This window comes from Cuculus canorus, chromosome 8, assembly GCF_017976375.1.
Source record: "Cuculus canorus isolate bCucCan1 chromosome 8, bCucCan1.pri, whole genome shotgun sequence".
NCBI lineage: Eukaryota > Metazoa > Chordata > Aves > Cuculiformes > Cuculidae > Cuculus > Cuculus canorus.
The window spans coordinates 28,914,361-29,202,718 of record NC_071408.1 but is presented as its reverse complement, the minus strand read 5'-3'; the positions used below and the strand labels follow the sequence as shown (position 1 = coordinate 29,202,718).

At 39.5% G+C, this 288,358-nt stretch overlaps 1 protein-coding gene and 1 long non-coding RNA gene across 2 annotated transcripts; one reads left to right on the top strand and one right to left on the bottom strand.

The window, feature by feature from the left end:
* Positions 1–55,263: 55,263 nt before the first annotated feature.
* Positions 55,264–282,254, bottom strand: ST6GALNAC3 (ST6 N-acetylgalactosaminide alpha-2,6-sialyltransferase 3). Its single transcript, XM_054073493.1, has 5 exons — positions 282,018–282,254; positions 177,126–177,320; positions 130,407–130,816; positions 60,757–60,864; positions 55,264–59,142 (listed from the first exon to the last, which is right to left on the bottom strand). Exons 1-5 carry the CDS (start codon positions 282,033–282,035, stop codon positions 58,956–58,958), a joined length of 918 nt encoding a protein of 305 aa, XP_053929468.1. The 5' UTR covers positions 282,036–282,254; the 3' UTR covers positions 55,264–58,955.
* On the top strand, positions 97,179–102,894 carry LOC128852932 (uncharacterized). Its single transcript, XR_008451077.1, has 3 exons — positions 97,179–97,301; positions 97,893–98,022; positions 101,791–102,894. It is a non-coding gene; the product is annotated as an uncharacterized LOC128852932 (long non-coding RNA).
* Positions 282,255–288,358: the final 6,104 nt, after the last annotated feature.

Below are 288,358 nucleotides of genomic sequence, written 5' to 3'. Positions count from 1 at the left end.
AAGTGAGGAGAGAAGGAATTATCTGCCAGTCATGTTTGTGTAGCTGGCTCTATGATTTTTAATCAAAGAAATGACTGGCAATTTCTTTAGGATCCTCAAAAGATTTTATCCTAAGCACTGTTCATCTTCAGGCATTTTCTGCACACTAACTAGTCCTCACAAAATCCATGTGGTTTCATCCCTGTTTACAGAAGACGTCTGTAGTGAAGTGAAGGTACGTGTAGTGTACGTGTAGTGAAGGTAAGGAATGACGTTTGTTGAACTCCAGCTGTCACCTTATAGATGTGAATATTTAGTAGCTTGGGTCTTGAAGCCCGCAAAGTCTGAAGTTGGGCATTGAGAATTAGAAGCCTCTTTTGGAAACCCGTACTGACTTCTCAAACCCCAAATTTCTCATTTCTCAGCATCCCTTGAAGACTGCTGCAAGAGCAATGTCTTCCCTCTCAGTTAAAAAAGTTCCAAACAGAATTGGGCAGAAAGTGACTTCAAACAAATGCCGGCTTGGAACATTATTTGACTTTCTGATTCTGCACATTTCTAGCTACCGTAAGTTATGAAACCTCAGAGTCTCTCCTTAATTATCATCAGCATCATCAAAAACTGATGAGACACATTGGAGACTAATGGGTCATTGGAAAATGTATGCCTTTTTCACTCTTCCCCAAAAGGCGAAGATGGACTATGCCAGGCTCATTTCATGAGAAACTGGGCCAGTCTCTGTTAGCACAGATGCTAGACACTTGATCCAACTCTGTTTTTCAGTTTTCTCAGTTTCTGCAGGGGCTTTGCTCAGCCCTCTTTGCTTTACGTTACCTCTTCAGCCAGCAAGGCATGAGACGAGGACCTACAAGAAACCTGGCAGAGCTGCACCAAAAATGTCCAGGAGTGTATCATCAATGCAATACTTTCAAATTACCCTGATCTGACTGTCCCAACCCTTTACACCTGCAAATTAACACCTGTCACAAACCTTTCTCGAATCCCCCCTCTTCATCTTCAACTAGAACTCATTTTTCTTTCTTCCTTCTTTTACTTCCTTTTTTTTTTTTTTTTTCCTTTTTCTCCTTTTTCTTCCTTTTCCCTCGTCCAGTCATTGAGTATCTGCACTGGGTCCTCCTTGGCTACAGTTTCCTACCACCTACTCCACTGTGTACTTACCCAATCCATGCAGAGCTCCGTAACGTACCTGCCTAATGATGAGTCTGCTCGGCAAGTTCCTTTTCGACAGAGCTCTGGGTGATTGCTGGCACAGCTTCTTATCTGTAGCTATATTATTACAGCATGTCTTTTTGATTAATTAGAAATGCAGCACTGTAAGTTTTAGTTTCACCGTCTGAGTATTATTAACTAACATGCAGAAGAAAGAGTGTCCTACTCACATCTTTACAGGTTTGAAAGTAAGAGAGGAAGGGAAAGGATTTAGAGAGGGGCAGAGAGTACAGGCAGCAAATGTAGATGCAGGGTGGGAAGAGCTTTGAGGGGTATATCAGAGATAAACAAAGTCATCAACATCGTCACAAACAGCCAAGAAGTCAAAAGAGATATTATTAAGAAAAGTATTAAGTCTGATCTGTACAGTTTCACTCAGACAAACAGAAAAGAAAGCTTTGGGGCATAAAGGGTGCCCTGGGCTGCCGACACTTCAAGCCGGCTAATTAGGATTTAGCGAAGGAAGTAGAAGATGGTGCATGGAGAAAGCATGGTATGCAATGGCTGCACTCTGAGCATACCAAGTATAAGGGAAATATCATTAGTATTAAAGAATCTTAGTAAAAAATGTGCAAAAAAAAAAAATCTTAGTTAAAAAAAATAAAAGCTTAGTAAAAATGTGGTGTGAAGGGAAATAACATCTCTGCTTTACCCTACTTGGATCTCAAGATACACGAAGAGGAGTACATATTCAGACCTCATTGATCAAACTATATTCCAGAACCCAAACCTAAATAATTCTATATAAAGATGTTACTACCCTGCATGCTGTGCTGTCTTGAAAATACAGCTCTAGACCTAAGCTGGATCTTAGTCTTAACGTTCATCTCACCCAAAGCTGCTTACTCTGTGTACATGTGGTCTGACCTTTCACTTTTCTGGTCTATTGCTATTGAATTGTTCATAAATTTTGCAATCATGAAACAAGGTTAGCCTTCGCTTTTCAAAAAGAGAACGTCTTTTTATTGCGAGCTGATGTTGGCCATTTTTGTGCCTTCGTAACACTAGATTATGCAAACCAGGTGCTGACCAGCAGTTACTTCGCAGGCTGCAGGGTGCTGATTGTGGCAACATTAAACCAGACCAAAACATATAGGAATATAGGATATATAGATCCATTTTATTCTTAAATGCAGGTATTAACAAACCGGCAAAGTTATTGGCCAATTGACTCAAAGTATAAGCATTAAAATAATTCATCCTGAACAATGCGTGGTTTTATTTTATGTTTAGTACAGTAGGCTCACCTGCACAAATTTGCTGTGCTTATTTAATATCCTCTTTAAGATGAAAAATGATGCCAGTCCTGCGGTAATAGCATCTTTTGACGCTGAGAAAGCATTTCACTGGATTGAATGGCAGTTTCTCTTTACTATGATGGAAATTTTAAAATTTGCTGTAAATGTATTGCATCAGTTACACTGTTCCGAGCACGGATGCGTGCTAATGTCACAATACTATCTCAATTTTGACTTTCGAGGGAGACTAGTCAAGGGTGCCCACTTTCAGTGCTATTTTTGCTAATGGAAGCAAACCAGTCTTTGAAAGACTAGGGAGGTTGGGTGGAGACTCTAAAATAGGATGCACTAGAGCTGAGAGCTTATATGGGCAGAACTGCCCTTAAAATGGTGTCCCATTTTGTTATACATTAGTAAACCTTTGAAGACTCCAAAGCAGATTCTGCAAGGGAACTACAGTTCCTAAACAACTTCCCAGATATGCAGTGGGTTAGGATTTAGCCAAAGATTTTAGAGCTGAAGTGATGATAGCTGTGGAAGTGCTGCGAGTCCCGCGCTCCTCATTAAACTGAAAACTTGAGTCTGGGGACCCTCAGAGGGGCCTTCACAGGGCACAGTGAGGCTGCAAATGAAAAAATGCTGTGCTCTGAGCTTGGATATCCGCATGCTTCTATTAAGGAAGTATCCTTGAAAAGCATTATGGACCGTTCTCCCATACTGTGGTCACTAAGGATGACATAAGGAAGAAGTGATACCTCCCCTCGCCATAAAGCATATCACCAAGAAGAAAAGGGGAAAACCCTTACATGTTCCCAAAAGGCTGTACAATTTCTTTATTATTTTTTGTCAGCGTTCTGGAAATCAGACAGAATTATTAGAATAAATAAACCATTGCCTCTACAAACAGAAAGTAAATACCTTCAGTCAAACCAGGCATCGCGTGAGCAGCTGCGGTACGTGCTCTGCCTCCATTTCCTGGCCGCCTTCTTCCCCCACGTTAAATGTCAGAACCATCTTTTATGATATTTTAGACTTTCCTTGTACTGCTTTCATGTGTTACTCTCACGTTAATAATGCTGAGCAAACATCCTCCCACGCTGGTGCTCTCCCGTACACATCAGCCTTGTCCTCAAGTCTTTCCCATCCCTGTTTTCTGTCACTGTTCTCTCGTGCACCAGATGAGCTTGGAGCTCCTCGCAGATAGGTCTTTGCAAAGATCCTTCCAACTGCAAGCTCAGTTACAACCGTAACCTGTAACCCCCACACCAGCCTCACTGCTGCAGACTGGGGACGTCAGAATTAGTCCCTATGGTAACAGAAATCAGCAAAGTACAGGTGAGATGTTGAGAGGCACCTGATGACACTGACCAAACAGCTGGCTCCAATTTATCACAGGCTTCTGTAATTAACTGTAACCATGTCATCGTTCCCACTGTGAAAAAGATTGCCGGTAACACTGCGTGGCCAAGGAAATAAATTTCTTATGCGGACTGTGATTATTGTGATAGGACACAGGAGAACCAGAGGAGGTGATGGGAGATTTAGTTGGCCCTGTCAGCACTGTCTAACTGCCACTAGGTCTTGGCAATGCTTGCCTTTCAGTAACATGGTAAACTGAGGTATCTGCAGAGGGAAAACTGAACTAAAACCCTTAAATACTGATTTTTCCATTCTCACACCAGACAGAATGTTGCAACTGAAAGAAATTCCTTATAACTCATTACTCTTATTCTCCTCTTAAGCTATTTGTATTTATGGACTTGTAGCAAGTTTAAATATGTGGTGATGTAAATCAAATACACATAAATTCAAACATTTGGGAATAAAACCCTCTAGTTACAAAAAAAAAAAAAAAGGGAATTTCACTAAGTGCTTAGAAGTTAAATACAAAATCAGTAAATAAAGTTTAGCGAAGGTAAATTGAAAGGCAAAATGAACTAACTCTGATGAGTTAATGTAATTCCCTTCTGGAATGCTAGTTTCCCTGCTATAATTAATTTTAAACACCAAACCAATATGTCTGTTTTTTGATAATTATAAAAATGCATTCATCCATGTCCTTGCAAATTATTAATATTTATCATAAGGAATATCCTGTAGACACTAAGAATCAAGGGAGACACAAGTTTTCAGCAAATTATTCCACAGCTTTACTAAACAATAATGGAGTTTTAAATACCTGTGAGTCCAAGCCGAAGAGACAGGTAGGGCTAAATCCTCAAGCTTCCTTCCTAGCATCTACCTCACAAATCACTCAGGCAAAACTTGCACTGAACCTAAAAATCAAAGATTTGAGGTCTGCAAGTGTGTGATACTGCCAAGTATCCTACGTGCTCACTTCATTCGTGTTCCACTACCGAGAGCCAAGAGTATCAAATGTTCTAAAGGGATGAGGCTATAATGATGTTATAAAAAGATTATGAAAGCCCCTGTAGTTCTCTTCCATTTCAAGGATAACTTCAGCGATAAGGAAACTGCATCGTGACACTTTTGAGTTACTTCTCTGACATTTCAGCAACACTGATTATCAGTAGTTCTGTTCATGGATATTTTTAAGCCTCTCAGCACATTTGGACCTAAAGCTTCACACTTGCAGGAACTCAGACTCATCATCAGTAGCAATGAGAAGCTTCCCTTAAGTCAGCAGGGGTCAATAGGGGTTTTGCTTGCATAGAAGCTGCTGGATCAGATGCTTGTGATCTAGTAATATGTTCACTTACTGGTTATGATTAACCTGAAAAGCAGAAACTGGAACCAAATATGAGTCGTAGCATTCTGCAGTTTCAAAAACGTAGGTACCATTTACCTTCCTTTTCCATTTAAAAAAACTGAACTCCATATACCTCATTAATTTCTGAAATTATATCTGACCAGAATATACTTTCATTCAAAATATGTCCCAATCCAGAGGCAAGAAAGAGAGCAATTCCATAAGAACAGTTGATTCAAACATACACATTAGTGTGTGTGTGGACGTATATGTATACACATTAAAGTGAGTATATGCATTAAAACTTCCTTGGTTGATAGGTTAGCTCTTAAACTTCAGAAAATTTGTTGGAGTGAGGAAGCTGATACAGTAGGAGCAAGAATTAAAATAGCAATGATCCAGAAAACCCGTTATCCTCTTCCAAAATTATAGGCAAACATCAGTTTACATATTCCTGAATTAGTGAAGAACAAGTGTCATCTGCATGGATTAGGAAAAGGCAGCTGAATATTGGTGGGAATACCAGGAATTCTGTAACTTTTTTATGACTAGTTCCTGCAACGGAGTGGAGGAGCTGGGGTTTCGGAAGATTCCCTGAGTTTTTATTTTCTCATTTTGCTGAAGCAAAGCAGCTCAGTTCTGTTTGTAACGGGGACTGTGTGAACACGAAGGAGCAGATGGGACAGAGCTAAATAAGAGAAGACAGAAGTGTGTACCTTGTCCCGTCTCTGCCCAATAACCAAAGGAGGCAGGAGCCACAGCAATGCCAGTACAGGCAGATGTGCATCACTCCCTGCGTGGAGTGATGATGCAGCAACCTGCGCTGCTACAATGCAAATTAACTTACTGCTGTTTCATGTACCGATGGAAAGACTCGAACCAGCAAGTTAGCAAACATGCTAAATACACCCATAGGCTGAGAAAAGAGACTATTAGGTTTAGACTAATCCAAAAGCATCAGAGGTATACGGGACAATCGTCATGGTGTAAGACAAACAGAACAGCAGATCATGTTTTAAGGATGAGTAATTCTTGCCTCTGATAGTCAAGAGTTTTAACTGGTTTGTGCTCTCTCGCTTTGATCTGACGTTCCAATTTTATTCACCTTGCTGACCAGCAGGAGAGGAGTGAAAAGACTTGGGAGCGTGTCATTGTAGGGTGCTATTTTTTATGTCAGCATTCTTCGTTATTGAGTTAGCTGTTTATGCAGCTGATGTGTAATGTTGTGAAGCAGATAAGCTGGTAAAGTATGAAGGGTGTTCTATAACCTTTACTGTACTTCCAATTACCTTACAGTAACTTAGAATTCACAAAGGCTGCTCTGAGCAAAATCAAAATACAATAAGATAAACTCCATTAGGAACTGAAGCACTAGGGCTGTTGTTGAAGGAGAGCAAAGTGGTCTAATTAATAGTTATTGCATCAAACTCACGCAGCAGTTGCCGTAATGACACTGATGATATTGATGGCATTGAGATGGAGTTTGGTTCAGAATGGAAATAAGCAGAGTATTCATCTTCAACTGCATATTGCTGTAGGCAGTGGAAGGCCTCAGAGCTTCTTTGTTTTGTTGTTCTGTTGTTTAGCTGGTTTTCCTCCATAGGGCAGCTCCAAGCGATTAATACATAGATTTACACAAGATGGAGCAAGTTCATTTCAGTGGAGCCCCATGGCTACCGCTTGGCTGTACTGAAGAATGGGCATCTGTTGGTTTTTATCCCTGCTGTTTGGTTTTTCAGTGACAGCTACGTACAGGGGAATAGCTATCTAAGGGGGTCTCCTGACTTCTTTATGTATTTCTAAAACATTTCTCTCTCTTCTTAGGCTTGTGAAAGCGGTTGGCAGCAGGGATTGCCAACTCCTGCGTCCTGAGATAAGGTTTCATTCTCATCAGTATTTGGTTTCCTTTCACACTCCTGATGATATGTTTTCTTCCTTTCACTTTACTGATGTATTTGTTCAGCTTTTGTTATTGTTCAGAAATAAACACATCACGAAGTCTGCCAGTAACCAGGCTGATTTATGTAGGTAGATGAGGTCTTTGTCAAATGTCAGGGTCAGGAAAGGTCTTACCTACTCTGACATTAATGCCCACTGTCTCGCAAATACCATTCGTTAGCGTGAAATGTCAAATCTCAGAACTGGCAAAAAAAAAATCACTGAATAGGACCAAAAGTTAACAAGGGAATCCAGAGCTTGGAATGTACCTCAGGAATTCATCACAGTAACGGACAATCATAACAGTAGTACTTTGATTCTGAATGGGTCATGCCATACAACTCAGCACAAGAGAGCCTCTTCAAAAGAAAAGAGTCAGAGTTACCCATGATGGATAAAATCTTTTTCCAGTAACACTGAATTTGATGGCAAAATTATTCTTGACTTCAGCTGTGAGAAAGATTTATTTCCTTTCCTTTATCCAGACTTTACTCACTTGCTATGTGTACTTCAATTTTACAAGGGTGGGTCAGAGGTGCAACCAAGCATCCTAGGAGTTTGCTTGGGTAAGCAGCTCTCAAATACCCAGATGGACAAAAGTTTCCTCCACAAAGACTGTGCCAGGCCTCCAGGTGCATTGTACAAAGCAGCTTTAGCACCTGTTTTAGACACCTGCAGATTCTGCTCATTAAAGAAGAGTTCTCTGATGAAGATCTGGTGTAGCAGCTCTGAACTACCCACTTTGGAAGAACTCGTTAAGAAAATGCTATCCACTCTAAATACCTCCAGTTGTGATAGACGCCAGCCTTTCGCAGTCTGCCTTACTTTCTACCTCCCTCAGCAGCAGTAATGTGCTGGGTTGCTTGGTATTGAAAGTTCTCCAAGCCAGTCTTTTCTGTTGCTTAGGAGCAGACTTATTACTTGCTTTCTTTATGTTTTAATTTACTTTCCCCGAAGATAACACTTCAAAGCAGTAACTGATGTTTTGTAACCTCTTTATTGGTCCATCTTAATGCCTGTTTACAGTTAGTGTTTCTCATTTACAAAGAGAAAGTCTCTGTGCAGGAGGAAGAATGTAAATATAGGAAATTGTAGAGGCCTGGGCATATTCTCAGGCATTACCATTAATTTGTATGCTTAGAATTAGGAAATATTGTGGGTTTCAGTCATTCTAATTTGTGAATTTGTATGATGCCTTAAACGAGTTATACAACTTGATCTTGATTCTGCGCACCATAAAAACTCCATAATTTGCAGTCCAGAGTTGTTGATATGTTGATTGATGGATGCTGATCGTTCCATTTCATGACGTATACATGGCACACAGCCTGAGAATTCACCTTTCCCGGGATCACCCTCTGCCATTCCCAGGCTTTTGTCATGATAACTTTTTCAATCATTTGCAAGGCTTGTCCAACCACTGGCATAGATAAAAAGCAGATATGATTGTTGCTGAGAACATAACACAGGAGAAGAAGGAGAGGTGCCGAAAGCTTTCATTTCCAAATAGCCATGATTTTCATGGTTATTTTGGTTTGTAACCCCCAGTCCCAAATTACTGAATACAGGAGAATCTCAGCAAATGTCCACCCACTTAAGTCCATCAACTCCAGAGCAGTTACCAAAGCGAACCTTAGAGAGGTTTCTGCTCTTTGCTTTCCCTGGAATAGAGAAAGCTTCTTTTCATCAGCATTTCTGTCAGTACTTTGTCTCACCATACACAGTCTTACTCTGATATGTTCGTGTGTGATCATACGTTAATGATTTGGATTAGGAGCAGCTGGCAGGTGTTCACTCTGGATTCCCACCTTCCTGCTGAGAAAAAGTTATCAGCTTGGTTGTTCCGCTAGATTTAGATGATTACAGCTGAAATCAGAGCTGGATCCAGGGAATTTTATTGTCTCTGATCAATAACTAGTGAACAGGGCTAATATCATTCATATCACATGGGCACAAAACGTCCATACAATTCACGAACTGTATTCAAACAGGGAGTCCCAAACTTCCCGAATATAATATACTAAGGGAAAGCTGAGCTAAGACTCAACAGATTTCTGTTCAGTTCTTCAGCTCAACCAAACTTTCAGCATCTGAAGGAGGACAAATCATCTCACCTGCCAATGATATTTTTCTTGGTACAGGATTTACGGAATAATAATAATACCTTGTACTGGCTAAGACAAATTTTATGAAAGTCAAGGAAGTATTTTATAGATAGTGTTATACTTTTAACGATCTATGTTCTCCCTCAAGATCTGTGCAGAAGAAGTGCTGAAATTTGGCCTTCTGCCCTGACATGGCTATGACTGAAGTAATCTTCAAACTTTCCAAAGGGCACTTGTATGTGGGTCTTAGCAGATGGCAAATATTCTTGCATTTTTTACAGAAAGCTTCACTACACTCATTTTGTCAACTGGTTAATAAATAGCTTACCCAAACCCCTCTTTTCAAGTTTACATCTGCTATCATTTATCACCGTTTCTTAGTATTTTATGCAGGATTTAGTTCCTGTTGGGTTGTTTTTTAGTGGGCATCTAATGCACCTTAGGCTATTTTGCTGTACACGCCCCTGCTTCACTGTTTTTTTACCTTTCTGTGGCCTACAGAACATTTGTTTGCATAACAAGCTTCATAGGTGAGCTGCTGCATTCAACAATATTTTTCCCCTCTCTTCTGCCACCACATGCAGGGTGGCCATTCTCTCTGGCCAAAGTAAACACAGCAAAGCCAAGGCTGCCAAGCAATTTGTGTTTCCTTTGGCATTGCTGGAGCAAGTGGTGATGTGGCAGGCAGTATGTGTGTTATCTGCATACTAACAGCATCCTTCGCAGTCAAAAACCGGCCGTGAGAAAGCGAGGATGAGTAAGAATGCCCAAGTTATCCCAAAATCAAATGCTTTTTAAAACTGCATCAGCTTTAACAGCAAGTCGCAGCTCCAGGCACAACTCACACCTTTTTATACTGTCAAACATAAATGCATAGGAATGTATTGTACATGATTAGCAAGTGGAACCAGCAGATCTGCCAAGAGATTTGTGCGCGTTGCCAAATAAATGCCAGTCAGGTTAGGCGGTACAGACACTGACTTTGGCCTTGGCACCTCTGAGCAGTGAATCTTTGCCCTGCTCATAAATGGTAAAGCACAACAGCACTTTGGTTTACCAACACATGGCCAGGAACAGCAATATCTCAGTCCTTGAACAGAAGATTTACCTTTCTTTTTAATTCTCCATTCTTCTCCAATATTTCCCTCAGTTTTTAGAAAAATAATTTTGTGTTCTCCTCCTTATCAAGCTCATAGAATTCTCCTCTCTTACCCGTCATGAGCGATATTCTGTGCACTGGAGTGCGCAAACTGTTTTAATGAGTTTTGGCAGAACATCAGATTCATTCCCCCTCCCCCTGCCTAATTACAGTGTGCCATTTGTGTCATTCTGGTTCAGGATCTATCAGCAGTTCTATTAGAAACACCTATATCTAGGGATTTATAAATAAGCAATAATAATGAGGTTAAAAGTGACTGAAGAATGGCATGCAGCCGTAATTTTTTGGATCCTTTTTACACTGTTTACCCAGTTGGTTTAAGATGGTTTTGAGGTCTTACAGCCCTGTGTAAAGAGCAGAGTTTCCTGCAATTAACATATGCTGTAAATTAATTCATTTCGGTACTTGAAGGTGTTTCATAAACTCTTGTAAAACAGCTCAATGACAAGACAATTTGCGAAGTTTCACCCATGGTTCAAAGCCCTCATCCTGCAAGGACAAAGACACATTTTCTCCTTTCTGTAATTTAGCAGACGTTTGTACTTAAAGGATGACTGAGGCGCTTAGATTCAAGCCTGGTGAAAATCTTTAGCAGAGCTAGATCTGCAGCAACACCCCAAAGCTGCTTTTGGCCCCTAAATAATTATAAATTACTTTAAAACAAAGCTTTTGAAAATTACTTTGAGTTTTACTTCTTTGCCAGCCTTGGTATTCTCAGGACTCGGGTTCTGGCAGAAAGATAAAGGAGATATATATATATCTAAAATAGTTTTGCACACGGGCCATCCAGGGACAGAAATTGCTACAGTGCCGTGTGTGCTATTCTGATTATTCAGGGCAGGACTTTGCCATCCTTTTCCATTTTTTTCCGAACCAAATGTGAATTTTGCTTGAATAAAACCTGCATGTGAGCTGATGAATGTGGTGCTCAATTTACTTTTGAATTTTCTTTAGTTTTATGGATTGAAATACGTACACAGACACATATATCTGTGTACAAAAATTGCTGGTTTGATTTTCTAAGCTGTCAGTCATCCTGTAGTAACTGTAGACTGTAATACACCAAAGTCAAAACATATCCTTCCTGCCTATACAGATGGGTCCTAAAGTTTTTTTACGGTTATAAAGACGATCAGCTTACACACTAATCAGATCTTACAATATTTACTGTCTGCTTAGTAGCGGTGATTTAGGGTCTACTGAAGAGACTTGGAAAATAAAGGTATCTTTCTTCACAGTTGTCTTGCTTTAATACAGGAATGAGTCTTCTACTTTGCTCTTCTACTTTCTTGTAGTAGGGCACGTGTTCAACTTTCCTATAAATCACAGTCCTGACTTCACGAAGTGACTAAGCAGTCAACTACAGTGTCTTTTTTATTGGCCCACTTCCTTGGCCATTCTGCAATCTGAGCCCCAGTCTGGAGCTCCCCTCAGGCCCCAGGAAGGAAAACCCACCTGTGAACTATGTCATCTGGCGTGGCTCCTTAGAAGCAAATCGCTGGGTAATTTACAGAGTTCATGAGCTGTAGACCTGGAAAGATCAGGTCAAAGATAGCCATGAGGCTGGACAGAAAAGAATCTCTCCCCAGTCATCTCCTTCACCCAGTTTAATGACCCTGCTAAATCTAAGTCAATATTTCACAAATAATTTTTTCTGCCTGGGATCTCCTTCCGATGTGCTGAAAAACATCGGGGTTGAGAATAAAAAAAAAATTTAAAAAAAAAAGATAATGGCTGAAATGAATGGCCAAGATAGAGTGCTAGAATAGAGATAATGGCCCAAGGCTTGGGCAACAGTAAGACAATAGGAAAAAAGGAGCCTCTTAAATCCCAATGTATAGGTTTCCCTGTGACCATACTGAAACAATTCACGTGTTATGTGATTCTATCCTCCATCATTCCTATGCAGCGATCAGTGTCTGAAAGACTCCATGGAAAGCGGCTCTATATACCTTTACCCTTCCACTGCAAAAGTCAGAGCAATCTCTGTGCTAACTCCCATTGTCACTGTACATGAAATAATTTTCATTTAAAAATAACAGAAACCCATGGGCTCTACGTTTAGCCTTTGATGATTCTGAATGGATAATATACCAAGAATTAACTCTCATCTGCAGGCACCTGAGATTTCAGTCATATGTATAACAGAACAGATAAAAGGTGTAAGAGCTAATGCAGATGTACAGTTCCCACTACCCACTCCTGTTCGGCTTGACTTGGTGGTCTAAGTGTCAATGCAATGGAAAGAAAAATAAATAAATAGTTTATTTAAACATACCTGTTATTTCCCATCTGTTGGACAAAGACTATACCATTAAAGACAGTAGTTGCTCTTTTTCTTTCTACACACAGACTTATCCATACAGCAAAGTTGATAATCTGAAGAAAGAAATGCTTTATAGGAAGCCGCAAATGCACAGCATTTTTTTGTTATTGCAAGTCCACCTCACTCCAAATCACTGTTTAACATGCTTTTTTTTGCTGTATTGCATTTTCCTGTCTCAGCTCTGCTCTCTGACCAGTGAATGTCACGGCTTATGAGCTGACTGTCAGCCTTTGCCTGCTATCTCCTGCTTTCACCTACATAGCTCTTTCTGGTTCCATTATTTGTGATGTTTCTCAAGAGCTAGGTTAGGAGTGGAGGATGGGGTATTTCTGTCTTTTCTTAGCCCGACATACATGGATATTCCCATAAGACAGCGCACAGGCAGTATCTGTCATGTTTGTCACTCCTTCTTTGCTTTTGTAAACCAAGAATGTAATATAGTCTGTAGTTTCCCATTTGTATGCCTATTTACATTTCTACAGCTTAAAAATTTCCATAAATAAAAAGGTTCAAAGGGAATTTCAAGGCTGACAAGTTCAAAATGTGGCTCCTGTCTTACAAGTGAAGGCTGCAACAGCTGTAAAATCCAAATTTCCAGAAGTGCTATGTATGTTAAATTTGCAGACAATGGGATAATGGTAAACACAAATGTGGTAAGAAGTGCCTTAGAAGCTCTGTTATACAATCATTCTAAATTAGAAGTAAAGGAACTCCATCTACCCGCACCTACCCATCAGTACCTGCTGGCATATGCCTTTGCATTTTACTGTGTCACCTCTCTTCCTGCCTGTCTACTCTCTAAACCACTCAGTCATGAACTTCTGTATCTACAGTCCCAACAAATTCCTGGTTTTATTAGCTGGGACTGCCATGTCCTGTTTTCTGCAGAACTGGCTGACATTGTTTCATTAAAGGGACTGCAGGTGTTAAAAAGGTGGTGTTTCAAGACAAAGTTGAGGACAACATTCAGAATCTATTGGTTTTGTCAACCTTCATTTTTCAGTTTCATTATAACCATCAATAGAAGCCACCTGCACTTCTTGTGGGGCAGAAGAAGGACCCACAGTGGCCACATCCAATTAAAATTTTGATGTTGTGCGTAAAAGATATTTAACTTATTTCCATCTTCAGGTGTTTCAACACTCATTAATCTGAAGTAACATAAAATGTATTGGATTAGGTCATTGCTTCGTGACTGTCAATTAGGGTTCCTATAGACCTGGGATTTGCCACAAACCTTTATGACTTTAAGAATGACATTTACCTGGCACTCAATTTTCCTATTTAGAAAGCAATAACAGTGGTTTCATGGGAATCATGTGTGGATAGACAAATGTAATAGCTATGAGACACTCCTGTACTGTTGAGAGGCGGCCACGAAAGAATTCAGGTAAAAACTGTACAACTAATGGAGTGATTCAGTGAGGCTTATAGAAACCATGTACACAAACACTTCAAGCTGGTTAAACTCTTCTGGATCACTGCTGCAAATTAAAGACCAGTCTTGGTCCTCCGTTTGGTTCTCTGATTTCTGTCCATTTGAAAAACAGAATGTGAAAAATGCAAAGAGGGGTTCACAGTATCCTAGTTTGATACCTGGCTGAGGACTATTTATTTATATTCTGGAATCCTATTACTCATGTCAACAAAATTGAGACATCTAAAATGAGCTGCAGCATGGTTTTGGAATATCTCTTTCCTGATCTTCTTTATGAGGCCCCAGCCCAGGTTGCCCAGGACAGTTGTGGCTGCCCCATCCCTGGAGGTGTTCAAGGCCAGGTTGGATGGGGCTTTGAGCAGCCTGAGCCAGTGGGAGGTGTCCCTGCCCATGGCAGGGGGGTTGGAACTGGATGGTCCTTTCCAACCCAAACCATTCTATGATTCTATGAGTATTTTCTAGGGCTTGGTTATTGTTCCTGAATATATAGGAGGCTGTATAGGGCCTGGGCACAGCTCCTTTGCATTTGAAAGGTGGCAAAAATAATTAAAAAGCTGGCCTCCTAGAGTTTAACTCTAAGTCTGAAACTTAAATTATACAAAAGAAAATTTCATGATTCATAAAAGTAAAGATTCTAGACAAAAAAAAAAGTTCATCATGGATCTAACTTTCATTACTACAATTTTTCATACTGTGAAATGATTTTAAATAATAAGGATGTTCCCTGGCAGTTCCCGTTAGTCCTTTGGTGCATGCTAAAGAATGGATTCACAAAGCAGTAGATATTGAAGTTTAAGGATGCGTTCTGACACAAAAATGCAAGAAGATCTCAGACTCCTGAAAGGCATCAGAATACAATATAATCCTGCTGATAAAGAAAGGAAAATGACAAGCAGCCGGTACAGCTTCCCAAATGTCTACTGAAAGAATAGATAGCAGTGAGAATGTTCTGGAAATGAAGAGAATTATATATAAATGAGCAGAGCTGGACAAAGATAAGAGCAACTAAATGTGCACTGAAGTAATTTTAGTTAAAGAAGAAACAGTGAATAAAAGAGTATTTGAAGACATCAAGAGGAAAAAAAGACAGTAATGAGAAATTAGACCAGGTAATAAATGATCAGGAGGATTACCTTACTAATGATTCAAAAAATGACTGAGCTGCCTGCACTGAAGGCTTGGATTGCTTTTTTTGAAAGTTTGGTCTGTAAAAAAGAGAAATAAGAAAAGGTGGTATGGATAGTTAAGCAGCAAAGAAAACTGTTTTCCCCGTATGGGTGGCTTAGGAGCCTAAAGGTTTTACCCCCCATTCCCTAGGGCAGGCTCGCCGGGAGCAGCTGTGTTTTCCACAGGTCTCTGCCTTCACTTCAGGGAAAGTTTGCTGAAGCCAAAAAGTTTCAATGAACTGTTGAATTTCAATGAAATTTGATTTTGTTGTATTTCTACAGCAAGCTTCGCTAACATTTGTTAGTCTAATCTATTGGGATGCCCCTGCCCATGGCAGGGGGAGTGGAACTGGATGACCTTTAAGTTCCCTTCCAACCCAAACCATTCTATGATCCTATGATTCTATGATTCTATGATTTACAAGATGGGTCCTGAGCCAGGCTGGGGCATAAAGTAAGGGGCGTGTATCAACCCAGACCTCTCTGACAGTTCGTGTTGCTTTAATTCTGGGAGGTGGAAACAGCACTGTGCATAGAGAAATATGAAGGTGTGGAGCTAGGCAAGGCCTGAGGAGCAGTTCTTGCTCTGAGACAGAATCAGGAATAGTTAGCTTATTTTCCTTTTCCCAAAATCCTCCAGGAAAATCTTGCAAAACTTTCAGAGGTAGCCTGCTCCCAACATTTTGTCCTATAAATTGAAAGGTTCTCCTAACATCAGACCAACACTGTGTTTCAAACAGACCTTTTTCTTCCTTTTCATTGCAGTTAGACACAGGGAACACCCTCACCTCTTCCCTCCCATCACTATCCTCGTCAGTGCAATATTTCTTGCAAGTGATTATTACATTCAGCTCCCTTCTTCAGTGATCAAATCTATCAACCTTTCATTTCTGAACCTTGTATTGTTCTCGCTGACATTCTCTCAGCCTTCTCAGCACTGTCCCCACGTTGATGTGTGAGGCAGCAAAGGGAATGCAGTGGTGCTGGAGAGCCCCGGCAGCGCTAAAACTCGTGGCAGAATTAGATCATATTCCCGTTCCACACTTCAGGATGGCATTCGCTTTTTTTCATCCAACATCACATTTACGCAGTTACTCCTAGTCAGTTTATGGCCAGATAATTATCTGCAGTGATTTTGCATAGCTTATCACTTCGCGGTGTGTTGGTATTTCCATCTAGAGATCTGTCTGTGTTGGATGTCACCTTACTGATTCCAGAAAGGTTTTCCAACTTATCATCACCATTTTCAGTTCTAATCTTCCCCTTGCAGACCCACCCAACCTTTTTGTCTCATATACATTTTGTTTTACTGTTTCACAATCAACAGTGAAATACTTCTACAAGCGGACATAGGAAAGATCCTTCTGGGATTCCACTTGCTATGTCTTCAGAGTTTGATGTAGCAACAGATTTTGCAAAAGACCTCTCACAAAATCTTATTAAAAATGTATTGAAATTATTTTGGATACGATCACTGTCTTAGCAACAGGATGCAGGCAAAAAATTGCTATGAACAGGAGGCTGGCATGCTTTATCTACAACAGTGACAGTTTAAAGGAAGTAGAAAATATGTTTAATATATTTCATATATCAGCATATAATTTCATAATAAATTTGGCACTTCTGTATTTTAGTCAAAGACAGAGAAAGTATACAAAAAAAAAACCCCTCTTAAATGTTAGAAATAGGAGTAAATATATTAAGTATTAAAATCTTCCTCCAGAAATCAAAGTCATGCTTTGTTATGATTTGAAGCACTGCAATTCTATGGGAAGGACATACTGAAAAGTCCAAAGAGACATCCAAACATGGTAAATTAATGCTTACAGTGAAGGGCTGAGGCAGCCAAACCAGCGACTGACTCTGGGTTGCAGAAATACTGTATCACAGCCCAAGGAGGTGATCATCTTCCTCCTTGCGTCTTTGAGGGGACTTTTGGCACCTTAATGCTGGAAAGGTGAACTAAACATAATTCAGGAAAAACCTGAGAGATTACGTGTAAGTTAGAGAGGATGCTTTTGAAGAAGGATTAAAATAACTAAATTAAGATTTGCTAAGTAATGGCTATAGGGGGTATTATAACATCTACAAATATTTAACAAGGAAGTGGTGGATTTTTTCAGAGTTGTGCAATGGATCATGATAATTAATTTTAAAATGAAGGCAAAAAAGTGATTATATTTGGAATACTCGGAGAAGCTTCCTTATTCCATGGCCAAGGTATGTGTCTACCACGAATTAATGAAAACCCCTTTGTCAGCAGGAGCGGAACTTGCCTGAGAGAGTCGACAAAAGCCAAGAAATGGATGTCATCTTAATGATCTTTCTGACCCTATGACAGAGTGTTATCTAACTTCCATCTAACTTTGTCTCTCACTTAACTGTATCAGGAACGAGACTCCAGATTCAATTTGGAGTATGGAGTTTGAAAAATAGGGTCTTTTAGTAAACCATTCCAGAAGGCAGTGAAAGATGATCAAGTCAGGCAAAACCGCTATTAAAGATGTCTCTCAGACTTAATGAATAATCATTGCTTGCTGCTGTTAAAGAACAAATGGAATGTTTATTTCTGTTCTTGTCTGAGCAGCAGACCAGCAAGCGGAGGAAGATACTAAAGGAAAAAAAAGACTATCCTGGTCACATGGATGGTAAGATTAGATGAGATTCAGTTAGATTACTGGGAATCATAGAAAGATCAGGGCCCCTCTCTCAGGTGACTCCCCCAGCTGCATTTATGTTATGATCCTGCTTATTAAACTTCACCGAGCATTACTCTGAACTCCCATCCTACTTTAGGAGGTTCCCTACTTTCAAAATATCTTATTTACCTGGATCTACAATCCATACTGTTGACAAGCATCTTGTGTCGGTGGAACTAAAACCTGCTGGAATTTCTACATACAGAATTTTACCTTTAGCTTGTGAAATATTCCACTCATTTGAGGAAAGAGCGACAAGTGGTACTTTCACTCAAAGAGAACCAAGTTCATAATCATGCCAAGTGAGTTCACCTGCTTCAACTTGAAATAAAGAACGTATTACCAAATAAAGGAGAAATGGGATTTTAAATCTATGTATTAGATTTCATTCCTCCATAGGTGACTCCGCCTTACAAGTGAGGAGGTGGCCAAATGGCACATGCCATGTATTTTGATATCCATTATGTCTTTCATTATTTCACCGTAACATTGTCAGGTGCTTTGTAAATAGTTAAGAGGACTGAAGAACTGGCAATCCGGCAAGGTTACAAGTGTTAACATAATCCCTAGCAAAGCAGGCCAAGATGCTCAGTAGACAGAGCCACTCACTGAGAGCAAAACATTTGCAAGTATTCCTTGTGTTCAAGATTTTACCTTTTCTAAAAGAAGCAATGATTTAACTAATTGATGCAGGGCTTAAATGAAGGCTCAGAGAACGTGTATAAAATGGTTAAACAAGAGTAAAATACTACTCTTTTGATTAATTCACATTAATCCTCTTCCCTATGAAAGACATCACTTTACATTATTTCCATTGTTTCTGCCATAAGGTGCTGTTTCAAAAATACTGTCTGAATCTGTTTTAAAAACCTAACTCAGACTATAGACCTGTTTACACACATTGCTGAACTGCAGTCTGTGTATATTTATTGATCTTTTAAAACTACCCTGTGAATTTTTTTAAATATCCATCTCAGCTTCTATTGTAGTTCCGTAGCTCACACAACTTATTGGTGGGTATTTTCCTGAGAAACCTATACATAGAGAAATATTAGGTACGTGTCTGCTTCTGTACTTCAACAACCGCTGTTGACAGAGAAAACAATTGGTAACAAAACAGAGATAAAGAATGGAAATTGTGTGCTTTGGCAGACAGATCTGCATTACCTTATACATTATTATTAATATTCATATTGTGCCCTGGGGTAGTCACACAATGCATCAAGAAAAGTTTAAAAGGCATAACTTATCAGAGCCTTTCAATCTGTTTGAGAAATTTCATTGAGTTATATTAAATTGGCAATGTCAAAATTCAGAGACTGCTCTCCGTCTCTGACAAAGTTATCAAAATCAGATGAAAGAAAGCCATGCTACAATTGTTAGGCAGGAAGCCTGGCCAGGTTTTCTGCCATGCTTGCTGATGAAACAAAGGCTGTAGCTTGTAGAGAACAATTGAATATTTCCATGTGTTATGCCAGTAATAGCTTTCCCCGTAGAGAAGTGTCTCTTGCTTCCAGCTAACAGCAATGCTTGCTCCCTAAAATCTGACAAATGGACTGTGTTCAAAGTTGGCTAATTGGAATCTCAGTCGTGTGGACGTGACTTTTGTTGCTTAAAGCTATGACAGCTCATCTGTTCCCAATGGTAACTTAAATAGAAAGCACAGACTACTCTTTTGTCAACCATTGCTATATAGTCACAAGTGTTTGCTGTCACAGTTATCAGTGTACTTAGAAGAGAATTATTGTGAAAACAGTTTATCTGTAGTCTTGAAGAATTTGAGCTAATTCAAAAAAGCCTCTCAAACATGAAGGTAGACTAGTATGCTTAAAAGAGCTACTACAATGTTGTTCTTGAAGCCTAAGAAGAAGATAAAATTGAATCCAGTTTTGGGGTTGCCAGAAGTATGCAGTAATTTAACTTTATTTTGGTATCTTGAAATAAATATCTTTCTGCAAATGTACAAGTTGTACGATGTGGAGGAGCCACACTTAATTATTCCATTTGATACTCTGTTTTCTCCTAAAATATGTGATAAACGCCGTCAACAACTGATTGTTTACATTGATTTTGGACGAGGCTGAATATTCACTCCCCTGACTGCTTTCAGATGGGAATGCATAATGGCAAATTAGCAGAGAACAGTCATGTGGAATATTCCTGTTGCACATGACAAGGAATCCTCATTAACATTTGGGGAAAGCATATTCACAGTTCTTAGAGCCCAATAAATGCTGAAAAAAGCAACCCCTCAGTAAGCCTGATTCTATTCTCACTATTACTTCGATTAAGCAGTGTAACTGGATAGCAGATGGCTTAAACAGGTGAGCAACACCTTTGACTTAAGGGCTCCACTTGAATGTCCGCAGCTTGCTATTTGCTTACATCAGACTTGAAGCAAGAAGATGCAAGAAACAGCTGTAGGAATCACACAGACAGCATTTGGACTTCAGATAGTCTGATCAGTAATAAACTAATGAGATGAGATAATGGGGGTGTGTGTTTTCAGGATCAGCTTCTTTCTGTTGGTTAACTCCATCGAAATCAATAGAGTTGAAGCAACCAAAATGAAAATGTGAACTGATATTTTCTTCTTGTAGTTTAAGTGAGTTTCTTGAGTAAATCTCAGGTGCCAGTCTGTTAAATTCAGAGTGTTCAGAAAATGGAGAAAAAAACCCTCCAACTTTTTCTAAAATATAATTTTTACAACCATTTTAAGTGTCCTACAAATTAGTTACATCAGACTTCCTGAAACTTTGGAAGGAAACATGGGATAATCTTGGCAAGAGAGTCTTTACTGTCTATTCAAACAGAGTTCCAACTCAGAGACCTTACAAATCTTTTCCATAAATACATTTTTATCCAATGCTGTGGAAAATCATTGCTGAATGTATTAACAATTCCAGTAACCACTTACATATGCAAGTTTTTTCATATGACTCATCACCATCAATATATCTCTCAAATGAAACAGAATAAAGGAGATTGAGCTGATTTGTAATTCATAAGTCAGTCAGAAATAACTTTTTAAAAAACGGATTGTGAAACAGCAGAATTTGCAATAGTCTCAAACTGAAAAGCCTTCACCTTCTTCTAAAAAGCATAAGTAAAATGAAAACAAGAAAATTTGTATTTTAAAGAAGTATCTAGTCAAGCAGTAACTGAATAAAATAACCTTATTTTACTAAGTCTTCGCTATTTCCAGGCAGCAATTTCCACTCTGTGTTCAGCCACCTCTAACTGCAGGACTAGTCAAAAAAACAAATCAATACATGGATTTGACAAATCTGAATTACTATTAGGTTTGAGTGTGACCTAACACATGGCAAGGCAGATCTCTTTTTATCGTATGTCCTTATTCTCCTTGCATGAAGACTGAAGACTCGATTCGGTTCGGAGTAGTCCAACTGGCCTCAGCATCTCTCATGCAGCCAAACCGCTGGTGATAACGAGGGCCACGTGAGGCCACGCACTGTATCCAGGCTGTTTCTGAGGTGTTGGAGTCACATGCGTGAGGAGTATTGCAAAAGTGAGCTGGCAAAGCTGCTGAGGATTATCATAACCCTTGTGCATCTATGCTGATTAAATTCTGAAAGGCACTCGTGTTTGCAGAAAGCTCAGTGCTGTATGTATGTACGTACGTATATGTGTGTGTAGGGATTCATTTCAGAGATCACAGGCATATAAAATACAAGCTCATATTAATTGTCCACTCTCTTATAACACTTCTGTGCATTTACACCTGCGATGCCAGGATATAAAATAAAATTACATGAAAATACAGAGTCTGATTCTAATTTACGCTAAGGTGGCTGCCCTGCTTTTGACCACGTGGGGCTATAAATGCGGGTAAATCTCAGCTGAGCAGATCTTTTTAAAGACTCCTTTTCATTTCTCAGCAAATGCCCAAGACTTCATGTAGATTAGAATCAGGCCCCACTAAAAACCGGGACTGTATGTATTCAGGTCACTAATAAACATAGCTTCAATGCATGTGAACATCCATACAGCGATAAATTCATAATGCAATTAGAACTGTTCAGAAATTCGGAAGGTGAAACACCATGTTTGCAGTTTGTTTCACAATAAGCCAGATTAAATAGTGTTATTTTTCTCATCTCATAGAAAATCTTATTTATATTCTTTGAAGAAGTGTCTACATAGGCATCTTTTATCATATAGTTCATGAAAATAAGAGAGGAGTAAGGCTGTTTATTAAACTGGAGCCTGACACCACGTACACGTGGTCTTGTTTGTGGAATAATTCGGTTTAATTTCTGTGGAACTACAGACGTGCAAGCGGCTTTTGTCTTTAAAAGTTCACGAGATCTGTTTTCCTCATTAAATTTGGCCCAATGTAACTACACGTGGGTACTGGGCTGTGTAAGTATCGATGAAGGGCTGATGCTCCTTCACATACTGGCTTACACTGTAGAATAGTCTTCACTAACTTATACAATTTCAAGAAAGAATGACCCTAGGGATGATGTTTTCATTACATTAAAAATCTAAGATAAAAAGAAACAAATCCATTTTAAATAGAAAGGAAGAGTATGTACACTCCGTTCAATGCCACTGCAGTGATTTGGTGAGGTAATGGGAAAAGCAGTGCTTCTGTCCGTAGAAGTCCCTGTTCTGCAAGTAATTTTTTTCCTATTTTTGCTATTATTTTGCTGTTTATTCTCTAGAATTTAGATGAGAAAATTTGCACGTTTATTCTTATACACTGTCCTTAAGAAAATCAGATACATATATCTCCTGCAATGGAGATAGACACAATACACAAGACTTCCATTTTGCTTTTTTTATTTAACTAATACTATCACAGAAACTTTTTAGCTTTGGATGAAAAATCACATCTCGGTGACTTTACAGAATGTCAAAAAGTATTAGGTTAATATAACAGATTTTTAGCTGCTTGCTTTTATTCTCCTGTGTATAGCTCTCACCACCCCTATTTTCCTTCATTTGATCATAACACTAGTAATAAAACTTCACTTCACCTTAATAAAATGGAGTCAAAGCATTTCATTTCCTATATTTCTATTTTATTTTAAATAGACACTGATTACTGATCTGAATACGTACCATCCTATATTGTTGTACCTTTCTGCCTCATTTTTCCGTTTATATCCATTGTTGACTGTGATGGAATTATGCTAGCAAAACAATATGATCCCAGCCTTGAGAAGATGTTTCTCTGCTAGGTCAAACAATTTGCCATAATGAAAATTGCAAAAAGAAAATAAGTGCATTCAGTAAACAGTCAAGAACACTGGCCTTTCTTCTCCGTGCCTCATGATAACGGATTGGCCTTGCCAACTTCCATCACAAAAACATTTTCATCTGTAGAAGATCTTATAATTCTTGTTTTGAGTGATTGCTTTTAGATGACACACAGCAATAAATATGAACTTTATTTTATTCAGTGAGCAGTGCTTCTGAAAGACTGCAAACCAACTAGAGCAGCCAAATATGGAAAACATAAAACTGCTATTAAACAAGGTTAAGGCTGTGTCATAAACTATCTAAAATGTTATTATTATTTCAAGCTCAAGCCCATATGCTGGTGTACCGTTGGGAGAAAAGAAAAGGATACAAAAGCAGGAGTGAAACCACCATAAGAGTCAGAAGAAGTTGCTTTAGTAATGACTTTGAGATGACTTCAATACAAACAAGAGCAGATCCACTGTGGTCTACATAGTCTACTCCAAGGATACCGTATCAAAATCACACAACTCTAAGCCACAGGAAATTTTTTTAACTACCAATCTTTTTTTAACTAACCATCTATTTAAGCAATCTGATCCAGTGGGAGGTGTTCCAGGGGGTTTGGAACTGGAAGATCTTTAATGTCCCTTCCAACCCTTCCACGATTGAGTCCAGAAGATGCAAGAATTGGCCTCATTTGCAATGAATACAATGTGAACAAGCACCACAATTCAGGAACTCAAAGTTAGACTATATTTCTTCTGTCTTTTCTGTCTCCATTACTAAAGATTTTAAAGCTGGAATGTAGTTGATACTGTTCATACAGAATAGAAAAGTCCTATGCAGTTCAGGGATACACGATTCAATTGAATGAGAAGTACAACTTCCTTGCAATCTATCCCTAACAAATAACTTTCCCAGCTGCTTTGCTGCCAACCTCTTTCCACCTTAAAAAGCTTCTCATTAAACATTAACAAACATCAGCTACCTGTGTTAAGCGAAAACAAATGCCCAAACCTATTTTAGCAATTTACTCATTCATTCTGCCCCTAAAAAGGCAGGAATTTTATATATTTCACTATATCTTTCAAACTCCATAACTCTCCGCCCAGTCACGGATGCAAGATTCTTAGATAACGTTGATGGGTGTTAGCTCAAACATTGAATGATCACTGAAAGAATCAATCAAACTTCTGAATAGATGATTTCTGCACAACAGTGCTGTTGTAGCCATGAGAGTTTGTGGGTATGAGAGAAGAGATGACGATACTTGTAAGTACTGTAATGAAAAATGTAAATGGGAATTATTTCAAGCCTCTGCATAATACAAACTATATTTATTAACTAAGTTATATGGCTCGCAGAATGAATTATGATTTTGTGTGAATCGTACATCTGGTAGAAATGTCTGAAATTCACAATCTCATAATCTGCTGACTGTAAAGCTCTTGTTTTGGCTTGGATTGTGAATAAAAAATATGTTTAATTTTTCTTCTACCCCGTGCCCCAAAGAGCAGGAAAGAGGGTAAAATTATTTAAATAAATATTTTCTGCTACATATTCGCTTATGTTAACACATCTCATTGTAAGTTTTTTTTTCCTTCCAGCTTACTAGCTGGTGGATTTTTTTCTTGCTGTTTTTTTATTCCCCAGTTTTACAATTCAAGGATCCTGGAAAGCGTAGCTTGTTCTGTAGCTGTAAAACTGACATTTACAGTAGAAATTTGCTACATCTTCTTTGCTCAAAAAGAACTCCCCCACAAGAGAACAGAACATCTGAATGGCATCTTCAACACCTTGGCATATCTAGTATAACTAATCTAGTGCCAGACAGTGAAAGAATTAATTAGCCAGTACCTCAGCGCTGAAAACATGATTATAACAAGCAGATAAATGTCATGTACACAGACATGATGGGGTAACAACTTTCTACTTTGATAATGATGTAGATTTGAATTGCAATCTAGAAGCAGAGATCGTGAGGGTTTTTCCTTGCCTTCCTCTGTGGAAAGTCTACCCTCCCTAAGAAAAAAAGAAACTAAGGTTTTGTTTGTTTTTTTTTTTGGTAACCTCTTTTATTTCTGTTTTGAACTGCAGTATACGTTCTACAATATGGGAAGGAATTTGGATGAGAAAATTATTTCTCTTTAAAAGTACTTAAATAAAAATCTCTATTTTCTGTAAATCAAGTATCTTTATCACCATACCATGTTATTTCTGTTATAATGTATGAGGCAGAAGATAGGAAATACTGCATATACTGAAGTGAAATGCTGTAATTTTAGGTTAATCACTGAAAAAAAATAGCTTGATAGCGAGCTTAAGAATGAAAATGTGCTATATAAAAAGCCGTTATGTGATATACATTTCAAATGCAGTCTTAATCAACCCCTTATGGAGGAGTGTGAAATCTAAGCAATAAAAATGACATACTGCCTTATGAGAGTTTTAAAGTGACATGAAGTTAGATCCTAAAAAGAGGCTGGATAACCTCACGCGCGGGGTTATTGGACATCAGGTACCAGCTTTCTCAGGAAATTGATTTGTGCTGACAATTCTTGGTACCAGCAATTTTCAAAACAGCTCCTCCATGCTTGTAAGCAACATGAACTGAGGCGAGTGTTAGTATAAATGTCTCAAAAACATTGTGCAGTGTCATTATAAAGAGGCTAATTGAGACCAGATAGCACCCACCAACTAGATAGATCATGAGTGTCTTGTGAAAGAAAGAGGATTACTAATGACTATAGACAGAGTGATAACTGGAATGGCTTCTACTTATTTTTTAATGAAGTTTACATATTAGTTCCGAACATAACATTTCAAATCAACGAGCCCCTCTCACACAAATAAGAAGTAGACCCAAGAATACTTACTAACTTATCTAGAAATGTCAAGTAGTGAAGCAAGGGGCATTAAATAGATCCCGTTATTACCAGGCTAACACTAGAGCTCGGCTTCTTTTACAACAAAGACAAAGCTCAACAAATTTAACATGACAAAAGATAAATCTGTGCTCTTGAAAAGCTATTAAGCCATAAGTGTTAATTTCCCTTAGTTAAATCTTTGCTCCATCACCTTGTTATATATGAATCATTTCATAAAAGTGAAAAAATGGTGCTTTAGAAATATTAAAGTCACAGCTTTATGTCTTCTTGAATAGGTCAGGTTCTTAAACTTTCAGTAAAGGGTACCTAAATGCAGCTATCTTTGAAAAGCTGAAAAAAGATGACACATATAGCGTAGTAGAAAAGATCTGTGAAAAATCAAGAATACAGACATATCTCAAATAGATCTCATTGACTTTTAGAAACACTTTGAACAACAGCTGTAGCCACTGGGGTGCTGTAACGACATACCCCATTATAAAATGTAACACTAAGTAAATGTAGGAGTGGAAATTTAACAATTGGACGTTTAATGGCTGCAATTATGGCAAAAGAATAATGAACCTATTAGACAGAAGAACTGGCAATTATTCCAAGGCTTATTGCAATACAGCTGTGAAAAAAGTAACACAGAAGCATGCTTAAAAATTGTTATTAAGGGGGGATAATGCATTCTGTTTACCTTGACAGAAGCAATTTTTCTTGTGAAATGAAATGAAGCTTTTTGGCTATCAGACATGGGAGCTCAAATGTGATGGATCCTGCTATTTAAAGGTAATGTATTTTCAGATATGCTTTTCTAGGTATAAATGATGTCTACACTAAGACTATAACGGCTAGATTTATCAGCCAACAAACAGACAGAGGAAGATGTTTAAGAACACACAAAAATGAAAAATAAATAGCATGCAAAAATCTAAGGAACCCTCTAAGCAGTCTAAGTAGCTACTCTTCATGAATGGAAATGTTAAATGTCAGTTGTCTCCTATCGAGACAGATCGGGTGCCGGACTCATTAGGCAGACTACAAAATTCCCACGCTGGGATTCAGCTATAATTTATTTGGTTTGCTTAGTTTTTAGCTGTACACATCACAGTTAGGGAAAGAAGTAAAGTATGGTACAGGTGAAATGAGGAAGACCGTAGAAGAAAGCCTCAATTATCTTGTATGGAACTGTAATATTTGATTAAAGCAGTAGATAATGCTTAAAACTTCAGTTTCCTTCAGAGCAGAGTCAGCAATTAAGGGTAGAAAGTCCATAAAAGTGTTAGTACATTATTCAGAATGTGTTGCTTGTCCATGTAATTAGCAATCTGACAGAAATTCAGAGGATGGCCCTATCAACCCTGCCCAGGTCAACAATTTAACTGGTGACTCTACATTAGGCATTGTGGAAAGTTGAACTTTACACATCAAGTCATGGCAGTATTCCTGAAACGTATGTCTCAAGCCCAACTAATAATCCATCTGTGTTCATCAGCTTTCTGCTTTATTCAGTGTTTCATAAGGAATTTGTTAAATACACTGCAGCTCTCAGCCATACGTTCACACGGACGAGCTCAAAACTTAAATATGGATCTAAATATGGATGTCAGGGAGTACAAATAAAGAAAGGGCCTCAGGGTCCATATCTTATCATTTGGTACAGACAGAAAGAACTGAAGACTTGCCCTTAAAAAGCAATGAAAATAGCACCAACTAATTGAAAAAGAGAGCCTTGGAAGGCACAGAACACAGCGCCTTGTGAATGGCTTCTTAAGACTAGAAATGAAAGTAATCAGAAAGTTATGCTCTAGCAAAATTCTCATCAAGGGCTTTGCCCTAAACTCGCTTACATCACAGAAATAAATATGTACAAAAATAGGTTTACTCTTGGCTTAAACAGCACAACTAACAATCTGTGTCTATTTGGTTCAGGTTAGGGGATTGGCTTTGGCTGCTTTATGCAGTGCTTTATGCAGCTGTGTCTGCTCAAAGCAGCTGTAAAGCTGCTATAAGAGGCCATAAAAATGTTCCAGTTTGGTCTAAATTATTCAATAGGTCATTTAGGCCCAAGGCCAGTCCACGAAAACTGGTATGGAAGAGTAGCTTTGAGCTATGGCTATCGGTTTCCTGGCATGGGAATTCATTTTGACAGTGAAAGGGATGATCTTGAAATTTGACATACTGACTTAAAAACATTTCTGTTTAAGAGCAACGTGCAATGAAAATCAAGCTCTTCACAATGTGCATCAAATATCCACCTTGCACCATGCTACAATCTTATTACATACTTTGGCTACTCTATGGATCTAACTCGTTAGTATACATATTCCCTGCATACTTTCCTCTGAAAGTGTCAGATCCTGAAGTCCCCAGATCACTGCGAGGGCAGGAGGGCTATCAGTCCAGAAGAAACCAGCTTTTGAAGCTTAGGGGTGGGGACAATATAGGCTGCGGAGAAGCACATTACAGAGACAGAAGCAGAGAAGACCACTGGGGAGACCTGAGGTAAACGTAGCCTGGTATTGATTGTCCAGAGTCAGAACTCCATTGCTTCTGAAATGCAGACCATTTATTTATACTTAAAATACATAAATATATATATATACATATTTATAGGTGACTTGTGGGTGCTACAGTGTGAAGATACAGTGCAATCCCACTGAAAAAAATATACTCTTTTTACTTTAAAGTATACCCTGAAGTTAGTGACACTTATACCATCACTCCTTAAGCACGCCTGCCAGACAAAATGTCATGATTCTATAAATGATGTCTCTTTTCCCACATACACTTCTTCCTTGTTTCCCTTATCTTTGCCCAAGACACTGCTGTAGAGGTTTTTGACCATATTTATGCCAGCAGTGCATTGCATTAGTATGCAAATTATACTTACATCTTTCAATGTGTAAGTGGCTGTTTTACCAGTATATAAATTATTAGACCTTAGACAGCAATGTGTCAGTGGTGTCTCTGGCTGGAAAGACAGTGTTTTCACACATTCAACCCAAGCATGGCTAAGACTGTGGCGTTAAAGGCATAGGCTGTTTGATTAGCGTTCACGCATGCATCAGAAACCAGCGACAAAGAGAAAATCCAAGAAGGCGAGTATGAAGGCAAGCGGGGAAAAAAACATGCCATGAAAAATCGCCATTAAAGCAGGGTGTTATCCTCAGTTGTCATCTGCTGAGAATATATTTGTTCACCAAGTAATAAATAAACATATCCTCAGGTCCTCTGCTTTGAAATGATGCTACAGAAAAGCGCGTTGCTACTACAATCAAGTTTAGGCTATCATTTGGTTTATGGCAAATAGACGGTATTAGTTAACTATGTCTGGAAGGGATGATTCATTGCAGAATACGCAGCATTATTTCGAAGACCTCCCTTCAAACTTCTCAGCTCCCCAGACATGAAGCTCATTACATGAGACTAGGGAAGAATAGATACTGTCTTTGAAGAAGCATTAACATGCAGTGCCATCTTTAAATCTTTAATTGCTGGTATTCAGCATTTGTATGAGTAAGACAGTCTGTTTATATACAATTTCTCTTTCTTGTTAACTTCCTTGTTCCTCAGAAATTGCTGAGAGGAGTTAGTGCTTTTTTTTCTCTAGAAGCTATATGTGGTTATCTGGGTGCCCCTGTGCTCAGTTTCCTTCAGAGACAAAGCCCTTGTTCTTATACTTTCTGAAAGTTCTTACTTATATATGTATATATGTATATGTATATATATGTGTATATGTCTTACTATATGTGTGCTTCTTCAACGTGGTTATCTTTCAAATATCACAGAAAGTCACTGTCAAAATAATATAGGTACGATACAGAAGGATAAAGCCAGACTGGTTAATTTTGAATCTTCTTGAACACAGTGATATAATTAATTCAAAAAAAAATTGCCATTCGGATAGTCAATGCACTAGGGACAGACACTCAGGATAATTATTATCCTATAAAGCTTCCTTTTATTTTTTCTGTCTTTTTTTTTGTCTTATTCTCGTGCTACATCAGAACTTTTTAAATGAGCTGTAGGTTGTCCTGGTTCATTTAGCTCCATCTGTCTGCTTCGAAAATGTTTTTATTATGTCTTAGACTGCCTACAAGTGTCTTCTTTCTATACTAACCTTTTAAATTAAACATGTCAGCAGAGTATGAGAGCTTGCTAACCAAGGATTTGCCCTGTTTTCCCAAGAGGTTCCTCTAGAAGAAAAATCCTCTTTTCACAAAAAAATTCAGAAATACTGCTTAGCGTGTTGGGGAATGTCAGCTCTGGGCAGTCCAATACAGGACAGGGCTCTATATTCGTGGCTAAGGATCCTTGCTGTGATACCAAGGGGATGTTTTCTATCCAAGCTGCTTTGTGTACCCCTACGTAGGTGTTTCTAAGTCATAAGACAGAACCTCAACAATGTAACATCAGTCAACGTGGCTAAAAATGCATCCAAAGGTGACTCTGTGAAGATCACAGTGTATAGTGAAGAAATGCTTTAAATGGTGTAAGTGGAATATCCACAGCCATTAACCACTCAGTGAGACGAGTGGGAAACATCAGCTCAAATGACGCCGGCTGTGTGAGAGACGCTCTCAGGTCTGGTCCCTAAGAAGTTAAACATTCCCTAACACCACACTGCAGCAATAACTGGAATAACTTATAAACCCCTAAGTTCTGACAACTTTAGGGAAATAAATATGAATAATCAGCTTTTATGTTTTTACCGATTCTCTGTGTATTTGCAGACAGTAGAAGGTAACTCTATGCACTGTTGCATTGCTTGAGAGTGCAACTATACTATATTATTTATGAGAGAAGGAAATTTATTACTTATCTTTTGGAAATCTGTGCTTTAGAGCTGGACTGGCATTTTCACAGTTAGCACAGGCATATTGTTGTTTAAAAGTAAAAAAACCAAATTGTGCCTCTCAGAGACTCATAAACTCGAAGTACATCTGCGAACACCAGAAAATGTTTAGAAAGTTTGTATAAACTCGAATTTCATGAGAATTGTTCGTCCTTAATTTGCATGGATGAGTCATGTAATTGTCAGTGAGTGAGGAAATAAGGAAGCAGGTGGTAACGTCTGCACACTGGGTTATGAGTGGAGCGTTCCGAGACAGGATGTGTTTCAGTCTGTAGGAGAGTTACTGAGAAATGTGACAGACAGAGCTCTGTTGGTTACTGGACAAACAGAATAGATCTGAAAAAAACAGTTCAACAGGCCAGGAAGATAAATGCTCTGGCTATGTTAGAAAGTCTATTCTAAGAAAAGAAAGACGATTGCTTGGTTGACAGATGTGAAAATATTGCAGGCTCAAAAATTACAAAGCACTCTGAGGGCTCCTATTATAAGTAGCTCACCCAAAGATAAGAGAATAAGAAAGATCAGAGAGATATATTTGCATCGAGGAAAAAAAGAAGTCACACCCTTTTTATTCTGCCCAATGGCCTCATTAAAAAAAACACAAAACACCTTGTTATAGAATTGAGATCCCGTCGGTGTTCTTCCACTCTAGCACAGGCTGTCATTTTGCCTGACATTTCTGTATTCCCCTCAAATTTATATTGCTTCCATATATTGCTTAGATCTTTCTAAGCAGCATTATACCACAAATATTAATGTACTAAAAATCTAGTGATACAGCATCCTTTGGACTAGAGACAGAAAGGAAAAGAAAACCAGGTATAAATTCTTCCAAAATATTGCTTTGGAAGCTGATAGACTGCATAACTTTGTTCTATTTCTGGAACTTTTCTAACCACTAGTCTTTACATATTGCTATTTCGGCTGCTAAAAACCAAACAAAGCACAGACCGATGAGGTGGAAGTTCAGCTGCTCCAGTTCAGCTCAGAATTGGTTCAGAAATTAACAGCAGCATGATAACTGGACATGAATACATATATGGTGTAGTCATAAATCCTGGGAAAGCACTGCACAGCGTAACAGTGTAAAATTCTCCAACTGTCATAAACTAAGCGATCCTGTAGTCTTGTTGACAGCCACACCACGTTGCAGATTACAGTGGGTAGAATTAAGGTTTTGTTAATGGTCAGGTCATAAATGCACTATAATAAAATTTACTAGAAGCATTGCTAACTGCAAAAAAACCCCATTCAGAAGCACCCTGACACTGAGATCACCATTTCTGACCTGTCCATTTTGAAAGATGATCGCTCTTTACCGAAAGCTAAAGGCAGATGTTTTGTCATTGGCTTGTTGCATTACAAGCTCCATTTAGGACTAAACCATCCATACTGTGCCAGGAGATAGAAACCATGTAAACCACTACGAACTTGACAGTCGTTGTGGGATCTCTACTGTATATACTTCTTCCTCACTGAAATACACTTTCCTTGTAGTAAAGTCTTTGAACGGACCGTGGAAAGAAACCTGCATGGGAAAAAAGTTAAATTCTCCAGTGGTTTCCTCTAAAAGCTGCAGTTTGTCTACCTGAACGCTTAGCTTGGGGAGCTGTCTGAAAAGTGAAAGCCATTTCCTTGCAACTAGTAAACAGAATCAGCTGTAAGAAGAAAAGGCAAGCAGTATCTTTTTGGACAAAGGGTGCTAAGTGGAATGAGAATCAAAGGTGAAGCAAGATCTATCAAAGAGAATTCTTTTGTTTTCAGATTTTCAGTGCTCAAAGCTTTTTGAGAGAAAATGTCCCTAGAAACGCTTTGCCAAGCATGTTTTTGTCATTAATGCCTCAAATAATGATAAAACATGAATAAAAAACGTAATACCAAACAACAAACGTACTGAAGTTGCCACGTTCTCTGGTTCTGTCTTGTGTTCCAGTGCACTATCCAGTCAGGCCAAAGCAAATTAATTAAGCCCTGTTCTTTGCTTTATATGTTCTCATGTCTGTTAGCAAACAGGTTAACAAAGCCAATTCATGTGCATCAAAGAATGGCCTAACAAATTCCATAATTTGTGAAACGCCAAGTAAATTTGTGTGCTCACAGAATCCAGAGCATGCTTCTAGACACTGTAATTCCTCCAGGCTTGGAAAATCAGTAGGTTCACAACGGCAACAGGCTTTAGGCAAACAGACAGAAAACCCACATTCCTGTGGTGGTCACAAATCTCCAGTACCATACCTGCCAATCTAAGTAGTATTCTTCTGCCACTGTTTGCGTACTTTATGAATATATCCTTCTAGGAAATATAAGCCTGACCTACAAAATAGTCTGGATGGAATGACAGTTCATACGAACCACCAAATTACTAACCATCAGTGTTCAATCATCTGCTCTGATCCTTTATATCTGATTTCTCCATGGATAGATTTCTACACGCGTGAGTAAAAGCTATTGAAAAAGGAAAAAAAATGGGTTTTTCAACTGTGTCTGTAGGAAGAGCAGTCATTGGCAAAGGAAACATTCCTTAAGACAAGGTGGTTATAAAATTGCATACAGGTCTATAGTTTTATGCTCTTCTCTACTGCTTAGAAATAGTTCTCCTTGGATAAATTAATTTCTTAATGACAATCAATTATGACACTTGGTGTTGGTTTATATAACATTTTGCAGATTTCCAGTTTCACGCCACTGAGATATAAACTTCCTGACCTTCAATACATTAAGCTACTCCTACGTTAATGTAATCAGATGATCACAGCACTTCCCACCATCTGCGATTTACTTTCCCAGTGATCGGTGCAGAAGCCGTCACACTGCAGTTGTGTTACCCGCAATAATAACAATCTCCTTGTAGTTCTTAGTTCATTATCATAGTGCATTCACACTTTTGGCAAAAAAAGCTGCTGGCTGTGAGAAAATTTAACTCGCTGAATAAAAAAATAAAGTCAGCTTTTGTAAAAAAATTAAACTTGACACATTAGGGAGAGGTGATATCTTTTTGTTATATAGGCAAATACAGTAAGGACAAACAGAGCAGCTTTGGGTATGCAAGGCCTTCTTCAGGGGAGGGATTTCTTTCCCCTCAACAATTATAATAGCTGTTGTAATAAAGTACATGACTTTTCCTTGAAAACCTTGCCTTATCTGTACCCTTAGATCATCACAGTATCAACAAGTATACGCGTACCCAAAATTGAAACTCTAGGGATCTCAAAGTTATTTGTACTTTTTCTATAAGTTGTAGGCACCTTCTATAAGTGTTTTCTATAAGTGTTTAGGCACCTTTAAAACACAAGTGGTTCCAGCAGGGGATATGGGTATGCAACACTGGGAATGCGTAAAAGATATTTGATACAGACAGTCAAGAAGTTTCCCTTGATCTAGCAGAAGGAAATAGGTTCGATTAGGCAATTACTACAAGAATTGAAAACTCCTATTCTTTTTAAAACTATGCATAGCATCACGTAGGAGAGGATATCCTAAAGAGGGCTCACTGCATGTCAGCAGCTTGTTCAGAAGTGTGGTAGAGACAAGTAGTAGCTCCCAAGAGTCTTTAGGCAACTGGGCTTGGTTTGGAGGCACGTGCTCCCTCCAGTAACGGAGGTGACAGAGCAAAACGAACAGGAAATGCATAATAAATCTGCATACTTTGTAAAACTCATAAACTTATCTTACAGGCTGGTTACATGATATATTCTCTTTGAAAATGTTATAGATAAACTTGTGCCAGCCACAGTCCATCAATTTTATGCAATGAAATTTAATGAATGCAGCAGATTCCCATAGCATAGGAATAACTACAGAACCATCATGAATAATGAACAAAATGAAATATACCTCAAGCGCAGAACAAACTACTGACTGCATCATCAGATTGAAAAAAAAAAAAAAGAGAGTGACTTAAATAGTTATTTGCAAATATCATTCTGTAAACAAATTTGAATATAAAAGCCACACGGAGTTTGTTATTCTTCAAATTTGCGTAAAGGATTTGCCATCTCTGAAATGACAGTCCATTCAAAGTACAAAGGCAAACGTGCTGAAGGTGCTGGTTTGATATACCAGAAATAACAGGAAATAGGGCGGAGTACAGCTGAGCATAAATTCCTACCGAAAGTTATCCTCAAGTGAGTGATCACCAGGGAGTAAAATACTTGTGCCTCCGCTTTGTAGAGGTATCAAGGAACAACAGTGCGCTTATAACTAATAATTACCATTGCCGCTGCATTCCAGAAAATTTTACTTAAAAAGGTTTATTGCTTCCTTTATTTTTACTGTCCCCAAATATAAGACAGACCTGGATCAAAAATGACCCTCACCTTTCCCCAAGCAGAAATAAAAATACATATCGCCCCCCACTGCCGCTCAAATCACTCGCCTCCTGATTCAGACAACAGCTGGACAATAAAAAGAAATGGATTTTCCTTTGTTTTCCAGTGTACTGCATACCATTTTCAGGCCACTATCACATATTGAAAGATTAGAGAGCTGATAGTGTGATCACCTGACAGGGCCAGATCAAAGATAGCTCTAAAGCCTGTATTTGCTACCCAGATCAGGTTGTCTCCCTTTAGCTGTGGTCGATCTGAGCCTGAGAAAGGGAGGGTCTGAGATGAACCTGCCAGTTTGAAGCTTTCTTAGCAAAATGTAGATTTCTCTACCATCTTGCTGCATTTAGCTTCTGTCTGCCTGCCTGCACGGCTCCTCATTAAAGGGGAAAGTGAACGCACAGCAAGGAGGAGGGCGAAACAAATGGCATGACAGCTTTCAGAATACTTCACAGAGAGGGGAGAGGCAGCTCCCACGGCAGAGACTGGGTGGACGTTACCCTTACGCTCCATTCCGAATGTTTGCTGTGGAGCCTCACCTTAGCAGCAGTGCGAATAACCACCAAGGCAGGGCAGGCGAAGGGAATCTGTGCTTGTCTCCTCCGTATACTGAACAAAACAGGAGCTGTGCTTCGGTGGGAATATGGGATTGGGAAGTTCCTCCCTGCTCCGTTATAGCACCGAAATACCAATTTTTATGTAAAAAAACAGGAAAGAAAGTAGACTTATCCTAAAAATGTTGGACCTATCTGTACTGTTGTACTTAAAGAGAATTGGCAAAAATTTGGCAAAAGCAGAAAAGGCACATTTATGGTCCTGGTGTGAAGTTCAGACATGCAGAATTTTATAGAGGGTAGTCACATATCAGATAACTCATCTCTTGACTCAACAGAGGCATGTATGGTCCTTAGTGCCAAAGTACACGTACTCTGGATACCGTAGTGTTGCCTCCTCTACAGATGAATGTTTTCAGTTGGTTATAGATCTAGTAAGGGAAAGAAACTGACTTTATTTACTTGGAAGCTACCGTCACACGTGCACAAGAAGTATCAAGGAGAAGGTATGAACTTATGGGTGACACCAGGATAGAATGAATAAATCAATAGAGAAGTTAAAGGAATGTAAAGAGGAAAGTAGGAGGCAAAGAACTACTAAATGAGTGATGAGGATGTTAATACAGAAATGTTTACTTTTTAGGGTGACTAAGATGTTTTTTGAGGGATCACAGAATTAATCAGAGGCTTATTCATGCAAAGCGGCGGTATGCGTGGGGCCTAGTATTGGTAATTCTGCTTCTCAATGGCTTTTTTTTAATGTTTCAGGAAGCCAATTAAAAACCCACAATTATAAGCAATCTGGTTATGTCATTGCGTTTCCCGGGTGGTGAGTCTGTAAAATGATTCTTGGACTTTGTATAATTGGGCACACAGATGTCTCTCGGAGGAATTGAAATACATGTAGAAAAGATACATGGGGTTTTGTTTGAGTTCATTTGGAATGAAAAGGCACAGCCCTACTGCAAAGCATATTTGTGAAGCTGAGGAAAAAAATATAAATGTGGTTGTTGCCATCTGGCTCTTTCAAAATGATCCCGACAGAGATCTGTCTCTGTCTATTTATCTATCCATTGTCATCATATCTGACCATCCTGTGAGACAGCACTCTGGGCCAGAAACATATAGGATGATATTCTGGAAATTACGGAGATGATCCTCAGTGAAAATCAGCATAGCAAGATTGATGAATGAAGTACATAGTTTACACCAAATGAGGATCTGCCCTTATGAATGAATTGCCTGTTGTTCAAAGATTTCAGCAATACACACATCGTGGCTGGTTTTAGTGTGCTTATCCTGCCTCAGGGACCAGGGATAAGGTAAAATGGCTTTTCGCTTCCCTCTTCTGTTGAGCATTTCTATATATGTACAAAAGTAGTCTCATTCACACTAACATTCATGGATTCTTTCTTAAGTGTATTCACACAAAAATACATCTCATGTCAGAAAAGCTTATGTATCCAACCAGGGCATTCTCTGTAAGAAGCAGGGCTAAGAGGAGGTTGGAGGGGCACTGAAGAGAGAACAATTAAAGATAAATATCTGTAAATTAAATACAATTACTATATGAATGTATAAATACTACTGTATGAATGTATAAATACAACTGCCGTAAGAATGAGGTTATGTCAGCAATGCGCTATTTCCTATCTGATATTCAAGGATGCCAATAGAATATTGTGTTCCTCTGAAAGCTCTTCCATTTGTAGCTTTCACCTGTGTATCTCCAGGTGCCCTTTCCCTTTATACACCTGTCTCTCCTTTTTTAAGGCAATAAACCCCATAACAGGACCTACCCAAGGCTCACTTTCTGAGGAAAGGCAGCACCCCTGCTAGCTGTTTTGGCAAAACACTGCTATGGAAATCTTTCCTAAGGCACAGGAATGTGCACTTGGGTGAAGGACTGTCGGGAATGCAAACACCTTGGTGTCATATTCTAACCGAACCCTTCCTGGGCTCCACCTCACAGGAAGTGGTGGGATTCTGATGCACTACTTAGTGTAAAAGGGTATGAAATTTAATCAAAATCAGTTAGAAGATTTTCTCCTAGCGGCGAATCCACTCAAATTTACTTAAATCCGGAGGTATTCCTAATTCATCTATCAGGATTTTCAGCCTAACCACAGCTGCCACTGTAAAAACAAAACCCAACCCAGTTCAGGGAGTATGAAATAAGGTAACACTGATAGCTGATACAGGTGAACACCAGGTTAGTGTTGAAATCTTCACAGGACCTAGTCTTGGAAAGGCTGTGAAACATGAATATTTATCTGAGCTTGAATATATACTACACACAAGTCTCTAGCGTATTAATTTTTCTTCAGCATTTTGCTATGAGCAACTCCTCTAGAGAAGCTTGGTAGCTGAATCTTTCCCTACATTTCAGCCACTTCTTAGAAGAGTTTATTCCACTTTCTACTCTTTAGGGCTCCGTTTTGTATCTTTTCTTCTAATCACATCCAGCTCCTTGCTGGAATTTGATTTTTCTTTCACATTTTTTTCTTCAAGAGAAATATAACTTTTCCAACTACAACCTTTTGTTCCTTTCTCTTCAAGTGCATGACTATCATTCTGCAGCTCCCTCTGAAAAACCTTCTATTTTATATAATTACTCATAGATCAAAATAGCAGAGAATGTCTTTCCTACTGCAGTTTTTTTAGAGTGTTTCTGATAGCTATATAATGAGAAAAGGCTTTGCACTATACTTCTCTTCTGTCCTAGTTGGGTATTACTTGTATTTAGATCTTGACATAACAAGAGCTTGAAATTAATTTTCATGAATATTTGTTACAAAAAAGAGGACACATTTGAAATGATAATGTTTAGATTCTATTAAGGTGCAATGGACGAGTTAGCAGACAGCAGAATAGAGGCTCTGAAGGAAATTACCTAGGATCATTGTGGGACTCAACATTCATGGCCTGATCCTCTGTTTGGCTTCAACGGAGCAATGCTGATGCACTCCCACACACAATCTGTCCTGGTTCTCTGCACTGCTGTTTTACCCCATACTTTTTTTTTTTAACAGGTTTGCCTTTGTCTGATTCAAAGATTATTTTTTTTTTTTTTTTATTCAAACAACTTTATTTAAAAACAATCTTCTGTCTTTAAAAGGTCTAAAATGCAACCAGCGAACTCTATATCAGCCACATGGCTTGCTAATTTTTGATTCAGTCTCCACGTGCAAATTCAAAGTCCTTCAACACACTTTTCCTTTCTGATGCATCGCTCACAGATGCATAATCTCTGGAAACTCTTCCAGAGATGAATGTGCTGAAATTTCACTGTGTAGGGGTAAAATATTACGTTACATAATATCAAATTTTAGACTCATACCAGAGATTTTCATGTGGAGATATTACAGCATCCAAAATGTAATATTCCAACTTCTGTATTCAAGTGTCAACTATTTAACTGCCATATAAATGCTCTGTCGGCTGCAGCCCTTGGGAACTCCAGTGATATCTGGAGCTCATCAGACTATTCTCAGATTTTTTTTCCCCTGGAATTTCTTGGTAGAAGTAAGCTAGACTGCACTTACGTAAAAAGCAGCATCCAAAAGTAAAACAGGACTCACATCTTCATGGTATTATTGTCCAGCTTGCTGCAGTAATGGGCATGAATAGCAGGCAAACCCCAGAAATTAATAAGATCATTTCATGCGTGTGTCTACAGGGAGTCTTCATTAACATTAAAGCTGAACCTCTAAAGAGATGGCTAGACATTTTGCATTGCTCTCCTCCTGGCCCTTTACTTACAGTATTTTATTAGCATCGACACCGAGATATTACTTACGTAATAAGAGTTTATGACAGCACAAGTGCTTGTATGAGAGGATTGCACTTCATTAGAACATATTTTCTGACATCGTGTATTCTTCATTAACTTTTAAACATTTTGCTAATTAGATTTCACTTCGTGAAATGGACACTAAGTAGGATGGCTTTTATCCTGGCTCCTACTCAGTGAAAAATTATGGGACTGTGGGCAGCAAATGTTAATTGAATATACAGCAGTAGCTGAGTTCTGCTGCTGCCCTTCTCTTCCTGCTGCCCTTTTCGAGACTGAAGGCAGCCATTATTGTTTGATTCCTTTGACCTCTTATAAGGGCAGCACGGAAAGGTCAGGCTGCTCTTTTCTTTCCTCTCCTCCAGATCAGCCAGCAGTGCAGACCTCTCCAAATCTCTTTCCATTGTTTTCCATTACACGTCTTTCTGCACACCTTCTTCTTCTTACCTCTGATTTATTGTTCCAGTACTAATACATAAAAAATGAGACACCTCCGTCTCCCCGGGCACCTAGATAACCTCTTAAAAAACATACGACTAACATTTGCGAGGCGATCAGATAGGAGCAGGAATGACACTTAAAGCAAATGCGATATAACCCTCCAACAGCTTCACCAAGATGTTGCTTTTGCTGCCCATCTTCTCAGCCCATTTAGCTCTGTGACCAAAGACAAAACAAATAAAGTGCCTCACAACTGGTCCTGAAATTTAACAAAAATATCCTTAGGTACAGTAAGTCTCTGGCTCCACCTTCCCAATTATTATGTTTAGCCCTAATGACAATTAAAGCTTATGGGATCACAGACGCTCAGCTCGTTCACGAGTCTGTCTGCCTCTGCCTCGTAACTTCGGACTTTGCTGGATAATTTATAACTAATTTCGCAGAAAAACAAAAGTCTCGAGTATAGGCATGATTTTCACGAAGCTCAGCAGTCAGCTAATAGGAGAGAGTCCCCACTGGCACTTTGACTGCAGGAAAGGCAGTGGTTTAGATTGTCTCTTTCATACAGTGTGCCCAGGTGTGGCAGAGGGGTGAGTCAGTACACGTTTTAATTGGACCGGAAGACTACATGTAACTTTAAACCACCCAAATGATGTTTTTTGTTTGACCACCAGGCAGGGCAGAAGCTGGTAGAGAATATGGGACGGAGCTCAGAAGCCACCTTAACTTAGAAGTTACTGCAGTAGAAAGTGCATCTGGGGACACAAAAAGGGGTAATGCGGAAAAAGACAGAGGACATAGAGATATTACAGAGTATGAGGATTTTTAAGTGACATGGGAGAATCTGGAGCTAAATCAATGGAGAAATGCAGGCTATTAAGGACAAATCCATTGCTAACCAGACTTCATCTAGCAACAGGGCTATGGCTTATGTCTCTTCACTGGCAATAAGTGCTGAAACCATATCAGATGGAGCTTCTTCTGTGGGTTCACTCAGATTATTTAGCTTTCTAGATCAGTCAACAGCTTCAAATGAATCTGGAAGACACAGGCATGAATGGCCTTATGGGGTAACAAGAAACTTCAACTCTCATTGATGTCAGTGAAATGAGATCAATAAATGCAGTCACATAACCTTCAAATGCTCAGGCAAGTCCAGTTAATTCATTACAAACAATTGTATCAGCACTTTCTCCTTCCAAGTGTCAACATTTTTAGGTCGAGGTAATATACAGAATTTACTGGTAAAATTTTTACTGTATTATCTTCCCAAATAGCCTGACTACAGTATTTGTGCTGTTCCCTGAAAGTGCAGGGCTTCCAGAGGACCCTTACTCAAGCCTAATAAAGGCATCTGTGAAACTGCCCATAGAACCTGCACGTGGAATCATGAGCCCGGGCAGCGATGGCAATGTCCTTATTAATTCAAACATTTTCTTACCAAGAGGTTTTAGTACTCTCATTAACATTAATAGCATGAGAGCAATATCTTGTTAAGAGGAAATACAGTAGCGGAAGGAAGAATGCTCCAGAGAGGAAGATTTCCATGGGGCTTAAAAATCCTTGGCACGGGATAGAAATGAGTGACTTCTGTGTCTCGGAAAAGTTACCTTGCTTTGCCTACTGAAGAAGTATGGCTGACTCTGAGTAAAATTAAACATTGCCCCCAGGCTTGATTCCCATACCCAATAAGTTTGATATTAACTGTACATTACAAGCTATGAATATACTGGTTTTGTATAATTTGGATGTGGGTACAACTGCTTTGGAAAATCCAAAGCAAACATATTTGGATTTCTCAAGTATCTAAGTACAATTTGCAAGCTTGTTCAACAGAAGTGGATAAATCTGGAATAAAATTCAGAAAGAGTTACAGACTACTTAACTTGTTCATTCGATGCATTTTCAGAAAATTATTACTGAATTAAATTACACAAGTGAATTTGGATCAGCAAAGTAAGAATACAAGCTTAATCTATCCTGAAACATCTTTTTGTTTCCAGAAGCTTTAAACAGTTAATATTGAGAAAAAAATGTATTCTGTGTTCAGCAATTCATACTAGGGCCTGATTCTGATAATTCTGCTATGAAACATGACCTCAGGCATACTCAAAGGTGTGGCATGGGCAGATTTGAGCTGTTTCTTTTGTGTATTCATAGAGAATACCTTTTATCCAGTTATTATGTAGTCTGATCAGAGCAAGACAGTTTAAATGCTTGGCAACTTGTCACACTGGTGCCTTCAACTGTTTGAAATACTAGATTATTTTCAGGCAGTTGCTGCTGTTCAGTTATGCATTTTGTTTTGTGATGCATATAATCAGTCACCATATTCACAAATGCAAGGTTTCCCAGTGGGAAAAGTTTTAAAGATAGGACTTCTATTGCTTTCATGCCTTATCGACGTGGAGGCAAGCTATAAACATTTTCAGCAACAAATGTCTTGGGAAATACACTAAGGGCTCAATCCTGCCATTCTCCAAAATTTTAGGACTTACTGCTACTGATGGAATGGATAAGTCAGTATGCTAAGCTCAGATCCATTCTGTGTTTCAGGGGAAAAAAACAGGGAGGCTATTGAATTCCAGACCAAAAAGGCATGTCAAAAATAAATTCAAAAGAATGAATGTTAGTTATGAATGTCACTTTCTTTGGTTTACACATTATCAACAATTTTTGTGACTATAACAGGAACAAAAACTTGCAATCAATCAGTGCTAAAATTTCTCTTTCCAAGCACTAAAAGAACCTCTTCCCAGTCAGGAGCAATAGTTTTGGATGTGTCCTTTGCAGCATCTGCATATCCAAGCCCATCAGCACTAAATGCAGACACACAAAATGGTTGCACGTCTCCTCTGGGAAACAACTGAGCTTTGGGCCTGCAAACACCTTCTTTCATGTGACAAATCTTTTCCATTTTACATGAGATAAAAAGGAGACTGTGTGCAGAAAATCCACCTAGGTTTGCCCCATGCATTCCACCAGGAGCTTGGACTCTTTTGATACATTAAAACCAGAAATACTTTAAGTCACCGGCAGATTGAAACATAATTCTTGATATGGAGATACACAGTGATGTAACGTCACTGAGGCCCAAAGATGCTTGAAATGTGAGTGCAAATCACAGGCCTCTTGGCTCACTAAATGCAGTCAAACAGTATCCAAGATTTCTTCACTATGAGGGTGGAGAGACACTGGAATGGGTCGTCCAGAGAAGCTGTGGCTGCCCCATCCCTGTAGGTGTTCAAGGCCAGGTTGGATGGGGCCTTGGGCAGCCTGACCCAGTGGGAGGTGTCCGTGCCCATGGCAGGGGGTTGGAACTGCTGATCTTTAAGGTCCCTTCCAACCCAAACTATTCTATGATTCTATGATTTCAAGCCTCATAAAATTTAAGGGAGGGGAATACTGAAATACAGATCCAAGCTTTGTCTGGTGCATCCACTCCTATTAATATTGTGTGGGAGGACACAGGGTGAGAAGAATGTCAAAGGCAGACATTGTTGCCCAGAAGGGAAGATTACCAACACAGTTTTTCCCCTTCAAATCTTTATTTTGCTTAACATCAAAGCTATTTCCAGGGCCTCCCTGTGAGTACCAGGACATCGTTACTACGGGTGTTGGAAAGAGAGTTGGTACATAGCCTGATTCTGGCCTGATGAGTTTTCCCTCCCCACACCCCACATATGTAGCCAACTTTGACAATAACATTTCACACAATTCTTTTTGATTAGAAACGTGCTCAGAAAACAGTCCATTAAAACTGAATGAAAGGTCAAGTCTCCATTTGAGTAATTATGTTGTTTTCAAGAGTGATCAGAGAGAACTATGGCAACATATTGTGGATTACTATCTGCCACCATATGGCACTTCAAAATGACAAATGGAAACAATGCATATACTTTGTTAAAGCAGCAAATTGTAAGCAATTTAAAATCTATTTTATAAAATCAGCCCTTGGTATTTAATACAGGAAACCTGTGGGGTATTTTATTGTGCACATTGCTGCGCAGGTACAGAAAGATCTGAGATCATCAAGTCCTGAGCAATTCTTTTATTATTTTGGAGTGGTTTAGACTTTTTCATTTGTATAATCCAAAAAATCTATAAGGTATCTTTAGCCTTACGGAAACATCTGAGCTGCTTAAATACATGCTTAAAAGGCAAAGTCAAGTCACTCTGATACACAGATCGGGTACTTAGTCCTACTAAAATCTGATGAAAGAAAGTATCAGAGTTTCCATATCAATTCTGCTGACAGGAAAAAAACCCCAAATTATTCTTCTTCCCTACTGCTTCCCTTTTCTGCAAATCACGAGATGGTCTTAAAAATTAAGACTACAAAGAGAAAAACATTTTTTTTTTACCTCTTTCTTGCTTTCAAACAGCTGAAATGCACACAGACCGGTTCTGAGTTTTTTTCTGCAAGATGTATTGCATATTTATTTTTTTTCTTTTCAAAGAGTGTTCTTATAGCAAACCAGGTCTTTAAGAAACAACATTCTGTGAAAAGTGATGTCTTTAAGGTGTGCTGTGGTGGCCGTGGCAGGTCTGGCCAGCACCCACCCAGAAACATCCAGAGATGTGGAGTAGGGAGCAGAGATGGTAGCGCTTTGGCAAAGTTTGAAGAATGAATTTTACAGGGGTGCCATTCCCAGCCTTTCCCAGGAAAGCTCTGCTGGGGAAGCAAGGGCAGCCCTTTGCCTGCAGCCAATCCACAGGGACCTCTGGGGTGGGAATGGCTGCCTAGAACACTCCAGAGCAATCCTTGCAGCCTGGCGGGATGTAAATGCACCCATAGTGGGTCCTGGGCACCACCCAGTCCGCATCAGCTGCCAGAGATGGTCAGAGCTGCCACTGCCCTCGACGACCACAACTGCCATCCCGTGTAGACCCTCCACCCTTTCAGAACTGCTTCCTCCAAGGAGAGGCCGGTGGCAGAGTCAGTCCTTTTCCTTTCTTAGAATGTCCCTTGTCTTCTCCATTGACAGCCCGCTTCTCTATCAGGTGGGGAACATCCCTGCCTCAGCCTTTGAGAGGGAACGCACCTCCCTGCTTCGAGCTTCACCTCTAAGACTGGAGAGAAGTAACTGAAACACACAGAAGGTTCCCCCAAACAAAACGTACAGAGCGGTTTCGATCAAAAACCTGCAGAAACGTACCATGTGAACCACCACACGCAAACTATGCAGTCTCACTTCTGCCTTATCATTCCAATTACATTCTCCTAATCTACAAAATTGAAAGGTAATGAGCAGTATTTCCTTAAACCACATTAAATAACACTGTCAAAATGCAAATTTATTCATTAAGTATAAATGAGTGTGTTAAATATTCATGAATTGTTGCTTGCAGTATATAATTAATCCCATGGTCTGTGTGTCCAAGAGCATTTAGAAGATAAAGAGTTGAGAAAATGCTGCTGTAGAATGATAACATTTAAAGCGTGTTTTTAAAAGTAAAGGTCGCCAGCCCTTTAGATCCTAAACTGTTACCACTGCTTATAATTCATGGTAATAGCTCTTCAGCATGTACACATGCTTTCATGATTCAAGGTCTGTATCCTCAACCCTTGCTGTCTTATAATCTATTCAAGGAACGACATACTTGAGAGCGGAAGGTGCTGTTAAATTATCCCATTCACTACTGATGCACTCAAATTAATACGGTACTTTCCACAATTTAAAATTCCCAAGGATTGCAAAGCTGCCCTTGAAAAAAGATGCAGCTCGATGCCCTGCCCCTCCCTTTTCTGTGAAAAGTGCATTCTGACTCTTACTTAGACTGTCATTAAGGCTGGTTGCCATTTCAGGTACCATGAAAGACAAAACAAAGGCTTTTTCTATGTTTTATAGCCACTACGGTTACAAAGCACAAACCCCAAGTGCTGTACTAAGCTTTAAGTAGATATTCCCATTGACATGAATGAAGAGTATGGCACAAAGTGCTGGGATGTTGTACCTAAATGTTCTTAGCTTTAATATTCACTCTTTTCTCTGCCTTTCTTCAATTACCGCAGCTTCTTTCACGTAATCAAAACCATTTCAGAAACTCTTGTCAGTCTGCTTTATACATTTTTTTGGGAAGGAACTTTAACGTACTGAAGAAAGAAACTGATTTTTTTTTTTTTGAGATAACATGTAGACATAAAAAATAAAATCATTGCAGTGTTCATAGTAATTGCCTCCACAATCACTTGATGATCTCAAGGTGCTTACCGTACAGAGCTTTCAGCTTGTTGTGCGAGTATAAACTCTGCAGTCTCCCTTTCCTTCCACACTTTCAGAAAATAAATACATGGCTACAATGTTTTACTGTATAAGAGTTTTACGGTGTCGTTTTGTGAGTGTAGAAGTGTGTGTGAATTAATCAATATAATATCAAACGTATTTTGCAATTCCAAGTAACTCACCCCGTTGTTCACAGCACAGGACATAGAAAGTAGGTATTAAAGAGCTGTGAGGCTGTGCACTGTCATTTTTTTTTCATCTTTTCCTTGCAAAAACGCAGCAAATGGTACATCATTTGCATGCAGACATCTCTTGTTTATTCAGAGTTAGCAAGATTATCTCTGCCTGTCATAGGTTTGTACTGTACCAAGTGGACATATCCCACAAAGTTAAGCACTAGAGGGGTTTTAGTTTCTATACAATATCTTCAGGGGACACATTTGCAATGCTCTCCTTCCTAGTTCTTCCGAGACCTTATTAGTCTCTACAACTACCTGAAAGGAGGTTGTGGAGAGGAGGGAGCTGGGCTCTTCTCCCAAGTCACTGAGGACAGGACAAGAGGGAATGGCCTGAAGCTCCACCAGGGGAGGTTCAGGTTGGATATCAGAAAAAAATTCTTCACGGAAAGAGTCATCGGGCACTGGCAGAGGTTGCCCAGGAAGAGGGTCGAGTCATCTTCCCTGGAGGTGTTTAAGGAACGGGTTGATGAAGTGCTGAGGGACATGGTTTAAGGGAGTGTTAGGAATGGTTGGACTCGATGATCCAATGGGTCCTTTCCAACCTGGTGATTCTATGATCACCATACACCAAGTGTCTTTCATCAATCCATCAAGTCATTAAGATGATGAAGCAATGCAACGTGTAGTACATCAGAAGAATAAACTCTACATCTTTTCTTAAGCGCTGACAAGAAAAGGCAGCACGAGACCAAACGGATTGATTAACCTTACTTCGAGCCCTGAGCAGTAGTACTGGATAAACTATAGGCACTATAAGATCAGGTTGAAGGCAAATTTGGTCACAGAAAGTAGGATAACATTTCACTGTATCTGTTAAAAAGGCAAGTAATCAAACCCCATGCCAGGCAGCTGCAATACAAACACTGTTGACACTCAGTTTACAAGACATTTGTGATAAGCGCTTTTGTTGTAATTAAAAAGCTGTGCAAGTCTATGCAGATGTGTTGTAACCAGGACATTATCTCCTGTGCCAAGACGAGGACAGACCTAACCTGTCACAGACAATTAATCTAGATAGCTCTCCTCTGGACAGGAGAAGAGTTAATCAGAAATCCTCTGCTAGAATGTTTTGCTTTTTCCAGTGAAGAATGCTCGTTGCTTGTCATTTACATTTCCCAGAGAAAGATGCAGATTTCGATCGATCTTCTGACAAAATACACCAATGCTTCAGCTGTTTAATTTTTTTTGACAGTTCCTCTGCTCACTTTATACACTATCTCAGAACCCAGACCCTGAGGTCCACAAGTTCTACTTATCCAGATGAGATATGGGAGCTGCTAGCCCAGGGACTGGGCTGCCCGCAGAGCTCTGGTTTCTCCATGCAATGATAAAAAGAAGGGGCCAAGCAGATATGTGTGACTAGTCTATATTTTCACTGGAAAACAGATGGCTTTCCCCCTTTCCCCACTCACCCCTGCTCAAATTTCAGAATCCTCCAGAGGCATAACAGGGCCGTTAAGGATCATATGTACACAAATCAATGGGGGGAAATGGGGGGATGCAAAGATGATTGGAAAAACTGTTTTGCAAAGAAAAAGGAGATGACTGTAAAGTGTTTCTGGTCTCCAGGTATGCCTTTAAGACTCAACAGACATCCAGCGTCAGAGAGCAAGGATCATCAGCGATTACTCATTAAGCATCAGCGACTCTGCTTCAGAGGGGGTCGTCTCACAGATCTTAGACAAGTTGGGAACCCTAAATGTTACTGAAGAAGAAGAATGCCTGCACGATCCTCTAGGATATTACCCTTGGCTGGCATATAAAGGAAGACTGGAAAAAAGATTCTGAGCCCTGAGAATCTGTTGTTTGATACAGTTGAAAGGCTGGCACAGTTCAGGTGGGCTTCTGATCAGCAGAAAGGCAAACACAGTGCTAAGGAAGAGGCTGAAAATGAGCTCTAAAAGGGGAATTGATGAAAAAAACCCAAAACCCAAACAAACAAAAAAGAGTCCTCATACAGCATGAAATTAAGATAGCGAAACCAAAATAAATTAATGATGTAAACGTAGCAGATTTTTCCATAAACCAATACTGAAGAGTCTGGGTAAGAAAGGAAAATTCCTTTTTCAAAATTACCTATTTATAAATCCAGTGTAGCCGGTATTACTGACACGATAGGAAGAATTACATAACTGAAACATTAAAATCAATGATTATAACCTATTTTGGAAAGATCAAGTAGAAAGAAGGGGAAGAAGAGTGGAACTCTACAGTAAAAAGGACATAGTCTGTTTTTAGGACACTGGCAGCTCAGGACCAAATGTTCAACACCAACGGACAAAACACTAGGTGGGATAGTAGCTGCTCTCTGCATATCATCAAATCATAGAAGACAGCAGGATGACTGGATGCCTTTGCACCTTCTGTAATGTGTTGGAGCAAAAAACCTGCACTATCATCTGAGATTTCAGGCTGCCTGACATATGCTTAAAGTTTCATGATGCTGGTACTAAAACCTCTGTAGAATTTTTGAACATTATATATGAACATTTCTTAAACCAAAAAGAGAAACTCTCCAAAAAGGAGAATTTTACGTGAGATCTCATCTCACAAATGATAAAGAGATCAGAGGATTTGATAAGACAACTAAGTATTAATGGTTAAGATAACAGCTTGATTGCTTTTTATGGGCTTAAAGAGAACAAACCCCAAACAGTATTATGGATAGTGTGGTCTTTTTACCAAACTGAAAATTATTTTAAATGAGAATCAGATAGGAGAGAGAACTGATCAATAATTGGCAAATACAAATATTTTATTTAACAGTTACAAAATCAGGAAAGATAGCTGTATATGTTTAAAAATAATCTAGCTCCAAGAGTTAGTGAAAGCCTCTGCATAATTATAAATCAATGAAGAAAAAGTTGATAACACTGAATATAGAGGAGAAGTAAGGAATTACATAAATAATTCCTCCCATAAGAGTAGCCAAGTTGTACGGAGAAATTTATGGCCAGAAAATTAAGGACAATATTCTTCATATACATTAGGAAACCTGACAATGGTATCAGTTCTTTATCAGGTTGAAGTGGAAGATTTATTAAGAGTAATGAAGACAAGGAAGAAGTGTTCAATAAGTATTTGTGTTCAGAATTTAAGAAAAAGGCAGGAAATTGGTGATGCTCTGAGGATAATGAACTACCAGGCAACAAAAAACCCCAAAGTGAAACATTTGGAAGCTACTGAAGTAAGAAATATTTGCATTGGAAACTTCAGATAAGATTAGTCCAAGAGCTGACAGACCTCTATTGTTATTACTGGGTTTTGCTAAGTCTTGGAATGATTGGGAAAGTTCCAGAAAGCTGGAAGAAAACTTATGTTGTGTTAATATTAAAGAAGGATAAACTTAATGACCTAGATAATTACGGTCCTGTCAGTCTGAAATTGATCTGGAGCAAAGTAATGGAATGGCTGACAGGGGACTCAATTACCAACTAATTAAAGAGGAGAAATATGGTAAATGCCAATCTAAGTGCAATATAGAATATAGATACTGTCAAACACATCTGCTGGCTTTCTTTTCCAATTGTGAGTGCAAGCAAAACACAACAGTGTTGCTAAACTTTGATTCTAAGTGACATTTGATGTGGTATTCATGACATTTGAGTTAAGAAACCATGATAATGCAAAATTGACATGTCACATGTTAAATGAATCAAAAATGGGTTAACTGACATTTCAAAATGTGAATTTAAGTGGGACATGATCACAGAGTAGGTATTCTGCCGAGATAGCTTCCTGGGCGTACTCTAGTTAACATTTTTATTAACAGTTTGAAAGAAAGCCCAAAGGTTTGCAGAAGACTCAGTCCTTAAGGGAGAAGTTGATAATAAAAAGAAAAGATCACGGGGACTGGTTGACAAGGATCACTGTGTGATTTTGTGTAAGATAAGAAAATAAGATCCAAATGTAAAGCCACGGGAAGAAGATTTCAGAGGGATAGACTGACTGTTCTACAAGGGTTTGAAAAGATCTAAGGTCTAATTCAATAATTAAGCTATTTTTTAATATGAATACCTGGTTCTATGACAAATAATAAAATAAATTCACATTTGCATCCCACATCACCACAACTAAGTATCAATGAGCTTCAAGAGAAATATACAAACCAACTGTCCTGCAGTGAAAAGGGATGAAATGAATCCATATTACATCATGCTATTAATATGCATTCATAGCTCACACTGTAATGGCTCTAAAGAGAACGTTACGGTATATTCAGAGAGTACATCTGAAAAATAGCGCACGAATTCTTAACAAGCCCCTCAGCAACATATCAGATCTGAAGGACCCTCAAAGCTGAGCATCTGAACGGCATTTCTTCCCCTTATTTAATTTTAGCCTTACCACAGAAATTCTCTTCTTCCTTCCCCTCATTGCAGGGACTGACAATGTTGCCCGGTTGGTAGAAGAGACAAACCTGAGTACCACCAGAAACCTGGCTCAAAATTAGATGATAACAGTTGCTGCATTATCTATGCCAGTGCTGACAAACACACCTGGAATCTCCAGTCTTTTCACAAACCTAGTTTTTATATGCTTATTTCAGCACATACAGACCAAGTTAAAATTTACACATTGAAGCCTATTGCTTTTCAAACCTGTTCTTAGCTGGGCAATAGAACAGGAAAATTAGAGGCTAGGTGGACGCTAGAAGAGTTCCAGTTCCTTTCCTAGCACCATGGGGTCCTCTGGATGATGGATGAGAAGTTACACATGTCCTTCTCAGTCTTCTCAACATTGTAGCTGCAAGTAGAGGTTTGTGCCTTTTCATGAGATGCGATCTCTCCCACAGCCCTTCAGTCTTGCGCAGCTCTCTCAAGGTCATGCTGAATGTCCACATCCAGGGGTTTCTACGACTCCTGAGAGTGCTATGCTCTGAGAGAGTGCCTGAAGGGAGTGCCTCCACGGATAGCATCCAATATTCCTTTCCTACAAATCTCCCTTTCCCACTGTATGTGTATGCGCAATGTGTGTTTTAACACACAGAAATAAAAGCATCAGTTATTCTAAGTGTAGGTTTTGTGGCCGAGTTTGCCCAACATTACTGGATACGCTTAGGACAGAAGCCTTAAAATGTCTTTAAAATGGATGAAGACACAATTTAAGTATCGTTTATGTAAGTGTACAGCAGATTATACTACTTATTAGAACAGAGATCTTTCTTTGAATTCAGCAAAGTATCAGGTATTATTAAAATGTTATATACACAAACAAGAATAGAAGCGTTTAGCAAAAAAATCATGTATAAATTATGTCAGACATTTGGAAAATCATATACATTTATTCATGTTTTAAAATAACCCAGGCACAATTTTGCAAGTACACAGAAACGCATTCTCCAAATGGGAGCAAAAACTAAGTAGCATATAGCAAGAAAACACATGGCAGACCACCTAAAGTAAAGATAAAGAGTATGAAATTTTCCTAAGTCTACAGTGAAATCTACTATGAATACACTTGTCAGCGTTACAAAAAGGCAACCAAAAAATACATGTAATAAATAGCATAACATGAACTTTCCAAGTTAAGTTTATGTTAGCAGCATATAGGAGCAACTGTCTAAGAGCAGAAGAATTCTCGTACACTGTATATACATGCACAGATGCACACATATACAGATACAACCGGAAGGCCACAAGAACAATAATATCCTGGGAAAATGATGAAGGGGATTTTTAGGTGTGATGCAGTATACAAAACCCATGCATGTGTTAGCACGCATCCAGTGTGATCATGATAAAAATCACATTCACAAGTGGAATCATAGTTGACTTTTAATCAAACTAAGCTCTTTTCATGCTGTGCCTGTGCTAGATTACTCTGTCCTATCCCATGTTCCTGACTTATGGAGCACATTTGCGTGCTAATCTTGGGAGGAGTCAGGAGCCCTTGATTCCCATGATATGACAGGAGAAATAAGACCTCAGATTTGAAAGAAAAATACATCTGCCAAAAAATTACCCATGCAAAGCCCGAGGGGGAGAAAACCTCCAGTAAAGGGTATTTGCTTAGCCAAAAGATGGGCTGGCAGGAATTTCACTTTCCTGTGGGGCAGTCCAGTATAGTGGCCTCATTTAACAAGATCTAGTTTGCACGATGGAGCGGTCCTGAGAAACTAGGTTCCTCTTGGATAAACTGAAAGATGTGCTCCAATCACTAGTGGAATTCAGCCCACAGGACCAAACTAGAGACTGTGCATGGTGTAGAGATCAGGTCCTTAGCACCAACAGTTTCATTCTACAGATCTGATCCAGCTGAGCTAAGTCCTCCCTAATGTAGACATAGGCTTTGGAAACATACAGAATAAACATGAATCATCAAGTACTATAACCTATGTTTACCAAGTAAATTAGTCTTACTTATTCTTACTTGTTACTATTTGTCTTTCCCTATAGACACTCTTTGTTTGCAGATGCGTGTGTACATATCTGTGTACGAGGAGGAGATAGAAAAACAGCCAAAGGTCAGCGAGCAAACAATTATTTTTTCCTCCAGCCATCCTCAGAAATACTATTTCCAGCAGCAACAGTGTGAAAAAAATACAGGCGTCTTAGCCAATCTTCTACATGTGCAATTCCTGTTATAAAGATACTCCCATAAATGTCAAAAATACATGCTCACCACCTTGCCAACATCTCTACTCATGTAAATCAAGCCACTCCTGATGTTACACTCAGATGTGAGAGTTCCTTATAACAGAACACAGAATTGTGACTGTGAGCACTAGAGCAGGTTCACAAAAGCAAGCTTAACTATTTCTGATATTCCAGCTAGAAAGGTCAAATGTAGTAAGTATTTCCTGACTGGGTTCAACAATTTATTTGCTGCCAGCTGCTAATGGCACTTATGGAGCTCCAGCAAAGAGCTCTGGGCAGCAGATCATATGAAAAAAAAGAAAAAGCACTACTTTTGCTGCTTAAACTAAGTTTACAGACAACTTACATTATTTATTATAGTGCGAGAATAAAGTGTGTAACATGCTGTCATGCATAATACATGGTAGGAACATGCATTAGTTCAAGTTTACAGTCTCTTTATGGCCAGTAAATCAGAACAGCAGTGGCAGATCCTGACATCTGCATATCTTGAGGAAGTCCCAGAAATAACAGCAAGCAATGCAAAAAAAAGACGCGAAATTAGCTGTTTAAGACGCCCATAAAGTGGTGACTCTTTGCGAGTTAATCACAGAAACAATAACAAAACCTAGCGATATCTTTTCCCACCACGTTCAAAGAAACTGAGTTCAGCACCTGAGGCGAGACTGTGCCCCGAGCAAGATCGCGCTGCTGAATTGAGGGAGCATCCCTGCTCTGACACCCATCACTCCCCACCGCACATTGGTCTCACCGCTCCCCTGACCCCACAGAAGGGGAGGATGGGGCTAACATCGTACAGCTCACAAGCTGCGTAAGTCAGCTGGAGAACACACTTCATCCAGAGAGGCTGGGAAAGACCCAAATCTGCAGCTGGGTGGGGAGGTTATGACGGTTATAACACAGGTTATGACGGTTTGCACAGTAGCCCCGTCTTTCAGTAAGGAGAAACTCTCTCTCCTTCAGCCCCTTTCTGGAGAATTTGCCTAGAGCACTCCTATCCAGAGCAGATCCTTGAAAATTCTGTACACTGTGCAACAGCAGCTTTACAAAAAGCTTGATTTCCTCTGTGTCATTAGCTATACCAAACAGCAACAGCCAGAAAAATATCTAAGAATCTGCTGGTTGGCTCTTTACCATAAGATTCTTCACTCCCCCATGGTTAAGTCATTCCTCTGCATCCTCTCAGCAATGAGAGAACAGAATGAGACACATCTGCCAAAAATGAAACGCTTCTTCCTCAAAAGAACTATGCTTACTCAGAGAGAACAGGGCTTTTTTTAGTAAATACACAACTCTGCTGCACACAGAGCATCACAATGGCCACAGACAGCTCCTGTGTGATCCTTTGGCACTAACACAGAACTTCACTTTTGGGGGTACCCTAAAGTTCACTGTAAATAAGCCCCATGCTTGCTCAAGCACAACTAAAGACACACGCTGCTTCTGAGACACGCGCAGAAAACAACGTCAGCAAAGCATCAGTACATAAAGCGCTTCTGATTTTCTACTTACTAAAGGCACCATCCAGTTGTAATCCACGAGTAATTTAATTCTTACTTATCTGGACATGTCATCTGCTTGACTATCTGTGCTCTGGTGCCAGCTACCTTTGTGTAGGGTCTGCATGAACCCTCCAAGCGTTGGATGGGCTCCTCTTTATTAACTATGCAATGCAGGATGTGCGCGTGGTACTTCTCAGACAAAACACTGCTTACCTTAGTACCCAGGAGTGCAAAGATTTTACTGGGATGCATGCTGTATTCATGAACTCGCTGAAGTGATTTCCTTTGGTTTTGAATTGAGTCCTTGGAGATTCCTAAATCAGTGAGGCTTCAGAGGATTTAAGCTGTGTCAGGCTGACTTCTTCGTCCCTGGCGTTTATACAGAAATCTTTCACATAGAATTTGCCTCTGCCTTTTCCTGGAAAGGGTATGTTTTCCCAGGGCTGCTGATGCCTGCTGGAGAGAGTAGGACAATAGTTCTCCGCAGGAGCTAAAGGCATTTGAAGAAGCAGAATACTTCGGTAACGTATTTATAGGAGAGATCAATGGGTACTCCTCTCTTAAATCACCTTAGGGGCATTTTTTTAGAAGCTGGAACACCACCTGCTCCTAAGTAGAACTCTTCCTCAGCCTTTCCCACTTACTGATGTAACCAAGTAATTAGCCAGTTAGGAAAATTTCTGCTCCTGTTTAAAACTTTTTTTCCTCGAAAAATAATTAAATCAGAAGGTCATGCAACATAAAACATAAAATACATTAAATTTAAATGTTTATTAAAACAAAGCCTACAGCTAGCTAAAAAATAAATGCCTTTTTTTTTCTCCTTCAAAAAGTGTATTTTAAAAATCTAACTAAATTATAAACGAAAATATTTGACGACTGCTTAGCTGACTGATAGCAAAAAAATACCAAATTGCCAAATTATTTGTGAGTCTTCCTCTATTAGCAGCATTGTTGAGATCTATTTGGAAAGCCTCAGGTAAACTCCCTGCTTGTTTTATACACATGAGTAGTTGATTAAAATAGGACTGCTTGAATGAATAAGCAATTAGGACCTGATTACATTCAGGTAAACTGTAGTGGGCTTTATTTTAAAGTATTAATAAATGATTCTCGGCTGATGTCTTAACAGCTTTCAGAAGGTGAATCATCAAGACCTCTTACTAGACAGCCAGGTTCTGAGATTCTTTCTTCAGTACCACAGTGCTGATTTTTAACAGATTCTGACAAAGTCATTTCTTTGTAGAATCATCTTTAACGCAGTGGTCACAGTTCCTTACTCATATAATAAAAATCATGCAAATGTGTGTTTAGCTTATGCTAAAGACGGGCTCATTTAAATAAGGGAGCTGATGTTCTTTTACTCTAGTGTGAATGAAGCCTGCTGCAATGTTTCTAAAAGTGGATCTGCTCTTACTGCAGAGAGCAACACGTTTACGTTGCCTTGTGATAACGGCACTCTAATGATGTTCTCAATTTTGCTGTGCATTTAGCTGTTCTTAGGGCTGTATTTTTCTTAGCTAGTCTTTGCATGAGATATTGTTTCATACAGCATACAAGCATTCTACAAGGAGCTTCAAGTACGAAGCACTATTTTACAACTGATTTACGATGATTTGGCAAGTCTTCATTAACTTAAATACTTTGTTAGGCTTAAAATCTCCCTTGCATGTGAACACAACTCAGGCACAATCCTTATGCTGTGCTCACAGGGGAGAAAGACGATGCTTCATGAAGTCAATTCTCATGTAAGTCTGTCCAGCCCAACTCCACTTCCACATGCAGCACTTTCACAGTAACTTTCTATTAACCCAAAGAACTTCTAAATTAATGTTCAGTTTGACTTATGTTCTCATTTTTAGCTCCTCTTCCCCAAAGGGAGCTATAGGTTTACCCAGGCTGCCCTGTACAGTATGCATAGAACATTCTCCCCAGCTCCGTGTGTCCTGCATTCATCAAATCCCACTTTATAGTTTTTTTATTAGCTTTCCATCTATCTAGCCATCCATCTGAAGTGAAAAGATGCATATGAATATGGCAATAAATCCAGCTCAATGCCTTTTGGGGACTACAACTCTTCATCCATCCATGACCCTTCCCCTCTTGATTTCATCCCATGCTATTTTAGTCTACATTTGATTTTAAACACCAGGGACAAGAAGCAGCCACTTTAAATTATTTGTATATTATAGCATCACCTGTAGCCTTCAGACACTTTGGACCTCTCTTCTGCAAGGCACTATGCAAATACATTGCAGATGAGAATATCTGTCTCAAGAGCTTACAAAAAAGTCAGTCATGACAAGGAATTGGAAAATATTATTGTTCTCCTTTTCCAAACAAGAAGGTGAGCCATGAAGTCACGCAAGAAGTCTAGGAAACAGCCTGTATTTGAATATAGATATTTACCCAGGATCATAAATGCGGCCCCAGCCTTTGTCTGACAACCAGCATGAATACTTAGAGCACTAAAGTAAGCAGTGAAAGCTGAGCTATATTAAAAATAAAACGAGAAAGCTGCATTTACAGTAGTCAATAGAAGGGGCAAGAGAGATGATACCTGGCATTACCTACCAACAGGAATAAGAAACCAATGATCAGGAGGAGGAACACTGGTGAAGAGATTTCCTCCCCAACCTAAGAGCTGCAACTGCTGCTGAGAGTATATATATGCCATGAACATATAAAATATAGATTTATATATACAAATATACAATAGGAAATAGTCAGTATACAAATACTTACATGTAAAAATAGGTTTTTACTTTCTCCTTTTCATGATTTACAAAAGCATACAAAGTTTCTTGTTGGTTAATGTTTAAGTAATGTGAGTAAACCCAGTGTGTCATGTTCCACACATAATTCTTTCAAGTGTTCACAGTATTGGCTATTACAGTGTTGAATCTGACATTCCAGATGTTAAAATATTCATAGGACACAGTCTAAACTTAAAGCGTTGATTTAAATACAGTTTAAATAAAACTCACATCTGTAGTTGAATTATGGTCATTTTACAAATGAGTCTCCTGCAGTTGAAAACTTTCCATGAGAGTAAGCTTGGAAATACGTATTTCAACTAGAGATGAGTACCTTTAAAAATTCTTGAACTGCCTCTTGATGTTCAGATAATACTGTGAGGTGGTGGTTCTTTCAACTCCGTCTGAAGCAATGCAAGCTGAGAGAACTCAGTATTACAAATTATCCTCAGTAGGAAAGCAGATACGCAGAGCAATTTGCCTTCAGATCCAGACTCGCTGTCATTTTCTTCAAATACCCAACAGACAAGAATAAATGACAGGTACCATTGTTTTTATGTTAAGAATAAATGCTTTGTAGCACTCTTCATCAGGAAAGTGCTTTATGGGCTTAAATTAATCCTCAGAACTCCCTTGTGAAGTAGAGAGACACTGTCACCGTTTTTAAAGATGGAGAAACTGGAGACTTAAAATAAATTATGATGGTTGCATGGGAAATACTGTCAAAATACTGGTATTTGTATGTTGGAGCAACTCAAAGGCACAACTGGAGTAAAGGGAGATGATTGTGAGACAATTTTACACTAAGCAGCTTGGGTACAGTCTGCAGGCTTGGTACAACAGCCAAAGCTTCCACATGGGTTGCAAAACACAGTGCTCGCTACTTCTCATGCTTCTGGAGCTCATCGGTGGGACAACAGCTTCAAACTACGTCATCCAAGATGGTGTAGCCTGACCCAGGTGGGAGGAAGCTGCATTTTAGAAGTTATGAGTTAATCAGGAGCCTTGAATAAATAATATCTTCTCGTATGAGAGGTGTGTACTGTTCAAGAACCACGTTTAGCTCATCTCTAATTGTACCATATGTGTGAGTTCTCACATATATCAATGCATTCAGGTGTTCAGTAAAATTTACTCACGCAGAGACCCTGGACTCTCATATTTCTTTTGCGAAAAAGTTCTAGTGATACCACAAATGGAACTAGTGCTGCAGTACTGAAAATGAGCTTCAAATACTATTTTTAAGTAACTAATATGACAGACAAGTTTTGAAGGACCACCATGTTCTCTGTGTGTACCTGTCTACACAGGAAATCTCATCTGCTTTAACTGCTACTGCCGTGAAGTAAAATCCAGTTAAAGTATAAAGTGCATTGTGTGGAGTAAAACCCTAAGAAATAACAAGAAATGTGTCTGTCTTCCACAGATGATTAATTTTGCTTAGCAGCTGAACCATCACTCTCCTTGTCTTCTGGTTTTTAGTTTAGTATTACCTAGGTTTGAGAAAGGCCAGCCAGATATAAGCAAAATTATTGTAAACTGAGACATTTTTGTAATAAGCTGTTAAGGGAGAGTTAAGAAAACCAGCATCAAGACACTGTCCAGTTGGGGTGTGTAAATATTATCGTATGCTTCTTGGCCCACTTAGCAAATACTTTCTTTTCTGTGATAAACCTATGGCCTCCATATGGAGCATTTTCATGCAGAAAGTATTCCTCACACTCATCTCTTCCTGGCTCGTAGTAGTGGTAGGGAACTTTACGAAAGCCTTCTGACCTAGGGGAAAAAAAAAAGATAAACTTAAGTATTATTTCGAAGTAAAACAATAATTAATACTGTCCCCAAATTATCCCAAATCCTTTCTGTGTGCCAGCATCTGAGCTCCTTTGCTAAGCTGTTTAAAGGCTTTCGTTATGGCATGATTTGTATGATTTTTCCTATGGAAAATGAAGTGTATCTCGCACTTCATCCTATGGAAAATGAAGTGTATCTCTCAACGTCCACTGATCTTGTCAGTCAGCAAGAAGCTGATAGGCTGGCTCTTAGGGGTGCTGTGTGTTTGGTTTAGTCCGGGAGAACTCAGTTCCCGAGGCTCCATCCCTAAGCAAAGTCATCTCATTGGTCAGGCCCAGCTCTTGAAACTGTTTCTTGAACTAGCTGAATAAGACAGTTAAAGGCATATTATACATTCTGAGCAGGTAATTCAGTCAGAATTGCAGCTTTAAGGAAGGCAGTCCTTCTCTGCTGCCAACAGACTGAAGTGCTGCCGCGCCGATGATTGGTTTTACACCAGGGCTATGCGCTGCCGCCTTGGCTGAACTCTGTGAGGACAACTTCAGTCCCGTCACCCCTCATCTCAGGGCACCTACTGTGTTTTCATAAACAAAGAACAACATATGCTCATTCCGTCTGGATGACTGATTCAGTCAGTGAGATCTGCGAGTCCTAAAAACTCAGCTTTTAACGTTAAGATACTCTAATTAAACAGCTGTGACTCAAACTTTTTGGTTTAGGGTCTGCCAGGAATGAGTCCCACATGGAGCAATACGGAATGTGGAGTGAGAATGTGCACAAAGACCCCTCTAGGAGCTGAGAACCCACTGGCCTGGATGCATGCAAAGCTCAAACCAGCCTAGAACAGATTTGTACTAGCATCATACGTTGTCTATGGCATTTCCTGCTGTTCTGAATGAGAAATAGTTTCATTTAATATTTTTTTCTAGCACATGCTGTAGATTAAAGCATTTAACTTTTAGAAATTGCGTTTAGAGTTATACTTCTGACAATAGGATTAATCCATTGTCACTGTAAGGTCACTAACAGTAATTGGCTGAAATTTATGTCAGTTTACCGTAACAAAGCTCACAGGACTTGTTTTATTATCTAATTAGAACCCCCCTACTACTCAAAACGAGCTATATAAAACCTAGAATGTTCCAGTAGGTTGCTCAGAGGTGGTGAAATGTAATTTCAGGTAACTGTCCTGGGCTAATCAGTTTTTTTTTTTTCACTTCCAGGTATATTTGGTATTCAGAGAACTAATATATTAATATTTCCTCTAAGGATCTGTTTCATCAGTAAAAGTAAGTACATTTTGTCAGGAGAATGTGAACATATTTTGTTCCCAGCTAATTCAGAAACTGCAAAAGATCTTTGATTAAAAATAGTTCCTTATGACATCTGATGTTAGATTTTGTAAATGTTTTTATTTTATCAACAGCAAATGCCATATCAGGACTAAATATGCTGACAATAGTGTCACGTCAATGCAAAACACTGGGAAATGATTGCCTGATCCCTTTTTTGGATTTATGATATCAAAATCAATTGTGAAATTTTGACAAGACATCAGAATTGTAGATGCATGAAAATAATTTCCTGTGATCTTACTTGCAGTAGGTGTCATTTATCATCCCATAGACGTGAATTCCATAGCAGGCATCCATAGCCAAAATTAAGGTAAACCAACCCGTACTGAGATATGAACCTGACTGGACTCTGTAAAAATACAACATACACAAAACAAATTGCAATGAGAACTTATCAACACTTTATCAAAGAAATATAATCTATTACCCGGCACAAAAAGCATTAAGCACTTGACAGTCTGTCAAAACCATACAATTATTTTGAATTATTTATAGATGTGCTCTCATTCTTCCCAGCTTGCGGCCTCAAGCAATTGTCCACAGAAAAAACACCACGTTAAATAGCTGAAGTCAAACAATGCGTCTCCCACAAGACAGAAAATAATTTATTTTTTACTTCCAAAAGATAGCAATTAGTAGAGTGTGTGAAATGAGATAAAGTTCACCAAAAAGCAAACAACCGGCAGAGTTTGTGCTGTGTGCATGTGAGTATGCACCACCCTCTTCCACAAGCAAAATCTTAATCTGCGGTGGGCTGTCCTCAGCTTGAAAATTCACACAGTAATGAAACTTCCAAGGACATCGCAGTAGAAAACAATCTAATACAAGGCTTTGAAAACCAAAATTCTGTGCATATCCCTTTACGTAAGTTTGTGTTACCATTCTGTATGATAACGTGGCAGAGAGTAAAACACAAGAGGACAGTGCCAAGACCGATAACCTTTGCTCACGTAACTAGTTGCATTGAATCAGTCCAAAATATTACCTGCATGAGTGAGAACAAATGACCTGTGTAAGAATGTGGCTCACGTCAGATCTGCAAGCAAACGTACGCACTGCTAATTGCAGACCAAACCCTGTTCACTGTACTCACACAAGCGTTCCAATGGGGGACTGGAGGTGAACAGTTACCCATATAACCTGGCCAAGACTTTCTGCTTTAAGACCTCATAAGTAATGAGAACACACTTAGCCCTCACTGCTTACAAACTGGTCGAAGTCCAGCTTTGTGCATGTTTTGCTCTCATTTTGACTGAAATAATATTTACCTTAAAATTATAAAGAGCTTGTCCAGTTTTCAAAGAAAGATATCACAGAAACCATAAAATCATCTCAATAGATCCCCAACTTTGGCTCAGTTTGGGTGTGAGTGAGAGGAGGGAATAATTTAGCTTCATGCCACATCTTTTAGCTCGTAGGTTTTGGGTCCAGCAGGAGCAATCTGTTCTCCATCATAAGTTAAAGTAGCCTAATGTTTGCACACAATTAAGTTTTGCTGCAAAAGAGCTCCTAACTAGGCCTATGTGTAAATTACTTATCCCCATCAACACTGTCTTCTGAAAACATTTTCATCCTGGGGTAGGAATAAAGATGGAAAAAAAAATATGATATAGCAACTTCTCCAGTCTATAAAACACAACTTTCCTGCAAGACAGAAGAAGCAGCCTCAGCTGCTTCTTCCTGGTTCAGAGCCAGAGCGTACAGCGGTCTCCTGCCTCCCAGGTGTATCTGCCAGGCACTGGCTTTTGGCTCAAATTCTCTGTTACTTCCTTGCTTTTTCTTGTTGAAGTCTGACTGAATACTAATTAATGTGATAGGTGTAAAAGTAGTTGTGCAACCTTTATAATGACATTTACCCATACACATAGTACTGAGATTCAAATTCCTTCTCTGATTAACACCTTTTATTATGGATAGTAGAAAAGCCCCAAGAGCTTTACATTCCTGAAGAAATTCCACTACGCTACAGTTTAAACAAATCTTATTTTTTTCTTAGAGAAAAGCAATTACCTCAGCTCCCAGAGAGTTTTATTGTACTTAGGAACCCTGTAAGTAGTTTGGGCTATATCTCATCTTCCATGCCCCTGTCCTTCATGGGTTAGCTGGTGTGAAATTCTGTCCTTACCTTTCCTGAAACATCCTTTTCCTTGGGGAAACTCCCAAGTATCTGTTTAGCTACTTTTGTAAAGGACCATTCTGGTAACAATAAACAAAGGGTTAACTTAGCACTGAAGAATGACAAGTGGGCACAAAAGGCAGGGTGACAAATACCTGTGTTTCATTAGGTGGACACCAACTATAACTGTGCTTCTTGACACCTTTATAGCCATGAAACTGTACATCTGTTTATCTGTCCCATTAGGAACTTCATTGCTTCAAACACAATGTTCTACTGTCTAGCAAGGAGAATTCCCAGTCTGGTTCATGTTATTTCGGAGTAACATCCTACCATGATAAAAAGCTGCACAGCTTCTAACTTGCTTTCTGCACTTGCACCAGACGAACACTAACCTTGAGCTTTTAAAGCCATTTAGAATCATAATAACCATTTGTAAGAACGTTATGATCAGAACCCTTCTGATCATGGAGGTTTATTGGAGAGTACCATATTGACAGTAGCATCTGAAATTTGCTGTACTCAGGAGGAAAAAGGAATTTAAAAAAAAAGAATTAATCAATATTTCATGTCTTGTTTTAACACCATTGGACCTCAGTCCATCTCATCTATATACTACACTGGAAGGATAAATAAAAACAGCAGAGTTCCCAGATACTTTCCCTGGGAGATGAAGCACATGACAGAATACAGATTATATACTGTAAAACACAGCACTTACATTCCTCCAATTTTTTTCCTCTCAAGATACACAGGGATACAAGGGAATATACTTAAGCAGTGGGGATTCTGGATGATTTGGTAACACCTTAGAATTGAATCTGATAACCGTAAACATACTTTCAACATTCTAATGAAAGCTGCATTAGAAATGTGAAAACAATTTTAGCAGTCCCCGAAAAGTCGTAAATCTCTGAATACCTTTTAAAATATCATCCTATAAAACTGTAGTACAAAGCAATGTCTCTGCCCTTGCTATTATGCTAACACAGTGCCCTCAATTTCTTTCACTACAGGAGAGTTTTACATGAGTTTTGGCCAGGGCTTTTTGAGACTCATTAGAAAGAGTTCCTCTTGTTACTGTAATTGCATTCAAATTTCAAGTTTTACACACTGAAAATAAAAGAATTCTCCATTTACGTGTAGTGTAAGGCTATGTTACTGCATAAATCTGAGGGAGGGAGGACATTAATCCCCAAAAAGGGAAAACAGGAGTTTGTTAAACGTCATCTGTAGAACTACTATAGGCAAATCTACTGTGATATGTCTGCGCAGCAAATCCAGAATTGTTTCCTATGGCTCACAGTGACTTTTTCTTATACTCTAAAATTAATGGGGCGCCAGATCTAGGCAGGAAATTGTCTCAACAGCTCAGGAGAAAATAACGCACTATTTTTCAAAAAATGCACCTAAAAAGAATATGATTTTCTTTCAAGACATGATTTACAGCTGGATGCAGCAATAAAAAGGCAATGCTCACAAAAAGTTACTTTGTCTGTTTATCTTGAAAACAAAAGCTTATTTTGCATACTTCTTACATTATTAGGATTCTTAAGGAAATGCCAGTTATTGGAACGTAATTCATTCTGCTAAATATCATCCAGCATTTCAGAAAAGTACATAAGCATATGCTTAACATTAAACACAGGAAAAGACCAATGGAATCAACTACATGCTTGAAACAAAGCATATGCTTGCCGATCTTGCTCTTAGTGAAGGTTTAAATGATTAAAATGTCATTATTTCATCCCACGATACAAAAGTAAGCTCCCTGATTAATAGTTATTTGGAGGTTTCAAGTGTCAAAACATAGAACTTGCATTTTAAGTAACGCTTTCCATAAACTCCAGTAGAAAGAACTGACTGTAGTTTCTGACAACACCTTAAAAAGGAGACTTGTCTCCTGTGTATTGGAAGGAAATTGTAAAAAAACCACATTTAGGATTGCTAGAATTGTAATGTATGCTACATAAAGCTTTAATTAAAAATTAATTTAAAATAAAAGCAATTAGAAAGAGTTCTTTAGCCTTAGCTTTCCAATATTCAACAAAAAGCATAAGAAAATGATGTAAAGAAGATGGAATAGAGGTCCACATAAAAATGTTGGCAACTGAAATTCATCTTCTTTGACATCCATAACCATGCTTTGATGTAGGCTGAATGAAAGAAAAAATAGTTTCGTCTCTCATCAGGGAAAAACGGAAGAACATCAAATATTTTCTTAACGATCAAGGGCAGGTGAGTTCAAATCGGGTAGAAGTTTTCTTGCCACTTCAGTTCTGATTTTACCATAGAATTCCAGGAAGTTCTTTTCTTTGTTCAGTTGTTCCAGGATATTTTATGTGCACAATCAATTCGAGCTTTACAGTTCAATGGGCTGTAATTTCCAGTGGGGACTTCAGTGGTAAAACACCAAAAGTGTAAAAAAAAATTGTTAAGATGGAGATGACATATAGAGAAGCAATTTCATGTTAATCTGATTGCAGAAAAGAATTTAGAAGCACAGAAGTTCATTTAAAACTGTTAATTAAGATTAAAAACAAAGAAATTCAGAACTTCAAGAAGCTATTGAGTAACACAGCTTGCCAAAAGCATTAACTCGACACTTTTCCTTTTTTGCTTCATTTCAAAATATTGCAGTAAAATAAAATCCAACGATGACAGACTGAAATGACAAGATTCTCCAGGCCAATTAGTTGACAATTTTCATAAAGTCTGTTTATAGACTCTGATCCTCAAATGACCCTCCTATCAAACCACTAAATCAAGAGCAGCTTTTACTTGCAGTCGGGGCCCTCAATTAATGAATAAGTATAAATAGGAGTATTGGTCTAAACAAAATAAAAGACTTGTAATCCACACAGCGGGGGCTTCAGTAACCTGAGGTGTCCTTCCAAAATGCTAAAAGATTTGTAAAATGATTCAAAATAAATAGAAATCTTTCCAAGAACTCTGTCGAGATTAACTTAGGTTGTGTTCAGGTAGACGTGTCTCTGGTACTTATTTGTATCAGCAGTGCATCAAGATGCCATTAATTTCTGGAAGGGGATCAGAATATGCCTGGCTCTCCGCTACTCGCTCTGTGTCAGCCTTGGCTCTGCCTGACCCTGAGGAATGAAGTTAGAAGGACCATGTCCCCTCTGCACTCGTTTGTTAAAGAAAAACAGCTCTTTTTCTGCCTGTTAGTGTAGGTTTTTTTGCTTTCCTGGATAACGGTATCTTTCCATACAACTGAAAATACAGCAAATGTATCTACCAGCACAATACGGTGATCCATTACTTAATTCTATGCTAATCAAATTAATGCTACCATTGTACCCATGTTGACTGAGAGTTCTCTTTTTTTCCTAATGAAATGCCTCTGAATACAGCTGCTGAACAACTCTTCTTTGCCAAAAGAAACACCCATGTTCCCCAAGTCACAGGTTTGGTCTATGCCTTCCTCTTCATACCAAGAGTATATTTGTAAACGGCAGATTAGAATGAGCTGACAGAAGAATGCCCCCACCTCTGAGAGAGCAGAAAAGCTTGTTTTCCCAGCAACTTGCCTTTGAGAAGCACATATACTTCTCATGCCAGAAAGTTGTTTTCTTGAGAGTTAAAAATGAAGTGTATTTGGTATAGAGGAAGTGTAAAGCTCTAAATGCTGAAGAACATGAGCACTAGCCTAGATTTTTTTCTATTTTCTCTGAGACTCGGTGCTTTGTTACTAATAATTTCATCATACACTTTCTGCAGAAAAAAAAAACAGAGGAAGAGCAATGAAGATGCAAACACAGAGAACTGATTTAACTTGGTAAAAATGGTGGCTATTTCTGCATTATAAAGATACCTGTTAGGGAGTTGTTTATCATAATTATTCATTCTTTTGTACGTGTGTGTGTGCATGCATGTGCTTGCTTTGCACTCCATAATGATGCAGGTCATCTAATAATAAGCACCCATGCCCCTCCAGCAGTGAGCAGACTGTCTCACGCATTCAAAAGCCCACATGGTGCTTCAGGTCATTCTGAAATGTGAAACGTTTATATATGGACAGATGTTTTATTATCCATCATGTATGGTTTTATGCAAAGCTTAAACAAGTGGAATGCATGATGAACAGCGCAGACCACATTCCAGATTCAGGCAGTGGCTGTGCCCAGCAAGGAGTACCTGGGAACGGAGAAGTGATGCGCTCCTGCCAGTCCAAACTCTTGGTAGATCACCTGTACTGTGAATCCTGAGAATAAACTGCAGTCAGATGGCATACTGCCCAATTATCTCCAGAAATATAGGTTTTCTGCCTATATTAATAATGCACCAATGGAACGCAGAGAACAAGAGTTTATGTCAGTCAAATCTGCTACAAACACACAGCAAAAGCTACTCCTAGGTTACAAACCAGCCCATGAGAATCATCCCTTTCAATCTGAGTTACAAAGAGATTTAACTGTTAATAGATCCTGTGTCAGAGTGGCCTTGAAAAAAAAGACAAGAAGGGCACTTTTGAACGATCAAAAAGAGAATAAAGAAATTATGGCTTTGTATTTCACTGCACCTAATATTAAAAAAAATACAACTATTTGACTTGCTATTTACAATTTTTGACAAGACAGCTGAAAACAATATTGGATATAAGGAAGAATATGTTACTGCAGTTACTGTAACCCATATGGCATCTGCTTGGGTATGTAATCTGTGCATATAGTTCCAATCTTTGTATTGTGGTTATATTTCTTTCTTTCCTCTCTGTCTCTGCTCCATTGAATAAATACACGGAAAGCAGAAACAAAGCAGAGAGAGAAAAAAAAAAAAATCAGCTTAAAGAAATGGACTTCTGCTGCCCAGGCTTCTGCAGTTTCCTCATTTCTGATTCCTTGACCTGACTTTGATGCATCTCAGCTCAGTCATGAACTGAGGCAACAAGGGAAGGAAGATGTTTCATCCAGGCAGAGAAGGCTCCTTCAGAACCCTGTGCTGCTGAGCTCAGAGAAGAAAAGGGGAATTCCTGTTTATGAAGAGTAGTCGTAGAGGTCCAGCTTACTGCAAAACATACAGAAAAAAAAACAAGACTAAAGATTTATAACTGTAAATCCTGCCTTCCAGCTGATACATATATATGTGTATTATTTTGAGGTGATTCTCATGCAGGAAAACCTGTGCTAATCTTTTCAAGTCGAATGGCATCCGCTGTAGAGAACAAGCGTTGCACGCTAAATTTCTTACAGCTTTTGTCCTTCTGCAGCTCACATTGACTCTTTGGATACAAATTGTGCTTTTGGTGCAAACTGTTTTCAGAACAGTAAATCCCAATCACAATCTTTTTTTCTTCCCTACTCTCTTCCCCAATCTTCCTTTTTCTGAAAACTCATACTCCCTTGATTTCTCTTGAATCAAGAATTCTCTGTTTTCCCTTCTTGAGTACAAACGGTGCTCTGAGGCACAGCCACGCTATTGCATACACCCAAGTTACTAGAAAAGATGCCTTTTGTAAAAGCCCTGGTTGCAGTTGCCACCTGGGACATGAAGTCAAGCAGTTTATGTGTGATTACCAATAACCTTAACCCACTGGGACAGTGGTGTATTGTGCAGAAAGAGAAGCGTATGTCTCCACACATCTCCCTTTAAGTTTGGATGTTGTTAATGTTTAAACTAGAAGACGATCCACTGAAATATTGACCATTAGAATCATGCAGTTGTGTCTGGAATGAAGGAAAACTGAATTCAGATAAGCAGATTTGAGGATTGAGCTGTTGGCATCATTACACAGCCATTTTTCTCTTCGAAAATCACAGCACAAGCAATTCTGCTTGCAGTGGTTGAAGCAAATGGGAGGTAATGCAAAATCTGCTTTCCTTGGCCAGTGCTCAAGCCTGCAAGTTAAAAGTGGTACCATGGTGTACTCCTGTCCCACCGTTCTTCATTTTCCATTGGCCTATCCTAGGTCAAAGACCGGTTATAGTCCCTGATACCTGTGACAGAGGAAGTGATGGCTGAAACCATGGCACAGGTTTCAGGACTTGTGCCACTGTAGTTCAGCTTTATGTGCCCTTCTCTTCACCAGTGGCTGCATTCAGTTTGCTGAGCAGTGGTTCAACGCTTTCCCAATGCATGAAAGGGAATACAGAAGGATTTAGATTTTCATTCTTTGTAATCAAAAATCAAAATTCAAACTCAAAAGTGTGCCAAGTGGAAGAAAAAAAAGATAACAGCGACTTTTTCCTGAATATTCCTTTAAAATCAATACTTGCTGCCTTGGGTTTGCACATTTTTCTCCACGGAGAATGTAAACTAAACAGAGCTGTAGTTAATGCAGGATCCCCAAAGAGGATTAATTAAGCAGTCTTTTCCACCCTTTTCTTTTGGTATTAAAGGGCATTTACTACATCTAGCTGCATATTTTAGTAAAATCGATTGTATGTGACTACAGAAGAAAGTTCTTGATCAGCTCTTACCTTGTCAAGACAAGACATTGAAGGGAGTTCATCTAACTTTGGCCGAAAGCAGCTTGAATTTTTCATAAAAACATTTCCTATTAAGGTTTTTTTTATGTATAACACAAAAAGTATGAGATAACTTCCTAAAGGTGCATATTGTATATTTGTAATGTTGGGCTGAGGCTTTTAGAAAGTTTTTTTGTTTTTTTTTACTGCTATGGTGAAAATGAAAGAACAGCCAGCACGAGACTGTAGCCATCCTCTGCTCCTCTGAGTGGGCAGAGCTCTGGGCCAGCTGGTAGAAACCACACTGATGTATGTCAGGTGATATCCTTTTAAATTTTCTACAATCTGCAGTCATTGTGTTAATTCAATCACTACCTTTTTGATGTTAACGTGTAAGGGAAAACAGTGTTACATTTTTCTCCCTACATTTCAGATTTATCTGTGAACTTTTCTTTTCATTAGGATGGATGCTCATCCAAAAGATGTTTAGGGAGGGCCAGCCATCATGTTTATGGGAAGTCTCAGTTTTGAAAGGAAAATATTCGCTGAAAAAAGGGAACTCAAACAGCACAGATAAGGCCTTCATCGGTGCATATTCCTTGATCAATAACTTGTCTTTCCTCAATTGTGGTATTCATAGAAGCATCTCCAGGTACTCTAAACTTAATTCCTAACTTGTGGCTAAATTACTCATTGATTATTTACATTGTAGGAGCACTGTGAGATCTCCACTGTTCAAACAATACACCCACATGTGGCAGTCCTTGACCCAAAGAGCTTAATAGTCAAATAATCAAGAGAAACAGATCCTTTGGAGAACGTACATATCCCTAGTTTTCACAGGGAACTGATGCATACTGAGATTTCCTCCCTCGCATTTAAGGCTTGTATATAAGTAATAATTAAACAAGCATGCAAAATTCTCTCCACCAAATATAGTGGGTAGAATGGAATAGAATAAATGCAAGATCTCTGATACTGTTCCATAGGAACTTCCTACAATATTGCATCATGTTATAAAACCACATTCTCTGAAATCGAAACCAGAGCCTCTGTGCTCTTCTCTACACTCTGTATTTGCTCAAATCAAAAGTTCATTTTCCGTTATAGAACATCAATATTTTTAGCAAAAATGAAATCTTAAATCCAGACAAATTGTTCTGATACGGAAAAAGGAGGTAAAAATAGAACTTGCGTGGGTCTGAATTTTAATTCAAATGCAAGAGGCCATAAAGTAACCCATCACTCAGGCTTTGAAGATGAACTGCTAATTAACACAGATGTTGCCTTCCCTTTTACTACAGTATCTTTCTCCACATTAACTTTTCCTTAAACTAAAAAAGGAACAAAATAGTTCTCTTCCCTTTTCTCTTTTTGACGCGCAATTTAATGAAACTCCCACACGTCCATAGGTATGATATTACTGTTTAGTATCAATATTAGGGTCTTGCTCTATTCCAGCCAAATGTCTCCAGTCTTTCACTGCTTTCTTAGCTAACTCAGCTCTGTTCAGCTGTCTAGAAAGAAGCAAGCAATCCTAGCCTCTGAGCTACTGACACTTCCCCTACCTCTCTCTATTGCTCTGCTTACACAGTAGATGGCTTTCTGATGGGCACCTCTCGATGATGTGCACTGTGGACAGAAGAGGTTGAGGTCTAATTAAAGCCCTACTTGAAATATAAGGCCTCAAATCCTCAGGACATGCAGGATCAGCTTTTGTCTTTCCCCTTCTATTCATTGAGAGGCACTGTATAAATGCAGCAGGGTCTCCTGAATGCCGGATGCCCGCAGCCACCGGCACAAATACTTACACTGAAGATAGTGCCTTAGCAGAACAAGTGAAGAATGATGCACTTTTTTCCCTCTTAGGTGGCAGCTCTTACGAAAAAGTGTGATACTGCAAACAATTAGGAAAACAGAAGACTGCCACAGAGAAGCTCATTGGAAGAGGAACTATGGATCAGAGCAGATTCCCTTCTAGCCCACTGCACAGTTCCTTCAACACTGGACAATTTCAGACTATTTTCTTCACATATTCATTGAACAGACTGCAGGAGGGTAATTGTACAAATGGAAGCTGGGAGAAAAATCTCCATACTTATTAGGATGGCAGTGAAATGCTCTAAAAGAGGGGTTTTATGGCTTCCCTGCTATTAACTGAGGTAGCAAATTAGTTAATTTTCCAAGTCTTTCACAATCCAGCTTTTTGAGAACAGTAAACTCGAGAATTATCAGACTAATCTTCTAGCCAGCTCACTGTCAGTGTAAGCTAATGCCTAGTTATAAAGTACAGTGAAAAATTCAGTTGGCTTCAGGAATTCGATATTTCCAGTGAACCAAAGTTATTGAAACACTTTCCTGAAACAGGACAACGCTCCTTTGCTTTATAAATAAATGATCTGATTTCTCCTCCACATATTATATTGCTCTTAGTGAGATAATCTTTTCAGTGAGTCAACAAAGCACACTCAAGACTACATCTTTTTGGCACCAAATTGTGAAAATCACAACTGCCAAAAATCTGATATGTAGTTATGATTACAGAGAACTCCAGTAACTCTGATGTTGCTCAGGTAACACCAGTAGCTACATTGCTGGAAGGAAAATCAGATGAAAAAATTAGGCATCCAATCACACACAATATCAGAAATAGTGTCACAATTAGCTTTACAAAACATCGTTCTTTATGAGGCTTTTTCTTTGCCTCTTCACTTCATGCTGTTTGTGTGATAAGCTCTTGCCAACAAAGACATTATACTAATTACAATTAGTTATACAAAGTCTGAGACAACTGAAAAGATTTATTGATTTTTTTTTCCTCACAAAATAAACCTTACTTTCAATTCCAAATATACAGTAAAAAAAATAAAGCAGAAGCCCCAGATGGCATGTTTACTCCAGATATGTATGAACATGAATATACTTATAGTGACAATCAATCCATTTAAACTTTAATCTGGCAGTAATTGTTTAGAAAAATCAGTACAGAGTAGGTTTTATGAAATTAAATTCATTTTCTCCAGAACAGAAAAGTTTAAGATACAAAGCCAAGAACTGAGCTGTTCTTGAAAAAACTCAGAACAAAGAAAATCTTCTGACAATAATTTAAAAAGTGTCTAGGCCAACAAATAGAAGTATGCACGTTTGTCATGCAATATTAATGTAGCACTGACTATGTTTGCATTTGATATAATCTATTATCTATGTGTATTCTGAAGGGATGAAAGAATATGAAGCTGTGTTATATACCTTTCTGTGTCAAACATCAACCCACGGTAACTACCGCTTTATATCTAGGCATGGAAACAAGGAAGGAATCTTTTGGCCTCACTTTCTTGGAAACTCATTCTAACCATTTCTAGACGCCTTCCCTTGTGCTCCATCCTGCAGCTTTATGAATGCCCCTCAAATCGTACTAATAATTTGCTCATCCTGTGACTACCCCATGCTTAAATGCATCTCCATGAAGAATGTTCATGGACTGATAGTCTGAGCAGAATACAGCGTTCAATCCTTTGTGGGGATCTTCCTTACAAGTCTGTGTCTCAAATTCCTTTGAAGTTCAAAGAAAATACTTAGACTTCCTGAAAAGTGAATGGCTCATCCAGTTTGATGTTGTCCTTCTACGTACGCCCCAGCTTCAGAGCTCTAACTCACTCAAGCAGTTCGATATGAACTCCCCATAAAACACACAATGAATATATACAAGTAAATAGGCTTAAATGCAACAGCCACACTGACAAACCAGCAGGTTTACTCCCTGATCTCTACAGTGCCTTTTGCCACTACACTAGCCGTTCTGTCTTCAGTCTTGACAAGGGAAGGCATAGCACTTAGGCAAAATACGTTTCTTCTCATTTTCCTGGTCTGCAAGTGAGCATTATCTGATTAGGTCCGCTTCCTGCGGCTTGTTCAGTCTCGCTTATCAGGCACACTGGAAAATATTTCCAATAATAAGCCACCAGAAATCTGCCTTCATATCTGGTGTCAGGCTACATATAACAGAAATCTTTTCATTTCAGTTTTAAAGTATTGCTTCATTCAACAAGCCGACTGCCGGCTGACACACAATCTAACCTAAAGGCTATGGATCAGCAGGTAAATGCAGAAATTCTATTAGTTTTCAGACCTGAGGTTTACGCCTTTCATTTCAAATGAAATCAAAATCCTACACATGAATAGGTAAAGCACAGAGTGAAGATCCTTTCTAAAACCATCCATTACCTATTACAGGAGTGCGAGAAAGAAAGTGGCTTCTGCATCTTGTAGATACTGTATTTCTTGTGCTCAATGACTCTGGCAAGGACGGTAAATAGCAGGTATAAAAGCAATCCATTTTGAGGAAAAATTAAAGCCATGATGAAGATTATATTAGGCAATATGAAGTCCTACGAAGGTACAAAGACAGGCACATTCAGATACACTTGGTATTAACAAAACCTCTCCAAGCGTGTATAAATTGGACTTCCTTACCTAAATCCAAATTTAAAAGTCATAGTCAAACTTGCTTATGCTTTAGAGGTTTTAGAAATGAGCATCCTCATTTAGAACCAGAGGAAGGAAATAGTGCAAAATTGCATCTTCCAACCTATCCAGAATATTTATGAAAATATTTCTTTTTCCAAACTGAGCAAAAACATCAATGAAGAGAGATTTCATTTCTTTGTTCCTTCTATAATTAGATCTCCTACCCAGCTTTATATATAGATAGAAGATATTTATGAATGATTGACACCTGACTTGGTTTTACTATTTGCTCTGAAAAGATATGTTCAGTGCCAGTTCTCAGACCACGTGTGTCAGCATTTTCACACAGTGCAGAGACTGTATTTCCAAACTGAGAGCAGTCAGTGTAACTTACTTCTGGTGTGGCCAGGCAGAACTTCACTGAAGCCACTGGAACCACTCCCGCCAGAGCTGAATTCCTCTGCCAGACTGATATCACGGTTGCTATAGAGGCAGAAGGACCTTTTGAAGATACAGCTCCCTAATATGGAGCCTACACTAAACCTATGGAAAGAACACATCTAGATGATAGCTTTGTGGCTTAGGGATTTCTTTATTATGTATAATTCTTATGTATATGAATTATGTATTCTTTCTTGTGCATAATTGTGCCATGCACTGTTTTCCTTCAAAACAGTGGATGATGATTGTCTTAGAGCAAGAAAATCAACTGTGATTACCTAATCACAATTACGATCACACCAATAGTGTTTTTTCTGCTGCACATCTCGTTCTATATGTTCACTTAAGGAAATTGTTCCATGGTTTTGCTATTTATTCAGGAAAAAAATGCAGAAGAAAAATCATTATTTTCTTCTTTGAAAAATTAGCTGTAATATTTGTCTTTGGCATTAAATAGTAAAGAAGATACTCAACTTGTTAGACTCCCTCTTTGTCATTATACAAGCCTACTCACATCTTTCGTTTGTGTTTTGTGTTTATTCATACTGTATTTTCCTCTGGCAATAGGTTTGATAGCCTCTTGTTTCATTTTGTGCTGATGTTAACTTACGGCTTGATGATTACAAGTGAGTTGCTATTCTTTATCATAGCTCTTATCTATTACAATATTCAGTCCTCATATATGGTTTTCCCACACGTTTTCTCCAAGAGGGGTGGAATGGTAGCTGTTACAGAGACCTGAGAAGAAACAGAAGTCTACACAGTGTGACATTCTACCTTATGTGTTCAGTCAAAGCGAGAAATGTACATCAACTGTCCTAGAGAAAAAGCAAATGGAAATCTCAAGATGCAATGTCTGGGTCCACCTCTCAGTTAAGTCCAACAAGGCAATTAAATCACATCTTACAGAGGAATGAAAATTAGCCATATTCTTTCTATTTTGTCTCTGAGAAGACGGTAATAGAACTGCTGGTTTATCTTGCCCTTCTGACAGGTATACGCCAGCACTGCATAAGAACTTTTGACAAGGAAACAGCGGTCTATCCTAGTTTAGGCTAACCTAAATGGTGCTTCACAATTAACGTTCTATTGGGATATGCTAAAATCAGGGCTGCAGAAAGTCATTGTTCCCGAGCTGGCACCGTTACTTGTAAAGTACTTATCATCCCACAAGGTTCTCGGTAGACAACATACACACCAACAAATGCAGCCACTTGTGAGGAAATGTGGAAGGTGCTTTACAGCACGGCAATGATAAAGGACAATTCAGGTTGAGGATGAAGATCTGTGTATTGGGCAAAGTCCCCTACAGCACAGGAGATACTTATTCAGTGCAGACACTCATATAGAGCAGTTTCCTAATGCATTCTTGAATTACCTTGGAAATCGCTCATCTGAATATTGACCGGATCTGACTGTGTTTAACTTGTCTGATCTGATGAGATATGGTTATATGGCTGCAAGTTTGTGATAAGAAACCAGTTTTAGAACTGCAGATCTCAGAAAAGCAAACCAAGAACACCCACGACCCTAAACCTTTCATATGGAAATTATTTGATACAAACAGGTAATTTCTTCTTGAACTGCTCATATAATAGTCTGTATCCATCTATCATTATAAAACTATGTGTATACACGTAGTTTATTACCATATGCAACAATGCAGACATCTTACATCTCCTCATAGGTTTACTAGCATTGCTTAGGGCTTTGCTATTTTAGAGTAATGTCATTATCCTTTATCTTTATGCTGTGCAGTATTGTCCTCCATTGTGCAGTATTCATTATTACACACTTTGTCATGCACTACCTCTGCAGATATATATAATACGCACAGATTAAGCTAACCGATTTACCGATACGATAGACAGACATTGCACTTAGATCTATCACAAGTATTCCTTATGCCTACAAGACAGTGCAAATGAATTATCTTTTATATACTAGAGGATGGCTCTTTGTAAATGTCGAATTATTCTACTGGTGATATTATGACTTTGTTTTCCTTCAGTTTGTTCCTAAGAGGATGTAAGAAATAAAAATTTACTGGTTGGGGGAAGGAATATAAATTAAACTATTTTATGAAGACCATTCCTTAAAATGACTCAGACAATAAATCTCAGCAACTGTTGAAGAGAAAAAGCTTTTGTTAGTACCTGAGAACAACAGTACAGGTGGAGGAAGAAGAGGGAACATGATCAGTTGAGGTCATTCGAGTTTGCCACTTACTTGTATGAGCATAACCAGAGACCAGCTCTTCAGATAAGGAACCATGAACCATCACTTCTTCTCTGAGCCCTTGAGTGATGCTTTGCTCTTGTTTTACCTTTGTATTTTATTTGGTTTCTCTAAGTGCATGCAAAAGATTAGTTTGAAATGGTACTTGTCTTCACAGACTGTGGAATGATTTCACCATTTCTAACTTGCAAACCACAGTGTAGACTAGACAGCCTCCATAACATTTAAACAGAGTTTATAGAGGCTGTAAGAAGCAGCTGGAGTGGAAGTGTTTTGTATAAAGTGTTTGAAAAGATGCTAGATATTATCTCACTCCATTCTCAAATACTGCAGTAAATGAACACATAAGACAAACCTCTTTTCTTCCAGGAAGGGGGTTTTTAACTTGCTTTCCTAGAAATTTCTGGAGTTTCCCTTTAAGAAGAGAGTCTGGGGTGAAGGCATAACAAATACAAGATTATCCCCTCTTGATAACTTATCTCACTAGCGCATAAATTGCATGAAATGCAATTCTGTATTGCATGAAGGTGTGAAAATTAACCATGGGAAAAATGCATTTTGCACTGCTATCATACTAACATACACATTCTATCTGAGCAATTTAATACTGCCCATAAACAAGACCTCATAATGTTATGCAAGGTATGCAAGGGCAAAAATTACTAATAAGCAGAAAGCTAAGGCTTGGATGGACAAAGCTACGTGGTCTATAAAGTTAGATCAGTTAAACCTATGCTGAGCTTATGTGCCTTCCTCACTTACACTCAGCATCCTGTCAGGCATTGCCTGACTCCAGCTGTGTGGCAGATGATGTTACTGCTCCAGCTGCTTACCACCACCAAACAAGTGGAGGTCACTGATCCCACACAGCTCTGGTGGCACATGGTGGAGGTCTCTAACGTGCTTCAACGTGAAATAACCAGATTCGATCAACTCATGCACATTGGAAGCACAACAGCAAGCGGCTGACTTTGCACTGGGCAGTTAGGAAGTGGCTGTGTCTTAAAGCAATCCAGCTGGGAATATGTATCTCCACCCTCCAGGAATGTGCATTCATATGCCTTGATAGAGCTGCTTTCTAGAATTTTCTATTAATAAGAAATTCGAAAACCAAAAAATTCTATTTGAGAAGAGCGAAATAGCTGATATTTTTATTACAGACAAGTAAATGGCTTAAAAAAGACTTTGTGCCTATAAAGGCAGTTAATGGGACCACATCTTTTTCAAGCCTGGATTGAAGTGTGCCCAGTATTCACATACAGCGATAATCGCTCTAATGGTAATTGCTTTACCACTCCAGAAGTCCACTCCAAGAGCCTGAGAAGCAGACACAGCTATGATTAAATACCATTCAATTCACCTCTTTGTATCTTTTACCTGGCACCACATTGTTATTTATCTGAACAGTGTTTATAAATCCTCACAATTAAAATATTATACAATCCAACAGAATCTTGCCAGCTTGAGACAAGACCAACAGTAAAGCATTCCTCCCTAAGAAAATAGTGGTGAGAGCTCTTCAGTACTTTGCCCTACGTGCTTAACTTTGTTCAAAATTAATAATGAGGAGAGGTAGAACACGTATTTCTCAGAGTCGTAAGGTGAATGCTTGCATTACTATGGATTTTTGTTTGGTAGCCACAGGTAGAAGATCTGTTCAATGCAGCTTCTAGAAAACGACCTATCCTTTTCTTTCCTTCTATTTGTTAAAAAAATGTATTTTCAATTTAAATTAAGTTTTTCCAAAATGCCATAAAAAAGGAAAGTGAAAAATTATTTATGTTCTTTGTTATCTCTTTTGAGTTTTGATCTCAGAGTACACTGCACCGTACTTGTATCTGAATGACCTTGTGGACAGAGGACCTCAGCTACCCAAGTATTAAGAATTAGCATTTCCTCAAAGTTGTACTGAATTACTAATTTGCCTTCACATTTTTGAGTGCTTCAAAATAAATAGCAACCTTTTGGTTTTATCCAAACTGAACTACTAGCACACCTGTAAATTAAGTAGTCATTCTGACATTTTAATTGAAGAACACGAAGCTACCAGAGATCTCCAAACTGCTTGTTGTAGCTCCCGTTGAATCTCCCAGCAGTACTCTCATTGTCTTCAGAGCCGTAGGATCAAGCCCAGAGTAGGCAGCAAATTGACAAGAGATAAACCTATTTCTCAATCAAAAGCATTAAGAGTGTATGGTAGAGGACAGGACAAGAGGAAACCAATGCGCTTGGTAAACACAAGTTGCGCGGAGCAGCAGGTAACACGGCATAGCCCACAGGGGGTATACAGGCATTTGCGACACGACTACCTGTATACAACTTGTCCCAGAAGTTTTGAAAAGTCTCCCTTAGAGATGGGCAATGTGCCAGTAGTTGTGTGGTTGTGACAGAAAAGCAATTGGAGGCCCTTTAAGAAAGCAAGAATCCCTGTCTGCTTCTGCCCCTGAGTCTCAAGCAGACCCGATAAACCTGATGATTCTCTGTTAGGAAAAAGATATTCCACAGATTATCGTAAATCATAAAATATTCCATAAATTATCATATGACATAATGGGATGTACGTGTAGATTTGCAAGCAAAGAAAAATTGTTCACCCTGGCTTGTTTGCATGGAGGACTTTTCAAAGTACAGAATTTCCAACTAGATTAAACCCCAGTAAATCCTCTTTCATTGTGCCTCACTGTGCAGACTGTCCTTTCACTGAACACAGTTTTGAAATATGGGGAAGCTGATTTCCCAGAGTGCCATCCTTCATTGGCTGAAAATCTCAGAGAGATTTGTTTTCTCAGCCAGCCCCGCACATCCCTCACTCTAAATAGAGTGCAACGGTACTACAAAATACACATCAAAGCAACTGCCATGCCACAGAATCCAGGCTCCTACAAGCAGGATATAGAAGAGAGACAAATATTGCTCAACTCCATCTCCCTAAATGGTGCAGAATTCCTGTCAATAAATGACCTCATATTCCTGGTGGTTTGTATTTCTTGTTCTCCATCTTTTCCAAAGTGTCCTTTTCAATAAAGTTTGAATACACCTTCAAAAGTCTAAATGAGCTTTTCTGGAAAGGGTAAGCAATCAACTTCGAAGCCATAAACTTTGAAAATAATCATTTTTCATTATGGAATTTCTATGTCATTCAGAAAGAGTATCTTAATTTGAACCTATATGACATCCACAAATGAGCTTTGAGCCTCACTTGAAATAAGCAAAATCTCACTGAAAGAAAAAGGATACCCATACCTTTTTACAAATTAAAAAAAAAAGACAGGAACTATTTAGAAGAATAACAGTGCAATTATTGTAAATATTGCAAATATTTCCTTGGTATTAACCAGAAATTATTTTATAGCTTTCCTGTGAGGAACTGTGAAACTCGTTTTCTTTTCTTGCAAAGAGAAGAAAAAATCATCTGAAAGTCTAAAACTATTACACTCTGAAATAAGTATTAAGGCACAGAGATAAATTCTCCTAAGGAAACAGTAAGGAAAAAATCCAGTAACATCTTTCTAATCATGAAACAGTGCACTATTACCCTACTGGTTCCTTCTGCGATGCAAATAATTATCCGAGATTAAAAGGATGAAAACCATTAATTAATTAATTAATTTGTAAGGGCAGAGGAATGAACTCCTTAACATCCTAGTTGTATTCCCATGTGTTTTGCTCAGCCATTTCACACCTTCTAAAGCATCTGACAAGAAAAAGTGAGTTGAACTAATCCGTGCTTAAACCCTGGCATCTCCATTGAAACATGTCATCTCTCCACTGTAGAGTTATTGCTTGCAGCCTATGACACTAAGTCTCAGAAACAGGCTGGACTTGATCCTGAATGGAGGTGTGACTGATGGGTCTTTTAAAAGCCAAAGAAATCTATACACTAGGTGTCTCAGGAGACTAATAGTCCAACTTCCTTTGGAGTATTTTTCTCTTCTCTCTGGCTTTCTGAGCACTTCTTTTTGCAATGCAGTAACTACAGAGTGGAAAATGGAACCATCAATAAAAACTCAAAAACTCAAAAGTCAAACAATTAACTTGGAGGGACAAATCGCAAAGGAAAGTCAAATATGTTTGCTTATAGTAATTTACCCAAAAAAACAGGCCTTAAACATTCACTACCAGTTGTGGATTCATCTTTCCTAACTGTGAAACCATAGCTTCTCTGGCTGGTCTCACAGGCTTTACCCACGCAAAGCCATCGCTTCATAAATTGGGAATCCGAAAATCTCACAGTGAATGCCTGGCAGCAAACAAACAAATGAAACAACACATCACAGAATAAAAGCAACATAAAAAAACCCCTCATGTATAAAAATTAGTTGTCAGGTAGCTGACAACTCCATTCTGTCTTCCCGTAGCTTGTAATACCCAGGAAAGAACCCCTTCACATTTATCACTATTTACCACACTCTCAGGTCTCAGAGCTTGGACCGGCTACAATTGCCACCCACTCCATATTCATGGAATTCATCTCCTTCTCATGCCATCTGTTCTTTGTCCCAGCCTAATCATGATGTATAGGGCAACATGATCGCTACCTGCTCTGAACGCTGCTCCTAGTACCTCACCACAGCTTTCAGCAGCATCGCAACTGTGAGGCTGTGTGTATCATCTCGGAATCTCCGGTGTAAAACCACTGGAGCAGAAAGGCAAGTTTTAGGACTAGTACTACTTCTTACGCTGTTATCACTCCTTGTTCAGTGTTGGAAGAGAGATTCTCTCTGATTTCTTACCAGTGCTATCCTTCAAAGCCACATTTGGTGCAAACAAATCTGGCTGATAATGGCCTCTGGTGGATAACACAGGATCTTGTTTTCAAACTGGACTTCATAAGGACTCTAAGATTTACCTCTGAAAATTAGGCTTTGATTGGTCTATTTGGGAGTAAGGCTGGTTATCAGCAATAACGCGTGCATTTAGACTCTTAAGGAAACCTGACAGGTGCCAGACATAAGAAATTATCATTTTCCTCTGTGAGTCTAGCTCCATTACACACATGTTCAGATCACATTTTTGTTAGCCAAAGTCCTGTTTAAAAAATCATTTTACAGGTTTTAAGAAGCCTGTAGTCATTTATTCAGAATTTTTCCTTTTCATTCCAGTCAGATATTAATAGAACAGCAAAGAAAAATGTTCCTGTGGTTTAAAGAACACGTTTTTCTCTATATTTGCCTCTGCTTACATGAAGGGGGAAAGGCTCTGATAATCTAGAGTACAAGAAAGAACGATGACAAGGGAAAACTTATCTTTTAAAATGCTTTCCTGTTTTACTGCAGGTGAGACAGTCAGTTAATATGCTAGAGGCTGTTTTCTGTGTAGCCTGGAACACTAAAGAGAAGCAGAGTATCATATATACTGCCTGCATCGCAACAGAGCAGCTTAGATAATGTAGAAAAATCTGTGGCATTTTGAGATGGACAAATAGGAATAAAAGTTTAACCAGTTTTGAAGTAAAAAAGTTAAATACCAGAGAGAATTTTTCTTCTATCTGCTCAATATTAAGAACACTAAATAATTTTAAAAATACAGTGAGGGTAATACATGCAGCAAACCACACAAGGCTTTACCCTTGCAAACAAAGTTTGGGAGCATTTTTGCTCACAGAAAAAGCATCTTAGTTTGAATTTGTATGATAAGTAAATATTCCCAGTTCTCTGCTGGTTTAGAGGAGAGGTTAATAGAGGTGAAACATTCAACTAACATCTCTAGCATACACGTTTTTCTGTGCAAGAAATCGTTATTATTCCCTGCTTCGTGATTCTATCAGCCTGGGTGTAAGATCTGCAAAACGGAGAAAGGTTTACAAATGGTAAAAATGACTTTTAGAGCAAAATCGAATTATATATTTATGCTTCTGGTCAGAAAGCAAGCTATGGCAGTCACTCCATTGAATAAACAAAGACCAAATCATCCCCTCTCTCTTTGCCGTGGTCAGAGTTGGGATTTGCGGATCTCATCCACTGAGACTCGGATCTTCAGACCTATGAGGGATGGTAAGATTCAATCCAAGCAGTAGTAACATTTAAGTGGATTCAGTTTCTGTTCTGCTTGAATTAACTGTCTGAAAGACTCATTACTTTCATAGTTCAAGGCTCTGAACAAACCTGAATTAACTTCAGTGGTTCATTTTCATAGGACAGAGTTACTCTGTACATCAGTACAATCTGAATTCTATCAGTGACTTCAACTGTTTTGATATGCACAGGACAAAAAAAACCCGAAGGTACCTGAGTATGTTGGAACCTGATTTCCTTAATTCACATTACAACCAAATGCAGGGAGTATTGTAGTTTAGAAAAATCTTTGATGTTAATAGCACAAGTGATAAAATATGGGTCTAATCAAAATGACTCGGTATTGAACATTAAACCCTGCAGTACTCAATTACTCATTGCTCTTTCTGGTGAGAAATGTGATATTCAAGGGTATAACCTAACCTGCAGCAATAAATAACACATACATTAAAAAGAACAGGTTGACGGCGGGGCTACTAAATGCTGTTCTTTTACGGCATGATCTTATCTTTGAATCCATCGGTAAAAATAGTAGTACAGTAGTTATATGGTACAGTTTTATTTAAAAGCAATCAGGTCCACAGACTCAGCAAAACCATAAAGTGGTTGTACTTGTCAGAAAGTAACATTAATAAACTTGGGCTTGGTATGAGGTGATCTTCCTTTAAAAAAGGAACTCACTTTGTTTTTAATCTTGTCGCTTTGCCTTGAAAAACCTTAAGAAGGACAAAGAGAGGCCTTTTCGGGATGTCTTGTCGCATGAAAAGGCTTTATCTCACTGTCCACCCAGTTTGCTAAATAAGCAACCTGTCAGGCTGGTATTAATTTGCTCAGGCCAAAGCTGAAATTCATTTTGAAGCTCGCATTTCAGCATTTTTCTTCTCCAATCTATTGAGCTTGTTGTGTACAAACACAAAGCTGTCTGTCACAGAGAGGGAAAACAACTAAAATACAAAGAACAAGAGAAAAACCCCGTCATATGCTTTGGGTTGTGGGTTTTTTTTCTCCCATTCAGTTCAAACAAGTGTCTGCTTTGTGCTGCAGAGATTGGTACAACACCTCATCCATTTCAAAAGAGAAACTGCTTTATGAACTCATGGAAAATGGTTATTTCATACAGCAACTTGCAGATATGATCCTCTGACAAGCAGCGCTCATTAAAAGAGCATCAGCTGGCTCAAGCAGTAGTCTTGGTTGTTATTGAAGTAAGTCAGACCCTTGGGGATTTTAACACCATTTGTTCAACAAACAGTCTCATTCTGCCCAGTTGTGAAAAAAAAAAATAAATTCCAATTTAAAAATAAATCTTTTGTAATGGGCTCAAGGAAATGTATGGTATGGGAAGACTGAGAAGTTATCTATTATACAGGCATTCTGCTCACATCCAGGATGATTCTGCCTTGATAAACGAACAGTGACACTATTGGCAAACCTGGGATTTGAAGTAATGGTTCATTAATGCAACTGCACACTAAGTAATGTACTTGGGTGTCAGCATTCTGCTGGGTTTTCTTCCTCATTGTAATGCTCTTTTTCCTCCTGGATATGCTTAAAAAATATCCTTGCACTCCAGTCAATATATTAGTTTGAAAAACATCACCACGGGCCTGGAACTGGTGTGTGTGTGTGTAACTGCGCATTGACACATGCATCGGCTTGATGCATTCTGGCGACGCAAGTTGTGTCTCCTGTAGAGATCCAAATTATGATACGATTGCACTGAGCGTACAGACTTCTCTCATGCTGGGATGGAGATGGTGTGAGAAACTAAATTCACAAAAGAGAACAACGTGCTCATGCTGCATGGTTTGAATAGCGCTTCCAGCTGCACACACAGCGCACTTCTTGCTTTTCTTTAGAGGATTGTGGAGATTAGGTGTGGCTGAGCCGGGAATGTAACACAATCCTTCTCCCTCTGATTGGTACTTCTACCATCCCTTCCATCCCTTCCTTTTATTTTCCTCGCGTTCAATATCATGTTCAACAGTTCCCACATCTGCCTTTCCTCGCGTTCAATATAACGTTCAACAGTTCCCACATCTACCTGTCAGAGACCAAATGCCTAATACAATGGTTTGTGCAGCCCATGGCTCTGTTCCAACAAGATAAGTGCTCAAAGGCCCTCGCAAGAATATTTGAACGTGTCATTTAGGATTTAGGATCTATTTGAAAAAGACAATTGGAAGCAGCAATGTTGGTAGGGCAAGGTTTTCAAGTGCATGTAGATTAGGGGAGGATTCAATATCACAGGGAATGACATCCAAAAGGGACAGACTTAGTAATTCCTTTCATCTGTCACCTATAGATGACAGAAAATTGATTAAGCCATCTTTGTGTGATCAGAAGGGAAAACCACATTTTCAGCACAATTACGTAGCATCATGTTTAACTACTATCATATTTGTCAGCAAGAACCGCTAGTCTTTGGATAGCTTATATGAATTTATTGTCTGAAGAACTCAAAAAAGGTGTATGTAATTGTTTCAAACATGTTTCATTAGATTTTAATTTGTAGACCAGTGTGACTGGTGCAGAACAAAGTGACCTCATGCTTCCTGCCCCAGGAAATTCTTGGAAATGAGATATTTCAACTCAGTGGGATTCACATTGCAATGTATTTTAAATTGCAAGTACTGAGCATTTTGCTTGCTGTTGTCCATCTGCGTTATAATCTTTGATTTACTTCTACACACAAAATGTATGGATTGCTTCTTATCTGCATAGCCTAGTGCATCTTACACAGAAAAATCAGATGGGAAATCTCAAAGGCAATTATGTTGGAATTAAACAGCTGCAAGGAATCATCAAATGCATTCTGGCCAGACCCAGAGGGAGTGTTTTAAATACTTTGAGCTCATGTGAAAACTCACCTCACACCGACTTTTTGAAGGGAGATACGAGGCTGTGGTCAAGAATATTTTAAATGTTACAGAATTGTTCAGCTTCCCCCAGTCCTATGAAGACATTACTAACAGTCAGCAAAGCTCTCCTTTGCTAGTGGCTACTGACTGTAATCCTTTTCCCCTGCCCCCACAGGTAAGGAACGCGAACAAATATCCACTGCAGTTAATGGGATCATCTTAAATCCTTCAGAGGCAACTATTCTACTCCATTAATGCACCGGGGACCAGTTGTAACCGAGGCCAGAGAGTGGTTCTATTCCTAACCTGTCTCAATTGCCACTATATTTCTTAAGGCGCCGCTTACCAATGCATCTTTGCACACCAATGAGGCTGAATGCTCTGAACCAACAAAGATTACCTACTGTTCAAACTGTAAAGCACATCAAAGAGCATGCCCAGCTAATTCCAACACTGGGCTAAGATCATGCTGTATATTTGACAGTAAGTACAGTCTTTCCAGCTTGCCCAGGGGAACCTCCGCTCTTATCATTTTGGCTTTTGATGTGCAGCACTGACGGAACAAAAATACTTAGCAAGTTGCAAATATTAAGAGTGGACTTGAAAACTTCGCGTTTGAAACCCAGATATCTGATATTGAACACGCCCGTTGGCACATTCCAAGCAAGAGCGAATTTAAAAACTAAATCTTACATACTATTATTGATCCGGTTTTGTCTGCTGTGCGAGGTGGAGCCTTTCTCCCTGAGGTACTGATGCAGTTCACACGGCTGAAGGCTACTGAACTACAGAACAAGATGATTGATTTCCCATTTGTGTCCAACAGCACTCTGGTGGCATTAAATATTATTTAATGGCACTGGTTATATTTTAATGAAATGATCAGAAAAAAATCAATCAAAAATAACAACAGCCACCTCTCCCCTGACTGGTAGCATTGCTCTATCTCTGAAGTGAGCTCATTGTCTGGTTGCATTGCAGGGTCATGTCTTGATTGAGCAGAGTGTCAAGAGTATTGATAGCATCTTTTCAGTATTCTGGGGAGCAGCCATCAATAAAACCCTAACAGAGTACAATGACTTCTACTCTCCTTTATTAATCACGAAAATATATTTACAGTTGGAGCAGAAGTGCATTGTACAGAAGCATCAGTCCTCTCTGCTAACATCCCCATCGCAATACCCTTTCATTTTATAGGAATTGAAGTCTAAAATGGAAGTCAGTTCAAATGAATCTTCCTGTTGCAAACAATTATTGTTACCAGAAATCTTCAAGGAAAATCAAAACAAAGCTCAGAGGCAAATCAAAATGACGAGTTCAAAACAAAAGTGCATTAAAGCTTAAAGAAAAAAAAAAAGCTCCATTTCCTCTGCCATCTCCAACTTAATAAAGAAGATTCTGACAAACACAGTCCCGTTATATACACAGCTGCTTGAGTCCACATTCCTGATTGTTTTATATAAAATGGTGTCAAGAAACTACCTTTTCAATAGTACTAAATGGGAAACATCTCAAGTGTATTTACTCTAAAAATCAAATGCAGGTGAGCTGGACAGTCATTTAATTTCTTTTTGATGGCAAATTTTCTCTCTCGGTTCTTGGCTGCAGCTGTCGGTTTTCTTGCAGATTGTTTGACTTGTCCAGAGGATGCAGAATGTGGACAGAATCTCAAATTTTCAGGGAGAGCAGAGGGCAGAAGTTTTCTCCTGCGGATCAGCAATGTGTGTTATGGGTCAGACAGGCAGGTTTGCCAGTCCACGAAAGCCATGCAAATGAAATCATCTCCCCTCAATATACGGAGAAGATCTCTCTGGAAAGAATTCACTGCAACCACTCACTGCCTGATCTCCAAGTTACTTGTTTTAACAGTCCCAAGAGGTGTAAATCGTCTCCTGGGAAATGCCAAACTGCTCACATCCCACTAGGGTATGCAGTGCCTCATGGGAGATACTCAGCATCTCGCGTGATTTAGCTCTTAAAACAGGCAAAAAAGAAAAGGAATAAAACTAAAATAAAATACTTGCATGGTTCCTGTGCCTGAAACAAGGAATCCTGAACTGCAGTGAAGTGGAACTGAACTGAAAGGGAAAAAATGTTCTATTTCCTATGTCAATCCCATGGCAAATATTTGCAAGGACTAAGCAAGCAGAGTTAATTGGCTACTCTTTTTGTAAGCAGAAGCCATAGAGATGTTTATCTTCAAATCTGATTTCATACCTTAACTGTCACTGAAGAAATTAAACATTCAGCAAGTCACTCTCTCTGTCAAATGCGGAGACAGTTGGCAAATGTAGGCCATAAAAGTAGAGATTAATTACTGGCTGTATGAGTTGTTGCTGTTTTCCTCTGTCAATTACGTCACAGTTAATCATGGACTGAACTCCTGAGAGTTTTGTATCATTCCTCCCTGCACTTTTCACAAATAAAAAGTAAACAGAAATAACCAAAGGCGATTCTAATCTTGTTCTATCAGGAAAAAGTGCTGGGAGTTATAGTATCTCTCTCCATGAAGATGAATTTAAACCTTTTAATTGCACAAGATGATTTAAAGCTGACAGATCAAGACATGTCATGATTTTATGGATCCGAATAATATTTATGCACATAATTGCTTCTGCTTTTTGGTTACTATTTGCAGATGTTTCTCGCTCTTTTGGGCTCAGAATTGTTTACATCAGGCTACACGGGACTTGTCCTGAAAGGTTCAGAGCAAAGAGTGAAGTAAAAGAAAAGATTGGAAGTAATGTAGATACGAAGACTAACACAAAAAAAACCCAAGACTTACCCTATAGTTCAGCAACCAAGAGTGGGGGGATGGAGACAAAGAGACAAGTATAGAATGTCTTCTAAACTGTCATGGTGAGACAAGGCTCAACTTGATGGCTTCACTCAGGATGAGTGGAGGCATGTTCAAATAGAGATGTTTTCTTATCCTTGGTCAGAAAATGTCATTGTGCAGCAGCCCACAACACTTTGTCTGTGAAGCAGTCTTCAGGTAACGACAGCATCACTGTGTTTGAGCACTCACCCTATTCACCAGACCTGGCTCCCTCTTCCCAAAGATCAAGTTGGTGCTCAAAAGAATCCATTTCTTGTTAGTAGAAGATATAAAAGCTAAACGGATGGAGATCTTCAAAGGCATTTCAGAAAATGGTCTGCGGAATTGCTTTAAACCTTGGCAACATCGTATGCACCTGTCAACTCAGAAAGGAACTATTTGGAACGTGATCATAGTTGATTTTCTTAATTTGTTAAATAAAAAGAGCTACAGTCTTGTTCTTTTTGTGTCAGACCTTGTATTGTAGGGCAGTCTTCCTAGTCCACTGCAGACTGGGTTTCTGCAGTGATTGATTGATCAAAGGATCAATCTCTATCTTAAATTTCACAAAAAGTTAGAAATATGATTTGCTATTAAAAAAAGGAATATATCTGCCTACATTGGGCAGCCAGCAACATATCAGTCTTTCTCTAGCATTTTAGAAAAGACAAGCACCCTGATTTGCTCCAGGTTTTTTTTTTCAGAAAATGTGTTATTACAGCTGAATTCGTTAAATAAAGCGAGATATCCATGTTAGCCAATATCTACACAGAATTTCCCACAGAAGTCTAGACAAAAAGAATATTGTAAAAATTGTCATTAAGGTACACATACTGTTAAAGGAATGAAATTTTCACAAATACTAATGTAGGACGCTAGAAGCACAATTTGAGGTTAGTTTGTCTTGGGTCCCAAGGACCAATTCCCACATAAATCAAGGAGTGTCCTGCCATCAGCTTTGACATATAGGACTATATCTACCCTATGCAGACAGAGAAGGAAACTATTCACAGCTGTTCATGTTACCCCTAGATTCTTTCCCCTCAACAGATAGTTATTGTTACACTGTAATTAACACAACGTCTATTAATACTCCTGAAATTACTTTGGAAGAGCGAGCATTACGCTCACATCTTCCTTACAGACCCATATATACCTTTACAGAAGTATTGTCTTCCTTTCATCTGACACTAAGGAATAATAAGCTAAAAAACCTGCTCTGGATCAAATGACACCTCTTGCTGAGAGAACCAAAAAAAGGCCTCAATAATTTTGATTTCAAATACCAGAAAGCCCCATGTACTACACTTTACCTTAAAAATTGTCAAGTCTGTGCATAAACCAACAAGAAATATCTGAACAATAGCATCTAATTACACGACCAAATTATCTTTAAATGGGGTAGATGGTTGTGTTTTGCACTTGGCACTGCTCAGTGATGCAGTGTGGGTATAAGACAGCACTGCTCACACAGTTTTGTGTCAGAACAAGCCATTTGTACAATCTGAATCATGTGAATTGACTAAGATAACAGCGACTCAAGTCTTATACTGGAGAGACTGGCAATGCGTGAGATAAAGAAGACATAATGCTCAGATAAAGAATAAAACCTAGCAGTTATTGAGGGGCTGTCATTTGAGTTTGCTAGACATAAAACTGATTAAGAGCATCACCATCTTTCTTTTCTGCGTCATAGAAGCTGACTGGTGTAAGATTTCTGTGGTTTCTTGCATACTGATCCCGGGATATGGCGTTTTCAGACAGTTGTGGGAATAAAGGCCAGCAAATATCTTTGACTTCATCTGGAAGGTAAATGTACTGGAATATGTTAAACTTGTAAGGCTGTTACAGAGGTTATGCCTGTTCTTCTGGGGTGAGGAAGAGGTTTTGGGACTGAGGAGACTTTCTTTGTGTAAATATCTGGAAGAAAGAGGCTCAAAAAGTAACAAAATATTTCCAAAGTTTAGACACAGATTTACTGTAGTACACAGAAACCATTTGTTTTGGTACCTATGTTTCAATTTGGCTCCTTATCAACTGGCTATCAGGCTCCACTGCCCTGTGTGGAATTCAGCAAGATCAGGGTTTCAGCGCTTGTTTTCACTGAAGGGAATCATGATCTGACGTGAACATCCTCTTCATACCTCTCTTCATGTGATCACAATGAGTTCTAAACCTCCCTCCACCTGTCTTAGAAATTCAAACCGTAGCATGGATGTTCAAAACTCACATATAATCTTTTGCTAAAGACTGCAATTCCTGCCTCTGTATAGATTGATAAACTAAATCTATAGATACATTTTAAAGAATGTGATTAATTTAGCTCTTCTCCAGAGATACTGATAACTCAACAAATGAGAGGTAATAGAGCATTTGGAGTAAAGAGGCCGTATTCTGGGCTGTGAGGGGTATAACTAAGTTCATCCACTCACGTGGACTGCGTATCCCAAATGTGGCACGGCAGGGAGCATGTGTTGTTCAGGCTACAACCAAATGAAGATTGGAGTATTCCTGCTCATGCTGTTGCAACTGTAAAAATAATTCATTGCTTATTAACCTACAAAGAATTACCTTGAACCAATAAGATTCTCCTAGTTAGACTTGAGCCATTTGATTGCTTACTACTGCTTACAGGGATGTGGCAACTACTGCTACTCACTCCATCAGTCCTTGTGAGAAAGTTCCTTTTCTAGTCAAGCTATTACATAGTTTTACCTTTTCTATTTCCCGATAGTATGAATTACTATAATATTGACGTAGATAGAATATATGTTTCTTTTGGTCTTATTTTAAACAATAAAATGGCAGCTTTCAGGCTTGGCCATAGGGCTGTTAAAATAACTGCAACATAACAAGAGATGTCATGGAATGGCATGGCAAGAGCAAAAGACGGTAACAAGGCTGAATTATCGTAGTGGTAGATTTGAATCACACACAACCTGAAAGTGGTACCTGGCTGGTTACATTCCTGATAGGTTTATGCATAACAAATCCTCAGTCCACAGTGGGAAGAGGTACACTGGTTATTTCTAATTATTTTCTAGTTTTTAACTAGATCCATGCAATAATCATTTGAAAGCTGTGTCTGCAATAAACTGGTTGTTTCAGCACCTATTTGTTATACAGCAGAAAAAAAAAAGGGGGGGGACATTGCGAAAAAGAAACATAGAAGTGACAATTTAATGGGATTGCAAGCTTATTCGGCCATCACTGGGATGCCTGAAAGGCCAGCCACTTTGCTTTCCTTGGTACAGATTAATTAACCGGCTGTGACTCCTGGATCTCTATTTTTAAATAATGACTTACATAACTCTCTAAAGACAAGAACTTACCACTGCTGCATTACACACAGCCGCAGCTGCAAGATATTACTACCAGTGGAAAATCAAGTTTGCAGGATACTGATGTAAGGATTTCCATGAAGAGTGAGAAAATTAACCCTGAAACCTCTATAATTCCACTTGGGCTCACCTCCATTTCCAATACAACAATACAGTAAATCGCGTCTTCATACTTCTTACACAACCATGGAATTGATAATATTAAAAAAAATCTAGTAAGGTGCCTATATTTTAGTTAGAATTAATACTTGTGAATAGGGAAAACTTGGGAAATATTACAGTAAGTAATGGTAGGTGAATTTGTCTCAAGGCTAATGAGAACTACATTACACACATTCATACATAGATATTTACAGTAGAACTATTTTTCCATTTTTCGGATTGTTTTTTGTATACTCGTGGTTGTTACCGTTTGGCTCACAACTCTCACTCTGAGCAGATGCACTGAAGGCAGTTTAACTACCTGCAGGTTTCAGATAAGAGTTGTTCCTTTTTCCAACTCAGGCTTGAATTTTCTCAATTCATGTAAAATTTCTGTCTGCAGTCATAGTAAAGACAAAGTGCAAGATGAAGGAATAGCTGCCTGCAGAGCAACCCTTGATAACTCCGTACCACAGGATATTGCTTCCAGCTGGAAGAGCATTCAGGATTAAGGTGTCATTCATAACTGTGATTTTTAACAAAACGATAGTCAATAGTACTGACATAACACTACAGTGGGAAGAGGGAGAAGGTAGGAAACACTCCAGAGCGGGTCTACTCTGCAATATTAAATGAATCACCAACATTTTGCAATAGGTTTGCCTCAAGGAATACAAAAATAACTCAGCTTTAAAGCATCCCAGTAGTTATTTAATAGGCACAAAAGATCAACAGATAATTACAGTGCATTTTGGTAATTACAGTGGACATGATTTATGGTATATTTTAATTACCATAGAGAGCCTAGCATGAAGAATGAGCACTTAAAAGTCAAGATAAATATACGAATACATTGACTATAAAAATAAATCCATTAAGTAACATGTACTCCACTGGTATTTGCAGGGAACTGCAAAGCTACATGAGAACAGCTCTTTTCCATTTGGTATGTAAATGGCTGACGAGTTACAGGACCATCTCTCATTTTTTGCTAGATTCAGTATGACAAGTTATGTTCCCCAACGTGAGCCTATACCTTTAAGAAGTCCAAAGAAAAGAAAACACCTAGTGCTTCAGTTTAAATATGAGACAGCAAATGCTATTTTCTTAGCATTATTTCAGCTTTATGTTAATGAATTCCAGCACTGTTGTAGGTGAGACTCTCCTCAATTATGCAAACTTTGGTCTTTAGTATAGAGGTCGTTATGTGGCACACAAAAACTGTATAGTAATGAGGTTATTCACATTCTGTTACAGTGCATAAGAATTGAAAACCAAAAGTGAATTAACTTTCTTCATGGTCTTTTTTGTCTTCATATATTTAGGCTAATAACACAGTGGTACGGTATGAGTGGGATGCGAATATTTTAGAACACAGCACCATACCAATATCACAAAGCAAACATCATAGTAGGGAGTATTGCATTAACACCCTGCTTCTGAGCTCTAGGAGATGAATTTAATATATAATACAGTGTGATGTTTACCAATTCATTACAGTGACCTGGCTTGCTACTTCCTTAGAAAACTGCAAAAATGAAAATGTCACACACATATTTGCATTCAGGAGGTTACTGTGCATCACTGCACGCTTCTCATGCTGTCTAAACAGAATCCTGTTTTCTGCTGTCAGTCCAATGGCTCAGCTGCTAACCCAATCTGAACTGCCTTTGGGAGGCATCAGCGGACTCCAGATACTGGTAACTTGAGGCATGAAGAGATGAAACACTTTGTTCCCTAAAGAAAGAGGAAAGCTACTTGTCAGGACAGCCTGTATCCCACAGGATCTTCTGGAAGTTACTGGAATAGGCTGGAAGTGTGACTACAAGCAAGAAGAAGTATCAGGGGATGGCTGGCATGGGAAGCTGGAATTCGTGCATAAAAAAGGGGGTTTGAATTGATGAGAATAGGATTTTGGATTAGGAAGCTGCCTTAACTCAAGAGATGATCCGGAATACATCTTCAAGGACTAAAGACTGTATTTGGTACATTAATGGATAAAGACACTCATGTGCTGGTATCTCAACTGCAATTGTCTCTTTTTCAACTCACTGTTCTGTTGGATCTTTTTATACCTAAAAGAATAACTTTATAAAATATGTGAATAACATACGATCCTGCTGTCTTTAAAACACACCTTTACTCCGTAGCTATCAGATTAGCTGGATTAAGACAAAAATAGGTTTGGTGGGCTAAATGTTCACTAAAAATCTGCTGAAATCTACAAAGCCAAGCAAAGATCGTAACTCTACATCAGAGTGACATTCCAGTCTGGAAAAGGCAAACTGCCCTGCACCCTAGTTCAGTGGAACATTAACAGTGATGTAGAACACTCCATTTCCAGAAGAAAGAGAAGAGCTATGGTAAGGCCAGCTCATATCCCAGGAGGTGTCTTTCTAGGAGTGAGGAGGATGTGTTGGAAAGGGTGAAAAAACAGGGTGAGAACTTGATTTCCATTTTATGGGAGCTTTTGACAGTCCAAAATTCAATTTCACTAAAAACTAATGATTTCCAAAACAGAACTCTACAAGCTGTCTCATCAGTCATTTTTTATCCTTATATTTCCATTCCAAAATTAGTTTTGAATTTTCATTTATTATTTTACCACTAAAACAGCAGTAATCTCTGTTATGCACTATTTTGAGCGCACTGCAAATATGAGCTATAATTCAGAAAATGGATTCGGCTGATTAATACCCAGCATTTCTCTGGTTTTCTTAATGAAGGATACACTTATGTGGTGACGCAAAATATAGATATTCAACTTAAGCTAGAAGAGAGAAGTACAAACAAGTTCCATGTCTCCTGTCTGTTTAGTAATAAAACAGTGCAAGAAATGGCTATCCAAGTGGCCTGACCTTCTAAGGTAATGAATATCCAGCAGCTACCAGTGAAGTCACTGTACCTCAGAATTCATTTCAAGTAAAGCTATTTATTAAGGGGAAGAATTTCACAAGGAAAACATGCAGTCATGGAAAGAGAAATGCCAGGTATACCTTGGGAAATCTCATCACTGTCAAACTCTGGAGTGAACATCTAACTTTTGGTACCTAAGTCTGCAAATCTTGGTTATATTTTCATTGTGCTTTATAAGCAATGGCTGACAAATGAAAAGTAATTATTAATTTGTGGTGGTACTTATTAACTCTTTTGGGCAATGCTGAACTCCTAATCCAGCATTTCTTCTCTCTCCAGCTCTCCCTCTTTTCCTCTTACAGGCCCTGTCAGTATGTGCAAAAACATCATAAAAGAATCCTAGCAAAGAAAGTGTTCTTTAAAAATTAGTTCTTCCAAAACAATCTCTTTTGTGACCTTCTGAGAGTCACAAGGGGAAGAATCCCATCATGTCTTAACACATCTGCCAGAATTTCTCAGCTTTTAGGAGATAATAGATGTTCTCTGACTCTTTTGTATGAAACGCCAACATATTTATGTTGAGATCCAGGGTCTGAGTTGAAGGGTTATTACAAAAGCAGAGAAGTAGCAACAAGTTCTAAATGCAATTTTCTGTTAGACAGAAGTACATTCTGTTCCACATTCAATGGCATTTACATGCTGAATGCGATACCATTATTGCATCTACTTGAATTCTTTTTCTGCTATGGCACAAGAAAAATAGTTCTTAATCACAAAGCCGACCTGGACTTACAATTCATCCGCAGACTTAAGTTCCCCTCTGAGCTGAAAGGGCTGCAGCATGAGAGATGCGGAGGTGAAGGAGAGCTATTGTTTAGCTGCAGGACAAATCCTGTACTCTACACATTGTAGATTGGCAGAGTGCCCAGCACCGGGGCCGATCTGCTCTCATGATCAGTTCAATAAAGCTTCAACCTGAAAGAATTACTCTGGATCCAGATAAAGAAACTTCTTCTCCAGGCTGTGCCAATTGTTTAGCATCCTGCCAAGGGTGCTGAATGTGTCCCTACTGAGCATGTGAGGTCTGGAGCAAGGGCGTATGAATGAGGATATGAAATTAGTTGTCTCACTTGCCTCGATTCTTTGCCTTTACTTGGCCTAAGCAGGTTAGCAAAGGAGTCTGCCTGTTGTATGTGCAAGAAAGTATCAGTGTCCATTAAGAAATAATGTCCAGGATTGGCAAATCTGTTTACCCAAGCGCAAGTGTGGATGAAATATTGAAATGAGAGAAAGTGTTGTAATTGCATCCAACACCGAGGGAGGGTCTTCCAGGGAAAGCTCTGCTCCTTCTCCTCCTTCGAGGGTGGGCAGAAGTAGAGATCACAGCCAGTGATTCTCACTGCTCTCATCCTTGGGGATTTTTGTGCAGGAGTCTGAGGAGGGATAAGGGTCTCTGTTCTGCACAGAGAAGCAAACAGCTTTACGAGGACAAAATCTCGATATAAACATGTTCTGCTCTGAAAAGTAACTTGGATCAATGTGGCTTTTCTGTACCATCAAATACCAGCAGTGCTGCAATGCACCATTTTCTCTGGGTGACCCAGCACAGGCTGGATGCTATTTCAGTAATACTAGAGGTAGAGCTAAAGCTAATGAGCCATACTGGGATTGTGGCGGGAGGTGAAACAGTGGGGACAGGGAGGTTCCATAATGAGTCACTTTACACCTTCTGGACCTAAATGATCCTTCCCCTGAATCCATGAGACTGGGAGGTGCAAACCTCGTGTTCAGAAATTAAGGTACCTTCCACTTCACAGAACTGAGTTATGTGTTATCTATTCAGTGACTTCTCAGCCACACTCTGCCAAAGTTACTTCCCATCCCCTTCCTGTACCTACTGCTAAAACTTCAGCCTTACGGTTTCCTTAATATCTTTAATTACAGCTTTTGGGTGAATGGGCTTAATAGCTCCTGAACCTAAACAATTCTTATTTCAAACTATGTCCCAAACTTTCCTAATTATTCACTTTGTCATTCAAATACATATGAACATATATATATATGTGTGCATGTAATCTGAAACATTTCCAGTATCTTCCTTACAATTAAAGAAGCTTTAGTTTATTCCATCACACAATAAGGGAAAGATTTTACACTGCAAACATACATTCTCTTTTTCAGGATCATGCTTGTGGGGCGGTTTCACTACTTGGTTATAAGACTGCAATCTTGAAACCTCTGAGATGATCTCTTCCCCAACAATTCTGAATTCTACCCACCAGTGGCATTAACATATTAAAAAAACTGCTGGAACATGCGATTTTTATCACAAGTATTAATGAAATGCAACATCATAAACAATAAAGTTCAATTAGTAACTAAAGTGTCTGTGGCAATTAAATAAGAAGGAAGTGTTCTGAAACACAGCAGGATGGATTATACTTTGAATCATTTACATTGCAAATGGATTTTAAAGATGATATTGATGGAAGTTTAGGGGAAATTAAGATTTTTAGAAAATAAGACATTGACTCTATGACATTCAAATGCGTAACTTGGCTTTACGTGAACTTAGTAACTGGAACTGCAGGTGGAACTAATGGGAGCAGCTAATAATGTGAAGTGCACTGAAGAAACACCAAAAAAAGCATGAGAGAGTTGAGTGCAGTGACGTGACTCATTAGTGTCAGGCCAAAATAGCACTTAAAATTAAAGAATACATGTTCGGTTATGCAGTCAGGAAAAAAAATGTTAATGCGTTTCATGCCTAAGTATTTGAAACTGAACACAGCTGCTTACTATGTAGTCATAACTCTACCTGAAACACTGTAATCATTTAAGACTCAGAGCAAAGGTCCTAGTTCAAGACAATTTGTGAATAACTTAAGTGGACAAGTTGTGGAACACTGTCTACTTGCTTCAACTCAGTTCATTCCACCTGAATTATTCGACCTACAACAGCAAAGCTGGATAATCGTCATGAGAAGGCTGGGTAAGAATAAAAATAAAGAGGAAAAGAGCCAGGCAGATGTGACTGGAGGCCAAGATTTCTCCTCTGTGACAGGAAGGTAAAGAAAGCATTAGTGTTCGTTCTTTTCCAGAAAAAGTCAGTGAAAGCTAGATGGGGAAAGAATTATCACGGGGGGACTCGCTAGGAAAGTAAGTTTTCAGTTTCAAACTGACAGCCTTGAAAGCTAAGAAATCCTCTTGGGTTTGCAAGAGGATTGGTCACCTCCAAACCAGGCTTGTCCTCTTGCATCTCACTACCCAGTCTGCTCTCAGACTCACTGACTCTGTGATCGCCTGGGAATGGGCACTCAGCCATGGTGAGACAGTGCTGGTCCTACACAGTGGCTGTGACCGGGCAAACCACACCTGGGAACCTCGCAGGGGCTATCGAGCTTTTCTTCACTTGTAGGGTACAGCAATTAGGATTGTTCTTACTGGTGGCAGCTATAATATGGACAGTTGAAGATTCATTTTTATGATAGTAAGAATGGAAAAAATATCGGCTTTTGATTCTCTCATTTCACAGGTTTCCATGAACTTGAAGCTTTTTACTTTTCAGAGCTATCTAATCTTTAAAACACTTTCTGCCATCTCTAACTGCCTTTGTGTTTATGGGGGTTTTTTTTTCTGTTTTCTCATGTCTCCTCCAGTATACCATGTTCAGCATGGCAATCTTAGTGAAATGTAACAGACAAAATTCCGGACTTTGGTGCTATGTTAGGGTTTCAGTTGGTTTCATAAAGATCCTTGGCATTATCGACTTTCTCCTTGTGTGAAAAGGTGAGTAAACAGAGAAAAAGGTATTTATTAATAGCCTCATAAATAAAATCTCTTGACACTCCCGATCCTACTCTCATCCCCCTTTGTTTGCATATTTACAAGCATCCCAGCAGAAAAAGATAGGATTTTGAAAAGCATAGAGGTGATTACTTGCTTCGCTGCTCGAGTGACTGGAGGTAAAAGTGCCCCTTACCTAATGGAAGCCCTGGTAAGCCTTGACTGATAGTAAATCCCATCTCCAGGGTTTTTCTTCCCAAGAAATCTTTCAGAATAAGCACCATAAGAAGCTCATATCTGAGCCACAGAGATGCCTGCTCTAAAGGATAGATTTTCCCTGGAGTATCTGCTGGTGTCCAGTGAACCACAGAGAGGGTCATTTCTGCTCCGCGGCCTCGGCAGGTGACAAACTTCTCTCTCTTTTGCTCCTCTATTACAAAGACACACTGCCAGCAGCTTTCTTCTGTTGTGAGGTGTAGTGGACAAGGTAAATAGCCACAAAGACTTCTGAGAGCTGCTTTGCACTCTAACATTTATGTGACATGAAAGCAAAACAAAGGCAAAAAAACCCATCAAAAGTAATCCAATCCAAATGTGCCATTCAAAGGCTTGAAGTTTTTTCTTTATGCACTTCTAATAGATCTGAAATGAAATGGCAGTGGATCTTTATAACTGTGTGCAGCAAATCTGATCCTGCAAGTGCCGTCTGCTCCCCTCCTGGTGCTGAGCGCTTCTCTCACTGCTTTAGAACTCCAGTGCTCCATGCACGTCCTTTGTACCTGCGGGACCGATCTCATCGTTTATATTTTTATCAGTGCAAGGTGAAAGAAGAAATGGAAGTCTCAGAGTTTGTATTGTTAATGCGTGGAGTGGCCACAGAGCTGACTCCTGGAGCAAAGCTTAGCAACTGGGCACATGCAAATGTCTGCATGCTAAGTGGCCGAGAGCTTGTTTTCCCTTGAACTCAAACTTCAGTCAAATGACATGACATATGGAAATGGCTCCTTCAGGACTGGCTCATTAGTGCTCTTAAGACCTCGGATTCACCTATCATTATAAATGCAAAAACTTCCACAAGTTTTTTTTCGATATTAAACAAAATAACAGGGTGCAGCCGAACATACGGGCAGGTTTTCAGACAGGTTGAAAATAAATCACTCTGTTTGTTGCCACAAAAAAAACCACAAACACCACCTTTTTCCCTCTGTGAATGTCAGCTTGCTGTGGATGGTAGTGAATTCTGACAACCAGAAACCAGTATGTGCTTACTCAGCCCTGTGTGGACAAGGAAAGGCAGCAACATTTGAGATCTAAACCATTTTGCAAAGGGTCTTGGATCTTTAAAATGAACGAAATCTAAAACCAGACCCTGAAGAACGTTTACCTTTGAGATATTTCTCAACAGGTAGGCTCAGATCAGAGGTCTAGAGTTCGTCTGGAGTTCAAATTTTTTTGATCCCCAATATCCGTGTGTTTTCTCTATGTAGAACAGTGCAACAAATAGGGAAGAAAGGCTGCCTTATAATTAGAGTACCAGACGCAGCATGCGGAGAGAGGATATTCACGCAGCTTAATTGAGACACTTTTCCCCAGGCTTTCTGCAGTCATTGAAGAGAGAGAACTTCACAAGGCAACTCAGGGCCACTAAGTAGGCCTCTATTTTTAATCACCTCTCTCTCTGATGACTCTCAAAAGGACTCCAATAGCTGTGAAAAGAGACTTTCTCTCCAATGAATACAGAAGGAGCAAGAAAGCCAAATTTCCTAATGTAGGCTTCTGAGTAGGCATTTAAAACTCTTCAGCTCTGGTTTTGCTTATTCCAAAAGACCTGCTCCTGTGAAAAAGCAGGTGCCTCAGTCCTCTCATCTGCAAAATGGGAGAGCCAGTGGCCCTTCCATCCACTGGATCCAGAGCTGCGAGGCAAACGTTGAAGCCTGTGAAGCACTGCGGCTGTGCAATGGGAGTACAGGAGGCAGAAGAGGCAGGACGTGATGCTTCACGTCACAGCAGACCGGATTCACTCTCCAAGAGCAGGTCTCCACAGATAACCTAGCTAGAAGGAGGGCAGCACTACCAGCCCTCAACTGCTACCTACACAAATTGGAATATGAAGAGAGGTGCTGATATAAATGGTGTGTTGTATTGAGAGGCAGTTTTCCCTACAGTGGTGCTATCCAGGATGTAGCATAGCCATTTTAAAATGTTTTATGATTTTAAAGTGTCATAAAGGTCAAAGTTTAATAACTGTGGTGTATAATTCCCTCTGCTTTTAGCTCTGCTCCTACTGTTCCTAACTTATCCACAGTCTAGACATAACATGCAATGCAGTAGTTTGAGCAGTGCTCTGCCAACCTGACAGGATCAGCTTCTCAAGGGATGTAAAGGTAATTCACCCTCCAACTTTATTGAATCCTCTTTGGACCAAAACCTGCTGGCTGAATAAAAGTTGCCACAACGTGTCATACGCTACAGCACAGAAGAGATGTGAGATGTGGTGAACAGTTGTAATTGAAAACACACAGCTGAGTGCGAGAGGGAGCTGGCTGTATTTCAGAAAATGAATGGGATGGTTCCACATGTAGAAATAGCAGCTTTCACTAAGGTTATCAAGCTCCTAAGAATAAAAGCCTTGCTTTTGCTTCCACTGGAAGTGGATTCAGGCTCTAAATTGACTAGGGTGAAGCAAAACATGGCCCAAGTCAATGTGTCAGTGTGGAGGGATGCATGTTCTCACAGCATCCACCCAAACAGTCCTGAAATTAAATTAAAATATCAGTTTATTCAATTAACTTGGTCTTTTTTCCTAGCTCTGGGTTTTCTCAACTGCATCCATGAGGACACTGATCTAAAACACTCCCAAGCCAATGGATGACTATCACTGGCTTTAACAGCTTTAGATCAGCACCTGTTTAAATGAACTCGGTTGGCCTTTTGCTCCAAGAGTTGAACAAAAATATTTAGTAATAAAAAGCTCAGTATTTCCAAGTTGTTATGGAATAAAAGTGAGTTTTCACACAAGTCAAAGAAACTTGTGTCTTGCCCACAACTCTGTGAGCATTAACATGAATTTTTGTGCATTCTAAATTAAAACTCAGTTCCTACAAGAACTCATACGTGAAATATCAAAATTTACTTTCTGCAAACAGTTTTACCAGATGTGGTTTCTTGACTGTTTGCAGTGTTAATGTGAGAGCGTGAAGTAAATTAATTTAAGAATTAAAATGAATATTCATACAAGTTTTTAGTTCACATAATTCATCCAGCTTTGTTTAATACAGAGGCCAAGGAACAAACGTTTATGGAGCTAAGAACATAATATCAGTCTCTTTTGTTTTGCCCCAGTCTTTTACACTTTCTGGGCACAGCCTGCTATTCACCAGTTCTGGCAGTCAGCAAAACTTTACCAGCAATTACATTTATATCAAAAAAGAAAGAAAATAACTTCATTTTGCACATCTCAAGACACAAATGCAGAAAAAAATGTGGCATTTCTTAACTGTAGAAGCATTGCACTGGGGATAACGTCCCTTCCTGTGTTTGAGTCCATCTTCAGAATTAGTATTAATGTCGTGACACCATGCAACAGACATATGGAAGTGTTATTTGTTTCTCATTTACCAAACAGATAAGAATATGGAAATAGTTTCAGTCCATTTGTTTGATGAGCTTCCTAAGCCAGTAATAAACAAATCAATACAATTAGTTTTGGCTCATCATCATTAGAAACCTTCGCTACTGGGATACAATTTAATTATACCTCTTGTTCCACAGCAAAGGAAAGCCTTTGAAAATGGACTGCTTTGCCAGCTATCGAACCAGGAGGGAGGAGCGAGAGGATACATCAGTGATGGAGGAGTTATTATCTAAGCAGGATGTACAACATATAAAGCATATTGTGCAATACAATTTCCCTGATTGCAAGTCTAAAATATTCCTGCCATTAAATGCTTATGAGCAACACAACGTGAAATCCAGCTGTAAAAAGACTGTGTACATGACATGCTTCATGTGAATGTTGCAATTAATACAGCATGCATCAATCACTCTTGGACTTGATTACAAATTGCACTAATCCTAATTGATTCATTAAGCTGCAAAGTTACATACAGTAATGTACGTTAAAAAAAATCTCACCATATGTGCACTAATGTCCCCAAATATATTTTCATTGTGGGGATTAATGCTGATACTTTGCTCTCAGCTGTGCATGTAGGGTCTAAAAAGAAGGACTGCACTAACCATGGATATCCTCAAAACTAGGAATTCTTCAGCACAGGAATTCAGCTAGCTGTAACAGAGTTATGGGAAAGAAACATCTGCATTCAAACCCTCGGGAATACTTTTGGGAGGAAAGAGGGAAAGGGCTAAAATCTAAACCTGACTTTCCTGAAGAACTCCCAAACCACGGTTCTGGTGTGGCAACGCCTGCTGCAGAATGGTCCTCACCTCAGGAGAGATAAGAGAAAACCTTGAGTTTTGTGTCCGCTGAACAACTCTCCCACAGTTTCATCAATGTCTCTAGACTTTAACTGGTATTTACACCACGTCGTCTCTTTGTGCCACCGTTGCAGTCAGCTGGCTCTACACCACGGCTGACAGGCCTGAAAATCAAGATTCCTTCAGAGAGGGAGAACCACTCTTTGCAGGGAGAGGAGCCTGGATAACCTCCAGCTGGAGATGAAAGAGCTACACAGGAGAGGAATGAAATCTCTAGTGATCTCCCCATCGCACAACCTTATCAAAGGCTAGGTTTGCCAGGCTTTTATTTTCCATGGTTTCAGTCCTTCAGGGAAAATATCTTTGCGAAATCTAAGGTGACTTGATACATAAATAATGCAACTGGGATCACTCAGAAAACATTACATTCCCTGCACATCCAGCGTAGGGCTCGCTATTGTATTTATAACAATACATCTCCGGATGACTCATTTTAGATCGACTTCGAGGAACTTTTTATAATATCAATAAACATTTTCTCCAAATTAATTGCTTGGATGTATAAAAGTGTATTTCTGCTCAGTACCCAGCACCAGGCACTGGTGATCAATGCAGTCTACTGTATAATTATCATCCTAAATTTTACCTTATTTTCGCGTGACACTAAAAGGAAAAAAAAATATGTGCTTTTAACATACAGGAACTGCTGCATGAGTACTTTGAAAAACTAGGCTATATTTTACGTTTCTATTTGAGGACTTAAGATGCTGACTTCAGGCAGCCTTTTTTAGGTGTTTTGCTGTAAACAGACACATAAAAATTACAGGATGTTGTCTTAGCTGAAATTCAAGGGTCATAATGACAATATGAGCACTGTAAACCACTGAGAGGTAACCCATCTAAGGCTCTGCTTTCAAAGTATGTGAGGTTGGCTTGCAGTTTCAGCTGGTCTCCAGTGGCATCAGAAGGGACCAATTCATCCTGGAAGGTAGGTATGAAAGGAAAATTACTCTAAGGCTCTCCGGCAATGCAGAAGTGACACTGCCAATTCAGTATCTCAGCAATACAGTCCCAGAGCGAGCATCTGAAGATTTCCAGAAAATAATAGGATTTTTTAAAGCCTCTTATGCAGGGCTCTGTGCTTTCCTTGGCAAAGTCTGTGAAAAATAATATGGTCTATTTTGTATTTGTTTATGGTTACTTTTCGTTGCGACCCAAACATCATCAGAATGTGATATAGTAATGTATTTTTGACTGCATACAAATATAACTTTGCCCTTCCTAAGGCTTAACACTTTAGCTTCTCTTTCATCAGGTCCCTGGATCATAATCCAAAAGTAATGGTCTAGGATCACTTAAATTGTCATCTAAGCACAAAGCTATTAAACACAGCTGATCTGGTAAAAGGAAAGAAGCTACTACTAGTGAAATGTATTTTGGGGTGAGCTCCGTAACAAATTTATCAGTCTCTTCTATAGTATATTATCACTACTACCCGGGGTGGCAGAGTGGTGAGGGCACTGTTTTTGGAGCTATTAAAAGGCCATTTTTCCCCAAGGAATTTTGCACTGCTTAGACTGAAGCGTTCTGCTTTGCTATATTGTCTTTGTAACACCTTCCTCAGCCTCACAGGACACGACGCTGGCTGCAAGCCAATAAAGATATCGTACAAAAGGCTACAGCTCAGATGAAAGGGATGTGAGCTTGGGGGAGGAAATGCAAATTTATTAGCATAGTCATGCCTGAAGAGCAAGGGGAGTTGAACCTTTGGCAGAGCTCAAGGATCTCTCAACAGGACTGTGCTTGCCTCAGTCATTGCTTCTGCTGAGAGTCCAGGGGAAAAGGCAGCCAGTAACCTTAACTCAAATGACTCCACAGCAAAAAGAAAACCAAAGAGAAAGTTAATAAAATACAGGCTTTTAAAACGTATCAAGATCATTTTCCAGGATGTCTATCCTCTACAGCACAGTAAAACATCCACAAAGGTATAGGAAAACTTGATCCAAACGTCTTTTGCTTAAGGCTGTGAGATTTCACAATTTTATAGTTAGTTTTACAGCATGTGCCATGCTTTGAGCTTTCTGGAATCAATTGACTAGATGGGAGGTGTCAGTTTTGCTAAAACAGAAGAAATTTTCTAGCCATCATGATTCAGAGAACAGATGGAAAACAAACACTGGAAGCCCAACAACAAGAACACAAATTAATAGAATTCCATGTTTATGCTTCTGAAACCTCATTATCTTAGGAGGCTCAGCTCCAGCCCTGAACACCTGGGAATGATGGCATTAAGACACTTACTGACACCTCAAACAAGCTCCTGTTGCTGCCCCAGAATGTAGACAGGGGCTCAGAGGAGCAGCTCCACAGGATGTGTCAAGGCAGATGTGGTGATGAGCACAGGTGCCATTTCCAAAGAGGCACTTTCTTGCAGCATCTGGTGTTTTTCCCAGCAGTGCTGTTTCACTGCACCAAAGAGACGATGTTCAAAAAGCAAGAAAACCAACGCACTTTGGGACTTGAAGGTAAGACAGCAGAGGGAAGCTGTGACCTTGCATGCCAGTGAAAACTTATAAGGCTTGTTACTGCATGCCTAGAAACCCTTTCTGAAAAGAAAAGAAGCGCATTTGTGACACAAAACCCCCAAGACTGCGCCTGTAGCTCTTTTTACTTAACACATTAAGAAAATTAACTATGATCACCTTCAAAATAGTTCCCTTCTGAGTTGACACACAGCTGCATATGTTGCTGCCAAGGTTTAAAGCAATTCTGCAGATCATTTTCTGAAAGACTGTAGAGGATCTTCATAATTTTTGTTGTCACATCTTCTACCAACAAAAAATGGGTTCCTTTGAGCACTGACTCGAACTTTGGGAAGAGAGAGGTGGGTCTGGGGAAGAGAAAGCCAAGTCTGGCAAATAGGGTGGGTGCTCAAGCACAGAGATGTTGTTATTAGCTAAAAAGTTCTTCACAGACAAAATGCTGTGGACTGATGCATACTGACACTTCCCAACCGAGGGTAAGAAAATGTCTATGTTGAAGTGCTCAAGTTGAGCCTTGTCTCACTGTGACAGGTTAGAACCTGTTCTATATTCATCTCTCTGTCTCTCCCCTCTAACTCTTGGTTTCCAAGCTATAGGGTTAGTTTTGGTTTCTATCATGAGCCCCTTGTATACATTTCTTCCAGTCTTCTCAAATGTCAGTGAGCATTCATTCAAAAGAGTGCACGCATTTTGTGCTTTAATCTCAACATCTGATTATGTACATGCAAAACAATTATTGATTCTGTCATCAAGTGGGTAATTCTTTTGTTTTATTGTTTCTTTCAAAACAGATATAGTGACAGCGCAGAATAGGACTAAAAGCTCTAAATGCTCAAAACCTTACTTATGCATATTTTATGGTGCATCACTATCTGACAGCTCTTCACTGATCGTGTTGGTCAAACCAACAGCTACAATGTCCATTTAGGATCTTGCAGTGAATTCTACCGTCTGATTGTTCTAACAGTTTTGAGAGGATAAAGCAGTATGGCCAAATTCTCTATTTCCAGATTGCAGTTATAATAATAAACCCGTAACTCCTACAACAACCACTTAGCAATATTCAAATGCTCTAAAATACCGTAGCTGTGAAATCTAACAGTTATAACTTTGAGACCTCTCAAAATTGCTCTGCTTTCCAAGATTTAGTTAAGCTTATCTGGGAAATTTATGCCAATGGGAATCATACATGCTCATCTGCAGATGCTAGTTCAAAGGACAAATCTTATGATTTCAGAATGTATTTTTCCATTTTAATTGAACTCAGGATATTGAAAGCGTGCTGTAAAACTCAGTGCTTTTCCAGTGTCATTATTTCCTCCAAAACTAAGTGTTCCAAGTGGTTATTGTTATGGAAATGAATGAAAATGTCAAGAGATTCTGAATTTCGAGTGTTCTGCTCCTGATATCAGATCAGACTATACTGTAATATGTAATTAATGGTGTATCTGCCCTGTGTGCTCAATTACACTGCTTTTATAAACTGAAATAAATATTTCTTGTATGTATACACCCAGATGGTTGACTTACATTAGCTGTATGACCTATAACTTTGAATATCTTTATATGCAGTTGAAATCTCACACATACTGTTTCATCACCATAGTTTCTTGAATTTAATATGATATTAATTCAGCAAGTCACTTAAAAAGCATTTGAGATGAGTTAGAACAAACAGTAAGAATCTCACCTAATCTAAAGATCCAGTAACAAGGGGAAGCTCAGTTTTTATAATCCTGCTTCAGAAGAGAAACTCTTTCACATAATCACTCAAAATTTTAATTTCTCTACACAGAATGAAGTTCTAAATGGTTTTTGACAGTTGTAACTCTTATGCAAACCTGTTTCATTTCAGTAGATGAACACCAATTCATACCATAATGAAAATCAAACCTTCAAAGTTCTCTCTCTCTCTCCCCTAGCATTTAATACAAATCGATGACACAATGTGACCGTTATCACAACACCTCTCCATGCAGATTATTTTCTTAGTTAGCTTTGCACACTTAATCAATGATGCTAAGATACTAAAATCACTTTGCTGCCTCTTCTTCCAATTTATCAAGACTCAATCTCCCCCCAACTTCTAGTCAGCATTTAAGTTGAATAATATTGGTTGAATGTGGATTGATTTGAGTACGATATATAAATAAAATATACGCTATTCCACATGTAAATTTAGTGATCTAATTTAAGCAGGGGAATTTTTGAGTACATGTATCACAGATGGCACAGTATTTTATCTTTCGATAGGTCTCCTGTTATAAACTGTAAACTTCACTCAACAAGCTCAGTAAAACATTTCGTATATCTAAACTGACTCCTAATTGTGTGCTGACATTTGTAATAGTGCAACAATCCCACGGACCTTTCTATTTTATTTGGCAAAGTGCTCTTTACAATATCATTCGCTCTCTGTCTCTCTTGAGATATATAAAGGTTTAACTCGAGCTCCAGGATACGCTGCACACGGTCAGAGAATTCATCAACAGCCAGCCAACCTCTTTATTACTCCTTCATTCCCTGGGTTTATGAAAAGGGCTGTTAATTCAGTAGGCAGCACTTACTCTGTCCCGGTGCCGCTGGAGCGATGGCCCTGATTCCTCCTGCATTTGCGCTGTTCTAAGTCTGCAATAACTCCAGTGAAATCATCAGTAAAACAGATCTTTGCGAGAGGAAAATGAAGCCCTTCATCTTTCAGAGAGTGGTTTTTTCTTACTGTAAAGTAAGTGCTCTTTCTGCACTGAAGCTATAGCAAAGGTCAGAGTGCATCTCGCAAGGCCAGAGACATTTTACTTTTATGACCAAATTTCAGTTTGAATAATTACAAAGGCCAGTTAAAAATACATTTTCAACAGAAAGGGGCAACGTTTTCATGAAAACGTTTTCCTTCCATACTGCATTTTCCCCACCGTGTCAAATGCACGTTTGTTCTTTCTTTTCATTCTTAAATGTCTATATGCTGATTAGCAGCCATGGCATTTCATCCCAGAGGTGGCTGCATTACACAGTGGATAAAAGAGACTCTTTTATGAATAGTAAAGTTAATTATTTCATCTTATTTCTTCATTTCCACCAAGATTTGCTGTTATAAATAAATACATTTACAGTCATCAAATACTACTGCCTAATTTCCCATCAGATTCATTCTCTACACTTTTTTTCCATAAAATCAGACTCAGCTTTTTTTTATACAAAGAGGGCACATGATTTTTAATTCCAGTAGGATTATGTCTTTGGGTCAAAGCATAATTGCCTACAATAAATAGAAGCATAAAAGAATGCCTTGGAAATGGAGAGACAATATGCTGGACCTGTTTAAAGGACATCTGGTGCCCCAATTCACTGATAGCAATGCTGAAGGGCATTTGTTTTCCCCTGCTATGTGAAAATTCAATTTCCTTTGAACTAGGGGCAAATCATATTTTTATTGATTAAAGGGAAGGAAAAGAAGCAGACAGATACCCAATTTTGTAGGTATCACACAGAGCATCTCTGGCCTTGCATACGGTGTACTACTGCTTTAAATAAAATACTGTTGGGTTTAATTTCTTTAGACAGCATCCAGATCTAGGGAGCCAAGTGTGCATTTGTGGGAAGACCAATGGAGAAACAATTCTAAATCTTTACATTTAGAGTTAGCCTCAGGCTCTGACTGTTATTCAGTAGAGCAGCTTGGCAGAGAAGGTATATAATGTTTTGTAAGGTAAGAAAAGGTCTCCATTCCCCACCCTGGCACCAGATGGAACTAATGAACTGCAATTAAAGTATCGTTTGCTCCATTCACAGATGAATTGACGGACTAACTACAGGGGATGTATGCTCCATTATTACCCAGGAAAGGAGGTGCAAACAGAGCTTTTAAAACCCTAATAATTGTGTGCTAAGTAACCTCTGCACCCCTCTCACCAGCTCTGATTCTCCCGAGTTACTGCAGCTGCCTGCCAGACCCTAAAACACCTCCAAGAAGCTCTCGATGAAGAGTGGCTCCTGGATGCACACCTTGCACTGACTGCATGTGCTCTGCACAATTGACTTTTTGATGTGACTTGTATTCACATGACAAGAGTAAATGCCTTTTCAATCAGCTCTAGAGCAGCTGTGAACAGCTGGAACATTGAAAGGCAGCCTCCTAGAGCTGGATTCTCTCCATCCAACTATTCTGCCACTGTGGCAGCACCTGAAGCTCCCACAAGCATGGGGAGGTGATGGAGATTTATCCTCAACTACTGTGGGGCAACTGCCATCCCCTGTGCTGCTACAACCCAGGAATGGGAGGTAGGGGGTCCTGGGCCCACACGCAGAGAGGGCAGCAATGTCATGAGGATTAACGGCCAACCTTTCCTGAATCCCCAGCCTGGCCAGTGGGTACAGCCTTGTTAACAGCTTTAGTGCTGGTGAGCTGCAGGAAACATTTGGAATAGTAACATTCAGAGCTGAAATCTGCTCACGACAGATGGGGAAGTTAATTCACTCCTGGATGGCAGACACCACAAAAGATTAGTCACGGAGAGAGAGGTCTGAACAGGCACCATAGATAGAGTCAGGCGTAAGTTTAAGGTCTCCTAATCCTTTTGCGAAGAGAGTTTCTCTTCTATCATTCCCTCCAGTGGGTTCATCGCTCTGCTCTTGGTTCCACATCCCATGGGGGAACAGGTAACTACGTTAAGTGTTAGGTAGAATCATACGAGAGTCTACATACAAGTCTGAACCAGCTACAGCTCTATAGGCCACACAGGGTCAGAGTCAAGGCCAGGAGAGAATGTGCTACAGGCAAAGCAAACTCTGTCCACACGCTTGTTGACAAATCATCAGCCTACAAGCATACCAGAGGCTTAGAGTGTGAGATCCTAAACAAACAGTCATCTCTCAGTGGAGATAATTCAGTCTACCTGTTACAAAGAAAAGGCAGTCCCTCAAACACAGACAATTAGCTTTTCCCTCTTCACTTCAAGAAGAAAATGCAAATTTAGCGAAAAATAATCTGTGTCCAGTCAGTGCTCCAAAACCTGAGAAGACCAAATGTTCTTGTGCCAACGGGAGGAATGAATTTCAGAAGAAAAGTGCCAAACATACTCACATACTGAAGTCCACAATACTGTTGGCTTGAATATCTGCTGAGTTTAGTCAATACGGAACCAGAACATTTCCAGCCATTTCCATCCAAGACATTTCCATCCAAGACAATTCCAGCCATTTCAAAACTCAGTTTTGCATTGGAAGGATTCCAGATAAGTTTGGACTGCAAACTAACTGCACTGAGATATGTCCAGGTTTTTCTATATCCTAGTGAACTCTAATACATCTAGCATGTTTGTGGGACTTGCTTCCAGATGCTGTTCACTATAACCACTTCCATGGAAAAAATACTCAACAGTTGTTATTCCTACACTTGGAAAAGGCACTCCAGTTCTCTGGCCAAACTGCTATGGGTTTTGGTACCTCTCTCACTCACTTGTCTACGTGATTTTTTTCCCCTGTCCCAGAGTAGAATTCATTTTCAGACTCACATTTATGGTGGCAGAAATAAGTAATTCTTAAGAACTTAAGTACAGCAGACGAACTTTCTGCTGTATTAAGAACATGAAGGATAGCACCCCTGTACTGTCTTTAACAAAACCTTGAACTAAGTACAAAAGACCACTAAATAGCTGCACAGACCTACTAGAAGATATAACACATGGCCAGAAGACAATTTGCCGCTATTTACCTCACCTTTCTTTGCTAACGGGGAGTTAAGTATCTAGATCAGGTATCTAGATTCTCTTTAGTCAACAGAGAAGGGGCAGAAAATTTAATCTATCTTTTGATAACTCTTTCAGGAAAGCGCTTTTCAGAGATGCTTATTAAAAACTGCCTGAAGGGAGGTGAAGGACCTGTCTGAACCAAATGCCCGTTTTCTGCACTGCCAGAGTGACCCACTGAAAGCCTACTTGCATTAGGGATTTTACATCTCAACCTTATGTCGTTTCAATGAAGATCTTGGTATTTTATATTTAATATGTTAAGAATACAAATTCGGTCAGTTAGCTATGTTTAATGCAAGCCTTTCATTTTCACTGGGATGGGAGCTCTTGCCCGCAGTAGCTATTTCCTTTTACATCAGCGTTCTGTGTCGAGAAGCTGCACCCTATGACATTAAGGGTCAAAAACTTTTATGACTGTATTCTGTAGCACTAAAATGAAATCATCCAAATCAATGCTGCAGATCACAGAATGCATCATTGGGAGCTCCTCACCATTAAAAAAACATGTCTCATGATCTATGTTGTAAATACACACTCAATCAATTTTTAAAACATATAATGCTCTGCCTTTGTAGTGATGATAATGGGAATGGCAAGGATGTCACTGAGATATTCCTGTCCAAATGTCTCCCCTGAGTGGAATATGTTTTATTGAACTGATATGTGAAACTATCAAGACAGTCGTTACAAATACAGACACACACAGTTTGTTAGTTACAGCCAGACTTTTGTAGAACCGATGACTAAAATTACAGCCTCTAATAATGCCCAAAACTGATTTGGTAAGCCCAGTACTTCTGTAATCATAATGGTGTGGATCATATGATGAGATAAAACTTAACTTCAAATAATCTTCCACACAGAGTCTTATAAATATATTTTACTCTGATAGGTAAGCTAATGGTCCCGCGGAATTCTAACTTTTTTCCTGAAAATTTATTCAAACGACAATGAAAATCAGGCTATTGTATAGCCTTGATATTACACGGGTGATTACATGTGATTATTTAGGAATCAGACGAGGAAGCAGAAAAGAAAACCCAACCCTTAAGCTAGTCTGCATGAAAGTAAACCACACCATCTTGAAATCTCCTGTTCTGCTGCCATGCAGAGGAACATGAGAAATGAAAGCATCTATTAAGAACAAGGTGGGAAAGGCTGCTGATCAGACTATTTACCATCCAAAGGGCATGAAACAAAGAAGTGAAAAGGATCTAAAACCTTCTGTGTGCATCTACAGCCCACTCAGTACCACTCCGTGCAACTTAAACTGTGACACTGTAAGGTAATTTGGAGTGTAATTGTACTTCGAATAAAGATGCCTCCCCTAGGAATCAGAGGAATCAATTATTGCATATTAGACACAGCAGATATAACTTTTGTGTGAGCCTTCAATTTGAAATGAATAGGTTTGGTGCTCAGTAGAAAAGCACGCACTCTGTAAAAATAGCATTTTCTCAGAAGTTTTTTCAGCTGAGTTTTTCTGTATCCTATTGCCTTTCTACCCACTCTTTTCAATGTATTGCTTTGGCACATCAGATGCTCAGTTACACTTTGGAGTCTTTCACTTTTAAAGCAATGACTGAACTGTATACATCACTACTGCAGATTTCTTCAAAATGTTTAAAACTACCAATAAAAAATAAACCTCTACCTTGTTTTATTGTAGCAGTTTTACCTCAGAGATTTAAAGTCAAATCTAGATTGGACAAACTTGTGTAACCAGATAGTTTCATCAGTCTGGGAAGCAGTACTTCGTGTACATCACAAAAGACCAGTGTACATTAATTGCATCACCAATCTTTGCTCAGGAGAGAAACCGAAGTCTGGGACAGTGAACTGGGTCTGACGCAAACTCACTGAACTGGAAAGGTTTTACCAGGCTCCAATGTATGACATCGGTCTGTCACTTTATGGGCAAATTATTCAAGCTATTTAGAAATTATTCAAACCATTTTCCAAGAGTAAGGAGGATACAACTTTGAAAGCAGATCAAGAATCTAATGGTAGTTCACAGGGACAGACAGTCCTTATTACTAGATGGCCAACTGCATGCAGAATGGATTGCATGCAGAATGGATTGTTGTCTGCAGTTGCAGAAGGCAGGGAATATTCATACCACAAAACCATCACGCTTCTGAAAGTACGCTTTGTGATAGCCTGCAATGGAATAACTGGGCAGAGAGACCAAGACATTGGAAACAAGGTTTTCTGCTTAAACTATGATATCTAAATATTTAAACACAGTGTTCTGCTGTGAGGTTGGAGTACATTACTTTTAGACATGAACAGGATACAACTCAAACCCCTCAATCTTCAGTATTTTTCTGACATAGAATCATAGAATGATTTGGGTTGGAAGGGACATTAAAGATCATCCAGTTCCAACATCCCTGCCACAGGCAGGGACATCTCCCACTGGATTGAGTTGCTCACAGCCTCATCCAACCTGGTTTTGAACACCTCCAGGGACGGGGCTACCGTGACTTCTCTGGGCAACCTGTGCAAGTGCCTCACCACCCCCACAGTAACAAATTTCTTCCTGATATCTAATCTAAATCTCCCCTCTTTCAGCTTAAAACCATTCCCCCTCATCCTATCCCTGCACTGCCTATCCCTGCACTCCCCATTTTTCCTGTAGGCACATCCACCTTTTATTTACTCCTAGCTTTTTATAATACTAAGATGTCTGCAACACCATCAATCACGCAGAACTTCATAATCACGTTTAGGAAAAACAGCACAAGAGATTTCAATAAATGTTACGAGAAAATGTCTGCTTTTTCAACTAATGAAAACATACTACAAAAGTGTTCCCAATTCTGTTTTCTAGATATTTCATGGGAATGCCAGGTGCTTCAGGAATTAAAAAAAACAATTAAGAAGCCTAAATTACTGAGGGCATTGTTTCATTTTCAGATGTAATACGGGCTATTTGGTCAAAGAGGTGCTTTGGAAAATGTTCTTCCCTTTATTTTTGTCTTGTCCACTGATTGTAAACAGTAGTTACTGATGACAGAGAAATGCAAGCAGGAATAAAACACTGGCAAAATTTACCAGCCACCTCTCAGATTTCCTAGAACTATTTGAAACATCTTCCTCATTTAGAAGAGAGAAACCATCATCCTATGTAGCAATGCTGTCTGTGCAGCATGATACCCGACCTCCTGACTTCGGTGGGGGATGTAAATGTTGAAAACCAGGTTAAAGGTCTGCTGTTCAGACCAGGCTTGGATTTACAGGGATTTTGTGGCAGTGAGGAGAGGGGAAGAAGGTGGTAGTGGCTGGCTAACAGCGCTCAGTTCACAGTGCAAGTGAAGGGAAATTTGCAGCGCATAGCAAGCATCGCTTTTCCATTTTTCCTGAAATGAAAGTTTGCATCATGTTCTATTAACGCTATCTGAATGGCACTGTGAAGGCATCTGAGCCCACAGTTTACCCTGTTGAGTAAGAAGAATAGCAGCATATTGTGGACTATTTTCATCAGGTTTTCTTCAGCTAATTTCATTCCTCTCATGCTATAAGATCACTCATAGCAGCTCAGAAACGCCTAATGAAAAGAGAAATAGTGTATCTGATTCCAGTCATGCTGTTCTAAGGGAATTAATAGGAGTCATCATTACCTTAAACACTTCCATTCAGTGGGTTTTATGATGAGCTCAAGGAAAGTAAATGCTGTTTCAAATAGGTATCTCTATATATTAAATCAAATAAATGAATGATAAAGTGCTGGCACTTTTTGGCTGTAACCCCATTATTGCTTAAAGCCATTTCTAATGCAAATGAAGAATGATGTAGCAGAGCTATTTAGCAATTTTCTTTGATGGGCAGTGCTGACTGCTGGAAAGTGGCAGGAATGCAACTGCTCAGATGCGGAGCGCTCCAACATGTGTGCTAAGATTCCTTCACGTATCTAATGATCACCCCTCCCTTCTGCAAAGCATGACCTTAAACGAGGCTCAGCTGAGCAATTCAAGCCTATCCTCACATGGAGGCCAAGACACAAATGCTGGTCTAGTCATACACAATTTTAGGAAAAGTGCATTTTCTAGTGAATTTAGTTAGGAAGTTCCAGTTCTGCAAGTTTATAGAAATGCACTTGATATGGATTTGACCATCACTTGGTCATCCAGGACTCCCTCCCAGGTAAGTATGAACTTACACAGGCAAGAATACACTCATGTGCTTTTGGAATGTCAGAGTAGCGCATCGGAGGCCATTTGGAACCCTGACTGAAGGATATCTTCATAGCTCTGCAACAGACTTGCAGGATGATACCTGTGCACAGCTTGACAAATGACTCTCTGCATGAGTTTTACAATCAGGAAAATGGGGAAATTAAAGCTGATTTAATGTCCTGCAGTGCTTTAAGGTCTGTGGGTGACATGCATGATGAAGTGCTAAATATTATTAATGAAATCTAACTGGAGGAAGAACACTGACTTCAGTCTTGGGAAGGAAGATGAGATTAGGAACTGTCCCTCTATTTAATAACACATTGCATAAGGCCAGTAGGAGGTTGTCATCAAGTAAGGATGTTACATGCAAAATGTGGTGGGTTATATGTCTACTGTAAATTCAAGCACAGAAAAATTCTTCAGAGACCGCAAACTAAGTGGACAATGTGAAATGATGCATAAACATCAGCTTTACAATGGAATAGCATGGTGTGTCTTCAAGATATATAGGGGAAAGGAATAAGCCACAGCTAACCTCAATTTCTTGGGCTTCTTTGATGTTTGTGTTTCATGAATGTGGGGTACGGTACTGACTGGAACCCTCAGGCTACCAAGATACAATGCTCCTGACTACAGCCCAGATCCCAGACCTTCAGACCCAATAACACAACATCAAAAGAGGCAAAGAGATAGTGAGGAAGACAGACCAGACCCCCACGTCTGCAGTAGCCACCCCGAAACACAGAACAGCCCATCCTGCTAACAATATCACAAAGCAGATGGAGCCCTTCATAGGGTGTGCGGCTGGAGGCACTCAGAGACCCAAACATGTCTTCATCAGCCCTTGGCACGCACTGTGATGCACTTCAGTATATCGCTGCATCCCAGGGAAAAGTGAGACATTCATGAAGTGAATGAAAACATAAATAACACCACTTCCACTAGGATAGCAGAAGGTCCGGAAAACTAGGCAGACCTTACTGAAGAAAACAGCAAGGAAAAAAGATCTCAGAAAATTGTTTCCCAGACAAATTGAAGGTTTATACGACGCTAACCAGCATTTTTACAACAATATTTCACTACTGTTTTGCTCAGACTTTTCCATCTGAGGAATGACATCGGAAATGGAGAAGCAGGGCTTGCTGAGATCCATATGTTGCAGTGGGAAAAGATGTAACTCTGAGCTTTTTCCACAAGACTGGGCAGGGCAATCTGTCCTCAAAGGGCATATTTACAGGAAATCATCAAAGATAAATTTGTGGTTTCCACTTTCCTGATTGGGGCGGATGGTACTGTATGATTGCTATTCCAGGTCCTCAGGTTTCCTGCTGCTTTCGATACTTTCCACTTTAAACTGTCTTACAACTGACTTTGGTCTTTTTTTTTTATTTTATTTATTTATTAAAAAACACTTCCATCCATTTAACTAGTTAATGCTTTTACAGCCTTTTGAAGTTGTAAAGCACTGCAAATTTAGAAACTGTTCTTAATAATCATTTGGACAAATGGATCCAGAAAATTGCATATTGATGGAAGGAGTTTATGTTCTTTGCAGTCAAATATTTCCTTACTCGTTTCATGCAAAATTGCTTGGCCAAACAGTTTTTCCCAAGGCTCCCTCAATAATGAATGTAAGTTACTTTCATTCCTGGCTCTTCTCCGAACCCATGAGGAAAGGGTAAAGCATAATGACATAGGTCTGTTGTCTCCTGTAACCCTCTGGGACTGTTTTCTCTAATGTGATTGTTTGAAAATCAGCAGTTTTCTGCCAGGAAATAAAACAAGCCATTCTCTTTCCAAGTAGCACTGAAAAAATCTGAAAGCCACAGAGCCTGCTCGCTCATGCAACATCAATTTTTAAAAGAATCAATTTTGTAATCTTTCAATTATGGTTTATTATAATGATAATAATCACTGAGATATCAGGGGTTTTTCCACTGCTAGTGCTGGCTGGTGGCTGTCATCAAAGCACTTTCAGCAATGCTGAAACACCTGGACTAATAAACTAGGCATTATTTATTTATACTTGAGTTTTGCTTATTTAGAAACATATTAAACATCAATTCCCTTAGCAGTTGGTGATGCTATGAAAACTAAAAGCAAATAAATTATATCTGTAGCACAGAAAGACCTAAAAGTTACTGCCAGTCTGGCTATCTTGTACCACTGTAATTGAAAAGTACTTACAAAAAGCCAAAGCAAACCACATGGACCTTGCTCCTTGCTTACATTACGGAACACATGCAGTGAGTCTCTGCGTGAACACATCTTGTGCTGGAGGTTCACAGAAAGGCTGGCCCAGCTCCCTTTGCTTTCCATGCTGAAATTGTTACGCTGTCTGGTACACTTGAGCTTGGACAGAATCATAGAATCACCAGGTTGGAAAGGACCCACTGGATCATCGAGTCCAACCATTCCGAACACTCCCTTAAACCATGTCCCTCAGCACTTCATCAACCCGTTCCTTAAACACCTCCAGGGAAGGTGAATCGACCCCCTCCCTGGGCAGCTGTTCCAGTGCCCAATGACTCTTTTTGTGAAGAATTTTTTTCTGATATCCAGCCTGAATCTCCCCTGGCGGAGCTTCAGGCCATTCCCTCTTGTCCTCAATCACTTGGGAGAAGAGCCCAGCTCCCTCCTCTCCACAACCTCCTTTCAGGTAGTTGTAGAGAGTAATAAGGTCTCCCCTCAGCCTCCTCTTGTCCACAGGAAGCAATTGTGATAACTTGCATATATACATATGTATAAACTGCTGAATAACAGCTCCAAGCCTTTATCAATGCTTGTCTGGACAGAGCTACGTACTCACATAACAGGGAACACGCATTGTTCATACAGCAGGTCATGCCAGAGCTTAGCCTTCACCAGCATGAGCACAATGGCTCTACATTATGTTCACATTTTACAATAAAAGCGTACACAAAAATCATTTGGTTTCTGATCAAAATCTGAGCTCCCTGCTGTTTTAATTCCTGTAACCAACAATCATCAATAAATAATCACGCGCAGCCTCTGCATCCCACTGTGATATTTTCTTTTTGTTTTAAATACTGAATGTTCTGAGTTGGGATCTGCAATTCCAGATCAGACTTTCAGGTGTTCTGCTCCAGGATTCAAGTGGAAGAGCAAGCACAAGGGCAAGCGCGTAGAGCAGAGAGCCGTGCTCCATCGTATACCTTGCAGGTCTGTGAGCTGTTTTAAAGGAGATTGTGCCAAAACCAGAAGATCTGTTCAAGTCATCAAAATAAAAGGACAAAAGCCTGAAAAAAAGAGTGCTATACAGATGAAATAGTTATAAACAATGAAGCAGGAAAACTAAGAGAAAAAATTGTGCAAAATATCAGTAAAGTAATGATAGAGAAGGAAAAAAGTATTAGAAGGAAAGCAAGAAACATGCCAAACGGAAAGAAGCATCCTGTTACAGAGAATCAAGACCAAGGAAGAGCCTGAGACCAAAGAACAGAGGCAACTTAACAGCCTTTGATTTGAGTTAGTTAATCCAAATGGAAGAGTCTGAGATAGGCATAAGGAAAAGGCGCAAAAATTCAAATGCTTCAGGAATTACTTGGGGCTGGGCCTCAGGCTCGCCTTTGTATGCACTGAGCTCTCCCGGCATTCCAACAAAGACTTGAACAGTACACAGGCTCTGAAAACCACCATGCAACCACGTACGCTACAGCTCACAAGTTCAACCCACCATTTGGCTCCCTAGAACAGAAAATTAAGCCCTGCCTTTGCAAAGAGCAAGAATTGTCACCTCCAAGGAGACAATCCTGTAGGTGGATCCCTCAAATACCTCAACTGACCTCATTCTCTTCTGCAGCACTCCCACCCTGGCAGCTTGGAGATGCCTTAGTCTTCCCATTGGCTATGGGCAAAAGCTGCAGGGAATGTGGTAGAAAGGTGGAACCCTGCAATTCTCTCTCCTCCACAGGAAAGGCTTCTCTTCCTCCTTGGTGGGGAGGCCAGGCTGTCATGGACTTCTGGCAGCAGTGGGGCTGCCAGCTTCATCTGTGGCTACTCACCCCCTTCCATCATCATCTTGGGCTTGTTCAGCCTAGAGAAGAGAAGGCTCTGAGGAGATCTTATAGCGACCTTCCAGTACCTGAAAGGGGCTACAGGAAAGCTGAGGAGGGGCTATTCATAGAGGCTTGTGATGATAGGATGAGGGGGAGTGGGTATAAACTGGAGAGGGGCAGATTTAGACTAGACATTAGGAAGAATTTCTTCATTATGAGAGTGGTGGGACACTGGCACAGGTTTCCCAGGGAGGTTGTGGCTGCCCCATCCCTGGAGATGTTCAAGGCCAGGTCGGATGGGGCACTGGGCAGCCTGATCCTGTGGGATGTCCCTGCCCGTGGCAGGGGAGTGGAATTAGATGATCTTTAAGGTCCCTTCCAATTCTAACTATACTATGACACTATGATCTTTACCTCCCAGTCGGTTCTAGAGAGCTCCCTGGGGATACACAGGATAGGACATTGAGCAGTAGAGGGACGCCAGAAGGCGAAGGCATTCATTCACTCATTAAATAAAGAAATCAAGGCATTTGTTGCTGAAATGTAGGCAATTAACATAAGCTAATTAAATGTTAGACTGAAGACATTTTCTATTGATGTCATTTGGTATAATACCTAGAAAAATCAATGCAATTATATTTTTAATGCCTAGTTCATAACAGCTTAATTCACATTGCTTAATTCTGCTTTGGAGTGAAATGGATTTGATTATATAATTCCCACTTCGACAAGTTTGGCATTTAAAGGTAACATTGAATCATGACATTATTTTAAGGAAATACACAAAGTATTGAAAACTAGGGGATGATCTTACCACATCCTTACGAATCACCGTAGTCTGATCTGGATATACAAATACCAAAATGTCCTCATTGTAATTAATTTTCTTGCCATTATATGGCTTGGAAGCTTGCTCTATGGATTCCTGAGCTAAGCGCTTTTAACTTTGAGCTCAGTATCTCAACATACAAATTGAGAGGCTTGTGTATCTGTGACAAAGCACTGTTTTTTCTATTTGTTCTTGCACGTTCTGTCTCTGGATATGAGGGAAGAGGAACCTGCTCATGTGGCTGACAATGCTACTCCGTAGTAGACAATACTAAAACAAAATTGTAGCAGATGACGATGCAAACATTTAACATCTCACATTCACCTACGGAGAGATGGCATTCTAACAAACGACTCAACACCAAGCTGCCTTAATTTTTCAAATACATCAAACCTGGAGGATCTGGAATTAATTTTAAATTTTTGTTCAATGCATCCAAGTTGCAAGACGTGAATACTTCTAATAGCTTCATTTCAAAAATGTTCATGTGTTCATTCATATGTTCCATTTGATTTAAATGAACTTGTAACCATTGGTTTTAAAATAATCATAGCTTGAAGTACACGGAGACTGAGCACAAACTTTACTACAATTCTGTGCAAAATGTTCTTTTTACAGGAAGTGCAGTAGTATTGTAAAATGTGATTAGATATAATCTCTGTTTCCATCAGCTGATGATCGCTACATTATGTAAAGATAAACTAAAGCATAATGAGTCTTTTCATTACCACATAATAGTCATTTTAATGGTTACATTACAAGCAATATAATACTATACCTACTTCCACCTCTCATATTAGTGGGCAATTATTTTGGAAATTTTGATTATAATCTGCCCAGAGACCATTGTATTAATGCCATAATTTTAGTGTAATGAGGACCATGGTTTTGAAATAAATATGTTAGCCTCAGGGAAAAGTGTAAAGTAATAATGAAGAAAATATTTATATTATATGCCAGTCTCAGTCCTGGTACATAGACAGAAAAAGTTTCTGGGATCCATATGGATCTACTCTTGCTACTGCTATCCTGAAATCGGTCAAGTGCACGTGAAACCAGTGGTTATTAGTTCAAAAACAGAGAAAAACTTCTAAGTGTTCCAGAATTAATAATTTGGAGGTGAAACTGGAATAACTGGAAGAGATCATCCCCAAATACCATCCTAAACCATATCCAGAAACATTCCCTGAAATACTCTGTTTCCCACTGATATGAAATGAACTGGCCTTAGTCACTCATCTGTTCATCGCCTTTCTCTCAACCAAGCAAAGAAGCGTGGCTTGGCAGGAAGCCACAGGTGCTTAGCCAGGTCTAAGCACTACATAAAGCTTGAGGATATCCTGAGGATATCCTATATAAAGTTAAATGAAGTTTCATATCCACAAGGCATTCCATGAATGAGACCTAAAATATCTCTGGGAGTGAGAAGGCTCTAAGATACCACTGCAGCTGAAAGTCCCTGGGAGGATCTGTACAGTGGAGATGAAATCCAACCCTGTTGAACACTGTGCCTCCTTGGTAGAGGAGGTAAAGGCAATTTAAGACCATGAAATAAGCCCAGAGGAGTTAAGGACCACTGCTTTCTCCTACTCCAAATATGAAACATATTTCAACAGTGTCATCACTAATATAAAATCAGAGCAGCACAGAGAGAGATGGGGGGAAAAAACAACCCTCTAAGCTCCAGCAAAGACACACTTCTCCCTTGATAAAAGAAAAAGCTACTCATGACAAATGCTAGTCATATTTCTTAATGGACTGGAAGAAGGAGTGAACACAATGCTAAGATGGATGGACAATGGATGGACACAGGACAGGAAAACAAATAATACTTAAACAAACAAACTGAAATTCTTCTTTTAGTGGAATACTGCTTTGCAGATGCTCTTACTGTTATTTTCCTCCCCTAATATTTTGATTGATTGTTAAAAGTCAAGAGACTACTACTAATTTCACGTGGAAGGATGCACCAGAACATTACTGTGTTTGGCTGAAAACAGGTTACAGAGCAGCAGAAGCTCGTTCTGTTTTGCAGTTCCAGACCATTCCAACATCAAATTAGCACTGTGAGAGATTGAAATTCCTTCGTAGTAAGCATACAACATTCAAAAAGCCCTGTGGGCATGAATTTCTGCACAGCAATACCTCCTACTTTCCTCCAGAGTCCTTTTTTTCAGGGAAGTCAGGTTGTAAAAAGGGGATAAATATTCTTTGCCTCACAAAGGCATTTTGGGTCTTAAATGATATCTGCAATATTTTCAGAAATTCTCTCATGGAAAATGTTTGGGATGCTCTTCAGAGGCAAGAGCGCTAGTGTCTCTAATGAATGTACTTCAAGGAAAACTCAGAAACAACATATGGAAAGCAAACTGAACACAGAGCACATATTTCTGACATTTATCTTTGTTTTTATTGCTAAGATAAAAGCATGCTGTTTGTTTCTTAGGATTTCATCTGCTATTGCTTTCTTCCCTTTCTCTGTGTCTTATTCTACACTACTGACATCATCTGCAGCAATTTTTAAAGTTTTGCCCCCAAATCTGTGCCTTGGAAGTTTTAATGAGTCATGTACAGACTGTTACTAGAGAGGGAGTTCATGCCTTTCTTCCACTACCAGTGTGACTACAGCAGAGAGGATGTGCTTGCTGGGATAACCAACTCGGAGAAATAAAAGCAAAGAAAAAGAAGTCTCTAAAGACCAGGATGTGACAGTAACAGCAAACTTGCAAAGAACAAGTATGAGCATTTTGAAACCTTTATTTCTATTGTGGTTGCACGTTTACTGAATACTAACGCACTGGGCAGGGTCGCTCAAGTTCTGAGATGAGTGACTCTCCGATACGCAGTCCCAAACGTTACTACAAACAGGAATTGTTTACAAAATCTTGAAAATAGAATGGCTGAATCTTTGAACATCTGCATCAAAAAGTATTCCCCTTCACAACCAAACGAAGCTACATGTTGATCAATACCCAAGATATCAGACAAACTATTTGAGGACATGCCTCAAGATTGATAATAAATCCCCACAGTGGTCGTTATCTTTCCAAACTGTTACAGCTTCCAAAACTCACCAAAGACATGAATGCTTGAGAGAAATTGTACATGCTGTTCGTGTGTGTGTTACTCTTTAAATGCATAGCTGCCTCGCTGTCAAGAGCTCAGAGAATCTGAGTATCACAGGAACTGTATAGAATGTAGTCAGCAATTGTTTTCTAAACGTAGGTTGTACCATCTCCCAAAAGCACATCATGTGCTCCCCAAAGCGTGGCTGTGAATCCTGAGTTACCTTCAAAGATGTGTGCAATAAATCCATGTGCACACATACATATTTGTACAGTTTCATTGTTCTCAAATTGCAGCCTGAATTCTTGATATGGGATACGTGATAACAGACATATCAATAAAACAGCATAGATCATCTCTTTTGGTTTTATATGGGTAAAGGTAGACATTGAAGATGTGTGTATGCAAACACCTAGTTAACACTGAGTTCTAAATTAATTTAATGAGAATTTTTCACCATTTTCCCCCAGTTTTCCTCACACTGATGAGTTACGAGGTCTCACAACACAGGTTTGATTTCCTACCAATTAAATTTTCGGTGCAGTACGTGTTTACTAATCTTTCTACAATTCTTAGGTAAATTACTCCAACACCAGTACAGGCGAAACTGTCTCTACTTTTAAACAGCTTTTCTTTTGCTGTGTTGCCTACATGTTCAAAGCTTTGAAAAGATAATCTTTTCCAGGCATCATTCAGTGAGATATTTGAAATTAGTTCTCATATACTAGAAAAGACCTTTATAAGAAAAAGTAAGCTTTACTAGCTAGCGGGTGGACAGATATACAGAAACTCCTCTATTGGAAGCAACAAATTAATGTAGTGTTTTATTCCCTGCCACCTCACTTGAGCAGCAACTCTTTAACAGAAAATCTACCAGTGCATCTCATGCAGTTTGATTGTAGTATGTCATCTTTTGCTAAACACTGTAAATAAGGCTCAGTGCACTTTAAGGAGCTTCCATTAGAAAACTCACAGTTATCAGTAACCAACAGGTATCACACTAAAGTAATAGTAGTAATAGCAACTTTGCATTTATTTTCTAATCTATTCAATATATCTTAGAAAACTATTGCTGTGTGGTAGCTGGCGATAAGTACAGACGTCAGTGGTAATCACTCTGTGCTCTTAAACACAACTGTTTCATCTGGCAGCAAGGCTGAGTTAAAAAATAGATTAATTTCTTGATTTTTTAAAAAATCAGTTCTATTCTTTTAAAATTTAAAGCTCCTTTTGGAGGTCTACACTGTGATCTGAAAAACCAAAAACGTTGAACCATGGAAGGTGATTCAGTGAAGCTTCTATGAACACCAAAAGCTTCATTCAAAATCGAGGTTTTTGGTAATTTCTCCTTCCAAAACTTCTGCCCCTGTAACCATACAATATCTTCACCAGCAGCAGCAAAACTGGAACCCCCAGGATCGGTAGCATATGAGCCATTGACTTGCCTAATCCTTTCAAAAGGTCACGGGATGTGAGGGAAGTCAAAGCAGAATCTCATCTGCATATGCAACCCCAGTGTTGCTCATGAGAGATATCAGCAATGCTCTCGTTAGCATAAAAGCCGCAGCATATTTATGGGACAGGATGGAAAAGGTGTGCATGTAATTAAGACAATACCAAACACTGTGTAAAGATTTAACGTGCAGCTCGTCAAGAGCAGAAAACAGATTCAGTGGCACTTAAAGATTATGTGATAAATTAAAAGCAATAGAAGTTGGATTAAATCAAAGAACATGTGAAAAGGCAGAAAGACAAAGTAGATCCTCATTATGCAATTTCTTGGCTTAAATCATTAGGGAAAAAAAGAAATAACTCCATGCCTAAAGGCTGCAACAACTATAGAATCAATAAGTCTCTGAGCCCACACCAATCTATACACAGACACAGTTTTATCACAAAATATTAGTTAATATTGATATTTTTTAATAAAGTTTCACTTTACTATGTAATTAGTGTAATGTAGTAGGAGCTGTGCTCCTTAACGAAATTGCCGGTGCTTTGTACAGCATTTACCGGCACGTTATAAAAAGCGGATGACTTCTATTGAGTTCCATCTGCCTAATAGAGAAAAATGTTCATCTTAATTAGGAAAATCTTCATAAAGAAATATAAATGCAGTTACTAACGGGCTGCAGGGAATAAATCTAGGTCACTCAGGAACAACTGGTGTTTTGCCAGGAAATGGAAGAGTGAATATAAACCCCAAAACAGTTGTTAGCCGTCTGGTGATTGACCACAAATAGCAATAGACGTTGAGGTTTTAAGTGTTTTATAATGAAAAATCTATTTATTTCATTAAGGTTTCATGCTTTAGACGCTTGTTTTTTCAGGTAATAAAGTAGACTTAGCTGACAATGAAACTATTTAAACCCTCTATGAATTAAGATGGACAAATCCATTAGCATTTTTTGAAGGAATTGCTCTGCAAAAAGAAAGAATGGGGTACTCAGCAATGGTTCAAGAATGATTCACCACCAAGTACTTGAAAAATGGTGACTATATCAAACATATTTTGGTGTTTGCTGTGATGCTCACAGGCAGCTGAGAATGTTTTGCTGACTTTATTGGTGCAGCAGCAGACATTACATCATCATGATAAAGACCATATCAAAATGCAAACTACAATTCATTTTTATCCTTAAAAACACTTTAACAGGCATTATACATTTCCTCTGTCAGTCTGAATCAGTTTTTCCGTCATTTCTTCCAACAGTTCTGTAATTCAAAGATGCTGATGTTCTCTAACTCTGCTGATTTTCCTTTCATAATGAAATGAAAATTTACTCATCTTCCAGAATTTACTTTTTTTTTTCTTTTTTTTTCAGAAGGAGCAGGATAATACAAAGCATATATGGGAAATATGTCCCAAAATCTAACTCTCTGAGCCAGATTCAGTGTCAAGGATCATAACTTCCCTATGAAAAACTGCTTTCTGCAACTATTGCCTAATACTAGATAAGATTTTATGTTTTCTCTGAAAAGCTTTGGTAGGGAAACTAATCCATACATGTAATCAAGTGCAAAAGGAGACACAGCATTACTATAATTCATTCAAGCCAACAAACAGAAATAGAGCATAAAACTGGCATTCCGGCCACTGAGAGCTCTACTACCACAATTCACAGAGAATATCACTGAACAACAGAAGTCGCGGCTACTTGAGCCTCAGCAAATGTAGTTTGATTTGTTCCTTGGAATGGCGTTTCTACTAAACTACAGCTTCACGTAGATTAGTCAGACACATCAAAAATCGCATATTAGCAGAGGTGAAGCTGTGATGACGGCAGTTGTCTAACAGTGTCAATCCGAACTTTAGATGAATATAATTTGCTAGCTCTAAATGACAGTGATGTAATATAGACCTCGTATATCACCAAAGTAATAAATAATTGTGGGCAGAACTCAGTAAAATAGCAGGTTGAGCACACCCCCAAATTTTGAATCTTGATGCAGGAGTCAGTGATCAGAATGATCAATCTTTCTGCCTCGAATGATAAAACAGCTTTCTCACAACCTAACACACAGCACCATCTGGTACAAACTAAGAACTTCTGGAAGAGAAACATAAAAGCAATTTATTTTCTTTGGAATTGTCCAAGATATTAACAAAAATCCTTCAGGAATAGCTGTAGCTCTATGAACCTGCCTCCTGTAGACATGTTTGTACAGCTAATAACCTCAATAAAATGTTGCTGAATTGAACCGAAGTGTTTGGTTATGGGATGGGTGTTGTCAGAGTTAAGCCAGGCTGTGTAGAAAGTCAATTGTCTACCAGACTGGTTGGGTTTCAGAACATCATCTCGTGTCTCAAAGGGCATTTTAGGATCTCAGAATACATCTCCTCAGCAAAGTTCGGCAGGCTCTGTCAGGTAATTTTTTATAAGAAGTGTGATTAGAAACACCAAAGTAAGCTGTGCTTCGGGCAATATCAGCACATGCTTCACTGGCTGTTTGCTGGAGCTCAACGTCCTCCACGTGCAGCGGGACAGGAGCCGTCTGATCACACTGTCAGCCTCGAGAGGGATGTGGAGCTGTGCCCTCAGAGGCACTACTCGGACGTTCTGTGCTGAATGGTTACTCGGAGATGTTTGTGGCATAAACACAAATGCGGTCTGGATGACATTAGACAGTTTCACTGATATTGGGACAGGTTTATTTTATCATTGCTTTTTGAAAGTGACTTTTAAGGCAGGCTGTTTTCTAAATGATCCTTAAAAGACACTCCTTTCCTCCTCATCACCTTCACCTAAGGCAATAACATCCAGTAGCATTGATCTATTTGCTGCTAGTTTTCATTAATTTTACCCTCCCTAAGGGTGGTGCAGCTTCGGTGCCAGCTAATTAAAACCTATTTAGGGCTGTTCAGTGCACTTTATCAGACTAGAATTAGCTCTGCTGTTTTAATGAAGACTACAGTTTTCTCTGTTATTACCAATTAAATGTTGTTATATCATATTGCATTATATTCCTAACACATGGCAAAGGTACAGATGGCTTTAGAACCACTTACCTGGACTGAGGTGCATACAAAGACGCCACATTTAGTAATTACCTAACATTTCTTTAAATCCTTTCACTTGACTCAATACATATAATACACCAAAACATTAGTGAGGGACTGGAAGAAGCTGCCAGCTTTATGCTCCCTCTAGGGAAGTACCAAGTCAAATGCATTAACGAAACATTGTCCGTGTCTGGTAATGAATATTATTTATGTACAACAATTATTCAAAGTGGATGAGCATTCACCGACTTGAACTCAAATGCTACACTAATGAAGACTCTCAGAAAAAACATATGTCCCCCAGATTCATAACGCCGCACACAAGGTTAGTTCTCCAGCATGGACAGCCCATATCAGAGGGTATTTGTTGCCATCGTAGAATTACAAAAGGCTTCATTGTGAAATAAACTAACTTACCTGTTGGATATTATTTACAGGCAATCCTTGCTTCTCCCGTGAACTAATCATAAACCATTTGTCAATATCAAAGCTGTGGATTTTGAACATGCACTCAGTGCATCTCCCAAGTAAGTGGGGCAGGACCAGAGCTTTTCTGCAGCAGAGAAGCGACTGCATGGCATACCTGTTAGTCGCTTCTCATAACGCCCTTTTAAAACTCAAGCATCACTAGAATGAAACTCCTGAAAAGTTCCACTAATTACCTACAAAGATGGTACATCAAAGAGTAGAAACAGAAACCTCATTACAGGCTCGACAGACTAGAAATCTGTTGAAATCTTGCTATGCATTAGTAGCATACACTGTACATAAGGACAGTATTTTAGGATTAAACTAAAATAGATGTGGTTACAATCCATTCTGTACATTTTAAAATATGAGTTGAGCTTGATTTCCTTCCAGAATTTTTGCTGGGAACATGTTGAAACAGACCTCTGTTCAATCTAATATTGCAAGCAAGAGTTGATGTTTCTCTGAGGAACTGAAGGAATATTTGGCTGAGGAACCCGAGTCTGTCTCAGCATCATAATAGTCTGGCACAATGCACGGAACTATTTTCATCACCCACAAATCTCTTGTGCTCTCTCTTTACTGCTTCCACAAATGCTACCTACCTCTGACAGCCTCATGACCCTCCCTAGAAACAGCAGATGCATCCTGTGAACTGAAGATGTTAGAGAAAATAAAACAGTTTCCAAACCAAGGTCCTCTGATTAGTAAGGAACTGCAGGATGTTTTCCTGTGATACAGAAGGTGTTGGCTGGTGACAGGTCGATTGTTCCCCTGGTTTCTGGCTGACAAGTGCACTAAATAATGTTAAAACACCACTTAGTATTTGAGGTTGAAAAGAAGGACTAAAACTGAAAGCTACAGTAGATACAAAGATGTTACCCAATTGCCACCGCGAGAAGTGTGTGAACGTGTCCCAGTGTTAAAGGGAAGAACACGCAAACACAATGTGATGTGGATCACAAGGCAGACTCTTTACAATTTGCCCCTGTTCTCAAAGCTAGAGTTTTAGTGATTTTATCAGTTTAAGGAAAAAGGATTTGGGTCACTGACATAAGGTTCCTTAAGAACTTTGTTCGTAAGCAGTGGGAGAAGTTCAATCTGCCTTGGTGAGGAAATAAGCATTTGTATGTTGTTAATTGTGCAGTAATAAGACCTGGAGATGTATTAATTTGTTGAAGAGGAATGTCTTATGCTGGAGATGAGGATACTTTAACACTGGATGATGAGATGCTTTAATAGGATATACTTAGGTCTGGTCTCAAGATAAGGATTTTGATAAAGTATGGTAAAGTCACAGTGACCCGACTTACTTAGCACAGAAGACTCATAAATATAAACATATTTCTGTTCAGCAGTGCAATAATGTACCCTTGATCATATTTAACTTGATTGATATGTAAACTGGATGACTTGGATTATTAGAGGGCAATTTTGAAGAATGGATCTTGTGTATTTTCTAGATTAGCCTCTGTTCATCACCTTGTTAAGTTAAATCAAAGAAGCCACGATAACCTTGACACCTTTATGACACACAGGAGCTCTCTCTGACTCAGAATCACAGCAACAACATGCGCACCGCGGTGAACAAGCAGAGGGGCAAGTTCTTCCCTATGTTTCAATGCTTTTGAAAAAAGGAAAAATCAACCCTAATGAAGTTTTGACAATTTAATAACAAAGTGAATCAAGGAAAATTGAGAGAATGAGCTCTCCTACTTCTAGAGCTAAGCTAGAAGTTCAGACTAAGTTAAACTCTTTGTGAACACCTACAGCTAGCTACAGTCTTTCACAACTGCAAATTCATGATGTGCAAATTAAAAAATGAATACTAAGGCACAGCAGTGGTCTGGAAACTCCTTCCTAGTTAGCTCCAGTGAGGATGTGTGACAGGTGCTTCTCCATGCCAAAACACAGATGATCAGAATTTTTGCAGCTCGAAAATCCTGCAATTTGTGGTCTTAATTCCACAAATTCAATTTCTGCTCTGAACATGCTAGCCAAAATAGTGGCCCTCACACTTTCATCTCCTTACAGCCCCCACTTGAGAAACATGAACGCACATTCTTAGGCTTACAAGATATAATTTCAGCATAATTCTGGTAAAAACTTAAATCTCATACAGTATCACTGATAATCTATTTTCCTCAAGAAATAGAAAAAATACATAACCCTGAGATTTGTGTTTGAAGAAAAGCTACAGTGGATTTCAGCAGAAAAGGGAATACAATATGCAGATTTATCCTGAGGTTGTGCATTTGGAAATGTTGTTTGTGTAGGATTATCCTCTTCAAATAAAATGTCAATTTAATCAATAGTAAATTGAGCTGAAAACAACACACAGCTTTGAAAAGGTTTCAGGAAAACTTCCAATATTTTTGGGACTCAAGCCAACAGAAATGGAAAGAACAGAAGGTAGCGTAGGTGGGGTAAATGGGGCCTAGCTGCTGCCTCATCAAGTGCTTATAACAGTCAAAACCATATAAAAATCCATTAAAAAAAATATCTGGGGATTCATTTAGTAGCTGGCATCCGGCATGGACTTCTCTCATGTCTCTTCTGTCAAACACTATAATTATTCTTCACGTTTAAGACTTACCGGTCTTTTCCTGTCTCCATCTTAAATACCGCATCACAGTAGCTCATGCGCTTTTCCGTTGTCACATAGATTTTGGCAGCTGGGTAGCTGTCAACAGTTTTCTTCAGCATGTTGTACACAATGCCATTTCCATCCTTCCTCATGTTTCGAAAAGGTCCCCAGATCACGTAAACAGTGTTGTTGGTTTCTTTGAAAAAGTACTCGGGATTCTTGAGAAGGAGAGGCACGCTTGTGTGAGAGACCACTCTTACGGTTGTTCTCTTCCCAACATCTTCCTCGTAGCCCTTTGTGGGAGCATTGTTCATCCGCCATATGCAGGAGGACTTGTCTATCTCAGATCCCACCTTCTGGCCAGCCATCTGTCCCGAGTTTGAAACAACGGCACAGAGGTCACAGTCAAGTTGCAGAGGCTGGAAGAAAGAAAACAAAAAATACGTGACCAGTTTGTCTCTGTAAAACATAAGACTGAAAATTCAGTTAAAGGAAAGACAGGCACAGGCTAAGAGTTTTATAGCAAAGCTTCTCTTTAAAAAACCTAACAATCCCCATGCGGCAGAGCTGGTAGCAAACCCTACCTCTACAAAGCTCTGAATGCGATCCTTTTTAGTGAAATAGGTGGCAGTTTCAATCTTTTCCTTTGTCCTCCACCTTGCAAAGGCAGCTAGAAAAAATAATCATTCCTTTTTTTCTCTCTAAATGTTACTCTTTCCACTAGAAAACAACGAAAGAAAGGAGCAGAAAGCAATATTTAGATCAATGCCATTTTCTTTTAAAAGGAGTTGTCAGCAACAGAAAAAGTAAAGCTGGGAATTTAACTATGCGCTGACTGTGTTTATGTGCCTCAATGCATTGTTCCCCAATGGAAATCAAACATGAGATGTAACTCTAAAAAGCAAAGTGAAAGTCCTACAGTTGGAAAGAGAGATGTAGACAGAGGGATATGGTGTTTTCTCTAGGAATCGTTATGACTCAGGGAAAAAATGAGAAGCATTGGACTGGTGGCATGTGAACTAAGAACTTAATTCTAGGCAAACTGAAGTCAAAGACAGGATTTCCTAAGCACTTTCTAGGGTACTGTTTCTCCTGTATGAATTGAAAACAGGGAGAGTTATCTATCTATGGAGATATAGGGACTTATCTGAGCATCTATTTGTCGGAGTAAGAATAGTAAATGTGTTTGTACTAAAAGAGTAAAAGAAATCGCCCTGCATTTAAGTTGGATAGTATGAAAATTCTGGCTAGAAATCTAAATTAAATGAAAATTAGATCTATTAAAAAAAACCTCAAAAACTTATAGAGCATGGTCCAGGCTACAGATCACATATAACATTTTGTATGTTCACAGACTTGCTTTTTTGTCATGCTCCTGACTGGGAGCCAATGACTTCAGTTTAATATTTGTTAGGAATAATTCTCCTCAAGTTCTTTGGACATTTCGCCTGACAGGATGTTAGGTGCTTTTCTCATCAGACTTGTGGTTATTTTCCTTCAAAATCTCACCTCACTTATTTGATGTGGATGAATATCGTGGCTGCATTTGACTTCTGTAACCTTAGGACATGGTGGCTGACAAGACATCAAATTTCTTTGATAATAGTGTGTAATATAAAGACAAGAGCTATACATCTGAAGAGAGCCAAATGGTAACAGAGAGAGAGCGTGTGCTAAAATCTCTCATCCTTAGGTGACAAATATTGTACTGAGCTAAGGTGCATCCTACAATACTTCTGCAATAAATCTCACAGTTGCAAAGGTTTGATTTCTCTGTGTGAGCAATCCCTGAAAATGATCTTTCCTCATTTCATCAGGAGTTAAAGATGCCTGACTGAGTGCAAAAGCATTGGCAATGTTTCCTTTACGGAACACCATGTATTTTTTTACTGTTGTTTTAGTTTTAGAGAGCTGTCCTGCACAGCTCTCTGACAGCAGGGGTGAAATCCCAGGAGGTGCGGCTGAATACAAGTCTTTCTGTTTACCACTTAGTTACAGAAATCCTCTCTAAGATACATTATGAGGACACGGCTGGGTGACCTAAACAAATCCATAAGCATAACTCACACCCTAACATGAAGTGAATTGTTAAAAGTCCCGCTAGATTAATTTATAGCTTTCAGGGTGAGCTTTCAAACTAACAAATGCTGAATATGAAGCTGCTGCATAGGAAAAGCCAATCTGGTCAAGAATATGGTCCCATGTAAATTTGACTCAGCCTCATTGCTGGTTTTTAGTTTTGTTTTTCACAATATTTTTCCTTCTCCATTAAAATGGAGCTGCTCTCTTAAATTTGGAATTGTTTGATTTTCTGCCCTTAGTTACAAATGCATTGCACATTTTCTATTCACCAAGTGTAACTGTTCTGCTCGAATAAACTGAGTACACTCACTCCTGCAATTGTGTCCCCCGGTTTTCTAGCTCTTTTGTTGTGATTCATTTATCTTGTTCCAATTTATAAAGCACTTTCATAATATTGAATGCCTGCACTAGGTCAACATATAATCTGCTCTTCTTCAATAGAGGCAGAGGCTTAACCCCTCCTAGCCCTATCTCTCAATAAATATTTTTACTGTGTAGAGAAATTTTACGTCCTAATAAGCATATTTCCCAATGGAGATCCCAGAGACTGACTGACACCTATGACAGATATTCCACTGATTCCAGAATCATCCACTGACTTCAGTATCCATCTGCCGCTACAGATGAGAAAATACACATCAATATTCATTCATTGAACCCCCATATGGAGATTGCCTGACAGCTTGCGGTGTTGGTTTACAAATGTCACAGACAAAAGGGGCAGTCCCAGTGACCCACATACAGCAGTTCTCTCCTTTTCCTTATTTAACATAACATTCCTGTTTGTTGTTACACCTTAGCTCAGGTACGGCTGCCCCATCATTTTAAGACTCAAAAGCTGCTACGCACGAGCTATTCAGGCACAGGGATTTGGGTGCACAGCGGGGCTGGGATTGGGGGGCAGCTCGGTACTTGTGGCTGCTATTTCTGCTGTGGGACTAGGACACGGCTGACATGACCCTTGGAGAGCTGGAGCTGTCTGCTGTTGTTCCCCCTCACCCCATATTCTGAGGTCCTACATCCCTCCCACCCTTCTCTCTTGGCTGCAAGGTTGCCCACGATGCCCCTAACCCGTGCGAGAAACTATCACTCCTCCGCCTAACTTACTGTATTTTTTGTTCTAAGGATGAACAGAAGAAGAAAGAGAAACCTTATGGATGGAAACCAGAATATGGAGAGATGAAGACTGGAGAATTAGAGAAAGTGTGCCTTCTTGGTGATTTGTTTTGCAGTTAACAGTAACGATTTATACATCACAAATGCAAAGACAACAATTACACTCAGCAGCGGCCTTATCAGAAGAAACAAAAATGATTCTAGCAGGCATTCTAGGCTGCCCTGTCATTTACAGGGATGGTCCGGCAGCAAAGGGATTGATACGGATTTGCAAGACCATAGAGAAACCTGTGCTGTTACCGTTTCTTCTCTCCGGACCAAGAATGTTAACTATTTACCTATACCTTTCAAACCATCTTCATTCCCTTGCATCGTAAATATGAGATAAAGAAAAACAACATAGAGAACATTCACCTTTTCTTCTCTTTTCATGTATTTAGACATACAGTTCGACTCTTCACACCACCAGGTCTGAGTTATTATCACTTCTAGAAGATTACTCATTTTGTTGCTGACCAGAAGGACACAGAAACTCTCAGCAGAGAAGCTGGGGAGGATTCTGACAAATTGCCCCATCTTTTTCCTGAATGATACATTGTAACTGTTGAGGGGCACTTATATTTTAATCAGTAAAGAAAATGAAATGTCCGACCTTTCCATTTCCTGTGCAAGCTTCCAGACAATAGAAAAGATAATTAAAACCCTGTATTAGAACTTGCAAAACAGTGCCGTTTCTCCAGCAAAGAGAAATAGCTGTGTAATAAAGGTCACTTATCAAAGAGTTCTAGTTATTAAATCTTTGCATTTAGCGCTGAAGTGGCTTCACAGAATCAAAGGTCAAATCATTAAATAACAAAACCAGCAAGAATTAGAAAAGGTCAGAAGCAAATCTAACCAGAAGTAGGTCACAAAATATGATTCTATTCCAGAGGATTTTTATATTTCGAAAGCTGGTTACTTTCCAATTTGAAACAACTCCCCGATCATTTCAGATGTCTCCATCCACCAAGAGACTGAAGTTTCAGCCACAGCACTGTTTGTCTGGGTTGGTTTCCCAATGGCACGGATCCTATATTGCCAAGTTTCCCAGACATGGACCTGTAGGTCTGCTGAAATCCCACACAGGGATGATCCCAGGCCAGGTCTCTTAACCTCTTGGCCCATCCATCAGCACAAATCAGTGGAGCCCAACAAAACAACATCTAGACAGACCAGTCACGTGCTAAGCTGCCGTCTGAGCAGAGACTGCCAAATTCACTCCTCTGTTGGACCCAATCTACCTCAGGACCTACGCAGATGTAATTTACACTGATGAAAAGATGAGTTTCTCTTGTGACTTCTCTTGGCTGGTGGTGCGCTGGAGAGCTCGCTCCAGCCACCAACTCTGTGAATCCCACAACTAATTATGCAGATAGTTAGGAAATTCCGATTAAACTTTCCCAATTGTTACTTTAACAATACAATTGTAATTTTGTAAATTGGACGCAATGCCCATTCACTACATAATGAGGCAATTATTAGCAGCTCACCACATATTAATTTGCTCCTTTAATGTTGAAACAAATGAGATCTTTTCTTATAATCATCCTATTTGAGTGAATTCTAACAAAGCCGATTGAACAAAGCTCCAGAGAGACTTTCTTTATTTCAATGCCATTTATTCTTCTACTCTTCTTGGATGTCTTTTGAGTTTTAGAGGATACAACATTTATAATGATGCCAATGGGGAATAGGCTTTGCCTTTATTCTTCTTGATGTTCTTTTGAGGTCTTCGAAATAAAAGGTACGAGAGAAGCATTAACCGTCTGGCATTGTTTTTATTGCTTTTCTCTATTTTACAAGCAAAAAATGTATTTTAATTTTTCCTGTATTTCAGTGATGATTTTGACTAAACCTAGTCTCTTTCTTCAGACCTCTGACCGAGAGAAAAGACTTGCCAGGCTTCCCTAAGACAGAAGTCAGCACATTTAAGGAAAATAAAGACAGTACTCGTGCGTTCACCCAGCAAGAGCTATCAATTTAGTATAGCGCTCAGAAGCACTGCATATAAATAACATTATATAACTACTATTAAGCAATAAAAATAAAAGTTATAAAACCCCCATAGGTCTGATTACCCTGAGTACGTGGTTGTATCCCCTTCCCTCCCATGGTAGTATTGCGGTTTTCTAACTTTCAGCAGCTGATTTTGCTCCTCGCTCCCAGCGTAACATTCCGGTGAACACCTCTGTCTTCATGAAATTTAATGTTAAGATTTCATAAAGATTTTAACGTTTTGACATTATTTTGGAATACGTCCAATGTCAACATGCATCCCATTTCCAAATAAATAGAATATGATCTGCCTTTTCATAAGGGTGTTCCTGAGACTGAAGTGCTTGGGATATTTGATTTAGATGATTGTCACTGATACGTACATAAATGCTAGCGGGAAGTTTTAATTTAAATTGAATAAATTGGAAGGGAATGCATAGGAGCCACATTATGGGACTATAACCCTGCAGTAAGGGATAGAATAAATAATCACCACTAAATTTTTTTCCATATACACTGACCCAGTTCTTACAGAACAGATATTCTTCGATTTGCAGCTCATGTTACAGCTCGTGAAAAGGTCTGCATTAGCCTTTTGCTCGAACAGTTATCCTGTGGTCTCCTGATGTCAGTGGTGAAGAGACAGAAAAGGGAAGGAAATTTGGAGTTTGGACAGAGGCTGAAGCTTGCACGCCATTCTCCAGCACCATCTAAACTTCCATTTGGCAAGTGTATTTTTGAAACATTTTATCTTTCTTTCTCATGGAAAAGATTTTAAAAAAAAATAAGCACAAAGCTAAACCTTCTGAACATGAACCAGAGTGCAAAGTGATGCAGTGTCATCTTTCGCACTTTCAAGACGGCTCCCGTTCCTCCATGCCAGTTTATACCTCTTTTGAGATATAGCAGAACAAATGCTCGCCAGAACGGTGCCGATTTTGCTGCTGATATTGGGAACAATATAGGCAGCTTTGAAACAAGGCAAGAATCAAGTACCTCTCAGCATACAGACAGCTGAAAAATAAACACTTCAAAAATATGTGAGGAAACTCTGAGTAGCAATAGAGTCAAGTACATGACCTGTGAAAGAGAAAAAAAGGAAAACAGGTCTTTTAATACATTTTCTTCTAATCTAAACTAGAGCAAAAATTAAAAAGTCAATGATAACATCCCTCTTGATACGCCCATAAAGCAAAATATAAGTAGAAACAGGTCCAGCTTGATCAAAATATTTTAACTTTCTATTTTTAAAAAAGCCTGTTTAAATAGATTTCTAAAACGGAATTAAAATGTTCCTTCCATTGAACATTTTTCTATATAAGAAAAGCTTCAAGCATGGCAATTCACATTTACAGAACAGTCCCTTTCATTTTTCCCTTTCTTCCTGATTTCCAGCTGAAACTTTATGGGAAGTGACGCCTTTCAAATAAGCCTACACGAGCATTTTCTTCTGGAATAATAAACTATTGAAAGATTCTTGATAGCTCGATTGGTAAAAAAGACTCAAAAATAGAAATGTGGCCGAGAGTAAATAAAGAACAGGAGAAATTGCTCTGTCTCTCCATGGAGGGTTAATGAAGGAAGGAAGCTGGTGGATTCAGCCTTTCCAGCCCAACAGAAAGACTCAGCGGAGGCAGCACACTGGAGGACCTATGGTCAACAGCCCCACAGGACTTTCAGCACTGAGAAACTGGCAGGTGAAGGAATTTTTGCCCTAAGGCATTGCCTGAAGGATATGTGAGAACAACTCTTGGACAGTAGAAGCTGCATTTTAGTTTGTATCTCAGGTGGTTGGCAAATTCTCCTCTCCCAATGTGTGATGGCAGAAGGGACGTGCTGTTATTAACATCCCTGAATATGTTGCAAAAGGGAAAGGAAATAAATGAAAACGGGATACAAAAAGAGAAGACGGAAAAAAAGTCAGAGAAGAACTGAAACAAACTGTGAAAAAGTAGACCATAGTACAGTGTTTAAAAGAGAGACGTGTCAGGGAAAAGAGAACTTGAGAAGAAGTCAAATACTGATATATAGCCAGTAAGATAAACCACGATGTTTGGGAATGAAATCTAGCAAAAAGGAGAACCAAACCACCTAAAGGCATTTGTTAAGGTATAAACTAACGGTTGTGAAGAAAGCTTTATCAGACATGTCAATCAAATAACTCTGCATTAAGCAGAGAGAATAGCTTTTTTCCTTTAAACTGCAACTGCCCAAGCAGAAAACAGATAGAAACAGATACATTCACTCCAGCACCTACTACTACAGCTTTTAGGCAACCAGAAACCCTGACAACTGTAGACATACAGACCTCTACAGTTCCACATCCACCTAATTAACATGTTGTGGTGGGTTTGGGTGGGGGACAGAAAAGCAGAACCTTTGTTGGCATACAGAATACCAGGATAAAAATACAAATATGCCTAAGAACATGTGTGGAAATGTTCATGTCAAACACAGCTGAGGATTGAATGCCTCATTGTTATGGGATGGAGGCTAACTCCATCATGCACTCCCTGTACAGCAAATTTACAAAGTAGGAGCTAAAATAACATTTGCTTTGAAAAACAGCCTGTGGAAAATTTTCCCCATTGCTCAGGAAGGAAAACCCAACAAACTACTTTAGTCCTAGAGTACTTCTAACTGCATCCCAGCGGTTTAACTGATGACCACAAATAACCAGAATGTTTGTGACACTCCATCTATCACTCATTTGCAGATATGCAGCCTTTAAAATACCATGGCTTTGTAATAGTTCAACAGCTGGGAATTGTCCCAGCCTGATGCTGAATGCTGAATCTAATAAGTCATTTATCTTAATATCCGCCACTTGCTCGCTTGCCCCCTGTTCACACGTGATGACTCTTGAATTTTTTGCACAAAGGCTACCAGAGAAACATAATTTAAACCAGACACTGTCCATCAAACTTTATAAACAACCCTGAACACAACAGAATCTGCTGATCTAAACTACGGCACCTCTTCTTGCAGTTGTTCAGTCTGGAGAAGAGAAGGATCCGGGAGGACCTTTTAACAGCCTTGCAGTACTGAAAGGGGCTACAGGAAAGCTGGGAAGAAGCTCTTTATCAGGGAGTGCAGGGATAGGATGAGGGACAACAGTTTCAAGCTGAAAGAGGGGAGATTTAGATGAGATATTAAAAAGAAATGTTTTCCTGTGGGGGTGGTGAGGCCCTGGCCCAGGTTGCTCAGGGAAGCTGTGGCTGCCCCATCCCTGGAGGTGTTCCAGGCCAGGTTGGATGAGGCTTCAAGTGACCTGATCTAATGGGAGGTGCCCCTGTCCACGGCAGGGGTTGGAACTGGATGATCTTTAAGGCCCCTTCCAATTCAAACCCTCCCATGATTCTATGATTCTTTCTCTCGCTGTACTTGCAGCAGTATAGTTATTACCAGCAAAAAACGTTGTCGATAGATTCAGCGAGTTATTGGTGCCATAATATTTAGGTTTATTTTATCTTCTGCAATTCTCTGTTTATATCATACTTCTTTTCTGGTTTTTGTATGTGGTGATAAGGAAGGTGAGATTTGTTTCTTCTCCATACGAGCATATTTGCTCGGCAAACACCACAAAATACAAGGATGTAAAATGTCACTTATAGCTCAAGGAGACACAAAAGGGGGAAGAACGTACCGTTAAAAAGAACATGGACTGAATAGTGGATGAATCACAGTACAGAAGGACAAAACCAATTTCTCACATGCAATATAGAGTATGGCAGTGGAGCAGAGGTAACATATAACACAAAATCCTTCTGCACAGAGTGGACTTCAGAATGATATCCTCGAAAGCAACCAAGGCCAGAAGGGCTCTCTCCACAGAAGCTGAGTTTTCTTTGCAAATAATAAGTGTCTGTGCAAAAGAAAATTAATGAGAACTCCTCGCTATGAAGTTGCCTACTATCAGACTCTGTCTAAGGAATTCTTTGTCACATAGTATAAACACCAGTTACTCTGTACCACTGGCTTTCATTTGTATCTATTATAAATACCCACAGATGGCGGTAAAGTATATAATGTACACAGCAAATTATTCCAAGTTTGCTTTCTCTAATAACCTCCTATTGTTAACACTCGCCACTAATCATAGGCCATTATCTAGGAACTTACTTGGCTGAACCAGAGATCCAAGAAGGCCTGTTAGGCCTCAAATCTAAATATATTTGGAAAAGTTACACTCACAAACAAATTATAGGACTTCTAACATGAAGTTCACATACTATTTCAGGTCAGTTTATTTGGAATCTGATAGGGGGAAATGATATTGATGTAAGCAGCAAAAAGCGTCAGAAATACTACCTTGTGTTCCTATATTTTTACCATGAGAATCCACCTAACAGGCTGGAAGTCTAACCTCTAATTTATTTTGGTCCCATGCTGTCTAGACCTATTATTTAATTTTGTCTCTCTTGGTGGTTTATCTATCAAGTTATTTGTATGCATGGAAAGAAAGCGATAAGCTAAAATGCTAATTATCAATTTTTCTGAAATAAAAAAAAAATATATATCCATGCCAAGAATAACAATAAGTTTTAATACAATAACATTAACACCAGTAGCATTTTTCATTTGACAAAATAAGCCTTAAGAAGCTTTCAGAGTCCAGTGTTTTTAATTGCAGGAAGCCTTATCTAAAAGAGAATACATACTTGCTTCTGGCCACATTAATTTCTTTTCCCTTCATTGGTATACTGGGAATATTTGCTGTACCACGATGTGACTGTCAGCTTTACAAATGTTTAAAATCTTCTGCAAAAATATCATTTCAGGTTAAAAATTGGCTGACAAGGCCCTAGTCCAAAAATTAAATTGTTTTAAATATCTTTTATTTTAAGACAGTCAAACCATTTTAGTTGCAGAAAGATACAAGGTTGAATCACCATTTTGCAGATATCTGAGCTTTCCAACACTAAGGCACCGGGCACTAGGACAGAAATTTACACTGGATTGGAGAGTTCTGCTTAAATAATTAGGAGGATTGATTTTAAGGTCATTTAAGCCATTAGTGGAAGCTGTTGAAGCATAGCTGCATATTTAAAAACTCTGAAGTTAAAGGTCTGTTTCAAATGAAAAAAATCACTGTACATATACTCTTTTCTGACTGTTTTTACACCAGTGTGTATGTCCACTAACCCAAAGTTAATCAGTGCAGTTGCCATTGCAGGCACTAATTTGTCTTATATCATGGATTAACACTGCCTGCAATAACTTCCCAAACGCTATTATGTGGGGACTACTGGGTGAAATGGTTTATAAATCATTAAAAAAATCATTCCGTACTGGTTCTCCATCCTCATGGAGCTTGTTGGTGTAGCTTCAGCTACCGCCACATCCCACAGCAGCCCAATTTCTCTCTCACTTAAAAGCCTTTGCTAAAGAAAACCCCCCTGAGCACGATGGGTTCTGTCAAATCTTACTGAAGGCAACGGGGCTTTGGGTTTGTGCATCGTCGCTATGGAGCTCAGAACAAGATCAAGGCCTGAGAAGGGGCTGCATTACACACACACACAAATGAGGTGGTAAGTTATGAGGCGAAGCATGCTAGAAGCAATTGCAAACCAAAATCTTATTAAAAAATGAAAATAATAAGCCCTATCCATTTTTCCTCCACTATGTAGTCTGACCTGACAATGATGGAGTTGCAAGATATAAACAACACTGCCTCCAAAATTGCTAGGTATAATCATATACCTACTCTATCTCTATTTTATTTGTTTAAGAGAGAAATTAATCTTTAGACCTTCACATTTTAAGGAGAAAAATACCACTATAATGTACCTATACACTAACTTTTAAAGAAAAATCTATGGCGCATTCGTTGCCTCTATTAGAATCAAAAGCAAAATTCCTACCGACATCACTAGATCCATGACTTCACCTAATGTCTCAGTTTTGGAAAGAGAAATTCAGGTTCTCTGTTCATAAATGGAAAAGCTTTCTATCTGTAAACAGACTCTGACAAGAAAAACAGCAAGGAATCCTCTTATACGACCTGTCCAGCTTGGGGTGAGAATCTGAGCAGCTGGGCTCTGCCAGGCTTACTCCAATCTGAAGAATATAATTCGACATGGGACTAGATAATGTTATTGCTCAGAAAAAAACGGTTTTTATGCTTACAAAGATCGTGGGGCTGCTCCTTTGCCCGGGCACCAGCAAAGATGACTCAGCTATGACCCTGTTCCAACTGTGGATAAGATGCAGGGTGTTTTCTTGATATAAGCTATCTGCTCTGAAAGATGACAGTCTTCCTTCTCTGTATATGAGCATGCACACGGATGTTCTGTGCAACAGGGACAAACCTGGTGACTACTGAAACTATGTCCTCCTCTCGAGTCTATTCCTGGGATGGAGATCTAGGAGGCCATGTCAGCTTCCCACTCTTGCTGGCATCAAAAGGGTCAAACCAGGTTCTACATTTTCATCCTGCCTGTGAGTGCACAGGATTTGCATGGGATTTGTTTGCTTTTTTAAACCTGTTGACTTCAATGAATCTTGTGAATCCTTATGTTTCCAAGGATTGTAATGACAGCAGGATCTTTATTGTATGACAACTTGTAAAGTAATCTTAAAGGTCAACACCAAAGCTCATCAGCTGCTCCATAACTCCAATGGATGCAGCAATGACTACGGTGGTTCTGACAAAACAGGTTTTTGAGGACAGCAATAACGAGAGAAACTTGGTGTCCTCTGATACCATCTGCCTGCTGACTGCTTTGACTTTCTAGCAGTGTGAACATAGTGAAATACATGTCAACTGATGGTCCAGCAAGGGAAAAGATAATGAAAGACTGACAACTGCCTTCCACAGCAAGCAGGTTGTGTTTCCCCTTTCCTCCTTCTCCTAGAACAATGCTGCTCTGTGCTGCAGGCTCTGCTGCACCTCTAGCTACCCACAGTTCACAATGGCACGTGGGGAACCGGAGAGGCTGCTTTTCACCTCGCTTCCACAAAGAAAGTCTAAGAGTCTATAATATGCAGATAAGTAGAAAAAACCAGAAAATATTCCACTGAAGCCATCGACTGATTATAGCATAATCATCCATAAGAAGTGTCCACACAGGTTACTGCTGGAGGGATAAACCCAGAGGACAGCAATGAACCTTGGCTTGCATAGAAATAGCATTTCTTCATTTCCATGAACAGATATACTGAAAAAAATTTTCTATAGTCATGTTAGTTCTATCTTCTCTTCCCTACTTAGTGACTTAAAAAAAAGCACGTATATATGTAGTAACAAAACAAAAAGCAGTAAGAGTGGTGTACATAAGGAGCCTTAAGATGATATATTAATTTAATTATAAGAAAATATTTACAAAGCAAACATGAATGCTTTGGTATCTCCTCTCTCTGATTCATACTACTGCAGAATAACAGATGAAGAAATGTGTGCATGTGTGTGTTCAGCTACCCCACCATACACGGTCTCCAACACATACAGTGTTCCTTACGGCTAAAATAAACCAAGGGAGATGAGCTGAGGAAGGAGTACTGGTGGGCTACCTATGTCCCATGAAAAGATTCTGTTCCTCAGCGAATGCACCTTTGTAACAAAGGCCAATTAAGTTCTGGAACAGGTGTCCAGAAGATGCCAGAGTTTCCACCCCTAGAAAAATCCAAAGCTTGGCAAGGCACAGACCTGATCTAACTTTGATGTTAGTCCAATTTATAGATGATGTTGGACAAGGTGGTCTCCAGAGGTCCTTTCCAACTTGTTTCTTTTTCAAGTCATTCTATAATTCTATCACTTTGAGAGTCAAGGGGAAGTTGGATAAATTTTAATGAAATAGACAACACAACTTGAATATTGGGGACTATTCATCACTAAGGGAACATGACCTCCCCTCCCCAAAAAAACACAACAAAAGACTGAAAGTTGAATAATTAGTGGAGAATTATTCTCTTTTTTCTTGTCTGTTCTCAGTTCTTTCTACTGCCTGTCACGAATAAAATTACACATAAAAATACAGCAGGAGAGAGAAAGATTCCTAAAATGAAAACGGGATGATAAGATTTGATCTGATTGTCATACCACAATCCTGCAAGGACCTACACCTAATAAATCTTATTCCTGATAAAACATTATTTGGCACATTTACAAGACTGGAATCCAGACTGACCTAAGATCATAACCAGGAGCGCGGTACAGTCAGTGCAGCACAGGGTAAGGTACCACTACTTCATAGGGTATTGGTATAGACTGTAAATTTTAGTTGAATCCTCCTCATGGGTCTTCTTTCTAAAGTCTGTTAGCAATGCATACAAAGCGATATCACATCATGCCTGGAGACTGATGCCCTGAGTTCTTAATAGTACTTTTAACTCTACTAACAGTGGTGTCACCACCAGTACTGAGACATGGCTGAGATGCCAAAGTGGCCGCTCTAACGGACTCCAGGGTTAGGAGAGGGGTAAAAAGAAAGAAAAAAACCCCACGAATAAATCTTTTCCAAAACAGAAGTCATGGGCTCATGACCACTGAGCAGGAAGCTGTAACATCGCAGGCTGGGACAGAGGGAAGGAGAAGAGGTCTGTTGCAAGAAATGAAATGCACATTGCGTTCTAGAAAAATGGTTAAGATCTCCCACAGAACCACACCTGTGAAGCTCCAACTATAACACAGCAGAATTATAGTGGCTACCAAATGTAGGATGATGAAAATCTATTGAGAAGAGGTATATCACAAGTGAATACTGTACTTATCCCTTCCCCTTGGAATAACTCCACCGTAGCAGCAAAACCACTGCCAGTTCTGTCACAAGATCCTCGCAAGAATCCTGCAGACCCTGTTTTTCAAAAGAGCAATAATGAAAAAATAAAGTCCTGTGGTGCCTTTCCTCTATCAGCCCTGTTTATGAATTCATAGCACAGCATGAAGGTTATTAAAATCCCATATGTGAGAACCACACACAGCACAAGGAGATATGAATTGGCATTCCACAGAGATAATGCTATCTAATGGGCAAAACAAGTAGCACGGTTTCATTCTTATTCAGAGTACATTTGGAAAGGGCAAAGCATCCGGCTGCTGCTTGTGGATAGTTGACCAGACACAAACTATTTCTTCTTACCTGTTGATTAATAAGTGAAATTTAAAGAGCGTGGCTGTTATCTTTCTAGGCCTTGATATTCCCAGGATACCCCTTTACCCAAAACCTATTTGGTGTTGGGTGGATTAAATGCAGTTTGGGCAACTCAGATACAGTAACTAATAAACGTTTTGCAGCTTACTTCCACCAACATGCATTTCAAATCAAAATGTAATTAATTGTGGAAATAACCAATAACATCTCATGAATTAATTCCAAACTTCTGCCTATCCAATAATTTAATTAATCCCCCAAATAATTCTATTTTTTCCCCATTTTATTGTTGAAAAAAACCAGTCAGTACTGTGTTTCATTTTGCTGCCAAAAACGTTTTGATCTCAAGTAGCACAGAGCTATCAGCAGCTGGAAAAACTACAAGGAAAAAAAAACTCTTTTGGAAAAAAGGTTCGTGAAAAAATCCCCAACCTGACAAAGCACCGACGCACACAAAAAGTTTACCCAGTTTCCATACACTCTGAAACTTTTCATAAAGAGAAAGAAACTCCAGTATATGATTCTGAAAACACCACCAAGAGTCGCAGTTAATGTCTAAAGCAAACTCTGCTTAAGGACAACGATCAAAGGTTTCTCTGCCTTGCACGTACAATCAATCAGCTGTCACAGCAAGACTGCAAGTGTCTGATGGGAGTCTTCAGTAATGATGGAAAGCATTCCAAAATAGGAAAGGCAGGACCTGCCATGAAGCAATATGAGACAAAACCATCTTCTGGCAGAATTAAAATCCATGTGCTTGCTTGGTACTCTGCTAAATTGCTGAGGAAGGGTTTCCTTCTCATCCGTATCTCTATGATCACACACTGCTGCTCAGTCTCCCGCATGTGAACAATCACTGCCAAAATTCCGAACTGGGATGAGGCTGTGAAGTTTGTGTTCAGATCTGAACTTTCTCTAATTTCAGAGAGTTCAGGCTCAAGACTCTCATTTATACAAAATTAGACACTCTTTCAGCCGCACTCTCCAACCTTGTCACCATGTGATAGGCCCCATCACAATATTTCACCATCTGTTTCAGCTGTTGGATACTACTTAGATGCCACAATCAACATCACTGTCAGAAATTATAATCCATATCAATATTTTACAGAGGCAAAGGAGTGAAGACAGTGAAAAGAAATTCATTTTCATAACTAAAATGAAAAAATCCTTTCTCTCTAATGACTCCTGCCTTCTAAACTGTCTTTCGCTATGCATGAGACAATTTGACATGGGATTTGCTACCTGATGAGGATTAGCTAAGTAATTTGGAACAGGAGCCCCACAATGAGATATGCATAAAACATAACAACAATTTTCTGTACTATGCCATTCCAAATAGAGACAGTTCTCCTTCCTATCACCCTCACAAGTAAAGCTACAGTCAGGTATTGAATTCTGTTCCACAAACAAGAGCTCTTTGGCATGTATTCAACGTGAGACTACCAGATGAAAAATACAGGGTCTTTGTTAGCAGAAAATTCCTTCTGGTTTCAGTTGTTTGGGTTTGGTTTTTTTATTTGAAAAATGGGGAATAACAGATCTCGGGCAACAGCTCAATAACATTTGGGTTTGCACTTGAGTACCAAGATGAGCTTTGTAGATGTCTCTATGATCTCATGGGCCTTGCCTTATCATCACACAAACATTGATATACCTAAAGTCAAATCTGAAAAGAAATGTAGGTGATCTCAAATTTGAAAAGAAATGTAGGTGATCTTTAGGTGATAAAGCCAAAAATGCAAACTCTGAGGATCCTCAATGCCTAGCACACATTCAGCCTTAGACTTGAAAGGTATCTTCCTTTTAAGACTGAAACATTCCTGCAGCACCAGAAGTTCCACATGAAGCATGGGCTAGGATCTTCCTGGGGCATAATCCAAACCCTCCAGTGTACTGATAATCAGGAGTGAGACTGTTGTAAAAAAAAATTAATCCAGCAGATGAGATCAGAGAAGGGCTGTCTGAGGTCCTTTGGGGTCTTATTTATGCCTTTCTGCCATCAAGTAAAAGCTGACCACTCGTCCTTAGTTTTTATTTCCTATCATATTACCAACTAACTTGAAGGATAAACTTCCCTCTGATGCTGAGACATTTCATTTTCTTCAGAATCTTTAGAATTCTTAAAAGAAAAATCTTCTGATTGTGGTCAATGTTTGTTTTCGGTGTTCAACTTGTTTTCAGTGCTTTCTGTTATGGATTCCTTTAGAGAATTGGGGTTTGTTTTTTTTTTTTAGTAAAATAGATTACAGCTGTTCTGAGACTCTGATGTGGATACTGATTCATCATCAAACACCATCTGAAGAATCATAGAATCACCAAGTTGGAAAAGACCTCTAGGATCATCGAGTCCAACCATTCCTATCTGCCACTAAACCATGTCCCTGAGCACCTCGTCTACTCATCTTTTAAATACCTCCACGGATGGGGACTCCACCCCCTCCCTGGGCAGCCTCTGCCAGTACCCAATGACCCTTTCTGTGAAAAATTTTTTTCGATGTCCAGCCTGAGCCTCCCCTGGCACAGCTTGAGGCCATTCCCCTCTGTCCTGTCCCCTGTCACTTGGCAGAAGAAGCCAGCACCCTCGTCTCTACAACCTCCTTTCAGGTAGTTGTAGAGAGCAATGAGGTCTCCCCTCAGCTTCCTCTTCTTCAGGTTAAACAACCCCAGGTCCCTCAGCCTCCAAAGAGCAACAGCTAACCAAACACAAGAGACCTGCCGATGGTGGAGCTCAGGAACACAGCTCCATAGGCATTTCCAAGATTTACAGAAGCATTTGAGATGCAAAATGGATTCGTTGCCACACCATCTGATGAATGAGACATCTAGTCCGACCTTAATGTCAAAGGAAAACATGTTTATATCTGTAAATATGTCAACCTGAATTTCAATCCTGTTGCATTTTTAATGTGGACACCAGATCTTCACCACCTAACACAGAAAATAACGTACACTTGCACTTTTAGGACACGCTGCTTTATTTTTACTATTCCCACCTTACAACAGACTGTGTGTTTTTCATACCATGAGGTATTCTGTGGTTTCTCCAGTGACAACTCACTTGCTATGATACAGGGGAATTCAGAACCCAAATACCGGAGGCTTTATATTCTTATAAAACAGTCAGGAAAACAGAGCTGAAGATTTAACTCTCTTGAAGGGAGAAGCAAAGAGGAGAAACCAACTACTTCTAATTCTGGCTGCAGCCCAAGAATGGTCCAGCTTCACCTGGAAACTGGAACATCTCAACAGAAGCTTAATTTCTGAGGACTTCTGGTAGAGAAACCAATTTGTGACGGCTGCCTGGAGTGCTTGGCCTAGGAATATACATGCAATGCATTTATTCCATAGGGATGCCAAAATTTTATTGCCTGAACACGAAGTGAAAAGGCCGGTAATAGTAAGCAATTCTTTTTCCAGATTCATGAAAGAATGATTTGTGGTTTTGAAAAGGCACAGCTACAGGGTAATTGCCTTGTGCAACAACAGTCCCCGCACTTTGGAGGAGGTGGAAGGTTAGGTTACCTTCTAGAACAGTGCAAACAACCCTTTTTTAAAGGCACGGGTGTAGAAATATGTTCTTAAGAGTCAGGGAGAGCTTCGATATGCAGTTATCTTCAGGTTTGAGTTCAGCTCTGAGGGTACTCTGCCTCAATACTTTAGAGTGATCCCACAGCAGGTCATGTCAGTTTAAGGTTCTGATGCTACAAAATACTTAAGGTGAGCTGTTCTTTTTCTTATACTATTGGATTATTTTTGCTTTAATGAGATGTTCAGAGAGTTTTATTCTATGCTGAAAATAAGAGCTCAGCCTCATACACTTTTCATTGCCACCACCACTACAAAACATGAGGAAAATAACTCCATTTTACTTTTACTTCACCTCCTCAAAAGAAACCTTACTGCATCTCTATCAAAATCAGAGGAAAAAACAAAACATGAAAAAAAAAAAAAAGGAGAAAAACTGACTTCTGTTCTCCTGACCTTGGGAAATAAAAATTCACTAGAGCTTCCCTTCATCTTCCCACTTCATTTCTGCCAAGTCACATAACAAAATAAATATCCAACGGAAAAAATTCTTCTATCAGTCTTTTGAATACTTTTGGGACAGAAAACACTTAGAAGTGATGTGTCAGGGCACCTTGTCTGTTTTTTCCTCTCCCTTTCTCTGTCTAAAGATGGTATTGAAAAAGCAAAAGCACTTATAAGTGCTGTTTGGGGCATAAAATCCCCTGGCATTCATCTCTCACTAGGACAAATTTTGAAAAGAAAAGCACTTAGAAGTCTCTTTTTGTCTCCATCTACATTATTCCTTTTCTCAGATGTGTTTTGAAATAAAAATAGAAATGAAATGCTGTTTTCACTGTTTTGATGTTCAACTCAGGCATGTCTCCTCTAATTTTTTCCTTTTGCATCGGCTCTGTAACAAACATCAGTTTTGGTGTATACTTCATTCCGTTTCTCTCTCTTTTTGAATCTCAACACCCTCCTCCCAATTCACATAATGAGATTATTATGCTATAATCTTATTCTCAGCACAATCTTTGATTTCTATGCATTTCTCTTCCAAAAAAGATACATCCATTCTGCTGGTCAGATGACAGCAATATAAAGGTTTAGGTAATTTAATTGATGCATTAACTTTCTAAAGTGTGGAAACCTTCACTGACAATGGCAGTCATCTCCTGAGGTATAAATCACAAATGTGTGCTCCGTGGCAGCAAAATCATCAATACAGTTTTTAATAACTGAAAAAAGCAAACATAATCCTGAGACATACATAAAGGGTTATGAAATGATCTTTTCACTCTATTCAGCAGCAATAATAGAAAATTCAGGCTGGGCGTTTGACTTCAGCACAGATTTGGATCAGCTGCTGAAAGGCCAGAAAAAGCAAAAATAATAATCCATGCCCTAGAAAATTTAACCAGCAATGGAAGAACTGGGTTAGTGCAGAGAACAGGGAGAAAATGGAGTGTACATGTGATAAATGTTTCCAAATACGTAAAAAATGCTGCAAAGAATTCTTCCCCCTCTGTTCTATGGGAGCAGGATGGGAGCAAGAGAGATTTGGGTTAGACCTTAAGCAGTTTTCTAGCAATTGATACACTAATACATAGTTATAAACAATCTTCCTGGGGCACAGGTACAACTTAGATAACTCCTGAGGCATTTTCTTATCCTATTTGCTGTGATTCAGTGAGTTTTAGTAGGCTGATATACATACGGCGTTTCACATTAGCCTTCCTGGGTGACGCTGAAGAAAGAAGGTGACACTGTGCTGTATGGTAACAGTCTTTAGGTCAGCACCGGGCTCTGCACTACATGGAAAAGTACCCATCCAGGTATCCTTTAGCAAAAAAAGCGGCTGGGCAGATATGTATGTGTGCATAAGTGTGAGTATAATGTGTATGAGTGTAACGTGTACTCGGAAAGCAACACGCAACATGACAAGCCCTAATCCCCACACGGACAAATCATCAAAATGAGAACAAATCTAGTTCTTCATAATGCAGCAGCAACAATAACTTCTGACTTTTTAGAAAGTCAAGAATATTTTGCTAAATATTAATGGTTGCTTTAACACAGTCGTGTGCTTCTTATTTTCAAGTTCAAGCTACAGCAAAATGAAACTGGAATGGAGGTATTCATTAGCCCATCAACTTTTAAGATTTCTGCTATTATCCTACTTAAATACAACAGAAGAGTTGCAGTCAAACATTCTTTCCTCTAAATCTATTCAAACGTTACCTGAAGTATTCCTAGCGAACCGCTATTTCTTCACAACAGTAGATATAGAATGGTTTGGATTGGAAGGGATCATAAAGATCATCCAGTTCCACCCTCCCTGCCGTGGGCAAGGACACCTCCCACTGGATCAGGTTGCCCAAAGCCCCATCCAACCTGGCCTTGAACATCTCCAGGGATGGGGCAGCCACAACTTCTCTGGACAACTTGAGCTAGGGCCTCACCACCCTCACACTAAAAATATTCTGCCTCATATCTAATCTATATCTCTCCTCTTTCAGCTTAAAACCATCCCCCCTCAACCTATCACTGTGCTCCCTAAAAAAGAATCCTCTTCTAGTAAAAGTTGTATTTCTTCTTGGTTTATGACAGCTTTAGACACACAAAAAACCAATCCTGGGTTGTTTTTTTTAGTAGAAAGAATGGGAGTAATTTTGGAATAAAGTACCACTCTTTGAGAGTAAGGATGTCAAATTCTGTTCTATTGTAAGCTCTGTCAAATGATAAGCAATTAGATTCTGCTTTCAAGGTCGCTTAAATAAATAATATTTTGTATGAGTTGCATTTCAAAACCTGCCTAACGTACATACCACAGCCTGGAATACTGATATGTCTACACTGACTGCGGTGCTAAATGTATATTTCAAGTAGAAGAATTTCTGTCTGCGTAAAAAAAAATGTTTTTAAAGTCAGTCTGAGGGTGTGCATTTTCACATGTCTCTGATCAGCTCCTAACTGCTGCTTTTCCAAAATCTTTGCCATATTGTCAGCATCATCTTCATATATAGCTGCCAGTGCAAAATGGATCAGACGCTACAGATTGCTCAAGGGCAATGAAGCATTGAAGGAACCTTCTGCCGAAACTTTCTGAACACAGAGCCTAAGCCTGCTGTGCTCTAAATTTCCTTAGTGGGATTCTCCCGTGAAGGTCTGTTCTCTGCAGATGCAGCATACGTGTCCCTATGGTAATGAAATGCCAGTTTGTGGCTACTATAGTCAATAATTTATTCAAGTAAAATATAGCTATGAATGCTTTAAAAAACACTGCTAAGTGGGAGCCCACTGACCTACAAAATTGCATTTCATCTGTCGCTCGGTTCTGCGCTCTTGCAAGCTCAGATGCAAATCAAATAACTCTTCTCTTGAAAAAACAGCAAATGGATTCCAATATCAATAACTCTTGACAAAACGTGAGTTAAATGTGTCTAATCTCTAACACCCACTGCATCAGAAGGGTATTGTGAATGAGCGACACCCAGTTTACCATCAAAGAAAACCCATCGCTTGTGGAAACGCACATGGAGAGATTTTGCTGCAGTAGATTTCCACATTATTCGCTACTGCTGAACTTGCCCAGGGAACCACAGACTGGCCTGGATGCGCCCAAATCAGTTTAAATACTGAACAGCTTTCTCTGATGGAGTTTGTCTATCTACTCCATTCCCTGTATGGGAGCATACACTGCAGTCAGAGCTCACTGGAAACAGAATGACTTACACACGGCTACACAGAGAAGCGGCTCTGCTAAAATAGGAAGCAAAGAATATAAGACAAAATAGATCCTACAAGCTAGGGAATGACATTCTGTGAAAGCTGATATGCTTCAATTATTGGCATTGGGATGTGAGAGTCACACTCCTAAGGGATTTTTGTGCTGTCTTTGACTTTACACTTGTAAATATTAAATGTAAGAGCACAAAGGAAGCAGGGGAGGGACTGTTTACAAAGGCTTGTAGTGATTGGACAAGGGGCAATGGATATAAACTGGAGAGGGGCAGGTTTGGACTAGACATAAGTAGGAATTTCTTCACTATGATAGTGGTGAGGAACAGGAAAGTTGTGGCTGCCCCATCCCTGGAGGTGTTCAAGGCCAGGTGGGATGGAGCCTTGGGCAGCCTGATCCAGTGAGAGGCGTCCCTGCCCATGGCAGGGGGGTTGGAATCATAAAATCTTTAAGGTCCCTTCCAACCCTAACTATTCTATGTTTCTAACAAGGTCACCCTATTCACAAAATGATACTGAGATTTTTCTCTAAGATGCAAATTTTGGACCACTGTTCTATTTATTTACTTATCTCTTCAGCAGAATTAATCATATGGCCAGAAAAAGCTAATTTGTACAAATGGTAACAAAAAAAAATAAAATCTCAAATTTATACCAGTTTGCTATCACACACAACTTCATTGCAGGGAAAGGGAACAGAGGACCTCATTCTCCTTTCACACTAGCATAAACCTGAAATCCTGGGTAAGCCTTTTATGCCGGTGATGGAAATAAGAAACCTGTCCTGTGAATTGTAAACCACTACAGAGAGATCTAAACAAAGGAAGGGAAAGAGACTGCCCAAGTTTCTGCTGAGAAACTGCTGTGCTGAGGGAAGATATTGCTTCAGGTTTATAATTGTACTTATCACTTTTGTCCTTGCTGCTGAGCACAAAAAAAATACCAATTCTGTCCCCTAAAAGCTTAGCACATGAGAAATAAAACCACATTCAGATATCCTTTCAGCCAATATCGACTTGTTTAGAAGACCTCTGTTCTAAATAGGTGCTATCATTAAAGGGGTCTGTAAGAGCACAGATGAAGGGGAATTAGGAAGGTAATGAAACAACCCTTGGACGAAGCAATAAAACAGCACAGAGTGGAAAAGGTTCAATCTTTCTGTGGGTGCATTTTCAAATTTAGGAATCTGAACTTGGCAGCTATATCCATTTCCGAGCTTCTTAATTGGTGGAGCAGCCATCAGGGCTACCTCTGATATCCCGTTATTTCTCAAAGAAACAAAATTGGAGCAAATGCTTAACAAATGGTGTATAACTCACACTTCCTTGGACCCTAAGCCTGATAGCATCGCCTTAAGTAGTACATCCTTCCGAACAGGCCTTCTGCAATCAATAGCGGTATTCCTGCAGTGAGCTATTGCTTATGTTCGCCAGACCCCAGAATATTGCAGTTTGAGGCAACGCTCCTTTTTATGCAGCTTTGTTTGTGCTGTGTAACATTTGCTCTCTCCTACAGGGAGACTCCACAGACGGATGCGGGGAGGAAGAAATGGGAACAACTGTTTAACAAGGCAGAGGGTAAGGTATGGACAGCAGAGCCCATAAGGAGCCCAGGTTGAAAAGACAATTAACAATATACACCTTGTGGATCCTGGCCCAGGGGAGCAAATCTAAATTGACAACTTTTAACTGCAAGACTAAGACTTTGGCCTGTTGAGGGATCTGGTATAAATACCCTACTGGGGAGGATGAGAGTTAAGAAGGTGGAACCACTCTCTTATTGGTGCCAAGGGATAGGAAAAGATACGATGGGCATGAACAGAAATTCAGGAAATTCTGTTCAAACATGTAAAAACTTCTATATTGTGAGAGTGATCGAACACTGGGACAGGTTGCCCAAAGATGCTGTGGAGTCACCGTCCACCTAGATATTCAAACTCAAATGGACAAGGCATTGACCAACCTGCTCTAGCTGATCCTGCTTTGAAGAGGGAGGCAGGACTAGATGATCTCCAGAGTTTTCAGACCCAGAGGCAAATATTTTGATGAACTCCAAGTGAGCTGCGTTTACAGGAAAGATCCGTCAATAGAGCTTGTTTTTTTTTTTTTAAAAAAAAAGGAAGGCTGTGTTAAAAAAAAAAAAACAAACCTGCTTGAAATCCTCTCACTTTTCAGCAAAGAAAAAGCTGTAAGGCTGGACATATTTTTTCTGGATCTCAAAAAAATGATTTGATACTGCTTCATCCAACAGATTGATTTCTAAAGTGGGAAAGCATGGCATTGAGAAAGACAGAAAACAAAGCGGGTTATAAATCTTCCCATAGAGAATAAAACAAGGATGTTTATAAAAGGAACATTTCAAGGTTTTAGGGTAGAGAACGTGTAGTGCCATAAGGGTACCTAGTAGAACCACTTCAGCTTTTTTTAATACCATTTTTCACCATTACAAAGAAAATGAATCAGGTCATCTAACATAAGTCAAACATAAAAATAGAAAAAAAAATAGTAAAAAATTTTCTTCTAAGGGGGATCAAATGAACTGCAAACTGCTACACTAGCCAGGGGGCATTTCTTAGACATAGCAGGGTAATTTCCAGTCTAATATGTAGTTTCTGTCAAGATTCGGCAGTATAAATCTTAGATATCATAGAATCATAGAATGGTTTGTGTTGGAAGGGACCTGAAAAATCATCCAGTTCCAACTCCCATGCCAAGTGCAGGGACATCTTCCATTGCATCAGGTTGCTCAAAGCCTCATCCAACCTGGCCTTGAACACCTCCAGCGGTGGGACATCCACTTGAGTGTAGATAAAATAAAGTCTTCACTACATATTACAGTTCCTGCTAAATGTATTTTATTGCTTTTTATTGTTTGCATAGAACTAGCAATAAGCTGTGTCAGCTAAGATTCAGGTCCTCGGGGGCTGATTTGATTCAGCTGCTTTTTAATGCAAGCCTGTGGAGAGCCGAAATCATAGTTTTGGGACAAAATATCAGTATACTCCATACAATCACTGAGCAATACTGGCAAAAAACTATAGTGCCAAAACCTAAACAGCATTGTCTTGTTTGTATCCGCAGTGTAGACAATGACTCCAAAACAATGGAGAATTTGTGATAACAGTTTATAGAGAGTAACTTCTATGGTTTTGTTCGCTTGTTTGTTTGTTTGTTTTTTAATTTACAATTAAATATACTTCTCAGTCCACGTTTTGGAGAACTATCCCAGGAATTAAAATATGTAAAGACCACACATATCTGGGCTTATTTTGATGGATGAAACCTATGTTTTATGAAGGGGTTCAGAAAGAATGGTATGCTGAAGTGTGAGCTCCTGAGATGGAATAGTAGTAAAAATCATAGAGACTAAATCATAAAAGGAAGGAATAAGCAGTACAAGATACATAACAAGGAAAGGATTTGGATGAGATGACAAATTATACACTAAGCCACCCGGGCAGTACATTTTCAATTGATGTGACTTTCTGAAACCGTCGGAGAGTAGGATGACATTAGGAACACTTTAGTAAGCAGCCTGAGCTCTGTTATTTGCAAGAAAGTTTACTGTGGACGAAGAATACAGCAGGAAATCAACCAAAATTAGAGGGTTTTGTAATAGAAGCAAATTGTTTAAAAAAAAAAACAAAAACCAAAACAAAACCAAAGCAAAAGACTTCAAGAGGCTTGAGGGTATATCCTCATGCAGTGTAAATGTCTCTTAGCTTCATTGCCTTCACTGTACACCCATTGACTATCTCCCTTTAAAATTTTATCTACTACAAATTGGAAGTAATTCAGCCAATACAGAATTTAGCATGTGCTTAAATGCTTTGGGATCCATTCCAAAACACATGAAAAATCAATGTCTTTATTTGGTTTTGGATGAGGCCTCTGTTAAACATATCTGGTGCTAAGTATGAGCTAAAGTGTTTTGCTAAACAAGAGTTAGAGAGAAAGATCTCACAGAGGTCATTTCTGTCTGTATGTAAGCACTTAGATACTACTACTCTATCCGAGATACCAAGTTTTAAACATTGAAAGGTGAAAGCGTGCGGACACTTCAAGAACAGCTTCCTGAAGAAGCCTGAATGTAGCAGCAGAAAATAGTATAAATTCTGGATAGGTATGGAGCTACATAAGTCCTTTAACTTGACCAGTCATCCTTGTTCATTATCACCTCATCATCCACGTTCTCTGTGTTTTTGATTTTAATTCACATGAACCGGGAGTTACAGGAGAATGTGGCTCTTCAAACCCTTAAACAGAAGAGTGAAAAACGGGTCACAGAATTCAGAAATGAAGCTCAAAATAAAAACTATCTGAAACACTTCTGTAATTTATATGTATTCCAAGAATGTCAGAGCCTGTAACAACCTAAGTCGTAAAAAAAGATGCCAAAGGACTTCACATTATGAGATAAACCAATAATTTTAGGTTATGTCATAACATAATTCATTGTCAAATGATTTCCATACACTTTCTAAAAAGAGAGAGCTTTATAAGAACAGAAAGCTTTGTAAAAGTCTGGTAAAATTAATATAAAAACTGCAATAAAAGAGTCAATATAATTTCAGAGTTAGCTATCTATTTTCACTACCACTTCAGGTATTTTGTGAAACGTTTTCACGGTCTTAGAGATTTTTTAACGCACTGTACCTGAATGCTAAACAATCAAAAGAAAAAGATGCAGCTAAAGACAAGTCCAATGGAAGACATAAATAGACATTAAGTGCAAGTAAAACGTCACTTGCAGCTTATTTTCGCTCATTAAAAAAGTGATACTATGCTTCTTTTGTTCTATTACTCTAGTAAAATTCATTTCCTAAAGGAGAAAAAAAATCCCTTCATTCCTGTGCATTAATGTTTAATTATATCGTATTTGACTCTAATCCCAAGAACTACCGGTTCCAGAAAAAAAATACAAATAGTGCTTTAAAGATGACGCCTGATTGGCTTGATAGATAATGTAGATGCTTTCATTCATGATTTCTTGTCCCCATGATAACAGCTTTTTATTTCAGGTAAAATCTTAGAAAAGGGAAGGAAGATAATCATAGAATCATAGAATAGTTTGGGTTGGAAGGGACCTTAAAGATCATCCAGTTCCAACCCCGCTGCCATGAGCAGGGACACCTCCCACTGGATTTGGTTGCTCAAAGCCTCATCCAACCTGGCCTTGAACACCTCCAGGGATGGGGCAGCCACAGCTTCTCTGGGCAATCTTTGCCAGTGTCTCACCACTCTCATGGTGAAGAAATTCTTCCTAGCATCCAGTCTAAATCTGCCCCTCTCCAGTTTATACCCATATACAGGAACGCAAAGATAATAGTTACGAATTTGTGGAGAGAGCAAGATGAAAAAAGGCTGAGTTTTTCAGGCTGTGTAATCCTCAACTTCTCACTCAGGTCTGTGTTTGCTGCTGTTATTAATACTGAAGATGATCTGACAATAGCAGCTGTCCCTTCGGTGTGGACATAGATTTAGCATAAGAAAGATTGTGAGAACTTGGTTTTACAAGGAAATGAGACTGTTTTAACCCTGCACGCTCTTAGGGACCAGGAGTGAAGGTGGGCATGGGCTGGAGCAAAGGAGATGCCTTTAAGGAACAGAGTCACCTTTGCCAACATTTCACTCGGACATCCTTATATTCCAATATCCCTCCTTTTCTACCCTTTGCTCTGACACACAGGTAAAGGCGGCTGGCCTCTGATAACAGCAATTTAGACATCCAGGCATCTCACCTCAGCCAGGAAACATAGGGAACAAACCTTTGGCCATATTTGTATTCAAGTGAGGGCATTTTTCAGAATAACAGCATCCTACTTCAAGGAGACCACTTACAGTGCAATTGTAGAGGCACAGCTCAGAAGAGCAGCATCACTGAAGAACCGAAACAATTTATTTGCATGCACAAGACAAAAAGCCTGGTAAACCTTTATTTTCCTGTCCATCATTCTCCTGCCCCCATCTCTACATTTTTTCCAATTTTATGTTTATTGTTCTTCAAGGATATTCTGAAAAGTTCCAAACCACACAAGCAGTTAATGCCAATGAAAAAGTTGCGCTGCAGAACCAAGATATCTGGCTCCAGATAATATTTTTCCAAAAGGAGAAATGGATAAAATAAAATTATCTTCTAAAACGAGGGCCAAAGCTAAAGACTGCTCAGCCTCAAGGGAGAAGAGTCTTAGGAACACAATTCTCATTAAAAAGATGTTTCATCCATGCTATCATCAACAAACTGTGAAGAAGAAACATAGAAGCAGAACTAGAAATAATGTAATACAGTGTGTAAGAAAAGAGACTGCACTGAAAACTTATTAAAAATAATTAAGCAAAGAAAATAAATTCATCACTACTGTTGTAAACCCTTCAAAGCACTGACAGCCTGAAGTTTCCTGCTCTGTGAGATGATATCCAAGGTTCATTGCAAACCCCTGTTTATCCAACTAACTGCATTTCTCAGTAGTTCTTCCCAATTAACGGTTTGGCAATGAAGGAGGCAATGGGGAGCATATATATGTAAATACACCAAAAATATGCTAGAGAACATTAGATGTGTAAAATCAAGCATTGAAAATTTAGGGAAGTGTCAGAATTAAGGTTGCTCTGCACTCCTAATTGGGCAACCTTGTGTGCACGCATCATGATACTGTCTTTAATTACCCGACCACCTACTATTTTTTCCACTGGACCCCTGCCTGCACTGACTGACATAATGAGCAGCTACTCAATGCCTTTGTTTCCCTGTTATTAATGTGCCCCCATGCCTCATCTACTGAGCACTATTCACACCCTGCTCTGAGACGTACTACTTTCTGCTTGGGTGGTCACCCAGTACTCATGTTCTAGTAGCTCCTCACTTCTCAAATACTGTCCTAAAAAGAGACAGGAAAAGATTGTACGAGCCCTCTTCAGCTGGAGGGGTCCAAGATACTAAGGTGGAAGTTATAAATCAAATTAAGAAGCATACACTCAGTGACATACAGAACCTGGGGCAATTAGAATTCTTTGGTAATTTGTATATTAGAATAATTTTCATTGACTTGAACTACCTCTGCGAAACATCAGTGCTTCGTAAATCAGACCCAAGGGTCTCAAGCTAAGCATTCAGAGAGTAAACAACACACAATTAGTAAAAACATGGCTTGATTAGCTTGGAATCACACAGAAATTAACAGCGGCAAGAATAGACTCTAGCAGCTAGCATTAACTCTTAACCACAGCAGCCTTTGCCATCCATTCCTCTAACACCCTGACTCCTTCACACCTTGCCACTTCCTTAGCAAATGAGGCAGCAGTCCTAACAACCTTCTTTACACATTTCCAGCTGGTACCAGAAATGGTAAAGCTCAGCTAATGAATGAAGCCAAACTTGTCCCACTGTGCATTGCCACGAATACATCAAAGCAGTCTGAATCAAAAGCAGACAGGTGATTTCATTTATGGCATTTCCCAGTCCTTGAACTTCGACTTTGCAGCCCTAGTCATGTTATGTCAGCTTCAAAGGCAGGTGCGCCTATGTTGTCCACGGCAGAGCCAGAACCTTCCTGCCCACCGCACAGATTTCAGTCAGTTGAACTAACAGTAATAGTGGCAGTAGCAGGATATCAGCCTCTACTGCAGTACCCACCCTGTTTCAATTTTCAAATCGCTATTGAGAAAATATTTTTCCAACCAGCGTGCTAGTAAAAATAATATATTTTTCCGCTCACCAACAAATATGTCATTAAGAAAGAACATATTCATTTTTAAAAAGCATCCAAAATATTGAGTCTAACAGGAATTCCAAAATTCACTGGGAAAACTAATGAAGAGCTATTTAATAAAACTATTTCCTATAGTGGTTTTTTGTGTCTTTCAACCGCTAGTTCTCCTTTCAGGAATAAAAGTTATTCACTGGGCATAGAAGGCCACCACTCAGCGAAATAGAAGCCTACGTGTCAGGACAGTGACCGTGGACTCAGGAGACTTGGGCTGTGGTCTGGCAGTTACTGACTTGATTTGTAGTCTCAGTTAAATGACAGCCTCAGGGTGTCACCCTCCCAATCTGGAAAATAGGATTGATACTTGACCTCAAAAAGAAGTGCACGGGCTTGTTATATCACTGGTTTTGAAAAAAACCCCTCTCTACCCGAAACCTCTCGACGTGTAAAACTGTGTGCAAAGGTGAAGCATTTAGCGTGATCCATTTAGTTAGAGAATTAGCATGTATCCCGCAAAAGGCACATTTGCTCCTTCCACATAGACATCAGTGAAGTTATGCCTCTGACCTTTTGGATGTCACCCTGCAGGGACTGGAGAACAGACGGGCACATCAGTTCCAGGGAAACTCAGAGGGGGAAAGCTGAGGCACTGGCACCCTCTCCATCAGTCAAATTTAAAATGAGCTAAAATTTCTTTTTGCAAAGTCCTCTTAACTTGGCGTGGCTTTAGCTGTCGGTCAGCTCTAGACGTGATGCAGATGAATGCAAGGGTCCTACAACGGAAGAATGGTGAAAGCCTTCCGTAGGCGCTCACTTCTTGGGCACAGCGGGTGCTCAGATATTAGAATTGAAAATCTGAAATAGTAAAATCTAAAAATCTATGTAAATATACGTTCTAGAGGAACAATTTCAACTGACTATTCAAAAGTATAAAGAAGTCATCTCACTGCTAGCAAAACATAATTAGCAGAGTGACGTAGCTTTTACCCATTAATTATATTTCTTTTGTACCACCGCTACAAGATTGGCAGCAAAGAAAATTATACTCAGCAAAGATCTTTTCTGATTACAGGTTTTTTTTCTCCTATTAGCTCTGCAAAACATATTAATCCTGAAAGAATGATATTTCCTTTCGGTTTGGCATAGCAGTGTGTACAAATAAAAACGTTAACTGCCAGGACATAATTTTCAGTATGCTTGTCTTACTTCAGATATGTGTTTGCTATTTGGAGCACAGCTGTTCATATTTCCCAACATGAGCTTCAGTGCTGTAAATATCTTCTCTATTGAGGGCTACACATTCCCAAAGTAGTGCACAGGGGCCACATGTACAAATTGTGTTAGCGCTAATGTGAGCTGTGTGCATGCAAATCCATGCACGGCACTTAGAAAATGCAGACCACGGACCTTGACCCCAGCACTTTGCCACTGAACTAGAATTGCTCTATTTCATGCTGTGACTGTGACATAAATCAGGTTTTTCAAAAGGCTTTTATTCAGCTAAAAGAACTCATTCTGGGATAAAATTTAAATAGATCATGTTGCAGAACTTCATTAATAAAGCAAATTACTCCCAGCAACCTGGAAAACAAAATAATTTGGAAACTGAAGGTGAGCTTGTCTGGGGTTTATTGCCACGTGTTTGGGGTTTTTTTTCCTACAGCAGAAGCGTGTGTTGTGTTTAGCTCAATTTCTTTACTTCTGGATTTCAAAAATAAGTCCTGTGCCTGTCAGCACAACACAGCTGGCAGCACTATTGCCTCTACGCAAGAAGGTCAGAGATGCTCATCTCTGACAGAGACGTGGGCTCGTATCCAATGCTGACGCTGCAGCACAGCGTTTGGGGGATGTCGTGGCGCAGTCAGCGCTGCCTCCCTTCAGACGAGACATTAAACCAAGGTCATCTCTGCCCATCAGCAGGGACCACCTGGGTGAAAGGTAACAACCCCACGGCAATTTTCGCAACAGTAGAACATAAGCACGATGGTTGTCTATAGCAATATTTGCTCCTAAGGAATATCTTCTGCTGTCTGCAATTCTTTGGAAGTAATTGTTAAGCAAAGGAATAGAAATCCATGGGACTGTCCAAACCACGTCAAAGATATTGCCCTCTTTACTTCACAAAGCTTTCTCAGTTTAGGAGGAAAGGCAGCCTACTTTGAAGAAAAATAAGGGTTCTGAGTCCAAGTACACATTAATACATTTTGTACAGAGGTAGTATGTACTTGTAAGTTTTGAGAAACATGGATTCATGGATTTCCAGTTTCCTGATGGGAAACTTGCAACAATAATTATCAAATTAGGTTATTATCATTCACTCAATCTGCCGCTTTAGGAAGAACTAAAAAATGCAAGAAACGTGAATGCAAGAAATAAAAGCTATTTCTGCACCATTTTCCTCTGAGCCCAGCAGTCAGGTTGATTCTATGGCTGGTGACAAAAGCAGCGGCTGGTGGCCATCTACCCCCTCTGTGCCCTGGCTTTGTGACTACAGGGAGAGAATCTGAGGAACAGACATGGGCATTTTTTACCTTTCACAGGATGAATCTATACTGTAAGATCAAGAGCAGAAAAAAGAACGGTACAACTACAGATGGATGTCAGGATGTTGCTCTCAAAGGGGTGAAATATCATATCTTTTAACAAGAGCTAGAACAATGCAGAGATAACATAACACGATGACATGGAAGCGTGGTGTACCACGCTCGGGTATCTTGGGCAGTCACAGAAACCTTCCAATCTGATCAAGGATTTCACCTATTCTTCACGGACTATAAGTAATAAGATTTAGGTTTGTTTAATCAGACTGCCAGAACTGAAGATGAGGGGGAATCACAAACCTAAAAAGAAAGCTTTAGGTACAGCATGAGATTTGATAAAAAAAGAAAAAAAAAGGAATCTGAATTGATTTGCAGGCAAGAAATAATAAAGCATGTTTCTCTTTCCAAGGCAGCCCTCAAAAGGAAATTGAGAGGACTTGCATCATTTCAGGTATTGATAAAATAGAGCTTTTCATTGTGTTAATTTGAGCAATCCTAGGCAGGTTTCAGGGAAGGAAATGCATTGCTTTATTCATTCATGTGACAGGGGAAATAATAATGAAAGAAAACCAGATAAAAGGCAAACTGGACTAAATTTATCTTTGACTACAACTGAAAATGAGAAGCAAAACCTAATACATGCATAGTAGATAGTGAAACAAAATTAAGCATACAAATAAAACTACTGCTTTTATAAAAAAAGAAGAAATACGCATACACTAAATGCCCATCATGGGAAAAATTCCAGTGAAGTTACAATTAGATTTTGAGAATAATTTCAGTAGGAACCTATTTCATTTCTACAACACTATAGTGATTTCATCAGTAATTTCTCCAGGGAGTATCTCACTGGAAGGTTTAAGGACGATACCATTAAATAGCATTCGTAACTGTTACAATCAAATGCAAAGGGTGCATTTATGGGTGACTCTTAAATGTACCAATTTGGCAGATTAGCATTTTGCTGAAAGTAACACTCTGAGCCTTCAAGAACCTATTACCTGTGGACCAAAGCTCATGTCAAGTCCATTTTCCCCTACAAAATGACACTGGACATCCTTTCACAGCAGAATTTATATTACAGCCACAAATACTGCTGATTACCATAAACACTTTAGATACGACGGAGAAAAACATGGGGTTTTAAAATGCCACCAAGCACAGGGCTGAGTTTAACAGCTGCCAATATACAGACATTTCTTCTCCTTGTTTCACTCTCTTTCACTCTTAAACTGTTGCAGGAAGCGGTCACCAGTGCTTTGCAAAGAGTGAGAGAATTTGGGCTGCAAACTTGACAGGACACCAAATCTATTTAACAGGAAGAGTCTTGCAGACACACACACATGTTCCACAAAGCATGAAAATCTGAGGTTTGATTTACAGTGATACTGGGAGCAAACCTAAGCAAACAATCCAGGAATATGTTTGCCCTTCCAAATCCTCTAGGATCATTAAATAATAGACACTACCTCTGTGCAGAACGCTTTTTTAGGGTTTATCTTATCTCAAATACAAAAAAAGTAGTAGAAATCTAGGACATCACGAAGTAGACAAACACTCCATTGCATCCAGAAACAACTAATGGTTATTTATAGAGATACTCATATTGGAAAGAAGCGAAAATATTACAATTATGAATCTTCTAGCAATTTAAAAATTCAAACAGATTTTAAGATGTATTATGCAATATCTACTTGCTCACATCTAACGTAGAAATGCTTGTTAGTTATATGGAGCTGCTAAAATTATAACGGTCTTGCCAGACAAACTACATTTTTCAAAGAAAAATTACGTGTTTAGTGAATGAAGGAAAAGTACTAGAGGTGCTTTTGTATTTGGTAGAGACTGATAAAAAGTATTCCTGATTTTCAGGAATTCAGTATACAACTTCCTAGATAACTGGACACTTAAACTAAATATACAGGAACTATAAATGTACATACAAATCAGGTGTTTTAAAGGTGAAATGAACTGCTAACTTCTGAGTCATTCTGGCACGTTCCATTATGAAAGCTCTTCCTCTAATGAATGTATTTAAACTGCAAGAACACTACTGCAGATTGAATGGAAAAAAAATGATGGCCATCTTATTTCCAAGAATGAAACAAACCGCTCTAAGATCTCTCACATGAATTGAAACAATCCCCACACACACCACCACCAAAACCAAACAAATGAACAAAAAAAACAAAATAAAAGACATAAACAAATCACTATGCTTTTACTTCTAAACCTTTTTTAATTAGTCTCTGCCATGGTTTAAACCCAGCTGGCAACTAAACACCAGTGACTGCTGAGTCGCTTGCTCACTCGCTCCCAGCAGGATGGGAGAGCAGAGAATCAGAAGGGTGAAAGTGAGAAAACTCGTGGGTTGAGATAAGAACATTTTAATCATTGAATATAATAGTAATAATAAAAAATTGTAATGAAAAGGAAAATAACAAAAAAAAAAAAGAGAAAGAAATAAAACCCAAGAAAGACAAGCGATACAAACAAAAACCAATTGCTCATCACCAGCCAACTGGTGCCCAGCCAGGTCCCGGGCAGTGGCCTCTCGGCCAACTTCCCCCAGTTTTATATGCTAGGCATGATGTGATATGGTGTGGAATATCCCTTTCCTCAGCTGGGGTCGGCTGTCCTGACTGCATCCCCTCCCAAATTCTTGTGTAACCCCAGTTGACTCACTGGCAGGACTGTGTGAAGAGCAGAAAAGACCTTGACTCTGTGTAAGCGCTGCTTAGCAATATCTAAAACACCCCTGAACTACCAACACTGTTTCCAGCACAAATCCAAAGTGTAGCCCCACATGAGCTGCTCTGAAGAAAATTAACTTCACCCCAGCCAAAAGCCGCCCAGCCTCAAACACCACACATCTTTGTGATCTTTTCCTCATTAAATCTGCCACAAATGATCTTCAGGAGAAAATAAATGGTATTTGCAGAAAAAATAATGAGGAAAGTAACAAGCTGGGCATCATCTTGGGAAACTATGAAGTGATTCATCACATGAAAAAACATCCAAGGCATTCTAGGAAAAAATAAATCTCGGGTAATTCGATATCTCAAAGCAGAGGTAACCTGTTGTACTACCTTCTTCTTCCCATTTCAGATGAATCACATGCTGAGTTCTGGGAAACTGAGGAGGGAGTGGGCTTTTGCTATGGATAAATTAGGAAAATAGGGAAGAGTTTTGCTTGATGACGTGGTGATGAAGGTGGAACTGCAAGTGTGTGTACACATTGGAAGAAAGAAGTAGAGATGAAGTAGAAATATTTGAGTACTTTAAAGAAGCAGGATATGAAGAGGTAGAAACAGCTGTAACATTTTCCATAACTCAGTCTGAGGAAAAACTGAAGTGGTGAACTCTTAGTGCAACACACGTTCTTCCAAGTGATGTGGGCAAAAGCCCAATAATCGTAAACTATAATGCAGAGAGGTTATAATCTGAGTGAAAGCAGAATATGGGTCAGCCACATACTACCAGGCAGATGAGTGGCCAACTGGATTTTTCCAGCTTTAGATTTTTTTTTGTATAGGCAACCACGTAGCCCACATTAAAAGTAGAAGAAAAATATACGCATTATTCATACTCTTCGTGGTAGACATGCACTGTAGTTTCAGTGAACAGGACTGGAAATAATACCAGAGGAAATAGAGGCTTTAAAGGAAGACACTAATCTTGGAAACCTCGGAGTGCAGCTGTAATTTTTTTTTTAAGGATCCTGTTATGATAATAGTTAGGTTTGCAGAAAGTGATTTCTGCACTATTCAGATAAACGACCTAACAGAAGGCCATTTCTTGCCCAGGAAATGAAGAGTGGATAACACCCACCAGAATGGGAGCAAGCCATTTAAGAGCAAATGGAGGGAGCTCCATACCGCTGGTTCCTAAGCGATTATCAACAGACTGAACATAACAAATGTTTTAGATTTCACTACAGAATTTACCTCACATCATGGCAGGCAGAAGTGGCAACTCGTTTTAAACAGGAAACAATAACAACCCCATCCATTGCTGGAAAATGACTTCTCATCTACAATTATCTGTCAGTTTTGCCTTCTCATTTTCAGCTATCACCAGCCTCCATACCTACAAAACTCCATTTCTCCTTGATTCTTGTGCTCAGCTCCAAAATAATATATTGGAAGTTACGCATGCTTATCCAAGACAGACAGAATTCACACAAAAATTAATAGCAGTCTATGAAAGTTGCTATATATCATTATACAATATGGGCCAACCCTGCTGTCACAGGACGCAGATTGCTTTGTCCTTTGTCAATCAGAATAAAGCATTAGAGGATTATTTTTGGTGTCGTTCCAACAATTAAGTTCTGTCTGCAATACGATGGCAATAAGCAATATCAGGGACAGCAGATCCTCAGTCACTTTATGAGGGTTGATCTGACTGCCCCCATTTTACCTTTTGAACTTGACCAGAAGTGACTTGATCCAGCAGCATTATTTGCTCTTTATGAGCTCAATGCCTTCACAAACAGAATAAAATGGAAGCAGTGAACAGTACTTTGGTCCATGTCAGCAACAGAACAAAAATTGAGGCTAGTTTGAAAGAGGTCTAGCCTGTTCCTCTGCCCATTCTTTCGAGTAAAAGATCAACACTAAACATTATTATTTGCATTACAGTAATGTTATCACCTCCATCATTTGTCACCGATACAGGTGATGACAAGGTGCATCCAACACCAAGAACCAATTGGAGAAATGAGTGGACTCACCTGAATGGGCGATCCCACCGGATGGTCCCTCAGCCTCTAAGGCACTCTCCTCCTGTGGGACTCTCTGAAGGTCCACCATAGAGAGGATTAATGAAGAAATACCATCTGCTATGTGTTTGAGAAAACTACGATTCTTTAACTCTGTTTCGCCTTGAGGACACCAAAAAGTCCCTGTACTCAGCCTTTGGGAGGCACTAGTGTGACTACATATAAAGTTTTTAGGGACCGGCTTCATATAAGAAAGAAATTATGATTGTAAATACATTGGAAAGAAACTTACAACCAGACATAAGCTCTGACCTGGGACAGAGTTCTTCTATAGGTTCTTCTGGTTTGAAATCTATTCCCCACTGCTTTTCCAACTGCTTTTTCAGCTAAAGACTGGATCAATATAACGCATTCATTTTGGTGCTACATCCTAAATCCATTCGGGAGCCAAACCTTGCGCAGAATGCAGCAGTAGGTGGCTTATCAAGAGCAACCTCTCTGCTCCTAAATGTCCAAGCAAAGCCTTAGAAGCTGTGCTAAGTGGTTACATATTTTTGGAGAAGAGATAATCTGATGATGATGTGGGGACAGGACTGGGAGGAACGGGTATAAACTGGAGAGGAGCAGATTTACACTAAACATCAGGAAGAATTTCTTGAGAGTGGTGAGGCACTGGCCCGGGTTGCCCAGAGAAGCTGTGGCTGCCCCATCCCTGGAGGTGTTCCAGTCTAGGTTGGATGGGCCTTGGGCAGCCTGATCCAGTGGGATGTCCCTGCCCATGGCAGGGGGGTTGGAACTACTTTAAGGTCCCTTCCAACCCAAACTATACTATGATACTATGATATAGCAAAAGTAATTTTAGGCAGAGAAGGGCAAGCTGATTTGGAGAGGACAGAGACTGAATAAAAAGAGAAAAGAAGAGCTTTACAGGAAGTAGGATAGCCATTACAAATCTTTTACGTGCTAGAAATAAGATGGCATGAAATACTGTATCGTAAGCTTGACAACGTTAATAAATCAATAGAATTAATTACATAAAATATACCCAAGAACAAAATTGTCAGTCATTGATCAATGCCATAATACACTGCATGTCATCAAATAAAGGGTTATTGTTTTTACCTAAGGGCCAAATTTTGTCCTTCACCTCAGTGTCTAATTTCTGTTGTAGGATGTTTGCCAGTGCTGATCTATGCTTTCGTGGACTGCCCTGGGTGACTTTGGTGTGACTCCTGTGCATGCAGCCAGGCATTTCATAAGAGCTTGAAGTCATCTGAAGAAAAGCTTAGAAAAATACTTTTTCAACTTGATGCAGCCCATGAATTATATCTTCTCTTTACAAACCTGAATCTTAAGTGCCAGTAGGGGCAGAAGGGAGAGAGGGTTCATCACTGAACTAGAAGCAGGGAAATCAACCCAAACCAACTTGCACTTGGGCTGGTGCAAGGTCCTTGAGCAATCTTTGCAGTATCTAACTGGAGCAAGTGGGTTCTGCCCTCCCCCTTGAGAAATATTGATCTAAGACCTGTGGTATTTCCATCGATTTCAAACCCAAAACTCTGGGTCCTAACTACAAGAGACTCTTAAAGACAAATTCAAGAAGCTGTACTTTGAGAAACGATGCTATTACTTGACTGTTATGAGCACAGTAAAGGAAGCAATGTGCACCCCTGGGGTTGAGGGTAAAAGCAGAGAATGAATTGTTGTTATTAAGTGGACAATCCCAAAATCACTCAAGTAATTTCTCTACAGTTGTTTCGGTAATTTCATTTAACACTGTATTTATTCATCTAATGGGCATGCCAACTGCTTTTCTGAGTGACAGGAAACAGATTACTGTAATCTCTGACTAGCTGAATACAAAAGAAGTATATCAAATGGGGAGAAGGAAGAATAAAGATGAAGGGCAGAAATATCACAGATAACACAAGATTTAAATTTCATCCCACCCCTCCCCATTGCTTTCATTTTAGGTTGCAGCCCCAGGGACACAATTTAACAGGAACTTTTCAATGTTAGTGGTAATATTGCTTATTTGTTTAGAGGTATTTAAAAAATGATTTATGATGAATAGACCAAATTTACAGCTACAGCCACAGAGAGTGGAGCTCCTTGTTACCAATAGTGTAGCTCTATCATGTAGAGCTCCAAGGCACAGATGCTGCCAGAACAGTAATGCCAGAAAGGGGTGTGAGGTTTTTGACACGACAGTCATGCAGGCTGTCTTACAGACCAAATAACACATATTTGGCAGTACAGATTAATGTATTCAGCCAGACAAGAAATAGTATCCCAAGAAAAGCAATTATTGTTAGTGCAATATGCATCTGCTCTAAGAGAATCTCAGAGCTCGTTTCTCTCTATGCAGCAGTTACACCAGTCCACCTGTTCCAGCCGAGTCTGAGAGCAGATAGCACAGATTAATGGCTCAAAAATGCACTTAAGATTCACATTTTAATCTAACAAAAAGCCTAAGAGAAAAGGCTCACATGGTACAAACTTTACACCAATTCAGAGAACAGTAAAAAAGGTAAAACTATGTGTTCAATCCACAGAGCCTTTCGGCAGAACCTGGAGCTGCCAAACACAGGCTATGACAGATGGCCATGGGAGCAAACTTGGAAAGCAAAGGCTTTCAAGGAAGATGGCTGTGGCTGTAAAACTAGCCAGTAATTGGCGTGATCGTCAGTGTTAGGAGTCTGTCTCTTGAGCAAGTTCTAGCTGCCGTGTTTACGTGCACACCCGTGCACGTATACGTGACTCTGTGTGTGTGGCTGGCATCCTGCTTCCCTGCAGGGAAGTATTAATAGCCTGGGGTCAGCTCAGCACTGCACATCTCTGCCAGAATAGCTATGCTGGGCAAGAGCTCAAAGAGCTAAAATTGCTGATTGCCATAGCCAGCAGAAACCCCTTGTGTAGAAACAATTATATGAGCAAAATCCCATTTTCACTGGCTCTTTTTACTCTGTGGTGTATTTTATATGCCAGTACACAGCGTACCTTAGCTGTCATCACTGCGTCTGAAACTAGCAACACTTTGCTGCAAAGGATGCTTTGAATCTCTACGAGAAATAGACTCCAGATATAAACTCAGGAGGGTGACACTGAACTTCTTATGATGGAGGCATCTTAGTTTTTAAACAACAGTATTCAGCGAGTAAATGATACAGGACTGCTCTCGCAGCTGATTAAACGGAATGCCAAGAAATCATCTTGCTTGTTATTAATGCAAACTGGTCTGTCCTTCATTTAGTAACTATTACTGACAAAAGCTGAAATCATATCACAGTAACAGAATTCAATTCTTATCCAAAGTAAGCACAGTACGTTCCTCCTTTCTCTCTCTGACCAAAAGCCTCATCCTCATCTGCCCATCACATGAGCAAGCCCATCTTTCCTATCTTCCCCGGTAATCTGATCTTATTGAAGATGCTATTACACCAAATCTCTCTGCTCTTTTCTTTACTAAAGAATACTCCATTCCCTTTGTCTGGTCCAACTGCCATTTAATTAAACCAAAATTTGACTGATAGGAGTCTGTCTGTCAAGCTGGCCAACTACAAAACTTAGGTTTGTTTCTCTTCTCCAAATGGTCTCAACTCAATTTTCAATGTCTCATTCGAAGAAGCATCATTCACACTTCTTGCACAGAAAACACAGCTGGCACCTTCTCGTAAGGATTCTAATACAAACCTCCCCTTTGCTAGCAGTAAAAAAATCCTCAAGAAGGTGGGAGAAATCTCTGGAAATTACACATAACCAAGGCAGAAGGCAAATCTATGAGACGAGGCATCTTTTCCAGTATAACCTATAAGCTCCTCTCAACAGATCAATCCAGGCCATGACTGTGCATCATAGACATTTATTTCTAACAGCGCAGATTCTTTAGGGATTGACTTTTGATGGCACAGCTCGCTGGCTGATAGTAATCTCTTCTCAAGTCTCTTAGTCTTTTTTTCTTAAAAAAGCAGAGCTGCCATGCAGGCAGCACTGTTAGACTCATCATATCCAGGCTCTGTGTGGACCAGATTTAATTCCTTTGTATAGAATACTCAATATATTTATCCTGCCGCTTGACTTTTTCCTCGTGAGACACCATCAGAGTTGTGGCAGCTTTAAAAACCTAAGCTAATTCCATATATACAGAAGGAAAAAGACTGAGCTGGCAGGATTTACTCTACTGAGGATACAAATCATCTGTGTTCCCTTCTCTCCTGTAGGTTCATAACAGCCTGAGTGGTTTTCAAGCAGAACTTGCAGGTTATTCCGATGGTTCTCTCTTCTCCCACGCAAAAAAGAGGCATTCAAGAGGGCAGCAGAGACTCTGGTGATTATTTGTTTAGTGAGGTCTGCTTCTGTAACATAAGCTGGGTTCTTCAGTTGTTCATTTGGTGGTTAAAGTCTTCAGCAGCAATTTAATTTCAAGTGTGTGCCGGTGGCTCCAGAATAAGGATCTTAGTTCTGGTATAGTTCACAAATGCAGAGGGGTGGGAGGATGGGAACCCACAACCCACCATGCAAATCTCTCAGAAATGTAACAGACAATACGGTTGCCATTAAAAACATTACATAGCTAATACGTCTGTAATTTTCCCAAGAAAAGTTATTCCCAGAAATTTATATGTCAGAAGCAGAAAAATATTGAGAAGAGTATAACGCGTGTTTAGTTTTACCTCCATTATTACTATCATTATTATTATATGATTAGTAAGGCTGAAATGATGTAACTGAACAACCAATATAAATTTGTGTCTCAGAAGGGATATAAATGATAAATGGCTATGAAACAGATGACCTTTCCTTAACAAAATACCCTATGAATTCTTAAGCTGTAACAATGAATAAGATCCCAAAGGAACAGACAGGACGGAAGTCACGGTTGTGTCAGAAATTAAATACTAATGCAACTTTCTGTCATAGTGAGTTCTGGTTGATGTGGCTTTTTAGTCTCTCCAGGACCCAGCTCTTCCCAGCAAGAGTATGAACAAATGTCTCTGAAGTCAGCTGAACACACCATGCAAGTTCACGGTCTGGAACGTTCTGTTTTGACATGAAGCCCCATGCTATTCTCCATGTTTATCTTCATAGTGAGAAGCGTCATTCTGTATCCATCACTAGCAGCGGCAAAACTTAAACCCTTCCAAGGCTGATCATTAGCTTTACTTATTTTCAGTATTTCGTATAAAAATTTCAGTTCTTTTTAATTTTTTTCTGACTTCCCATATCTGGAAAGAAACTAATATTAAAACATCCATCACATTCTTTGCTCTCTGTGCCATTTTTAATGTAGTTATTCAAGTTTTATAAGAACACGCTCTCTCATGATTAGTATGGGTCCTTCCTATGATTACTCGTAACATGTTTGATAACTGCGCTTTTGCTCTTGCAGAAATGGTGTATGCCTTATCTTACAGTCAGATAGAATATATCACATAGCCCCTATTTCTACACGTTATGTAAGCTTTTCCTCCATACTTCAGGTGCTATGTTTTTCAAATGCAATTTTATTATTTTAGTCTGTTATTTTTTTTTCTGTTTTTATTTTATTCTGTTATTTATTTTGTTATTTTATTCTGTTATAATATTATTTTATTCTGTTAAAAGATAAAAGGACATGCATAAGGCCTATAGCCTCCTCCTCATCTTATTCATATCCAGGATATTTAATTTGTGGAAAGCTTCACTCGTTTCAGCTTAGTTCTGCCACAGAACTTCTGGCAAAAAAAAAGAAGAAAAGCAACTATATTCAGGCTGTATGTTCACACATAAATGTGGCTGTGGGTGCCACAACCGATGAGCAATTAATGTTTATACACCAGTTTGTTCAGGTTACAGGACAAAACGCTATGTAATAACATATTCTATAGCTATTTCTTCAATATCAACACAGTGTTGATAAGATTTTCAGTTACAATAGGATTAAAAAAATCTTAACTGCTACAATGCATGTTCCTTTTATCCAGTGCTCATCTCTGTACTGTGAGATTCTTCAATGTTCATGACACAAAGGCTCTTCTCTCCTTCAGAATTCATTTTAGATGAAGCCATTAGATCTCTCAGTTGCAGTTTAATGTAGGGATTTTAGGTCATCTCAGAACTTACCCTTTTCCAAGAACAGTTTTAATCTTTGTATAGCACTTGAATATACTTCGTATAATTATGTTTCAAGTGTTATTGCTGCTATATTTCAGATTTTACGTATGTAAGAAAATGCTATATTATTTTAATACTGACAGTAGGGTAAAAATCTATTCAATATTCACCTTTCAGAAAGCACAATCAAATATCCAAGAATACTATTAGACTTGCCTAGCATAAAGTTTCAAACTGCTAATGGGTTTTAAATTGATGTCGTAATGCTGCAATTTAAATACATGATGTTCATTAATTTTGCCAGAAGCCTTTTTACAGTAGGAGTGGTATGACAGAAGGAGGAAGGTTATGTGTTCAATACCTGCTTCTTTTCATCTGCTTGACCATTTTTGATACACAAGAAGAATAATTACATCAGCTTGGGGTGGAGTTTACTCAAATGACAATAGACCTCAATTAGGTAACAACCGTGGAGTTTTATAAAAGTATTATTTTCTATGAAAAATACCATTAATAGGATAAAAGTAAGTAACACACGATAGGTGCTCCTTAAAAATGGATTTCATGGGACCTATTATCAAAAATCCATAGGTAAAAGTAGAAGAAATAGGGGACAGAAAAGTCATGTTACCCGTACATATTTTCACTGAAATGTTAAAATTCCTGCAGCTGAGTAAGAGCAATACTGCCAAAGAGGCTGCCGTAGGCTCATGCAAATCCCAGAGAGTCCTCTCGGATGTGGACAATGAAAAGCAAAAAGCGATCGCATGGAGAAGAACTACTAAGGGATCCTGTTCTCTCGAGCTCAGGGAGGGCAGGCGCTGGATACAAATTGTCTGTGTGAAGAGTCCTCTATTTCTGAAATACCTCAAAAGTCAAACTGAAATCTGTCTAGTCATAATGGGACAGTACAGTACTATACTTCACATCTATTTATATTTCAAATATACTATGTTTACTGAACATAAAATCAGTATTTTCAAAGCTGTTGCTATAGCTACAAATCAAGGAAACCATAGCAACAACCCTGTATTGTGTACAGCCTTAATTAGTGATTAAGTTATGTGTCTCTGCATTTTATACTAAATACTCCCAAATTACTTAGACTAATTATATTTTTTTCAGAATTTTTACTAATAAAAATTCCATAGCATAATACTACCAAGTCAAATTAAAAAAATACGTCTTTTCTACATTCTGATCATAGCTAATAGTATACACATCACCATTGTTTACTTGAGATAAACACAGACATTCATATCACCATATTTCCTGATCATCTTTAATAAAAATCATTTGTCACTTCATCTTTAACCACCAAATATCTGATTTTCCATCACCTCATAAAGTTCTCAGGTCACATCCCACTCAGCCTTACCCCCAGAAGAAATCAGGTCCTCGTAACTTCAACACTTTTTCCCATGGATTTAAGTCCTGGGGTTTTTTTTTACACCTTTTTCCTCAGAAAGTATGTGAGGAAGGGACACGAATGGTAGAGTTGTAGTTTGTCTAGTTCTTCTAGTTTCCCTGTCATGTCAGATGACTGGCTGGGTTGGTAGGGGCTTACTCTAATTACTCTGTTGTGTTGACCTTGTGTATGTGCTATTTAAGTTCAATGAGAAGTTGGTGTGAGAGCGCGCCGGCGTGCTGCCCGCAGCCAGGCCTCAGAGTGCAGCCTGAGAGGAACAGGATAAAGGAGAACAGAGAACAAATGTGAAGAAAAGAAGGAGAAGGATGTTGAAAGTGGCTGAGAAACAGGAGGGAGTGCTATTGGACAGCAGGAGACACGTAGAGCCCAGTGGGGTGACAGGCTTCAAAGGACACCCTAGAAAACCACAAACACATTCAACAACAACAACAAAAAAGAAGAGAACGCAAAAATCACATCTTTAAAAGCCTTCTCTCCCACCTTCGCTTCCATCACATATTTTTTTCAGATTTCTTTAAGCTATAGTTTCCTGACCTTTTTATCCTTTCCCATTGCGTCCCATTTAGCAAAAACCTTGGCCACATTTGTTTAGGGCATTAGATGCATTCACAGATCAGACTTTCTACTTGTCTTACATACGAGAGTAGCATAAAACAAATAGAAAAGAATACCCCAATTCTATGAAATGAGCAGAAATTCAACTTACAGAAATGGGAGATCTGTGGTTTTAATCACTGCGAGTGATTGAGAATTGCTGGCTATTTTATTGCAAATAGCATACAAATGCATATTTTAAAGCAATCTTTGTTATAAAAATTAGTAGTTTGAGAAAGCTACAAATGTGAGTTAGGAACATGAGTCATGTAAAAGCTTTTCACATGGGCAGCACAATGAATCTTCCCTTGCGTAGGGAATAATTAAGTCAGAAGACACAATTAGCAAGGCATGTTCAGTTTCTTCATTATCATTTTAATTAGCAAATATTAATGTAATCTGAAAATACAAGGGGGAAAACAATTAAAATTACTAAGTTCAAGGAGTCCTTCATGACCTAAGCTAAATTGAGACAAATGTCTTACTAATCAATACTGGTCACCAACTTTCAGGACATTCATTTCCATTTACTGTTAGAACTTCCAAGCGTGTTATCAAATTTAAGAATGAATTAAGGCTCCCGCAAACAACATCTAACCTCTGATGAAGGCAATGGTGAATAAAAATGGATTAGCATGCTCCTCTCCTCTCCAGTTATCAGTTCAGACTGATAGTGATCAAGTGACCATGGCAGCTCTGTCTTATTAACATTCCATGCCTGCTGCTGCGGCTGTAACCCAGGGACATGCAGAACACATCGCCCTCATCTTCGGTGGGTTCCTGGTCCTTTTGTATCTAAGATATGCTGGATGGAACTTGAGTCCTTCTGAACTCAACAGCAGCTTCTGTTCATTTCACTGGGACTAGGATTCATTCCCTGACTCAAAACTCCCTTCCTTTCAGGTGCTTTTCCTTTTTCTGCTCTGTAGACAACGTGCTTTGGCCCCCAATATACTCAGCGCTGCATCTTACACGGACAACAATTTAAAGATGCAGAACTTTAAAAGTAGCTGCATCCTAGAATGTATAATCCTCTCCCATTCTGGTTTTTACATTTAACATTCTGAAGGTAAAAAAATAACTAACTTGTCTAATACAGTTATGACTGAATAAAATGAAGTGGGAAAGTATTTTCATTATAAAAGCTCATACGTGAATAAATCTCATTCATTAATATAATAAATGCAATTTTATAAAGAAAAAGAAGTAGCAGTAAGTGGAAGTCGGATAGCATTTCTCATGAATGACAATGCTGTAATTGATCAGAAAAAACTTTTAGAAAGTTAATTTATACATTAGCTTATTTTACAAGTTTGCATCTATTATAAATAGTAGAGAGAGACAAGGGAGAAGAGTCTGGGGGAAAGCACCTCTACCACCAAAACCTAACAATAACTTTAGATATCTTGTCAAATAAATTTAAAGCAGAAGTCCCTACAGAATACAATTTCATCACACAAGTATTCTTATCACACAACAACTTTTTTGCAAAGGAGGTAGAGGCCAAAGCATTTTAAAATACAGACTGGAAATACATACCTGGCTTTGAAATAGCTACTAGTTGTGAATGTAATAGCTTAAGAAAAATCCAATCAATCTCTAGCTTTATAACTTTTCTACAATCACAAATGTTCATTCCACAAAACACCGACTTTTCCATGCACATACAAACACAAATAAACTACTTCCTTCTTGGATGTCCCAATCAAAATTAAATATTTTAGGACTACTACAAACACACATAAGAAAATTCCCTTCTGAGTTAAAGGGACTGAAAGCTTGAAATCCATCTGAAATATTCTCTTGCTTGTATAAATATCACTCTTCATTGCAACCAAGCAGGATTTTGAGGACAGCTTGCTGCTCTCTCCACTGCAGACATGGCAGAGATTAAAAAGAATAATCTGTGGTCATTTAAGTGGTAGCACACATTTGAAAAACGCTTGGCTCAGAAACATTGCTTGCTTTAGCTTTTACACTGGTCAGGTTGGTATAAAAGCAGTTAGGTGGGATCAGAGAAAGAGAAATCTACTGGTCCGCTTTGTTGTGCCTTTGATACCAGGTCTTACCTCTTGTGTTTTCACATTTATATATCCATAATGAGTTCTCAGAGGCTGCCTTTGGCCATTGGATAGTGGTATCCATTTGACGCTGGTTTGTCCAAAGCAGTTTAGGATCAAAGGGAAAGTCACTTCGTTTGTGAGACGAACGATGATCAGACAGAGGAATGCTGCAATGAAACTCACAGCAACAACAGACTTCCTCTGTAACGAAAAGAAGAAAGAAAATAAATTATTAAGCTGAAGAATTGGTTTTAATAAAAAATACATATCTTCTATTGTAGGATGAAGGAAAACCACTTTAGAGAGCTTTATGTGAAATTATTTTTATGGTATTCACCTTGCTGCAGGAGCACAAGGAGACAAGTGACTGGATTATTTTGCTTCAATACATTTGCATTTCAGAGGTTTCACGAGTTTCTTTTAGAACTGGCTGGAAATTAATCGGTTTTGCTCTAAAAAAATGGGCTTTTTTTTAAGTTTAAGAAAATACCTTTCTGTTTTCAATTTTCTTTGTGTTTGGAATGAAGATTTTTATGTAAACATTCACTCCAGTCTCCCCTCAAAATTATCACTGCTTTACACACATGACAAATACATGCAGTGATAATGCCATCTGCAGCCGCATGACACAAAGCTGATTTTAGAAACGATTGCTACAGATTGTAAATATTGTACAATAATTTTAAACAATTCCCATGCCACAGAACCCACAAGCTAACCTTAAATATTTTAGAATAAACGGTCGGTGAAGTCAGCACAACATTCTGCCTTATTGCAGGTTCAAGAGTTTACAAAGAGAAGCATTATTATCCGGGACAAGATGACCTCTGTTTTTATTAACATAACAGATCTGAAGCCTATATCTAATTAGTCTTTGCTTTCCACCTCTCACCTGTCCAGTTAGTTGGACTGGTTAATATAACCACAGAAAGAACACATTTTTCCCTGGGCAACTCCCTCACCTGCAGCAGAAAAGTTATAGGAAATATGACGCTCCCCTTATTTTCAGCTGGTATTTAGCTGTGAATTACTTCTACGCAAATCACTTAAGGACACAACAGGTTAGTTGACACACGTAAAGATTCCAGGTATGATACTCTGTTATAAAGGCTATTTTTAAGTTTTCCCTGATGGGAGGAAGTATCATTTACAGATGTTTTCACTGTACTTTAATTACACTTTAGCTTTAACTGATTTACCACAGTTTGATCACCCAACTTCATGTAAGAAAAGCCCATTATGGGGGTCAACTGCACGGTTCTATCTGTTTGACCTATTAGGAGGCTGCAATTTATAAGATAAAAAGCAACAAAAGACTGAGATGGAATGAGGTCACTGAGAGGAGAAAGGGAAGAGGATGATGAAGAAGAAAGTTATCATGGCAATGCGATTCAGTGAGGAACCTTAGCCAGCTAATGGCCGCAGGAGGTGAAATTAAACCCAGCAAATCTTCAGAGGGCAATGCAGCAGCCGCAACCCAATCACACCTTCCAGAATGTATGGAAGCCACGGCACTTTTCATCAAGTGCATTATAGCAGCTTTACATTAAAATTGCAATAAAGCGGCTGGGGAGCACTTCCGTGTCGCTTCTCTTTGTACCAGATGGAGTCAGAAACGTTTAGCTATATATCATGGCCTTGAAAGTGTAAAGAGCAGCCAGGATCTGCAGTGCAAGTGAGAATCGTAAAGCAATGAGAAGGAGCATGGATTAGTCGTAGCATTTATTACAAATCTGAATTAAAATATTGCAAATATTTAAAGGGACATTGCAGTCGCATTCTGTAGGACCGGGCCTGACAGGCAGTGGGAAAACCCAAAGTACAGAAGGATTGTTTAAGGGGGATGTGCTGGAACTTGTCGGCCACAGGCCCTGGGAAGGAGCGAGATAAGAACTTTGACGCGTAAGCAGCCTCTAGTTTCTCACTAGTTTCTTTGTAGAATCCTTATAAGCAAGGCCGCGGTGCCCTTGAGCACAGCTGTTATAGAACAACAGGATATAGATAAAGAAGTACAAGAAATCACAAAAATGTATCTTAAGGAGGAGCTGGCCTTTAACGATGTAGCCAATAATGAGCTTGCTTTTTGCAATATGTATGAGCCTTAATTATCTGTAACTAGTAGTATAAATATATGTTAGCTGCGCAATAAATACGACATTTGCTTGCATCAAGCTGCGTCCCGTCTCTCAATCGCGGCAGCATTCCACTATGTGGACATGTTTCAGTCAAAATGTCCACTGAAGGAAGCAGCAATACTGCCTTGAGTGATGCCACTACCCGATTTACACATATTCTGTCTTCCTGCTTTGTTGAATATTGGGGTTTTCTTCCTTTATTTTGTACAGATATGTTCTGAACTTGAAAATGTTGCACTCAACTGTGTGCTTCTCACAGGGACCTCTTCTAGAGAGCCTCTGCCCTGATAATTCGGAATATGTAGGTAGATAACTTGGCCTTCACTAAGATGCCGTCCAATTTTTATATTCCTTCTCTTTAAATACATTGTACTACGGGAGGGAATGTGCTATGAGAGAAAGGAATTTTTGAAACAGAAATTAATCAAGGCATCTCTTATTAATTGTTTTAGAAAAAAAAAATAGCAAACACACTGCCTAATTCTCAACTTATGCAGAGAAAACTTGTGTTAAGGATTCAGTAAGTTTGGTTAAAGTCATGAGATCGCATAATATGCATTCTCTGAGGGAAAGAGTATTGCAAATTGGAGTTTCAGTGGCTCTATATATTTCACTGTAAAAGTACTAAAAAACAACCAAGCAGCTACTTATAATAATTTTAGCCTTCTTAAGTATCAAGTAAGGCAGATTGCTCAATGGCCAAAGGTATTCTAAAGGGCATCTCTAAAAGTAATTGGTTTCCCCTCAAGTTCCTCACTCCTTTACCTGCTCAAGAAAAAAAAATAAAATATAGGCACTATTTGTCAGTAAGCGCTTCTTTTAAAATCCTTTTCTCTAGGAAAATGAATTTTGTTATCTCTCCTCTGATAAAACTTAAAATTTAGCATTGGAGACTCCAGGAAGACTCTACATGAAGACTGGGATGTGACAGAGAAGTATGAAGCTATATACAGCGGTGAATACCAGACCTTAATTTGTCTCAAAATTTGTCTGCATCAAAATGTTGAATACTTAGACATCCTCCCATTTGGGAGAGCTAAACCAACATTAATTAGCAAGTCTGCACAGAAGCAAATCTTATTCCTTCTTCATTTTCAGTTCTCATGAATGCAAGTAGTATCTTAACAAAAAATAAAATAAATAAAAAAAAAAAGTATCTGTAACATAGAAACATCCTCTGCATAAAACTTAGTCTTCATCTTTTTCTTTAATGCAGGTGTTTTGATGTTGCCAACATTTAAATTAAAAACTATATTTTCAATTATAAATATTTTATACACATTCAGTGAGAAATAAACAATAAGACATGGTTTAAACAGTTTCTTAGCTGAACAGCTTCCAGAGTATCTTAGCTTTTGTAACCTTTTATATCCTTCACTATAGTACACAACTAGTCTAGATGATAGTTGCAAGGAGAATATTGCCACACTTATCAATACAGGATCTTATAGCAGAAGAGTGATGAAATTTCCTATTTGTTAACAACACAGTGTCCAAGTAGAAGCTCGTTCAGAGTTGGAGAAAAAAGGAGATAAAAGTGGACACACTTCAGACCGGAGAACATGAAGTGCAATCCCTGGGACCCCACTGGGCAGAAAGCACACACTTAGAACCAAACAGTTTCTTCTCACTGCAGTCTCCACAATGACATAATCCCAGTTTTGGTTTCAGTTATTCCTCAGACACCAGGCTTGTTCTGTCTAGCGTACATATGAAAAGTCAATAAGCAATTGTCATGATTCACACTTCTAAGGCTTGAATTTATTCTTAAAATAAGAACTGAAATCAAAACAAGAGTGCCACATTACTGTGCTTGTTAGGATTTAATGAAAAACTTCACAGAAATAAAACAATAACAGTCATTTTATTGGTGTACGCATATACATATATATTCAGAAAAATAGCATCTAACGCTACTTATAACCTTTATGCCACCTTTTTTTTTAATTATTTACCAGTGCCAGAGTGATTATTTAGCTTCAGTTTGGCCAGAACTTGACAGTCTGAACAAGTTTTAGTCATTTTTCTTTCATAATCTGTTAAGAAGTGTGGAGGTGACAAGACCATTTATAGAGGTCAATGATGCCTGATAGAATAATAAACCAAACATTTTTTGTGTTGTACACAGTTGCCTAGCAGGGAGGAAGAAAGGAAATACTTTCAGCATTCAAAGATAACTTCATAAGTTGTAAATTTTACTAAGGTACGCAGGAAATATCTTTATTCTACATTTATTCAAATGTATTACATGGCAGAGACTATCAAACCCCATTACAAGCAGTAATAAATCCCCATGAGAGTGAGATTAACAGTAAAAACCCATTTCACAGATGCATAAACTGAGGCTGAAAGCATCTTCCCTAAGATCACACAGAAATCAACAGAAGTTACCCCTAAACTTCTATTCTGGAACTATGTTGTCTCTCAGGTTTGTTGTTTCTGCTGTAACTGTCTGCCCAAACAAGTTAGAGGAGTGCCGAAGCTGAATCAATTATGGAAGATGCTATGAAAGAAGTCGGAAGTAGTAAAGTTCTGTGCTCCAAACAATAATTGAAAATAAACCCTTTCTCAGAAATTTATTTTTAAAATTTTTTTTTCTGTTATTTTCATGAATAGAGGATAACACTGAGCTTGGAAGGACAAAGCAAAGGTAAAGGCTTACATGACGGCTTAGAGTCTCTTAGATGACAAAGTACGCAGTAATATTGTATTAGTTTTACAATACTTTCCTTTCCAAGCAGACTGAATAACTCAATCACTCTTTAATATCTCTGCACATTATGCTACTTTTATTACGGGATTAATACAGGGTTTCAAGTTTTTTTACTCAAGTACAATACCTCTGAAAACAATAAAGGCTACATTTACCGAATTTGTTTCATTTTGGAGACCACTATACGTTAAAACTGTTTTTATTTAATTTTCTCTTTTTACATTCTTGAGCATCCTCTTCAAATGCTACTTTCTGTTACAACAGAGAGTAAAACCAAATTCTTTCAGCGCACTGGTTCAGCATACCTTACTGATTTCAATAGTATTGGAAATAAACATGCCTCCCAGCTATTTCTTTTGTCCTGAACCTCCCTTTAACAGGGTTGCTGGAGGGATACTCAGACAGGTGTCCTAGAAGTTTTCAAAGAGGTAGCAAGACTACATAGCAGAGATCCTTTCAGAGACAGACGTGTGTCGAACAACATTTGCATAAAATCGGTAGCTGAAGATTTACTTTCTTCTCTTTCAGAAGTGAAAGTGAACCTGAATATGTTCAAAGGCTCCACGGGAGATGGCTGTCAATGTTGCTCTCGGGAGAAGAGAAGAGAAGAAAGCAGGTAAGAGCTTATATCAGAAGTAAGATCTGGTTTGGGTTCAAAACTCAGCAAAATTAAGGTTAAAACACAAATTTTTTTTTTCTTTCTGGAAAAGGGCACCTTTGCTAAACTGGAATGTAACAGCCAGGAAGCTAGGAGTAAGAGCAGAAATAAAGTTCAGTGATGGAGAAACAAGGCAAGAAATGCAGCACACATAAAGGCAGATAGAAGAGAGATAAGGAAAGGAACAGGACTTTTGGCCTTCTGTGTGGTCTGGAAAGTATTTCTTCTAAGAATGTACCCAGAATGAGGACTGCTTCATAGGTTATGATATTTGAGAAGACATGAATAGAAGATGCATTACTTCTCGTGTGCCTCCTCTGTAGGAGCTCTGGCCTTTTGTGTAGCTAAGGCAGCTGAAGAGCTCTCAAGAGCGCAGCTCATTGTACCTCTTCTACTGCTGCCAGTTGTTGAAAACTTGTTCCACAATTCAGTTCGCACTATGATTCACAACGCAGTGCCATACGAATGGTGGTATACCCAGGCTCACAACAGCTCAACACAACGGTTTTCGCAGCAAAACCAAGTATATTCAAACACGTCCTTCATTAAAGCCAAAAGTCTGCAGGGTGCGCTTAGGCTCAACTGGGGTAAGACCTGAGCAACGAACAAAACCAGGAATCAGGACAGCAATGTCCAAACAATTGATATATCAGCAGGCTGCATTAAAACCCTTCATTGCTTACATACACAGGAGGATTCTCGCTACTGGCATTTAGTCTCAGGTAGCAGCATAACATTATTACGTACAGCACTCCCATCAGAAATATCATGACTTTTTGGCTAATAATATGAAATTATGCAAGGTGAAGAACTTCAAAGTTTCAAGGAATACCTGTTGAAGTGTTTTGAAGGTCTCCCATATGCTATCACGCTTACGAATTGATTTAGAGCCTTTCAAATAAAGTGTTCCCAGATTTCAAGAATTAATCTGCATCACTATTGCCTCTTGTCCTGAACTCAAAGCCTCATAAGGAGGAGCTTTTGGTTTTGTCTGGAAATATTCTTATCCCTTAAAGATATTTCAGGTTTTCCAGCGCTTTCAAATAGCTGTGTCCTATGATGACTGTTTCTTCCACACCTTTCCTGCTTAATCAAAGCTGAATTTGTATTTCCTTCAGCACTCTCCTTCGGGCCTAGGGTTCCCTATGAAAATGGAATCTACTCCCAACAAGACGCAAACACATCATTAGCACGGCTCCAATTTCCACAAACCACAGAGGCACAGTAACACCAAAGCATCTTACACTTCTGAGCAAGGCATGCCTTCTGCCAGCCTGCAGCTTCTTTTTATAACGCAACTGAAAGTTGTCCAGTACCTTAAAAGATCTCACCCATTAAAATGTCCATGGCAGAGAAGCACGCTTTAAATAAGGTTGTTGATTTTTCATTCTGTAAGATATGTTAAGAATATTTAATCTAAAGCTGCTGTTACTGATTCATCCATGTCCTTCACAAGTAGGGTGAACATCAGTAGCTGTAGATACAGATTATATAAATACTAATAGAGTCTCTGCATGATAAAATATTATTAAAAATGAAAAAAGCCTCTGCAATATAGCTCTCAAATGGCGATTTTTGTTTTTCGTACTCTGCATTATTGCCCAGCTCTTCTTATCAATAGCTTGGCGAGCTTTCAGACACACACACAGGCTGACGGTTGCGTCCCTATAATAGAACTGCTGGTACAAGAATTTGTGAGCTTTCAACCTGGCAGTTGGTTGTTCCTACTTATTGAAGTGCCACCTGATTGTAGCTATTTTTCACCTGCTGAGAAAAAGTTCAAAGGCAAAAAAACACCCATATATGACTATTAACTCTTACCTTGCCAAATATACATCTAATAGATGACCTCTGTCTCTCCTCTATAGAAATAGGTAAAGATTCATGACAGGCTACATCATAAGAAAGAAGCCTTAGTTGAGCGGTTCGCACATGCATCTTGCCAGATATCCAATAGCTGCCAACGTTTTCATGAAAAATCCCTTTTAAAAAGCTGATTCTTTCAACAGAAATAGACTCAAAATGCTCAAAACAGAAGAAAAGCAATAACAAAAAAGGTCCACAGATGCACCCAGAAAGCGTCTGAGAAAGCAATAAAACACCAGCAGACCTCTGGTCTGCAGATCTCTATATATGAAAAAAGATGTCGTTATTAAAAGCCTATCGCATTTCTTTTGTTATTTTATATGAAGTAACAGAAACACTCAACTTCTCAGTTCGGAAACTCACGGGAAAGGGAAAGTGATAGTTTCTAGAGTGAAAAGTGAGATAAATTCAATTTCTGCTCCTAGCAGTAAAACCTTCAGTGTGTTTGGTACATAGCAGGAGGAAGGGATGTCGATCATATACCTATATGTTTAGCAAACGCTACACTGGGATGTAACCTCCAGAAATACTAACTTTCTATATAAGAAAAAAACTAAAATCAAACAAATAAAATTAAATATAGGAGAGCAGCTGGGGACAGAAGAAATGAAAGTAAATAAAATGCTGTAACATCCTCACATTCTCAGTATTCTCAGGCTGCACATCTGTGAAGAAAAGGTCTTTTGCTGGAGATCTTAACTTGCCTGCAGCTCCCTTTTACCTACAGGGGAAAGTTAATGCTACAGAGCAAAAACTATATAACCAAAAATTCACACAATGCAATGTGATTGCCTACCACTATCTGGACAAGTCCAAACTTACTCCATTGAATTTTCCTCTGTAACGTTCTCTGACTACCATGCTGGACTTGAAGCTAACAAAAATTGGCCCCATGCCTCAGTTTCCTTCTAAAGACCAGATAACACTGGAAAACAAAAGAGATGTTGCCCAGTCTGTCACTTGGCAGGGCTCTTACTCTAGCCCTTCACACCAGCTTCACCCCACGCTGACCTTTGGGAGGTTGGCACTTTCGGAGAGTTGCTGTGGATGCTCTCTCTGCCTCAGTGTGTGCAGCACACCTACTATTTGGAAGCAGGAAGAGGAAAACAGAAGCAGGCGGTTATTACTCATTTTAGTCTTGTGTTGGGCACCTCAGACAGGCAGTGCACCCTGACACAACCCAGACTAACGCCTGGTCCCGGTGGCAGGATGTAAACGCTGTTTAGTATGAGGAGGCATATGCGCTCTTTCAAGGTCTGGTTGAATGGTTGGCTCTGCGCTGGAATATAAGATAAAAGTCCTGAAGATATTCATTAGAGACCTCCTCCCCAGCCACTGAGCAAAGGTCCAAATTCAGAGAGCAGAAAGACAAAGTATTTTTCAGACTGGTTTTCCTCCCCAAAAAGGAGGAGAGTAGCTGTGTTGTCCTGGGTTGGCAGGAGGTAAGAGCACCCTCCGTGGATGGCCTTTTACATAAAAAAAGTAAACTTGTGTTCTAAATTGTTCTGGCAAGATCCTTTCCCTTCATCAAGCACAGAAATCTCCCCTGTTTTCTTCGGTAAAGCTGCTCCAGCCCATCTGGTGCATACATAGTTGCCTCATATGTCATCAGAAAAGTAAAATGTATTATTCAATACCTCCAAACAATGTCTGCTTCTGGCGCATGGAGTAACATTTCAATAGGCATAATCATTTATAGCCAACAAAAAGCAAAACATAATTACAGAGAAGTCTAGACTGAGATCAGCTATTTCCTAACAGGAATTTTAAATTTTCTGCCATAAGGTGGGAACATACCACTTCTAGGGAGGAAAACACACTTTTCCTGCTTAATTTTTGTCCTTTTCTTTACGCTGTTTTCTCTGTTGGAAGCTTCAATAAAGGTGATTTGGGGAAAAGAAAACCCAATAAAAAAAGGATTGAGAAAGAAGCTAGACACCAGCATGGCAATGTCATCTCTGAAGAGAACTTCAAAGCCAAGATTTAGATGTAGACATTAAACTATTTCTGTCATATAAGCCCTTCAGGGCAGCAAACTTTAGAGCAAATGGAGGCATATAAAGAATGTGTTAAGGCTAGGATGGTCATATTAAGGTTCATTCTATCTAAAGTTTTCATTTTCCAGTGCAAGAACAACATGCCATCTGCAAGACATACACTGAATTAATTCCTAGGTGGGTTTTTAAGGGGTTGGTTTTGGACAAAGATATGGAGAACTCAGCAAGGCACCTCTATAGCAGACATTAACAATCATACTATTACCACAGCACTACAGCGTAGAGCTTTTGATCAAGGATGCAGATCAACTGTGATAAACACTGCACGTTCGTAGAAGCAGAACCAACAATTTTATGATCCAAATGAAAAATAGAAGGCAGGCCTACATTTTAAATCCCATCGGCAGGAAGGGCTGCACTGAATAATGCAGCATTTGTAGCAACACAGAGGGACAAAAAAGCCTGTATCTTTTTGGCAGACTTTCCTTCCAGGTACTGGCATGATCTCACCCCTCCCTTTACTCGCTGCTGCTGATGCAATCACAGGAAAATATTGAGAACCAGCAGGAATTTCAACAAAATATCTTGCCTGTTGAGTACAATTGTATTGCTTCAACATGTGTATCTGTTCATCATTCATCCTTGGATAACACGAGCACGAGGTTATCAGAAGTTGCCACAAGGGAGGCTTCTCCAGATAGCAAAGAATATGCAGCATTATAGTCACAGAACATAATGACTGCTCAAGAAGTTGATGACATATCCCCCAGGTGCCTAGGGAGCTGCTTAAATCAGGGCACCGAAACTCAATAAATGCACTGATCAAGGTAGTGGCCTCAATTTAATTATGAGCTTTATTGATCATGTCTTCTCTTTATTGAAAAAGAAAAAAAAAAAAGAAGAAAAAAAAAAGAAGAAAAAAAAGAAAAAAAAAAAAAGGTAAATATGTGTCCAGGCAGTACTGAGTTTGTGGCATGGCCTGGTGGAACACAGCAGAACAGGTTCCTTGGCAGTTCTGGCAATCCACAGTGGACAATCTTTGCCTTTTGTGCCGAACTCTAACTTCTGGGAATTAGGAAAATAATTTAATATGAACTAGTTTTTTATCAGAAGGAAGCAAAATACAATTTCACATTTACCATAAAATCCATGATCTGAGACCTATTTTGCAAATGCACTCAGTTGAGTGGTATACCTGCAGTGGAATTGCACTCAAAAAGCCACAATCAGGAGCCAATATCCATTGTGTTAAAAGATATAAATTTTGTGGATTCATTATTTCAGCAGAGCATCTCAATAGGAGCTAGAGGAAATCATAAAACTTGATAGTTTTCTGAAAGAAATTCTTCCAAGCAGTAAAGTTTAATCTCTCACTGATCTGTTATCCTGGTAGAATAGTACAGGGACAGTAACACATATATCCTACCCAAACACACATTCTATCATCCTATCACAGTCCTCTCACACTGGGTGAGCTAACTGAAGTGAACTTGACCTTCAAAGCCCTTGGAATGCAACAAAATATCTCCATTTTCCGACATTTATGGGTGGGTTTTCTGCATGGCTGCTTTTATTGCCTAGAAAATAATGGTGAAAGCTGTGTGTACAAACCTACTATAAACAGTGACAAATCACATGAAAGGAAGACAGATTTATTCAGTGTAGATTACTCCAGAGTTAATCTAATCGAATCCAAGATATACATTTTTAAAGCAGATCAAAAATTCATAGAGTTAGCACTTTGATACAATAAATATATATTACAGTTATATTTTAATCTGCAAGTGTAATTGAAGTGATTTGGTTTTCTGTGCTTTTATTTTTGCTTAAAAAAGCTTTATGTGTTTCATATGAAAATGCATCACTGAACTAGCACACGCACAAGGAAAACCCTATGGAAAATTCATACAGAAAATTATCAACCTCTGACTAATAAAGCTTAGGTAAAAAATACATGGACATGAATCTATATTAAAAAGTGCTAGATTTTAAAAGGCAAATATATCCTATTTGTGGCTTTCTTAAATTTAAAAGAAACCAATTCTAGCCACTCTAGAATGTTTGTGTTACGTTTCTTCCACAAAATGCACACTTAGTAGTTTTCCATCATTTAGTCCATGAAATATAGAAGGTCTGTCAGTTGTCAGGAGTTATTCCAGACCTGTCTTGCCTTCGTGCACGTTTTACTTATTTGCATGCAAGAAACAGACAATAGTAGTAAAAAAAAAAAAATGCAAAACATTCAAATTGGGTCTAATTTCTGTGTGGTTGTAAATGAAAATTACAGTGGCAACAGTGCCTCATACAGCCTGTGGACTGTTCTCCAGAAGACAAGATGGGCGTACGACACAAAGAACGCGCCTCTGCTATGAGATGGACATAGGTGGTTGTTCTGCTGCTGCCTAACCTTGGGCAAGTCACTGCTACCATCTTCCTCATTTTCATTGTCTGTAGAATTACCCTAACATCCACCCGGATATATTGTTTTCAAACATCAGGAAATTTAGAACAGTTACCCGGTTACAAACTAGTATTTCCACAAAGTATTTTACTCGAAGACATCACCTGCTGCCTGGGTACTCAGATCTATGCCACGTATCTATCTACTTGCACTGAACAAAAACAATTGTTGAATCCTGTCCCTCCTTCATTTAAAGATATCTCTAGCTGATTTAAAGGAGACAAAGAGAAAGCCAGAGCACAATTAAATTTGAAAAAGTACAGAAAAATATCATTGGAGAATTTTAGTTTTATTCCTTTGTGTATCAGTTATTCAGTTTGCAAACACGGGACCTCTCAACTCCCACTTGAATCAAGTGTGACATACCCAAACCCAGCTCCTCAGCACCCTTGTTGAGGTCTGGGGGACCAAATACTGCGCCTTTGTAGCTTAGAGCCAAAAGGAAGCTTCCTTAATTGCCAGTTGCACAAGCCTTGATCTGGATATGAAAAACAGTTTTGCTGCCAATGCAGGAAGCAGGTTCTGCCCATAAGCTTTCTTGCCCATAAGCTTTTGTGTCTCCCACACACCAACAGCTTAGAGGTCATTTATTTCCAACTCTCTTTAACATCACGCTGGTCTAGAGTAGTAGAATAAGGTCAATCAGACTAACAAACTCATTGCAATGTCCCACGTGTTACAAAAGAGAGGGTTTCTTTTGATCAGGGAAGCTGTCAGAGGCACCAGTGAGATTAAATAATGTATCCCAAGACTGTTTGGAAGTAATAGGCAAAGATGAGTTTTCCTAAATGATAGAACTAGAATCATACTCAGTTATTTCTAAAAAAGAAGCGTTACTTTTAATATTGGAGAGCCTAGGACCTATGATATTTTAAAAGCATGTCTAATGAATGCAGTAACATTACATTTACTGTTTGGTCTCTTTTCAACATTTTCTATTATTTTTCTAAAAGTTCTTAATTTTCAGGTAAGAGTTTTTATCTCTAGCTTTACCCCAGTGCTCCTTAAACAGCAGTTGCCAATAAAAGAATGCATCTGGATATAACAGAGTACTCCACTGTCCTGTGGCCAGATATAAGTGACCGCTTCTCATGGTACCCAAGTTCTCTGTCAGAATATTTGGGTTTGTAGTAGTCGTTTGTACATTCATTACAGGTTCTGAGAGTTTATGATCTGTTCCAATCGCTACGAGTCATAAACATTACCCCAGTGCTCTGAAAAAAAAGAGAAGCACGAGATTTTCTCAGTGAGCCTCTAAGTCTTTCAGCCATAAATCTCCATAAATAATGCTATTTGTTTAATTTAACACTGCTATACAGATTAACGAGACAAGTTGTCCACTAGTCAGGGGAGGAACACAAAGATCCATCCTAACTTATTTCATTTCCAGGTTTATTCATTGTAAGCATTATATAATGTGACATTCACACATTACTGGATAAGTTAAAAGAACAAAATGCACATCACTAATCGGCTGATCATTTTTCATTTGATACTAGGTGCCAAAATTAATGGTGCCCTTCCTTTTTCATTAGATCTCTTTTTTTATACTTTGTTTCATTAAACCAAGAACACAGTTTGTGAGCAATCAGAATATTTCTCTGCAATTTCCTTGCATGAAACTAACCCCATGGTGCTAGAAAATAGAATTAATCGTTTAAACCCTAGGTCTGTTGGGATTCCAGCAGCTTTTTTGGCTAGAAGATCCAACTTCAGATGTTAATGTCCCAAGACATTAAACTCTGGTATTTTCAATTTCTCATCCTAAGTTATTCAGCATTCACCACAAATGTCACCAGTCAAGATTCAGCTGGTCTTACTCCATTTCCTCTTGCCTGAAAGTTTATAACACAACATCTAATTTTATACCCTCTGACCAGTCTTATATCACTAATCCTCCGAAAAGTCACGCAGCACTCCCTGTTTTGCAGTGCTGAATAGCGCCTCTGCTTCAGCCAATTCTTGCTACTCCGCAATACTGTTTCCAAATTCTCCTTTTATTGACCTTAAGGAAATGTTAGCTCTAATTCTTTAATCCCATAGTTTTTCTGCAGTTATGCTCCAGCTCCCCATTTAAGTTCTAAACTTTCTTGCCAGTTTCCCTTTCTGTAACTGTTTTTAAGCATCTTGTACTTAACTATTCATGTATAGACTCCTCTGTCTAGCCAAATAATCCCATCCTAAATTCCCTCTCAGAGCACCATATGTCATCTCAGATTAATTCTTCCTTTTATCATATTAAATATCCTTTCTCTGTAAGGAAACAGAGTCACTGTTTCTCTGCAGAACAGTACATGTGTCCTTTTTTGCTGTAGATTATTGGCTTTTGTTTTCCTGTTACGATACCACTCCTGTGGTTGCTGTAATGGTTGTGGGCTGCTGTATTTCAACCCTAACATTTGTAGGCCTTTGTTACTGAGATCCAAATGTTTTAATTGGTGCTTGCATTAAGAGAAAAAGATAGTCTGTTAAGAAAAAGAAAGTATTGTTCCACTTCGGCTCCACAGAGCGCCTCCTATGGCAAGAACTATGCAGTTGGAAGCATATAACTACAGAGAAAATGTGCTTTAAGGGATTACTGAAAGCACCAGCTTTTCATAATGTGGTTGCCTAGAAAGTATTAATATAAATAAAAAGTGAGCAGATTAGAAGAACAAGAACTGGTTTTAAACAAGAGACTGCATTTAACGTATCAAATTAGTTCTACACATTCTCAGAAATCATTCTCTAGCAGGAGCAAGAACAATAGGAGCTGTTTGGTTTAGGTTCATCTTTTTGGAAAGCACTCTCTGAAGTGACAGAAACGGTTCTGGAAAACAGCATTTCAATCTACTTTTAAGTCTTCAGACACTACTGCAAAACAAGTTCGCAATGGCCAGCCTTAACTCACATTTCTTAGGAAGTATCTCAAGAAAACACACTGTGCACAGGTTGTGTCGTGGCAGAAAACCTACCACAGTCGCATCACTTTACATAATATTCACTACGCTCTTAAAGAGAGTTAGGGGAAATTTTCACACTAAATGACTTAGCCTCTCGAATTTTGACCAAGATTGTACCAAGGAATGTCACATGCTGTCCACTGAAGGGTAAAAGCATACAAAGCATTAAAAGATGAAGTAAACTACCAGGCTTACACACATTTCATTTCATCCTTCTGCCTTTTTTTTTTTGTTGAGCACCAAAGCTGTCATCTCCTAAAAGCCTCATACTGTCACCTCAAAGAGACAGCAGCTGACATGTCCCTTTAAAGTGAAAGCAAAAACATTTTGTGACATCATGAAACTGGTCATGATTAAATCAGATTAAATAACAGTAAGCACAGAAAGGCATTTGCTGCTCATCTTTCACCTTTGTTTCTTCTTGTTGTTATTGAATGATCACAGAAATAAAGAAGTAATCGTCTTCCTCCCTTACACCCAAAGGTGATCCAAAGACTGAAATCTATAGGAAAGCTCTGTATTGGTTAAGAATCTCAGAGTTTTCCGTCTTAAGAACACCCACGTAAGAATCTCAGAGTTTTTCGTCTTTCTTAAGAACACCTACGTATTATTTATACACAGAAAAATTTTACTGCACAGAGACCTAGGAGAAAGGAGGATCAGAGAGGTTTTGACAAAATTAGCTATGCAGGAAAAGCAGCAGTTAAATAACCAGTCCTGGTAGATGAGCTCAGTTAGAGAGTCTCCTCTGCACCACTAAAGAACGAAGGACCTTAAAAGACCCTCTTCGCCACCTGCAGTAAAGGCAGACCAGAGCAGGCTACACTGCAGACTAGGGTGAAGTGCTGTTATCCTATTATACAGGGGTAAATGGTTTGCTCTTGTTTTTAACCACATTGTAAACCCAATACAAGCGCAAACAAGGCTCCTCTTAAGAATCAACAAGGTCAATATGATGGATCAAAAATCCATTAAAAATTGCAACAGAGGGGAAGAAACGATACAGTGATAAGTCCACCAGGGAACAAATTCAAACAATCTGATCAAAATGCAAAGGAATTCAAAATCCATCAGTTACTCAAACTAAGAGCCAAACCAGGTAAGGTTTGGATCACATCACTAACAAAGCAAAATTTTATTTTTTTAATTATCTGTTGTCTAGTAATGAATAAATTAGATTTGATTCATTTTATACTCTCCTCCTGTGCAGCACAATTACAACAGTACTGGAATAAGATTAAAAAAAAATTACCATTTCATCAAAGGTTTTTAATACCCATCCATGATTTAATTTGATTGCCAAATTTGATCTATAATGATATTAGTAGATAGAAAAATCCATAGTAGAGTCCATTATTGTTGAACTTTATCATCTTTTTAGAAAGTACAATAGTAAAATTATCTATTAATTAGATTAATTTCAAGGAAGTGTAAATCATCCTGACCTGTGATACTTGCTTGCAAAGCTATTGTGAGAGAATAATTAATAGGCAATAGTCCAGGAATATTATTCTGAGCAGATGCGAACCTTGAACTTCAAGTCACTAGACTTAAATTCTGACTAAGAATACATCATCTTATGAAAACTGCAATGTCCTAGAGCATTGAAAGAAGGAGGAGAAGGAAAAAAAAGTGGATTGTTGCTGTTATATATAGTCCATACTATTGCTGAACGTGATCGCGAATTAAAAGTGGATATAAGTAAGAATCTCTGAATTTTAGAACTTCAAGGTGAGAAGGAACATGCTGCTTCAATAATAGAGCCCCCGTGAAGAACATGTCTTACAAGTCTTTTCATTTGTAACCTATTCTGCTGCAAACCGTATGGCCGTGGGCAAGAATTAACCCTAAGCAGAAGCTGGGGGAAGTACATACAGTAAGGAAGACAAAACATTTAAGCATAGGTTTGCAATTTTTCCTCAACTTTCCATCACGTGAAATCCATTTGTACAGGTTCTGGATTAGATTGGTCCCAAACATCTATCCAATTCCCAGGTTCCAGGCTTAAAAATTTAATTGTAAGGTCTTCATGGCAGCAATAGCATCCACTAAACAATGAATGGAAAGTAATCAAGACAAGAATCTTGTATTCAAAAGTAAATCTTCAAAGGAGACGACTGTGTTCTCTGGTGAGATGCATGTCACCTCGCCCTGTCTGCCTAATAAATTGTAAAAGGATCTGTTGCAATAGAAGGAGCTCTTATCTGTAAAACATCTTTATAATATATTGAGAGGTTATCAAAATGTTCTGTTTCACGAACTGAAGAGAGGACAGAATGAGTTTTATGCCCACACGGGCTCCCAGGAACACCCTGTAAACACAGGTGGATGGAAAGCACTGTTGCTCTACGATGGCATTCCCCCACGTGATGAGTCCTGTACTCGTTTATGGCATCTACGCTATCAACACAGACACTGTGTGGAACAAAAGCAGATCGCTGAAACCTAGAATCATACATCCCAAAGCTCCAGGAAAGATCAAACTGAACAGATATGACTAAACAAGGAAAATGTGGATGGGAGTCACAGAAAGAACCTTGTTCCCAAACCTTGAATCCCCAGCTAAACTCCTATATAGCCTAACGCATTGAGTAATGGAACACGATAAACACCATTGCTTTAGCTATAATTTTATAAAAGCTTATAGCACAAAGGAGGAAGACTTTTTGTTGGGGAAATACAGTATGTTTCTGACAGACTGTTTACCAGATGCTAAATGCACTGAACTGAAATGAAATGCACGCACCAGAGGGTCAGTGGAAGAAGGACCTCACCCTATGGCCCCGGACACCCAGTCAGAAATATTTGGTGTGGCATTCACAGTAAGACCTGGCGGTCTTTTATAACAAAGATTCCAGAATAAACTCCACCAAACCCACCACCTGTATGTCTGCTATCTCTCTGGGAAATCTAGCAAAGTGAAATTGATTTTCTTTTTTTATTAGCGAGGCTATTAAGCATGAGGCACCCAGAGACAAATGGATAGCAAGCTACATAAAGAGAAAGAACCATCTGAAAATGCCTTTTATTTGTTGCACGGTTGCTTTTTGAGAAGAAATACCTGCATGGGTGGAAGATCAATCTTTGTCCACTGGCCACACATACAGTGATTCTAGGAGTCGGCGTCCATCCAGAAATCTGCGGGTGCAGTAAGTGGCCTCTACAGAAATCTGATCCCAAATCTGTCAAAGGAACAACATTTCTCCTAACATCCAAGAAACACCCTTGCTCACTAGAAACTGCTCCACTAAAAGCCACCTACAGCTGATAGCCCACTTTGACTGTTCATATAAAGAAGTGTGAAACTGAGGCTCGCAGACAAGGTTAAGAAACTCATTATCCACACCTCTCCCTTTCCATCCTTTTCTTTTAAATTCTTGTCCTCATTTCTTTTTCTTTGATTTTCTCCTGCTTTGATCATCCAGAACTGACCACACAGATTTGTTCCCTAAGTCGTCTTTCAACAGAAGTAGAAGTGGCAGGAAACCAGACCTAAAAGGTACTGGAGAGCAGCACATTGCTGCCGTAAAACAACGGGTCCTTATTCTGATCTTGTTTCTTCCTGATGCACTGGTTTCCTGGCTGGTCTTTTAGACAGCGTGATAAAAATACTATAGGCATAATGTTTCATTATCTGGTAGTAGAACAGTTTGGCATACAGTGACAAAGAGAACAAAAGAGAAGACCCCCCAACACACACACAATTTAAGATGCACTTCTGGTCCTATGAGAGAAGAATTAATTCCTACAAGCAGAATTAATAGGATACCTTATTCTTTAATGTCTGAAAGAAACGGAAATAAAAGGAAAATGAAACTTAAAGTGTCTTTCATTTCAAACAAAAGGAGGATATTTAAACATGAGAATCTCATGAGAAATATTTCATATCACTACAAACATTGCACTTGTTCAGAATATAATGTCAATGATAACGTTCCTAATGGAAGTAAGATTTACTCTCAATTTTCATGTGGAATGTAAATGAAACAAGTAACAGAGCTAAGATATCCATGTATGCACAGGCACGTGCGTGTACACATGCACTGCTCACCCTTTGCAATTACTTAATTGTAATGTCAGAACAAAGACAGTTGGAGTACAGACGGATGATTTTTCATCTGCATCTAGCTGTGGACTTTCTGTTTGTCATTGGACCCAGGCGAGAGCGGGAAGCAATATTACACTCATTAGTCCCTGGAGGTTTCTGCAGTTTATGATCAAACAGAGATGAGTTTTCCATCTTCCCACTGCTTGTATATCATTTTGCATTACAAGATGTTCCAGAATAATGGAAATAATGAAACTACGTCCTCCAAGATGCTCTTCCCCAGGCCAGAGACAGCATACAGTGTAGTTATTAACAAACTATATATGCGTTGATTAGCTGGCAGCTACCACCAAGCAGAGTGCATATTACACAGAACCATAGACTGGTAGGCGTTGGAAGGGACTTCTGGAGATCGTCAAGTCCATTAACAGCTCAGGTTTACCTTTCTTCTGTTCACCTGGGACCTCACTTTGGATCCTCCTCTTCTAAATGGTCACTACTGTGCACAAAACTAGACAGTCAACCAGACATCAACACCATTGTTGCATAAGTGATATTTCTGATAAAACTTAGATAGCAACTGCTCTTCTAGTTATTTCATAGAATCATAAAATCACAGAATGGTTTAGGTTGAAAGGTACCTTAAAGATCATCTAATTCTAACCCGAGTGCCATAGGCAGGGACATCTCCCACTGGATCAGGTTGCTCAAAGCCCATCCAACCTGGCCTTGGACATCTCCAGGGATGGGGCTCCCATAACTTGTTTGGACGACATATGTCATTGCCTCACCACCTTCACAGTAAAAAATTTCTTCCTGATACCTCATCCAAATCTCCCCTCTTTCAGCTTAAAACCATTCCCCCTCATCCTGTCACTGCACTCCCTGATAAAGAGCCCTTCCTCAGCTTTTCTGTAACTCCTTTTAAATACTGGAAGCTGCTCCCCAGAGTCTTCTTTTCTCTAGGCTGGACAACCCCGACTCGTATGGGAGGTACTCCAGCCCTCAGATCATCTTCATGGCCTGCTCTGGACTAACTCCAACAGATTCATGCCCTTCCTGTGCTAAGGACTCCAGAACTGAATGCTGGACTCCAGGTGAGGTCTGCTGAGAGCAGAGGGAGAGAATCCCCTCCCTCGCCCTGCTGGTCACACTTCATCTGATGCAGCCCAGGATACAGTTGGCTTTCTGGGCTGCAGTCACACACTGCTGGATCACATTGACCTTCTCCCAGGTCCTTCTCTATTGGGCTGCTCTCAATCCATTCTCCACCCAGCCTGTAATTGTGCTTGGGATTGCCCTCACCCAGGTCCTTACTGCTTCTTGTACATCAGAATTTTAAAATGAGTAAAGACAGAATAAACAACTTTTAACACAGAGAATTTTCTCATCTATCTACAAACCTGAGGACAAGGAAGGACATCAATGCTCTATCTGTTCTTCACAAGCATTTATGAGCATTTCTTGGCAGCCTTCATTTCTTGGGAACAGTATGACAGAATCCAACTTACTGAATGTTGAATAATTTTTCTGCAGTACTTAAGTACACTCTAATAGCAAAGGCCCTAAGAGACTTATTTAGTAAAGTAGGCTGGGATGTTCTAATTCTGGATCCGTGCTGGCTTCAGTAAACTCTATAATAAATTCAGGGTTGTAACTATATTGAGCAGTAGAGCCAGAAAAACACTTTCGAGCAACTAAGATAGAATTTAATCCTGCTAAGCAAAAAAAAGGATTTTTCTTGAATCGTTGCCAAAACAAAAGGGTGCACATTACACAATTTTAATTCCATTTGTTGGAAGGATATAAGCATTAACTAGTTCACTGTTACATGAAAAGTAAGATCTACAGGAAGTAAACATCTTTCATGTAAGATCTCACTCATGTTAACATTAAGGGTGGTTTGGGGTGGGTTTCTTCTTTCGTTTGGTTTTGGGCTTGGGTTATTTTGTTGTTACTAACTTAAACACAGAATCACAGAATGGTTTGGGTTGGAAGGGACCTTAAGGATCATTTAGTTTCAACCCCCCTGCGATGGGCAATGACTTATCTGTCTGTTGTCCCTCCTTCCTGCCCCTGGTAACTCTGTATGCATTCACAGCTTTCAACACAATCAGGAAAAGTGCTAAGCTGGTTTTTTATCTTGAAGGCAGTTAAATTCCCAAGAGAAAAACCAACAGCTGATCAGATTGGCACCAACACTTGAGGTCAGAATGGCACAGCTCAGCTATTCAACATTTTGCTTGGCATTTTGCTGGCTGACCGGTGCATGCACATAGCTCCAGACTTGACAGATCGCTTGCCATCTTGCATGCCGAGAGTACAGCGAGAGAGAGCAGGTGAGCAGGAGCGTACGAGCAGGATAAAGGGCACATTAGATCACAACTCATGGAGAAAAACTTGCTTACTCAAATATCACCATTCCTGTAAAATAGATTCTAAAGCTCCCTCAATATCTTATCAGACACAACTAGACGCACTTAGAACTCCATGTGCCATTATACATGCATACCTCAAACTCACTTCAGAGGATGCTTTAACGTAACAAGGCTAGAAAATGCAAATATTTGTTAAATCATGTAAGACAAATAGTTCCACAATCACACTTCACTGACAAAGCCTGGGTGCCTCTTCATACACATCAGCTAATGTAACGTATTACAATTCACATCAATTGAACTATTCCTGATTTTTCATCAGAGTGAAAAGAATTCACTTCAAAATTAAGTAACAATGAAGTTTTTAAAATTCCATGAGCTAAATAAGAGGCTGGAAGACACCTATAATAAAGCTTCAGTAAGTCACTGATCTTTATTGGACTGTGTTGCAACAAAAATACATTGTTGGACAATGATGCTATTCTGGCATCTCATTAGAGAGAAAGAGCAAAGTACACTGCATGAAATTTGGGTGCGTGGGAGGCCTCTACAAAATGCCAGGGATGGGGTAGAGGTTAACAATAGAGGATAAAAACATACAGCCCTGAAATCTGGGGATGTACCATGCATGTGGATAGACCTACATAGCTTCTATTCCCAGGGATGTGCTTAAATACATCCTCAAGGCAGCAATGCGATTACAAGGAATTGGTGCATTGAAATGTTCTGAGAATGGAAACCGATCCAGTTCAAACAAGTAAGAAATGAGGATGCTACAATGTTGAATATTTAATTAACGAAAGAAAAACAGAGAAGATTCACTAGAGACAACTGCTCTGCATTCCCAGGCTCTGGCTAGCCAGCTTGAGGAACATTTCCATTGTTAAACTCAATTTAAAGAAAGGAAAAGAGATAGAGACGTGCAAGAGCCTGATATTGTTCAATTAACATTTTGGTTTAAGATTTTAACGACAGCATCTAAAAAAATCCCATTTAATATGTAGGAAAATGTCTGCTCCCAACTGGTTTGGCATGTTTGGGAAATGCTGTCTGATTATACCTCAGCCCAGAAGATTGAGAAAGCTGTCTTAAAGGATTACAACCTAAAGACTTACAACCTAAAGACTTACATTTCTGATTTGTACAACTGCTGGAGGGCATCATTGAGTGAAAGCATTTTGTGAGGGTATTGTACAGAGTGTGCATCTCGAGTGTTTACACATATGGATTCAGCACACCTGCCTTCCTGGGCAGCAGTAAATCAAGGACAGGCATCTTAGGAAGGAAAAGAGGAGAGTAATACATTATATAAATTTGTTCTATTTTTTTCCTGTGAACACGCTCTTCTGATAGTGCAGAGGTCTGTTTGATAAAGCAATTTGATTGATAACAACTGTGCCATTCCTCTGAAGAGTCCATGAGTATCACAGATGGTAGGATAGCTTGCTGTAATTTTCTCACCAAAGAACACTGAATCAGGCTTTCAGCCTACATAGCAGTCAATAATTTCCAATAAAATTCACTGAAGTAGTTTTGTGGAGGTTTGTGGAGTTGGTTTTTTGGAGGTAGGAGAAGAATTTTGTACTTGCAGTTCTCAGATTTCAGTTATGGCAGCATCCGTGTCTCTGCTGTGATACTGGAATGTGTTCTACACTCAGCATGTTGAATATTTCTACCCTGGTGATTGAGTGCACGTGTAGGTTAATCGCAGATTTCGGTAGTGATAAAGAAGTGAAAATACAGGAAAGCAAAAAGGGGGAAAAAAAGAGGCACGAATAATACTGAACTACAAATGGCTTCAATGAGAAACCTGGAAGACTACAGAACCGAAGGTCTAGTCTAGTAATAGCTTTGTAATATCTTTACATTATACTGCATTAGCTGGGTAATGCAGTGACGTTGTGTCCTACAACTCGGAGTCTAACTAGAATAACTGGACTCAATTACATTTTGAGTGGATTCATGGAGTGAGGCATCTAAATTTACAAATAAACCAACTCTATATCACTATACCAAAGGAATGGATAAATTTCAAAAAATCAAGTATGGGTTTTCTACGATGCAAGCTAATCGATCGCAGCTCTCCCTCAACATTTGAAAGAGCTGTTACCAAATACACTGACCACAGAATGGACAAGCACTGACAAGGCTGTCAATTTGCAAGTGCACTGTGGACTGTAAGGACATAGAGGAGGGTTCTATAACATCTGACTAGAAACGCTGACAATTATGGGCTTTAAAAACACGTACCACTCTGGACCTCCGCCAGAATTCTGCAAACTGAAAAATAAGATTTTTGCTTTAAGATTTTATTCCTAGTTCTCCAATAAGCAGCCCTTCCTGTTTAATCAGTAATATCCAACGTAAGGCAAGGTTATAACAAGTCAATGTTCTAGTTCCAGTGACTCTTCATATTTTCTAACCCATTCACAGGCAAAGTCTCTGTCTAGCCTCAGAGTCAAGAAACAACACACCCAGAATGTAACACATCACTGGACTCAGGTACATCCCATGGTGAAGGAACGCTGTACCCATGTGCACAGCAAACTCTGTTTGGCTTTACTGCTTAGGAGGTAAACAAGAAACATAACTCAGTCCTTATATCCCAAATGCTGCAGTAACCTTGTTCTCATGAATCCTATAGTTTCCTTGGACAGTACAAAATCTATGAGCACTGGAGTTTGCCTGCCAGCATTTATCTCGCATGTGTTCCTGCTCCCCTTCCTCTCCACACAGAACCCTATAAGCATTTCCACCAGCGGCATCCTTGGAATATGCACAAAACTGGCTGCTTGTCTGCAAGCCTCCTTCCTCTGTGATTGCATCAGCAATCTCTCCAAAGAGCTTGCTTTAATTCCACCTCTCACACCTTCCATTTACTGGGTTTTAGTTTTGTTCTCTGTGTCTTGCCTCTGAAGACTTCTTTCCCCTTGGGAAGAAACACCACAGCTCCATTGATCTGCCCATGTCCTGGATATAGCAATTTCACAGGAGTAGATTATATTGCTTGAACTCCATGGCACAATTTCCATTGTTTTGCAACAGCTTTAAGGGTCTCAATATGGTCTCATCAACACCACGATTATCTGTTTAAAAGGCTGAGCTGCTCTTTGAGTGCTGCCACTCAGTAAGCCCACCTGGACTGAATGGAATAGCATCCTTGTTGCAAGTCTAGATCACATTTTAGGTCTTGAAAAAACGTAACTCAAATATAGAGCTCCAACTAAACCACCAAGGTATCTTTTTTAGATCTCGCTGCTTTCGATTGTAACTGATAAAATGCCAGCTATGAATTTTTCCCAGACTGAGAATTTGTTTCTACTTCGACAAGTTCAAAATAGTTTCTGCCATGACAAACTCCTGCACAGAATCCTGCTCAAACTGAGAAGTTGAACTTTCTAGAGTATTTCCTATGCAAATCTCGCTTTCAATCTTATGAATCAAATTTTTAAAAAAGTTCTTTGGATAAGGAATTGTCGATCCATAATTACAAAATCCTTAAAGATTCTGTTCCCTGGAGAAGGAATATCCACTCCTTCACAGAGGCTTGGCTTTTGATTTCCTTCCTGTTTTCCTGCAGTTGTATTTTAGATGCCTTTTTTTCATAATGCTGTTTCCAAATTGTCTGTTTTTTCCCTGAATCTACTCTTGTTAGTTTAGTACACTTTTGCAAATACATTTTTAAACTCCAAAAGTACCCAGCCTCCCAGTACCCAGCTTTTACCATTGAAAAGTATACTTATTTTCTATTCTCTTTTTATAGTCGAATAGTGTTTTGCCGTGAAGTGCCTAGAATTTGTCCTTCAGATTTTCTACCACTCTCTCTCTTCAGATAGAAGAGACATCCCTCTCTGACCAAACAAAAGCTGTTAGCTCTTTCCTAGCCATAGCACTTGCAAAACAGAATATTTCATGGCAGTTGCAGCCAGCTATAGCCTATAGGAAGATTTTTTGAAAGGTCAGATCTTCACCTTTAGCCTTTTCCGCCTGTTGTATTTTGTTTTCTGGTACATTGTGTTACAAAGTTTACAATCCCATGCCAGGAAAAAAGAAAATCTAATAAAGTTAGTATCTATAATAAACAAAGAGCAATAATAATTGTTGGCAAAGGAATGTGCAGAGGTAAATGACTTTGTATTTCAACAGAAATTACATTTACTGACTTGATAATATCTAAATGAGCAACACACACTGGGCTGCTCCTCATATTTCTCTTGTTTCAGTTAGAGTAAATTTCACTGACAGAAAAATTTAGATTAATACCGCTAGAAAATTGGCCAGCTTTGAATCCTTTCAGCAAATGGGAAGTTCAGAGCATCTTTAGACCGTCACGAACAAAGAGTTAAACTTTGGCCTCTTGACATGGAGAGAGCTCCGCTGGGGGAGGTTCAGGCTGGATATCAGAAAAAAAATTCTTCACAGAAAGTCATTGGGCACTGGAACAGCTGCCCAGGGAGGGGGTCGAGTCACCTTCCCTGGAGGTCTTTAAGGAATGGGTTGATGAAGTGCTGAGGGACATGGTTTAAGGGAGTGTTAGGAATGGTTGGACTCGATGATCCAGTGGGTCCTTTCCAACCTGGTGATTCTATGATTCTATGATACGGGATAAATTATACAAGCAAGTAACAGTTAACTGGATCAGCATCAGCATCTATCCATAATTGTATTCCCTGTATTAGATGTAGCTGTCTGTAAGTAGCAAAGGTGTGACTGGAGAAACAAGTCATCTGCAGCCTTGCCTCTCTGACCCGCCATCAGAGTGTTACCCAACCACAGAAAGGCACACTTCTGAAGGACTGGAGGGATCATCTGCCTCAGGTCCCTGGTATAGCAGAACGGTCTCCTTGCTATGGAGCACCAGTCCAAGGCAGACTGAAAGAAGAGACTTTGATAGTAATGTCCACATGAAATGAGCAGATTGTAGATATCAGTAAACTCTTTGTCTGTTATATGGAGCAAACAGCCTCTTGATCAATACTGTGCACGTACAGCCCCAGAGTGTCTCACAGGGATCTCGGGGACCTTTCAGAAAGAACAATATTACAGCACCACTGGCACATACCAGCACACTGTTTCCTCATTGCTGAGAGTAAGTTTTGTCAGATCAGTCTGGGAAGGCAAGAGTCACCAGTCAGCAATTTCAATCTGCTTAATGAAGTTTTCTTTCATTACAGCGGAGTGTTTTTATTTTTAAGGCAAAACACTTCTCATAACAGTTAGCACCATGCACTGTGCTGAGGAAGTAGTTAACTGACCACCTGTTCAAGCATCACCCATCCCAAACAAAACTGTTTCGATACACTTTCAGCATCCCTGTTTAAGCCCTACACAGAAGGAAGGGGCTACCCCAGAGGCTTGTCCAGATGGTGAAAGAAAAAAGACCTTATATGCCCTGAGAAGGGCACTGACTGGATTCGGATGCTAGGGAAGGGATGTCTGGTTCCTACATTCCTACGAAGACCTGTCTCCTGATGCTACCTATGAAATGATCCAGTTTCTAAATCTTAGCCAACAGTTCTATGGCTGCAGATGAGGAGGAAAGGGGTTCTTAAGAAAAGCAGTTCTTAAGAAGTGTACCTATTAAAAAGTCAGAAAAGGTGGCACCAAAGCCTGTGTGTATGAGCATGGAAACATCACCCATCATGCAAGCTCAACTTTTTCCCTGTTTACTAATTAGAAGCACAAAATCTATTTCACATTTCTACATAGAAGCTCCAGATTTTGAGCCCAGTTCTTGGTGCTAACAAATACCAGCTGACAGGTAAATGAAGGTTTTAATGGCTCCAATATAAAGAAAATCCCAAAGGATACAGAGTTAAAGGCTTCACAGCTCACCAACTCTGTCACTGCGACATTTCGGCTTTTGAATTCCTCTCTTTGCATCTACCTTTTAACGTTTTTACAGGACTTTCTAGCTGGACTACCTCTTAAAACTGCTGTGGGGTTTTCTGGTTAATAATCTAATAAAAGAGCTCTCTGTTTAAAACAAATAAAAATAAATGCAACAAAAGTGTAGTTCTAGTCCTGCCCTATTGATTTCAAATCCCATAAGGGTTTCATTATTGTATTGTTATTTACATGCTAACTCAGGGCAGAATTTCTCCAGTGAAATGCACTGAGGTTCACCTCGGGACCTCACCCTGGTGGGGTCTCATCCTCCTGCATTTAATTTTGCCTTCAATTTTGCCTTCAAGTCAATTATTAATTTTTAAACTGCACCAAAGCATATGTATGGCTTACGATAAAATTTCCAGAGGAGGCCCAACAGTTTCAGGAACAACAGTGGACAGAATACAAAGAAAGTGAAGTGAAAAGAAATCTCAACAGGGCTCTGCCTGATTGAAGTCTCTTCTGCATTCAACATTTGAATTTTCTACATTATTTATTGCCACCATCAAAAGTTTAATCCTTAAGGCATTATTCTGCATGTGGTTGCCTTATAAGCACATGAAACCGTAGGTAGCTTAATTCCAATACAGTTATATAAATTATTAACCTCATCACCAAATATGATGTGCGTTTCATCTCAAGAATTGTCTAAGATCCAGAACTTTAGTATGAAGACCAAATTTCTTATATTCAAGCTCATTTTCAGGAGCTCTGTTACGCTCTTTCACTTGGAGACTGTGTTGTAGGCAAGCACCGTTTTGTAAACTGCAAGTAGGAGCAAGAAAATACCTCCAAACCCAAATATTTACTGAATAGAGTCATATTTTCAGCCTATAGTTCTGATTTTTTTCTCTCCAAGTGACCAGACATATTCTGAATGCTTCTCTTTCCCACCAAGAGCCCCCCCCAGCAGACCAACCTACAACTGCGGTTGATTGTGAGGTACCTTGAGGTAATTCGCTACTTTGAGCGCATCAAACATGATAACTTAGGACGTGACAAACCTCACTAGAGAAAACTCTCTGCAAGCGCCACTTCTATTATTCATCCCCTACTGTCACCCTGAGTGTTCTCAGAAGAGTTCTCCAAATGTCACCTTCCCACTAACTTTCGCATAGCTACATACATGTGGCTAGAAATACCGTTTCAAGTATATCCCAGTGTAAACGCGCGGTTTCCACATACACAGAAAATGCATTAGTGTCTTCTAAAGGAAAAAAAGAATATGAAAAAGAAGAAAAAACCCAACCCCAATTGTGCCCACAGAGCCAGCCTTCTACATTACCCTCAAAACTGAAAGTAGAGTGAATGAATAGTTATTTTTAACATCACTAGAACTCCGAAGAGCTTCCTCCAAGAGTCACTGCAATACACAGGAAGGCACAGATTGACTTCTCTCTGCAGCGGTGCTAACCTTGCATTCAGTCCACAACCGCCTGCTCAGTTTACCTGTATTAGTGATTCAGTTATTTCTCTCCAAAAATCGTACCTAAGAAATAGCAACGCTTTGTGCAAACATCTATATTCTTGTATATCAGGAAATATTTATAGTCTTTCTTAATATTAGTTTTTATTTCTACTTGAGAAGTTTTAGCCGCCTAGCTAAGAAAAAGAAAAAAAGCTAAAATAAGCAGCTGTCAAGCAGAATGCCATACATTAAGGAAGGGGCTGTTTGGCTAAACTACTGGCAAGTATCACTGGTAAATTGGCACAGAACTGAATTCACTGTTTGCGCAAAAGAGGAAGAAAAAACTTTGCATTCTGAACAAGTGAAAGAAAGCAACTACAATGTGCGAGTGTCATCCGTAAATATCCCTGGATGCCTTAAGCGGAAGGGGAAAAAAGCATTCAAAGATTTGAGAAGGAAAATGCCGATAACATCTCGGTTGAATTCATTTTACGATCTGATCCAAAACTCAGTAAGAAAAGACCTGGTGGGTTTCCATAGGGCATTAAGCTATTCGCACGTGCAATCACCGCTCACGTCGCTGCTGAGGAGTGGCTGTGAAGCGGGCAGTACGCGTCCAGAAGCTGCACTGCCAATACATGCATTTAAATTTTTAATTGCATAATACCCTTTGGGCATAAGGAGTGTTAAGAATCCCAACATCACAAAGATTTTAATTGGACTTCTGGGTTTCTTGAGCTAACCTATTAGAACATTAGTATTCCTCGATTCATGAAGTCAATGAGTTTATTTTGCTTACATAAAACGGTCCACTTCCTCCACTGGTTTTTTTTCATCTTTGTCTTCAGAGAAAAGCTCAGATTATCTCAGTGGCTTCCACTGTCAAGGTCTCTACTACATTTAAAAGCATTTATGATGTCTGGCAAGGTAAAAAAATGCTTTCTACATTCACAGTCTTTACAAACATTTTCAATTCTGTTCCAGTCCAATGGTATATAGATAGCTACATATTACAATCTGTATTTTGAAATTAGGAAAAATTATGCAGATAGGTTAAATAATGCAGATAAAAGTGGACATCTGAGTGCACCAGATTCAGCACACAAACCACAAAATCCACTACAATTTATTAGTTTAACTGTTTTCAGCATGGCCGTAGCTACAAAACTGCCTTGTTGTGAAGGCAATGTAAATGCCACTGATTTCTCTTGCATAACTCCTTATTAAAAACAAAAGAAATATAAATACCTTTTCCCTTAGAGCATAAAAGAAGCATACTTCTTAGTTTACCTTTCATTAGAAATCAGAAGTAGCATCAACTTTCCTTCAAATTACCTTTGGAGGCCACATCTAGTTAGTTTAATTCTTCAAAGATTGCCTTACTCTGTCTCCTTGGCTCTTTCTTCTCTGTCATACCTTGGCTTGTTTTATGTCTGACAGTTCTTTTATTACCAGATTTCATTTTGAATCTGATTTCCCCCCTGTCTCATTACTTCTGTCTTGCTCTCTGTTTGTTCTCTTTTTCTTTTCCTGTCTGACAATTCTCTTATTAGTGGATTTGGTTTTGCTTTTGTTTCACGCTTTCTGGTTTTATTCTCTTGTGTCTTATTTTCACTTTTTACTTATTTTTCTCCTGTCAAGGCCTCCTTTTCTTTCTGCCTGTTCTCTCAAAAGGTATATACGTAGCTTTTGTTTAAGGTTACTGGATTTCAGCGTGTTGTGGAGGTGGTTTATCATTAAATATTGCCATGCAGAAGGAACCAGGTTTAAATCTTAGTTCCCTCAGCTGTCTAGAGTCTCAAAGCACAATCACTAACCAAAGTATTAACCTATTTATATAGCCATTAGCTCTGCTTTTCAGCTACTACAACACGCCCTAGGTCTCAACTCATTGGGTTAGCAGCAAAGACATCGCTTTTCAATTCATTCCTTTGTCCCAGCATTCTCCATAAGCCATTAGGTTCCTTCCAGTTAGTACAGAGGAGAGGTGACACAGAAGCTGTGCTTTCGCTCTGCTCATTGCAGCTCCTCTTAACTACAGTAAATGAATGCTCTCCTGAAGAGCATTAATAGGCAAAACTAATGCTCCCCGCAGTTCCTTGTGTCTCACCCCTCCCCAGGGAAGCAGCTGTTTGTGCACATCATGCAGCCTCACTGTAAGACATTTCAGAGGCAAAAGGAGAACTTTTGCATGCTTCACTGGAGAAAGAATAGAAATGCTGCTATTAGTGAGCTTCATTCAGCTGGTCTACTGGTCCTTTGCAAAACTCGCTCTATCACAAGAGCCCCGAGTGAAAACAGGGAGACCTCACTTATTTACCACCTGCATCACTAATTTTCTTGAAGTGCCAGAACCTGAGGTAAGACCAAGAAAGCTCTTCTGGGACAGCGCTCTGATCTGAAAGGAGATGCTTAGCCTACGATGATACTTGGAGATCCACTTATCGGTGGGATATTTATTTTTATGGGAGTAGAAAACACAGCTGAGCGAATTTGCTGCTGTTGACTGCAGGGAAAAAAAAGAATACACCTTCCCATTGTTGTGCTGGTATTTTTCAAATTAAAAGGCAAGTATTGGAGTCATAAATTTTCTCCTCCATGCTTATGGATGGAGAATTTCTCCTTTCAAAGGCAGCAAGGAAAGGAGCTTTACTAAATTTCTGGGTGAGAGCTCAAACTGATGTATTATTTGTCAAGAGACACATTAAATAAATGTGGCCTTTTTTGCTGTCATCAGCTCTCTGAAAGACAAGCTGCAAGCGTCAGAGTTTCTTTCAGTGCCATGGAACTTAGATTAGAGAAAGCATAGTTGAAGCATCTCATCTTCAGAAGGCAGGTGTTAGGCATGAGTATCAATTGTTGGGATATTTGTTTATCCGTGGGGGACTGATTTCCATGCAGTATCTCCTATACACATTTATACTGGGGGTGAATAAAGAAGTAAATTGTCTTTGGTAAATTAAAATTCAATGTAGCAATAGGAGGATGAAGTGCCACATCATTTTCATAGCCTGCAAACAGGATCTCTATAAACTGACCTGGCAATCCTTTAAAGGTCAATACTGCCCAAGTGCAAGGAGCATACCTTCCATTCAGTTATTTTCATAACACAACCTCTCTATTGCCACCAAAGAAACGTTCAGGTCATTTTTATGTTGACAGGTCACAGGTCTTTCTCACAGTTTCCGCTTCTCTGGACTTCAAATTCAAAAGCAGTACTCTATACAAAACAGCAATGCAGACTATCGAGACGATTTCTGCTTAAGCTCCTGAAAACTAAAGAAAGAGCACATCACGTGTCACGCACTGTGGGTTAGGCATCCTGTTCCATTTGCTAATGAAAGCTAAGAAATCAAAAGGCTATAATACATACAATGATATGGGAGAGTTGGGAAGAGTGCAACATAAAATATAAAAGCATGCAGCACTATTGGATGTATTTAAATCCTGTGGACATACTATAAACTGCAGCTGTGTGAACCAGATACCAACCCTGCCTTGCTATGCACAAATTCTGAGTTCTTGCACCGGGATCAGAGCCATCAAACTGAATCCAGGATGAGGTAGAAAAAAAGAAAATAAAAGGAATGCTCAGAAACATACTGTTGGTGGGGTAAGCTTTTTACCTTTTTTTTTTCCTCTTTAGGCAGATGCATCTGCATCAGTTTCTCAGACGGTTTCTAAATGGTATTAATCACATTACCACTGCAAGTCCCACAGCAAAGATTATTCATCTGATCTGCTGATGAGGAAAGCCACCTCCTTTCCTGCAACCCCTACTCTTCCCCACATCACTTAGTTTCTTATCTTGCGATTTAAATAGAACTGGGACTAGATTGCACACCTTGATTCACAAACTCTACTAACATTTCAATAACTGCCCACCACTATGCCTAAAAGCTCCTGTTAGCTGAGTGCTGCTGAACCTGACATAGCACTAAACTGCAGCAAACACACTGGGATTAGAAATTTCAAAGCCATTTAGATGCCTTAAAGATGAGCTGTCATAATCTGCCTTTGGGAATGATCTACCTTCATAGCAAAAGCTACCATGTTAGCAATATACTCTGATTCCCACAAGCTCCTCTGCAGCTGAGTTAGAGCTCCTACGAGCACTGTTTTATCATTCTCCACTGCCTATGCTGGATTTAATCCAATAATCAGCCCATGCACTCTTTCTAGGAAGAGCTAGAATCGAGTATTTGTGGACATACACCACTTCTAAAATAAAAGGATATGGCAGAGCAATATAGGCAAATCAAAAGACAAATATTAAGTTTCCCAAAGTCAGACTTGCACCCCATAGAAATTAGAGACTGATCTGCATTCTAATGCAAGCCAGCCCACAAGTCTACTGCATCTATTGGTCTCATATTCCAAACAGAGACTGGCAAGGTATCCTGAGTCCTCAGTTTCTCAACCTACGTGGCTTGAATTTAGGCCAAAGTAGTGACTGGTTTGAAACCAAACGCTGATCTGGAGTCATGAATTGCTCCTAAGTCCCTGTCTGGAGCCAACCTGTGCCACATTCAGAGTAACAGCAGATTCCAGAAGCATCACAGACCCTGCCAAAACTCAATCCACTTCACTGGACCTCAATTCGTCCCAGAGTCTGAAATGACTTCATTCAATCAACATCTTGTTATAAATTTCTGGGAATTTGCAGTTGTTTATCATCAGGAAGACAAAAATTTTGAATACGGTTTATATTTGCTGAGGCCAAGAATTGCTCCTTTTATAACAACACTATTGACTTGTGAATAAATAGTAAAAAGGAGGGTAAAAATCTATTATGCAGGATAATAGCTCTCTCAGAAATACTCAACTTATATCTACCTCGCAAATAGAGAGTGAGCAAGGCTTCTGAACCACTTAAAACTTCAGCTGTTGAGAGAAACCCTTGGATATTGTATGCAGATGAAAGATAGCAAATTGTGAAATGAATACCCTTTCATTTCCCATTCATTTAATTCAATTTATTTGAGATAAGAGTAAATTACCTCAAATGCATCCCTTATCAAAAAAAAAAAAAACCCAAGGATATGTTTCCATACTCTTAAAACATTTATATTTTCAGTTTACATTTCTTCCCTTCAACTTTTGCCATAGATGCACGTCATGCTTGTATTTTCCTGCCTTCCTGCCTGTACCCTGTCCTCAAGAAAATTCTATAGTAAAGAGACAAATGTCAAACAAGGACAAGGCTTGGGCCAAACCTACATATCTTAGTTTTTCACCATCCACTTGATCATAGTTTCCCTGGAGTCCAGAAGTATGCAAGTGTCCAGTTAATGCACGTGAACAGACTACTTCAGGCAAAAAGGAAAACAACCTATGATTAAAACAGTATTAAAATATCTACATATTTCAGACCATACTTCAGGAAAGCTCTGTCTTACAAGGGTTTGGGTTTGTCAGTAAGAAAGACACCCAGTAAGTGTGCAAACTCGACCATTTCAGAAGGCAAAGACCAAGTCACTGGCAATTTTATAGCCTTCTAGCTCCCAACCAGGAACTCTCCTGACTGAAATATTTTGTTTATAGACAGTGAGTATTCACCTCCACAAAAGTGAGATGAGCACAGGAGGCTGACTCTGAAAATGTCACCGATGAATGAGTTGACTCACACACACAGAATCACCAGGTTGGAAAGGACCCATTGGATCATCGAGTCCAACCGTTCCTAACACTCCCTAAACCATGTCCCTAAGGACTTCATCCACCCGTTCCTTAAACACCTCCAGGGAATGTGACTCGACCCCCTCCCTGGGCAGCCTCTGCCAGTGCCCAATGACTCTTTCTGTGAAGAATTTTTTTCTGATATACAACCTGAACCTCCCCTGGCGGAGCTTCAGGCCATTCCCTCTTGTCCTGTCGACTCAGGTAGGCATCCCTTCCAGCTTCACAGCACTGTTCTTCATAACTCTTGTTTTAAAGGTTGTTTCACTTGTTTGAAAATATGTATTAAGAGATGGAAATAGCAAAGGCAGTGGGAAAGGCTATATTGTTCCTATAAGGCAAGACAAATTGAAGGAAAAAAAACAACCCATGCTCTGTTTTTCATATTCTTCCTATTTTCAAACAAAAACCTCAGTCTTTTATGGAAAGTAATTTTCTGATCGATGGGTTCTAATCGATTGCTTCAGACTGAATTTTGTGCAAACCACAGGAAGACCACCAGTGAAATCTGTCTCATCCCCAGTAAGCCTGTTCTGTGAGCTGTCACGTTCTGCAAATCTTTTCTAAAACCAAGCTCTGTCTCTGAACTATTTCCCTATTAGATGGAAAGTTTTGCTACAATTTCCCTGTAATTCAATTGAGATGAAAGTTTAAGTGAAACAAAACTTCAAAATACCACTATTTATACCCATCCTTATATCACTTCAAATACCCAAGACCACTTCTAGCAAACATTTCAATTGCTACAAAAACTTAATGGGCCTTAACATTTCCTATACCACACAGCCACACATGGACAGGCAATCTACACGTTGATGTTATTTAGAATACCGGAGGACATCAAAAGAGCACTCTAGGGCAAAAGGCTCCCTGCCGCTAATGGTCTATGTTGGAGCTGATGGCAGCAACAGACACATACAGGGTGAGAATTCCTGGAGGCAAAGTCATGATACAAATGAAACCCTGTCTACAGAAAGGGGAGGCACGGGTTCACGGTAATGTCTATTGCAAATTTTTACATGTACATGCAAATAAAATAAAAAAAAGATTAAAAAGAAGACTGAAAGTTAGCTCGAAGAATGAAAAAGTTGAAGTATGAATTTAGGATACCATCAGAAAACTGAGAAAGAAACACATACATGCAGAGGGGACAAGGAAGGAATGCCCAGAGAGAAGGACAACAATTGTTTGGCCTTCCACCAATTGTGGGTGGATATGTCATTATATTTATTGACATAGTTGTCTAAATATTAAGTAAACTCATGACTCCTACCCTAGCCCTGCACTTTCTATGTAACCACTGGTCACAAACCCAAATCTGTCACGACAACCTTGACTGGCACTTCATACCGGCGTGAAAAAAATTGGAACTGATTGGCTCTGCACTAGCATGCAAGATTCAGCTGATGGGTCACTAGAAGCGGTGAGCAGAATCCCATTATTTTTCCAGCATCTTCCCTCTCATTTGTGATTTTTAGCTTGCTGTTCTAAGGAAAGAAGTAATAGATCACTATATCCTGCCCGTCCATTCACCATGCTCAATAATAGCATTTCCTTACAAGGTTTGTGAAAATCTGCTTCACGGGGTATAACTTAAGATATACACGTCGGACTTCTGGTCCATACCACAACACACAGACCAGTCAGATATCCAGGGCTCCTGCAGCTCAGGACCTAACATAGCACTGATGTGAGAAAGCCCTACTATGAAGGAAAAGAGACAACACAAAGGAAAAAGAATCAGAGGTACTGCAAGGAGACAGTGTTTCATGAAGGCTGAGGGAAAGCAGTCAGAAAAGCAAGAGTTACGTGAGGAGGAAGGAGGAGAGAAGCATGCAATAAGGTAAGATCTCCATCTCAAGGCAATTAGGTTGTATGAGTTCCGGTAGTGATGGAATGACTTTCTACTCATTAAGAAACTCACTTTAGATAGTCTGTTGGTGTCTGTTCTGATTGTTTCTAGGACAGAGGGTTAGAGAGTGATATGTCCATAAGACAAACGAGTCAATGTAAAGGTGCTTCAGTGTCTGCATAAGGTCACAAGTAAAGCACTCAGACTTCTATTAGTGGTGCAATAGCTGTTCAACGGTGGCCACCATAAAGCAAGTTCCAGTGGCACCACGCACGTACAACAGCCAAGTTCAGGGCTTGGCATGGCCCAGCACCAGTCAGACAAGACTACCAGGGCTTTCACATAAATCCCCTATCTATTAGCAGATAGCAAAATGTTTCCATTGAGAAAAGTAAGATTTTTTGCTTACAGCAACCCTAACACGTGAGAGCAAATTCACAGAACTCATTTTTCTGATAATCCTTTTTGACAGAATTCATTAGCCAACTCGTGAGTCCTGCAGTTTATTTTGATTAGGATGAGAAACTTATAACAGAACCACGTATCTCATTCTAACAACAAATAAAACCAATCCCCCTAACCAAACACCAAAATATACAGGCTTACCTTGAACACAACAGAAATGAAAGTAAAAGAAGGTATTTTCTTTGCTCGCACACTGGCAAAATTCTTCCTATACGTCATTCAAAGCAGAAAGATTTTTTTGGCTTTTCCTCTGGACAAGACTGCCAAAGATTTTGTAACTCCATCCCATGCTTTAAATATAGCCCTTTCTCACTGCTCTAAGTACTCTTTCTACCTTCACTCGCCCATACGTACAAGTCTTCATAAAATCATGTGCGAAGAAACTCTCTGCCCACATGTACCCTGTGCTTGCTCATGTTTGAAGTGGAAGCTGCTATCACTCTGCCATCTGTTCTGTAAAAGAACATCTCTGTTTCATACGGTTTTCCCAGATGAAGGGCAATTATTGTTTCCCCACTGGTAGCAGTAGTTTTAGTCCAATTCAGAAAAACATCTAGCAGCAAAAATACAGGGCAAAAATACAGGGCAAAAATATAGCATTACAACCTAAAAAGAAAAAAAAAAATATTTAAATAAGTTGCCTGGAGAGCAACTCAAAAGACCTTGAAGAAACTAAGGAGAGACGGTAACACTTGACTGTGGGAGTCTGCCCCGTTTGAAACCCTTTAAATAGAATCTTTCTGATGCTAAAGAAAAGCAATAGGATGGAATTGTTTATGGTGAAAGGCCAGCTTAAAATGTCCTTGGCTCAAAGGCCATCCAAGGCCACCTGCCCTTGCCATTTTTAAACATAGGTCTCCATGCTTTGAACATTTCTTTTCAAAGCATAACTGGAAGAGAAACCCAGTTGTGGTAATCACAGAACAGGTGATTACCAACACAGGTTGGTGATTTACCAGACGGTGCTAAGCACAGATTGTGATCAGCATAAAAGCCCAAACTCTCAAATACTCTGTGAAATCAGGTTTTACTTAACTTTTTAAAACAAGAAAGGTAACAAGTGATTAGTAGTGATTAACAACGAGTTAACAATAACAGCCTTATAGGTAATGCATCTAATCATTACTACAAGAGAATAAGAAATATATATCATCAATTGCCCTATTATCATAATACAGATCCACAGTCTCTGGGGAGCCCCTTTTGCAGCAAAGATTTGGAGAGCCTGTCCCTGACAATGGGGACATTGAGGACTACACAATCTGTCCACTCGTAGATTGGGTCTCCAAAGTTCACTCCAAAAGGGTCCAGCTTTTATATTGTTAAACAAACTACTTTCATCATTCTAAAACCACAGAATTTCTGGTCTCGGCTGCTTCATTGCTCCCTATCCTGGAGAGGGGGACAGCTGGATATCTCTTATCTATAAACTACCCTGTTGAGGTGCAACATTGCTGCATAGTTCTTCTCCTTTCATGCAGTGTTCATGTTCATGCTGATGTTTTTCTCGTCCTGCATACACAGGAGAAGCTGCAATTAAGGTGTCACAGCCCAATTCTACTGATAACGAGACTAAGATGTATTTTCTCACGCTCTACATATTAAGAATAAACAGCACAATTCTACTGATAATAGCAATGTGAGATGTTACAGCTCAAACACTACACACAGCAATGCAACACAAATCATCCATGGGTCACCTATATTGTTTTAGGCCTGTCGATCAGGCCCTGTCTATTCAGTTGGAGAAGACCTTTAAGATCACAGCGTCCAACCATAAACCTAACACTGCCAAGTCACCACCAAACCATGTCACCAAGCACCACATCTACTTGTCTTTCAAATCCCTCCAGGGATGGCAACTCAAACCACTTCCCCGGACGGCTTCTTCCAACACTTGACAATCCTTTTGGCGACATAATATTTGCTAATATCCAGTCTAAACTTCCCCTGGCTCAACTTGAGGCCATTTCCTCTCCTCCTAACCCTTGTTACCTGAGAAATGGGACCAACACCTACCTTGCTACAACCTCCTTCCAAGTAATCTGGGAATAAATTTAAGAAATTGGTTTAGTTTTCAGTGTCTGATAGCACAATTTTAGTCCCGTATCAAACAATCAATTAAGAATGCTCTATTTTATTTTTCCAGCAAAACAACCGTTCTTCAGTGCAGTGCTGTGGTATTTCATGCCTTTGTGACCATCCTTGTACCTCGCTCAGGCCAATATCTCTGTCAAGTCCCAGTGGCTTTCCTCTCTAATCCATGAGCAGATATTATGGATTCCTTGCTCTGTGTGTTTGTATTCTTTGGTCCCTAGCTTGGATTTTTTTCTTTTTAAAATTTTCTTTGAAAAATTCTGATTTGCTGTCCATTTTTAAGGTCAGGCTGATAAAACATGCACAGCCTACCTGTGCTTGATAAAGCTTGTTAAATATTTTATTTTATTTGTGTTTTTATTAGCTGGATACAGCCCTCTGGGGCACCTTTATGAAGGATGCTTTTGAAATGTAAATGTGATCGATTTGATATTACAGCTTATATTATTCTACTTCTGCAATGCCTTTGGGAGCATAAGAATGGAGTTTCTCTTTTCACTGATGAAAAGGTCCTATGGTAGGGATTTTCTTTCTCTTCCGCATGGAAATACAAAGAACCTACTAATTTCTACAAAAAGTTAGCAGTGTTCACATGCTCATGCCAACCAACTTTCAGTGTTTCTTCCATTTTTCTGAGCTGTTTTGAATAGTAAAAGCAATGAAATTGATACTCCCTTTTAAGACGCAAGTTAAAATTTACACACAATGCAGGCACCGCTCCACCTTTAATATACTGGATAGTATAAAACATACCTCTCTTATCACAGTTGTTAATGAAAAGTGTGTAAAGCGGCACAGCTGAGTGGTCTTGAACACACTGCTGAGTTTGCTATCGCAAGAGAAAAGGTATAAGAACAAAAGAAAACTTTGCAAACCCCTGTAATTATTCACCTGTGTTCCGGGAATGATTTGACTACCTTTAAAAAGCTGTTACATAAATGACTGATTTATTTATGTAACACCAATTCCTTTAAGAAGAAGGTGTTCCAGGAGAGGAAGAATGTATTCCAGAAGAATATGCAAACACCTGGAAATGATGGGCTAGCACGCTCCCATCTGAAACACTGTTCAGCTTCCCCCTGCCCCGGGGCGGCAGAATGGACATAGCAAATATATTTCATGGTAGTTCTGCAATGAAATCTTCTTCCAGTTTCAAAGGAATCATGTTTTCATGACTTAGACAACCTATGAAATCCCAACAATTTAGCAGAAATACTTTTGACTGCGATAAACAATGGAAACCATTTCAAAAGAGCGATGTATTGTCTGGGGAGATATTAAAAGTAAAGCAAGTAACTAGGAAGCTTCCTGCATTTCACACACACAGAGTATTAAAATACACCCACAAGAAAAAAAAAAGGCATTTGCGTAAAATTTAAGCAATATTAAGTGTGCAGTTTTTCCAGTGGATTGGTAAAGCTCAGAAGATGTAACTAATTAGAACAGAAGGCTGCAACTGTTAGAGTATTTCAGGAAGAATAGTTAAGGTACGTTGCCATATGGTTCTGAAAACTCATTTAATGCAATCCAAATAGAATAACATGTGCATATACCCCTGTGAGTTGCCCAAGCATTAATACAGCCTTTTAACTCAGCCATTTAGTACAGGCACAACTGTTACTGAGCTGCATGGCTTTAGACAGTGAAGGTAAAATTAAACTGGGAAAAGATTAAAAAAAGCTGTGAAAACAGCATAAATCAAAACAAATTAAATATTCACCTATGTGTGATATGACATTTGATTTCCTGCCCTGCTGAAACAGATAGCAATGCATAGCAATAAACTTTATATAACTTCAAAGGAGCAACCATATCTCTGCACAGACTCGCACAGTGGTTAGGACAGTGTGGTCATGCAGCAGATCCTGAGGTAACTCTCACTATCTATATAATATCCAAATTGCAAAGCTACATGCTTAAAATACAGAAAGAGGCACAGCTAAAAAAACACTTATAAAAAGGCCCTTGTGTTTGAAAGTATCAGGTGCCATCAATTCCTGTTCAAGTACACTCCTTGAAAAAAACCATGAGTTAAAGAAAGGAGCTGGCATGACATTTTTAAATCTAGGAAAGGAATAGAGTTAGGCATTGGGAAGATAACATTTAAGAGCTTGACCAACAAAATTCATTGTCATTCACTTCAGCGAATGTGCAAACTCTTTTTTACTGACAGAGCAGTAGCATTGTTGGAAGTTACTCTTGCCTTTAACTTGGATGCTGCGCTGTTGGTATTGATCCAGAAATAACACCAAAAGCAGAAATTTGGCTCTCCCTCTGTCAAACTGTGAGGAAGTCTCTACTTCATTTAATTTAAGCACTGAGGGTTAGTTCACTGCCTGATAAATAAACAGTTAGTCATACTATCCTGAAAAAAAAGGAAAAATATAAGAATGAGTAGTTTGATAACCTTATTCTTTCTTCTGCTTGAGATGTTCTTAACACCCTGTGTCAAGGTTTATGATCATATAAACACTTTGACTGGTATTTCTTCTTACCATTGCACTTAGCGTGTTTTGGGCATCAAATAATAAAAAAATAAGCCCTTTTATTGAATGCAAAAGAAGAAGGGAAGACTTTTTTTGCTACTGTTTAACAATTAAATCTGTCTCATCCATAATCCCTGGCTCATCTCTTTGGAGGCAGAATATAATCCCCTGGGAGGTTTCAGTAAAAATGGAAGCGTGCTCCAGTTCTGTAACTGGTAATTGCCTTCCACGGGCTCTGTGCTGACGCAAGGGCATCGTGCACAGGACTGGCTGTTCTGCTCACACATCGATGATAGAATAATGGCCCTGCATGTGTACCTGTTCCAGTTCCCGAATCTTAATCGCCTGGCAACTGAAGATACTCCCTTAATTGTGTATATTTTACAACCAGTCAATGCAAAATTAATTGCCAACTCTCCTAGTCCTCCAAAAGACATTTTAAAAGATTTTTAGACCTATGCATCTTTAAAAAGTGTCCTCCATTGATCCGTGTCTCTGGCATAGATCTGTGTGCTGCTTTCTGTTCTCTTCAATCCAAGTCTTGAAAACAAGGTACCTTTCCTGAATCCCAATGCCTAAATGTATTCATTGACATTTAGTAATATGTTTTACTACTCTGGCCTTTGAGTATGTGGTGTTGCAACTGTCCGGTCATCCTATAGTTTCCTCGCAGGTCAATGACGCTTCTAAGGAGCAAATAAGCAAAATGCTATTTGAGATGATGGTGTCACTTTCTTATTGTGACACCTTTGAATTAAAGGTTGTGAATAACAGTAACAGCACGAGGCAGCTCATTGCTTTTGGTAACAGCTCCCTTCAGAAACTACCTTAGTGCTGGCAGAGAGGCCACACAACAGATTGCAGAAGAAAGCTGCGTCACCACCGCTTTTAAGGAGACAATAGATTTTGCAGGAAGTTAATTCTGAAAATAAGGTAGTTGTAAACAAGAATTTCTGGAAGCTGCAGCACTTATTTTGCAGAAATCTATGTGAGAGAGAATACACAGGGAAACTGCAAAGAGCATTAGCTTAAGAATCATTCTTTTATGTCACTTCCCTCATTGGCAACATTCAGTTAGTGTGAAAAACAGCTATTTAAAAACCCAGACTTAAATGTGTAAGACAGATATTTAGATATTTTCCATAAGCCTCAACACTGAAGATTCTTACCAGTATAACTTTGCATTGTTGAACAGACTTCCAAGGGAACAACATAAATATTACACATGAATTTATGATTTATTTATCTTTACCCCAACAGCTTTAGAAACTACATTCTTATAGCATACTGCAATCCAGGCATCTCTGTTACAGAGAAACTATCCGGTGCCCAGAACCAGCATGCTTTGGGAGAAAGCCGGTGGAAAAGGTGCTAGAACAAATGGTATCAGAAAAAAGATATCGTCGGGAAGTCAATTCCATACAGAGAAAGATATACTTAAAAAGGCCTCATCTGAAAGCCTCCAGTTTTACGGAAGCAGATGCAATGAAAACACACCATGAGGGCATGCATATTAGAGCAAGGGACAGACTTCTTAATTCTAGGTAGGTAATTTATATGTATGTGATCAAAGATTTCTTCCTTGAAATCAGCAGGAGAACTCCTATTGATTTCCATGGGGACTGCATTTTCTTTCCCATACCTATATTTCAATAGGAGAAACCTTAATGAAGGGTGAAAAAAATCCCCACTTCTGTTTTGAAAATAAGTATTAAAAGTCCTTCTTTGTCCTTACATATTTTTCTCCCACTCTCCCTCCTTCTTCCCCTGCACCGGAAGAAAACAAAACCTGTTTTTCATCTTCTCAGACCAGCATCGCCTGTTGCTGCAACTGTACCAGAGCCGATTGATTAGCTTTGATTTTTTTGGTCAGCTATTTCCTATTAGGAGTCTATGATCTTTATTCTGACAAATACTGTAGACAGATTAGGTGGACATCAGCTGCCTAAACACATGTACCCATCACCATTCCACAAGCCTTAGCCTCTAGCTGACTTTCCAAGAAGACTACATCATTCCTACCAGTTGCTTGTGCATGCTCTTGTTCCGGAACAGGTGAAACGGCATTAGGCACCAATGGTGATGCAACTAATCCCACTGTTCAATACAGTCCTTCCCAAAGCAGGAAACCTCCCTGCCCATCACAGAGGGGTTGGAATTAGATAATCTTTAAGGTCCCTTCCAACCCAAACTGTTCTACAATTCTATGAAATATCACATCAGTCTGCTAAGAGCTATTCCAAATTAAGCATTTGGGTCAGGACAGATGAAGAGGAGCCTCAGAGCTTCAGATACTTTTGTACACAGTTTAATTCCAATGTTACGTTAAAGGACAGCCTCCCCAAAGACCACATAGTGCTTATAGATTTAAGAGCGGTGTATGCTATAAATTCACTGTGCACTGGGGTATACATATTAGTCACTGCTATTTTGTAACAGTAGATGGATATAATAATAGTATTTCATGTTGTTTCACAGTTAGTGATGATAGAATAATCATTTGGGAATCCACAGGGGGCCAGTGAAAGCACGTAAATGTTTTGCTATCCAAATTGTGGCATGAAAGCAAATTTCTCGTCAAAAGTGCTTGCATAGATTTTTCAAAATCTCTTTAAATACCTTTCCTACAAACCCTGTCATAATACATAATAATGTTTTCCCACAACTCTCAGTCAGGAAATTAATCAGTGAATTACCTAATGATTTCTCAGAATTTTTTGTGATGCTTAGCACATTCTTTCTACACACAATTTGCCTTTGTGTTTTATCAACAACTGATCACAAGGAAAGGCTTAAAAATATACATGACGTAAAAAAAAATCGATAAAAATAACAAAAGATCTCTTTCTGCTGGCAAGAAAACTGCAACAAGTTACAAGCTGAAGTGAAGTATGGATGACAATATTCAGAGCTAGGCAGAAGAAAGCTGGTTGAATTAGAAGAGAGGAGGACAAAAAGTCTGGGAAGAATTCAGGAAATTTCTTATTATCTTGCTCAGAATAAAGCTTGGTAATTTCTTGGAGTCTGAATGTATATTTACACTAAACACCAAGGTGCAATTTATCATATGTGGTTTAGGACCAAAAAAACTCTGGCAAATTCTTCTAGAAGAGAAATGCCTTTAAATAATATTACCAATTATTTCAAAACCTCTGTTCTCTTAGACTAGGAAGACCCTGCTGCTCTGTACTTTGAGTTTTGGTGCAATTGATTTACTTCCACAGAAATCATTCATCTATCAGCTTGGAAAACATAAATGTCAAAGCAGCCATAATATACGTGCACCAATATAGTAATTTGTTATGCTTTGCTTTGTTCTTTTTTCTTTTTTTTTTTTTTAACCCAACAAATAGAGAAAGGCTTTACTATCCTTCACTAAAACTAAATACAGATTTTTAAAAGAAAAGATCCCTTCTACCCAGGAGTCCTTTGGAGGAGACAACGAGCCTGAGCTGCATTCCTGTAGTCAGAAACTGCTGATGTCTTTTCTGGCCTTGGCAGGATCATTTCAACTTCCTTGCCTCAGTTTCTTAACATGGGATCGTAAATAATAGTGACATAACACTGATGATCTATGAGGTCAACTTATTCCCTTGGCTAATACTGTCAATAAATTTAGCTATAAAGTAGTTTGAAAGGAATTGTGTGTGTGTGAAGGAACACGCGTACACATATACCCCCTGGGAGAAGAGGTGATCCACAAAGAAGCACAAGTCACTCACTTGCTCCATATTTTCTAGCTGCTCCCAAATAACTTTACTCAAATTGTTCAACCATCTCCAATATATTTCCTCTTTGTGTTCGTTTGACTAGATTAAAACAATCAAACAAACGCAAAGTGCCACATACCACACGCAGTCATCACTGCTCAAGGCTTCTGTGTCTCTGACAAGCAAAATAAAAAGGAAGAAGGAAGGAAGAAAAAAAACTGTAGAAAGTAGTAAAGAAATCCACCCTCATCAACTACCTCACAAGAACATGGCTCTAGTGAGGGGTCACCAGCCATGCTTTGCGTCATTAGGTGCTCCAGGAACAGCCACATTCTGAAAGGCAGGACAGTTGGAAAATAAAAACAATATGGTTTGACTGCTTGCAAGAGTGATATCATGTGGAAAAGTGCCTGAGAGCAATGGAAGTTCATGTTCCTTAAGGAGAAACCGCATCACCCACTCTTGTTCACAGACTGCACGCATAAATCTCTGCCTCTGTTCGATTGGGAAGTGATACCACTGGCCTGGCACAGCCCTTGGCAGAACCCACTGCAAAGGGTCTGTGGGTTTGCGTCCCACTCTTGTTTACCAATAGAGAACAAAAGACAACAAATGATAGACCAAAAAGATAAGACACACATTAGGAATGCAAGACTACCAGTATTTCAGAAATGATCTAGAATTGAAAAAGTCAGGGGAAAAAAAACAACAACAAAACCTGTTATTTGACTGAGGGACCTTTATCGACATTTGTTCTGACATTCAAAATTCAAAAATAACAGAAGTGAAAGTTAGACAGCAAGTGTATAATCAACAAAAGGATTCTATAAAAGATTATCAAAGTTCCATTTACATCTGCGTGAGTTAGACAAGCTCATATTTTTGGTTCAAAATGTTCGCTATTAATCAATGCTGTAATCAACTCAGTTTATTCTAGGATCAATGGTGCCTGTAAAATTCTTAATTGGTGGAGATCTCAGATTCTGTAGTAGACACACATGCAAGTGTAATACAACAGATGTTAAAGAGAACAAATTCATGTGCAAAAGGTATACCATAGCCCAGAACATTTATATCCTGCAAAACAAAAATATCATCCAATATTTTGCAGAAGACATCACAACTTTCTCCTACACATCCCCTCTTGGTGCTCAGATAAAGAAAGTGCACACCCAGCACAAGGTTCCTGGGACAGAACATGAAAATCCTCCTGCAGGCTCAGGAGAAGGAGCACAAAGGTATCAGAGACCTGTGGTATGAACAGTAGAGGTTGCAACAAGTTGTTGCACAGAAATTATTCAATGCCATCATACTGTCCTCCAATTTTCACTCCATTATACCACCACAGCACTTCACTGTCAATGCAGAACGCCCAGTAAGTATTTGTGCCGCTTTTGTAAAGTTTGGGTAGGGATAAGACCCCACTAACTGCAAGATAAAAGCCACCCCTGTCTGGGACACTCAGAATAAATAAAAAGGTTAAGCTTGAACATATATTTTCCACAAGCAAAAACAGATTTTTAAACAGTTTTACCAAACAAGTCAAAGTTCACTTTGGCTAATCCTATTCCAACCTAATTTAGCGTTCAAAATACACTTACTTCAGCAGTTTAAGAACCAGTGTCTTTTTTTTTTAATGCTATCAGTTCTTTTTAGCATACAGCTTCAGGAAAGCTCTATTGTGGCCTATAAGATCATGCCAAAAAAGCTGACTTGATACTTCACAGCCACATGCACAAGAAAATGCAAGACATAACATGAAATATTTTAAGTATCTCTGGGTTTTTTCCTGATAGTATCTACTTAGAATACAGTTTCTACTATGGAATATCATCCATCCAGTACAACACCTTATGGTTGTCTGGGATTGATACAATATTGGGGAGATGTTTTTTTCTTTCCATGTCTTCAACTCAACCCAACAAGTGCTGGCGGGAATATAGTCTGTGTTAGGGACCTCTTCAGGGCTGACAAAGAAAAGAGGTCCAAGTCACTGCAAGGTTAATCTTTCTTTACATCTCCAAAGGCTGCATTAAATGCCTTTGAAATGATGAAACAACCAGGTAAAGTGAAAGGAACAGAGAAAGACAGACATGAATAATATGGATTCTTTCTTTAAAATAGCAAGAACATTAATTTGAATTTGTATCTAACGCCTCCACATTGTGGCTTGCAGAAACATTAAAAATGTATAAACAGAATGCGAAATAGCTTGAAGAACCACAGAACAACACATCTGTTAACCAAATGGAACGTATCTAAAAAATTATAGAGGTTGTGGAAATAATTTGTTTTATTCTCCTGCATTGCATACAATCATTATGTGTTCTTCTCCTCTAATTGAGTCCTCTAAGCTATGAGAGTTTAAATAAACACAAGTGTCCAGCCATAACGTCTGCTTATATCAAGCTTTGATCAAGCCTAACTGCAATAAATTAGGAAGAGTCTTTAAGTAATTGTTAGCAGCATTATTACAAAAGAGCCACAAAATACTTGCGTAGCATATTTGTCTCAAACCAAAGCTACAGGCGGTAATAAGAGAGAATAGGCTTAAACTGCTTTTGAAGACCTCACAGTATATAAGAGCAGGAATTGAGTTCGGTCAATTCTGGGATAAGAGAGGGTATCACAAAAATTTACGCTAAAAAAGAGTTTTTTAAGATTGTGTTCTTAGTGTAGCATTTTCCACTCTGTCGTGAGCAGTAGAGAAGGATGGGTGCGAGGTCAGCAAGAAAAAGAGACCAAGTGTGACCACAAAACAAATAAAGGAGGAGAGGGATGTCTTCAGGATAAGTGGACTGCCTTGAATTCGCATTGACACACACAATGCTACCCTCCCACGCAAAAAAATACCCAACCAGAAAACCCCAACATACATCACAAACCACATGTTACTGTTTGCATAAGCTCCATTTTGAGGTTGTCAATACACTGAAAGAATCCATGAGGAAACGAATGTGACACAGGAAAACAATAAGAAAGGGACATTTTTGTTCTATGTCTTGTCCTACTTGGTTAGCCAGCAAGAGTTGAGTCTTGGAGCATGCAATTGAGTAATTTGTCTGTTGTCTCAGAAATGTACTAGATTTGAAATGCTGGAGGGGAAAAGAATTCCTTGATGTTATTATTATTAATCCACATTTGAGAAGGCACGCACCTTCCATGCGTCTGCATCCAAACAGCCAATGCAAGGGAGAAAACTAGCTGTGTGATTTGGTGATACAACAAAGTTTTTCCATTATTAATAAAAATAATTTAAAAATATGTCTAGAATCAGGGCCACAGATGGAGGAAAGGAAAACCAGACTTTTCTACAGCACCTTACCATTTAACAACTCAGGCTAAGAAAGACACTACGACTTCATAAAAGAGCAGATAATTAATTTTGCTAGCACCAGAAATGCTCTTTCTAGAAAGAGATCTATTTTAATAGTATTGAAGAAGCGAAAATATGTCTACAGCCAATCCTTATTCAGAGCTAAAGGCGGTTTTTAAATCACCAGTTATGATATTAATTCTTTGCTAACAAGATTTGTGATTTATATAGCAAGCAGTGTTTAATGTAACTATAATTTGCCCTCCTGCTGCTAATTGATGACAAAGCGCAACACACCTTTTTTTAAACTTTAAAGAAAAATTAAACATCATTTTCCAGTGCATTATTGACCTTTATTGTACACAAATCACTTGAAATAATAACATTATGATGATCTACAATCCAGTCCTAGATTATCTTAAAGTTCCATACCTGAATACCTCTGCTACATACCATCAACTAATTAATATAATCTTTCTTTGCAGTATGAGCATTAGTGAAGAAAAAAATAAGGGTAATATAACGTACAACAAGAATAATGTAGGTTTGAACATGTTTTTCAGCTTTAAGACTTTGTTATTTGTAATTTTAGAAGAAATTACACTGCAACACAGGCATATATAACAGAAAACAAGCTTTATTTTTAAAAAAATCAATTTTCTTTTAGTTTGTTTATAGAGATTGCCACTTCCCTCAAAGCACTGCTTTTTCTTTTAGCTAGCAGAAATTCTGGTAAAGGTAGCCAATGTTTATTCCCTGACATTTCTGCTGAGAAGAAAAACAAGGATTTGCTCATCTTACTCTCTGAATCCACAGTACATGTAAGAAATAATCAATAGATCTCAGTTAATACCACAGTATATTTCTGCAAATATTCACTGCAGTTGTAAGACGCAGGGCCATAGTCAAGGGGTCAACTTTGCCTCTTCCGTCTCAAGAAACCTTTTCCATGTCTCAAATCTACTTCCTATAGAACATTTCATCCTCAAGATAAGGAGGATATGGAACTGTTGGAATGGGTCCAGAGGAGGCAACAAAGATGATCTAAAGACTGGAGCACCTCTCATATGAGGACAGGCTGAGAGAGTTGGGGTTGTTCAGCCTTGAGAAGAGAAGGCTCCAAGGAGAACGTATAGTGACCTTCCAGTACCTGAAGGGGCTACAGGAAAGCTGGGGAGGGATTGTTCACAAAGGCTTGTGGTGATAGGACAAGGGGCAATGGCTATAAACTGGAGAGGAGCAGGTTTAGACTGGATGTAAGGAAGAATTTCTTCATTATGAGAGTGGTGAGACATTGGCCCAGGTTGCCCAGGGAAGCTGTGGCTGCCCCATCCCTGAAGGTGTTCAAGACCAGGTTGGATGAGGCTTTGAGCAACCAAATCCAGTGGGAGGTGTCCAGTGGGAAGGTGGAACTGGATGAGCTTTCAGGTCCTTTTCAACCTAAACCATTCTGTGATTCCATGAGATATTATTTAAAATTATGGGAACACCTGCCTGAAAGGGCACTAAGCCATGATACTCAGATCACTCGTACGATTCAGAATAGAGATTTTTATAGAGAGGCTCAGGCCAAGGAAGACTCCTGGAGTTAGTGACAACTGTAATTCTATCACACAAGGTGATGTACATGCCCTAGGGAACCAGAGTTTAGACAAATTCAAACTAAGGGAAAGTGCTCTCTTAAGATCAAAAAGAGCAGCAACAAAATTGAATTTGCTTGATTTATTTCCAGAAGGAAAAAAAAAAACCAACCCTGATCTCTGATCATTGGGGATTCTTTGAGAAGACTGCTAAGATGAAACTCACACCATAACTTAACTTATTCATTTTTAACAGCAAAGGGAAAGGAAACATCTCTGAGGTCAGCTCTAAGGCGACAGCTTAATGACAAGGACTGGGAATTAGGAATAACTAACCTTAAAATTTGAAGTGTCTAGAAGTTACAAACTAAGCAAACTTTTTAATAAAAGCAGCATCTCTTCCTTTCCAGCTCCTGTCCACGACCACAAGTGGAAGAGGAGCTGTACAGACTCAGCCCTGCTCAGTGGGAAACTATAGGGATCAGGCAGCCAAGCAAGGTTTAGTACAGGAAAGCAGAGATATCTCATCCTCTCCCAAACTGCTGTACTCTGATCGGGGCCTCTGCACATGGAACACACACTTTGGACCATACTGTCCAGCAAAAGCTATCCGTCTTCCATTCTACATTACAACTGGCTTGCTCCCATTCAGCAGAGCACGAGGACCCTTTGCAGAAGCTTCTGTATCCACAGTCATCTCAGCTTTCAGTCTAAGGAAGAGCTGAAGCTGAAATCAGTGAGAGCTCAGAGTAGAGCACAGAAAAGGCACCATACCTGGGAATTACTGACAAGAGGGGTCAGGGCAGGGGACAGACTACAGACAGGATTTGCTAAGCGTCCTAGGGCCCACCCAAGAGAAGGGGACACAGACACTGGAACAGACTCCGGGTGAATCACCAGGGAAACCTTGGACCTTTCTGGAGATTAACTTGCGCACAACGTGATCCAGCAGTTCTGTGCAACTAAGTTTGATGCTGTCAAGAGTCATATCGGTGTCAGACAGAGAGAAGATTTTATTTTTAAAATATTTAACGGTCCTAAGTAAGCAAGCACTGCAAATTATATCAAACGCAAAATAAGGCAGACCATTTAAGAGCAGGTTCACAGGCTAACAAAGAGTCAAACAGTTCAATGCTGATAAGCTTCAACCAATATATCTTACAGCAAAAGGAGGAGTAATTCTTCTGCCCATAAACAGATGATAAAGGAAAGAGGCAGGAATGTACCTTTAATACCCCTCAGCCAGTGATGGTTGATGCTGGGGACCGCAAGGGAGTGTTGCTGCTACTGGAACAGAGTGGTGGGCTACATTGGTCTAACAGAGCACTATACTGATGTTCTTAAAAAAAACCCAAGTTTTTGAGACTGTTCTGTGCTGAAAAGAAAGTGCTGAAGTGCAGGCAAAGAGGGGAAAACAGCTCAGAGTGCAGCTGCAATAATAAAGCTGAGAGTGAACAAAGACAGCCATAGCTATCATCGATTTTGCAGTTCAATCAAGTTTTTCATTCACAAGTTTCCAAGGATTATACAAATGTTCATTAATGAGGTAACCAATCTCTTTCCGATTCATTTTCAGATGAGTTAACCAAAAAAAAAAAGATAATAAAAGCTATTTTCCCAAGCTTGCTATTTTACGATTATGCTGCCACCCAACAGGAGATTTTATGGCATATTCCCATGTAAGAAAACATCTAGAGAGCTCTGAATGTAAAAAGTGCTTGATGAGATGGGATAATACACAAAGAGAAAGGAAAAACCTCAAGTGTTAGACTTCTTGGCTCCATCTTTTATTCTCCTGCAGCGAACTTGGTGACACAGAAAGGAATTAGCTCCTTCAGACACATGATATCGGAAGCTAAGAAGAGTGAACCTCCCTCCTGCACACACACAAAGAGCAAACAATGATCATGGCAAGGTACCAGAGCCCTGTCCCTGAGCAGGCAGACGTGAAAAGAATTTAGTTAGAAATTGGGAATCCTGATCATGATGAAAAATTGCAGTGAAGCTGAATAGAGAGATCTAGAATAAGAGCAGCTACGTTATCATCTGTAATGGGCAGCGGCTGCTGCCCAAGGCTACAAACAGCATTTAGATTTTTCAGCACAAACTGGGAGGATCTCTGTAAAATTTTAGAAGCATTTTAAATCCACAATGTCCATCATAAGCCAAAGAGGAATGATGAATCTGGAGAAAAAGGGAATTGGTAGGATTCCAATCCACATTCAACAGCCAAGTCATGACCCTATGAAATCTTAAAAAGATGAACTACTGTGCAATAGATTAATAAGGTGAAATACAAATATAGGAAACACATAAGTACTCAGGAACTCTATGAAGACAAACAGATGAAAAAAAAAGCTAGTGAGCAAGGCCACATTCAAACAGAGATAACGTATGGTGCAGGCTGAGAGTCCATTCACCCAGTATCACAGAAGGTAAGAAAGAAATGTATAAGTACAAAACTGTGCTGAACACAAAGACGTGGGAATCGGGAAGAAAACATAGTAATGCTTTGTACAACGGGTCACGTGCACAAACTGTGGTAAAGGGAATAATTATGTCGCAGCTTCCAGACAAGAAAATAATGCACCATATTGGAGTAGGGAACAACAGAGATCAGTGGCTTGGAAGATAATGCTTTGCATGTATAATATTAATGCGGTGCCCTGTGTGGAAAGCAAGGACAGCAGTAGGTATAGAGAAAGAGAGATACACGTAGAAAGCCCAAACAATTAAACATTAGTCCATGTTCTGCACTATGAAAATTTCCTCAGATTTATAGAAGAAAATAATGCAAAGCTACTGCCAGACAAACCAAATTAAATGATCATAAAACTGAAAGAAGTACACAGGGTATAATTATGTACAAAACCACCAAAGAACAAATACACACACCGAAGTTTCAGGGAATACAGGAAAGACAATCACTGCTTTCACTAAAAACAAATGAATGGGTGCTCCTAGTAATGCTAAAACCAGCAATGCATTCCTGAGAGATGCAAAATGAAGATGTAGCCTGAATATGTCTCTTTCAACTTGATACAGCCATCAGAAGTAGCATAAAGCTTATTACCAACCATCCCACCTTGAAGAACTATGTGAATGAAAAAGCAATCACACAACATCATGGCAGGGAGATGGGGCTTGAAGGATCATTCCTATAAAAGGGACAGCCGGTACCTTGTCTGTGAAGGTCACTATCACTAGACGAAAAAATATGCACCTGATTGAAAAGAAATGTCTTGCAGTAGTGTTTGTATTTGAAAAGTTTGGTTCAAGGACAGGAAACCATTCTAGTGGAAAGAGATCATAAATCACCAAAGAGCTGAGGTTTTTTGGTCATTACCCTTTTATTTTTTAAAGAAAAAAAGAAAAGAAAGACTAAGGTGAACATAACTGACTTCCCATCCAGTACAACCTTGTGGCATCAAATTATGGCAGCTTAACAGTAATATGAACTCTTCCATTTGACAGAGTCAGTTGGAACGCTTTTATGCCCATATCAAGGGAGATGCTAGAATGAATTAAAGATATCATGAAGAACGAGTTCTCAGTCTTACAACCAGCATCTTTTCAGTATGATACTCCTTCCCAATAACGTAGCTTCCCAAGAATATTTATATTTATTATATAAACCAGACAAATTTTAAAAGTGTAATTAAGACAAAATGAATGATCTATTCTTTTCCAGCACTGCCATTTCAGATAAAATAAAAAAGTAGGACAGATTCCCAAATGAAGGTGATGTAGTAGAACAGTGATGCTACATTCACAGTAGAGCGCAGGGATCCATCTCCAGACAGCGCTCAATGATAGGAAAGCGTAAAACCTGACTAGTACATGGTCTTGCCAATCAGTGTATCACTATGGTAGGTTGTGGATTACAGGTGCCACCACACCTTTCTCTGCAGCACGTGTAAGAAGTGCAGTTCCATCCTCTGCTGTTGGCAGCATTTGATGATAACAGCTCGCTACTGCTGGAGGAACTCTTCTTCTACTTGAAATCTGTAGATGGTGCTTTGGGGGCCAGAGGTCCCACATCAGTCCCTGCTGACTCACATCATGTCTTTAAGCAACTCAAGTTCATTACTCATCAGTCTGCAGGGTTCTGTTTGCACTTCTGACTATTAAAGCACACTAACGTGGAATAATGACAAGAAAATGGACTTGACTGTCTTGGATAAAAACAGTATCAAATATGAAAAGATTTGTTCTGTGCATTTGTAAGTGTTGTGGGGAAACCAAGAGATCTGGCTTTGTCCCAGGAACACGCTTATAGCAATAGAGCTATCTAGTTTAAAAATCTTATTTTCTAAGGACTAAATTAAAGAAATACTTCAGCTCACAAGTGGAGAAACTGAAAGTCTTTTCCAAAGCTCTTTCATAATATTAAAATGTCATTTGTTATGTTAGAAACTTAGAGTCCGTGGAAGGACAAGTAAAGAAAAAAAATAACCACCTTGCCATTCTTCCTAAACATACCTCAATCAAACAGTTTGGGCAGAAGCATGAGTTGAAGCAGAAGTAGCTTCCATTAACCCCTCCAGTTTCTGCACACAGAACAACTGCAAAAGAGTTTCGAGAGTTTTAACACAGCATGCAACTATCATGTTTTCTATCCCCTTAATATTACTACACTGTTAGAAAATCCTTCTCCTTTTGAAGCAATTTTGTTCTACCCATTCAAAATTGCTTCTGCAGTGCTGGAAGAAAGAAAAGTCCAACTTCAGAAGCAATATGGAATGAATAAGACATGGTTTTCTATTTGAAAAAGTTAAATAGCTTTCTCAGCCTCTTTAGTTACTAATTTAATACCTCTGCTAGCAGGTATTTTTGGTTTAGTTGCTAGAAGAGTTGTTCTGCTTTACAGCCAGGTGGAAAAAAAATAATTCTTTGAAGACATCTTGGTCTGGGGAAAACACAGGCAAAACATTAACTTTGTCCTTGGAATCCTGATACGGATTGGGCATAGGGGGCTGTTTGAGAGAGACCAATTCTAATTTCAGCTATCTGAATGCTACGAGTCAGACTTGTAAAACATTAAATTCTTTTTGCAGAACAAGGCACACAGCTTAGTTGGCGAGGGCAAAGCAGATCCCTTCCTGACCTCTGATCCAGTCTTACCTCTGTGTCATACACAGCTATGTTTCACCCAAATAACATATCAGGCTGAAATACTTGAATTACACATTTTTATTTTGGAGTGAAATAACTTATCCTATTGTAACTATAGAAAAGAAAAAGCTGAAGCATCAATGTTACACAAAGCCTTTGCCGTGGCCAGGAATTAATGAGCAGAAGGAAGCCCAGACAGTTCCAAAAGCCAAACCACACCTCTGCAGCACAAAGCTGAAACAGTCCCAGAGCTCCTGCCAGGCTAAGCCAGAGGAAAAACCTGTATGATCGCAAGTCTGCAAGTATATCACTGCTGCGACACACAAGGGAATTCTCTGCAGTAGCTTCCCGGAGAGTACACTGACCTGAACTATTTATTATCCAGATGTCAGCTACGACCTGGTTTTGATGCTCAGATGGAACCCTGCTTTCACTGAAGTTGAAATACTTCAGGGGAATGGACAGAGTGCAGAAGAAGAATTCATTCCTGGCAGGCAATTAGCAAAAACCCTGATGCATGAAATATAGTATAATCATCCTATTAATGCAGAGTTCTATGTAATGAAAACCACCCCAATTTCTTTAAGCATTCACCAAAGGAAAGAAACAGGCCAGGGAACCTTTAATACCACACCTCCAGTACATACAGACTAAAGAACATCTTCCAAAAACAGAGTAAAGAAGATATTTCAAGAGAAGCAGCCAATTTCTCCTTAAATACTCATGGTGATGCAAGTCTACTGTTTCCCTAGGGCATCGTCCCAACCCTCCATCCCTTGAGTGCAGTAAAAACTAACAAGAGTCACTAACGATATCTTTGCTACTAAGTCTAGATCTGGTTTTGATAACACTACTGGACTGATTAGCAGCACTCATTACTGCTCGGTAGATCCTACTGCATTGCTGAGCTGCAATGATGGGTTACATATGGGTAGTTCTATTCAGAATTAGCTGCAGTTGGACTTTTAGTTGGTGAAAGTGAATTCTCTCTCACTTTGCTGGGTTTATGTACGTAGCTTTCTTTTCCCCACACTGATTTTAAGGCCTCAGGGCAGGACATATTTCTTTTATGACTTTTACTTGTTCTACATGAATTTATAGGCATACTTGTAAAGCTCATCTGAGATGAATATATAAACATATTACCTAGTAAAATAGGTGAGAGCTAGAAAACTATGAGCAACCCAAATCAAAGAAGGTGACAGCTCTGACAAGTATCAGATTCATATGACAACTTTCCCAAAGTTCTCTCATTTAGTTTTCCATCTCTGCTTTCCTACTTTTATTCTGCTACTAAATTGCCTCATTTCAACTCCCACTCAGATCCTCTCCTTCTTTCTCCTCCTCTCAGACTCAACCAAAAGGCCACCAACTTAAGTCCTGTACTGGGCTCACATCCTTTTATTGCCTGTCACGTTTCTGCTGCATCACTTATCACGTGAGCTCTGCAAGGATGAACAGTGCCAAAAGCACAAGTGTGAAGCAACTGAAATGAGAAAATGGGACCAAATAAAGAAAGATAATAAGAGAAAAAACAGGAAAAAAAAAACCAAACAGGAAAAAGATGATATAACAGCCCCTGGTTTTATGTGAAACATAAGGCAGCTAAACTCAGTACTGTGACGTAAAACAGCACTGACATCTGCACTGTCAGAATGTGTGGTCTAATCTCCGTTGGAATCCCTAGCGCTTAATCTGTCAGTCACCACACACAGATTTAGTATTTACTGCCAGGTCTCAACTGTTTCAAGCATAAAAATCATCAGGACTGGACAATATAGCTAAGAAACATTTTTTTATCAACTCTTTCCACAGACATGCCTCAAACTGTTTTAGTTAATAACAAAAGCAATTGTATTGCCTAAAAATTGTATCTCACTCTATGTATTTTGGCAGTGTGATCACAGAAATAGCTCTAAACCATACACAAATGTGAGCCTAAATTCTCATTGAGAACAAGATCAAAATAAACCTCACACAGTGGCAGATTAGCACCAAATCTCCTTCACCGTAAGTGGCAGAGGATTTTGGCAGGGCAATCTCTGGAAGGTTTTTCCATCTGTGGAGCACACCATCTTCCCCAGTAGTTCAGAACAGCCTCAAATTTTTAACCCCATGGGTTCCTTCGATTCCTCTGGGTGGAGATCTTGAGTTAGAACAGAGTGTAACCGCACGCAGGTCTCCATTCACCTCAACAGATTTGCAAAACAAAAGTTTCTCTTCCTTCCTACTGTTCTTTTGCTTGTAGAAAGTGGAAGAAAAAGTGAAACAAATTGCTCTACAAATGAAAAAACAGCTAAAGATTAATCCCTTTAGGAAGGATAGGAAACAGTGAATCTGAAACGAATGTAAATAATCACTCCTAGTCTCCAGTTTCTACAAGTCGGAGCTAAATTTACAGACAATTCAAAGGGTTTCTTTGCTTAACTATTACTAGTGCCACACAAATATTGGGCCAGAAGCTTCATTCCTCCACTGCACTAATGAAGCATCAACTCTATTGAGAATGTGGTGCACTGAGCTCAGCTCACTGGAGGCAGGAAACTAAGACAGAGAGAGCAACACTTTGGTAAATTGACAATAAGAGGAAAAATTTCCAGCTCCATCACTAGATTCAGATATCCTAATTTCCAGGGTGACTTCCCTTAGTATTGTCCTGAGCTATTTGTAGCATATTTTGACTATGCTATATTGCCTAGACTATGCTGGCATTTCAGGATAAGGGGTTTGAAACTTCTATAAAGTAATCCATAAAAATAACTTTATTTCATGGCTGCATCCCTCAACAGATGATTAATAAGACACTTGGACACCAATTACCGTTGTCATCAAATTCCTTCCCCCTTCATTCACATTTTCAAGGCAGAGGTCAGAAGGAAATACATCCCAGAATACAGCAGCTCCTTCACTGAGTAAGGTAGTCTCAAATATTTTATTTTACTGCAGACAAACACCTTCTTTACCTTCTCATTTCAAAAAGTACAAAGAGACAACAAGCATTTCCTGGCCAACTCTTGGCAGAGCTCCTTTAAACACTACAAAGTCCTTCCCTTTGCCAACTTATCTACCAACTGCTTTCTTTTGAATTGGAATTACCCTCAGTGCAGTACGTTTTTAAATGTAAATGTAGTTGACAGGCTGCCTGTATTTGCCAAACTAAAAGCTATACATTTATGAACACTTCTGTTCAAGAAAGCAGAGGATGCAGGACTGTTTATTGTATTTTTATTGACGATAATGTTCCTGTCCAAAGGAAGGCTAAAAGCTTAAATGAAAAGCCTCCTTGAAGTGAAGGTCAGCGCAATCAGATACTCAGAACTCAAGGATTAATTCACCATGTGAAGGTTAGGAAAGGAAACCATCAGAGACTACTTTGCACAATGGTACTAATGCAGAGGCGCTAGCGTACCAATTGCAGCATCAGATTTTTGTAGAGGGTTGCTTAAATATTTAGAATCTCAACCTAGGAGCAATTTAACTATGCAGTGCCCAAACAATTATAGAAATAACCCAGAGCAAGAATGTTTGCTAACTGTGAGCTAACAGAACCTCAGCACTGGATCCAGGCAAAGATGACCTTTACTATCACTAGAGAAACAAGGGGGGATGTTGTAATCTTCATACCTATTGAGGAAATATTGTGTACACTGGATTGATATTTAAAACCAAATGCATTTTTAAAAGTTACAAAATTCAAGTGAAATAACTGTTATAAGAACGACAAGCATGAGCTCAGTCAATACTATATTGAAAGGCTTCCTTCAAACACTCTACCTTTTCACATCAAATTAAAAAGTTATGCGTTTAATCTGCTTTGAAAATATTCCAAAATCATTATCAACTGTACTCAAGCCAAATTTTCACAAATTCAGACTAATGCAATACATAACCAGTGGACTTTTTCCTGGAGTAGTAAAGATAAATAACAATCCTGTGCCTCAAGATGTCCCAGGTCTTGGTTAAAAATTAAATAATACATCACCTTCTTCAAGGAGAAATCATGCAGCTAGAAACTCCATGAAATGTTTGATGTAGCTACAGAGTAACTGCAGACAGACAGCTCTACAGCGTTATTGTTATTGACAAAACTTCCACGACAGGGACACAACCTAATAAACCAGAAGGATCAATTATTTCTGCACCATGTTCTTTACCACCTCAGTTCTCCAAGCCCTTTAAGTAACATCCCTGAGAAGGATGCAAAGCAATGATGAAGTGTCCTTGGAAAAGTATGTTTAACTTCATCACATTTCTGGAGATGTCTGTGAGCTCACATGAGGTATTTCTCAGCATTTTCTGCTGATAGCACATATTGACACTAAGCACTAGTTTTTTTTCCTCAGCAATTCTTCTATGAAAACACTTTTGTTTTGATGACATCAGATCATTTCAGCCTCCCAGGAGGACAGCTTCCCCTTCTCACCCACATCCTCTCCCTGCTTACATCCAAAGAAGGTGGCTCCACCAGAAGCACAGCCCCAGCGCAGCTCAGTCATCAAAGGGTAATAACAACCACTCTCTGATCCAACTGCTTCAGCCACCACGCCAGTGTCCGTATGCGGAAACATTACCTCACCGAGAGCTCCTTCGAAAGCAAAGCACTGATCAAATACCAGCAGTAAGTCATTAAATACCCATCTTCATAGACGTATGTGATCATCCAAGAAAGGAGCACCTCCCTGGAGGTGTTCAAGGCCAGGTTGGATGAGGCTTTGGGCAGCCTGATCTGGTGGGAGGCCTCCCTGCCCATGGCAGGGATGTTGGAACTGGATGATCTTTAAGGTCCCTTCCAACCCAAACCATTCTGTGATTCTACGATATATAAAATGCTGACATTTTACCCCAGTGTCTACTGGTTACTCCAAACGCTTCATTAGAAATACAAAGATATTTGGAAATACCTTCATTTACAAATCTATCCTTGCACAGAAGCCAACTCGGATCACGGTTCTCTCAAATATCATCTTCTATTAAAGCACTAACTTTATGCCTTTTTTTACTCAATAAAATGTGGAGGACCCTGTATCTCCACTGGGTCTCACAGAAGACTGTGAAGGAGGCAGAATATTCTGGTTTATTTGCAGTCTATCTGAAGTTAATGTGAATTCGGTCAACACACCAATAAAAGTCGAACTGCTTGGAGATGACCACCTCCTACACTTCAGATCCGATCCCCGGAACATCCACCCAGCACATACAGCAAAACAGCTGGAATCTGGAAGCAAATTGACCAACACATGCACAATAGATTCCTGCAGCCACCCATCTGGATGGTGTGAAACTACATCGACGCTGTTTCTTACCTTTGTAAATCCTGGAGGGATAATCTCATACCAACACGTATTAATTAAAACCTCAGCTGATCCTCGCTTTAATAGAGAAATCAAATTTGCATTTCATTCACCAGTAGGCCAAAGTGGGTATCTAGTCATGAAATTGTTGGGTATTTGATACTCCTCAGAATTAGATCCTACCAGCGAGATTGGAAATACACTCAACTTCTTGAAATTCGCTACAAGAAATCTTTCAGTAAAATAAAAAAAAAAGGGGGGGGAAGGGGGAGGTGAACCAAAAAGGTAGCAAAGTATATTTACCAAATTTTACCTGGCTTAAACCACCACACTACTCACACTGGCACATGAATTATATAATTGATCATCCTCCTAACAATACCCAAGAATTATACTGATTGTGCCGTTTCAAGAAACAAACAACAAAAAAGCCATCTTAATTCTTACAGTGAACATAAAGAAAGAGTAATTACAGAACTACTGGATGGAAAACAATCGCAGAGTTTTAGTTAAAGAAGCTGAGACTAAGTAGTGTAATGTACTCATCTGTTGTCTGTCATAATGAAGGCAGTAATTTGTTCCAATACCATTTAAGTATCTTAAATCATTTGGAATGCATGGTAAACTTCACAACAGCATTACAAACATTTAAAAAACTATAATTTTGTCGGGAATCTGAGTTCTCGATTAGGGTGTGACTGGAATGAGACACTTAACTTTAACAATTTCCGGGGGAGGATGTCGGGACAGGGGGGGAGATGTCATTTCCTTGGAAACTAGTCTACATATAAAGTTGTAGTGTTTAATATGGATTAGATGGCACAGTTACTACAAAGCAAATATAATTATTCTTCTTTAAATTGAACCAGTCTAGAATACAAAAATTTCCAATCTCTAAGAAACATAAAAGGATGCTCAGCAGGAAGATCGAACAGCAGGAGTGTTCAACCAGAGCAGAAGAGAACAGTCACCAGTGTCCAGGCTGTAAAAGTAATCATGAGAATAAATTCCACGTATGTCCTCCTTGGTGATGAATGACTGCCACAAGCACAGTTCAATCTTCTATTTGTTTGTTCTCCTTAGAGTCATTATTGGTAGAATACATTTCACTTGGCATAGGTCTTAGAAACTGTCTGCATTTCAGGAGAGCAAACTCATTTAAAGACATTTTTGTTAACAAGTACATCTCTTATAAGGGCCACACACAAGGTATTTACCAAGAAGAAAACTTTCAGGAAAAAAAAAAAAAAAGTGGTTTTAAAAGATATTGGTCAGTCAGCTTTGGTTTAAGCTTGGCAAATGTTTTATGAGCATTCTAGAAGCCCAAGGCCCTCTGAACTTGAATGATCAGCTTGGCACAACTGCTCACAGGATAACTTTCAAGTGGTTTTTACACAGAATTTCCTAACTGAGTGGCCATAAGACATTCCATAAGACACCGTTACAGAAGGTGTATGTTTTAACTGGGTACGTCTTAGCCCCCACAGACATCTGCTCCTGACCTTGAACACACTTAGGAATGCCCTTGATGTTATGATCACCGGGGGATTCTGCTGTTGGCAGAAGTAACACAGCAACCCCTTCCTGCGCAGACATCCGTGCACACGACTGCATTTATGAATATGCACTCAAACACCAACTCCACAAAACCCACTAGTGGAAATGAACTGAAATTAAAGGCTATAAAAAAAAAATCATATATTTTACACTGAGGTCAACCGTTAAAAATTAATAAAAACACACCCCTCATCTGCACCGCTTTTACTATTTCACCTGCACTGTCAAACTACAGGAACCAACAGAAAGATTAGGAGAAAGAGAGAATTTAAATCACTGTGTATTTTTAAGCATTGAAACTATTGTATCTCCTCGGAAAAAAAAAAAAAAGATGGAAAGGTAAAACTGTTTCGGCTTTAAGTTAGAGACAGATCAAGGATAGCCCTGAATTGAAAGCCTATTTAAATTAGTACTTGATACAATAAATGAAATTTTCAGATACAAAATGCAGAAACCCAATAGAAAAATTGATCTACAAAGCCAGATCTGTTACCTGAAGCATTCCCTGACTAGGAAGCACCTAAATAGCTGTCAACTCTCCTAATAACTCCATGTTAAAAGATACAACAAAACCATCAAGTTAAATCCAAGTTATAGGTCTGCATGCAATTGGTGCCTTGCCATTCCCTTTCAATTTTTAAGGAAGTATTTTAAAAATTTAGGAGTTTGATAACGAAACACTGAATAAATACTCCAAACAAATTGTTGGTGAGAGTTTATGTACATTTTAAAGTTAATTTAAATTTCAGCGTGGGGGTGCTTTTCTTTGTTTTCATAGGTCACTGTATTTTAGTGCACTATTTTAATGGTGCCAAACTTCATTAGGCTGTGAAATTCAAACCTCACCTTCTCCTTATGCAAGAGACTCCATGAAAAAACATAAGCAGTAAACCTTATGATTTGGAAAATATCTTCAATAGGCCATGAAAATCTGAAGTTTCCTACCGCAAGTAATAAGAAAATCAAAACCAAACTACAACTTTCATTAAAAAAGAGTGCCGATAGAAAAATAAGTTACTGGTTTAAAATTAGTTCAGTAAACATTTAGCTGTACATTACAAACTGCTTGTTCTTAAGCACATTAAAGACTAAAATCTAAATGCAGTTAAGTAAATGTTACAGACTTGCACTTCCCGTAGGAGGACAGGCTGAGAGAGTTGGGGTTGCTCAGCCTGGAGAAGAGAAGGCTGCAGGGAGACCTTAGAACAGCTTCCAGTACTGAAAGAGGCTGCAGGAAAGCTGGGGAGGAACTTTTCACAAGAGCATGGAGTGATAGGATGAGGGGGAACGGCTTTAAATTGGAAGGTGGAAGATTTAGAGTAGACATCAGGAAGAAATTCTTCATGATGAGGGTGGTGAGGCACTGGCCCAGGTTGCCCAGGGAAGCTTTGGCTGCCCCATCCCTGGAGGTGTTCAAGACCAGGTTGGATGGAGCCTTGAGCAGCCTGATCCAGTGGGAGGTGTCTGGGAGGTTGGAACTGAATGATCCTTGAGGTCCCTTCCAACCCAAACCATTCTATGAGTCTATGAATATTAAGAAAATATTTGGCATCATTTAAAGCAGCTGCCTGGGAACAGGGGCACATCCGTATGACAACTATATTTTAAAAACAACCTGTCCAGCGTTGTTGTCCAGTTTATTTATTACTGTTACCACGATATATGGTAGCATGACAACTGTCCTAGTAACAACATTGTTGTGTTACACCACTGAAGAAAAACATAATTTATAATACACATTTCTCGTTTTTAGAGGTGATCTACAACAAAGCCTTGCTGGAGGATAATTCTTGCTAAACAGAGCACTGTTGATGTCAACAAAAATTTTGCAGTGATTTAAAGTTAGTCTCAGATGGCATTGAGTGAAAGCTTTAGATCAACTGAACATTCTTCTTAAATATCTATCATTAAAAAAAATATCACAAAGAAGAAGAAAAAAAACCCCCAAGATTTCTGAAAGGTAAATAGGCTTCAGGTAGCTTCAATATTATTTGTGCTAGAAAGATAACAAAGAGTTGGAGATGTCACATCTAAGACGACAGTTATTAATAGTTCCTCCCTCTCCAAATCTAGTGCTCAGCCTTCCAAAGCAGAGTTGACGTTCTTCGTCTTGTATGGAAACTAGAAACGATAAGAAATGAACCTGCATTGAACGCATGCCTTTAACAATCCTGTTCCTTTGACCTGCCCATGCCCACTGGTTGAATCCTCTACCACCAAAACAACAGCTGACACATCCACTGCTGGAATAATAGCTACACTTCAATAGCAATTTATTTATTCCATATGTAGATCATCTCTCAGGATAATTAGCAAAATTCAAGAGGCATTTTTAAACAAAGTCACAATGATGGCAAATCAGAGCAAGACTTCCCTTGCTCATAATGATATAGTAAATTAGTAGAAGAGACGGTATTTCTGGTAATAAACGGTAAAGTTCATCAAAAGGACCATGTAAACTCAACATTCATTTCCTCCTCATTCTTAAAAGTTCTGTTTTCTGAGAACAAAGCAGGGAACGTAGAAAAGAAGCTACTAGGGAAGTATTGAATTCATTGCAAATGGATTTGTCAGCAACATTTCAGCTTTTATCATTTACGTATATGTAGATACAAAAAGAAAATTTAAGTCTATGAAATTGTTAAATCTTAGGTTTCAAAGCTTCTAGAATTATTTCTTCCTACTTTGGTTAGGCATTTACCACACCTCTCATTTTGTATCCATCTGTAATAAAGTTGTTCTGATGATTCAAACGTAGCAGTAAAACTGTACAATTCTACTGAATTAAAGCAATTATTAAAAATAAAGCTAAATAACATGCTGTAATTTATAGGTACGCACAGAATGCAGAGTAACTCACTACCTGCAAGAAAAACCAAACAAACCAACTAATCTATCAGTCAACAGTAATCAATCAGTTTTGCTCTCTAGGGTTTTTGGTATGTCAAAAGCATTTAGGAATAAACCCAGTGATGAAGCCAGAGGAAACCTGTCCAACTTGTCTGCCTTGTGAACACATCTCAGGTAGCAGCAACCAAAACCTCGCACAGACAGTTTACTTTGAATTAAAAAAGCGAATTAAAAAAGCATATAGAAGTAATAATCGAGCAATGGTCAGAGAAGGACAAACAGAACAAGAGTCATTTGGATGATGTTCCTTATACCTGACTGCGTCACAATGAAAAGTACAGGTCTCTGTGGCTGCTGGCAGCAGGACATAGAGAAACACAAACCCCCTAAACAAAGCCTTACAGGGATTAAGTTTTTTGTTTGTTTGCAGCTTCATGTTTTCTTCGGTTACTTTGTCTCTAGTTTAAATATTTATGGGCTTTCACTTTATGAAGTTGGGAGACAAGTTGTACATGGGGACATTTAAAAAATAAAAAGATTGTCATAAAATTTGACTTTTGTGGGGACTTTTCAATGGCACCTCCCCTCCCACTCCCAGTCACTATCCCAGTCCGTTGGGGAAAACACATAGAATCATTTGGTTGGAAAAGACCTTTAAGATCATAGAGTCCAACCACACCTGTCCACTACTAAACCATCCCTGAGCACTTCATCTACCTGACTTTTAAATACCTTCAGGGATAGCGACCCAACCATCTCCCTGGGCAGCCCATTCCAGTATCCAAGAAGCCTTTCGATGAAGAAATATTTCCTAATGTCAGATCTAAATCTTCTCTGGCACAACTTGAGGCCATTCCCTCTCATCCTGTAGCCTGTCACTTGGGAGAAGGGACCAACACCCACCTTGCTACAACCTCCTTTCAGGGAGCTGTAGGCAGTGATAAGGTCACCCCTCAGCTTCCTTTACTCCAGGCTAAACTACCCCAGTTTGCTCAGTTGCTCCTCGTAAGACTTGTTCTCCAGCCCCTTCACCAGCTTCATGGCCCTTCTCAGAATCTCATGAGTAATTTCACTGTCATTAAATCTGTAGTTTTCAATGAAAAGTCAGCTTTCAGCAAAAGCCTTCCCTCAGGGGGGCTACAATTGCAGGGAATCCTGGATATGCAGAGAAATCCTTGTGTTTCCAATCTTTGTCCATAAATGAGGTGGGCTCCTCAGGGGTGCCAGGGAATACAAAATGCTTCCTCTTACGATGCCTGGAGTAATATTTGAGGTCATGCCTCTGCTTATGCCTCTTCTTCTCTTCACTGTTCTTACTTCAGCAAATCTCCCACTGGAGTCAATTAGAATTTTGCTTGAGTAAGCACTGCGGGGTACGGCCTGTTGGCATTAAATAAGTCATCATTTTTAATTGGCATTTTAAGTTCCATCAAACTACAGACTATACCTCACACTGCCTTAGTAAATGTTTGTGCAGGGTAACAATTTGAATGACATTAATACTTGCAAGTAATCCAAATACGCACTGTACAAAAACTGTGGTTAGGCGAGATATTTTAGGACAAAAGATATCTAGATCTGTTCTTAAATTACTATGTATTATGAAAGTCATAAGACAGCCTAAAGTTATTAATTTTGGGGCACACATATTTCTTTCTGATCATTTGGTCTAGAGCCAATAAGTACCGTGCATACTGAAAAAAAAAAAAAAAACATTAAAGCTTGTTTTATCAGTAAATTTATCCTAAGCTGCTTTTTAAGTGTAACATTATTCATCTTGAAAAAGCTGTAACAGCATGCTCACCATTTTTCATGATTACTCTAGCTGTTATCAAAACAACCCCAAAATTTCTTATTACTGAGTTTTCTTGTTGGGACTTCCTCCCCGTTCTCACTCCTCCTTCTCCTTCAAAAGGGGCCTTTAAATAAGCTTTTGGTTTGTTGTGTTAATTGTATCACACTCTCATGACATCTGCCCTGAAGCACTTTGGGACTAGAATTTGTATGATCCTCAACAGCTATTGTAGAACGTAACGTCAGAGTATCTTCTTTTTTATTAGGATCCTAAACCACTCAGCGTAACATCATTTTGGATACATGGAGAACAAGTTTCACCTTGATGAATGGCCTGTCTCGCAATTCCTATTCACACGTGTTTCTCTCAGTTTCTATGGAAATAAACGTACAACCTTAAGTTACTCTCGCCTTCAAAACCTATTTTTTCCCTTAGTTTCTTCAAACAAACAAACAAGCACAGAACCTTTAAGTCTTAGGACATCTATTTCAATCCAGAAGGTGTTCAGGTTTTTTCCTGTTCTGTTAACCCTTTCACAAGCCCACTCGCTTCCTGATGCATCTTGGGATTAACGACAGCTAAAAGACAGAAAATAACTGATGGTTACGCATAGAGTCTGAGTAAATAGAAACCCCAAGGAACTCATGAGCTTATGTACACTATGTTTAAGTACAGAAAGAACAAAAATCGAAGCGAAAACTCTTTCAGAACTGCATCAAGTGGATTGTTTCTGTAGCATCGCAGACTTAAAATGTAAATTACAATCAGTCCCTCAGTAAAATTGAATTTGACACCGCTTTTCTGTTGAGATTAGGAATTATCATCTTGCAAACCTGCACTTTAGAGCATCAGCGTCAACCTGTCTGGAATGTAATTTAGATTTTTCAGTAACATAAAATGCCTACTCTTCTGTAGTCATTAGTGGTTGGCATAAACAGTCTGACAGCATTATAAATGAAGGCCCCGTCAGTTTGCAACACTAATCCAATATTTTGCTAGCAGCTCTAGAGCTCTGAGATGGGGGAAAACACCTGCACTTCTTCAATCAGAATCCCTTTTTTCATTCTTGTACTGATGGTTTTGCAAGTCTTTTTATGGGACCAACCTGGTTTCTGTTGGAGAGCTAGAAAACATATAGCAAAGTTAAGAATTACAAACATTTATGCACATGCTTAGTGTTCTCATCGTAAAAAAATGAGCTACTATAAATTAGCAGTAATTTCTTAGAGATTAATCTAAAATTAATGAGAGGAAAAAAATGTTTCTTTTGCAATGGAAACAGTCTGGGATCTCTTGTTCCCTCTGGTGGCCACTGGAGCTCAGAGATTGGATTCAAGAATGTGAACTGCATCCTTTCCTTTAATATGTGTAACAAGACTGAGCTCTGTCGTGATGTTGCATTTTAAGTGGAACTCCCCAAAGAAAGCAACGGGGAATTCTGCTTAAAAAACAGTGGTGTATTATGGTCTACAGTTGCTTAAGGAAGATTTCTGCCAAGCAGGGACAAAAATGAAGGTTATCCTCTAGGAAGAGAAAGCACTAGGGCTGGACTTTTAATATTTATTCCTGGATATTTAAGGAAGCTTTCTACAGGGCGCAAGAGCACTCAGGCAGGAAAGGGAAGAGACCAGTATGGCTGAGTTGAGACCTGCTGGTTAGACTGAAAAAGAAGGAACTGCACAGGCAGTGCAAGCAGGGACAGGGAACTGGAACATGTGTAGAGATGCTGCCCAGTTGGGTAGGGATGAAGTCAGGAAGGCCAAGGCACAGCTGGAGCTGAACTTGGCAAGGGAAGTAAAGACCAACAAGAAGGGCTTTTACAGGTACAGCAATCAAAAGAGGAAGGTCAAAGAGAACGTACCCCCACTGATGACTGGAAATGAGGATCACTTATCAACAGATAAGAAAAAGACTGCGGTACTCAACAAATTTTTTGCCTCAGTCTTTACAGATAACTGCTCTCCTCACCTCTCCTGGGTCATGGGACAGCAAGATGGTAACCAGGGGGTAGACTCCCCCTCACAGTAGAGGAGGATCAGGTCCACGAACACCTGAGGAACCTGAACATATATAAGTCTATGAGATCTGATGAGATGCATCCCAGGGACCAGAGGGAATTGGCAGATGTGGTTGCCAAGACACTCTCCATGATATTTGAAAAGTCATAGCAATTAAGAGAAGTCCCTGATGACTGGAAGAAGGATAACATTGTGCCCATTTTTAAAAAGAGTGGAAAAGACGACCCTGAGAACTACGGACCTGTCAGCCTCACCTCTGTGCCTGGGAAGATCATGGAACAGATCCTCCTAGAAGCCATGCTAAAGCACATGGAGGACAGGGATGTGATTAATGACATCCAGCACGGCTTCACCAGGGGCAAATCCTGTCTGACCAACTTGGTGGCCTTCTATGACAGGGTAACCCCAGCAGTGGACATGGGTAAATTCACAGATGTGATCTATCTAGACTTCTGTAAAGCCTTTACAGGGTCCCCCACAACATCCTTCTCTTTAAATTGGAGAAATATGGATTTGCTGGGTGGACGGTAAGGTGGATAAGAAACTGATTGGATGGTGGTATTGAGAAAGTAGTGGTCAATGGGTCAAAGTCCAGATGGAGATCCGTGATGAGTGGTATTTCTTAAGGGCCCGTACTGGGACAGTGCGGTTTAATATCTTTATCAACGACATTGACAGCAAGATTGAGTGCACCCTCAGCAATTTTGCAGATGACACCAAGCTGAGTGATGTAGTTGCCACACCGGAAGGACGGGATGTCATCCAGAGGGACCTGGACACGCTGGAGAAGTGTGACTGCAGAAACTCATGAGGTTCAACAAGGCCAAGGGCAAGGTCCTGCACCTGGGTCGGGGCAATCTCCATTTTCAGTACACGATGGGGGATGACATGCTTGAGAGCAGCCCTGCAGAGAAGGCCTTGTGGTGCTGGCCGATGAGAAGCTCAACATGAGCCAGCAATGTGCGCTTATAGCCCAGAAGGCCAACAGTGTCCTGGGCTGCATCAAAAGAAGCGTGGCCAGCAGGGTGAGGGGAATGATTCTGCCTCTCTACTCCTCTCTTATGAGACCCCAACTGGGATACTGTGTCCAGTTCTGCGATCCTCAATGTAAGAACAACATGGAGCTGTTGGAACGGGTCCAGAGGAGGGCTGTAAAGATGAACGGAGGCTGGAGCACCTTCCCTACGAGGACAGGCTGAGAGAGTTGGGGTTGTTCAGCCTGGAGAAAAGAAGGCTCCAGGGAGATCTTATAGTGACCTTCCAGTACCTGAAGGGTGTCTACAGGAAAGCTGCGGAGGGGCTATTCATAAAGGCTTGTGGTGATAGGACCAGGGGGAATGGGTATAAACTGGAGAGGGGCAGATTTAGACTGGACATTGGGAAGAATTTCTTCATTATAAGAGTGGTGAGACACTGGAAGAGGTTGCCCAGGGAGGTTGTGGGTGCCCCATCCCTGGAGGTGTTCAAGGCCAGGTTGGACAGAGCATTGAGCAGCCTAATCCAGTGGGAGGTGTCCCTGCCCATGGCACGGGGGTTGGAACTGGATGATCTTTAAGGTTTCTTCCAACTCTTACCCTACTATGATACTAAAATACTATGACTTATAGTAATTTAAAATCACATTAACATTTTGATTATTTCTCATGTGTTGCACTTGCCTCGGCCTCAGATCAAAAAATACATAAAGGAAAAGTGAAAGGAGAGAAAAATAGTGCAATTCATGGTGAAAAACACGTAACATAAAACAAACTGGAAAAGAGGAGCTGCTTTCTAACAAGACCCACTTCAACGTGACAGATCAAGAAGTTGAAAAAACTTCTGTCTCCTCCTTAAGAAAAATTAAAATTTATGTTTGGTGTTTATTATTGCTCCACTGCAAAGGGAAGAACACTGTTCAGAGCGGCAACGTGTGAATATAACATTTAATTATTTAGGTTAAGCAAAGGTGATGGCTAGGTAGCGCAGAATTTTCAATCACAAACTCAATATAGACCATCAAGGTGAAGTGAAATTTTGAGGAATGTAATACGCTCAGAAAATAGTCATTCAAACTACTACTGCTAGTTTCTAGACTAATTACAAGCGCTAAGGACGAAAAAAAAAAAGCAAAACTAAGTAAAATCTTGGATTTTACAGTTCCTGTTCATGGTAAAAAGAATCACTAAAGGTAAAAGAAATGATTGATTTACAAAGCGCAAGGAGTGGCAACTACTGAAAAGTATTAAGTTGGTATGAAACTGATAGGAAATCATGTAAAGCCAGTTCCAATACCCCCATTTTAGAACAAATAGAAGACTGGAGCACATACAATTGATTGAGAAATTTAGGATCAGCTGGTTTGCCTTGCAAAATAAAAATTAGGAAAAAAAATAAGCATCGTATAGCATCTCTGTACATAAGTATATGTGAAATATTTTTGTTCTATTGGAAGACTAAAACATCAGTTAAAAAATATCAGTTGCTTCTGAGCATCACACATCAAAAAAAATGGAAATGAAGTGGGGAATCCAGAGATTGATCAGCACCGAGGATGACCGGACCACAGATTTTAAAGAAACACAAGGAAAGGCTAAGGCAAATACTTCAATTAATTCAAAGAAGAGATTACCATGCGATGTGCTTCAAATATATAAAAGGCTACTGTTCTTTGTGCCTGTTGGACAGTATAAGCAGTAAAGGGATTAAGTTTGAGGAAAACCGATAAGGACAATGTTTTCAAACAGTAACAAAATACAGTAGTTTAGCCTTCAAGGTCTGCCTCAGTGAAGGTGTTAAGAACTGGTTAGCCAACCATCTGTCCAAAAGGACCAATATAGCTGATCCTGCCTCGGGGCGAGATCACAGAGCTGATCACAGAGGTCCTTTTCAGACCTGTAAGTCTATGAACAGAACAAGACCAGTCATTGAATCTAAAAAAACAAAAGATAAGAAGCAAAGCAAGTGAATTAAGAGCAAATACTCTAACACATTAGCTTACTAGGCCACGGAACTCATTACCAGGGAAAAATAGAGGTTGGATGTTAAATGCCTTACTAAAAGTGATCATTCATTTTTATAGATGCTGAAAAATATCCTCGAACTTACCAGGACTGTGTAGCTATAGCACTAGTAACGTGATTATGCATGGCTGTTTACATGATAATTTTGCAATACAAAGAACAGTTCACTCAAAAGTAAGTGAGGATGAGACCAACTCCCCCCACAATTTCCTGTCCTAAAAGACAGGGTACCAATCTGCACACCAAGAGAAAAATACTACTCATCTCAATACTAGCAAGTGGCCCAGAATAAGACAGCTTTCCAGAACTAACGCATTAACGTCTGTTTTACTGTGGTTTGTACTCTGCTTAGCAAGCGTGTTCCCTTTGAAAACAGTGTAAGGAGGTAAGAAACTCATGGGAAAGCGCTCACATTTCTGGAGAGGTGGAAGAACCCGTGCTCATAAGCTCTGAAAGGCCAGAACCAGATTTAACAGAAAGTCTTCCCAGAAAGTTGACATTCACTCACCAACAATTAAAATTTCTTGCCATGGAAACCAGGTATCAGAGGATGATGCTAGTGACCTATACTGCGTTCCAGCTTCACATCATCGAGTTTGAATCATAACCAGGCTATTGAGTGTTTACAAATAATCATACCTAAGTGACAACAGATGAGATCAACTCAGTAAGAATTTGAATTTCCGCTTTTGACAAACGTATCACCGTACTTTATTGTCACATCGCAAGTTTTTGATTGTAGTCAAGACAATTATCTCAGCTGAATACACTTCTTTAGTGTGAAAATAAATACTCCTTACAGAAAAACCCTCCTGCTGTGATATTCTGTAGAAATTCTACTTTCTCACACTTTTTTTTTATATTTGCCTAAAAGCAGTTGCTTTTCTCCAGGTACTAAAAATACAATACTTTCCCAATACAAGGGTTTGCTTTGCCAGTAAATGAAAACGAGGTCACATTTCTGACTGACAATATTCAAACATCACATCCTACACAAGAGCGATCCCTCACCGTTTACATAGCTGTTATCAAAACCTGCGTGGTTATCTTGTTCAGATTTGTTGCCGATCATCGCTTCTCACCGAGTGAATTTAGCAGTTAAAAGTTGCAATACGAATAGTTATTTGTATTAACCATTGTGAAGGTAAATAGAGAAGGGAGACACCACTTCCTAACGTTCTGAGATGGAATCTTAATGAATCATGATAGCTTTGAAAATAGCATATTAAAATATATGTTCATGTAAAAAAGGCCCTGATAGAGTGCAACCTTTCTTTTAAAATTCCAAGAGCGCCCTCTTGTGTGGGAACTGCCAGGAATTGTGTTGTACGAGATGGTGAAACGCCTAAAATGATATCTTAAAGTCTGCAACAACATAATCACATTCCCTCTTATCAGTGCGTAACTTTGCCGTTTCTGACATGTAATTTTTTTTTTTCCTTTCCAATCAGTTTTGCTGCATTTCTATTCCCATGAACACATGAGCAACCGAAGTCAAAGCAAAATCAGTGTAAAATAATCTATTCCTTATCTCGTCTCATAAATACAGTTCCCCTCCAGTGTTTCCCTACTCAGCTCTGCAGGAGCGATTCTTCCTCCAGGCTGGAACACTGACACATACCAGATCTTAATAAAAATAATAAGAAAATACCAGCCAATGCTTTCAAGCTGATAGAAGAAAACTGAAAAAAACCCCCAAAAAACCCGTATCAAGAACTGCAAGAAGTGAGTGAGCAGAGAACTCTGCTTGCTTTCCATTGCCCATCTTCAAATCAGACAGTTTGCAACGGGGAATCTGCAGAAAAATAATGGCATAGTTACACCGGGATGTCAGTGGGAAAGCGTCATTTGGCACAGAGGAAGATGAAAACCAAAAGGCATCACAGACACTTGCCCAGAGGTAACATGTTGACTAATGCCACAGATTTCCAGTTGACAGGTGCTCATTAAAAGCCACAAATGCAGGCAGGCAGAGCGAAGGCAGATTTACTAGGGAACACGCGCATGCTGCCTGTTAGAGCTGCCGTAATTACCAGAAGTAGAGCAGCCTCAGAGCTGCTGAGGAAGAGCGGGTAGAAGCAAACAGGCAGAGGGGCAGATAGAAAGACCCAAAGCAGAGGTAGAAAGATGAAAGAAGTAAGGGAGGAAAGGAGTTTACAAGTTGCATCCATATAGAACAGGAAACCTTCACCACTTGTGTTACTCGTTCTTTGGATTTTGCGCTTGCCTTCCCCGAGCAATTAAATTGAATGTCCTTGACTGCCTGCCTTCCACAGCAGCACAGATCTGAAACTAGACACCAGCTTTGGCCCTTTATGGTCCCCGTGGGATTTTAATTTTCTAAATGGGAGATTTATGGAAATGCTGGCATTCATCTCTCAGTTAAAACGCTAGCACGTTGCTTACAAACACAGACTTTTTCTCCTTTTAGCTAGCAGGTTGACAAGAAGGGCTTAGCGGCTTTCCAATCATTATCCTGCACAAGATGGGCTGTGAATTTTATATGAGCTTTATCATCTTACTGCTTACATCTCTAAAAGCATCTGGTCACAGATACGCTTTTGCTCTCTGCATTCTTGAAAGAACACTGGTAATAATTAGGAACTGTGAGCAGCCTGATTACCATATGAATGCAGAAACAATTGAAAAACGCAGCAGAATTAGGGCCTAGCAAACATCTAAGTCTTCAATATTACAGAATCTTTAGTAACAGTAGTCATTCAAAACTTTACCTGCCACCACACAACTGTATTAAATACTATTAACTGTAGGCTCTAAATCGCACCACAAGACTTCAGATTTGATTGAAGAGACTTCATAATATCTTTTTCCCTATGAAGACCTATAATGAGGGAAACTAAAGTCAGGTCAGTATATTTGCAGCAGATTTATTTATTATTATTTATAATAATATATGGGTATTGTCTCCCTGCTTTCTTTTCTTGTCTCTTTTCAGATATCAGAAAGTAAGTCTTTGTATGGTTAGTTCCGCATATATGTTGATAAAACATATGTGATGTGATTGAGAATCTACTATTATGAGAAACCTGACTGTCCATTCAAAGTGAAAGAGGAGTGATAGACAATTATTCCTTGTACCTTAAAGAAAACTCTTCAGACACACAAAATAGAATGCTAAGCTGTCCTACTGAATGGCAACTACCTTTCTTCCTACATTGTGCTTCAAGAGGCTTCTACAGGAGAAAGTTCTTTAAAAATTTCATATTTGCTTTTAGAAATGTCGGTATTTCTACCTCTGCCTCAGTTATCCTCAGAGTTAAATGGGCTGTCAGGCTGCAGAACACTGATAAAGGGTTAAGAAAGGCTAAAAGAAAATGCAAGCTCCGTGAATGTCGACATTCACCTTTGTAAAAAGGCAATGAAACCAGACCAAGAAACAAAATTACTGCACAGGCACCCTTTCAAGCCGGAGGCAAACCACGAAAATTAGATGGACGACAACTTCAACTGACTATGGGCTCTTCTATATCAGAATGGACATGCAGAAAAACAATCGGCTACAGCCAACAGCGTAGATGACTGGATCTAATGAAAAATAACGCACAACTTCCCCAGGGTAGGCTGGGATATGGGCACGTCTGTCACCAGTGGGATTCCCAGAGAGAGAATACTACACAGAAACACCAAGGTGTGTTAACAGCTATTTATAACAAAAGGTGTTATCTACCAAACAAGCGTCTCCATGTGCCAGACCCACTCACTGCCTTCCCAGAGTCCTATTTAATAACACAAAATTTCATTAAATCTTCTGATTACTGCTGGCCATAAGCCAAGGCACTAAGACATTCCTCTTATCCTGCAAAGGAATGAATCCTAATGGAGTACGTGTACAAGTGTTACTTTATCAGCAGTCCTTCCTCTCTACTCACACCCTCAACATTGTAAGCAAGCCACAAGTGAGCTGGGATCAGAGTATTCACCCACTTTTTTCTTATATAGGTATCTTTCCTCTTTTACTATGTGCTTCGCTTCCAGACCATGGTAACATCTAGTGCTCCCCACGAGGGGAGATAACTGCATGTGTAAATTATTCCTGACAGAAACAGTGAAACTTCATTTTTTTATTAGTGAATTTATCATCTTGCTTTCTTTCCACAAGCCAGAAACTCAGTCTATTTACCATACTGTAAATCACTTTCAAATTTTATTTGCAGAGGTATTTAGGTACCTGAGAGCCATAGAAATATTTTAATATACCTCTGTAAGTGGCTTCCTGCTTCTGCTTGCACCTTGACAAAAGACAGCTAAGAAAAAGGGGGGGAAAAACCCCAAAAATAGAAAATCACTTAAAAAGATGCAGAAAAAAAGAAATGTAATTTTTTCCCACATACAGTAGTTTGTGACTCTCAGTTTCAGCTACTGAGCATTCTCATTCAGTTCACGGCAGAAAGAAGAGAGGGGCAGGAGGGTGTGAAGAAAAAAAGAGGAAAAAAACTTCTTCAATGCACAACACTTCTTGAATGTCTCCAAATCCACAATTATATTCCTGCAGGACTTCAGCGGTTGACAGACAGCACGCTGCAAGCAATACCCACTGCTTTTTCCTCTAATATTTTCAAAGCCCAGGAGCACCACGGTCACCCGTGAACATCCCAATTGCCTGAAGAACAATTTCCCTGGCCTTGGGTCTCCTGCAGCACAAGGCACAGAACTGTGACATCTCTCATAGTTTTGCTGCCTCAGTAAATTCAGTTTATGGTTTTGTTCGTCTTCTAAGTGAAAACCAAGATGGATCACTTCCCTAGGAAGGAAAGTTGATGTTAAAATGCACCTGATTTTTTTCATTCCGACTACAGTCTAAACAAGGAGCTGAGAAATAATTTTGCCTTTCTATAAAGAAAGGAATTCAAGGCTTTAGTAGACAGCAGCTTATATCATCCCAGCTATATCTAGGTCAGTGGAGATGAGTGGAAGTCAGAAGGCTCCAAAGAATTAAATACTCAGTTGTTAAGAATTACAGAAAGAGCTTAAGATCTGGTTAGGACAAAGGTCGTATTAAAGCTGCCAAGTGCAAATGCAGAAGTTTTCTGGAAAATGACCTCCTTCCAAATCCTACATGCAATCTACTTAGAGGGTTTGTCTTAAAAGAACAAAAATCAAACTTTTCCGGAGAAGAAAATAAACAACTGCTGCCATCTTGATGCTGTATGTAAAAAAGTATTGCAGCGATCACAGGCTTCACCAAACCTTCCCCAACATAGTCTTAAGCTTAATAGAATTACATCCAATATTATAGTGTTACGAAATGTCTACGAGGACAGAAAATAGCTGTTGTTACAGACTGGTCTCCCCGGGTCTTACAACTGGCCAGAAGCGACATTAAGACTTACAAGTTAAGACACATTACAGTAAATTAAAGCAATACCCAGCACTTCATTTTCCTTTCTGCAGCAGCAGAAACGTAAAACCTTCCAATTCTGTTTCACATAAAGGATTACAGACTCTTTTGTAGAACTGCTCCAAACAGTTTCTGCTCAGCTTCTCCGAATACAAAAGCTCCAGCTGACCTACAAATCCTCATGGATATTGCAGATCTCACACCGATTACAACTTCAGAAATCAGAGCTACCAATAGGACTGCTGACAAAACATCAGCTACTGGCATTTTGTTAGTGCTCCAAGTACCTTTAAGGATTCCTTGTCCTGGAAGACGAACTAAATGAGGTAATTGAAAATCTCAATTATTTGCAAGTATCCTAATTGACCCCTCCTCCAGCCCTTTAACAATTTTTAAGCACAATATGGAAACAACGCCATGACCTCCACCCCCTAATTAAGCCTACCAATTACTAGTCGTTTCTTATGTGTCCTTTTGTGGGGGTGAGACATCCACCCACAGCTAAGTTTTTCCGGTGGAAAAATGATACCTCAAAAACCACTGCCTGCAGCAAGAACAAAGAACAGCTCTGAGCTGCAAGCACAATACATATAAAGACTTCGGGATAGTCAGTATGGAGTTCATTCTGCTTACCACGTTTAAGCAAAACAATAAAGCCTGTTGTGCTCTTTGTGTTTCTTTACAGTACGAAACAGAGTCCTGCTGACTATTCCTCACCAGAAGACCTGTGACACCTCCAGAACTCCTCCAAAAAAGATCTGCAAGGACAAGTTAAAGAGCAGCTTTTCTTGAACCGTCATTTTATGTTGCTCAGAGGAAAGCTTCAGACTAGGCACAAAGGGAGTAATCTAGGTCACACTTTGCAATGAAAAGTTAAGTGATAGATTGATGTGTTCCATACTATTTTAAAACACATTATTCTGTATGAACTCCTGTGAAAAACATCTTCAGCCAGCTCACAAGCAAGATGGAGAGAAGCTATTACTTTGCGCTTATGCTGTTCTCCCAAAACTTCAGATATTTGTTTGTGGTTTGGGTCTCAGAGAATTTTAATATTGGGTTTTGTGTGGTCAGGGTTTTCATTCAGCTCAGCATTGTCTTCCAGTTAGGGCAGATGATGAAAATTTTGACACCAAGAAAGGTCGAGTCACTTGACTCCATCCACAGAGATGAGAATGGGGAATGGTCTAAAGCTCCATTTTGCTAAACCTGAACTTGCCATGGTATTAAAATAGATGCACCGCTACACAGTGTTTCTGAACTGAAGTGAAGAACATTTGTTGTGGACAAGGGAGCTTCAAAAAATATATAGATGGATCTGTTCAGTTAACTACAGCCCTTCAGCATTATTTCAAAGACATTCACATCATCCTTGTTTCTGGACTGTATTTTTCATCAACAAAACTCTTTTGCCAGGGACATGATCCAATACCAGCGGGTACAGTGATAAAGACAGATTTCGCAGCAGAGTTTAATTTTCCTCGTATGCCCAATGATGTCTATGTGCTGTCTGGAAAGCTCAAGGTTTTGGAAAGCTTAGAAAAAGATCAGAAAGTCAGACTTTAAGGGGTGAAGAAATATAAATATAATCTCTAGACAACAGGAGGCTATGAATCACTGCTCACAAGCAACAGATACATTGATGTTTATCACTATTTATTATGTCCAGCACTGAAGCATCTCAACCATTAGACACCACAATTTCATCTTCCTAACCAAAAGGGGACTTGAAGTGACAGCTTGAAGGTTGCAGACACTACTCGCAAAAGTGTTCAAAAGAATAACATCTTGTAAATTATTCACTAATATTTCAACATAATAGACTGCCTTTGTAGTGCTCTAATATTTCCTGCAAGGTCTTAATGCAGGCACGAGTGCAAATAGTTTAACATCAGCATTATCAAAAACACTATCATTTAAAAATAAACAAAGCAAAACGGCAATAACAAAATTACTTTGGGAATGCTCTTACCTGTTTACAATTTGCTCTCTGGTTGACTTTCATGGTAAAAGAGAATATTATTCTTTAAACAGTATTTATTTTTAAAAGTGAGAAAAGTAAATACAAGCATATTGGCTCACATTTGGGAAAACAACCCAAAGAAGGATTAAAGTGCAGGAATTTCCATCTCCCAGTCTACTGCTCAGGTAATCAGAACATGGGTTGCTAACAGTAACAAACAAACTTCATGTCAGAATGGCCACATTTGTGGCTTTAGAAAGCAACCACCTCTTTAAACATAAGAGATCTACATAACACAGAGATGTTATCCAAGTGAGTGCCATATTTACCCACAGAGGCCACTACAGGACTGGTTTCCACACTCAAGGTTTCCAAAATATGCCTTTTACAAATAGAGCAGCTTCACTTCCCTCAATAATACGTTTCTCTAAACAAAGCTCAGAGACTACGCTGAATGTCTTCCTTCCCCAGGTAGCTTGGGAATTATTATTTGGAGTGGTATGGAAAGGCTAAGGAGGGATAATTTTTCATCATCCCTTTCAAGAAAAAGAGTAGGGTGTATCAAGTGAAGTCAGAGATATTTTCTGTGCACAGGGCTTATTGAAGCTGTGGCTGTCCTTGCCACAGTACACGACAAAACTACGTGGGTTCATGAGAAGGCAGCACAAGTGCATGAAAGAAGTTCATTAAGGGTTAGAGAATAACCAGACACCACTGTTGGCTCAAGGAGCTTCCCCTCCCAAATCGTTGAGAGCCAAGAGAGCGGGGGAAGAATTGTCTGATGGTCTTTTACTTCTGCTAAGTAGGCCCTTGGTCTCACTTCCCACAGGTATGTGTGTTAGTATAACTTACATCCTTATTATTGCAGTGATATGTAAAAGTCCTCATGGATGGCAGTGTCATGTTGATGTCATGAAAGGGATCAATACCTTGCTGGTAGCCCTAAAGCGCCTGAGCAGAGATGGGAATGGGAGAGCTCAGATCTCCACAGCTCCCTGGCTCAGAGCATCCCACACAGCAGCTGTAAAATGCTTCATCACATCTACAAGTACCTGTTTAAACTGTCTCTTCAAAAGTAAACACCACTTCAGGTATGATACTTGAAAAGCGACACGGAAGCCTTGGGATCCTTCTAAAACAACACACAGACTCCTATGACCTAAATTCTCACTGATGTCAAAGAAACAAATCAGGCACCAAGGGTATTCCCTATTGTGTGCCCAAAAGCTTAAGCTGCTTTTCAAAAACAAGACTGAGCCCCAGCAATCTTGCAAAATTTTTTTAAATCCCAAGCATAACAAGCTTTTGAAATGTTCCCCTTGGGCCAACATGATGCCATCTCCAATATTTCATGCCTAGCCTTATCAGTCCTGGCAGGAACCTGCCTTCACAGCTTGAAAAATCTGTGCAGAGACAAACATCTGGCAGCAATCTGGATGTGGCTCCTCTTCAGCTGCCTGATTAGCAGCGCACGCTGGGTTTGTGTAGCCACTATCCCAGACACCTCCTTATGCCTCTAACCAGACTCCCTGGGAAGGACAGCAAACCATACACAAAAAAAAAACCATATCCGCAGAGCGATCTCTGGAACAGATTAGTCTTTTTGGTCAATATTCTTCATTTCTAAGATTCAGGGCCTGGATTCTAGCAGTGGGTGTGTGACTGGCAAAAAAGAAGGAAAAAATCCAGACCTGTTCCGCCTGTTCTCCCACAAATCCTTTCATCCATTATGCGGGATCAAGAATCTGTGACTCTCCCAAAGCCTCCAGAGATTGCAGTTGCTATGAGATGTGTCCTACATAACTGATAAAGATTGACACCACTGCCAGCCGTCTTCTGGGCAATTCCACAGCAGAAGGGAGTCTGTAGCAGTAGTGACACAGATACGCGTCTGCTAGAAAACAGACAATCACAAACAACGTGGATTTTGCCATTATACTGTGCGGAATGGGACCCAAGAGCTTTCACATCACGGATGGCACCATGCTCCTGTGTGGGCTCTATCATCAGGAACCAAAGAGCCTTTTCCTCAAGTCGGTCATCACCAAAACTTGGTTAAATTCCTACATTGTAAAAAAAAAAAAAAAAAAGGCAAGATCCACAGGGGTTTGGGTTGCATTGTTTTTTGCAGGGAGGGGAGAGGAAAGAGAGTTGGGGATGGAGTTTATTTGCTTGTTTGTCTGTTTTTGATAGAAACATGGTGAGTAATAGACAAACCAGATGCAGAAAGAGGGTCAGGGTGGCTGAAAAAAAACAAGTTGAAAGCAAAAACAGCTCAAAGAGAATCTTATTGTAATGTTTGTCAATACCACATAGTCTTAAAAAGGGGAGAAAACAAGGCAGCAGCATAAAACAAGGACCAGAAGCTTCTGAGAAGGATTCAAAGACATGAATAAAGCACAAGGCTAAATCCAACCCAAATAACATCAGTGCTTTGAGAAGAATGGCACTCTCACGGTAGTGTTGACACTGCTCATAACACAATCTGACAAATCTCCTAATGCATTAGACATAAATGTTTTTTCACGCAACAGACATGCATGACTTCTGATCGCATTTCTTTCATTCCCTGTACTGCTAGGAAGAGGATTGAGTAAAGATCCAGTCCCGTCGATGAGCTGCTTCCCACTGACTCATGCAAGCTCTGGCTCCAGCCCATAATTGTCATGGTTAACGCATGCTTTATGGTATTCTTCTTGACACTGTCCAAAGAGAAAATTAGCTCAGTGTTTTGCATATCCATTTGCTGAATCAGAGAGAAAGCAGATTTTGCTAACAGCAGTAGAAAATAACTGGGACAAGAGATAGAATTAATTTTGGACTTTAACAAGCCAAATTACTGAGCTATTCAGTCGGTAATTGACATGCTGGAATATAATAAGGGTTTCTGAAGACTCTGAACGCACCCAAGTCACCTACATGGCCTTTATGTTCCAGCAGGAGGGGTAGGGAGTCAAGACAGAGCAAGCCAGCCTCGCGCATGCATAACCAGACTCGGTATCAGACTCTCTTCAGGGCTGGACATTTTATTTTAGTGTACCAAGAGAGGAACAGGATGTCATAGATCAATCCAATTATGACTAATACAAGGGACAACAGGTCTAATAATTTCCCGTGCGCTTACAGAGCCACAAAGAGCGGCCATCACAGCACAGCTAAACTGGAATTCAGAGGTCTGTGCAAAAGAGGGTATTTCTCCTCCATGCTTGAGCTAACTCATTAACTTAGAAGAGGAATCCAGACTTTTACAGTGTTATTGTACTTAAAGCACTTTTGTTTATGTAGATTTCAGGACACCACTGCCGAGAGTCATTAATTTAAAAGGGTGCAGAAAATACAGCAACACTGTACAGCAGCAACTGGACAGCATTTTTTTAAGAAACCACAGGATGAAAGCAAAAATGTCCAATACCTCATCATTCAGCTTGATTTTATGGGTTGCAAGCCACCTTTTGAGCACCCAATGGTGTTCCGAAATGGATTTGTCTTACCCACCCATGCTTTGTTTTCTAACATAATTTGCCAACACAAGCATCCTCACTTTTATCTAGAGGAGTGAACAACGTCCTGCTCTTCCATACACTTCCTTGGAAGTGGTAACAGTGGAACACGTGATGCTTCCACTGCTGTCATTTTCTACTGCCTCCTTCTTTTTCCAAGGCAGTTAAAGATAAAATGTTTTTCAAGTTCACTCTTATTTATTCCATCGCACACACAGTCTTGCATCTTACGCTTCCAATTTTTTATGCTCTCTCCAGATACAGTCCTTGAGAAAATACTGTCATTTGTTTACGTTTCCATAATACAACTGATTGAATTCTCATCGTATTTTGGAACAAACAGAAAAAAATAAAAGCAACCAGAGGGGTAATCCACACGCAGCTGCACATTCTGAAGGTACTTTCAGTTACACTTTCTGATTATATTCATGTGTGATATATCATCATTTTGCAGAACAACCAGAATAAAATAATCACACTTCTATATTGCTTTGTAGGCTGCTTAAAAGTATACATATTCTTCTCTGCAGTCCCTTTTCCTTGCCTCAGTCAAAGCCTTTCAAAGTGGGTTTTATAATGCCCACAAAAATGATTTTTGCTCTAGAGTGTGCTTAAAAGCTGTTTCAGATGCCAGCCCCACACTGAAAACCCCATCGACAGAACTTTAATCAGACCCATTTAGCTTCTGCAGCGAGTTATGGGGACACTGACACGGTGATGAGAACCAAAATAGTTTGAGGGTCAGTCAAGGAGAGTAAAAATTGAACATGTTAATTCATGACACTAGTGGAAAAGGAAACAAAGCCATGAGGTGCTAGAAAGGAATAAGGACTATAGCCCAAAGCAGTCACCCGGCAGCTCACGGCCCCATTTTCTCTGTCTATAAGGATTTAGCTCTGCTCCAGGTTCTTGTTTCTGTCACCAGCGAAACTCTCCCAGACAAGCTCTCTCTCACATAAGGCAAGATAAATTTCAAAACATCATAGTGCCATATGCATTGTTTTCCTAGATGGATAATTCCTAGGAAGTAGGTTTTACAGTCATCTTATCCACATGTAGTGGTGAATTCATTGTTGCTGCAACCGTACTAGAGTATATGGGAGAAATCCCCACGGTTTTTACCACTAAATGTGAACTACAGAAAGCACCGTACTCTACAAACTGAATGTTATGCTTTAAAAGTCATTTGCAACGAATTCTAAGGTGCATAAATAAGCATTTTCTGATGATGTTTCAGTATCTTATAACACCACTCAAATAATTCATAAGATGTTAGCAATACTAAGCTCTATGTGCAATAAACTCATTTTAAGAGGTAGAACATAGCTTACCAAACTGGTTTACATGTGTTCAATAAATCATTTATAACAAACTGTGAAACCCGTAGACAAAATAAATACAATAAATTAGGTTCATTTGGTGAATGCAGCCATTGACGGGGTATTTAATAAAGCACTCATAACAGACCATATGAAGCATCTGTCTATAGCACCGCATGCTTACTAAACTATTCACCTCTGAAATAGGCACCCTTTAATAAAAAAAAGCCACTAAACTTAATTCTAGAGATTATCGACCTGTTCTGGTTGTTAAATACATCATTCATAACACATTTAATAAAACTTTTATTCAGAGTTATGCAGCCCTCAAAACAAACACATTTTCACAGCTGTTGAAATAGCATCAGTCTTCTATTCAGTAACTACTTCATAACTTATGATGAATGCACTAACCATTAATAGGCTATCACGAGTCAAGCCAGAAACCATTAGAGAGGATGTGCATTTGGGTATCTAGAGATCTGAACAGCAGGGGCAGAGAAATACCATGCCCTTAGGGATTTCCAGAGTAAAATTCCTGCTTTCTTTGGTCCTGGAGGGATCCTCTAAAACACAGGGCTGGTTCTTAACGTGCCTTTGAACATTTGCAATAATGTTAAGACTTGCTAGTTTCACTTGCAGGTTTTCACAGCTTACCTTCTGTTTCTAAAATGTATTTATGCCTTAGCAGTGCGCAGTGCTTTGGAATTGGAAAGGGAGTCAAAATAGTACCTTTAAGTAGGACACTTACATTACAGTTAAAAGATCAAGATCCCAACACTTGCAAGCAGCTTAAAAAGTTAACCAAGAAAACCATTTTTCTCCACCAAGCAAGGCAGAATAAATATCTTTTATCTGTTTTGTAAGATTATGATTTGCACGTAATAATTTGATTCTTTATTCAAATATCATTTATATCCACAAATAAAAGATGCAGGTGCAACCACAGCTATGTTTCCTGGCTACCCACCTTGGCCTTGGGATACAGCTTTGTTACTACATCCGATTTCAATTAAGTTATGCTTTTTTTCCTTGCAAAAGCTGTGCAGGGCAGTCACTTGTTACTTTGCAGCTTCAATACCAGCAGAAGCTCTGCAGAATTCAATTCTGTTCTTTCCTACTCCAGTGAACGCCTGCTGATGTTAATGAGGTTGTGCCACTCTGTCCAAACACCTGGCTATTCATGGCAGATGAACTGTGTTGCTTTACGTATTTTATCTTCTATATTTTTAAGGAGCTCTGTGCTGCATCTTTTATACCATGGAAAAGTGTTCTGGTTACTGAAGCACCCAAGCTGCTGGCGACACCTCTGCAGGGTGGCAGCACCGCTCAAAAAACGTGCCGTATTTATTTCTCTGTGTCAGCTCCATCTCTCTCTACTCTTTTCCTATTTCAAATTTTTTTTTTTGACTCTGTCTTCTGGTAAAGACAATTTATTTCAATAGGAACACAACAGCAGAAAATGGCTTCAAATTCCTGTACGGCCACAAAAGGCTTAAAGCAAAGCAAATTCCGTACACCAGGACCACAAGTAGTCTCGTTACTGAAACTAAAGAATCCTTTTCATATCTGCCCTGAGGAGTCATTGCTACAGTAAGACAATCCTGATGATTCCGCAATTTTGAATAAGAGTCACCAGGACAGCAATTTTTTAAACTTATAACGCTGCTCTCTAAACATACTCCTGCAAAAAGAAGCACTATAAAAGAAGCAAGATTCTTTCTCCTGAGCAGTACAGGTTAAGCCTTACAGAAAGGCTGAGTAATCCCATTTGAATGCACTTTGAACTGACCTAGCAGAAGTCTTATAGAAATATGCAAAGGCTTAAAGAAGAAAAATTCATATTAATATGACAGACTAAGACTTCAAATTCCTGTGGCTGAGCAGTTTGTTGTTGCTATATCATTTTTCAGTAAAAAAAAAAAACACCTTGATCCATTAAAAAAAGGTAAATTAAATACTCAGTCTCCTGTTTTCCTAGATTCTAAATTTAGCTGGCTCAGAAAGCAGCAGATTATTCAAAGAGACCCTTCTGAGATACTGTCCTTGACGGCCAAGTTAGGTTTGTACTTAATACATTACATCAAACTGTTGTTTTGCTTAGACAGAAATAAACAAGAGACAAAAAAAAACAGATTTAAGACAGGACATTATTCTCACTTATGTCCAGTTTCTGCTTATTTTTTGTCAGATTTTTTTTAGTAATTATTCTTTAAAATACCAGAGGGTACTGAAAGATACAACAGTATTGTTCAATCAAAGTGCATGTTAATAAAAGCAGAGTTGTTTCATCTGTCCTTTTCTTTATATCCTTTACTAAAAGATATTTTTCAGTTCATGTCCTTTACTGCGAGATACCAGATTTTGAGGAGACAAAAAACACAGTATCAAAAATCTCTAGCTATAGCTCCAAAGACGGAAGCCCAACAAGGAGTTTTGCTTTAAGCCAGAGCTGAAAGAAACCTGATTTACTAAGCACAGTAACAGCAACTAAACCAACAAACTGACAAAAAGGACTGTTTATTTATAGCATCTGTATATGGTGGAAGGCAGACCTTCCAGCTGAAAAAGCTGGACTCTTGTTGCTTTTGAATACGGAGGTGTGACTGCTGAGAATGAAGCTTTATTCTAGTTGTGTGTTGTAATGTATTTATCATCTCCAGTCAATAAAACTCAAAATAGTAAAAACAGTGCCCATAGCAAACAATGTCTAAGAAAGAAAATTTAGAAACTGGTAAAAAGCGTTGACAAGCCAAAAACTACACCCACAAAGACGATATGAGATAGAAGGTGACAGAAAGTAGTTACATTTGCCCCTACCTCCTATCCACCAAAACGTGGACACGCACCATTTACGCAGTCCGGCTGAGAACCTGGACTAAGTTTAGCCTTGAATCCAAAAAAAAAAAATGAAGTATCAGTGTATTACACGTAGGATGATGATTTGAACCTTTCCAGATGACAAACAAGTACTGGTAGCAGGAGAGCCAAAACCACATTGAAGTAAAGAATTGCGACCATTATGTTAGAATGATTTCACTTTACAGGCACCAGGATATTGACCTTTGATTCCTACAAGCATTCCAGAACAACTTGACTAGCAAGCGTTTTAGTGGACAGTTGATTTCAAGATGTGGTGGGCAAGTGGCGAATAGAATAAAAGGAAAAGTATATTCACAATACACTCGCATCATATACCTCAAGAAAAACATAACATGAGAACAAAGCAAAGCACTTCTCTCACTCCTCTGAAATCTCTAAGACTAGATTCGGGCATTTCTAGCAGATATTGTCCGGGAACAACATTGTACATTCCACAATTCCAATAAAAATAAAGTTGTGAAACGCAAACAGCACAGCCTCATCGTGCACATTCAGGGAGAGCAGAACTCAAAGTTTACTGTGTTTGCACCACAACCTTTGAGAAACAAGGAAAGGTGTGAATTTCAGCAGAAAAAGGCAGCTGGAATACATCACTCCCGTCCATGATACTTAGCCCTGTTAAGGGTATATGCATCAAACATTCCCTCACTTATCCTCAACACCAAAAAAACCCATGGAATTTTCATACCAATAAGCTATAAACGTCATTCCAGGTAGTGCCTCTTGTATAATTACATAAAGCTTACTTTCTTGGTGAAAAAGTTAATAACCCTGAATACAGGTTTTAAATAGGGCCTTTGGGAAAAACAGGGCAAGATGAGTCAATGAAAGAAGAGTTGGAAAAAGATGGACTGAAGTTGCACTCAGATTACTAGAGGCTTATCGGTTTAACTAGATTTTCCAGTTTAGTTGAACACAAGAAAAGGAAGAGTTACACTCTACCACTTCAGAAAACTCAACTGAGAGCATTATGCATGAGCAAATTAAATTTAACGCTCTAGGACAAAAGCTCTGCAACATTAAAGTTTGCTGCCAAATACAATCCTTCAAGATTCCTTAGGAGTATTGCAAACCATAATTCCTTTCAAAAGAAGCTTGCACTTAATTGCAGAGACCTTAACAAAAGATCAAGAAAGCTGCATTCAGGGTAACCAGTCAATAATTTATTCATGCTGTAAGGCAACTTCTTCATGACTGAAGGGCCACCGTTTCCAGCTCATAGGTCTACCCGTCTATATGTAAAATAATAAGGCCTCCAATGTCTTTAGCTTCTGGAGGTAAAACTGTCACCTCAGCAAGATTAAAGACAGAACTGAAAACACTTTTCCTGCCCATAGGTAAGGATAATTCTGTTAACACAGCTATTAGACATGTTTCAATAAACCTGCTACGTATGGCGTGCCACAATTAACATTATGAATAGCAGCAGCATCATAGAAATCATGAAATCGCAAAGTAATTAAGACTGGGGGACCTCTAGAGATCACCAAGTCAGACCTCCTGCCTGAAGTAGACCTAATTTCAAAGTCACATCAGGTTGCTCCGGACCTCGCCTCATGGAGTTCTGAATATTTCCAAAGCTGTTTATTCCAGGCCCCTATGCTAGTATTACACCAGTCTTCATGTAATTTTTTTTCTCCTTATATTTAGACAGAATTTCCCTTGTTGCAGCTTGTGGCTGCTGACCCTTTCCACCACGGTCCTCTAAGAAAAGCCTGTCTCCAACTTCTCTAACACAGAATCACAAGGTTGGAAAGGACCCATTGGATCATCGAGTCCAACCATTCCTAACACTCCCTAAACCATGTCCCTAAGCACTTCATCCACCCGTTCCTTAAACACCTCCAGGGAAGGCGACTCGACCCCCTCCCTGGGCAGCTGTTCCAGTGCCCGATGACTCTTACTGTGAAGAATTTTTTTCTGATATCCAACCTGAACCTCCCCTGACGGAGCTTCAGGACATTCCCTCTAGTCCTGTCCCCTGTCACTTGGGAGAAGAGGCCAGCTCCCTCCTCTCCACAACCTCCTTTCAGGTAGTTGTAGAGAGTAATAAGGTCTTCCCTCAGCCTCCTCTTCTCCAGGCTAAACAACCCCAGCTCTCTCAGCCGCTCCTCGTAAGACTTGTTCTCCAGCCCCCTCACCAGCTTTGTTGCTCTTCTCTGGACACGCTCCAGAGCCTCAACATCCTTCTTGTGGTGAGGGGTCCAGAACTGAACACAGTATTCAGGGTGCGGTCTCACCAGTGCTGAGTACAGAGGGAGAATAACCTCCCTGGACCTGCTGGTGACCCCATTTCTGATACAAGCCAAGATGCCATTGGCCTTCTTGGCCACCTGGGCACACTGCTGGCTCATGTTCAGTCGGCTGTCAACCAGCACCCCCAGGTCCTTCTCTTCCATGCAGCTCTCCAGCCACTCTTCCCCCAGTCTGTAGCGCTGCATAGGGTTGTTGTGCCCCAAGTGCAGGACCCGGCATTTAGCCTTGTTGAACCTCATGCCATTGGTCTCAGCCCAGCGGTCCAGCCTGTTCAGATCCCTTTGCAGAGCCTCCCTACCCTCCAGCAGATCCGCACTTCCTTCCAGCTTAGTGTCATCCGCAAACTTGCTGAGGGTGCACTCGATGCCTTCATCCAGGTCATTGATAAAGACATTGAACAGAGCTGGACCCAGTACCGAGCCCTGAGGAACTCCACTTGTGACTGGCCTCCAGCTGGAGTTAACTCCATTGACCATCACTCTCTGGGCCCGGCCATCCAACCAGTTTTCAACCCAGGAGAGTGTGCGCCTGTCCAGGCCAGAGGCTGACAGTTTCTGAAGCAGAAACCTTTCAGGAGACAGAAGACTGCTAGAATCTACATCCCTAGGTCTTTACTTTTCCAGCTCCCTCAGACTCTTCTTACAACTAGGACATTAGTGGGTGGTTATCTGCCTCCCACTATTCTGAGAAACCTCAGGCTTTGGGATTTTTCACTTTTAATTTTAGTTCCTATAGGAAGCAAGCGCGTGAACACACCCCCAACTTCCAATACACACAGAGACACACTTGCAATTTGTTCTAGGGAATGAGGACAAGGAAAAAAATTTGCCTAGCAGTTGATCCAAGAAATCATTTCCATCTGTATTGCCGCACTTCAGAATCACTCTTGGCCTGCGGCAGGAAAAGAGGGACAACCCCTAATCTCAACTGCATGCCTACCTTTACCAGTGAAGGGACAAGCCTTAAAAATCCATGTAGTAGTTAAAGATTTTTGAGGAAAGGCTGTAATTAAGCCAGATGACAGGCTGTAATTACAAGAAATGCCTTCAGGAGCCTCACTTATTCAACCACTCCGGGTGCAATCCACTGATGCCCCCTCTGGCCCTGCTCCCATGGCAAAGGAGCACTACCTCATGCAGATCCCTTAGGACATGGAGAGCCTGGGAGGCAACCGTTTGATGTCACCCAACAAGCCCTCCCACAGCTGGCTTTCATGGAACAATGCTTTTCTCAGCAGAACAAGAAACAACAAAAAATTGTTTTAATCCTTTTTTTTGTGAACCAAAACACATAAAACAGACAAACAAACAATCTAGTGTTATAACACTGAAGGCAGGAGCCAACTTATCTTTCTTCTCACAAGGAAGAGAGATCAGAAACATATGGTGATGCAGCCTCTTGCATCGCCATAAAATCCCCACCAGTGGCATGAGTTACCAACAGTCTAAGATACAGATTAACCTCAAGAAAACGCTCAAAGTGCAGTCCCCTCTCGCAGTTCTGCACTAAATCTTACCCTACTCAACCACACATTTAGTACTTCATTAACAACAATGAAATTAAAACAGAAAAAAAGCACAGGCTACCATCCTGTTATTGCCTCCTAATGGTAGGCATCTTTCAGTCTGTACGTGGCTAATCCCATTTTACTATTCCAGTGCTGGAAAAGTCCATCTCCCCATCCATATGCAGCCAGGAACAGCCCTGCTTTCTCCTCAGTTCTTACCACCACACGCAGCGCATGAGCGCCTGAATCCCCAGCCAAATTCAGAAAGGGACAGGTGTCTTTCACAGCTCTGACTGCTATATTTCTCCCCTGCTGTGGTTCTGGGAAGGAAAGGATGTACTCACACCTCACTGCTTTAGACTCTGACAGAGTTGTTAAGTCAGCTGAGATATTTGACATCTTTTTTTATATATAGAATCATTCCGTGAGTGGGAAGAAATTAACAATTCTGAGGCACTACAAAGTAAGAAAATAAAATTTCAGATTTATGTTTAAGGTACTCCTGTTTGCATCAGTTCTACAATGAAATAAAGCACGTTTGCTGTTCTCTTACCTGGTTCTTTATGCAAATTTCACTGTAAGTCCCCTACACAACAGCAACCCATATGTTTTCCAGTTTATTGCAGAAATAAGGCAGATTTAAGCTTCTGCTATAAAACCTAATGAAGCTTTAAAATTCATATGAATATTACAGTACAAAGATACACAAAATCTTATACCATCCCAAGTAATGCAAGGTAATTTGATTTCAGAATTATTAATGTAGTTTTTCCTATAATTTCCAGCTGAGGCTGATGATGATGTTGCCATCATAGGATACTTTCAGGGACAGCCCTGGTTAATTCCCACTTTTATTGCAGTTGTTCGATAAGACTTGGACAGCACCACTGGGATTTCATTTCTGACTGACAGAGTGTAATAAATTAAGAAACAGAAGTGACAACTCTTATCAAAACTTAACCTAAGTGCCTATTACTAGATCCAATCACCAGACTCAAGTTTCAGAAGACAGTTCCATGCAACTTTATTTAAATGATGGTAATACTTATCTATTTGCAGGCTAGCATTTCAAAGCATATGTTGCCTAAATCGTCTTTGAATTAGTCTTTTTCATCTGCTATTATGCTGTAAAGAAATTACTTCAATTAAGTTTAATTACTTCCTCCCTCAGATTTGGATAGAGCCCTTATTATATTTCATCACCTTTCCTCAAGGACTGCACGGCAAATAGATGACTAACAAAACTACAAAAAAAAAAGAAACTACTAAGCAAGTACATCACATATACATAACAATACTGTACATGTATCACACTAATTAGGTTATTATCATAGTCTGCAGTCACATAAATGGAATATTAAGAGGGAACTTTTCACACAAGATCAGCAAAACCTGGCTTATTCTCTAAAGCTTAATAGATTTCTTACCCAATTTATAAATGGTTTTCAATTCCTGAAAGGAAGCAAGCCTGCTAAAGCACAAAAAAAGTTTGTATTTTTTACTCAAAGAGTATGTAAAAGAACACCACCTAGGCAGAGACTTGGTTACCAGTTACATTCCTTTCTACCCGGCTTGTCTAGTAGTTACAGGAGCATGCAAAACAGCTCCATCCTTTCCAGTTATCAGGAATACCATACTCATGATTCAATGCAGATCCTACAACCCCACTTTTTTCCCCAACTACAGATGGTAGAAGAGATGAGGTAAAACCACGGTAGCACTACGCAAGTGAAGCGATTCTTCCCGTTTCATTGGGATGTGAAAGGTCCCAAGTGTTGACTTGAAAAACGAAGCATAACTCATTTGTATAAGATTGTTAATGACTGTTTTAAACTCTGTTCAAAACAAACAATCTTGTACCCAACCAAAGGGAGGTACTAGATCAAAGCATTCATACAATTTCTGGTCCAAGCAAGAAGATAACCTTTAAAGTTCCCTTCTAACTGAAGCCATTCTAAGACACATGAAAACAGCAATTTTTTTGTTGTTAGTATAACATACCAATAAACAGTTTAGTTAATTAATAAAGTACACAATTATAGATTGAACTCTGCTGAGTGAAGAAACACATGACTAGTCATCACATCTCATGATGCTAGAACTGCAGACCTTGAACAACAATTTCAAACTTGATTTTCAGTTGGTATAAGAAAATAAATGTTTCCTCCCAGTAAATAAAGTTTAAATCAACTGGATGTTCAGGTTTTTATTATGTTTCAGTTCTACGCACACACCCCTCCAAGTAGGTTTCCTGCAGTTTTATCTAAACTACTGATGAGTTTTCCATTTTCCTTCTTACAAGCACGTTTCTTTCCATAAGTGGATAAGATTTTTCCCATAAGATGCTTTAGAGCAGTGCTTCACAAGACACTTTACGAATACAAATACAGAGGCTTAATGGTGCCACTAGCGAATCATAAAAATCCATGATACCTTGCCTTGAAGGCCAGAAGGAAATTCAACTCTGGCCTTACTCTCAAGGGCCTGAGAACTTCCGTTTGGGAGCAAGATTTGGCAAGCAGACAGAAAAACTAAAAAAGAGTAAGTCCATTAAATTCCATTTTCTTTTCAGTATCACTCAATGTTTTCATGCAGAATTTGAAACTAAAAAGCAGCCGCAGTCCATTTCCACCTGTCTGTGACCTGCACGATATCTGCCTGTGGGAGGATGCCCATTTCACTGGACAATTGTTCCTCATTGCAGTGGCCTCAGGCAGATTTGAAACTGGTGATCAGAAGTAAAAGGGAAAATAGGAATCCGTAGCTCTAACAGCTCTTGCAGTTAAAGTACACCAAAGTCAGCTTCTCTCACTAGAATTGATGAACGGGGAGTAGTGAGGTCTCATGCAAGACCTCAGTGAGGAAAACAGTCCAGTCAATCTTACAGTTAATTCGTAAGTGCTACCAAGCGTAACAAATACCAAGATCTGAATTTTCAGAAGCATTCATTTTCCAGCCTTCACCTGAAATACCAGACGCATCGAGAGGCAAAGAAAGCAACGTGCTAACAAAACACCAGCTGAGCTTCACCTCACGCACCTCAAAAGCACAAGCACCCCAAGAGACAGCAGATGAACATGCTGCCTTGTAGGCACCTTGTCAAACTTGGAACACCAACGGCATTAGGTAAACAACAGGAAGCAAAATATCTTCAGAGACCAGCCAGATACAGGACCACAAGCAATTTTAATATTTATTCTTTCTTTGAGACATTCGGTATCACTCCTTCAATTAAGGCCAACTATAGTGCAGTCATTTTGTGACCTAACAAGGGAAATTTTGTCCAGTCTTACTTGGTCACATTATACAACAAACTGAAGTAGACTGTGCTTCAAATGGCTTCTTCAAAGTCTCCGACTTATACAATTGCAGGTAGTCATTCTTTTAATTAAAAATTTGCTGTAGGACATAGTAATAGAAATAAAATCAGTAGTCTGCAGAAAAAGGAAACATAGAACCATCAAAACACATTTTAGAGATATAGATATATGCTCATATCCTGAATAGGAGACTATGGCTGAAGAAATAAAGACCTTAAAAGCATAAGTGCAACTGACACCGTCACTAACTGACTACTGGGTTTTTTGAGTACAGTTACTATCTAAAACTGTAGCATTAGTGCTATTAGAGTACACTACTAAGCAAATCAATTATTGAGAAAGCAACGTCAAATGTTGAAGTTAATCAACGCAAATATTCTGTGTTACATGGAGTTTGTGCAGGACTGCAGGTAAAGAGGTGGTGGCATATATGGGCAGGGAGGTGACCATGACATATTGTTCAAAGGTCGCAAAGCTAGATAGCATGCAGCCACCTCAGGGATCATAGCTGGAAAAGGCTACAGAGGTACATGAACAGACAAAGTAGGGATGAGCTCCCTTTTTCTATTCTAGGCACATAAAACCATATTCCAGTGCCCAGAAGGCACTAATTCATCACACTGAACCAGGGGATTTGCCTCATTCTCTAACTCAGGGCACCGGGGCATGCACGCAAAGCTGCATTTCTGCTATAAAACTTCCCATATAGCTTCTGTTCCCACCTCAGCAGTGGCTAGATCCAGGCGAGGCTCACTGCCTAAACTCTGGCAACCAGTCTCCTACTGAATTAACAGTATGGGCTACTACTACTGCCGGAAGTTTTTGGGTAGTAGTATCCACATGAAGGTTTCCTGCTCTCCCAGGCTGCTCTCACATGTTTGCACCACCTCCTCAGCAGAGGCCAATGCAATCTCTACAATACTCTGGAAACTAACCAACCACAGAAACACAAAACAAATTGAGTTGGAAGGGACCTTAAAGATCACACAGTTCTAACGCCCCTGCCAGGGGTGGGGACACCTCCTGCTAGATCAGGTTGCTCAAAGCCCCAGCCAACCTGTCCCTGAACACCTCCAGGGATGGGGCATCCTGGGCAACCTGTTCTGGTGCCTCACCACCCTCATGGGAGAAAACATTTCTTCTGACATCTAATCTAAATCTCCCCTCTTTCAGCTTAAAACCGTTACCTCTTGGTCCTATCTCTGCATTCCCTGACAAAGAGCCCCTCCCCAGCTTTCCTGGAGCCCCTTTCAAGTACTGGAAGGCTGCTGTGAGGTCTTCCTGGATCCTTCTCTTCTCCAGGCTAAACAATCTCAACTCTCTCAACCCATCTTTAGATGGGAGGTTTACTCCAGCGCTCAGATCATCCTCATGCCCTCCTCTGGACTCGCTCTAACAGATTCGCGTCCTTCCTGTGCCGAGGACTCCAGAATAGAAAGCGGGACTTCAGGTGAGGTCTTGGAAGAGCAGAGACAAGGGGCAGTAGCCCCTCCCTTATCCTGCTGCTCTCTGGAAAGCAAGAAGAGTTATTCTTATCCCGTTCCGTATTCTGCTTATGTTGTCACAGCCTCACACAGAGCAATGCTGGCACAAGAGAGGGGAAAGAGTAGATAGCTTGTCATAGGTTCCAGTCTCCGATTCCAGAGTGACGCTGAGGAAAGGGGGAGTCACTTCTCCCCGAGCCTGTGACCACACGCTGACTATCTGGGTCTGTTCTTGTGGTTAAGGCAGTGGTTACAGACACAGAGACCCAGACTCTATACTTAGCATTCTCAAGAGGATGTGTGGTTAACCCAGGGAAGCTTCGGTGCCATTTCAAGGCCTTCAGTTCTCTGGTTTCATTGGAAGCGACTTGGTAAAAACCACTAACATACTTTAATTGGCTTAATGAAAGGTGTGTGGGCAAGTGGCAGCGAACGTGAGGGAAAAACACATATGAATTGCACTTATAATAAAAGCTGTGAACTGCAGAGACAGACTGCCAGGTCGTGATCGCAGGTACAGAGCTGTTAGTGCCTGCTGAGAGAACGTGCACACTAAAGCAAGGACAGTTCAAGAAGTACTCCTAAAGATGCTATTTCTTTTATCTTATTTAAAAGATTCCATGGCTCTCCTCATTCCCCTACTCAAAGAAAGCATTTAATAGGGTAAAACTAATTTTTTCTGTAAAGATATTTTTATGCCCTGTGGAAGGAAATGAAAAAAAAACCAAAAGGTAGAAACGTGCAGAGACCACTGTCTGAAATTCTCTCATTAATCATAGAAAGGTTTGTGTTGGAAGGGACCTTAAAAATCATCCAGTTCCACCCCCCCGCCATGGGCTTTAATCATATGGATAAAAGTTACAAAAGTTCTTATTCTGGCAAAACTTCTGCCTCCCAATTACAAAAAGATGTGTCTTCAACTAGTTTTATTCCACAGCTCCCCGGGATCCCACAGGAGAATAAGTCAGTCTCGTTCTGCATTCTGCTTTTAAAATGCAAAGGCTTTTTTTTTTTTTTCCATCTCCACAGAAGCAGCACTAACAGAAAGCTCTCCTCTGTGAACTATTACCTGACTACCCTGCCACAGCCAACGGCAAACACAGGAAAGGTACAACAGACCAGCTGACACACAACAACCTGTAAAAAAACCAACTTATTCACGTGGCTGAGAGGGCTAAGCTGGAAAAGGTTTGTAAAACTATAATGAATTTTAATAATCACATAAGGCCCAGTGTGGACCCACAAACTGGAATTAAAATCTTTATTCTTCTGCCAAAACAGAACAAACAGAATCATATAGGAAATTTATTCCAGTGTGACTGCATCCCACCAGCAGAACAGAACACATTAGAACATGAAAGCCTTCCAGTCTTTTTGAATTAATCCAAAAAAAAAAAAGAGGCTTCCACTCAAGAAGAAGGGCCATATCTTAGCAATTTAGAGTACACGCATAAGCCACAAGCATATAATTTCTTAACCTAACGTAAAACAATATAATAAGTTATTAAAAATACACCAGGTGGTGTTTTATTGGTAATAATACCAATATGCGACTTAAAGAGCTAATAAACATTATTATTTCTTATAATAACAATGGTACAGTAATATCATCCCATCATTCCAGAAAGAAAATTATGTTCGAAACTGAGTAAACAATAGATTTATAAGAAACTAAAAACTGCCGATGAACAAGAGGTTGTGAAGCTTGCAAGAAAAAAAAAAAGGAAAAAGCAGTATTTGGTTTCTGGATTTTTCTATTTAGAATTAACACCCCAAGACTCATGGAATGACACCTCATGCTGTTACATGCTCCTTTGCCAAAGGAGTGGCAAACTTGTGATGGTAGAGAGATTATCTATCATTTTAAGGAAAATGATTTTAGAAAGAGACTGAAGATACCTAAACCTACACCAAACCTACAAACAAGGAATGCATCATTAGAAAAGGTGGTATCTATAAATAATTCATTCTGCATTTCTTCTGTAGAAATTGCTATCCCCATGAAATAAACATGTTTTTCTGATTACTTCCAACCGCTCCACACATCCATCTTACCCGCCTAGGCGAGCATTCCATTGCCTATTGCTAATGCAAATTGCTGCAAAATTTATCTTTCATAAGAAGAATTTTTAGCAAGTGTGGTGATCCCATGTTAACTTTAAGATGTCACACACGCCATACAGATATACAAGAACTGCTTAATAGGAATTAACTGCCTTTAGACAACACAAGCAATTACTCATGAACGGCATCACTTACAAAGTTTTATTTCCCAAATCCTTCCATTTCAGTTCCTGCCTCGCTGTTGTTCTTTTCAATAGTAAAGATGAAAAAGAACATCCAGCATGGCATTTTATCCAATTTCAAATACATAAAATGAGAATTATGTTTTCCTGGTGCTTCTGCTAAAATGATAAGGAGTAAAATAACTGTCACTATTTTAAATACAAACCTCGCTTATATAATTTCTGTACTGATAACAATTTCAGTTGGTTGACTGATTTTGAAAAAAATAAAGAAAAATACTATACAGCTCCTGAAAAGCATACGAATGCACCAGTATATCTTAATCAATAAAACTTGTGACACCACTACAGAATTGTATTTGCAATAGCGTGAATGCAATATTTGCATAAACATGGGGTATTCTTGAAGGGAAGGGAGGGGAAGAGCAAAGGGATATTCAGTTTAACATTCAACATTTTCTGAGATGACAGACAGCAATTGGCACCTCGTCCAGTCAAGTTTTATTCTGTCCTCAAACTCAGGAACACAATACGCATCACAATCACACATTGTCCTTGTTCCAGTTCTGCGGAAACCACTGAACCTGCTGGAAAACTGGTGATCATTCTTACCTCAGCAGTGCACGGGTTATTTCCAAGAACCACCACACAAGAAGCAGTAGGTGCAGTTTTTCCTCCAATAAGAACAGCAAATTCATTCCGCATGAGCATTTGATGTGGACAACAGCAAGGCAACAGCTCGCTCAGCTTTAAGAGATGAGAGGGCCCAAAGCAGAATTCTGCTTTACTTCTTGGGAATGCGTCCGATAAATAGAACTGCCTATACCCACCTTGTTTACAAATCCCCACAAAGACCAATTCTTCCTACCTCCTGCAGAGAGACCTCAGAGAAGTCTCAACTCTACCTCTTCTTTGTTATGTATGTGCACGCTTTTAACCTTCTATGCTATGAAATGGACCACGAATGGGAGAAATTGATAGGCAGAAGAAAGTATTGGGAAACTGTCATGAATAACAACCACAAAATAAATTATCAGTTTAATATCTAAAAGTCAAACTAAAAATCTAAACTATATTTACAATCAAAAATTTTATTTTTTTCCTGCACAAAATAGCTCTTTACTTTATAGTAAAACCACTCTGGGGAAGAGAATGGTCCAAAAAATTATATTCATCCAGTAATCACCAGGAAGATAAAGAAATTCACCTTCCATTCCAAACGCGAGAATTTGACCTTTCCCTTCCTAACAAATACACAGAAATTTTCTTCCTACTCCCACCCTTTAAGCCACACATTAAAAATACCAAAACCCAAAAACCAAAATAAACAACAGGATCTTTTAAGGAGGTCTGAAGTACAGCTTAAATCTATCACAGGTGTTTAGCTACTGTCACAAGACAAGGTATGTTTCTTTTTGCCTGCCATCTGCCATCTCATCTCACTCTTTGGGAGACCTTATTACTCTCTACAACTACCTGAAAAGAGGTTGTGGAGAGGAGGGAGCTGGGCTCTTCTCCCAGGTGACAGGGGACAGGACAAGGGGGAATGGCCTGAAGCTCCGTCAGGGGAGGTTCAGGTTGGATATCAGAAAAAAATTCTTCACAGTAAGAGTCATCGGGCACTGGAACAGGCTGCCCAGGGAGGTGGTCGAGTCGCCTTCCCTGGAGGTGTTTAAGGAACGGGTGGATGAAGTGCTGAGGGACATGGTTTAGGGAGTGTTAGGAATGGTTGGACTCGATGATCCAATGGGTCCTTTCCAACCTTGTGATTCTGTGATTCAAAATAAGTAAGAGTACATCTGCCCTCTGTCTCAAGGGGTTTGATATTTTATGTCAAAGTTATAAGGATTTGCCACTTCTTATGATGTTTGATGCCATATTGCGACACGCCAAGTCATCTGGTATTCATGACATGTCAAAATAAAAAATAAAATACAAAAAAAGAGATATACACTGAAGCTCATGCACAAACCTACAAAGATACCGAACTGTCGTATATTGAGATTACCATTAATATATGATCCCATACTTGTGATAATGCAGACAACAATTGTGTATCCCTGGCAGGGGGGAAAGCATAAAACATCTGGATGACACCTGCTTCGTTGCTTAAAGATGAACTGCAGAACAAAACCCTTTCCCCCATGACAGCTTTATCACATACATACTTAAGTGTAAAATTATGTATGAGATGGCTCCTAGTTTTGTGCTGGTCTTGTAGTTTTAGTTTTTACACCTCTAATGAATTCAGACAGAAAACTCCAGTTTCAAACCAGCTCAAGTATGCATACACTCTGGAGATTGTCTTGGTTTAGCTACGCGGACATTAAAATCAAGTATATTCAAGAAAAGCAAGTCCTCTTGCAGAACCAGACTGCCACCTCCTTCTGCTTAGGAGAGGGCTGATATATTGTCTTTAACATATACTTAGTTTAAGATCACTGCAAGTAGGAATGAAAAGTGGGTTTGTACTCCTTAGAATTTAATTTTCCTTAACTTTTTGAGAAGCCAACATAATAAAAAACACATTACAAATTCCGTGTATTACTGTCCATAAAATTTTACATGGTAATTGAGCACCCCTGGACTATGATCTAGCAAATCCTAGCCCTACCCATTTGCAGGTTCATTAATGCAGCTTCATTCACTTCGGAGCAAGTTGGATGTAAACAATACAGAGCGATAAAAAAACAAAGAGCTACAAAAAACATTTTTGTCAGAAACAATAATTTAATGAAAGGTATTTAAAATAGAAATATGCAGTATAGAAGGAGCATCAGAAAGAACAAACTATGGAGTTTTGCTAGTTTTGTTGGGGGAAGTGAGGGCATTAACCATAAGAAACAAGGATGGAGTGATTCGACAAGAAACCTGCTTGCTGCCTCAGGAATTCTGATTCTTATCTGTAACCCCTTGTGGCACCTGCCTGTTACTGTCCCATTCATTTTTGCACACCTCATAAGGGGCATCTTTGCGTATTTACACTTTCCATCCCTAAAGACATAGCCACATGTTCCTAGGAATGATCCCAGTCACAGCATAAATACCACAGCCCACAAAAATATTTATCATCAGGTTAAGAAAATCTGAGAAGGAAGCTCATATTACAGTGAATCTGCAGCAAACTGAGACGTTGCTGGGAAATTATCCATCAGATGGGCATCCTCCCATGAGGAAGGGACATCACCTTTGTTTCTTTGCCTAGGATGTCTCCATCTCTTGCTTGTCAGAAGAAAGAGCACAGCATGAGAATCAAATAGGATCCAAGTGTAACTATCAGCACAGGAAAATGTATGGATGCCACACAAACATTGCTGCGGTCGATTTAACAGCTGAGGGAGTATGTGAATTTTCTAGGACCCGATTCAAGCAGGATACAGAGGTCACCTCCATGGAAGGCCCTGCATCCTGCAAATCCCTAGCAGTGAGTGGAATTAAGGTGAGACACAAAGCCTCCCCTGCAAAACAGAGCAGAGATGAAACAAGGAATATACTTCAGATGATGTAGAAACTTGAGAGCAAATGTCTACAATCTTAACCACGCACATAGGGGTTAAAAAAACAGAGACGAAAAATCCTCAACAAACCAAAACCACAAAAAGTTAATAACTAAATACACAAAATGACAAGTGTCCAAACACCAGGACTGGATCCTTGCAGACCCTCTGCCTCTCCCCACTGAGCAGCTACTTGCCAGAGTGGAAAATTTAATAGAATGAGATCAGCTTTGCTATTTCAGTCTCAAAAGTGCAGATGGAGCATATGCCTGCTGATAGCAACGTTATCTGTGTTACTACAACATCTGAAGACCCCAATCAGACACAGGGCATTGAACACTCTCAGAGAAAATTCCTGCCAAAAATAGCTTACCAGGTGAACTAAGGGGAAAATGCAGCCTGTGAGTTTAATTAAACCAGCTGAGATAACAACGAAGAGGAAACTTGCCAAACAGTCATAGGTGAAGACACAGGTATGGTCAACTTTGACAGCATTCTGCAGAAAAATGCTATGGGCAGGAGCTGAAGGGGTTGGTTTGGTTGAAATGCTTAATTTACATATTACGAAGCAGTTCTTTCAAACTTTGCATCATTTTAAAAAAAATAAAGAAGCTGTGGATTTTAGTTGGCCACCTCCTTACTTTGAGAGAAGAATTCTCAATCAGCTGTGATACCATGAGCATTGACTCACGTTGCACAAACAGTCTTTAGACCACAGAATGTCAGTGAAGGGTTCAACTCACTTGTGATCTCTGCTGGTAGAGGGTCACGTCCAGCCTGTAGGCACATGAAATCTCTTTTGTTCACAGCACAATAAATACACGGCACACAAAACAGAGAGAAGCTTCTTTCTAGATTTCACACTTTCAGTCCTCACTGTATGGATCCACCACACGTGGACTTATTTTATGAAGCTCTACCACATTAAACCTACGTGGGTAAAACTGTGATGACAATATAATCCACCTCCATCACCATCTTCAAAACCTCCATAAGGGTTTGTCAGTAGGGGAAGGCGTAATGCCCTGCAAAGCGCAGCATGAGTGAACTAAGTTGCCTGTTCTATTTGCTTTAAAATATCACTGTCCAGTCCTTTGTGGAGGATGTCAGCATTGCACAGAGTATTATTATCACTCGATGTTGCATTTATCGTAAGATGACAAGTACACTGAAGTATCATTTTTCAATTATGCAAAACCTAGCATTTCTATGAAGCAATTTATTGAATAACATCTGTCATCATTTTAAAGGGTCAGTGGCTGATACAGTGGAAGTTCAGGAGTTCAACACCTTTAAGGATAAGAGTGACTACACAAATAGTAATCACTCCGTTAATCTAGTAATCAGCAAAGTGGAACGTAGCTGCCATAGTAACAAGCACAAGACCAACTGTTTGCTTCCAGGAAAATGCCTAGGCTTCATGCAGCTTCCAGCACAGTTTTTAAAGAGGTGATGGAAAAAACTGAAAACACATCCTGCACCTTAGAGCTCGCCTCTTTCTCTGCATTTCCTCAAATGGAAGAAAGAATTCCACAGGAAACAGAGTTTCACTGGTTTTAATGAGAATATCCCATCACTGATTGGGAAGACAGAGTTTCTGGAGCCATGAGCAGTGACAGCCCCAGGCTTACCTGAGAGCACACAACAAATACCCAGAGACAGCACCTGCCCTAGGAAGGATCGCCTTCCCAAGCGCTTCTACAAGGGCTACACAGAGATTACTTTGCGCAGTAGTCATAGTAAAAGGTGGTCTCGGTATCTAAAGGTGATATACTTTTAATACACTCTTAACCACTGTAAGTAACTCCTGTTAATTATTAATAGCCACCTCTGTCCTTTGCACTTTGCTGACATCTCTACCCGCTCTCCCTTATATTAACTCTCACGCATGCAGAACTCTGACTTGCAAAGTCTCAATATCTTGGTGAGAGAGAGAGGAACGAGTGAGAAGGGAGGGAAGTTCAAAAACCTTGGAGAGGAGGCAGGGCAAGCCCCAAGGAGGTGCCATGGAGGCACTCGGGGTTGGAGAGGCATGGACACAGGTGTTCTGGCTTCCCACCACTGCACCGCCACCACTTAAGTAAAATCTATACACATGATAACCGGGGATTGGGGATTCTTTTTTTTTTTCTCCTCATATTTCCATGCAGGCTACTGACTGAAAAAACAAGATTCAGGGCAAACCTGAGAGAAGGAAGGAGAAGAGTGTAGCTAACAGGTTTGTATTTTCAGGAAGGAATTACGCTGGTATCGCATCAAAACATACCGATTATTCTGAATTTCCTTGTTGCGGTAAAAGGTTAAAAAGCACCTGATAGGTATTACGTTAAAAACTTATACATCATTAAACATCTCAATCTAGACATTCAAATCACTACTATGGGATGTCTGGCTGAGAAAGTCCAGCCTGCCTTATGGCAAAGCTAATCTTCACAGATCTGTTTCACTTTTTATCCTTGCACCTGCCTGTATTAACAAGATTAAGAATTAAGCTGGCAGAGGGCTGTCTGTCAAGAAATACCGGTTTATCTATTGATTTAATCATCAGAATTACAACCAAACGGATCTCCAGGCCTGTGCAAAGGGAAGATGTTTGTTGTGTTATAATCCAAACTTTAAAAGAAAGGCCGTGCAGAAGTCACGCTCCTGGCAGGCTGTGTCACCAGACTGTGCAGAGGAAGCATTGGGAGGGGGAAAGAGACACTGGAGCTCCCTTGTAAAAGGACATTCTTATTTAACTGTTGGGGCCAGAGGGAAGATCTTGCATGTGATCTTTCCACACAGTCAAAAAAAGTTAAGAGGTCTGGATGACTTGCAGATCCAAGCTAAGTCATTCAGGGAGTGGTTAAAAAGGAGTGCACGTGCTTATCTTTGCAAAGCCATTCACAGAGGTCCTCTCTCCTCATTTAAGTTATAACTTAACTTTTGATTGCGTCAGTGCTGTCTCCTTACAGGAGTTTGTTGCCATTAATCTCCCAGCAGAACCTGCTAGTTCAGGGAAGTTTCTTCACCTGAGGCAGACTTTGCCATATTTATTAACAGCCACAACGCACACACTCACGGAAGAAGCCTCAAAAAACCATCCCAGTATCACAGCGCAGCTAGTAGGGAACGAATGAAAGGGTGAAACAGTGCAGCAAAACAAGAAGTTGTTTCTAAATTCAAATGCAAAAAAAAAGTGATAAGAATTGGATTCAAGGAGAAACGAATATTTATTATCTGGGGACTGTTTTGAAGCTTTGCAATGTGTGCATTTTGCTGATAGGCTGAAATCAACGGCTGCGAGAGACCACCCCAAAGTTTGGGATAATCAACCCTTTGTTAGAAGATGAGGCTAAAATAACAAAGCATTCACAGATCAGTTTTAATTACTAAAAGGAGCAGAGTGCAAATGTATTCAAGGTATACACAGAAAAGAAAATGAATCTGAAACAACCTACTTTCAAAGCCAGGCAGAGGAGAGTGACTCCCTGCAAGTGACAACTCTAAGGAAACAAATGCTGTTTGTTCTCAGCTGGCTGCACTTCCGTCTCCTCCCCTTTCATTCAATACTTTGTGCTAGTGATGCTCCCTCCATCTCCACGACATGCTGGTAGCAAATACTTTTATCTCAGTGAGGAGAGGAGGCTGGCGAAAGCATACAATCACATGGTAGTTTACACTTCTATTTGCTGGCACGAAGGGGGAAAAAAAAACCTCTGCCAAATAAGTTGCTTAATTAGCAAGTGTAATTAAGTATTATTTATAATTGAGCAGAGCATGTGGCTCTTGGATAAATTCAGCAGAGGAGTGTGTGCTTAAGGAGCAACTGGGACAGCTGCTTACGTCCGCAACCTTTGCTTTGAAAGCAGTAAATGCTGCACGGTCAGAAAATGAAAATAACTTGCCCCACTTTGTCCTTTGTATTGGAAAGTCTGTTGTCCGAATGCTATTGCTCCTGAAGGAATCCAGCTCGAAGTCAGCTGAGACAAACCAGAGCTCCTCACCACCACCACCACCCCCTCCCCCCGATTATTCGGCACACAGTTCCCTTCCCGCTAGCCGATCGCTCGCAGTTCTGACAATGCGGGGAAAGAGGAAAAGAATGGCAGAGGGAAGCAGAGCACAGCTGTACGTTGCAGAATCTCTCCGTATTCATATGCCAAACAATGCCAGTATTCAAATAGACAACGAAGATGCAATAAGACCATACTGAATCCATGCCTCTGCGCAGCGAGGGGCTCTCTAACGATGCATTCAAGCAACAGATAGAGATTTACCTTCAAAATGCAGGCCATGTTCTTTCTCTATCCTTCCTACCACAGAGCAGCGGGATTCTACTTTGTGAGCAGCAGTTCCAGTGTCAGGCAAAAGGCTGGTAGAGCTGCAGAACTGCTAGAGCCTACATTCCTGTAGATCCAGACAAGGGTACCACGCATCCAGGATCCGTTAGTCATATTGGTCTTTTTATGCCCGGTTTGTTCCACCCATCGGCTCCGAGCACTGGCTGGGATCCAGCCCGGTACCTCCCCTCCATCACATGACCGCGTTTGATTCATGGCTCCAGCATGTATTTCTGTAAGCTCCAGGACGCTCTCACGCAATACTATAAGTACTAATGGCAATCTGTATCTCCCAGATGTTTTGCAACCATTGGAAATCAAGCTGCGTGTTTATAATTAATCCCTGGGCAACTCCCTAAGTGTTCTCAGGGGAGAGTTGCTGACAGTTGGTCAGAAAATTCCGAACTCTCTCTATTATTTGGGCTCTAAAAATCCTTACGCTGCTCGTTAGTGTGAGGCATTGTTTTACGTTCAGCCTTTTTTATTGTACGGCAGGCTTCCCTTTGTCTGAAGGCTGCAACTGCTTCCCTGCGAGAGAGAATCGTTGTCAGCACTGACAGAAATGCCCCATCAGAGCTGCTTACATTGTGTTGCATGTGCCTTTTTGCGTAGAGGGCTGACATACATCACAGGGAGTGGAAAACGTGGGCTGGGTTGGGGTTTGTTTTATTTAATCTGTGCGAGTCTGGTAAAGGCTCTCAACTTTCTCTGGGCTTCCCTACACTGCAGTCAGGTTAACTGCAGATTCATACACTCGGCTGTTGAAGAAATTTTTCACTTTACATCATCCCCTTAAATTCGGATTATTCACTTACATATTATGCTCTTTATATTATAAAAGTGTCACTTTGTTGCTTCTCCTGCAGCCTCTCTCTTCCACTTACACTTTCCCAGTACCTCTCATTACTACGTCTTGGAACCCTTTGCATTTTCTGTACTTGGCACCTTCACCGTTATTCTCTGTGTGCTACGTTGCTTTGCTCCTGCTGCTTTAATACACACCAAAGCTCTGCCTCTCCCTTAATAAATTCCTTCCAGTGGATGTCTTCATCCTCTCTCCAGTGACTCAGGGTACCTGTTTACATGCAGCTAATACACTCCAGTTCACGTTACAAGACTGCTCACCACAGAGCTCCTTAATACGTGGAATCCAGAAAACTGTTCCCTGCCTGGCAAGCCTCTCCTACCCAGGTGCAATCCCTCAAGACGTTAAATACCTCAAAACTAAAGGAATTTGCTGTCCTCATTTCCACACAAGGCAAGCTATCCCCAAGAGCAGAAGAGAAAGGGACCAAGGAGGCTTTTTCCAGCTCACACTCCTCGCCTGCCTTCGTGTGCGCTTCCAAAAGAGATGCCAGTTGGTGTCTGGCCTTTGCACCGCTCCTCCAGAAGGCTGTAGTTTTACACAGGTCCTGCAAACTCTTCAACCTCTCTCATCACTGGAAATCCGTCTCTTTGCTCAACTACAGCTGAAAGCCAAAGCTCTTGAGCTGAAAATTGTAATGCTCTTGGGGAGAGTTATAAGGAAAAAAACCACCATATTGAGGTTTCTAACTATGAGTTATCCAACATAAGGAAATATCTAAACAACAAATCAGGGGAAGAAGCTTGTGAAGGAGGGACCTATAGTCTTTTTCTAACTGAGAACCGTTACACCACTGCAGTTTATGCCTCTCATAAGGAGTTCTCTTACAAAGCTCTGTTTTTTAATGAATAATACATACAAATTATGCATTTTTTTCCAAATTAAATAATAACTTTTTTCTCTCTCTCCAGTAGTCAAGAATCTGTTTTTTTTTCTGGGACTGAAATTATTCCTTCCATCTGTGCGGTGGGCACAGGGAAAGTTTGAGACAAATGAAAAATATTACATCCTTTTCCCATCCCCTCTTTCCAACTCTGTAAGGAATAAAAGGAATGAGACTTGGAGAGAAACTGTCCTGAAAAGGTCAACCGTTTCAGATACGTCTAAAGCATTAAGGGATTTCCAGTGAACTATACTCCTTAAGGAAAGGCAGAGATGTTGTTAGGTGTTTTAAGTATTTCTCTGACATGCTTTGATTCTAAATATCGTATCAGACAAAATATGATGACCCTTAACTTTTAGACTTTTGTAAATGTACATTTATCTTAAAGATACTTCATCATTACTTCTCTTCGGCTGTCCTTCCTTCCCCTCCCTCCCCACCTCCTTCACTTGCCACAATCCAACCACCTCGTATTCCTTCTGGGATGCTTGGATGACACAGGGCATAACAAAAGTAATTACTTTAGTTGTCCAACAAGTAGCTACAGTCCCGCTAAGTCTTCTTAATTTTGTGAAATACAGTCAAATAGATTTTTCTGGAATACAGAAAGGGTTCCAAGTGCTCACAAGTTGCTTACAGTGTGCAGAGGGTCCCAGAGCTCCTGTTGACCATTCCCAGCCAGAGATCCCTGCAGCACCAGCAGCTGTTGTTTTAGCTGCTGCTTGCAAGCAAGCCACGTGAAACTGTCTGTTCTCTGCAAATAGAGGCAAAGCTTGTATTTTTCTTCCAGAACCTAATTTAGAGAGGAGAAAACTTCATACCTTTCAGACAAATACACACTTTCCTTTGAGGAGGGATATGAGATTCTGCTTTATTTGCTCCCAGGGACAGGAGCGGAAGGTGTGACTGTAGCTGAGATCACTGTAAACAGTATTAGAAAGCTGAGCCTTAGGCTGAGCTAATCTCACCGCAGAGAAACAAGAAGAAATGCAGCCACAAAAAGATAAAAGCAAAGAAACATTGTAAGCACATCTTTTGCATGAATCTCATGAAGTGTTTTACTTGAACTGAAAACGTTCTTGAATTCAGCTTTAGGTCAAACCTGGCTCACTAATTTCAGTCACGCCTGCACCTTTCAGTCCAAAACAAACACCGCTGTTTCTGCCTGGTAGGGATGTCAAAAGCAGTATGAAACTGCCTTTCAAGCCTGAATCATTGTGACAGACCACACAGTCACTATTTCTAGTTCTCAGGACAAAGGCTTTGCAAATTTCCCATCCAGTTCAAACCCTGCCATTACATCCCTACAGAGATGCAACCTTGGGGAAAATGTGCTTTTTGGCCAGCAACCCTTTCCAAATCTAGGCTTTAAAAACCTAATTCTGTCATAATAAATCAATTATTTATGGGGGAGGCTGGGTAAACCTTAATTTGCTAAGATTAATACAGTTACACAATACCAGCATTCAGATAAGAATTTCTCTGTTCTGCCAGTACAGAAAGTTCTGCCGAGCTCGGCTGTGCTACATCGCTCGACTGGTTTGTTGGGTGAATGGCCATCAAGTAGCTGATGAAGCTGTACTTTCACCAATGATAAGGACTTCAAAGCCAAAACCTCACAGAGAGGTAATAGACTTAAATATTTAAGTCAATTTGTTAGTCCCATGCTCTGTATTCTGGAAGAACTTGCTTAGAGAAATCCTGGAAACCTGCATCTACTCACTAACTGTTGAAATCAGACACTGTCTCATCTAATGAAAGTGTGCCAAGAAGGAAGAAACTATTTTTACGCTTGCTGCCACTATAGAATTTTGTCAGATAGAGATGACACAAGATTTCTCTTGGCATTTCTCACCCTTCAGGTGCAATACGAGTCAGTGGTGGAGTAACAGATCTGCTCTAATTTTATCCAGGCAACACATCTTTCCGGTCTTCTATATCAATTTTTCCTTACTTCATGAGGCTCACTGTTAGAGTAAGCAATACAAGCTACTCAGCAGCCCAAAGCCATGGCAGAGGTAGAAGATGAGATGGTAGAAAGACAGCGGACTATGATTCAAACAGGAAACCTTATCAGGTTATCTAAATGTTACATATCATTTTAGTATAAACCTTTTCATAAACCTGATTTTTCAGGTAAGAAAAAAAGCTAAATCAAGCCATTGTACTTCATTTCAGATGAACTCCTGCTACACTGCCTGCAGTCCAGAACCTGAGGAGAACACATTAGGCTCGATACATCCTGAATTCTACCTTTTCTTTTCAGAAAATCCTTACAGTTTAACGTAAGCATGCTGTATAAGCATTAGTGAGAGTCCAGTCTGAAGTATATAAGCCCTATCCAGCTTCTTTCACAGCACGATTCTTCCGCTCCTCACTCAGCTGTACAACAATCATGCTTCATTTAAAAAAAACTAAAAAAAAACCTTAGTTGTGGCACAGTTCTGCCCGCTTTACTGGCAGGAGACAGGGATTGCTCGGCACCATTAACACTGTTAGAAATTCAGCTCATCACCTCACTATTATTCAGCGTCATGGTAACAATTTAGCACAGCCACACAGCACTTGCAGACCTTGCATGTTCTTGGGTTCCCCCCCACCAGCCCCTTTCTAATACACACATATAAACAGACTCAAATCCCTGCCTCCCTACTTTTTTTTTTTTAAAAAATTATTTGAAAGAAAAAAACCAACAAAAAGGTGTGGGCTAAACCAAAGAGTTTTAGGAAAAAATATTTTCCCTTTATTCTCCAACATAAGACAAATCTTTCAATAAGGTAAACACTATGCTATTTTATACCTATAAAGAATATATTCTATCCTATACTTGCAGTACATACAAAACAAAGTTGTCTATAAATACGTACTGTTTAAAAGAAAATAAAAAGCCTACAATATTTTAAATGCCTGAATTTTCAAGAGATTAACACACAAGAGCCTGTCGAAGTTCCTGGAAGCAGAACAAAGCAAGCCCTCCACATCAGTAATCTCTTCAGAACACCGTCATTTTATTTTTGATCCAAACTCATCCAAGAGCTTCAAGTTGCTGCTTTCAAGGTTGATTTTTAAACAGGAATCATTTTACGCCGAACTACAGATTCTGTTTTATATTAGCGAAAACAGAATTTGTTCTGTTTTATATTAATGAAAAAGCACACGCCGCATCTGCGACTTGTGATTTTTTAACAGAACAAACAGAATTTAAATGGCATTTAAAGTGTAGCAAAAAAAAATTTGTTCTGAGAACACTGTCCATCTTCCCAGGCACCTTTCTTTCTCTCCTAATTAAAACAGGCTGAGTAACTCTGAAGGGTGCTGTGTCTGCTTATGCCACCAGCTGTATTATCTGTATAAAAATAGCAAGATAAACAAACGTATACCTTACTGCAGCCTCCAGGAGAAGAAAACCCATCAATAATATTCTGAAGGGCATTCAAAAACTAAATGATGCGTTTGAAAATGCACCGTGATTTAAAGGTAAGGTTGCTGACCAGCGAACTTGGTTTGTTGACAGGCATTTCTTGCAAGTTCTTCAGCCAAGGGCAGATTAGAGTTTTCCACCGTTAACGTTTTACATCCTTTGTTCCTGTTATCAATGCCTCACACTCTCACGACTTTTATAACATATAATTCTAACATCACAAAAACATTAACCTTATTTCACACTCAGATACGCCCATATCAGTTTGCCCTCTAACGAGATTTTATCTTGGAGAATACAGCTGTTCACATAAAAGCAGCTTAGGAGAAGGAACCAGTGATGACTTCAATCGCAGTATTGAAGGCCTTAAATTGGAATGGAAAATTTAAATCCAGCAATTCAACTGAGGAGAATACCTTCTCCTGAACTGCAGGAGCAGATACTGTCCCCTGCTGTGCTGCCTCTGAAAATCCAGTCAGCTACTGGTTTTATGGGATAAGCTCTGTTATCATCTGAACTGCCCATCTTCTGATGGCAGCCTTTGTGAACAGCCCCTCTCCAGCTTTCCAGTAGCCCCTTCATCTACTGGAAGGTCACTATTAGGTCTCCTCGGAGCCTTCTCTTCTCCAGGCTGAAGAATCTCAACTCTCTCAGCCTGTCCTCGGATGGGAGGTGCTCCAGCCCTCAGATCATGCTTGTAGCCTCCTCTTAGCCCATTCCAACAGCTCCATCTCCTTATCCTGAAATTCCAGAACCGGACACAATACTCCAGATGAGGTCTCACAAGAGAGGAATAGAGGGGCAGAATCACCCCCCTAGAGGGAAGAAACTGTCTGGCTTGTTATTAAAGCTACTTTCACCCATGAAAACTGCCAGTAGTAAAACTTTGCTGTACTTTCGAGAGTTCATCTCAAACCATAAACATATTATGAAGAAAAAGGTTTCTATATCTTCTGAAACATGATAGCTGTCCTCCCAGACTCCTAACAAAATATATTCCATGCAATACTTCTAATTAACAGTGTTACAAGTTTGTAACTGACAGCAAGTTTGACTTCTGACAGTTTTCTACACTGCTGTGTAACACTGAACTAGAAGATAAAAAGATG

Bases quoted from the DNA above. Each gene is read 5' to 3' on its own strand.
- ST6GALNAC3 (XM_054073493.1), bottom strand. The intron at 130,817-177,125 runs GTAAGACCTGGT...TCTTTCTTCCAG, and splicing joins TAAATGTGAAAACACAAGAG to CCTCTGCAACTTGACTGTGA. The intron at 59,143-60,756 runs GTAAGATCACAG...TTTTTCCCCTAG, and splicing joins ATAAATGACACCTACTGCAA to GTCAGAAGGCTTTCGTAAAG.